Source organism: Arvicanthis niloticus, chromosome 3 (assembly GCF_011762505.2).
Source record: "Arvicanthis niloticus isolate mArvNil1 chromosome 3, mArvNil1.pat.X, whole genome shotgun sequence".
NCBI lineage: Eukaryota > Metazoa > Chordata > Mammalia > Rodentia > Muridae > Arvicanthis > Arvicanthis niloticus.
The window spans coordinates 126,971,457-127,248,733 of record NC_047660.1 but is presented as its reverse complement, the minus strand read 5'-3'; the positions used below and the strand labels follow the sequence as shown (position 1 = coordinate 127,248,733).

Sequence of the window (277,277 nt, the reverse complement as noted above, 5' to 3'; positions counted from 1 at the left end):
TTGCCTGGGTGCAGGGATTATAGTCCTGAACCACACCTGGTTTATGCAGCAGAGGGGATCAGGTCCAGGGGTTGCCATTCTGCCAAGTAAAAGGAATTCTAATCAGCACTTGGGAGTTGTAGACCAATGAGGGCTACATACAAGACACTGACTTAAAAAAGAAAAAAACGTCTAATAAAATTAAGTTGCAAGTCTAAACCAGGCATGGTAGTGCATGCCTTTAATCTCAGCAGTCAAGCAGGCAGAGCAGGGGGATCTCAGTGAGTCTCCTAATAAGTTCCAGGCCAGCTAAGCTGCATAGTGAGACCGGTCTCAAACAATAAAAATGTAAGTCTAATACACCAAATTTTCACAGATGTTTTAAATATTTTTGAGATGGAATCTTGATTATGAAAGGAGCCAACATTAGTGTGTAGAATGGATATGTTTCTTTTGTGATTAAAAAAAAAAAAACCCACAACCAAGGCAGTTTACAAATAAAACATTTAATTGGGCTTACAATAACAGATCCGGAAACAGGGTAGGAGACATTGAATACAGTGGACACTGCATGAGGCTTTTGAAACCTTAAAGCACATCCCCAGTGGCATGCTGTTTCCAAAAAGACCACACCTCCTAATCCTTCCTACAGTTCCACCAACTAGGGACCAAGTGTTTAAACATACGAGTCTATAAGGCCATTTTTATTTATTTATTTTTTAATTTTATTTTTTTACAGTCCAGTCGCTACTCCTCCCCCGATCTGCCCTCCCACAGTTCCTCATCCCCCACCCCCATCTCCAATAGGATTTCCCCACCCACACCCACCAGGCCAGGGCTCCCTACTCTCTGGGGCCTCAAATCTCTTAACGGTTAGGCCTGTCTTCTCACTGAGGCCAAACCCATAGTCCTCTGTTGTGTATGTGTCAATGCCTCTGACCAGCTGATGTATGCCACCTGATTGGTGGCTCAGTGTCCAGGTTAGTTGAGACTGCTGGTCTTGGGGCCATCCTTTTATTCAACCCACCAGTTACTATCTCACCTTGTGCTTAGTGTAAGAAAGGTTGGTTGGCTTTGTAGGGCATTTTCTATTCCTTTCTGTGCATTGCAGACGCCTGAGCTTCCTATTGACTTAGATAAAAGCAACTGGCTCAGTTTGAGAGTAGTCTATGAAGTCATGACAGTTGGTCACACTGTATCCAGTCAGAAAGTTGAGCAGGAATAAAGCACAAGCTCAACTAAGTAGCTTTCTCCTTTTTATGTAGCCTAGGACCCAGGCCCAGGATGGTTCTGGACTGTCAGGGTAGGTTGTCCTTTGTTAACCTAAACAAGAAAAACCCCCAATGCATGCTGAGAGCTTTGTCTCATAGTTGGTTGTAAAGCCTATCAAGTTTGGGTTTTTGTTGTTTTGGTTTGTTTTTTCATTTTTCTCTCCAAAGACAGGATTTCTCTGTGTAACCCTGGCTAGCCTCAAACTCAGATCTGGCTGCCACTGCCTCTGGAGTACAGGATTAAAGGCTTGTGCCAACCACTGGCTTTTTCATGTTAATATTAACTGTCACTGTGGGAGACCACTGTCACAGACCTTCAACCTTAGTTTAAGGCAAGGTTTCAAGCCCTGGCTGTCCTGTGATTCACTCTAGAGACCATTCTGGCTTCAAACTCAAGAGATCTGCCTCCCCAGTGCTGGGATGAAAGGCATATGCTACCACATTGAGCTAAAAATAAACTTTTCAAATTTAATAGTAAAAATTAAAGCTAGGCAATAGTGACACACATCTTGAATCCCCGTGCTTGGGAAAGAGAAACAGGGAGATCTCGAAGTTTGAGGCCAGCATAGTCTACAGTCACCAGGATAGCCAGGGATACAGGTGAAGAAAAACAAAACACACCCACCCCAAAATCAACACAACCCCCCCCCCCCCCAAAAAAAAAAACCCTTATGCATTTCCTGTTACTTCAGAGTTGACTTTGACCAGGCCATTCCTGCAGCGGGTGAGATCAGGCCAGTCATTTACTTTGGAGGGTCTTTGGACCCACCCACATCTACCCGGGCTCTCTGCCAGTGGAAACACTTTGTTTTTGGACAATGCAGAGTGTTTACCAAGGTTCCTTTTCTCTTGGTATTTGAAGTAAATCTAAGTACATTTCCACAGCTAAACTACAGAACTAGTGTTTGCTCCCCCTTTTCATCTCTGGCTCATTTGTTCTATTGTGGAAATTTCCATCCTTTATTCAAACCCTTGGTGGGAAGATATGGCCAACGGGTTGCAGACTGATAAGACTATCTCTGGTATCCTTAACTGGTCTTGGTTCTTTCACACCAAGGAATGATAATCTTCACTGGGTTATTTGTAAAGTGAGGGTTGGGCATTAAACCTCGGATTGCCTATTCATTTGGTTCACTGTTAATCCTAGACTAAAACATTCAAGTAATGAAGGTTGGTTACAATGCTAAGTTCTTTTTACTACGGCATAAACTTCAAAATGGTTTTGAATTTATATACTTGGGCATGTACACACCAAAGCCAGAGACAATTTTGGGGAGCTTGGGTCCCAAGGGTTTAACTCAGGATTTACCCTGGAAGCTTTCATTAACTGGCTCTCAGTCCCAGGGATTTCCCTATCTCTGCGCTTCAGCACTGAGAATCTAAGATTCTCTCTTGCTAGCATAGCAAGCAGCCATCTCCCAGACTCTACACTCCAAGAGTTCAAATCACACAGAATAAAGACTACACTCCCCTTTAGGGATCAATTCTCACTACTCCCCAAATTTCATTTCTCCCATCAAGACCACGGAAAGGCTAACACAACCAGGAACTTTAAACAAAATTTTATTACACAAAGGTTGTCACATAATTGGATACTTCTCTACTTTGTACACAATCATTCCCACCCTCCACAGAAAGGCTGCTTCTGAACTTCCCATGTGGTGACACAGCGCTACAGTCCTGATGCTAACAGAACAGTAGAGATGCCTCAGTGATTTAAGTTGAAAGCAGGACACTGGTATATGGCTCTTGTACCCAGCATCAGGAATGTACAAATGTCTTTATTCAAAAATACAAAATAAATTATCTGTAGGCATGGACAATGACAGCAGTAAACCATTATGTATTGTCAAAGGAAACCAGTAACTGATGGTTACAGTGATCAGCCAGCCTTCTCTTCAGTCATTTTCTTCAGGTGACTTCTCTGAAGTTATTGGTGAGGAACCTGCCTTGAGCTTCCTGTCACAGTTCATTGATAAGGGCAAAGCACTATTCTAGGTTAGAACATGCCACCTCCCATACCCCCTCCCATTCCACCCATTGCACCCATTCCAGGGTCCTTCTCTTCTTTAGGAATTTCTGTCACTACAGCTTCAGCTGTAGTTAGCAAGGAGGCCACCCCAGCAGCATCCAGTAAAGCAGTTCTTACAACCTAGAAAAAAAAATTTAGTAAAATAATTTATAATTAATGAAAACCATGCACTAGAGAACAAGCCATCTAAGGGTTTATGAAATGCTGATTTATTTACCTTTGTTGGATCAATGATTCCCTTTTCCACCATGTTTACAAAATCTCCAAGCATGGCGTCATAACCAACTTCTGAGGAACTTTGCAGAATTTTCTCAACTATTAAAGATCCTTCAACACCTGCATTCTTAGCAATCGTCATTGCAGGAATTTTAAGTGCTCTTTTAATAATTTCTATACCTACAAAGCAAACACATTTTTACAAATTTACTTTTGTTTTCCCTTTTTGGGGAGCCAGAGATGGCTCGGTGATTAAGAACACTGGCATCTTTTTCAGAGAACCTGGTTTAATCTTAGTACCAATGTAACTTCAGTTCCAGGCTATCTAATGCTCCCTCTGGCCCTGAGAACAGTGCGAATGCATAGCACATAAAACATGCAGGCAAAATGCACCCCCCCACACACAAAAATTATAAAGAAAACAAGAGCTTAATAGGTGAGATGGTTTTTCCAATTCTACCATAGACGAAATAAATGCCCCTGTAAAATGTGGCACACATTTCACCTCTGGTATCAACAATACTTTTCAACAAAAATAATTGGGCTACAAACTCATTTAAAAGATCTTTACCTATTTTCTGATCTTCATTAGCAGGCTTTAATGAATCCAAGGCTGGGATGCACCGAAGCAGAGCGCAGCCCCCTCCTAGAACAATGCCTTCTTCAACAGCTGCTCTTGTAGCATTGAGAGCATCTGTAACTCTGTCTTTCTTCTCATTCACTTCAACATCACTTGTCCCTCCAACCTAAAGATTAAAAAATTCCAGTGAGCATGACCTTTCCCATCCAATGACCACCTGAAGCCACCTAGATGGCAGACCTGAGCTGGGCACAGCTCACAAAGCTAAGTCATGACCCCAGCTAAAGTAGGTGGGTTACACCAACTGAGGCTAGCCTGGGCTGCGGCAGAGTTCAAAACAAAAGCAACAACAAAAGGAAGCAATTCTAGAACAGGTTATAATGTATCCCACTAACAAACCCCTGAACTTTCCATAATACAGTCTGTACTGTGGTCTGAGAAAGGGATGCTGGCCAAGCAATGTGCATACCTTTGATCCCAGCACTCGGGGGGTAGAGGCAGACAGATTTTCAGTTTAAGGCTAGCCTGGTCTAAGTTCTAGGACTGAAAACCCTGTCTATAGAGTGAACAGAGTTCCAGGACAGTCAGGGCTTCACAGAGAGAAAAAAAAAAAAAAAAAAGTGAGGCTGGGAAATTGAGCAGTGGCATAGACTATTTGCACGACATGGAACAAGAATGGTTTCAGTCTCATGCATAATACCAGTAGGGGACAGATGCCTATTTTTGAGTCAGACAGCCTTGGGATACAACCCAAGTAGATCAAAGGGCTTGCTTGCCGTGCAATCAAACGGCCTGAGCATTCCTGGAATCACAGTGGAAAGGTAGATGACCAACTGCTGATAGCTGCTCCTGACTGCTACACGTGCCCCATGGAAAGTTTGGCCATATGAACACACAAAACAACAACAACAAAACCAAAAATCAGAACAAACAAAAAGTAAAGATTTTGGGAAAGAAGGTATTTATTTACTCTTGGTAAATACCACAGAAGCCATCTCACTAGACTCAGAGCCTAAAATGCTAACCTGCAAGTCAGTCTTACCTTCAACACAGCTACTCCATCTGAAAGTTTAGCAAGTCGCTCGTTCAGCTTTTCCTTTTCATATTCACTAGTTGTGATGTCTAGCTGTTCAGTGATTTCTTGAATACGTTTTTCAATGTGAGCTTTGTCACCTTTCCCTTTCAAAAGCATGGCATCATCTTTGGTGACAATGACCTCTCCAACTTTTCCTAAGTCATGAGCTTGAACATCTTCAAGATTTAGATTCAACCCCTCTTCTCCAAACACCTATAAAGGCAGTGTGTTATTAGTGGTTTCCATTACAGCAGGCTTATTACTATATGCCACAGACATTCTGTGCAGAGGACCAGCTTTTCAGGGTTTGCAAGATGTCTTAGCAGTCAAGAGCACTGGAGGGCTATTCTGCTCTTCCAGGTGTCCTGCGTTCAAGTCCCAGCATCCATATGGCAGCCTACAACTGTCTATAACTGTAGTCCTATGGGACTGAATGGATGCCTTCTGGTATGCATACACCACACAAAATACCCATACACACAAAGCTTAAAAATCCAGAAAAAGAAATGTGTTTTTGAGATGTCAAGGCCACTGATATACAAGAACAAAGTGTAAATAAAATCACTTACACACATTAGAGTTAGTTTTAAGTTTTGAGAACTTTTAATCATGTCCATTCTCAGGCCAGGCTCAGTAAGTTAGAAATGTGACCTTAATCCAATCCCTGTGTTCCAAATATCCAATAGAAAGAAACAAGCCCATCTATTTGTTTAGTATACAATTTATGTGCAATCTGGAAGCATAAACATCACTGAGCAAAGCAGTATAAGGTTTACTTACCGCACCACCAGTAGCAATAGCCATATCTTTAAGCTGGTTCTTCCTATTGTCCCCAAACCCTGGAGCTTTGACTGCTACAACCTGAAGACCAACTTTTAGCCTGTAAAGAAGATTTAACTGTGTAAGATGTAAACTGAAGGGGAGTTGGGAGACAGCATCTAGTTCAGTTCCTGGTAAGTTCTAGCACTATCCTGATCCTACTCTTTCCCCACAACTTCTGGTCTTAAAAAGGACGAGATGGGGACCCCTACTCATCCGAATTTGTTCCAAGCTGATCCCTTCTTAAAGAACTGCTGCTCTTACAGTGCAGACACAGCTGGGCGTTAGTGCTAACCACACCAGTGTTCAAAGACATGGTGGTTCTCTCTGGGAAGCTGTGGGAGGCAGAGGCTCAAGGATTATGTGCATTTGAGAGCAGCTTGAGACGGACTCATAGTGCACAGAGCACTATATCATGTATCACAACTCACACATGCAATTTCAAAAAAGCAATAGAAATCACCCTCTACCTAAAAATATATAGACAGCCCAATCCATTTATCTATTACCTGTTCAAAACCAGTGTGCTTAGAGCTTCTCCGTCAACATCTTCAGCGATTATGACCAAAGGCTTCCGGTGAGCATTAGCAATTTCAAGAGCAGGTACAATGGACTGAACACTAGAAATTTTCTTTTCACTCAACAAAACATAGGCATCTTGGAATTCACATTTTTGACCTGTAAATATAGTGAGCAGTAAAAACCAAATTCTAATAGTACTGTGAAAACAATTTACTTCCACAGTGAGACCAGTAACTCATGTTCTTCTCTTGAAATTTAATTGCTGAACCATTAATGGTTAAAACATCACAATTTTTACTTAATGTACCACCCACACTCACTGCCTATAGCTGACAGTAAGTTTACAGCTTAAAGTATACTGTGAAGATTTCACCTTTGGAACGGCTCTTACCTTTTGATGTGTTAATAAAATACGGGGAAATATATCCTCTATCAAACTTCATGCCTTCAATAATTTCTAGCTCATCATTCAGGGTTTTTCCATCCTATAAAGTAAAAAAATTAGAGGAATGGATTTCAGTGAAGAAACAAAACTTGGTCAGCTAAACTAAAGATGGCTCAGGGGTTAAGAGCATTTATTCTTTTTTTTTAGATATTTTATGTACTCTATCTGCATGTACACCTGTGTGCCAGAAGAGGGCACCATATCCCACTAGAGATGGTTGTAAACCATCATGTGCTTGCTGGGCACTGAACTCAGGACCCCTGGAAGACCACTGAGCCACCCAGCTTCCCAGCCACACTTGCTTTTCTTGAACTGGGGTTAGGTTCTCAGCACCTACATAGTGGTTCAACTCAGTTCCAGGGATTCTGCTACTTCTTCTGAACTCCAAAGCACCACATACACATATGGTACACATACATACATATGTGTAGACAAACAAAAAACACTCATACATAGAAAATAAAATTCTTTTAAAAGAAATACAAACCTAATTTTGACTATCTACATAGGGAGACCCTGTCTTAAAAACATGAGCAAAGCCAACATGAGGGACTCAGCATGGAAATGCTGCAGGAGACAAAGCTCCTGACTCAGACTAATGGTGAGCACATACTCAACACAGATGTCAAGAGAAAGGAATGAACTGTGCTGGCACAAACAAGATATTCAAGTTTTTATTTGGAAAACAGGTGACACCCCACTGAAGGTCTTATCAAAACATCAAATCCCGTACTTGCCTTCACTGTGATGACACCCTTTCTTCCAACTTTTTTCATTGCATCAGAAATGATGTTCCCAATGTCTTTGTCTCCATTTGCAGAAATTGTAGCAACCTGAAATGACCAAATTACTTTAAAATTAAATGGTAAAATTAGTATTTTCAACTTTCTTCCCCTTTGACACCCTAAACTGGTATTTTATAGTTTCAATGAAGTCCTGGTTAAATGGAGCTACACCCTCAGTCCTTCCCTTATCTGGCTGGAGGGATGGCTCGGTGGCTAAGGTGACTTACTGTTCAGGTCAGTATCCAGCACCCACACAGTGGCTGACAACTGTCTCTAACACCACCTTCTATGGGTTCATGTGTGCATATGGTGTACACACATAAAAAACACTTGTCTACTATGCTTCAAGGACTAGGTTTGAACCCATACAGCACAGGGTACATTGATATCACCTAAAAATATCTTTGCAAATAACACAAATCTTATTTACAGCCATGTAAAACTAAGCCAAATTAGTAGGCCTGGCAGTGATGGGGCAAGCAATCTAGAGGCAGAAGCAGAGGCAGGGGAATTTGAATTCAAGGGCAGCCTGGTCTACAAGTTGAATTCCAGGATAGCCATGGCTACAAAGAGGAACCTTGTCTTGGAAAACCAAAAGATCCAAATTAGTTTATTCTTTTCAAATGTGAAATAACATCCTTACCTGAGCAATTTCTTCAGGGGTTGTCACAGGTTTAGATTGTTTCTTAAGTTCAGCAATTACAGCATCGACAGCCAACATCACACCTAGTTCGAGAATGTATGTTACTACCATGCTTATCATGGTCCCCAAGCTAAGTATAAACCTACAGATTCCTTCTAACATTTACACGCAACCTCTCGGGCCAGCACTCTCCTAACTGCACCAGACAACACAGTATGCACCCATTTACAATTTCATAAATAAGTAAGTTGAAAACCAACATTTTGAAAACTTGACCTAAATGTTGAGTGGCGGCTCACACCAAAAACTTGAGACCTGCAAGGATTATACAGGGCATCATGCCAACCAGGGAAGGCTAAGGAAACCTACTTATTCTTAGCACAAGCAAAACAAGAAAAAATAGTTTCAAAATTCTCACTACTTAGGGCTGCAGAGATGGCTCAAAGTTAAGAGTAGAGGGTCTTGGGCCAGGTGTGGTAGTACCTGCCTTTAATCCCAGCACTCAGAAGGCAGAAGCAGGCAGATCTCTGTGAGTTTGAAGCTAACTAGCGTGGTCTACAAAGCTACAAAGTGTGTCCAGAACACCCAGGGCTATACAGAGAACCCTGTATTTTCACTTTCATTAAGTGAGACAAGTTAAAAAACAAGATGTGAAAGACGGTCTAGGGGGGTAAATGTACTTGACCTGCAAGCCTGAAGGCCTGTTTGATCTTGGAAACCCACATAAGGAAAGGGAAACTCCACAAGAATGAACACTCACAAACTCTACAACAAATGTAATAAAAAGGACAAAGATGAAGACAGAATTCTTGACAGGATAGGATTAATGAATGACACATGCTTACCTCTCCGGATTTCCACTGGATTAGCCCCTTTGCTGATTTTCTCAAAGCCCTCCTTGGCAATAGACCGTGCCAGAACAGTGGCAGTGGTGGTGCCATCCCCAGCCTCTTCGTTTGTGTTATTGGCAACATCCTGAACGAGTTTAGCTCCAATATTTTTGTATTTATCCTTTAAATCAATTGACTTTGCAACAGTGACCCCATCTTTTGTTACTTTGGGACTTCCCCAACTCTGTTCAATAATCACTGTTCTTCCCTATAGTGACAGAAAAAATAGCAACCCTCAATGATAACCCTCAAAGTTGTCACTCTTAATAATCCTGCAACATAAATCTCAAAGCCAAGTTAATCAACCATCTATAGACAAAATGGACACTGCTCATTTGCCAGGAGTCTAACTTTGAGGCACAATAGGAATTTCCTGGAACTAACATGCCACCTATAAAACAAGAAAGCACAGATGTCAATCACCAAATCCCAGAACATTCTTCACATCATTTGCACTGGAGTTTTGGCCATGAACTGGGTTTGTTTTGTTTTCTGAGACAGGGCTTCTCTGTGCAGCTTTGGCTGTCCTCAAACTCACAAAGCGCAAAGATCTGCTGGCCTCTGCCTCCTGAAGGCTGGAATTAAGAGGCATGCACCACTACTGCCCTGCTTACAAACTATTTTTAAAACATGGTTTGCTTTACAATTCATTCACTAAGTATCAGCCAGTAAGATAATAATGTGTTCTTCTGGTTCACTAAATAAAAAACTTCAAATATGGCACCAATAGTATTGACAACTTGGATTTAAAACACACTTCTATTCCGTCTTGAGCTATGTAAACAGTACTTAAAAATGCAGGGTGTTTTTTGTTTTGTTTTCAAGACAGGGTTTCTCTTGGAGCCATGGCTTTCCTGAAACTTAAGAGATTCGCCTGCCTAAGCCTCCTGAGTGCTGGGCTTATGCAGCTCTTTAGATCAGTTTAAAATGACTGTACACCATATCCAATGCTGTCCTCAAAGTACTATAGCTCCCTATTCAGCCACACGGATGTGTGATCCCAACCTCTGACCTTAGCACTGATTAGAGTTCCAGGCTTACCTGGCCAGCTATGGTTAGAGAACTTGTCTTAATAAAAACTGTGTGAGAAAAACACTGAACCCCTACACTTGAGATGTGACGAGTTGTTCAAGGATAGCCTTGTCACAAAGCTAGCAAAACTCTCAAAACCAGATAAACCTTTGCAATGTGAGAACTGTAGAAACCATAAGGTATGTACAATGAAGGGATGAATGAGAGACCACAAAGGTCTTTCTCCAAGGGCAAGTGAGACCAGTCTGGTGAAATGTGTTGCAGAAGCAGATGGATGGATCTCTGAGTTCCAGGACAGCCTGGGCTACTGGAGAAATGCTGTCTTGAAAAACAAACAAAAACCCAAAACAACAAAGCCCATAAAGTATGTAAAGCAAAGGTGGCTCAGTGTATAGGCTCCTCTTCCAAAGGACCAAGTCAGCCCCCAGAACCTTGGCACCCTCAGTCACAAATGCAGGCAAAATAACAATGCATGTAAAACACAGAAACCTTGAAAAATGTAATGATTCTATGCTAGTGCATTTGCCTTGTAGGTTGGACTATTTCAGAACAATGAATGATCCTCACATTACAGCTATATACTTTGAGGTATTATTAGACTTGTACTTTCCCCTCTATACCCTCTCACTACTGGGAAGGGATCCAAAATTTAATGCAAGCATGCACACAATCATGACTCTGGTTTGAAAATCCTCCTTGAGCTATTACTACTCTATTGCATCATAGTAATAGACAAAAGTCCCCCAAATCGACTGAAGCAAGCATAAGGACACCTAGAATCATAAGGATGCTAACAAACCTTCTAAGAAACACCCCCAAACCACTAAAAGTTGTACCACATGCAAATCAGATTTTCACAAAACTTGGTAACATAATGCTGTCTTGCAGCTACAGAACACTACTCTTTAACACGACTTAAGTATACTGGTACCTTTGGCCCCATTGTAACAGCTACAGCATCGGCTAAAAGGTCTACACCTTGAAGCATTAAGGCTCGAGCATCTGCACCAAATTTTACATCTTTGGCATAGGCCCGAGTGAGATGAGGAGCCAGTGCCCGGGACACTGGTCTCATCTGGCGAAGGACTGTGGGTAGTCGAAGCATTTCTGGAGGAGGGAAAAAAAAAAAAAAAAGTATGACTACAAACTTGTCCAACCATGCTTCAAAACATGGTGGCTAGGTTGGAGCTCGGCTGTCCTCTGCTAACCACCATGCCTGGGCCACAAACGGCGCTGCAGATTCAGGACATGATCTGCTAGCCAACTGATCATGGAGACTGCCCCCATGCCTGACCTACAGCACTAGCACAAAGCACACGAAACCACATCCCCACTCCTGCTCTCTCGAGTTAATCTTTCACTGCCAAAACGGCCTTGGGAGCAGACCCACTCCGAAAAGTATCTGGGGGGTGGAAAAAAAAAAAAAAACCAAGTTGGTGTAAGCAAGGCAGGTTCTAAACCCAAGCACCTAGAGAACTGCAGACGTACTCATGACGGTGCAAAACCCTCTATGGAGAGTGTCGCCTGGTATCCACCCGGAGCTACTGTAGCACAGCAGGTAACAAGGCCGGAGGAAAAGGACCGTAGCTCAGCGCAGCCGCGCGGCCCCACGTGTCGTCCCGACCAGGGGCCCCGAGCAAGGTCAAAGTGAAGGCGCCGGATCGCCGTGGCCACGGCGGACTAGAGGACCGCGACCACCCTCCGACAGAGTCCTGCAGTGTGCCAGGCGCAGGTGGCACCAGAGGGCCGAAATTGCTCCCACCCTAGCCCGCCCTTGCTCCCGCGCTTGGCCTAGGTCGCGTGGTCCCCGCCGCACGTGATAAAACCAGCGTGGCCCTGCTGGGCCTGGACAAGTGAGCGGGGCCTGCGGCGTCGCTGGCAGACTTCTCCCCCAGCCCTCCGTGCTCGGTCCGCTCTGCAAGCAGGCCTGCGAGCGCCGGGGCGCCGTGCACGCAGAGGCCGCGTACCTGCGGGGCGGCGGCGAGAGAGCTCGAGGCGAGGCAGGCCGTCTACGGCGAGTGAGGGACCCAGCACTGGGCGCGCACCGCAATGAGCCCTAGTCCCCTCCCTCCCCGGCCCCGCCCCACGGCCCCGCGTGCGCGCGCGCGCGCCCCGCTCTCGCGCACGCCCGGGCCCCGCAATCTGCATGCGGCGCGCGCGGCCCCGCCCTCCGTACCTAAGCGGCCTCAGCCCGGCGGCCTCGGCCCGCTCCCGCCGCCGTACGCTGGTTCCCGGGCCGCGCTCGGTTCTAGAACCTTCCAGAAGGCCCCGCGCTCTCCGTGGGTGAAAGGTCAAGTAGCGTCATTTCCGGGAGGGGGCTCGTTCTTTCACCTCGGCGGCCGGCCTGGAAAAGCCTAGAAAGTGCTCCCCTTTTCTTCCGCCTCCGGCCGGCTGCCCGTATCCGCGGCCTGCGCGGAGCCGTCGCCACCAATCGGCGCGCGCGCTGGCGAGGCCGCCCTCTCTCACGCTCAGAGGCGGAGTGCGCCTGCGCGCTGCGCGGCCTTTTTCACGTGTCCTGAGCCGGCCCGCAGGACTCTCCTTGCAGCCGCGGCCCGAGTACAGAGTCCGGAGCTGTGGTGGCGCAAGTCATGGTGAGTGTCTCGTGGTGGCCGGCAGGCCTGCGGGTCCGGTTCGGCCTGCGGCCCACGGAGAGCCCATGTGCGCTTTGGGACTAGCAGGACAGCGGTCCGCTCAGTGTCCGGCGTCCGCCCATGGCTCTGCAGAAGCGAGGCCTGCCCGACCATTTCCCCACCACGGCTTTTCTGCACGCACGTGTGCGGCAGGCGTTTGGGGCAGGGGGCGGGAACCCGGGTGCACACGCGCAAGCCCACCTGCCCTGGCAGGGCTTTCGTGGATGTGTCCTGTGTTGGAGAAAAAGTATGTCCGGGCTCAAAAATTGATACCACTCCCCGGTTACTTGAATTTAAAGGAAAAGAAAATAAAGGAAATGTTTGACCTTGGAATAGACCAAGGTTGAGATTGCTGATGAGCGGTGAAGACCCCCTTAAAGCAGACAGGGAAATGAAACTTAATTTGGCCTTTATAGAGTGGAACGTTGAAGAGTATATTCTAAAGGTACACTTTGAATTTTCTTGTCATTGTGAAACGCTTTGACCTGTTGAGTTAAGGCTCGCAGTGGTATTAACTGTTCGTGTTCTGACACTTGGAACTTAATTACAGTTTTTTTTTTTTTTTTTTTTTTTTTTTTTTTTTTTTACAACACATTTCTCTCCACAGGCTGGACAAGCTTTTAGGAAGTTTCTTCCGCTCTTTGACAGAGTATTGGTTGAAAGGAGTGCCGCTGAAACTGTAACCAAAGGTGGCATTATGCTTCCAGAAAAGTCTCAAGGAAAAGTATTGCAGGCAACGGTCGTGGCTGTGGGATCAGGCGGGAAAGGAAAGGTAAGCTGGAGCTCCTAGAGCCGTGCTGAATTTTACCTGTGATGGGAAGGAATGGCAAGAGACTGTAAAAAAGCAAAAGATATTTGAGCGTGTGACTGTATTTGCACGTCTATGCTGTGTAGCAGGGGCATCTCCACCTTACTCCTTCGGGTTAAAGTCTCCTTGAACTAGTCTGGTTTCTGGCCCTCAGCATGTTGGGGGTTACACCCTTTTTACTAGAGTGTTAGGATTTCAGTTTGGGTTCCCATACTTTCATAGCAAGGCTATTTTACCTATTTACCCACTGAGCTAACTCTGCAGTGCCCCACACTCTAGAGATTAAAAAGTGCCTGCCTTAATGATGGCTCATGCCTGTGGCCCAGGTTCTTTGGAGGCCAAGGCGGGTAGATTGTAGAGCCTTCTAGGCCAGCAGGAGGTACAGGATGAGACCTCAAAAAAGTAAAACAGAACCTCACAAAATGAAAACCTCTGTAGCTATTTTGTAGCCTGCTCCTCATATTTTAAATAGACAAAAGATTGTACAAGTAGATAAACCCAGGGGTCTTTTCAGAATTGAAGGAGGTATTTAATAAGGCCCAAACTAATTCTAGCATAAGCTGGGGGAGGGTACAGTGCTGAGGCAGGAGGGTCCAGAATGAATGGCCAGTCAATTTTTATATAGACCATGTCTCTCCTCTCTCTTCCCCAAAAGAAAGGATGAAGTGACGGGGGCTGGGGAGCCTGGCTGTTGGCTTAGCCCAGACACTGAAATAGTTTTAATTTTACACCATTGAGTTTTAGGTGGCATACTTGAGAAGGGAGGAAATACTCTGGGTGTTCCTCACTTAACTAAACCACTAGAGTATTAGGGGGAATGGACATTCTGCTTCAATTCTCTGATCAAGTCCGTGTCTTGACAACAGGGCATTGAGTCAATAAATGTATATTAAGTGGAGAAAAGTAATGCCAAATTTTTGTTTGTTGAAAGAAGTCATACATGACCATTTACTGTTATGAGTTTTTATTTCATTTGGTCTACAAGGGTGTGTTAATATTTAACAGTAAAAAGTTAGCCAACCTTAGCTGTCCACTGAAATGCAGTTTTAGTGAAAGTATGTCTTTCATATTGTAACTGCAGCAATTTAATTAGTTTATTTAATTAATTTAATAAACTTTAATTAATTTAATCTATATTTAATGTAAGTTATATTGCTTGACCTCTAATAAGGTTCCTAACAACATACTGGTTTGAGCACTTTCATTAATTTAGTGATTTAAAAGTTACAGAGTTTAATGTGATTGATTAATGCCTATAATTAACACAAACCTGAGGCACAACGCTCCTGGTGCACATACTGAAACAAAAACTTTACTGTTTATTAGTGAACAAAGCAGACAAACGTCTTTGCTAACAAGTGACTGTTTTTCATCAGGGTGGAGAGATTCAGCCTGTCAGTGTGAAAGTTGGAGATAAAGTTCTTCTCCCAGAATATGGAGGCACCAAAGTAGTTCTAGACGACAAGGTAAGTAAAGCTAATAATTTAAAATAAGTTTTATATTTGCTATTACTTTCTTAACCAATGGTCTCTTTTTTCCCAGGATTATTTCTTATTTAGAGATGGTGACATTCTTGGAAAGTATGTCGACTGAAACCACTGTTGAAATGGTGTCACATGAAGCTGCCCATTCCACTGAAGTTCTGAACTATTTCATCATGTAAATAATTTCCATGCCTCCCTTTTATAATAAACGGATGATGCCTAAACTGACAGCTATTGTCTCTGAAATTTAGTGTCACTGTACTGTTACAAGCAATTCCAAATAAAGTGTAAATGAGTGGACAGTCTTTGTTAATTTAAGGTGGTTTTCTCCAAATAAGCTGAAGAGTTAAGGGTTCTGAGAAACAGGGATTTTCTAGGTAAGTGAACTTTCAGGGTGGATTTGGCAGTGTTACATAGATGAATAATTAAAGCCATGGGGACTTATACTGAGGTACTGTTTTAGTTTACACTCTATTCCTGTGATAAAAAGCTCACTAAAAGCTACTTGGAGAGGAAAGAGTTTGTCTCAGCTTCAAGTTCATTACAGGAAACTGGGCAGGAGCTGAAGCACAGACCATGGAGGAATGTGACAGCTTGCTCCCCTTCTCAGCCTGCTTTCCTACAAACCCACTGCCACCTGCCCAGGGGTGGCATGGCTCCAGACTCTTTAGTTTTTTTATTTTCAAAATCTTTTGCAAAAATGCCTAATTTGGTCTTCAACTTGTCATCCTGCCCCGTTCTCTGAGTGACTGAATATGCTATAGTGCTTGACTATTGCTGGGTTTTTATTATTTTCTTATGTACTTGTATGTGTTTGTACCATGGTACACATGTGGAAGTCAGAGAACAACTTCAGAGAGTTGATTCTCCTACCAAGTGGGTCCTGGGGATTGAACTCTGATCCTGCAGCTTGGTGTGAGGGATTTTACCTGCTGAGCCACTCCGCAGTCTCATATTTAGGCCAAACTTTATGCATCAGTAGATAATACTTTCTGAGAGGGAGAATGTGATCAGAAGAGACAGGTCATAACAATACAGTAATACTATTTCTCTTTTCAATGGGGCACCTAATACAGCTTACAGTATTTTTAGGTGTTTTTCTTTTGTTGTAGACAGTATCATGTAGCCCTGGGTGTTACAGGGTATGAGATCCACATGCCTCTGCCTCCCAAGTGGTGGAATTAAAAGCTTCCACTACCTTTTTTATAGTAGTTTGATAATATTGTGTCTGTGTTCTTCATGTTTTATGAGATATAAAACAGTGATTGGGATGTGTCTAAAAGTGGTTTTAGGGACTGGAGAGACTGTTTAATGGTTAAGAGTACTTGCTAATTTTGTAGAAGACCTAGATTCAGGTTAGCATTCCTTCTAGGCTCTGCCCCACAGGCAATAGCCAGGTGTCTCTGGCTTACTATAAAGGGGGCTGTTTGCCCCCTCCTAGCTCTCTTATTCTCCTCTGCCTCCTCTCTCCCCGACCCCTTTCTCTTCTCTATGTGGCCAGTCTTCCTCCCCTCTCCCCCACATCTCAACTCCCTTTCTCATGCTCTAAATATACTAAACCCATCTTATGGCTGGTACCTCGGGGGAGGGGTCCCTCAGAGGGACCCCTCCCACCTTACTAAACCGTGCCTCTCTCAAACATATCCTTAGCTCTTTCTCTTATGAAACAGCACAGGTCCTCTGAATCATGCATATTTGGCTTACAATAATTTTTAAGGGGATCTGATATTCTGGCTGCCTCAGACATAGTGCATACATGTACATATGCAATACATAAACATACATGCAGGCAAAACACTTGTATACAAAATCTAAAACAGTTTTAACCTAGGCCTGGTGGCACAGACATATAATCCCAGGCACTTGGGAGGTTGAAGCAGGAGGGTCACAAAGAAGGCCTACCAGAGCATCTTAGACACCATCTCAATATAAAAAGAGGACTGGGGATGTACCCAGTGGTAGTGTATGCTGAGTATGTGGAAGGCTCCAGGTTCAACTTAATAATATAAAGTAAAATAAAAATAACTAAGGGTGCTGGGGAGATGATCCACCAGTTTAGAATACCTGTTCCTCTTACAGAGGATGTGGGTTCAGTTCCCAGCTCACAACCAACTCTAGTTACAGGGGATCTGAACCTTTCTTCTGACCTCCACAGGAACTCATACTCATGGTACACATGTGTGCATGTAGGCAAAGCATTCATACATGAAATCTATTTAAAAAAAAAAAAAAAAAAAAAAAAAGGCATAGTGGCTCATGCCTCTAATCCCAGAATTGAGGGACTACCAGGAAGATTGCTGCAAATTCAAGGAGCTACATCACATAATGAGTTGCCAGCAAGGGTGGGCTGCCATGTGAAGCCCTTTGGCAGAGTCTCAACATGTAACTGTGGGCTGGCCTGAAACTTGCTATGTAGACCAGGCAGGCCTTGAAGTTACAGAGTTCTATCTGCTCCTCTTTGCTGAGTACTGGCATTAAAGGCATGTACCACCGCACCAGTTATATTTAAAAAAAAAAAAAAAGTGCTGTAATAAAATGATATTTATAAGGCTAACACTCAAGTAATAGCTATTCTTAAAATTTATGTATTTTTAGTGATATATATGTCTTGCCAACATGTATGTCTACATCACATGTGCCTGGTGCCCTAGAAGGCCAGAAGCAGGAATCAGATCCCCTGAGACTGGAGTTATAAGCTACCATATGGGTGTTGGAAATCAAATATGGGTCCTTTGGAAAAGTAGCCAGTGCTCTTAATCACTATGTCATCTCTCCAGCTCACCAAGTAATACTTATTGATGTTTTTCCAGGGCTTTAAAAAAATGTTCTGGGCTGGAGAGATGGCTCAGTGGTTAAGAACACTGACTATTCTTCCAGAGGTCCTGAGTTCGATTCCCAGCAACCACATAGTAGCTCACAACCATCTGTCATGGGATTGGATGCCCTATTCTGGTGTGTCTGAAGACAGGGACAGTGTACTCACATAAAATAAATCTTTAAAAAAAAAAAGGGGGGGGGCTCTCTCCTCCAGCCGAGCAAGATGCCCAAAGGAAAGAAGGCCAAGGGGAAGAAGGTGGCCCTGGCCCCTGCCGTCGTCAAGAAACAGGAGGCCAAAAAGGTGGTCAATCCATTGTTCGAGAAAAGGCCCAAGAACTTAGGCATTGGGCAGGACATCCAGCCCCAAAGAGATCTAACACGCTTTGTTAAGTGGCCCCGATACATCAGGCTGCAGTGGCAAAGAGCCACCCTCTATAAGTGGCTCAAAGTACCTCCTGCCATTAACCAGTTCACCCAGGCCCTGGACAGGCAAACAGCTACTCAGCTGCTTAAGCTTGCCCACAAGTACAGGCCAGAGACAAAGCAAGAGAAGAAGCAAAGGCTACTGGCCCGTGCTGAGAAGAAAGCTGCTGGCAAAGGCGACGTCCCAACTAAGAGGCCACCTGTCCTCCGAGCAGGAGTCAATACAGTCACCACCTTGGTGGAGAACAAGAAGGCTCAGCTGGTGGTGACTGCCCATGATGTAGACCCCATTGAGCTGGTGGTTTTCCTGTCTGCCCTGTGTCGAAAGATGGGGGTGCCCTACTGCATCATCAAGGGAAAGGCCGGGCTGAGGCACCTGGTCCACAGGAAGACATGCACCACTGTTGCCTTCACACAGGTTATCTCGGAAGACAAGGGTGCTCTAGCTAAGCTGGTGGAAGCGATTAGGATCAATTATAATGACAGATATGACGAGATCCGCCGCCACTAGGGAGGCAACGTCCTGGGTCCTAAGTCTGTGGCTCGCATTGCCAAGCTGGAAAAGGCAAAGGCTAAAGAACTCGCCACTAAACTGGGCTAAAAATGTACACTAAGTTTCTGTACATAAATATAATTACAAAATTAAAAAAAAAAAAAAAAAGGTTCATGCCGGGCGGTGGTGGCGCACGCCTTTAATCCCAGCACTTGGGAGGCAGAGGCAGGTGGGTCTCTGAGTTCGAGGCCAGCCTGGTCTACAGAGTGAGTTCCAGGACAGCCAGGACTACACAGAGAAACCCTGTCTCGAAAAACCAAAAAAAAAAAAAAAAAAAAAAAAAAAGAAAAAAGGTTCTTAAATTTTATGTGCACAAGTGTTTTGCCTGCACGCCTGTTGCCCGCAGAGGTTAGAAGATAACTTTGTAAGCTGAGAACTGGAGTTACAGATGGTTGTTAGCAGTAGGGGAACTGAACTTGGGTCCTCTACAAGAGCAGCAAGTGCTCAAGTGCTCTTAACCAGCCATCTCTCCAGCTCTTGCTCCTTTCTGTTTGAGTAACGTGGTTTTGTAGCCCTGGACTTTCTACCTAGACACGAGCTTGGCTGATCCTCCTGCCTCCACCTCCGAAGTGCTGGCTTTCTTTACAGGCAAGGGCCTTTATGCCCGGCTTCCAAATCATATCTTAAAGTTAAATAAAAGTAAAAATATTTCATAACAAGGCCTCAAAGCTGCTTTTTTTTTTAATTTGGTGCATGTGTATGTGTGTGTGTGCGTGCGTGTGCACATGTGTTGTTTTGTTGAAGAATGTAGCACAGATTGGTTCTCAAACTAAGCAGCCGTGCCTGTCCTTGAAACCTGATCCTCCTACCGCCACCTCCCAAGTTGTACCATGCCCAGCTAAATTCTTTGTGACATTTAAATTTAGATTCAGCTGAAAAAAGATAGAGGAATTGTATCCTTTCCTGGTGCAAGGGATTGAACCTGGGTCTTTACCACAGAGCTACATCTCCAGCTTTCCCTATACTTAACAGGAAAGTGAGCCCAGGTATAGTAGTGTAGGCCTGCAATCCCAGTTCTTTGGAGGCTGAGGCAAAAGGATCAGGAGTTTGAGGCCAGTATGGGCTATACAAGATGACCCTGTCTTGAGCCTCAAAACAACAATAGACATTTCACACAAAATACAAGGTCAGGTAAAGTAGCTTACCTCCAAGCCTGGTCACCTGAGGATCCACATGGAGGAAAGAGAGAACTAACTCCCTCAAATTGTCCTCTGACCTCCACAGGTGCAACATGGCACATACATGCCTACACACATACAGACATTAAGTGGAAAACTTTAAAATTTGTCTTAGGGTTTCTATTACTGCAATGAAACGCCATAACCAAAAAAGCAAGTAGGGGAGAAAAGGGTTTATTTGGCTTACACTTCCATGTCACTGTTCATCATCAAAGGAAGTCAGGACAGGGACACACACAGGGCAGGAGCTGCTGCAGAGGCCATGAAGGGTGGCTTAGGGTTTTATTACTGTGAAGAGACACTATGACCACGACAACTCTTATAAATAAAAACATTTAATTGGGGCTGGCTTACACTTTCAGAGATTCAGTCCATTGCCATCGTGGTGGGGAGCGTGGCAGTGTGCAGGCAGATGTGGTGCTGGAGGAGCTGAGAGTTCTCTATCTTTTTCTTTCTCAAGTTTATTTATTCACTTTACAGCCTGATCCAGGACCCCTTCATCCCAGTCCCCCAAACACATTCTCCTCCCCCATCTCCTCTCCTTCTCCTCTGATAAAGGAACACCACTCCCCACCCCCAGTACCAACCCACCCTGGCACATCAAGTCATTGCAGGACTAGACACATCCTCTCCCACTGAGGCCAGACAAGGCAGCCCAGCAGAGAACAGGATCCACAGGCTGGCAACACAGTCAGGGACAGCCCCATTCCAGTTGCCCGATGACCCTTAAAAAGACCAAGCTGCACATCTACATATATTTTAGGGTTGGGGGTAGGTCTACCCTCCTTGATTGGGTGGTTCCCTGGGAGCCCCCAAGGGTCCAAGTTAGTTGACTCTGTTTTCCTGTAGAGTCCGTGTATCCCCAACCTGGTCCTTCAATCCTTTCCCACCTCTTCCATAAGATTCCTTGAGCTCTGTCTAATGTTTGGCTGGGGGTCTCTGCATCTGTTTCAGTCAGCTTCTGAGTGGAGTCTCTCAAAGGACAGTCATGCTAGGCTCCTGTCTGCAAGCAGAACAGAGCATGATTAGTAGCATCAGAGAGTCACTCTTGCCCATGGGTTTCAATTTGGCCAGTTATTTGTGGACTATTCCTCCTGTCTCTGCTCCATCTTTGTCCCTACATTTCTCGTAGGCAGGACACGTTTTGGGTTTTATGGGTGTGTGGGTGTCCTTATACCTCCACTGGAAGTCCTGCCTGGTTATAGGAGATGGCTACTTCAGGCTCCATATCCCCTACTGCTAGGAGTCTCAGCTAGAGTCACCCTCATAGACTCCCTGAAGCCTCTCCCATCCCAGGTCTCTACCACATCCTAGAGATGCCCCCCACCTCACCTTCTGCCAATTTCTGCTCACTTTCCTGGCCTTCTTTCCCTGGGTCTCCCTATACCTGGTCCCCCCCTCTCCCCTCCCCTTCCCCTCCCCTTTTTCACCCAGTTCCCTCCTTCCATCCAACTTCAATGACTATTTTATTTTCCCATCTGAGTAAGATTCAAGCATCCTTTCTTGGATCCTCCTTGTTATTTAGCTTTTGGGGGTTTGTAGATTGTAGTGTGGGTATCCAGTACACACACTTTAAGGCTAATATCCACTTAGAAGTACATACCATGCATGTACTTTGGGGTCTGGGTTACCTCACTCAGGATAATCATTTGAAGTTCTATCCATTTGCCTGCAGAATTCATGATGTCCTTGTTTTTTAATAGCTAAGTCGTATTCCATTGTGTAAATGAACCACATTCTCTTCATCCATTCTTCTGTTGAGGAACATCTGGGTTGTCTTCAGTTTCTGGCTATTACAAAAAAAAGCTGCTACGAATAATTTTGAGAAAGTGTTCTTGTGGTTCGCTGGAGCACCTGTTGGGTATATGCCTAGAAGTGGTATAGCTACATCTTGAGGTAGAACTATTTCCAAGCTTTCTGAGAAACTACCAAATTGACTTCCAGAGTGGTTGTACAAGTTTGCAATCCCAGCAGCAATGGAGGAGTGTTCCCCTTGCTCCACATCCTCAGTAGCATGTGCTATCACTTGAGTTTTTGATCTTTGCCATTGTAATTGGTGTAAGGTGGAAACTCAGGGTCATTTTGAGTTGCATTTCCCTGATAACTAAGGGCATCGAACATTTCTTTAAGTATTTCTATGCTATTAGAGATTCTTCTGTTTAGAATTCTGTTTTGTCCTGTACCCCATTTTTAATAGAGTTATTTGGTTTGTTGGTGTCTAACTTCTTGAGTTCTTTATATGTTTTGGATAACAGCCCTCTGTCAGATGTATGGTTGGTAAAGATCTTTTCCCAATTTGTAGGTTACTGTTTTGCCCCATTAACAGTGTCAATTCCCTTACCGAAACTTTTCAGTTTCATGAGGTCCCATTTATTAATTGTTGATCTTAGTGCCTGAGTTATTTGTGTTCTGTTCAGGAAATTGTCTCCTGTGCCTGTTATACCAAGATATTTAATATTATTTGTAGCTATCACGAAGAGTGTTGTTTCCCAGATTTCTTTCTCAGCCCATTTATTGTTTGTATAAAGGAGGGCTACTGATTTTTTTTAAGTTAATTTTGTATACAGCCACTTTGCTAAAGGTGTTTATCAGTTGTAGGAGTTTTCTGGTAGTTTTGGGCTTACTTATCTATCTTACTATCATATCTGCAAATAGCGATACTTCGTCTTCTTCCTTTCAAATTTATATCTCCTTGATCTCCTTCAGTTGTCTTATTGCTTTAGGTAGAACTTCAAGTACTATATTGAAGAGATAGCTGGGTTCTAGTGATGCCATATTGCCCTGGCCTTTAACCGTCTGGTTGTCCTTGGTGTTGGCTGGACAGTTAGTCACCCATAGTAGCAGGCTTCCTGGGATGAAGACAGAGATGGTGGTCCCTGGTAGTTGCAGACCTGTGTGATTACAGGTAGAGGTGTAGACCAGAAGATGGAACAGAGAGGATGGGTCAGACCTTATGGCTGTTGGGCTTGCTGGGAGATCCACAAGGTAGGGGATTAGAGTGTGGGATCTCATCTGGTTGTTCCAGGTGGCAGCAGGACTCCAGGGATGCAGGTAGAGCTGTTGCCAGATAGTGGAGTGCAGAGAGGACAGGGTGAAACTTTGTGGGGAGCCGACAGAAGGCGGCTATCATCCTTGTAGCCATCTTGAGCCATATACCCTGACAAGAGACTTGTTTTCAACAGCCTACAACAGCTGAGCACACTCTGATAACATCTTGTTTTAGACACCCAGGATTTTTCCTTGGGTGTGTGTGACTTAAAGGCATGACTTAAGAAGTGAGATTTATAAAAAGGCTAGAGGCAGGCAGAAGAAGGGACTGGAAACGTGGAACTTGGAGGCACTAGGGACTAGGAACTCGAGACTTGGGACTTGGACTAGGAACGAGGGACTTGGAAAGAGAGAAGAGAGACTTGAGAATAAACGGGACTGAATCACACTCTGTCTGGTCTCCATTCTTCGCGTCCACCCTCACTCTCTCTCATGCTGAACCCTGACACTCGGACCGGAGCAGCAGTATGAGCCAGGACAATTTAACCCCCAAAGCCTGGGGCAGTGCGGGCTGTAACAATTTTGGCCCCCAAGCTTTCGGCAGTGCGGGTTCCAGCTTTTGGCAGAGCGGTCCCCGACAATACTTGTCCTTGTCATTTGCTATGTTTGTCCAGAGGGCCCACAGGCAGGCAGGAAATTGGGGTAGGAGTCTCACCTGGTAGTCCCTGATGGTTGCAGGTCTCCAGAATTGCAGGTAGAGCTGTGGACTAGAAGACAGAGCACAGAGAGGATGAGGAAGAGCTCATGGTTGCTAGGCCTGCTGGGGTGGGGGTCGGGGAAGACCTAGCGGGCAGGGAATTGGGCATGGAAATCTCATCCGCGTGATCATCTTATTAGACGCTGAAAAAGCCTTTGACAAAATCCAACACCCCTTCATGTTAAAAGTCTTGGAGAGATCAGGAATACAAGGCACATAACTAAACACAATAAACGCAATAAGCAGCAAGCCAATAGCCAATGTCAAATTCAATGGCGAGAAACGTAAAGCAATTCCACTAAGAGCACACACGGCAAGGCTGTCCACTCTTCCCACATCTCTTCAATACAGTACTTGAAGTTCTACCTAGAGCAATAAGACAACTGAAGGAGATCAAGGACTTACAAATTGGAAAGGAAGAAGACAACGTATCGCTATTTGCAGATATGATAGTAAGGTAAGCAAGCCCAAAACTACCAGAGAACTCCTACAACTGATAAACACCTTCAGCAACCCCGGGATATCCTAACACACCCGAAGCTCAAGAAAATGACTTTAAATCTAATCTTATAAAGATGATGGAAGCCTTTACAGAGAAACAAATACATTCCTTAAAGAAACACAGAAAAATACAATTAAGTATTGTATTTTCAACAAATCGGTAGAGGCCTTTAAAGAGGAAACAAATAAATATAAAGAAATACAGGAAATACAACCAAACAGGTGAAAGAAATGAACAAAACTGTTCTAGAACTGAAAATGGAAATAGAAGCAATAAAGAGAATACAGGTTGAATCCTGGAGTTGGAAAACCTACAGATCAGGAACTACAGATGCAAGCATCACCAACAGAACACAAGAGATGGGATCTCAAGTGTAGAAGATATAATAGAAGAAATTGATATGTCAGTTAAAAAATGCTAAATCTAAAAGTTTCTAACATAAAACATCCAGGAAATTTGGGACACTATGAAAAGACCAAACCTAAGAACAAGAAAATTCCCGGTTCAAAAGCCCAGAAAATATCTTCAGCAAAATTATCAAAGATAATTTTCTAAAGAAAGAAATGCCTACGAGAAGCAGGCCGAGCCAGGCAGTGGTGGTGCACGCCTTTGATCTCAGCACTTGGGAGGCAGAGGCAGGCGGATTTCTGAGTTCGAGGCCAGCCTGGTCTACAGAGTGAGTTCCAGGACAGCCAGGGCTACACAGAGAAACCCTGTCTTGAAAAAAACAAAAACAAACAAACAAAAAAGCAGGCGGAGTGAGGGGAGGGGTGGATTGAGTGGGGCCAAAGCAAGAGGGAGAAGGGAAGGGGGGGGAAAGTAGTGACAAAATTCTCTCTCTCTCTCTCTCTCTCTCTCTCTCTCTCTCTCACACACACACACACACACACAAAATGTACAAGACGCTTACAGAAAAGCAAATAGATTGAATCAGAAAAGAAAACTCTCCTGCCACATAATAATCAAAACATTAACTGTACAGAACAAAGAAAGAATATTAAAAGCAGCAAGGAAAAAAGGCCAAGTAACACATGAAGGCGGACCTATCAGAGTTATACCTGACTTCTCAACAGAGACTCTAAAAGCCAGAAGCATCTGAGCAGACAGATGCCTTGCAGACCCTAAGAGAACACAGGGGTCAGTTCAGACTACTATACACAGCAAAACTTTAAATCACTGTAGATGGAGTTCTACACCTTCATAGTCAGGCTGCAGGAGACTGTGTGCCACACTGAATGTAGTTTGAGCATCAGAGATCTCAAAGTGTGTCCCTACAGTGATACACATGCTCTAAGAACATACCTACTCCAATAAGGCCACACCTCCTAACAGTGCCATGCCCTATGGCCAAACATTCAAACATATAAGTCTATGGGGGGCCATTTCTACTCAAACCACTGCAGAGGAATACTGCTTACTGGCTTGCTTTCCGAGGCTTGTTCAGCCTGCTTTCTTGTAGAACCCAGGACCACTAGCCCAGGGATGGCACCACACCCACAGTGGGCCACACCCCACCATGTAAATCACTAATTAAGAAAATACCTTACAGGCTTGCCTGAAGTCTAGTCTAATGGAGACATTTTCTTAATTGAGATTCCCTCTTCTCAGATGACTTCAGCTTGTGTCCAAGTTGACATAAAACTATCCAGCACAAAAATTTTAAAAATCTAGGTCAGAAGTTAGTAGCAATTTGCTTGGATAGTCATAATTTGGAGATCTCTAAGGAAACAACTGTAACTTTAATGTTTTTAAAGGCTATTTTTTAATGATGATTCTTAACTGCTTTAACCTCCCCTTTAGCCCACCACCCACCAGAAGTAGAAAAGAGAATATGGGGAAGTGGACCTGTTTAGAAATGGTTCTTTGGAGCAACTCCCATCTGTGTTGTCAGGCAATCAGCAGTTTAGTTCACAGGTTAGCAATTGCAGCTTGATCCACTGGCAAACAGTCCAGTTTGGTAGAATCCAGCTTACAAATCAGCAGTAGTGGCATTACCTAGCAAAGACAGCCAGGCCTCAGCCTCAGCGCTAGTCAGCAGGAGGGACCAGGAGGGATGCCAGAAGTTCTCAGCTGTGCATCGATCAGGTTGCAGGTAACTCTACTAGCAAGCCTAGTTTACCCTCTATCACTGTCTATCAAGTCCTTTTAATACTTCCTCCAAACATCACTCGTTCTCCACGTGTTTTACCTCAGCACATGTGTCTGTCTCAGCTGACATCACTGTTAATCAACCTGAGTCCAAGGAAGTTGCAAAAAACTACAGCACACCACCAGAAGTTTTTTTTTTTTGGGGGGGGGGCACGTTTTTCTCTATGGAGTCCCGACAAATGGAACTCAACTAAGGCAGACCGATATATGATTGTCGTTATCAAAGAATCCTTCATCACGTTTCCTTTCATATGCTTGCTTTAGCAGAACATCCTTCTGCTTCTTCTGTGTCTGCTTCAGCTAATGATTCCTTCACGAGTCTGTCTTAGTCTTTCACCTGTGTCCACTTCAATGAAACGTTCCTTAACAAAACACCATCTAACACAACTGATTTTCCAAAGAATCCTTAAGTTTCCACTTCAAGCCATTATCAGAGGGGTTTCATCTGAATTGGAAGATATTATTTTCAAAAATTCTTTTTTTTTTTTTTTTTTTTTTGGTTTTTCGAGACAGGGTTTCTCTGTGTAGCCCTGGCTGTCCTGGAACTCATTCTGTAGATCAGGCTGGCCTCAAACTCAGAAATCCACCTGCCTCTGCCTCCCAAGTGCTGGGATCAAAGGCATGCACCACCACTGCCTGGCTTTTTTTTTTTTTTTTTTTTTTTTTTTTTTGAGACATGGTCTCACTATGTATCTGGGCTGGCCTGGAACTCACTATGTAGACTAGGCTAGCCTTGAATCTACTTCCCTAGATTAAAGGTGTATATTATACTGCAGAGAAAAAAATAAGGTGTATTTTTATTGATGGGATGTTGTATTTGGTAGAAAGCCTCTGTCTTTTTCTTTTCGGTGTGGGGAGGGCAGCCTGGGCTATGTGTGAGGACCTTGTGTTGATAAAAACAAATCCAAGACACAGTTACTCCACTGTGTATTGGTTCTATTCAGTGTGGAAAATGATAACAGAAGGGCATAAATACTAGATGATGGTCATCACCAGGGCCACCTTGGCCAAAGTTACATATTCTGTAAATGCAAATTATGTCTACAACAAGATCCATAAGAAGGAAATGCTTGTTGAAGATGCATAAAAACATTTAGGAGTTAATTTATTCAGCTGTGAGCATATGTTGCCATGTTTCCCCTGCTTCAGCTTTGCTCGGTCTGCAATGATGTTTCCTGTGTTTCAGCTGCTTCATGCGTTGTTTACAGTGGGGTTACATTGCTCTTGAGCCCGGAGTGTGGCGCTCTGTCAGCCATGAGTGACACGGCCACTGCAGTCACAGCAGCTGTAGATTACCAGCACAGCCCTTTCACAAGACTGGGCCCATGAACATTTTCCTGTGGAGGATGAGGACACACGAGGTCCTGCTCCTCTTCAAAAACATTTACCTGGTTCGCAGTTGATGGAGACTCTACTCTATGAAGGCATAGCCATCTGCCCATACGCCTTCAGACTACCTCTCATACCTGTACATGGAAGTAACCCCAACCTAGATTAGGTAGAAGTGTTTCTTTGACCTGTTGTTGATGCTTTTCTGTGGGAAAGACATTTATTCACCTCTCCCAAGGAAAAAGTTAATGTAATGCCTGGCCATCTTCAAGCCAAGATGGTTATTGCAGTTCCAGATAGCAATCTCTAGTTACAGTAAAATGAAACCATCTCCTTTTGGTATCTTGTTTAAATATTCATTTACTATTTTTTAAATTGGGTGTGTCTGTGCATGCATGTTTTATGGTGCATTTATGGAGGTCAGAGGACAACTTGCTTCTGTGGGTTCTTTCCTTCTACCATTGAGTTCCAGGGATCAAACTCAGGTCAGGCTTGTCAGAAAGCACCTTCTCCCACTAAGCCATTTTGCCATCCCCTCATTTATTAATTTTTATTTGTTTATGTGTACCACTTGCACAAAAGTGTCCAAAAAAGGACAGAGAACATCAAATCTTCCGGAACAGGAGTTTCAGGCAAATTTGAGCTACCTGATGTGAGTGCCAGGAACCAAACCCATACTCTCTGGAGGCATAGTAAGTGGTCTTAATTGCTGAGCCATCTCTTCAGCCCTTGGTACCTCCATTCAGAGTAAGAAAATCCTTATGAGGGGTTGGAGAGATGGTTCTGTGTAAAGAGTACCTGCTGTTCTCACATAAGATCAGGTTTGGTTACCAGTACCGACATGGTGGGTCACAAACACCCATAAACCCAGTTCCAGATGATCCAACACTTCTTCTGACTTCTGTGAACACCAGGCAATCCTGTGGTGTACACACATGCATGTGTAGACAAACCATGCATGCACATAAAATAAAAATAAATCTGAAAAAAAAGTTCTAGAATGAAATGAAAGAAAGTGGTTCATGGTACACACCTTTAACCCTAGCACTCAGGAGGCAGGGCCATCGGAATCTCTGTGAGTTCCAGGAAATCTTGGTAGTGTTCAGATAAGATATCTTTTAATATATTTTTTAGTTGTGTAGGACTCATACACCTCCCCCAAGTAACCATTGGCTTAGGCTAGTAGAGATTTATACCTTAGCTATAGAAATGGATTTCCTGGTTTTGTGTTTAAATACAAATGGCCTTCATAGGCTAATATACTTAAATGTTTGGTCCATAGTTGGCAAAACTGTTTGGGAAGTGTTAGGAGGCCTTGTCAGAGGAGGACTGTCATTTGAGGGAGGGCTTTGAGGTTCCCAAGCCCATGCCATTCCAAGTTATTTCTCTGCCTTGTGGTTGTACCTCAAGATGTGAGCTCTCAGGATAAACATGGTGGCTCAAACCTTTAACACTTGGGAGGTAGAGCAGACAGACTCTGAGTTCGAGGCCAGCCTAAGCTACAGAGTGAGTTCCAGGACAGCCAAGGCTACACAGAGAAACCCTGTCTTGAAAAACCAGAAAATAAAAAGAAAGAAAGGAAGAAACAAAGGAAGGAAGGAAGGAAGGAAGGAAGGAAGGAAGGAAGGGAGGGAGGGAGGGAGGGAGGGAGGGAGGGAGGGAGGAAGGAAGGGAAAGGAAGAAGGAAGAAGGAAAGAAAGGAACAAAAATGAGCTTCCAGCTATTGTGCTAACATGTTGCCCTCCTTGACTTTTGACAACCTATGCAGATCTGTCTGTAACACCTGGGATTTGAAGACTTTAAAGAATGTGTCAGCCTATAGTCTACACTACAGACAACTTACTTCAGTTTCAGTGTGCTTTTATACATGAATGTAACAGAGTCAACAATGATCCAAGGAAGGTTGTTTGAGTTCAGAAAAAAAAACCATGATCAGAAAAACATGTAAACAAACACCAGTAAACATATACTAAATATTAACAGAGAAGCCCTTTCCCAGAACTATCTCAGGACAGATCAATTTAAACACAATTTCCTGGCACATTCTATATATTATATCTGGGAAAGCAGGAAACCAAGGCAGAAGGCCATATCCAGATCCAGGGTACCCTGAGGACAGCACTCAGCATAGCCTTTCATCAGATTGGGTTCCAACATCCAACAAGAATAAACATGTCTCATAAATTGAATGCAAGTATTTGTCGCAGGAGCCATGAAATCATGTTCAAGAACAATCCAGGGAACAAAATGCACTTCAGGTAAAAGGTCCTCTGCCTTTTATTCTGGAGCCTCAATCACAATTCCCTAAGTCACTGTTCATCATGCATAATTCTCTTGGCTGCTTTTCAACAATTCTCCCTGACAAGAAGGTCACAGGCTCAGGGATGGTTTGGATGGAGATGGCACTAATAGGCTCATAGGGTATGGTGCTATTTCAAAAGACTGGGAGGTGTGGTCTTCTTGGAGAAATGTGTCACTGGGGCAGGGGTTGGGGTATGGGGGAGAGGGGTGGGCGTTGAGTTTTCAGAAGTTCAAGCAGGGCAGTGGCTCTCTCTCCTCCTCCTGCCTGTGGATCTGGATGTAGAACTCTCAGCTAGCATGTCTGTCTGCGTGCTGCCATGTTCCCCCATCATGAGGATAATGCACTAAATCTCTAAAACTGTAAGCCAGCCCCAATTAAATGTTTTGTAAGAGTTGCCATGGTCACGGTGTCACTTCACAGCAATAGAACACAGACTGAGACACAGTCTAACCCTCTGGTCTAGTGAGAATTTTGGTTTCTTTAAAAACCCAGTTATGTGACTGTGTTTTTGTTTTGACCCCAGGTGTGAGATATGGGGCTGCTTCAGACTGTCCACTGCAGCTAACTATAATTTGTCTCAGGCTTCGGCAGGGATATGATTCTGGCGCTGAAGATAGTTTCCATTTAGAATTCTAGGGACTCTGGGGAGGGTATATAAATGTCAGAGCCCCAGGTGAGGCTGCAGCTGTTTCCCTGCTACTGTCCCTGTTGTTGCTGCTGCTGTATCTTTGTGTGTGTGTGTGTGTGTGTGTGTGTGTGTTGTTGTTGTTGTTGTTGTTGTTGTTGTTGTTGCTGTACCTGGATTGTTGTTTCTGGTTGCTGGTAGGAGATATCCTGGCAATGAAGATTGAACTTGCCCTAGGAACTCAACACCCCTACTCCCCAGGAAGCAGTCTAAAGAGAGCCATAGCCCATTTCCCTTCTGACCTTCTTTCTCTCCTACCTAGTTTCAGGGGATTGGTAGGGATCGGGATGGAGAACGGTGGTAGGTAGGGATATAAGAAACCAATAAAGTAGACAAAACGTATGCCTACAGTCTGAAAGTATAAGCCCCAAATGAACTGTTTTCTATAAGTGGCCTGGTCACGCTGTCTTATCACAGAAAAGTAACTAAGATACTGCTTATATTGGAACAAATGGACCCCCGAGCAAGCTAAGGATCTGCAGGTGGGGCTGGAGAGAGACGATGTTTACTAAAGCACAAACAACAGGTCTTGTAGGGGACCAAAGTTAAGTTCCCTGCGTTTACATCAGTTGGCTTGCAACAGTTCTAGTGGGGGGTCCAATGCCTGTGGCCTCGAAGACTACCTGCACACACACACACACACACACACACACACACACACACAATGTGTATATATAATATATCTTGCCAGGCAGTGGTGGCGCACGCCTTTAATCCCAGCACTTGGGAGGCAGAGACAGGTGGATTTCTGAGTTCCAGGCCAGCCTGGTCTACAGAGTGAGTTCCAGGACAGCCAGGGCTACACAGAGAAACCCTGTCTTGAAAAATCAATATATATATATGTGTGTATATATATACATATATATGTATGATATATATATATATATATATATATATATATATATATATATATATATATATATCTTAAAATCAAAATTGAAAAACAAGAGGCCTGCTTGGATACTTACGTATGACACCCTGTGGTATCGTATTCTCTACACACTGGCCTTTCCGTTCATTTCACGTCTTGTGTGCTTTAGCACTCATATGGCTTAGACAGGAAGATCACTGCAAATCTGAGGCCAGGTCTCCAGTTACCAAGATAGAGAAACCCTAAAGTGAGTTCCCAGGCTGGATTTAAAGCACATTAGGGGAATTCCTGGGAGGGGTAGGTGACCTCTATCGTAATCTCGATTCTATCTCTCCAGATCCATTACCTTTCTGTCTCTTATTAGAATCGAATTAGCTTCCAAGTGTAACTTTTATTCTTCAGATGTAATCGTTGTCTTGGAAGCTTACTGCTGAATAAACCCACCCTTTTAAGTTCTTTCCGAACTCCAATCTGGCTTCTCTCAGAGCCTCTGACTGAATTGCTCTGCTTGGCCTCAGACTAACTCGAGCAATCTGTTATAATCATCCGGCTCCTTCTCATTCTCTGGTTTGTTCTGTCTTCACCTGCAACATGTCTCTGTAAAGCTGTCCTGATAAAGCTACCTGCTCACCCCCCCCCACCCCCATGCTGCTCTCTTAAGTGACCTCTCTTTCCTCTCCATTCTTGTTAGGATTGGGCGTAGCCTCTCCCTGACTCATTCTGTGAAACCTTTCTCTGATTCATCTCTTTCTCTGCACCTCAGGTGGGCAACGTTACTTTCAAACATGTCTGCCTCCTACAAACTAATCTTACCTTCATTGTTAGGGATTAAAGACGTGTACTAAGGATGAGTCTATATCTTAGCTGGATCACATAGACCTAGAAGGTTGGATTAAAAATCCTCTATATCAAAGCAAGCAACCAAACATGACAAAATAGAAAGCCATATGTAACAAAAACTATCAAATTAAAGTTGGACATGGTAACCAACTGGAGGAAAAGAGTCCCAAGGGCAGACACAATTGTCAGGGACCACTTGTTCTCACAGTCAGGAGTTCCATAAAAATACCAAGCTACTGCTATAACACATATGCAGAGGACCTGCTGCAGATCCATGCAGGCCCTGTGCTTGATGCTCCAGTCTCTCCAGCTCATATGCACCTTGCATATGATTCAGGGGGCCTTGTTCTCCTGGTGTCCTCCATCGTCTCTGGCTCTTACAATCTTCCAGACTCCTCTCCCTTGTTTTTTTTTTCTCACCCCTGAGGGGGAGGACATCCCATTTATATTTTCTCTGAGTAATGTTTGGCTATGGGTCCCTACATCTGTTCCCAGATGCTGCAGGAGGGAGCTTTTGGATAATGACTGGATAATGACTGATCCATGAGTGTAGCATTAGGTGTCATCTTACTGATACTTTTTTCATCATTTAGGCCAGTAGTATTTGATTTTACCCTAGGTCTCTGATTCTTGGTTACCCAAGCAGTGTCCAGTATGGATTCCTTGTATAGTGGGCATTAAGTCAGATCAGACATTGGCCTGGCTACTCCCACAAGTTCTGTGCCACCATTGCCCTAGTATATTTTGCAGGCCGAATAGATTGTAGGTCAAAAGCTTTGAGGATGATCTGGTTTCCATGCCTCTCTTTTAGTGGCCTGTGAAGTACTTTCTAACACACACACACACACACACACACACACACACACACACACACACCAGAATACAGAGGTGAATGCTCCTTATAGGCTGCAGTTTGACTTCTCTGTGTTCCATGAATTGTGTGGGTATTGTCTTCAACAGTGGGGTTTTTGCTGTCAGTTTACAAAGAGGAACTCTTTGTCTTAGCAGAAGCCTGTGGTGTTTTGGGGATTTCCATGGGATGTAACCCCAGTCCCACCTTTGGAAGAGTTGCCTGGCTATAAGAGATGGCCTGTTGAGACTCCAGATTCCCCATTATTAGGAGTACTCACTAGGATCACCTTCATAGAGTCCAGGAAGTTTACACTGTACTAGGTTTCCACGCCACCCCTCAAAGGCCCCCCAATTCCAGCCATCTCTCCCCAAACTCTGTCCCTCTATCCATCTCACCATGAACATGATCTCCCTTCTCATCATTACCTACCCCCAGTCTGCCATAAAAATTTATTTTCTTTCCTCTTTTTTTGGGGGGGGGAGTTTCAAGACATGGTTTCTCTCTATAGCCCTGGCTGTCCTGGAACTCACTCTGTAGACCAGGCTGGCCTCGAACTCAGAAATCCACCTGCCTCTGCCTCCCAAGTGCTGGGATTAAAGGCGCGTACCACCACTGCCCGGCCCTCTTTCCTCTTTTAAGGGAGCCCCACATGTTTCCCCTTAGATCCCTTCTCTTTACCTAACTTCTCTGGATCTATGAATTATAACTTGGTTGTTAGCTTCTTAACTGCTAATATCCACTTAAACATAGCATAATTGTCTTTCTGATTTTGGGTTATTTCACTCAGGATAATTGTTTTCTCTAGTTTCATCCATTTGCCTGCAGATTTCATTATGTCATTGTTTTTAAACAGCTAAGTAACACTTCATTGTATAAATGTACTACATATTCTTTATTCATTCTTCTGTTGAGGGACATCTAGGTTGCTTCCAATTTCTGGCTATTATGAATAAAGCCACAATGAACATGATTGAGCAAGTGTCCTTGTGGTAGGCTGGAACATCCTTTGGGTGTATCCCCAAAAGTGGTGTAGCTGGATCTTGAGATAGATCAATTCACAACTTTTTGAGAAACTATTTTGATTTTCACAGTGGCTGTACTAGTTTGGACTTCTGCCAGCAATAGAGGAGTGTTTCCCTTGATCCACATCCTCTCCAGCATGAGGTGTCCCTTGCTTTTGATCTTAGCCATCCTGAAAGGTGTGACATGGAATCTCAGTCATTTTGAACTTCTATTTCCATGATGGCTAAGGATGCTGAACATTTCTTTAAGTGTGTTTCTTAGCCATTAGAGATTCGTCTGTTGAGAATTCCCTGTTTAGAAATTGTGTTAGTTAGGGTTTTACTGAAGTGAACAGACACCACGAACAAGGCAAGTCTTATAAAGGACTTTAACTGGGGCTGGCTTACAGGTTCAGAGGTTCAGTCCATTATCATCAAGGCAGGAGCATGGCAGTGCCTAGACAGGCTCTGGTTGGTTGGTATTATTGTTCTCCTCATGGGGCCACAAACCCTTTCAGCTCCTTCAGTCTTTTCTCTAACTCCTCCATTGGGTACCCCTTGATCAGATCAATGGTTAGCTGTGAGCATCTGCCTCTGAATGTGTCAGACTCTGGCAGACCTCTAAGGAGACAGCTATATCAGGTTCTTGTCAGCATGTACTTCCTGACATCCACATCAGTGTCTACCTTTGGTGACTGCACATGGGATGGATACCCAGGTGGAATGGTCTCCAGACGACCCCTCCTTCAGTTTCTGTCCCACACTTTGTCTCCATATTTGCTTCCTTGAGCATTTTGTTACTCCTTCTAAGAAGGACTGAAGCACCCACACTTGGTCTTCCTTCCTCATGAGCTTCATGTGATCTGTGAGTTGAATCTTGGCTATTTCAAGCTTTTGGGCTAATATCCACTTATCAGTGAGTGAATACCATGTGTATTCTTTTGTGATTGGGTTACCTCACTCAGGATGATATTTTCTAGTTCCATCCATTTGCCTAAGAATTTCTCAAATTCATTGTTTTTAATAGCTGAGTAATACTCCATTGTGTAGATGTACCACATTTTTTTGTATCCATTCCTCTGTTGAAGGACATTTGGGTTCTTTCCAGCTTCTGGCTATTATAAATAAGGCTGCTATGAACATAGTGGAGCATGTGTCCTTGTTATATGTTGGAGCATCTTCTGGGTATATGCCCAGGAGTGGTATAGCGGGGTCCTCAGATAATGCTGTCTAATTTTCTGAGGAACCACTAGACTGATTTCCAGAGTGGTTGTACCAGTTTGCAATCTCACCAACAATGGAAGAGTGTTCCTCTTTCTCCACGTCCGTACCAACATCTGCTATCACCTGAGTTTTTGATCTTAGCCATTCTGACTGGTGTTGTAGAGTGAAAAATTATAAAGACCATTTTGTGAAGTATATGCAGGCTTTTTCTTTGCCCTTAGACTTGAGCAAAAAGAGTGCAGGTTCCAGAAAGCTGAACTGGATGTAAGATTTCAGGCCTTCACTGCCCCAGGATACATTCAGGGAAGAGCAACATTCCTCAAGCCTCAGGGTGGGGAAGGCCCAAAGCAAGAAGACACATTTCTGACCACAGAGAAAGATGCAAGTCATCTGGGTGGTTCCAAGAACTACCTAACTTTCCACTCCTTTCTTCTAGACTTTCTCAGCAACTTACACTAAATTCTTTTAATGACTTATCTTGTAGTCTCTCTAGTCTCTGAAGCCTTGCCTATACTGACAGAATGTCTAGAAAGGCTGTGGGCAACTCATCTGATCCCTGCTTAACCTCATGTGCCTTGGTGAAAATTAGTGGGGTCTCATGTAGCTCTCTCTCTCAAGATCTATCAATGAGATCTGGCGTGGGCCTTTGGGTGTCCCTTACCTTCTGTAACCCGCTGTTGACCATGGCCTGATCAATTGATGGGGTCCCCATGTCTGAGGGAACATTCTTTTTCTGGTATCTTCTCTTGTTCTTCACTCCTGAAGACCAGAACCTACAAGGGTCTTGCGGAAGAAAGGCTTTTATGAAGGGGGGGGGGGAAGGTTATTCCTCCACTAGATTTATCTAGGTGACTATATTGGGCACTAGATCTAGGTGCCTGAGGGATCCTGGCCTATCTATTGCTTTGATAACTAACGTTTTTTAGTATAAATTTGTATCTCTATCAAACTGGAGGCCTATTCTTTTGGCTCTCTGACTCAGGACAGCCTGTAACTTTTTGTAGTAGGCAACCTGCCTGACCTGTCTGACCTGTCTGCAGGCAGGTTTGTTGGTTCAGAGTTTCTAAGCTGGAGTCACGTCACGTGACTTGTCTCAGCACTACTTTTTTTTTTTCAAAATCTCAGCGCTATTCACTTACTAATTTTTTAATAATAATTATATATATATATAATTATAACTCTCAGGTGAATAATCTTGCGGAGGCTGTTTGTCCAGCTGCCCTGGCTCTACTGCCAGGTTTTTAATCACCTGGGTCCTATCTATCTTCATAGGTGGCAGATGGAAAGCCACCGATTTGTTACAGCAGCGACCCCGAGGTCCCCAGTACAATCACACACACCAAATTAGGTGGCAGCCAACTTGCGTGGCTGGGTGGTTCAAGGGGGCTGTGCTGTGGAACCACGAGCTGTCTCCCGCCAAGTGCGGGCTGGGCAACGGCGCCTTCCATGTGGTGTTAGATAACCTCCATGTGGTGTTAGATAATCTTTAGATAGAGAGCACCCTACATGTGGTAGGCGGGCTGTCTAAACCCAAATCTCGGTTGGTGCCCCTTACTAAAGGACCTGCCTGCATCTCTGCTCTGCAGCGGCACTCTTGTACCTGCAGCTTCATCTCTTTTTAACTCAGGATGTTTAACACAGTAGATTAATGGCTAACACACAGACAATTTACCAAGAAAACACACAAAAAACAACACAGATAGCTCACCCCTCTCACGGGCGGCACATAAACCAGGTGATACAGATAGTTCTTGCCCCTGCCTCTGGTGCAGAGACCAAGTTACATAATAAGAGCCCCCAAATGAAGACCCCCAAACTTGGGAGACCCTTACTCAAGTCTCAGGAAATCACGGCCACCCCAAAATCACAAGACACCATACCTGGATGCAATCAGCAGAGGTTTATTGGGGAGAGTTGGCTAGCCAACGGTTAAACTGCTCTTCCACGCAGGAACAGAATTTGACAAAAAGCCAGCAAGCTGAGGGGCTTTTTTATAGCACGGGGTGGGGAAAGGGAGGAATTTTTGCATGGTTACACATGATTGGTTGCATTTTCATGTGGTTACACATGATTGATTGTTTTACAAATTTTGAACATCAGCAGGCTGTAACACTGGGAAAACCTCAAGGGGGGAGGGCGGTAACAAAGAACAGCTAGTTCTTGGAACCACCCAGATGACTTGCATCTTTCTCTGTGGTCAGGAATGTGTCTTCTTGCTTTGGGTCTTCCCCACCCTGAGGCTTGAGGAATGTTGCTCTTCCCTGAATGTATTCTGGGGCAGTGAAAGCCTGAAATCTTACATCCAGTTCAGCTTTCTGGAACCTGCACTTTTTTTGCTCAGGTCTGAGGGCAATGAAAAAGCCTGCATATAATTCACAAAATGATCTTTATAATTTTTCACTCTACAGTGTGAGGTGGAATCTCAGGGTTGTTTTGATTTGTATTTCCCTGATGACTAAGGATGCTGAACGTTTCTTTAGGTGCTTCTCAGCCATTTGAGTTTCCTCAGTTGAGAATTCTTGGTTTGGCTCTGTACCCCATTTTTAAAATAGGGTTATTTGGTTGTCTGGAGTCTAACTTCTTGAGTTCTTTGTATATATTGGATATTAGCCCTCTATTGGATGTAGGATTGATAAAGATATTTTCTCTATCTGTTGGTTACCATTTTGTCCTGTTGACAGTGTCCTTTGCCTTACAGAAGCTTTGCAATTTTATGAGGTCCCATTTGTCAATTCTCGATCTTAGGACATAAGCCATTGGTGTTCTGTTCAGGAAAATTTCCCCTGTGCCTAGGTATTCGAGGGTCTTCCCCACCTTCTCTTCTATTAGTTTCACTGTATCTGGTTTTATGTGAAGGTCCTTTATCCACTTGGACTTGAGCTTTGTACAAGGGGATAAGAATGGATTCATTTGCATTCTTCTACATGCTGACCTCCAGTTAACCAGCACTGTTTGTTGAAAATGCTGTCCTTTTTCCACTGGATGGTTTTACCTCCTTTGTCAAAGATCAAGTGACCATAGGTGTGTGGGTTCATTTATGGGTCTTCAATTCTATTCCATTGATCTTCCTGCCTGTCTCTGTACAGTTCTTAATGGGCCATCCTAGTAGGAATATGGAAGACATTGGTGCTGAGGGTGATTTGAACTGTGGGGGAGGGGTCTGGCTCAAGATGTTTCAGAGTAGAGGAATTTTGGTATGTTGCCTGGAAATCATTCTTATGATGTTTTGGTGAAGAATGTGGCTGCTTTTTGTCCTTGTCTGAAGAGTCTGCCTGAGGTTATGATGAAGAAATTCAGATTAATTGCTTTGACAAAGGAAGTCTTAGCAAAGCACAGCATAGATTTTGTCCTCTGGCTTACTCTCATGAAGGACTTTTAAATCAAGCTTAGCAAGCTTAGAAAGGAAAAACACAAAATCTATGGTTCAGGTGATAAAGGGAAGTGAAATGGAGCTAAATCATGTGTTCAAGGACTTCAAATGGAATTAAGGGAGTGATGATATCAGGGCAAGATCCCACCAAACTATGCTTATTGTTTATGAGTTTGCAGTTGAATAAGCGATAGTTATACCATATTATAATGATCTTGTGAAAAGGTAAATAAAGGCTTAGATCCAGGCATGGTGGCACACACTTTTAATGCCAGCACTCAGGGGACAAAGGGATGTAGATCTTTGAGTTCAAGGTCAGCCTACAGAGCAAGCTACAGGACAGCCAAATTTCAGCAGTGAAAGAGTTGGAAAAAAGAAAGCTGCTGCTGATGTACTAGATCAAGGGGGCCAACAATCAGCAGAACTTGGCGGCTTCTGCCATGTGGCTCTGGCTTTAGAGTAAAGAGTAGAAGGGGTTATTGAGACAGTTGATGCTGGTTAGATAGAACTAACAAATTAGTGATGATTAAGAAGAGACCAGCATCACTGAGAATGTGCTTTCTGAGAGCACAAAGAAGCTGTGTTCCAGAGGTAGACATGCTGGCAGACAGACTTGGTAATATGCAAGAATCATCCAGGGGGTTCTGGTTTTGAAGGCACCAAGGGGTCATAGAGAACAGCTGAGCGGTGGCACTGTGAGAGGTCAGAGATGGCCATTGGTGAAGTGCAGCTGTTATAGTTGATGGGCCAGGATGAAGGGGTCATTCAAAGAAGTTGAGGCTTGGCACCATTAAGACAGATTATGAGAGGCTTTTGGTGAAGCCTAGTTGTAGTGGAAGACCCCAGAATATTAGAGATGCCAGTACCATGGGGTGATCACCAAGAACAGCAGCAGCAGTGGAGTAGAGTAAGCCAGAGCCTAGAGTGCTTCAGAGGGCAGAGCTGGAGAAGTGACTCAAGCCCTTTGGAGGAGCCCAGAAGATAATGTGTGGGCCCCAGACATTGGAACCAGAAGCTGTAAAGTTGAAGTTGCCTTGGAGACCCAATATGTTAATGATTCCAGAGCTGTGGAATATCTACTAGGGAAAGCTGCTAAAAGGGAGTGGAAACATCCCAAGAGAAAGAATTGTGTTATAATTATCAAAGGTGAAAGGTGTTGACTATCTGAAGAGCACTTTGACACCAGACATGGAGATGCAGAGTTCAGAGTATGCCCAGCTCATTTTCTGTCTTGTTTTTGTCCAGTATTCTTTCACTATCGTGTTTTGGAATGGTAATGTATATTCTGTGATATTGGAAGTATGTGGTCTGCTTTTTGATTTTGATTTTATAGGGGACTACAGTTGTATGAGTCTCAGAAGAGACTTTGAACTTTGGACTTTTAAACTTTATTGAGACTGAGGTGTCTGGAGCCATCTAGAAAAGGATAAGGCTAGCAGGTGGCCTTCCTGGAGGTGACCCACCATTTTTACTTGGTCTGTAAAGGGTGAGTTCTGAGAGGCAAGGCCCTAACAAACTTTGTCCCAGAATTGCTTCTTGCAGCTTCCCTTCACTTTCCTGTCACTGTTACATACCCTGAGGATTCCTGGGCATCAGCTCACTCTATTGAGCAGACTTCCTGTAGATAAACATAGAGATGAACTTTCATGAATTAATGGTGTTTGGATGAATTAATGATTTTATAGAATTCCTGATTTGATTCACATAGTCTTAGGGGAAAAAAGCCTTAAGAGATGGTTTTAGTTGTTTTGCTTAGAAAGGTGCAATAAATTAGAATAAATCAAGAATAGAATCTTCCCAGTCCTCATAAATAGTAAGTAAAAGCTGCATAATAAGAAATACAATGAGCTTTCCTGAAAAAAGGAGATATAGGGTTGGGACAAATTTGTGTTCAAGGGAAAACATTCTGGTCCAAGAATGAAGTCATAGATATGCACTATGATAAGGCAAAGCCATGTAAAAACTGTTGCTTTGAACTTATAATCGGCTTACAGTATGAAACACTGCTTTGAACTTGTTATTGATACCGTTCTGAAACTTTGCTTTTATGTAACATTTTATCTTGAGGCAATTCTTTCTTACATAGAAAACTTGTTTTAAAAAGCTCCTAAAAGGCTGGTAGCAATAAAGGTAGCATAGCCATTTTCTGCTTCACTTGGAGTGTGTGTTATTTGTGTGAGTGACTTTTCCCCTTTCCCCTTTCCCTTTTCTTTCCCCTTCTTTCCCCTTCTTTCCTCTTCTTTCCCCTTCTTTCCCCTTCTTTCCCCTTCTTTCCCCATTCTTTCTCCTTCTTTCCCCTTCTTTCCCCTTCTTTCCCCTTCTTTCCCCTTCTTTCCCCTTCTTTCCCCTTCTTTCCCCTTCTTTCCCCTTTCCCCTTTCCTTTCTTCTCCCTCTGGTTCAAAAGAGTTACCAAGCTCAGAGCCTCAAGCCTGGCCAGCAAGGAATTCCTGGCTGGCTCACCAGAGAAAAAAGCACTAGCAATAAACCATTTTTGTAGTTCTCTAGCACTTATTTAAGCAACAAAGAGTTAAGCTCCCCCAACACTTATTCAAGCACAGAGAGTAAAGAAAAAAGAAGCCAGTGGTTTTCAGCCACTGGATAATCAAGAGAGTATTACGTTTCCAGAAGCCATCAGCTTCTAGCCCCCCAGTACAGTTAGGGAGAGTTACAAGGCTGGAGATCATCAGTCTTTTAGCTTTCATCCAACTCAGTGTTTCACTTTGGCTCCGAACCCCAAAAGGCTGGGGCTGGCCCCCAGCAGTTAGACTATGGGGAGTTTTGAAATTAGACTAAATGTGTTTTGCATTATGCTATGGCTATGTATGTCCCCCGTAGACTCATGTATTTGAACAAGCTTATGGGGGCCAGGGAGGTGGTTTGAATATGCTTGGACCATGGGAAGTGGCACTATTAGGAGATGTGGCCTTGTTGGAATAGGCGTCATCTTGTTGGAGAAAGTGTGTCACTCTGTAGGTGGGCTTTGAAGTCTCCTTGTGCTCAAGATCTGCCCAGTGAGGAAGAGAGACCCTCCTTCTAGCTGCCTGTGGAAGACAGTCTCCTTCTGGCTGCCTTTAGGTCAAGATGCAGAACTCTTGGCTCCTCCAGCACCATGTCTGCCTGCATACTATCATGCTTCCTATCATAATGATAATGGACTGAACCTCTGAAATGTAAGCCAGCTCTAATTAAGTATTTTCCTTCATAAGAGTTGCCTTAGTCATGGTGTTTCTTTACCACAGTGAAACCCTAACTAAGACTGTGTGAAGGTCGTTATATGACTAGGCTGTAGACCTATTTCTTTTACAAATTTGGGTGCCCTGATGTTTGGGGCATAAATGTTAAGAATAGAGATGTCATCTTGGTGGTCTTTTTCCTTTGATGATTATGTAGTTTCCTTCCCTATTTCTTTTAATTAGTTTTGGTTTGAAGTCTATTTTCTCAGATATTAAAATGGCCACAACAGCTTGCTTCTTAAGTCCATTTGCTTGGAAAATATTTTTCCAACGCCTTACCATGAGATAATGTCTATAATTGATGTTAAGGTGCTTCTTGAATGCAGCAGAAGGATTGATCCTGTTTTCACATTCATTCCATTAGTCTGTGTCTTTTTATTGAGAAACTGAGATTATTGACCAATGAGTGTCGAGTGTTGATTCCTGTTATATCATTGTTGTAGTAGTTGATGGTGGTGGTAGTGGTGGTGGTTATGTTGTGTGTGTGTGTGTGTATCCTTTGATTTTTTTTGGGTCTGCAATTTTTTATTTCCTGTGATTCTATGAGTGTAGTTAACCTCTTTGGGTTGGAGTTTCTTTTATATACCTTGTGTAGAGTCAGTTTGTAGATAGATATTGTTCAAATTTAACTTTATCATGCAATATATTGTTTTTCTCCATTCATGGTCTTTGAGAGTTTTGTTGGGTTTAGAAGTCTGTGCTGGCATCTGTGGTCTTAGGAAGTCTGCAGCACATCTGTCCAGGTCCTTTAGGTTTTTCGAGTCTCCATTAAGAAGTCAGATAATTCTAATAGGTCTGCCTTAGTATGTTACTTGGCCTTTTCCTTTGCAGCTGTTATCATTCTTCCTTTTTTGAACGTTTAGTGTTTTGATTATTATGTGGCAAGTGAACCTTTTTTTCTGGTCCAGTCAACTTGATATTCTGTATGCTTCTTGTACCTTAATAGGCATCTCCTTCTTTAGATTAGAATTTTTTTCTTCTATGATTTTATTGAAAATATTTTCTGGGCTTTTGAGCTGGAATTCTTCTCTTCCCTCCATTCCAATTATTCTTGGGTTTGGCCTTTTTATAATGTCCCACATTTCCTGGATGCTTTGAGTCAGGAGTTTTTTAGATTTAACATTTTGACCCATCTATTAATTTCCTTTATTGTATCTTTAACACCTGAAATTTTCTCTTCCATCTCTTGTAGTCTGTTGGTGAAGTTTGCCTCTGCAGTTCCTGTTGGAATTCCTAAAATTTTCATTTCCAGAATTTTCTCCATTTGTGTTTACTTTATTGATTGTTTTCATTTTTTAGGTCTTGAACACTTTTATTCATTTCCTTCAACTGTTTGTTTGTTTGTTTATTTTGGTTCTCTTTAAGGGATGCATTCATTTCCTCCATTTTTTCCCCTGAATTTCATTTAGAGATTTATTCATTTCCTCTTTAAGGACCTCTATCATCTTCATGTAGTTGACTTTAAGGTCTTTTGCTTGTACTTCAGTTATGTTGGAATATTTAGGGCATGCTGGGGGTAGGATAGCTGGGCTCTAGTGGAGACATATTGCCCTGGATGTTATTGATTTGTGTTTTTAGTTTGGTGTCTAGGCATCTGGGCTTGGGGTGACTATAGGTCTATCTAGGTGTTTATTTCTAGATTTGTCTTTGTTGGGTATGTTTTGTTCCTTGGTTTCTGTTTTCTCTCTGGGCTTTCAGAGAATGTGGTGGCTATGTTGCCTGTTTTCTGACCTGCTTAGTTAGTGTGTTTACAGGGAATGCCTGCTGATGTTGGAGGCTGGGATACCGGGATGAGTTTGGGGAGAAAGTCTTTGTGATTTCTAGGGGATGGGGTCAGAGAGGAAAGGAAAACCACAGCAGGTTCCTACTACAGAGCACTCAATGAGACTTGGGGGATTGGATCTCAGGAATAGTAGGAGAGGCGCCTTCAGTCTATTGTTGCTCTGAGAGGAGCATCCCTTAGGTAAGCAGAAGGTGCCTGCTTTAGTTGGGGTCTGGGACAAAGGTACAAGTGAAGAGTGGAAGGTTAGAAGGGGAAGATCTGTGGGATCCACAAGATGGGATTGGGGGCCAGGGAAGGCTGTGAGGGAGATTGGATCTGGAGGAATATAGAAGAGAAGGTTTGCAGGCAGCCTCCCTGGCTTTCTGGCAGGCATGGCCTATTCTACACATGTCTATACTGCCATTAGTATTTAATTATAGCTTTCATACTCTGTAAGACAAGGAAAAGAACTGCTGAATACAGTTTGTTTTAATAGTTTGTTCAAAATCTTATTAATCAGCAGGCATGAAAATCATGATTTTTTTTTAAAGATTCTAATGTATGTGTGTGTGTGTGTGCGCGTGCGTGCGTGTGTGTGTGTGTGTGTGTGTGTGTGTGTGTGTGTGTGTATATGTGTGTGTGTGTTCTGGATAATTTTTATGCCAACTTCACATAAGCTAGTGTCATTTGAGAGCAAGGAACCTGAGTTGATTAAAAAAAAAATGCCTCTCTTTGATGTGTGGTAGGCAAACCTGTACAGTATTTTCTTATGTAGTGACTGATGTGGGAGGGCCCCACCCATTGTGGGTGGAACTATCCGTGGGCAGGTGTTCTTGGGTTCTATGAGAAAACAGGCTGAGCAAATCATAATGAGCAAGCCAGTAAGCAGCACCCCTATGTGGCCTCTGCATAAGTTCCTGCCTTCAGGTTCCTGCCTAGTTTGAGTTCCTGCTTTGGCTTCCCTCACTGGATTGCACTTCAGGATATGTAAGCCAACTAAACCCTTCCCTCCCCTTTTTGTTCACTGGATTTCATCACAGCAATAATGACCCTAAGACAGTGTGTCTGGGCGTGGGGACATCTGTGTGTATGTGTGTGGATATGTCTGTGGAGGAGCTCCTAAAGGCCAGAAGAGAATATTAGATCCTCTGAAGCTGCAGTTACAGGCACTTGTGAGCCACCCTGTGGGTGCTGGGAAGTTGTCTATAAGAGTAGTAAGTACCTTTAATTACTGAGCTAGCTCTCTCTCTCTCTCTCTCTCTCTCTCTCTCTCTCTCTCTCGCCTGATGAATGATTAAGATACTTCCTGCTCTTTCTCTCCTTTCCTCTTTTCCTCCTCCTTCTCCCCCAGCTTTGTTTCTGTCTTTTATTGCTGAGGATGGGCTTTTTGCTTTCTGGGCCAGCACTGACTGTAGCACTAAGCTGTACCCTTCATCCTTGACTTCATTCCTTTTATAATTCTCTCCCCTCCTTTTTTCAATGTACTCAGCTATAAAACCCATCAGTTTGGAGATCATCATCTGTAGACCGATTAGAATGAAAATGTGAAGGTTATGAAGTGGAAACGCTTCAGCCAGCTCTAAAGAGCAAGGTTCTTTCTGTGAGAAAGGTCGGGGTTGACATCATCATGCAAATTTATTGGACTTTTCAAAGGGGATGAGTTGAATTTATTGTCTTGAGACACTGTCATGCAGCCCAGGGTGGCCTTGCATTCTTGATGCCTCTGCCTCCCAAATAAAATAGCACATGCCCCAGAACTCAACATTCACTATATACATTTCTTTTTTCTCGTTCTGTCTTTAAATGGGCCAGAATCATTTAGCAAACCTGGAATTAAGAGAACATTAAGATGATCTTCATCTATAAATAATTGCCATCCCTACACTCAGGGAAGCACCACACAATCTGAGAAATTTAAAGTGAATCCTCAGAGTGAAATGGGATTGCTTAAAGATGGAGGCCATACCTAGCCCTCTGCTCTCTTACAGACCCCTCCTCTCTCTCTGGCAGAGGGACAATACTTAAGTATTATTTGTCCAGAGTACATTAGGGTAAACACTAATGATGAGAGTTTGTGAATCCTGTCCTTCTAGAGGACCTTGGTTTGATCAGTCACACCAAGCAGCTCACAACTGCGTGTAGCTGTAGCTCTAGAGGACCTGACACCCTTTACTGGCCTCCACAGACAGCTGCATGCACACATGTCATACACATTCAGACACACAGTCCTAGTTTGCTTTTCTGTTGCTACGACAAAGCAATGACCAACACCAACTTAGGAGTGGAAAAGGCTTATTTCATATTATACTTCTAGGTAACAGTTCATCACTGAGGAAGGGCAAGAACTTAAGGTGGGAACCTGGAGGAAAGAACGGAAGCAGAGGCCATGAATGAACAGTGTTTACTGGCCACTGGCCTGTTTCCCAGGGTTTGCTCAGTTTGTAAAATTTCTCATACAGTGCTGCCTAGGGATGGTATTACCCACAGTGGGCTGGACCCTCCCATGTCAGTCATTAATAAAGACAGTGCTCCACAGACATACTCATAGGCCAATCTGAATGAGGCAATTCCTCAGTTGATTTTTGTTATTGTTGTTGTTTAAAGATTGGGTCTCGATGGGCAGTGGTGGCGCATGCCTTTAATCCCAGCACTTGGGAGGCCGAGGCAGGTGGATTTCTGAGTTTGAGGACAGCCTGGTCTACAGAGTGAGTTCCAGGACCACCAGGACTATACAGAGAAACCCTGTCTCAAAAAAAAAAAAAAAAAAAAAAAAAAAAAAAAAAAATTTGGGTCTCACTTTATGCTCCTGGCTGTCCTTGAACTCTCTTTGTAGGCCAGGCATACTTTGAACTCACAGAGATCAGTCTGTATCTGCCTCCTGAGTGCTGGGATTAAAAGTGCCATTATGCCCAGCCAGCTCCTGTGTTTGAACACTTGGTCTTCAGCTTGAGATGCTATTTGGGGTTTTGTAATTCTAACTGTGGTTGTGAGAGGTGGGTCACTTTGGGTGGGCCTTGATGCAGATACCAGCTTCTGCCTCCAGCTCAAGACCTCTGCTTCTTTACTGTCGTCATATGAGGAGCTGCATACCTCATGCTCTTGAAGTTATAAAGGGTACCTACCCAGTGTCCACAACTTCCTCACCAGATATCCCAACAAACCTTCTTGTTTGGAAAAAAAAAAAAAAAGATTCTGGTAAAAATGCTGTGTTTTTTTTTCTCATCTTGGGAAAGAGTGAGCAAAGACTGAAGTCTTGCTCTGTAGCACTGCCTGGCCTGCAACTCTCTATGTAGCCGATGCTGGTTTTGAATTCTAAACAATTCTTTTAGCTTTTTTCTTGTTTGTTTGTTTTTTATGTATTTAATGTGTGTAAGCTTTTTACTTGCATGTGCCCAAGGGTGTTGGATCACCTGGAACTTCCTAAATTGGATTACAAATATGAACCTCTAAGCCAGGCTAGGCATGCTGGTGTTCTCCATTAATCTCAGCACTCAAGACAGATCTCTGAGTTCAGAGAACGTCAGGGAGAGACTCTGTCTCCAAAAAGAAAAAAAAAAAAAGAAAAGAAAAAGAAAAAAGAAAAAAGAAAACACCAAACCAACAACAAAGGAAAACAAACAAAAAACACACTTAAAAGCAGGAGAAACTTGGAATTTTAAGATATAGAATTTATAAAAGCCATCAAAGACTATTCATTTCCTCCTGCTTCCAACTTGCAAAAATGCGAACTTATTTTAACTCATAATAACAGATGTGCACTTTCTATCTCATGATAGACATTTAAAAAAATTTAGCATTGAGTCTTTTATCTACAGAAACCAACTTGTCATTGAAAGAGTCCTTGGCTTTTAAGTGAGAGGACCATAGACTCAAGGCTTATCAGTACCTCCTGTCTTCTCTTTAACGGATCCAATCAATCTGATTCCAGATTGGGTAATTCCATGAAGAGTGTATAAAAATTTCCCAGGTTATCTGGGATGTTCTGTACCTTAACATCTGGGGTGGTTTGGGAGAATTATGTTCTCATTTCACTTTACTGAGATGGTCACTATTGTGCAAACTGCCCTTCCAGTCTACAGACGGCCGAAGGACAAACACCCACAAGTGACGCACGCTTTGGTCACCAGCACCGCAGACCTTGGAAGCGGCTCTCAAGCCCAGCTTCCGGTCGCACCTTCCTCTTCGGCTTGGCTGAGCCACGCTGGCTGTTCCTTGTGTGCACCTCCCTCCGCCCGGGCTGCCTGTTCGGCACTCTTCCCGTCATGCCCCGCGCAGGCGGCGGCTGTTCCACAGGCTGCCGCCCCTCCCCGCAGCCGCAGCCCAGAGCACCGCCGTGCCCCGCCCCTCGCGCAAGTTGCCGGCCCCCACATCCGGGTACCGACGCCAGCCGCCCAGACTCTGGCACTATGGTCATGGCGGAGGGGACGGCAGTGCTGAGGCGGAACAGGCCAGGCACCAAGGCGCAGGTATCGTCCCCATGGCTTTCCTGTCAAGGAGTTCGCGGGGCCGGGCCGAGCCTCTCCTGCTGGCGGTACTCTGTCCAAGAGAGGCCAGGGCGGGCGGGTGGGGGCCGTGGCCCCGGTGGCTGGCCTGCGCTTCCGGAGCCGCGGCCCCTGAGGCAGCTGAGCCGGCGCTGTCCGCCCTGGAGGCCTGCTAGGCGCCGGACCCTGGTGTGTCCGCCGAGGCCCGGGGCTGACGCCTGTCGCGGCTGCTGCACTGCCTGCTGTGAGTGGCAGCTGACGGCACCCGGGTGTGGGGTGGGCCCGCTGGGGACCCGGGGGCCGTCCCCGCGTCGGGACCGCCGGCGTCGAGGGCTGTAAACACTGCCCGCCTCACCGGGCACAAGCTTGGCCGGTGACGTACCTGCCGATCGGCCCCATCCAGTTTGTCCTGCCGGATGCAGGTGGCAATAGTTTGAGCTCTCCTCCTGTTGTCTTCGCCACCACTCCCTTCGGGTTCCCTGCAGCTGTTCTCTGGTCCGGCAAGTTTTCGCCACCAGGTTGTGACTTGTTACATGTCATTCCTTGCAAAATTCCTTGCGAATGCGTGTGGACAATAGTCAGAATGAACTGATTATAATACACCGAAATACTCCAATAGCCCCTTTAGTGGGGGGACTATTGGGGAATATATCGGTGCTTCTTAGAATTTTGCAAACCTGGGATGCTTCACGGTAAAAAAAAAAAAAAGTTGACATTCAAACTTGATAGGATTGATCTGCCGGCGGAAATGGCCTGTCATTGAGTAGATGTTCTAAAATCAGAAGAGATATGTTTAAAATGTAATTTTAGCAGGCCGTGTTCTTGTTGCTGCTCAGCCTGCTGCCTCTTACCGTGTACTGAGTAAACTTTTTCTGTTGAAAAAATGTAATTTTTAGGGTAAATAAAAAATCAAAATACTTTTATGCTACTCAGTTTTAGAGAGCTACTCTTTTTTTTTTCTTTTTCTTACTTTTACCCCTTTTCCTCCTTCCTTCTTCCTTTTCATTTTTGAGGCAGAGTTTCCCTGTGTAGCCTTGACTTTCCTGGAAGTAGCTCTGTAGACTAGGTTGGCCTCGAACTCAGAGATCCACCTGCCTCTGCCTCCCACCACTGCAGTCAATTTAGAGAATTGCTATTTGTTGTTGATTTTGAGAAGCTTCTCAAAGTCAGGCTACCCTCGAATTATATACTACATAGTTGAAGGTGACCTTGGACTCTTAGGTCCTCCTGTTTTCCACTGTGGGGGCTAGAATTACACTACATACCACCATTCAGGGCTTATATAGTGTTTGGAACAACTTATCAGTCGTGCTCGATCCCTAGCCCTAGAGAATTGCGCTGAAAACCATTGAGTCGTGAGTTGTCTGTTTGCCTTGAATCTGTTGGAAAGTTGTATACTATGTATACTTTTTACTATTTAACAACTCTTTTTCTAAGGTTTCTTGTTTTCAGATAACTATTATTATGTATAGGCAACATTTTTTCAAATTTTTAAGTGATCACTTCCTTTAAAAACAAAATTCTTGGAATTAAATCCAGGACTTTTCCTGTGGTAAATTAAGAGTGCACAAATTAAGCGAGCACTCGTGTCTCAGCTGTATCCTTAGATGAAAATTTTTAATTTTGAAAAATTGTTTGGACTAAACACTGTAACATGTCCTTTTGCTATGTTGTTATGAGTAAGTTACGTGCAGAATTGTTCATTTTCCCACTTTATTACAAGGTTAAGTAAAATGTAATAGGAAAAAAAAGGATTAAAAGAAAAAAACTGCTTTTTAAGCAGCCTTTCCTGTTTATCACATGACTTTTCTTCACTAAAATAGGCCTGTTCCAAAATGATGTATATTGTGTTATTGTGTTACATGTGAGTAGTATGTGGCACATCTTCCTGCTTGGGGAGGGCACACATGGTCTCATGTATCCCAGGCTGGCTGGCCTTAAACAGAGAGGTGAGTGACTGAGAGTGACTTCTCACCCTGCCTCCATTTCCTGAGTGCTCGAGTGGCATCTAAAAGTTAGACTAGATAGAACATACAATATTTGGTTGGTTTTTAACATCTATTGACTGAATTAAATGAGCACATTTCTTTCTTTCTTTCTTTGTTTATTTATAAATGTAACTCACAGAGATCCACCTGCTTCTGCCTCCCAGGTGCTGTGATTATTGGCATGTGTCATCACCACCTGGTGAGTGAGAGCATTTATTAGGCTAGATTTTATTTTTCTCCTAAGTGTCTAATGAATATCACAGTTACATGGCAAAACATTTAATAATGTGTTAACTTTTTCTTTTTTTCTTTGAGACACTTTTCCTTTTTATCTTGGGCTGATGTAAAACGTTTTGTGGAGTCTGGATTGGCCTTGTATTCTTGGTCCCCTGCCACAGCTTCCTCAAGCATCTGTCTACATCTGTATCTATGTGTCTTCTACACTATGCATGTTTGCTCATTTGTTTGTTTATAAAGGGTCTCGTGTAGTCCAGGCTGGCCTGAAACTTACTGTGTAGTCAAGGATGACCTTGAATTCCTCTTTCTCCTTCCTTTATAGGCCAACACTATTGACATTTTTTGAGGCAGTGTCCTACATATAAGCCTGGTTGTCCTTGTACCCACTGTGCAGGTTTTGTAAGCCTTGACCTCTTGATAATCCTACCTTAGATTCCACATGAAGGGATTTCATGCATGTATCGTCACTAACTGGTTTGCTAATACTTTTCACTTTTTGCTAATAATTTTAATCTTTGAAAGTTGTGTGTGCATGTGTGGGTGTCTGTAGGTGTGCATGGAGACCAGAGAAAGATATCTCTCATTCTCTGTCTTACTGCTTTTGACAGGGTCTCTCATTGAACTCAACATTTAAGGTTTCATCAGCAAGGCTGACTAGCTAGCTAGGGAGCTCTTGGAACTGCCCACCTTTGCCCATGCTGAGATTAGAGGCATGTATGGCTGACTGGCTGGCTGGCTTGATAGCTAGCCCCTGCTCTTGGCACGTTCTTTCTGCTTCTCAGTCTCCTTTGACAGGGTCACTATCTAGTCCAGACTGGCCTTGAACTCCTAGAGATCTGTCTTCCTCTGCCTGCTGTTTTGTGTTTTTAAGATGGGGTCTTTCTATGTAGTCTTGGCTTATTCAGAACTTGCTATGCAGCTCAGACTGGCCTTGAACTCAGATGTCTGTCTGCTTTTTTCTAGCATTATCATACCTGACTTTTCTTTTTTCTTTTTTTTTTTTTTTTTTTTTAAGTGTGGGTGCTAGAGATTTGAACTCAGGTCTTCATGTTTGTACAGCAAATGTTCTTACCCAAGGAGGCCTCTCCCCAGCCCCTCACTAATATTTTAAAATTAGTATTTTAAAATTATATTTTATTATTTTTAATTTATTATTTAATTTATTATTATTAATTAAATTAATTAAAATTTAAAATTAATATTTAAAAATTAGCAGAATAGTCTATAATCTTTTTAAAATTTTTTATTCATGTGTGTGTGCATGTATGTGCATTGCCTGTGTGAGTTTTGTGTACCAAATGAATGTAGGTACCTGTGAAAGCCAGAAGAAGATGTTTGATCAATTGGAACTGTAGTTGTAGGTCATATGAGCCACCTGATTAGGGGTGCTGGGATCTGAAAACAGATTACCTGTAAGAGAAGGAAGTGCTTTTAACTAACTACTGAGGGCTCTCTTTAGCCCCTGCAATCTTTAAATTTTTAGAAAATGATTTTTATTTGCTTTGAATCATGTTAACATTCTTTTTTAAAAAGATGTATTTATCTTATATATATATGAATATACTGTAGCTATCATTGGACACAGGAGAAGAGGGCATGAGATCCCATTACAGTTGGTTGTGAGCCACCATGTGGTTGCTGGGAATTGAACTCAGGACCTCTGGAAGAGCAGTCAGTGCTCTTAACCACTGAGGCATCTCTCTAGCCCCTCATGTTAACATTTCTAAATAAATTATCTTAAGATGTTTGTCATCCTTAACAACAGCTTATAGATACTTGGTACTTGGTTGCCAAAGAATCGTGTGAGGCTTTCCTCTGACAGACCTAGTATGCTTTGAGTTTAAGAGAGCAGTGGCCATGTCATGCCCGGGACAATGTCCCCCAACAGTCCCCTGCTTCCTTCAGTTCTTAGATTTTTTTTTTCCTCTCCTTCAAGACAGGGTTTCTCAGTCTAGCCTGGCTATCCTAGAACTCAGAGACCCACCTGCCTCTGCCTCCCAAGTGTTGGGACTAAAGGCATGCGCTGCCACCACTGCCTGGCAGTTGTTAGATTCTTTCTGTTCCCTTTTCCATGATATTTTCTCAGTAACGGGGGTGATACAGATCCCCATTTACAGCTGAGCATTCAGTTTATTCTCATCACTTATGGTCTCTGCCATTACCACTGCCTATTGCAATTGAACCTCTTTTTTTTTTTTTTCTAGATATTTTTACCATGCATGCTTCCCCATTTCCCATCCATTTTTGAGACAGTTTTACATGGTTTAGACAGGCCTTGAACTGTCTATATAGCTGAAGATTACTTTGAACTCGTGATCATCTTCCCTCCACTTCCCAAGTGCTGGAATTATTTATCTGTTGTTGTTTTTGAGATTGGGTGTTGCTTTCTAGCTCTGGCTGGCCTGGTACTTGATTTGTGGATCAAGCTGTATGAGTGTTTTGCCTGTGAACCGTATGCCTGCATTGGCATTGGCCTGAGCAGGCTAGAAGAGGGCATCAGATGCCCTGGAATTGGAATTAGAGCCAAGTGTGAGCTACATTGGTTGTGATGGGAAAGTTACCTGGGTCCTCTGAAAGAGCAGTTTAACCACTGAGTTAATCTTCCTTTCTTCCTCTTCCTCCTCCTCCTCCTCCTCCTCCTCCTCTTCCTCCTCTTCCTCCTTCTCCTCTTCCTCCTCCTCCTCCTTCTCCTCTTCCTCCTCCTCCTCCTCCTCTCCTCCTCCTTCTTCTTCTTCTTCTTCTTCTTCTTCTTCTTCTTCTTCTTCTTCTTCTTCTTCTCTCTCTCTCTCTCTCTCTTTTTTTTTTTTTTTTTTTTTGGTGGGGAGGGAATTGAAACAGAGCTTCACATTGTACGTAGCCCTGCCTAGCCTGGAATTCACTTTGTAGCTCAGGCTGGCCTTGAACTTGAACAGTGATTCTCCTCTGTTCTGGGATTATAGACATGAGCTACCCTGATACTTTTCACTTTCTTAAACTTTAATCATGAGGTGTTATACACTGCATTCTTAAGAGTTTTTCCTCTAACCTCAATTAACTTTTGTTGGTTAGTAAAGGTTTATAGGTCATCATTTAATAATGAGCTTCCCTGAGCTCATTTTAGCTTAGAGACATTTGTTGAAGACCAGGTCTGTGCAGTATTTGTGCTGCTTTTTAAAGATACATAGGAGCCATGCATGCCTGGACACAGGCCTGTAATCCTAGCGATGAAGGAGTCTGAGGTAGGAAGATTGCAAGTTCAAGGCCAGTCTGTAAAATTTAGTTAAAAATGAAAGGTATAAAACAGGCTGGAAAGCCAGGCAGTGGTGGTGCACACCTTTAATCCCAGCACTTGGGAGGCCGAGGCAGGTGAATTTCTGAGTTCGAGGCTAGCCTGGTCTACAGAGTGAGTTCCAGGACAGCCAGAGCTATACAGAGAAACCCTGTCTTGAAAAACAAAAACAAAAACAAAAACAAAAACAAAAACAAAAACAAAAAAAAAAAAAACAGGCTGGAAATAGAGCTCAACAGTAGAGCATTTCCCGGTTGCAGGAAATATTTAAAAAGAACGATAAGTTCCTGCTGCGCTATGCCCAGCACCGCTATGTCCAGCATCTGCAGCCCAGCAGGGTGTTCTCATCTCTGCAGACTCTCTGGCCTAGCACTCCAGAAATCTCTCCACCCAGCTCCTTAAGTTCCCCACTGGCAGGTTGCTACCATGCCAGTCCCATGCTTCAAAACCCCCTCGGCCTTTGTGATGCACATCTGGCAAACCCATCCTTTGCTGCAGTACTTTTCTCTCTGGAGCCCAGTAGAACCAACGTGAGAAGGAAAACACCACACAAACTTAGTTCAGAAATAATGGTAACTCAACTCTGGGTACAATAACTAGAATCCTAATCTTGTATCTGTATTAAATCTAAATCGGCCAGTGGAGAACCCTGGTGGATCTGCCATAGAAACTAGGAGACACTAGTTGCTACATCTTGTTCTCACACTGTCCCTGTCCAAAAGGGGGACCCCTCCCCCTCCTCTTCCTTTGTCCAACCCGGAAATCCCTCCTGCTAGCCCAGTGATTGTCTCCTTTATTCATTGGGTGATTGGTTCACAAGAAGTCACCTGGGGATGTGCCTCACTCCTTGTCTGCAGCCTCTCCCACTAGAGCAGGATTAACATCAAAAATACAAACAGCATCAGGCCCATTCACAACATTTTCCTAACACATATAAGACCCCAGGTTCAATCTCCAGTACTGAAAAACAAAAAAGAAGGAAGAGGTGAGATACATAAGTAAGTATTGCTGAAAACTCAAATAGACAGGGTTTCAAATCAATGCAAGGTGTGCCACAAAAATATCCCCTTTAAAAAAACTGGAGCTGGGTAGTGATAGTGCATGTCTTTACCAGCACTCAGGAGGCAGAGACAGGCAGAGTTACAGTTGTGTTTGAGCAGTTACCTTTATGTGTGTCTGCACCATGTACATACATGTAGTGCTCACAGAGACCAAAAGAGGGCACTGGGTCCCCTGGGTCTGGAGTTACAGGCAGTGGTGAGCTGCCATGTGGGTGCTGGGAATAGAACCTGGTTCCACTGGAAGAGCAGCCATTGATCTTAACAACTAAGCCATCTTCTCAGCCCCTACATAAATAAATACTTTTTGATGGGAGTCATATTTCTGTTTAGAAATTTAAAATTGTATTTGTGACTGGAGTAGTAATTTATAAATTGCTCACCAATAATGCTAGCTCTTTAAAACTCTGATTTAGGGGCTGGAGAAATGGCTCAGTGGTTAAGAACACTGACTGTTTTTCCAGAGGTCCTGAGTTCAATTTCCAGCAACCACATGGTGGCTCACAACCATCTGTAATGGGATCCAATGCCCTCTTCTGGTGTGTCTGAAGTGTACTCACATATATAAAATAAATAAATAAATCTTTAAAAAAATAAAAAATAAAACTCTGATTTAGGTTTTTGTTTTTGATGTTTGGAGTTTTTTTTTCAGTGCAACTTTTATGGATATTGTCTAACAATTGTAAACAAAAAGTGATGAACTTTTCTTTCCAGTTAAACAGTCCATGAAAGATTAATGAGAAATGTATGTGAGGGATTGTGGTTGCAAAAATTTACAATGTATAGTTCATTGATGTCCATTTAAGAGTATTGGCTAAGACTGTTTGATTCATTGCTAATCACATTGTAAAGGTGTTTCTTCTTCTCTGGTGTGAGGTTTGGATCGTTACTAAGAATTGATGTTTATAGCAGCATTACTGTATCTTCCATATGTCTTTATGTGTTTTAACCATGGGTTTACTTTTATAGGATTTCTATAATTGGCCTGATGAATCATTTGATGAGATGGACAGTACACTTGCTGTTCAGCAGGTAATAAAATTTTCTTTTATAACTCTCACAACAAACATTTTATATCTTTGGCATAGTGAATATTCCCATTTTGTGTGTGAGGGGGCACAAACAAGATTCCATTGGGTTAATGGAATGGCCATTTAACAATGTAATTAAACTTCATTTTATTAAATATGTTATGAAATTTGAATGTATAAGGAATTAAAAGTAATTGAATGACAAATTAAAAAACTAAATAGAAATAAAATGCTAATTTAGTGTCTATACCTTTGATAACATATTTTTGAGATTTGTATCTTTTTGTGATTGTAGTTCATTTTATACCCTCCAGTGTATGTGAAAACAGAGATGCTTTCCTTTAGCTCATTACTACTGTCTCATGACTCACTAGTGCATTGGTTCCCAAGGACAGCTTCCATAGCATGTTTTGTTTCAGTGGTACCTGGAGAGGTTTCTAGACATTCTTGTAGAGAATCACATTCTATACTATGTTAGGTTTTAGCTCTCCCCTACAACCCCCACCAAGGGTAAAAATGGTGGTTCTTTCAAATTGAATAGAATCAGGGGTTTGGTGAGAAAAAAAATAATTTTCATGGCTAATTGTTTAAAGTTCAAATTGAGTTAATTGTGGTTGCCGGCCACAGGATCAAGTCAGTCAGTGTTCTAGCTTGGAGTGGGAGGCAGTTCATGAGCATCAGACAGCTAACTGAAGTGGTACTGATAACTGATGGCTTCTAGGGAAAAGAGTTGTTTTCTTTAAGGATATTGTTCCTGATAGGTCTCCATGACACAGTAGATGGTCCTACAAGTATATGGACAGCACAAATTGAAGTTGATGGATTATTAAATTAAAAAGAGGACATGAAGTTGAGGGTATAGGGAGGTGGGTTGGACCTGGGAGGAGTTAAGGGGAAGAGTTGGGGCAAATAAAATTAAACCATAAAAAGTTCTTAGTTTATAAGAAAAAAAATAAAAGAATGGCAGAAAATAGGATATACAGGGGCAGTGGTAGAACACTTGTGTAGTATGCCTGAGGACCTAAGTTTGATTCTCCAGCACTGTAGTAGAAAGAAGGTAATATTTAAAAAAGAAAAAATATGTCTTTAAAGCCACAAAACTAATAACAAAAGCCAAAACAGCAAAACCCAAAGAAATTGATGTGAAATAGATTAGATTAGATATGGGTTAACATTTTTATTATTTTTTTAGGGGAGTGAGGAGGTCAGTGTGCTGGGAATGAAACCTCACACATGATAAGCAAGTACTCTGCCACTGAGCTGTTTCCAGATTTACAGCTGACCCACTTATATCATCATATTTGAAGTACATCTCCTATAACCAACATACAACTCTGTGTTTTATTGTTCATTGTATTAGTCTTTGTCTATTAATTTCTATACTATTTAAAATTAATATAGTTATTTGCAGCTATGTTTAGACTTAGGTTAACTTTTTTTTCTTTTAAAGACTTACTTATTTTTATTTATATGGGTATACTGTAGCTATCTTCAGACACACACCAGAAGAGTGCAGCAGACCCCATTACAGAGGATTGTGAGCCACCATGCGGTTTCTGGTTTCAGTGCTCTTAAGTGCTGAGTCATCTCTCCAGCCCCTAGGTTAACTTTTATTGTTTTCAGTCCTCTCATTTTTTATGTATATGAGTACACTGTCACTCTCTTGGATACACCAGAAGAGGGCATTGGGTTCCATTACAGATGGTTGTGAGCCACCATGTGGGTGCTGGGAATTGAACTCAGGACCTCAGGAAGAAGAGTCAGTGCTCTTAACTGCTGAGCCATCTCTCCAGCCCAGTCCTCTCATTTTTAAAATTTGTAATTTATTTTGTGTGTAGTGTTTCAATGCTTGAGTATATGACTGTGCACTAGGTACCTGGTGTAGGAGCCTGTGGCTGTCAAAAGTGGACATTGGAGCCCCCGGAAATGGAGTTACAGGCACTTGTCAGCCACCATGTGGGTGCTGGGAACTGAACTCAGTCCTCTACAAGAACAGCACATGCTCTTAGCCACTAAGCCTACTCTCCAGTAGGGAGGTAGCAGGGGATGGGGAAACCTTTTTTGAGATGAACCCTCCTATTTTCCAGGCTGGCCTCAAACTCGAAGTAGTAGCCAAGGATGACTAATTCCCCAATCCTCCCAATCCTTCACTTTCCTAGTGTTGGCCTTAGAGGTATGCAACACTTTATCTGGTTTATGTGGTGCTAGGTTTTGAACTTGGGCCAGGGCTTCATGCATGCTAGGCAGGTAGTTTATCAACGAGTTACATCCCTAGCCCTCAGTTTGCTCCATTTGTTTTTTTCTTCTTAGAAATCACCTTTCCCCCTTTGACAGGTTATTTGAACTTTTTAACATTGTTTTAATTGTGATTTTGAGTATACCTATATTTTTTGTTCTGTTTTGTTTGGTGATGGCATAGATTCCAAAGTCTTACATTACATAGTCTACTTATGTAGAATCAGTATTTTTTTTATTACAGTTATTACCTTTACATGGGCTCCTTTCCTCACTGTTTTTACTTACTCCTTATTGCCTTGTGTATCTGTAGACATTCATTGAAACCCAGCCAGCCAGTGATATTTTCTTTGGTAGGACTGAAGAGTGAATTTAAGTACTTCTTAGGTACTAGGCAATCTCTCTACCATTGAACTATGTATTCGTAGCCTAATGTTTCTTTTTTTTGACAAACTTTATTATTTTATTGTCTGTGTATGTTATCCTGTGTATGAAGATGAAGGTAGGTGTTGGCCATGGTGCTTGAGTGGAGGTCAGAGGACATAGTTCTTTCCTTTCTACCTTTATTTTGGTTTCAGGGATAGAACTCAGGATATTGGATTTATGAAGCAAGCTCCTTTTCTTGATGAGTCTTCTCACTGACACAATGTTTCTTGTATTTTGGCTTGTAGAAACAGAGTTTCACTCTCTAGCCTGGTCTATCCTTGAAGTCGTGACAGTCTTTGACCTCCCAAGAGCTGGAACTAGGGGCATAAGGAGTCACCCCAACTTCAGAGTTACTTTTATTTTATCTTACTGAGACATGGTGTCACTATGTAGCTCTTGCTGGTCTGGCCCCCACTGTGTAGACTAGGCTGGCCTCAAACTGATAGAGCTCATCCTGTCTCTGCCTTCCAAGTTCTGGGGTTAAAGATTTGCACCACCCTGCCTTGTAATTTCTGTTACTTCTAATGTTTTATATTTCCTTCGAGTTTTCTTTCCTTAAAGAACTTTTTAGCAGTTTTTGTTTTAGCATGGTTTGCTGTCTAGAAATTCTCTTTTCTTTTGCTTGTTTGTTTTCTTTTTGGTGCTAATGTGAGTCCAGAGCCTTGTAATACTAGCAGACGCCAGGGTCTCTGCCTTTAGTTTTCTTTAATTTGAAAATATCTTCATTTATTAAGGATATTTTGGAAGATGGGATTCTGGTTGACAGTTCTTTTAGTACTTCTTTCATTTTTAAAAATTACACTTACTGGGGAGATATGTGGGTACCTGTATGGGGGACAGAGGGTGTCTTGAAAGTGATTGGTTCTTTTCTTCCAACTTGTTGATCTCAGAGGTCAACTCAAAGTTGTCAGATGCCTGAGCCATCTTTCTGTCCCTCTTCCATGTTTTTTGATGAGAAAGAAGTGGCTTGTTGACTTCCATAGTCATTTGTCTTTTTTCCTTTAGTCTTTCTATTAGTCAGCATCATTACAATGAAATACTTTAGAGTTTAGACAGACATGTCTAAACCTGTCTCAAGGCATGGTTCTGGACATCTTGTTTTATTTTATTTATTTATTTATTTATTTATTTATTTATTTATTTATTTTCTTGAGACAGGGTTTCTCTCTGTAGCCCTGACTGTCCTGCAACTTGCTCTGTAGACCATATTGGTCTTGAACTCACAGACACCCACCTGCCTCTGCCTCCTGAGTGCTGGGATCAAAGGTGTGTAATGCCCAAACCCAGGGTTTCTGGAGGTTGTTGTGTGAGATTTGATGACTCTAGTGCTCTGTGTCTCACAGAAGGAATTAGATGACAACTGTGATCACTACACTCAGGTTCTTAGGGATACTGTTTCTAATCAAACCTGAAGAGAACTCAGCCTCACATTCTAACGCGTGCACCAACGCCCCCCCCCCCCCCCCCCCCCCCCAGCCCTTTACCATCCGTGGAAGAGAAAACACGAGAGGCAGAGATCGGGTAGTTACTGCAGAACAAGGCTTTTTACTCAGTATCACACACGTGGAAAACGCGGAAGGGCTGAGATGTGGAAGGGGCCTGGCTTAAATACAGTCTAGAGTGACGTATTCACTTCTGATTGGCTGTTCGCTCACCACCCAACATTCAGTGACTTTGGCGGGCTCTCTGCCTAGCATCTGCGCAGATAATTGTTTACTTCTGGGAAAACACGAGGCTAGCGCCAACTTGGGGTGGCAGATTATATTGCGGCTCCCAACATCACATCTAAGGTGTGCTTCTTTCACTCCTGAGCCAGAACTGGAAAGATTCTCTTAGACCAGTAGTTCTTAACCTTCCTAATGCTTTAACCCTTTAACACAGTTTCTCATGTTGTGGTGACCTCCCAACCATGAAATTATTTTATTGCTACTTTATAACTGTAACTTTGTTACTGTTATGGATCATAATGTAAATATCTGTGTTTTCCAGTGGTCTAAGGCGACCCCTGTGAAAGTGCTATAGAGCCCTCAAAGGGGTTGTGACCCTGTTATAGGTTGAGAACCACTGTTAGAGACGATTTCAGCATCATAGTATTCATTTTTGAGTTTCAACCGTTGTCAATTTGGGGGAAGGAGTTACTGGAGAGAGCAGTAAGCAATACTGCCAGTTCAGTGACATCTGTTCCTTCTACTCTTTGTTTCTGAGATCTCAGATTTTTGGTGCTGTGTTTTTGTTTGTTTGTTTGTTTTTTGGCTATTTTATTATATATTCTTATACCTCTGCTTCCTTCCAAACCTTATTCCTCCCTAATCCCTTCTAGGCCCCTAACACTAGGTAGGAGAGGAAGAAGATTAGAGGGGAGAGGAGATTAGACATCTATAGGCTACTTCCTTCTGATTAGGGGTGTTGAATTTCTTGGGGTCAGATATTTCCAACTTCTTTTGGTCAAACCACAACAACAGCAGCCAAGAGCAGCAGAGGGGAACAGCAGCCACTTCCTCCTTCGTCTTATTCTTCTGAGCACTTCTGTCTCCTCTCAGGGTCCTAGCATTTATTCCCTCTCCAGGGTCCCTAGGATTTAACTATCTGCAGCTGGCAAAGATGCTGCCCCTCCTAGCACACAGGGCAGACTGTAATGGCTGCTGTGAAGCAGCCTCTCGCCCTCACCTGGGATGAAAACAAAAGCATGTTCAAATCATGTAACTGGGTTTTTAAAGAAACCAAAATTCTCACTACATTAGCCAGCAGAGCCAGGTGCAGTCAGTCCAGGTTATGCTTTCATTCACTGGGAAAGAAAAGTTGGTATGTATTCATTTCATCTTCTCTGAAATTGGAAATCATAAAATAGTTTTGTATACAGTTATCTTCTATATAGTATAACTATTATATATAATACTTATATCGCATGAACTCAAATTATTTCTAAAAACTGTCTTAGAAAATAGTATTAGGTCATTATAATTAAAACTCCAGGGTAAATATAACAAAAAGAACAGCTTTGCCTGTTGTTTTTTAAATGGGCATGATCTTACTACTTAGCATTAACTGACCTCAAGTTCACAGAGATCTGCCTTTCTCTGCTTTTTCTTTTTTAAAGAAGACTTTTTTTTTTTTTTAATTATATATGTGAGTACACTGTAGCTGTCTTCAGACACCCAGCAGAGGGCATCAGATCCCATTACAGATGGTTGTGAGCCACCATGTGGTTGCTGGGAATTGAACTCAGGACCTCTGGAAGAACAATCAGTACTTTTAACCACTGAACCATCTCTCCAGCCCCTTTCTCTGCTTCTTGAGTGCTGGGATTAAAGTTGTGTGCCATTATGTCTACCACAATAGAGTGTTTTTAATTTGAGTAGTTACAGTTTTTAGGCACAATACTGTTGCATACCAAATAGAGTCTAGAGCAACTAGTCTTAGCTTTTTTCCCACTACATCTTTTTTTAATGTGCATTTTGGTGTTTTGCTGAATATATGTCTGTGAGAGTAGTGGCTCTCCTGGACCTGGAGTTACAGTTGTGAGCTGCCATGTCGATGCTGGGAATTGAACCCAGGTCCTTGGAAGAGTAGCCATTGCTTTTAACTGCTGAGCCATATCTCCCCCCACCCCCACCAGCTTCTCTATGTCATTTAAAGAGCTCCTTTTTTTTTTTTAAGATTAACTTATTTATTTTATGCATGTGAGTACACTGTAGCTGTCTCCAGACACATCAGGAGAGGACATCAGATCCCATGACAGATGTGGCTGCTGGGAATTGAACTCAGGACTTCTGGATACAAGTATTATATATAATTGTTATATATAATATAACTGCATGCAAAATTATTTTATGGTTTCCATTTTTGGAGAAGATGGAAACTCGGAGAAGAGCCAGTGCTCTTAACTGCTGAACCATCTGTCCCTCCCCACCCCGTACTTACATAATTTAAAGAGCTGTGGAGACTGGAGAGATGGTTCAGTGGTTAAGATCACTTGCTGCTCTAACAGAGGATCTGGGTTCAGTTTTCCATCATGCACATAGCAGCCCACAGTTATCTTAAACTCTAATTCCAGGGTATGGGATGCAATCCTCTCCTTAGGCATCTATTCAGGAGGCAGAGGCCGGGGAAGCTGTCTCAAAGAAGAATAATAGGGCTGGTGAGATGGCTCAGGCAGTAAAGGCACTTGGCACACCCCTGCTTGGTGATGGTGGAAGGAGAGAACTGACTACCAGAGTGTCCTCTCACCTCTTCATACATTAGTATGGCACATTAGTAAATGAAAGAAAACTTAAAGACCCACAACAAACAATTTTCTTTACTCATTCATAAGAAGCAAAACTCATCATTTTTATCCTGGTACTGTAGCAGTCCAGTCACGTCTTCAGGTCTTACTTACCTTCTGTTTTTGAGACGAGGTCTTACTGTGACCCAGGCTGGCCTCAGACTTGGCAGGCAGCTGAGTCTAATCCTTCTGACTCTACCTCCCAAGTACTAGAACTACTGGATACATCACCATGCCTAATGGTGGGCGTAATGGATAGCATGCTTGTTTTGAAACTAAAAGTAGTGGTTTTATTGATTGCAAATCATTTGCTTATATTAATATATTATTATATAGTATTAATGTGATAAACTTTAGGAATTAGTAACAAATGACTTTATAGCTTACCAAGTAAAACCTAAGTTTTGGTAGCATACTTAGTGAGTATTAAGTCCTAGGGTTGGAGAGATGGCTCAGGGGTTAAAGGTTGCTGTTATTGTTGATGATCAGAGTGCAGTTCCTGGGACCCACATCAGGTGGCCTGTAACTCCAGTTCCAGGGACCCTGACACTGTGTCCGAAGTGGGGTTACTTTTTCAATGTCAAACTTGAAACTTGGGAAGGAAAGAGTTTATTTTATTAGGGGGAGAGTGGGCAGCCTTGTCCCTGATTGTAGTGGGATTGCTTCAGAGTTTCTCTCCATTTAGTTTGATGTTGGTTATTGGTTTGCTATATATTACTTTTATTTTGCATAGGTATGGACTTTGAATTCTTGATCTTGCCAAGACTTTTAACATGAAGGGATGTTGTGTTTTGTCAAAGGCTTTTTCAGCATTGAATGAGATGATCATGAGGTTTTTTTCCTTGAGTTTGTTTACATAGTTAATTACATTTATGGCTTTCTGTATATTGAACCATCCCTGCATCTCTCAGATGAAACCTATTTATTTGATCATGGTGAATGATCGTTTTGGTATGTTCTTGCATTTGGTTTTCGAGAATTTTAATTGAGTATTTTTGCATTGATATTTATAAGGGAAATTGGTCTGAAGTTCTCTTTCTTTGTTGGGTCTTTGTGTAGTTTAGTTATCAGCGTAACTGTGGCTTCATAGAACGAATTCGGTACTGTTCCTTCTGTTTGTATTTTGTGGAATAGTTTGAGAAGCATTGGTATTAGGTCTTCTTTGAAGGTCTGATGGAATTCTGTACTAAAACCATCTGGCCCTGAGCTTTTCATTTTTGTTGAGTATAGGCTTTTGTAGTAGGATCTGATGATTTTTTTTGAATTTCCTCAGTTTTTGTTGTTATGTCTCCCTTTTCATTTTTTATTTTGTTAATTTAGATACTGTTTCTGTGCCCTCCAGTTAGTTTGGCTAAGGGTTTATCTATCTTGCTGATTTTCTCAAAGAACCAGCTCCTAGTTTTGTTGATTCTTTGTATAGTTCTCTTTGTGATGGACAACGACTCCTCTTTTACTTGAATAGTCAGAGACCATTATTAATTGGCCCATTTCCAATATTGTTATGTTTTAGGGGTCTGAGGAGAAAGAGAAATAAGAAAATGGCTGATCAATTAAATATTCAGAACAGAAAACATTTATGAATTTTATCATCATTTAAATTAAAATAGTAACTCCAAAAGATCATTAACCCCAGGTTAGCATAACAGATAATAATAGTAACAAAAAAGTTTGAAATGTGAGACTCTGAAAGCTGGATGCAAGGATGAGATGTAAAATGTGTACATGTTTGAGAAAGGATGCCAATACACTGCAGGCTGCCCACATTTATTTGTTAAAACAGTAGCAATAACAAACTCGAAGGACTGAAAAGTATAATAATGTAAAGTGCAATAAAAATGAGTTATGAATGTACTGAACAGGTTGTATGTATGTATTTAAGAACATATATGAGTATACATAAATGTATATAACAATGAAAAAAGCAGCCATGAAATTGAAAGAGAACAAGGAGGGGCATATGGAAGGGTTTGGAGGGAGGAAAGGGATGGGGCAAATGATGTCATTTTATTATAATATCAAAAAGTAAAAGAAATAATTTTAAAAAATGAGTTATGAGTATATGTTGGAGGAGAAGAGATTTAGAAAGAATTATTGTGTGGAATTTGAGGTGTTTCAGGATTAATTGCATATACTTAAGAGCATCAAGACTTAAGATCATTAGGATGAGGTGAAAAAAAAAATCAGAAAATTCTGGGCATCACGTGCCCATATTAGAGTCTCGTGGGAGGCCGAGGTGCGGGGATGACTTGAGTGCTAGGTCAGTCTCGGCAGTATAGTAAGAACTCATTCCCTCCCCCAAATCCCTACAATGCAAGGGGTTTGCATAGGAACTCAAATCCAGTGTATTAGTACATGCCTGTAATTTCATTACTAAGAAGGCCAAGTCTTCTATATAGCTGTAAGTGCCAGATCTTACTTACTTGCAGGCCAAGGTCACCTAATATGGCCGTTAGGAATGAGGCTGGTTGGAGTCCAGAGCAAGACTTAAGCTGTGGCAGTTTTACTGAGAGCAGTCAGACTTTTTTTTTTTTTTTTTTTTTAGAGACAGGGTTTCTCTGTGTAGTCCTGGCTGTCCTGGAACTCACTCTGTAGACCAGGCTGGCCTCGAACTCAGAAATCTGCCTGCCTCTGCCTCCCAAGTGCTGGGATTAAAGGCGTGCGCCACCACCGCCTGGCAGACTTTTTAATACCTTTATTAGAAAGAGAATATGGTGGCAATTGCCAGGATACAATCATGTTTGCAAACTTTACAGGGTAAACAAGATTAATGTCTAAAGACTAATTGTCCTGTCAAGCTTCTGTGCTGCCATAACTTCTAAGAGAACATACAGAGAGAAACAAAGTGGCCTGAACACTTTACTACCAAAGGGAATGCATTTGTCTCTCAGGAACTGCAAGGCAGATTGTGCCCCAGGACCTAACCTGAAAAACCTATGACATGCCTCTCAAGGCAGCTACGTCAAGCCAACTCCATAGTTCCCTGCACATAGCAAATTCCAGGACCCCCAGAGCTACATAGTCTCAAAACCCCCAAAATACTAAAGATACTTAGCATGAAATTTAACATCCAATATAATTTAATTAACCGTAAGAATTTCTTTCTTTATAGTATATTCAACAGAACATAAGGGCAGACTGCTCCAATATTGATAAAATTCTTGAACCACCTGAAGGCCAAGATGAAGGTGTATGGAAGTATGAACATTTAAGGTAGGTCTTTATGAACTCTCAGGGTAGTACTAGCAGTTCTAGTAACAGTACACCAATAAGTATCTCCTAGTGGGAGACTCAAGTACAATCTGCGTAAGTCAGAACAGTTTCAGGGTGTGTCTTTTGGTTATTTTGAGACAAAGTCTCATGTGGTAGCCCAGACCTTGATCCACGAGATCTACTTGTCCACCTCCTACGACTGCTGGGATTGAAGTTACCACAGCTGGCATGGGTCTTGAACTCTTAATTCTCCTACTTCAGCCTCCTGAGTATTAGAATTAGAATTACAAGCATGCAAATGATTTTTGTTAGTTCCAACTGAGTTATAACTTGATTCAAATCTCCTAATAGCTCATATTGAACCTCTGTGATTAGGAAAATGTGCCCCCTTTGGTAGGATGTGTGGGTTTCAGCTCTGGATTGTCTTTTCATTGTGTTAGCTCTGAAGTAGATTGATTTAAAGCTGTCAGTTTTATACCTGCAACACTGCCAAATGAGTTAGTTGGACTATGTCAGCCTATGCTTGTCATTGCCAGTCTTTGTTACTTCTTAGTAAACAATAGCTCAGAACCACATAAAACACAGTTTACTGATATGAAGTAGTGGACAGTAATAAGTGATTAAAAAATAGTGTCAATTAGTATGATCTGCCTTCTTGTCATGTTATTTTTATAGTCTTAAGCACAGAATTACCCAGGAAAGGAAGTATAATCATAAAAAAATGAAAGTATATCTTTTGCTTTTTGATTTCTTCCATTAAAATATACTTAAATAGGCTGGGCATGATGACAAAGCCAGATTTCTGTGAGTTTGAGGCCAACCTGCCAGCAGGTACTACATAGTGGGAACCTGTATCAGAAAAACAAAGCGATAAATAAAAGTATGCTTAAATAAATAGTGATTTTATTTAATTAGTTTCATATATGTCTTTTTTCTTTTTCTTTTTTTTTTTTTTTGGCAACCTATTTCATCTTCTAAATGTAGGCTTTAATATTGCAGTTTTGGGGAACCAAAGTGTTTTTGTTTGATGAAGAAACAGTTGTGACTCTACCTTGATAGAGTGGAATACATATCATAGGTAGGGCTTTTAGTGTGAACTCATTCAATAGTGTGACAACTATAAAATAAATTTATTTTTATTATAGAGGATAGTCTTACATCAAATATCTACCTAAAATTGTCTGGCATTCATTATAATTTCCTTTATTTTTAGTATGTTAAAAATATTGAGAACTGGGCATGGCTGGCACAGTCATTGACCTTAGAACTTGGGAAGTGAAGACAGGAGCTGAGGTCAGCCTCAGCTGCATATCTAGTGTAAGGGCCATATGAGATGATCTCAAAAAACATTGTTTTTAAAGAGTAGTAAGTGGATTTTAGACATTTCATAGGCTTTACAATTTTTTAGTTTTAGAAAAAAAGAATATGAAAACACCAAATTTTAATAAAAATCAGAAAGTTACATTCATACATTCAGGATGTTTGTATTACATACATCCTGATACGTTTTAATCTATGCATGCAAAAGTAGTGAAATGAAGGATTTAAATTTTGTACATTTTATGTAGGATAGCTTTTGGAACTTTTTTATTTTGTGATGATGGTGGTGGTGGTGGGTTGTGTGTGTGTGCGTGTGTGCGTGTGTGAGTGTGTGTTCCCTCATGGATGTGTGTACAAGGAACCATCTATCATTTGCTACCTTGTGCATTCATGTGTGTGTGCCTGCTTGCATGTTTATGTGTATATGAGCTTGGATGTGCATATTCATGTGGAGACCTGAAGTTAATATCAAGATTCTTCTTTGATTTATTTCTCTCTACCTTATTTGTTAAGACATAGTCTATCAATTGAACCAGCTTGCTCAAGGGATCCTCCTTCTCTACCTTTTGAGTGTTAGAATTTCACAAGGGCCACCATGCCCACCTGGCGTACTCAGTTCTGATGTATGTATATATGTATGTATGTATGTATGTATGTATGTATGTATGTACGTACGTACGTACGTACGTACGTACGTACCTACCTACCTACCTACCTACCTACCTACCTATTTTTGCGGGATGGATTAGGGACAGGATCTTTCTCTATGTAACCCTGGCTGTTTGGGAACTCATTATGTAGAACAGATTGGCCTTGAACCCACAGAGATACATCTGTCACCACCCACCCCACCTGGCATGATTTAGTGTTTGTTTGTTGTAGGTTTTTGTTTCCAGACAGGATTTGTCTGTGTAGTTAGCCTCAAGAAATCCACCTGCCTCTGCCTCATGAGTGTTGGGATTAGAGGCGTGCACTTCCATGTCTGGCTAAGTATGAAAATTCTAATCTATAAAATAGTTTAGACGTTTTAGAGACTCTCTCTCTCTCTCTCTCTCTCTCTCTCTCTCTCTCTCTATATATATATATATATATATATATATACATATACACACACACATATATTTTTTATATAACTGAAACATCTTTCATGTTTAATCATACATATCAACAACTTCCTATCCTTCAGTTGATCATAATCAGAAGTTTTATCACATATACATAGTTAATGTAAACACTTTTGTAACATAACAGTATACAGTTCTGACAACTGCATTATAATAGATTCTCAGAGGGCTGACCCAGTCAAAAAGTACATGTTTTCCTAGAGTCTTGGTGAAATTTCTAAGTTACTGTCCAGAAAAATTAAACAAATTTTTATTGTATAACCAAGGTAACCAGCTTGGCAACCTTACAAAATAAAAGAAGAAAATACACAAAGCCTGGATAATAAGTGTGCTTTTTGCATTTTTAGGCAGTTCTGCCTTGAACTAAATGGACTTGCTGTCAAACTTCAGGTAGTATTTTCTTTATGTTAAAGCTGTAATTCAAAGTTCTGATTTTTAAAAATAATTTTGTATGCTTAGATTATTCCGTTTTCTTATTATTTTCTTTTTATATTTTATATAGAAATGTAACCCAAATGATTCATTTTTTCATTATCATTCTACATATTAAAAAAAATATTATTTTTAACAGAGTGAATGCCATCCAGATACCTGTACTCAGATGACAGCAACCGAACAATGGATTTTTCTTTGTGCAGCTCATAAAACTCCAAAAGAGGTGAGAATTGAGAGGTTTTAGTACCTGGTCATTTGGCACCATTACTCTAGGCCTGAAGTGAGGCCAAACATCTCAGAAGGGAGCATTTGGGGGAAGCAAGTCTGCTTACATGGCATCCCAGAAACAAGCAAAGAGTCAGGGGCCCAATGCCCCCTTCAAGGACACTGCTCTATGACCTGCTTCTTCCAACTAGGCCTCATCTCCCAAAGTTTCTACCACTCCCCTGAGAGACTGGCCAGCTGGGAACCACATCTTCAGCAGATAAGCCCTTGGGGAACATTTTATATCCATATATGAACAGAAATATTGTGGAATGTAGTGGGTGTGGTTGTATAATGTTATAAATATACTAAACACTGCTTAATTTGTTTCATATATGTGGATGTGATGTATGTGCAGTCATGTGTGCAGGAGTGTACATGCACCTGTGGAGACCAGGGAGGCCATAACCCTATTCATTGAACCTGGAACTAGGCTGGTAGCCCTAGAGATCCCCGTTCTCCTCCCCCAGCACCCAAACTGTGCTTAAAAGTTCTAGGTGTTTCTGGTCATGTCAGTGTTTTGTGTGTGTGTATGGGATTTGAACTCAGGTCCTCGTGATTACACTTAGTCACTGATCATCTCCCCAGACCTCCACAACTACTGAATGTAATTTAAAAGTGTGTGTGTGTGTGTGAGAGTGATGCCTGCATGCATGTGTGTGCCTACTGTGGCACAAAATGTATGGAGATCAGACTTATGCATAGCAATTACAACCTTGTGTAAGTCATTAATCATTCAAAAATTCTGTTTCTCCAGTTCTACTGAAGGTTAGAGTAGATAATCCAGTGCTCTTACTGTTTCTAAACATTGTTTTCTTAGGTTTAGTGTTGGAATAAAATTGAGAAATTAGTTAATGTATCTTCTGGAAGTCTGACATTGTAACACAGCAATAACAGCTTTTATTTATTGATGGGATGTATTTCGTAGTCATTATGAAATCAGAAGGCACGTTTTCTTAGAATATGTTTGTGTCTTTAGAATAAGATACCTGACATGGTTAATTATATTCTTGACTGGATTGAGAGCAAGTTAGGAGATGAATAAAGTGTAAGGTATATCAGAGGGCATTTACAGATGAGAGCCCTGACATGATAAATGGTTTAGTACCCTCATGGATATACAGTTTGAACATGTTGAGAGATGGAGGAAACGGACAGGCGGCATTTGGTTAGAAGCAGGACGCTGGAGATTGGTCTCTGAAGGGTGTTTTCTTATCTCATCCCTTCCTGTCATGCTTCTGTCTGCTGTGAGGTGATGATCCCTCCCTCCACAGTCTTACCGTGCTAGACTAAAACCTCTGAAAAGAAGCCTTCCTCCGTTATGTCACTTCTCTCAAGCATTTGGTTACCGTGGTAAGAAAAGCTAGTAAATATTACCTAAGAAAAGAGAGGCCTTTTTGTTAATGCATTTAAATTTTCTCTTTTCTAGTGTCCTGCCATAGATTATACAAGACACACACTGGATGGTGCTGCATGTCTTCTGAATAGCAATAAATATTTTCCCAGCAGGTAAACAAAATCTTTAAACATGTATTCAGCTTTTTAGGTTTCATTTAAAAGATTGATGTTTGAAAATTAAAGTTAGGGTTTGAGTTGTAATTTTTTTGTAAATATATAGTTGACTTGTTCAGATTGAGTTTGAAATTAAGGTTAAACATCAGAACTTGTCTCCCTCAGCTCATAGACTAGTTTAGTCACTGGAGTCCCTGCTGCCCTGTGCTGCTCCTTTCCCAGGCCGCCTCTCACCAGGCATTGGAATCTGCTTCCCCTGATAAAATAACTTAAGGAACTTAAGGGAGACTGCTTGTTTTTCTTTATTTTTTCCTGTAGCTCTTCTAAGCAGAACATTAGCATGTATCTAATTATACATAATAATGGCATTGTTATGACTTGTGTGTATATCATGCAATTATATACATAGTGTGTTCTGATACTGTCACTCTGTTGCCCTCTTATCTCACTCATCCCTTTCAAAACTCTTCCCAACAGGCCCCCTTCTGGTTTTCTTGCTTTCTTCCTCTTCCTCTCTTTCTGTCTTCCTTCCTCCCTCCCTCCCTCTCTCTGCAGCCCCACCTTTTGTCTCAGTAAGTTTCATTAGGGTTGCTTAGCTATATGGATAAAAGTTGTTTACAAAAGCAGGTGTACTTTACTCTAGTGTGTTTTCCTCCCCATCAATGGTTAACTGAATGTATTTCATGACAGGCTGAGGCGCCTGCTCCTGTACACATACAGCACTGTAACCATAATCCAGATGCTTCTCTGCCTTGAGTATAGTCAGCACCATACTTGGGAATCAAGAAGATTGGATTGTGTCTTTCTAATGTTTTGTCCAACTTGTGAATCTTTTGGTTTCTCTTCTCTCTCTCTCTCTCTTTTTTTTTTTTAGGGTTAGCATAAAAGAATCATCTGTAGCAAAACTAGGATCAGTGTGCCGTAGGATTTATAGAATATTTTCACATGCCTATTTTCATCACCGGCAGATATTTGATGAATATGAAGTAAGTATATGTCTTAGCTTGCTCTATATTGCTGTGATAAAAACCATGACCAAAAACATCTTGGAGAGGAAAGGGTTTATTGCTGCTTACAACTCTACTCTTAGGTTACAGTCCATTACTGGGGAAGCCAGAGCAGGAGACAGAGACTGGAGCAGAGGCCATGGAGGATTACTGCTGCTTGTCGTGCTTCTCCTGGCTCGCTCAGTCTGCTTTCTTTGGTTTTTTAGACAAGATCTCATATAACCTTGACTGACATGGAACTCATTATGTAGACCAGATTGGCCTTGAATTCTTAGAAATCCCCCTGATTGAGTCTCCTAAGTGCTGGGATTAAAGGCTCAGCCTGCTATCTTGTACAGCCCAATAACATCTGCCCAGGGATGGCACTGTGTACATCAATCAAGAATATATGCCAACATAGGCTTTGCCTACAGGCCAATCTTGTGGGGCATTTTCTCAGTTGTGGTTCCCTTTCCAAGATGACATAGCTTGTGTCAAGTCAGCAGAACACTAACCAGTGCAGTATGTCAACAAGTATTGTAATACATTCTTACCAAGATGGCAGAAAAGTGTTTTGATGTGACTTCTAGCCTTTTGATTTTGGATAGTAAATGACTTTTTTCCTTTCTGCAGAATGAAACATTTTTATGTCATCGGTTTACCAAATTTGTGATGAAATATAATTTGATGTCGAAGGATAATCTGATTGTACCAATTTTAGAAGAGGAAGTTCAGAATTCGGTTTCTGGGGAAAGTGAAGCATGAAAGAATCATGTAGAACAATGTACTGATCACATAATTAACAATTATGTACTGTATATATATATCATTTTAGACACATCAATCATGTATCCATATTATAGCTTATTTGTTTAGTATAGGTTTTGTATGCTATATGTTGCCTTTTTAAATGGGAAATACATTTTAAGTTATTCATGAGCTGTATATTCACTGGTGTGGCACTCATGGTTTTTAAATAAGTTTAGTATTATCTGTTTATAATGCCTGTTAATAAAAGAATTTACAGTTTGGTAAAATTGCTGCTAAACAATCATTGGATCACAATCCTTTCAAATCTATAAAAGAATGAGCTTGTGTTTCACACAAGTACTTACAGTTACTAAAGAGATAATATTTTCTTTGTTTTCACCCCTAAGTTTTAATATTTAGAAAAGTCAGTAGTATTCATCTGTACTGTTAACTTTTCCAAAATGAGATAAAAGTGTTTAAAAGTTCTGTTTATAGCTTTTGATATTCATAACTGATTATGTATTTGTTCAGAGAAATACGAGGAGGCGTAAGTAATACTTAAATAATCTCTCTCTTCTACATAAAGTACCCTCTAGGTTGATGTACTTGGAAACATTACCTGTTTTGTGACAGTGGATTATTAAGTACATGGTGATGGTGATAAGGCACATACATGATGTTCCCTTGGACACCTGCCCCTTCTTGTTTCCCTTAGTCCTCTGGCAAGTACACTAGTCATGAAATTTATTTACCAAGCTATGGTTTGTGGTGGCGCCTCCCTATTTATATTGTATTAATTGCTTACAGAGCATACCTCATACTAGCAGTGATGTCACACTACAGGAACCCTACTGTACGGGAAAGCTGTACTGCCTACCTTTGTGTTTGGAAATTGTTGCAACTACTTAGAAAATAGTCCTTATATAGTTTGACTTTTCCTGTTAGTAATATTAATCTTTTTACCTAACCCTAGGCAGCATTAAAGAGATATGAAAAAGATACTGTATTTATTTTATTCTCCCTCCTTAAAAGCTTATTGTTTGAATTATATGCACATGTAAGACTATTTACAATAATTCACAGGTTAAGTAGTATTGAGAGTGGTCATACTTTGATTTCTTATTTCAGTGTCTTAAGAATTTAAGTGCAGACTTCTATAACATGATTGGTGGCATTTCTCTTTAACTGCTGAGGTCTCTATGCCACATTGTAACAAGGCACTAAGGTGGAACAGAGACCTATACTGTTGGGACAGTTGAAGCCATCTTTACCAATTTAACAAACACAAGAAACTTCTTTTTTATTTAAGAGCTATTTGCAAATGAAATTGAAAAATGGATTCATCTTGTTTTTCTAATTATTTGAAGAAATGATTTGTATTGTATTATAAGACAAGTATACACAGAAAAATTGGTAGCATACTGAGAGTGTGTGTATAGTTGATGCCTGTCTGAGCCTGTGCTGTGCCAGTGGTCACAGTCATCACTGTACCTGAGCCCACAATTATCTTCTAAGAAGTTTATGTTCTCACTGAATAGAACATTGACTGAAATTAGGTGTTTATGTTACTGTCACCATAAATCATTGGGGTTAGTAATTTTTAAATAAACTTGGTAAATATCCGAGAGACTAACCTAGACTAAGTTCATAAATTATACATAGCATAGCAATGTTGCTGTTCTCTAGCTGGAGTCTCAAGGTGGATTTCTGTCATTTGATTCTTTCTCAGTGACCAGTTTAGGTAGCGATTGGGTTGTAGATCTGACTGAGTAATTGGAACACCTTGTGAATATATGGCTTAGTGTTAACAGGAAAATAAAGGATGGTTTTCTTTTTATACTTACTCCACCCTCCCTGTAGTATGTTTGAAATTGATCATAAATCTGCAAAAGCATCAGTTTGTATTCTTGCTTTTGTATTCATACTGACACTTCACTAACTCTTCAAGGTAAGATCTCAGTGAAACTGTGTTTTAATACCATTTACATAATTTTAAAAATGCATGACTAGTAGTTTAAAAAGTGGCTGGAGCTAGAGTGGTGGGGACACACTGTTAATCCACCAGAGAGAGGCAGAGGCAAGTAAGTCTCTGAGCATAAGGCCAGCCTGGGCTACATGAGTTCCTGTCTCAAAGATATGGGGCCAGCAGGATAGCTCAGTAGGTAAAAGTGATTGCTAACAAGCCCGATGACTTCAGTTTCATCCTCGGAACCTACATGAAGAGAACCTTACATGGAGAGATACAACTCCTGTGAGTTGTCCTATGACCTGATTGCCATGGTGGCACGCACCTATCCACATAAAATCCAAGTTTTTTAAAAATTAAAAGATGATTAATGAGGCTAAATGTCAGTGAGGAAAAGTAGGACTGCAGAGATTGCCTGGCAAGATGGCTCAGTGGGTAAAGCTACTTCTGCTAGGCCTGACGCCCTGGATCGAGACCCTGGACGTATGTGGTAACAGGAAAGACTGACTTCTGCAGGTTGTCTTCCCTCTAACTTCCACACACACTTTGGCATGCGCTAGCCCCCATATAAATGAAAATGTAAACTTCTGAAAAGATTATTACAGAGCTGAAGAGATAGCTCAGTTGGTGAAGTACTTGCTTTGCAAACGTGAGGGCCTGAGTTGGATCCACAGCACCCATTGTAGCATGCTTGTAATCTGTAGTAGAGGAGGCAGATCCGAGGCAGGTGGGTGGGCTTGCTTGCTAGACATCCTAGCTACTTGGTAAGTTTCAGGCCAGTAATAATCACTGACCGAAAAACAAAAACCAGTGACACATAGAAACAGCTGAGTGAAGTGCTACCGAGGGACATTACCGAGATGCCCTCTGACCTTCACAATGCATGCAGAAGGTTATCAAGCCCGGCTCTGGCAAATGATCTTACAGAATAAGTGTCCTTCGAGAAGTGCAAAGTTATGACTTAATACACACAACAGGCTTGATGTGTATTAATGAACCTGTAAAGAGATTCAGAAGTTAAGGTTGGATTCTCCTGCCAGATATGATGGCTGAGTGTTTGAAATCTCAGAACTTGAGAAGCTGAGGCAGAAAGCTCAAAATTCAAGTTCAACTTTAGCTATGTATGTTGTTCCAGACTAGCCTGGCTTACAGAGTGAGACTCTCAAAAATAAAAGTGTTATATATTTTTCACACAGCCCATGTTGATGGGGCTGGAGAAATGGCTCAACAGTTAAGCACACAGTGAAGTGTGCTTAACTGCCCTTGCAGAGAACCCAAGTTCGTTTCCAGCACTACACTGTGGCTCAAAACCACCCAGAATTCCAGTTCCAAGAGAGATGACCTCTCTCTCCCAATCTCCGATGGCAACAGTCACACAGATGGTGACATACATCTATGCAGGCAAAACAGTCAAGCATAAGAAAACACTGACAGGGCTGCAGAGATGGCTCAGTGGTTAGAGCACTGGCTGCTCTTCCAGAGGTCCTGAGTTCAATTCCCAGCAACCACATGGTGGCTCACAACCATCTGTAATGGGATCTGATGTTCTCTTCTGGTGTGTCTAAGAGAGTAACTGTACTAATATATAAATCTTTTAAAAAGTTTTAAAAAAAACAACTGACAATTCACCCTTTTTTCTCCTCTGACTTATTAACCATTTATGTTCCCATGTAACACAAATGGGGGTATCCGTTTTGTTTTAACTGGCTTCAAATGTTAAATTTTTATTTCTAGAGCAGTTTTTTGCTTAAATTCTTGGGGTGGGGGGAAGTGGAGAGTGAGTTTAGGTTTCATGTAGTACAGGCTGGCCTTGAGTTCTCTTATCATCTTGCCTCTGTCTCCCAAGTGCCAGACTTGTATGTATGACACTACTGTGTTTGGCAATTCATGTCTCTCCTCCACCTTTTGTCCCATTCTCAGCACTTTTCCTTTTTTTTTTTTTTTAGACATGGTCGCTTTGTAGCCTGGCAGTCCTGGAGCTTGCTATTTAGACCCTTGCTTTGAACTTACAAAGGTCTGCCTGCCTCTGCCTCTGCCACTGAGTGCTGGGATGAGGGCCATGCACCACCATTACCAGCCTTCTCAGTTAAAAAATTAATTATTAATTAATGCATGCATTATTCTGCCTGCATGTCTGTTTTAGGCTGCCAGATCCTCCAGAACTGGAGTTAGACAGTTGTAAACTGCCCCAGGTAAGTCCTTTGGAAGAACAGCCAGGCAGGTACTCATGCCACGTGTGCATGTATACACACTGACACCACATACATGACATATATATACCATGTGTACACATATGAAGGATGCTTTTAACTGCTGAGCCATCTGTCTAGCCCCTCAGTTAGATTCGTAATGACTTGATATTTTAATATCTAACATAAGTCGAAACCCATGATTGTATTGTTAGTAATACTGGATTATAGACATCCATTGACTGTGTCAAATCATTTTGCAGTAGAACTGACACCTCCCCCCAACGCCATGGTTAAGCTTTCTTTTAATAAGCCAGGATATGATGGCACATGCCTAGCACTCCAGAGGGTGAAGCAGGAAGATTGAGAGTTCTAGGCCAGCTGGGGCCGTGTGGCAAGCAGGATGTTCTCCAAAACAAGAGACCGGGAAGCTGGGGCTCACAGATCCTCGGTGCAAGCATGAGGCCATGAATTCAGGTCCCTAGTACTCACTTAAGAGCTGGGTTTAGTGTCACATGCTCCTGGCACTGGGAGACAAAGATAGTAGAGCCCTGTAGACAGCTCACTGTAGCTCAAGTGCCAAGATGCAGGTTCAGGGACCCTGTTTCAAAAAATGAGGTGGAGACCTGGCATGGTGGCACAGGCCTTTAATCCCAGCACTCAGGAGGCAGAGGCAGAGGCAGGTAGATCTCTGAGTTCAAGGCTAGCCTGGTCTACATAGAGACTTTCAGGACAATATGGGATACATAGTGAGATCCTGTCTCAATCTCCAAACAGATACACATATGGGCAGGTAGGTACTCATGCCACGTGTGCATGTATGCACACTGACACCACATACATACCATATATACACCATTTGTACACACGTTTATGTGTGTGTGTGTGTGCATGCTAGAGGGACATTTATTGAAGTTAGTTGTGTGAGTAGGTTCCAGGGATTGAACTCAGGTCCTTGGATTTGGTGGCGAATGCCTTTACCTGCTGAACCATCTTGCTAGCCCTTATTTTGTTTTAAAACATGTATTGTCTTTCAGGTTCTCCAGTTGCTCCCACTTTGTATTCTGACCCAAAGTCAGCATGCTTGGATGCATTGTAACCCAGGCAGATACAGATTTGAGCTCAAAGGGCCTTGGGCATTTGCAGACACTAATAGCAACATTTAAGTTATCTCCCAAAATGGTGAAAGAAATTGGCTACATCCCTCAAACTCTCAGAGGAACTTGGCTCTCCTGCTGTAGACAGGCCTCAGTGGAGAATCCATTCTTTCATAGTGAATCTCACTAGTTTATGTGTGCTGTCTGTCTAGAGGACTAACTGTTTCTGTAAGAAATGCTGTGGACTGGTGGGCATTGTGGAATCTGAACTGACCCTGAGTCAGAATGGTTTGGGCGTTCCCGTTCCCAGTTCAGTGGGGAAAAGGAACACCTTGAAGTGTATAACAGGGATTGTGGGTGCATTGTAGGGTAACAGACCTCCAGAGCTTATTCATCTCCTGTGTCTGGAACTTGGTCAAGTGACGCATAACTACACAGCTCCCCTTCTCTGGCTCTTGGTTACCATTCTACTCTGATTCTGTCCAATTTTAGAAACCTCATACCAGAGTCGGGTGTCTCACTTAGTGAAATTATGCAGCATTTGGGGCTAGCTTCTGTCAGAAGCATTGCATCCTTCAAGCCCATCCATGTTACTGTATACTGAGGATCTCCTGCCTCCTTTCGCTGTTCTGTGTGCATGTGTGTCTGTGCACCATGTGAATGCAAAGCCCCAAAGAGGGCATCAGGTCCCTCGGACCTGGGGTTACTGAGAGTTGTTGGGAGCTATGTGGGTGGGTAAAGCCAGCCCAGTCCTCTGGGAAAGCAACCCGCTGAGCCATCTTCGGCCCTTCTCATCAAGATCCTCATTTCAGTTGTCTTTAAAATGTCAGATGTGGGGACGTTGAATCTTGTGGTGCTTCTGTTTTTAATTTTCAAGGAATCTCTACACTATCTTCATAGCTGCTGCAGCAATTTGCATCCTTACCAGCTGGGCAAAGGCTCCGTTTTCTCCACATCATCTCCATTTTGTGGACAGTAGCCATCCTGGCAGCCGTAAGCCTCATTTCCCTGACGACACTGGACACTTTCTCACACATCTTGTGGTTGTTTCTGTATTGTCCTTGGATAAATGTCTGTTCTACTCCTTAGCTCATGTTTAAACTGGGATTTTGTTTGTTTGTTTGTTTGTTTCCCTTGTGCCACTGCATTGGGCTACTTAACTGTTTTGGAGAGTAACTTCTTATCAGATGTGAGGTTGCAAATATTTTTTTGCCATTCTGTAGATTGTCTTCTTATACTCCATGGCTGTCCAGAAGCTTTTCTTTAAAAAACAAAAAACAAACAACAACAACAAAAACCCCAAACCTTTGTGGGGCTAGAGAACTGGCACAGAGATTTAGAACACTGGCTGCTTTTCCAGAGTACCTGGTTTCAATGCCCAGCACCCACATGGTGGCTCACAACTATCCATAACTTTAGGCTTAACACCATCTTCTGGCCTCTGTATGTACCAAGCATATACATGGTGCACAGACCTACATGCCAACCAAACACACATATACATGAAACAAAAACATACTAGCTCATGTGTACAAATGGATGCATGGAACATACTAGTTTATGTGTGCAAATAAATGCATGCATGTGTGCAGCTCAGAAACAACTTTTGGGAGTGGGTTCTTTCCTACTGTAAGCATCCCAGGAATGGAACTCAGGTCACCAGACTTGGCAGCAAGCACCATTACCCATTGAATCTCTCACTAGCCAAGATTTGCCTTTTTGGGAAGAATTGAACCGGAACTGGTAGTTAGTACTGAGAGTGGTCGCTCATGTCTTAAGTCTAGCTACTTGGGTGGCTGAGACAGGATCATCAATCAGCTGAACCTGGGAGTCTGAGACTAGCGTTAGCAGCGTGCGGAGACCTAACATTGCCCCCCAAAAAACCAAGAAACCAGGCATTCACTTGTACATTGGTAACTTTTAGAGTAGATAAAAGGACTTAGTTCTGCTGGTATTCAGAAACCCTAAGTGAAGGCTAAGAAAGAGTGTAAAGTCCTCACAAAAGGGAGGAACTCCCCCCACTCAAACCTTGGGAATTCACGGCCACCCAATAACTCACAAGACACTGAACTCAATGCAGTCAGCAAGAGGTATATTTCAATCATCATGCTGAGATCAAGACCCATAACCCACACAGGGACAGTGGGGTCTGACCCCGGGCTTTGGAGATTAAGGGAATATAAAGGCAAAAACCACAAGGAAAAAACCACAACCCAGGGGGAGTAAAGGGGTTTATTGGAGAGTACCTGTGGAAAGTCCCAGCCCATTATTCAGTTTGTGACAGGGTCCAAGGAACAGTCATGGGGAACATTTTGTATAGGCTATTCTCAAAGAGCCTATTTGTATTCAACCATCTATCTTGTGGTCAGCCAAGTTCCTGAAACACAGAGCTCACCACCAAGCTGACCTGCACTCTTGGTTCTGCTCAGCCTGCTAGGAGTTTTTGACAAATTTTAACCCTTTCAGAGAGAGAGAAAGAGAGGGAGGGGGGAGAGACATACTCTGTGTGTATGTGTGTGTTGAGTGAGCTTATTTATTTATTTATTTATTTTTGAGATAGTGTCTCAGATAGCCTAGGCTGGCGTAGATGAAGGCGACTTTGAACTTCTGATCCTTCTGCTTCCACTTCCTGAATGCTGAGATGACTCTAACTTCCCAGTTTACATGGTGCTGGGATTAAACCCAGGGCTTTGTGCCTGTTAGGTGAACATTGGGAACTGGGCTATGTCCTCAGCCCCTTTAGCCCCGCCTCTTCTCATCTCCATCAGAACCATTTTTTATTTGAGACAGGGTCTCTCAGTGTAGCTCTGGCTGTCCTGGAACTCACCATGTAGACTAGCTTGTCCTGTACAAGCAGCAGAGCTGGATCTGCAGATCCCTGAAAGGCATGAACAAGAACATGAGAGGTTTCACATTGGGCCAGAGAAGGCAGGGCCCAACCCTCTCTCTCAGTCGCACAGAGGTGAAGCAGAAGTGATCTCCAACTTTAAACAGCCCCAGGTAAGTTGCATTTTTGCAAGAGGCTGCAATCCCAACAGGAAACGACATGATCTTCTTTTGAATCCCACTTGTTTCTGGAGGCCAAAGTGTAACATTCAGTCTCTAAGTCAGGAGCAGGTTAGAGTTTGGCAGTGGTCTGTCCAGCAGAGTGAAGTGTGCTGGGGTATCCGGGACTTCCAGAGCCCTGACTTCCCGGGCCGATCTGAATCAGACTGTGATTATAAACGGCCCCTTTCTCTTGCTTACAATTCTAAATTAAAAATAGGCCAGTAGTTAACTGGCTGTAGTCCCATCTGCCTTTAGCTCACACTGGCTAGTTTCTAAGTGTGCCAGAAACCTCACAATGTAGCCATTCTTCTCCAACCTTCCTACACAGGCAAACACTAATTCGGTGTTGGACCCAAATGAGCCTCTGTGAGTCACAGTTGGCATGGAAGCCGTTCGTCGCTTGGCCTTGGCTTTCTGTTTGTGCCTTGAGTGATTTAATATGAAGATGAAACCTTAGCTTACTGCCCAGCAGAAATCCAGTCTGTCATAGTCCAGATCCAGTGAACGAGTGAGTGAGTGAATCAAACCATTGTAAATTCAGTGTGGGAGTATTGTGTTCTATGAATGATTCCCCAGGGCAGAAGCTTTTCCCTTGGTCAGAAATATCCATCAGGATAGGTGAGTGAGCCAAGCAAGCATCTTAAAGATGATTTTTGATTTTAGAAGCAAATCTGAAAATGTTTCGGATAACAGCTAGGCCAATGATAAGCCATCTTGAGGCTACAACGTTGACTTATGGAGATAAAATAGAATATGACCCTTGTGGCTTCAAAGGGGTAAAGTAGGGGTCAGTTCTGATGGTGAATGCCTGTTATCCTAGCATTTGAGAACAAAGGCAGAAGATGTTCAAGTTCTCTGCCTCCCGAGTGCTGGGATTAAAGATGTGCACCACCATGCCTGGCATAGAATTATTTAAAAAAAAAAAAAAACACGAAGAAAGGGGCTAGAGAAATGGGTCAGGGATGTTGAGAATGTCTGCTCTCTTCCAAAGGAAGATTCCCAGAAGCACGTTAGATGGCTTGCAGCCACCCACAACCCCAGCTCCAGGGGTCTGGTGCCCTCTTCTGAACTCTTTGGGGGCCTGTGCACATACTCCACCTACCCATCATGTACAAATAATTAAAAAATAAATCATATAAAAACTCCAAGAAGAATATGTATTTGTTTATTGTATGTGGAGGGAAGGCATACACATGCTGTGGGCACACGTGGGGGTCAGAGGTTAACTTGCAAGAAGATTCTTTCCTTCTACCATGTGGGTCCTGGGAATTGAACCCAGGCCATCGGCTTGGTGCCTTACTGAGTCATCTCATTGGCTCTGACTTACTACTTTCACTCACTGTTTCTTTTTTTGTTTTTTCTTTCTTTGTTTCTTTCTTGCCTTTTTAATCTTTCTTTTTCTCTTTTTTCTCTTCCTTCCTTTCTTTCTTCTTTCCCTCCTTTTTTAAAAAAGAGTCTTGCTGATTGAAAGTTTTTTTTTTTTTTTTTTTTTTTTGCTTTTGTTTTTTAATTCTTCGTTTTTCCAGACAGGGTTTCTCTGTGTATCCTTGGCTGTCCTGGAACTCACTCTGTAGACCAGGCTGGCCTCAAATTCAGAAATCCACCTGCCTCTGCCTCCCAAGTGCTGGGATTAAAGGCGTGCGCCACCACTGCCCGGCAGAGTTCTATATCTTGATCTGAAGACAGCCAGAAGGAGACCATTTTCTGCAGGCTCTCAGTAGGATGACATGGATCTCACTGGTCAGACTTGAGCATATATGAGTCCACAAAGCCCTGCCTCTACTATGACACACTTCCTCTAACAAGGCCACGCCTCCTCCAGTAAGGCCACACTTCCTAATAGTGCCACTTCTGATCACCTTAACATGCTTGAAATATCAACATGTCAAGTCAACACGTCAAACTAACAAAACTGGAAAATTGTAAAACCTGATTCAGTGATTTCCCAAAAGGCACTGTTAGAAAATCTACAATTACTCATTTAAATGGAAATGAATATATGGTTTATATAATAGATTAAAAAGATCATGCACATTATTATTTACACAAACACCTAAATACTATAAAACATTTTAAAAATTGAACTCTACAAATTTTACTTAAATACAGAAAAGTAAAACTAAAGTGTTTGTTAAGGCCCTCTGAAAGAAACGCCAAATTAAACCCATTGCAAAACAAACAGAAAGTCTAAAAATATGAGTTTGAAGCTGTAAAGATTCTTTTTGTTGTTGGCCTCGTGAGTACTGGGACTGAACGTGTGAGCTGCCAGGCCTGGCTGCCTGTACACATTAAAAAATTAAAAGTAATCGATACAGCCCTAAGTTTTCTCTCAGTTACATGTAAATTTCTATCTCTGTTCCTTTTTATTTATTCTTTTCTCACATATTATTTTTTAAAAATATTTATTTATTTAATGTACATGAGTAACAATGTAGCTGTCTTCAGACACACCAGAAGAGGGCATCAGATCCCATTACAGATGGTTGTGAGCCACCATGTGGTTGCTGGGAACTGAACGCAGGACCTCTGGAAGAGCATTCTTAACCTCTGAGCCATCTCTCCAGTCCCTCATATATTATTTTTAAAGTCAAGACCTCATATAGCACAGGCTGGCCAACCTCAAATTTAGTAAAAGATAATTCGTTAAAGACAACTTTGGACTCTTGGCTCTCCTGTTTCTGCCTCTGGAGAGCTGGAATTATAGGCGTGTACCACCACATCTGGGCCTCCTGTCTTTTTCTTTTTCTTTTTTTCTTTGTTTTTAGACAGGGTCCCCTGTATCTTAGGCTGTTGTCTAACTTGCTGTGTAGCCAAGGATGGACTTAAACCTAGGATTCTGCTGTCTTTACTTTCCTGGGGCTGGGAAATTCCTACTTCTACGTGGTGCTGGGAATTGAATCCAGATCTTTATGCAAGACAAGCACTCTGACAACTGGACCACATCCCCAGTCCTTATCTTTGTACTTAAAGTTACAAAACCTTCTTAGGATGTGTCTGTGTTGGGGTGTGTGCATGTGCGGAGTCAGAGGTGCCTGACTCCTTTCCTGAATTACAAGTGCTTGGGAGCCGCCTGATGTGGGTGCTGCAATAGAATGCTGGTCCTTGCAAAAGCAGAGCTTGCTCTTAACTGGTGAGCCATCTCACCATCCCCCAACATCATCCATCCATCCATCCATCCATCCATCCATCCATCCATCCATCCATCCATCCATCCATCTCTCTGTCTCTCTCTCTGTGTCTGTCTCTGTATCTCTGTCTCTCTGTCTCTCTGTCTCTCTGTCTCTCTCTCTCTCTCTCTCTCTCTCTTTCATTTTGGCCTCCCCTCCTCCTACCCTATCCTTCTGGCTCACCCTGCTCCCTCCACACACTGTTCCTAATGTTTCAGATTCTCCCTGTGCAACAACAGCAGTATAAAAGCCTCTTTCCTCACCTTGTCATACCTGTCAGGGGAACTGCCCCATTTTTTGAGCATGTCTCCATGGTTTTTTTTTTCAGAGCTTCAGGACATGTGCAGAGTTTTAAAGTAATTTTCTGTTTTCATCAGAAGTCCAAAAATTGTTTACTATAGCATAGGCTAGCCTCAGACTTTGTGCTGTGTCAGCTTCCTGAGTCCTGGGGTTGCAGGTGTGCACCACTATGCCCTACCTACCTACTTACTTGAATATATAACCCAGGTTCTTCTAAAACCCAAGGCAACCCCCCCCCATCCTGCCCACCAGCACTGACAGAGAAGTCTGAGCCTCGTGCACCATGTACAGTGAGGCTTCGCCATAGCAGATGTGGGGGCTTTTTTTGTGAGTTTACCGTAAACTCATGGAAAGTGGTTTAGTTTGGATACATTTAAGTATTTGATACACATAATACATATAGAACATGTTAAAGCTGGATGGTAGCATAGCACCTGTAATCCCAGTACTCTAGAAACTGAGGCAGGAGGATTGCTATGAGTTTCAGAGCTATATGTAGCAAGAACTTGTCTCAAAAAACGAAATGAGGGCCAGGTGTTGGTGGCACACTCAGCACGTGAGCGGGAGGGGAAGTAGAGGCAGACAGATCTCTGAGTTTGAGGCCAGCCAAGTCTACCATGGGAGATCCAGGGCAGACAGGGCTACACAAGGAAACTCTGTTTCAAAAAACCAATCAATCAACCAATCAACACCTCCCAACAAACAAACAAACAACAAACAAAGTAAAACAAAAAAAAAAAAAAAAAAAAGAAAGAAAGAAAAACCCCCAACAAAACCAGGTATAGAAAACAAAACATAGGCATATTTGTGTTCAGTTAGACAGTAGCCTAACAACAAATGAGAGTTTATTATTCACACGACTCACAATGTCAACATCAAGCCAATAAAAATATATGATATGTGAATTAACTTAACGGCAGAGTCAGCTGTAATTCATTCGCACGTAAATGCTCTGTAGAAGATGGGTAGAGACTGGGGAAGATGAAAGCCTCCCTCGCAGCAGGAGGAAGGTGGCCATGGGTCAGTGTCACAGACATCACATGGCTGTGAGCCCCCCCACTCCTGCCGGACTGAGAATCCTGGGTCGCAACATTTCTCCAGGCTTAACACGTCAAGATAGAAACAGGATTTGAACCTAACGGTTATAGCAGTCCCACTCCATTTGAGACTGGCATTTGTTCTCTTCAATGGTGTTTGAAAATTTAAAGAGAGAAAGTTAAATTTTGTTGGTTGTTGTTTGAGACATGGTCTCACTGTGTAGCCTTGGCTGTCCTAGAACTCACAGAGATCTACCCACCTCTGCCTGCCAAATACTGAGATTAGAGGTGTGCTACCACGCTGGGCAGAGATGAGATGTACACACTGAGACCGTGGGCTCTCCTTTAAATGACTTTTTTTTTTTTTACATGAACCAGTCAGTCACCTTTTATTGGATACTAGTTCTCAGTCAGGGTAGGGAGGTTCAGCCAGTCGGATTCCTCCGAGGTCGGAGTGAGTGGGGCGGGTGGTTGTGCTCAGCCATGCAGTGCCCTGCACACTGACCCCTCTTCAGTGACTTTTAAAAAAATGAGTGCGTGTGCACAAGGGCATAGAGGAACAAGCGTTTGCTTGAGGAGGTCAGAGCACAGCTTTGTGGACTTGGTTCTCTCTTTCTACATCTCTGTGGGTTCCGGAGACTGAACTCAGGTCACGAGTTCTACGTGGCCAGCGCCTTTACAACCGAGCCGTCCCGTCAGCCTTAACTGACTTAAGAAATTCTGTTTAATGCCCCTGTAGGCTATCAGGACCAACAATGCCAAAGTTAATGGTTCACTGAAGGACTGGCCACATGGTGGCTCTTTGAAAGGAAAGACACGGGAAAGAAATTTTTTAAAAGACCTTTGACAAATGGGGCTTGCTTTGTATGGACACACGACAGTAAGAGACAAAACTTAGATTAAGTGCTCTAGGCAGGGAATAGATATTTTCACGCGTCTGTGTCCACGGGAGAGAGGGACAGAGATAGGGAGGAAAGACTATTTTTCAGTTTAATTGGAGCTGTAGCTTCCTGAGAAGGCCCTAATTGGTTGACGTGATTTGGATAGTCAGCCTTTGTAATAGGCCTGTTGAGAAATAATGATTTTTGTCCATTTGTGGGGAAGTGAACCAGGTCGTTGCTTAATGACCAGATGAGACATCTGTTTACACAGATGTTTTAGTTGAGAGAAATGTAAGCATGCTTCTAAATTGATAAATAGTTGGTTATTCTTCCTTGTCTTAGAGGTTGAGCCAAAGTTTACATAGATTAGGGGAAGGCTGAGCCTGGAAATTAAAAAACAATTGCATAAATGAAGATGGTAGTAGTGAAATAAAGTCGGATAGCAGTCATTTTAATAACTATTTACAAGGCCTTCTCTGGGGTCACCTGGCAACTCACATGCAAGTGACCTGTGTCACGCCCTCTTCCTGGTCAAACTGTCCATCATCCAGTTCCCGGAGGGCACTGTCGCTCCTGCTGAAGCCGGAGAAGCTGTCGCTCTGCGCGGGCCGCTCTTCCTTGGTCCAGCACTCTCTGGAGGGAGAGGGGGGGCCCTCCTCAAGAGGGGCTCGGCCTCCTGCGGCTTGGGAGGCTTGACATGCGCTTGTGTCCAGGCCTATGCTCCTGCTGCCAACCTTGTTTCTGTCTTCACCCCTCAGCAGCCGGCTGCCTTTCCTCTGAAACACAGAGATTGTCAAGCAGGGCTTGGAGCATGCGCGCCGCGCCTCTGCTCTGCCCACTGCTTCTCTACCTGAAACTTCCCTTTTCTTTCCCACTCCTTACTACAGGAGCTGGGGTGTAGCTCAGAGCTGGAGCCCTGCCTATGTGGCCCTGGCTCCATCCTCAGCACCCGGGTCTTGCTCATCTCTGCCTGTCTGGCAAATCTGCTCTTGGCTTGTCCTTCTCAGTGGTAGGTGGGTTGTGTGGACAGTTCTCAGGAGAGAAATGGGTTAAATTGTACTTGGAAAACCAAGTAAGCAAGAAACAGACAAGTGCATTTTATTTTGGTGGTGGTAACGGTGACTAAACTGTACATCATACACTTTAGTGGGTATCTTGTCTATGTCATGAGGCACCAGTGTGTCCTGGATAAAACACATTCTAAGTGTTTCTTTAGAACAGCATTTCTCAAGGGTCGAACGACCCTTTCACAGGGGTCACCCAAGACCATCAGAAAACACGGATACTTCCGTTTGCATTCATAACAGTAGCCAAATTATAGCTATGAAGTAGCAACAAAAATAATTGTATGGTTGGGAATCACAGAGGAACTGTATTGAATGGTCACAGCAGACCCGATTCCTTGTGCTGCTACAAACAGGATTATTGTTGTGCAGCCTGACCCAGCTCATTCACAACTGTCCCACAACGAGCTGTGGGTGTTTTGCTGATAAAGTTAAAGGCTGGCAGGCAATGTCCTTGGTTCATGTGGTTTTGAGTAAGAACGGCCCCCATAGGCTCATATATTTCAGTTCTTTGTCACTAAGTAGTAGAATGCTTTGGAAAGATTAGGAGGATTACAGATGTTGGAGGAAGTGTGTCACTGTGGGCGGGCTTTGAGGTTTCAAAAGCCCACGCCAGGCCCAGAGTCTCTCTCCCTTCTCCCCCCCCCACCTCCCTCTTTCTCTCCCTCTCCCCCTCCCTCCATGTCTCCCTCCCCCTCCCTTTCTCTCTTCCCCAAGATGATGATGGACTAAGGTTCTGAAACTGTGAACAGCCCCAGTTTAATGTCCTCTCTTACACTGTCTCTTCACTGCAATAGAACAGTGACTAAGACAGTACAGTTCCTGACAAAGTCCCTGCCATGTCCACTGAGGTCTGAGGATCTCTTCTCGACAGAAGGGGCTGGATTCTCCAGGACAGCTCAGCATGTGGCGTCCAGACTGCTGCGAGATTACTTAACTGTCACTGCCAGTGTGTCACTGGACCCCATCACAGAACCTCAGCTCTGTAAGGCTGAGCGAGGATTCAAACAACCAACCTAATAGTCACAGGATTCTTTCAAATGACCCACATTCACCTGGATGTTAGTCGGGAACTGAGATTACAGTTTACTGTGTGAAAAATCTGAAGTCATGAAACTCTTAGAACACTGCCCTTGCAAACAAAAGTGTCTTGATCCGTCTCCACTTGGTGCACTCTTGCCTTCACCAAATGTAAACACTGGATCTGTGAACCTGTCCTTCATTTCTGCTCAAAATGTGTTGAGCTGAGTTCTCCCAGTGGGGCCTGAGAGATCCTCTCAGATAGGTGCCAGGCCTGAGAGCGATGCCCTGGTCAGTGCCAGGGCTGGACAATGCTGCTGGGTAGGCTTCCTCTCACCTGGCTAGTGGGGGCCTTTCCCACAGACACAAGATCCCCTGGGCTTGTCCTTCCAGTCTGACTCATACAGGGAGCCCTGGAGCCCTTGGCTGTAACAGGGACAAAGGTGACTTTTGCAATACACTATTGTATGTTAGATAAGAGAGGCCGGTTCTCAGTGCAGTGAGAATTTCCTTAATAAAAATGGAATATTCTTTAGCATATGCTATTCACTGTAGTTTACTTTTAGATAACTGTTAACAAGTAAACGGCCGTCAGGTGTGAAGTTGAACTGCTACCTGACAAAATAGCACTGTATCCTAGAACACTTCAGAACACACACCTTTGCTCGTCAGAAGATGAGGGGTTTGATTAATATGTCTTTCGAAATGATATTGCCTCTCACACAGCCTCACCCCGTGTGAAATGTTTTTTACAGTCAGCCAATTTGTGATTTCCTAATAACTCAAAACGTTGTAGTCTGAAGCCCATCCAATTCTGGGAGATCATTCACTTCAGTCTCCCCATAATTCAGGTCCCCGTGAAGGGGTGAGGCCATGGAGTGTCCTTCCCCATGGGCACTGGAGCCAGTGCTTGTGCTTTTCACAGTGCATTCATTACGTTTAAAAAACAAGAGTAGATCAGTGATACAAGGCTTGTGCTCCCTAGATAAAACTCTTTCTGTTGCAGAATACACACATACACACGCATACATGCATACACACATACATACACATGTACACAGACATACATCCACACGCACATGGACATGTGCGCACACACACACTAGAGAACCTGGTAGAACAAAGGAAAGAGGAAAGCTCGTCCTACCTCCAAGAAACTGCTGTTGTTAGAACCTTAACATATTTTGTTATACCTTCTTCTCTCTCCCCCTCCCTCCCTCCCTCCTTCTCTTCCTCCATCCTTTTCTCATTTTGCATCTAAGTGGTTCATAAGCACAGCACAGTCTGCGCTCATCTCCCACAGAGCACTGCACTGCAGGTCCCTGTTATTTTCCAGGCTCGCTCATGGCCTTTCCTGCTTCTTCCTTTCCTGCTTTTTTTCTGACATTTTCTCTACAAGGTGATTTGAATGCAGATCCAATGCCACCCTAACAAACATCTAATGTGTCACTCTTGTTTAAAAGAAAAGGGACTGACCCATTCTATTAGTGTCTTTCTTGATGTGGTGTCAAAATACCAGACAAAAGCAAGTTCGGGCCTGGCTGCTTTTGTCTCACGTTTGAGGGTACAGTTTGTCATGATGAGGAAAAGCCCACTGAGTCCACAGTTGGGAAACAGAACAGTGAATGCTGGTGGTCAGCTCACTTCCTGCCTTTTTTTTTTTAGTTCAGGATTCAGCCCAAGGAGGGAAGGACCCACTTTCAGAGTGGGTCTATGCATTAGGGTTTCATTTCATTGCTGTGAAGAGACACCATGATTATGGCAACTTGTATAAAAGAAAACATTAAATCAGGGCTGGCTTACAGGTTCAGAGGTTCAATCCATTATGGTAGGAAACTTGACAGCATGCAGGTGCTAGAGAAGCCGAGCGTTCTACATCTTGATCCACAAGCAGCAGAAGGAGACTGTGTCCACACCGGGCATAGCTTGAGCATAGATGACCTCAAAGCCCATCTTCACAATGACACACTTCCTCCAGCAAGGCCACACCCAGTCCAATAAGGCCACACCTCCTAGTGCTACTCCATTAGGCATTCAACATGAGTCTATAGGGAGTGTGTGTGGGGTTGCACATTCTTATTCAAGCCACCACAGCTAGTGTGGCCATAATATGGAACACTGAGAGACAGCTACCCTGTGATCCAGCCATCCCACTCCTGGGTAAGGCTGGAGGAATGATGTCAGGATGTCAATGGACATCTGCACTCCCTGCTTGCTGCCCTGCTTTTCACAAGACCTGTGAGCGGAAACATCCTGCCCGAGCATCACCTGTGGGTGGATAAAGGAGATGACACTTTTCCACTTGCCACTGGTGCAAGTGGAAACAAGGGAAACAAGTCAGGCTCAGAATGACAGGAACCACACTCTGAGACACATAGACTGTGGGGAGTTCATCTCATAGGAAGTACAAGAAGACCGGTGTCTACCAGAAGCTTGAGAGAGTGGGGGTGGGGTGGGGAAAGGATGGAGGAAGGTTAACCAATGGACACAAGCTACAGTGTAGGAAGTTCTGGTCTGCTGTGGCCCTGCTGGGTGACTGTGTACACTAGATTTCAAAATGGATTTCAATGTTTCCACCATAAACAAGTGATAAATATTTGAAAAAGTAGGCATGCTAACTTGATTTAAAAATTGTACAGTGTATATGTGCATTGAAACATCAAATTGTACACACACACACACACACACACACACACACACACACACTTACTTTAAAAGTTTTATGTACCAGACACTGGAGAGATGACTCAACAGGTAAGAGCTCTTGCTGCTCTTGCAGAGGACCAGGGTTTGGTTCCTATGTGGTTGGTCCCATGTGGTAGCTCACAACTGTCTGTAACTCTAGTTCCAAGGATGCCCTCTTCTGGCTTTCCTGGCACCAGGCATGCACATACATACATGTAAGCAAAACACTCATACACATAAAATAAATAAATGAGTCTTTTAAAAATTGATGTACCACTTAAAACTTAATTTAAATAAAAATGCATCCACACTGCAAAAACCAAACCAGACGGAAACATGGTCTGTCTTCCAGGGGCCACTCTCTCTGTTTTTCTCTTAAACAACAGAACTTTCTCCACCAACCTCCCTCAGTGTTTGAGCATGTGGTATCACCACAGCCCACATTTCCAGCCTCCTTTGGAAGTGACTGTGGACAGACGGAGCAGTTCAGACCAAAGCAACAGGAGACTGTCTGAGAAAGTCATTGCCCGAGGCACAAACCTGGAATTCCAACTTCCTGTATCTCAGTGGCTGCGCATTGTACCAACTGGCTGAGGAGCACAGAGTCTACAGGGGAGAGACCGACTCTTATGGCAGCAAGGCTGATGCAGGTCATGGAGCCCCACCCCCACCCCATCCTGAGTGCCTGCCCACCTTTAGGTATTACAGGACTCACCTCCTATGTGGAATTCGATGCTTACGGGGATAGTTTGTTCATTTATGTTGTATGTGCCATGGTGTCTGTGCAGAAGACATGTAGGCTTGGTCCTCTGCCTTTACTTTATGGATTTCAGGGACAGAACTCAAGCTGTCAGATTTGGCAGCAGATGCCTTGACTCCTAAGCCACCTTTTGGGTTGTCTAAACTGTCTGTTGTCGGCACAGCTTAGTAAGTAGTTATTTACTAGTTATAAGTCAACATGAAAAATGTTCTTGATAATTAATGCTTTTCACTTAATTTCCCCCACCTTTATAATTATGAAAAGTTCTAAACACATAGAAAATTTAAAAGAGAATAGATTCCCAATGCTCTCCACTTAATTAAATAATTGTTTCTTCCTAGATGTGTGTAAGTTTTGGAACATCAAAACTGACTGGTAAACCACATTTCTGTATTACAGCTAATGGGCTGTTGGAGAAAAATCCAGGACCACTTAGTGTTTCTGGATTTCTCTCCTGTCTCTATCATTAGCAGAATTTAATGATCTTTTGTTGAAAGAAAAGCCCTTCTGTGAAAGTGACTACAACCTCTCATGGTGCCAGTCAAGGCGCCAGACACATTTGGATATGTTCTCAAAGTGAGAGCTCTGTGGTCTGTGCTAATATTGTTTGTGTTTTATAAAGGAATGGATACCTGGAGGAACCACAGGTGCTGTCTGTGTTCCTTCTACCTCAAGCCCTCAGAGTTTTTTTCAGTTTGCTGTCAGCTCCTGAGTCTTCTATGAATGGGGACTCCTATTGTCTCTTAGCTTGTGGAAACAAAATGCTTTTAAAGATTAAAAAAAAAATTAATTATGTTTCTGTGCATATGTGTCCAGATGTCTGCAGAGTCCAGAAGAAGAGGTCAGATTCCATAGCTAGAGTTTACAGGTGGTTGTGAGCTGTCCAGAGGAGAGCTGGAGACCGATCTTGAGTCCTGGAAGAGCAGCCAGTGCTCTCAACCATCAAGGCATCGTCTCAGGCCCAGAAACCAAATACTTTAAATGGCCCTTTGTGTCTTATAAATGATATGGGCAGAAGTTTTTAAAAACTGAAATAGTCATTTTAAGATAATTTTAAAAATCTATGAGTTTTACTTAACTTTTCAAAAGAAACAAAAACTTAACAAGAAAAATCTTAGAAGGAAAACATTAAAGTAAAATTTAGCTGATGGAGGTCAAAAATTTTTTTTTGCTTGTTTGTTTTGCTTTGTCTTGTTTTTGAGCCAGGGTTTGATGCAGGCCAGAGTAGCCTTGAACTTCCGATCCTCCTGCCTCCATCCCCCAGGTCTGGGATTGTAGGTCTGCACTCCAGCTTTTGCTCAGAGTCCTCCCCCCACTCCAGCAGAGCTATCATTTCCTGGAATCTATTTGGAGGCATCTGTCCAAAATATGACAATACGAATAGGATTGGAAACAGAAAGAAGAACTGAGCTTAATGGGACCCCATGCAGGAAAAGAGGCTAACCATTGCACCTTGCTTCCCAGAACCCTGTGCCCCGAGGAAAGGCTTTATGGGGAACATAGCATGGAAAATGTAATCTGTGTAGTTTATAAAGCAAACGGTCTTTTCTTTCTTTTACTTAATTTTTTTAAACTTATACGTATGTGTGTTTTGCCTTCATGTGTGTCTGTTCACCTTGTGTGTGCAGTACCCAGGGAGTCCAGAAGAGGGCGTCATATTCCCCTGGGACTGGAGTTACAGATGGATGTGAGCTGCCATGTGGGTGCCGGGAACTGGAATTTAACCCAAGTCCTCTCTAAGAGCAGCTAGCACGTTTACCCTCTGAACCATCTCTCTAGCCCCTCTTTTATTTATTAAAGATGGGATCTCACTCTGTTTCTTAGGCTAGTCTCAAGCTCCCAGCTCAAATGACTCTACTGTCTCTGTCTTTTGAAGTAGCTGGGAGCTGGTGAAGCCTTGGCACCTTATATGTTGGGTTTTTTTTTTTTTTTTTTTTTTTTTCTTTGATCTGATAGTAACTGTGCCCTGGTTCTTTCCTTTTGGACTAAAAAGTATTTAACTCAATTTTATGTTACTAGAGTTCAAGTCAAGAGGCTGGATATTTTAAAGAGACAGTGAGGCCTGATGTGTGGTGTAGGCCTTTAGTCCCAGCACTCAGGAAGCAGAGGAAGTGGATCTTTGAGTTTGAGGCCAGCCTGGTCTACATAGTGAGTCCCTGGACAGCCAGTGCTATGTAGCAAGACTCTATATAAGACAGAGAGAGAGAGAGAGAGAGAGAGAGAGAGAGAGAGAGAGAGAGAGAGGACTTAAACATTATGTGTGTAGATGTTTTGTATGTCTGTGTATCATCTGCAGACCTAGGGCCTGAGGAGGCAGAAGAGAGAGTCAGATTCTCTGGTACTGGAGCTATAAATGGTTGTTAATGACAATGAGGGTGCTGGGAATTGAACCTGGGTCCTCTGGAAAAAAAAAACAAACAGCCAGTGCTCTTAGGTGCTGAGCCATCTCTCCAGCCCCCAAAATATTGAAATTTTAAATTAGATAATTTGTTTTTGTTTGTTTGTTTGTTTTGAGACAAGGTCTCACTATGTATCCTTGACTGTCCTGGAACTCACTTTGTAGCCCAGGCTGGCCTCAAGCTCAGAGACTTACCTGCCTGCCTCCTGAATGCTGGGATTAAAGGTGTATGCATGCCATTACATCTGGCTATATGGTAGGATGTTCTTATACTGTGGGATTTTCAAAGTTGTGTTGTATTTTATATTGTGATATTACTATTAATATGATCTGGAGGACAAACAAGAAGGGAAAGGTTATGGTTTAAAGTGACATGTTTGTGTGTCAAAATTGACAAGAAGTAGGGTGTCATGGGTAGCTTCAGTTGTCAACTTGAGACAACTGGGAAGAGGGACTCTCAACTGAGGACTTGCCTTCTTGGCACTGGCCTGTGGGTGGTCTGTAGGGAATTTTCTTAATTGTTAATTGATGTGGATGGCCAGTCCATGTGGGAGGTGCCATTACTGGGCATGTGGACCTGTATCATATGAGGAAGGCAGCTTGAGCAAGCCAGAGGGAGCCAGCCAGTGTTTGTCCATGGTCTCTACTTCAGACCCTACTTCTGGGTTCCTCTTTGAGCTCCTGCAAGAACTTCTCCCAGTGATGGACTGTGTCACTTACATGTAAGCCACATAAACACTTTCTTCCCCTGAGTTGGTTTTGATTAGTAGTTTTTCCCCACAGAAACAGAAAGCAAAGCAGGACACTGGGACTATAGGCCCGTGCCACAATGCCCAGTGTGGACTTTTATTTTATTTCTGTGTGTGTGTGTGTGCACATGTATAGGCATGTACCCCTGTGTATATGCCACAGCCGTTGGGTAAAGCTCAGGGGACGGCTCTCAGGAGTCAGTCCTCTCCTCAGACCACGTGTGTCCTGGGAAATCAAACACACCTGGTCTGTCGGGCTTAGAAGCCAGCACCTTTAGTTGCTAAACCACTTCACTGAGCCTGGGGTTGTATTTGTAAAGTGCCTGAACTGTAAAACTGACATTTGGTATACATTTTTATGGGCTTTAACAAACCCAGATTTAACACACACTACAGCAGTTCCATCATCTCCTGGTCTTCCCTGTACATCCTCCGTTTGCACGCTTCACCTAACCCAGGCTGTGATGTGAATGGAGTGATACAGTGTAACCTTTGGATACTGGGTCCTTTCACTCAGCCTAACACCCGAGAATCCATCCAAGTTACTGTTCGCATCTGTAGCTCATTTCTTATTTCTGAGTAGTACTTAATTGCAAGGCTGTACTATCATTGTTTACTGAAGACATAGGCTTTCTCCTGCTTTGGGCAATTATGACTAGGATAACGATAAATATTTGTGTATACTCTGTATGCACACACATTTGTGCACACATGTGTGTGTTTCTCTAACATAAATACCCAGGAGGGGATTGCTGAGCCATGTGTGTGCACTTAAAGTCACAAGAAGTGGCCTGATCATCTTCTAGACTGCTGGGTTGCTTGCATCCCTGCCCAGTGATGACTGCTTTGCTTGCCCGTTAGTCTCGCCAGCTCTTGGATATTGCCTGATTTCAAAGTTTAGCTTTTGTTATATGTGCATGGTGGCATCTTGTCATGAGCTACGTTTGCACTCTCATAGCTAATGATTAAAGCATCTTTTTGTGTATTTATTTCTTGTGTACATATCCTCATTGATAACTGTGCTGCTTTCTTACTGTTGATATTTGAGATTCTTGATGTATTCCCAATACAGCCCATTGTTACTGATGTGATTTAAGGTTTTTGTGGTCTGCGGCTTATCTTTTTATTCTTTTAGTGGTGTAAGTCACATGGCACAGGCTTTTAATTTTGATGAGATCTAGTTTATCAACTTTGTGTTTTCCGAGACAGGGTTCTTTGTAGCTCTGGCTGTCCTGGAACTCACTCTCTGTGGATCAAGCTGTCCTCAAACTCACAGAGGTCTGCTTGCTGATGGCTTCTGAGTGTTGGGATTAAAGATGTGCATTACCACTGACTGGCTAATTTATCAACTTCTGATAAGTCATGGTTCTGCTATTATATCTGAGACCTATCCTAACTTCATGGATAGTCCCCCCTAATGTCTATTTTAAACACTTTCTAGTTTTACTAATATAAATAATTTCTGATGCCTTAAAGAAACGGGGTGCAGGTCAATTCACAGATGTGTGTGTGGCTGAAGTGGCAGGTGCTCCCATCCAAGCACTCCTGTGGGAGGGACAGGAGGGTGAGCATTTCAAGGCTTGAGACTGATGGCTTGGCCATTCTGGATGGTGAGAGGCTCCCACTTTGTGTTAGCATTTTGTCTAAGCTGCACACCACCGTTACCTAGCAACAGTCAGGTATGCTCCACCCCATAGTTACCTGGCAACAGCCAGGTATGCCTGACTCTCTATAAAAGGAGGTGTTTGTCCCCCCTGCTCTCTCTTGCTCTTGCCTTTTTGCTCCTGCTCTGTCCCCTCACCCCTTCCCTCTTCTCTCTCCAGCCCCTTTCCCCTCCCCTGTCTCTCCACGTGCTCATGGCCGGCCTCTACTTTTCTACTTCTCTGCTCTCTCTCTCTCTCTGCTTTTCTCTGCCTCTACTACCTTCTCGTCTCCCCTCTCCATGCCCTGAATAAACTCTATTCTATACTATACCGCGGATGCCTTAGCATGGACCAGCGAAGGCACTCCCCCCTTCCCCACACTTCACCACACACCCACCAAAACATATTCCTCCTCTCTTTATCTTTTATAGACACATCTCTCTGACCCTGGTGAGTCTCAGCCTGGGCCTCCATGTCACACTTTCTCTGTACTCAGCAGCCAGTGACTCCCTGGCCAGCTCTTGTCCACCTACTATGCTCCTGGCCATGAGCGGCCTGCTCACTTTCTCTGGCTCTTGGTTCTAGCAACACTTGGGGCCAGGGGACACTAATCTCTGGAGAACTGAGTCTTGGTGATGGGGCTGTAGCTCACCAGGTGGTAGCCACGCTCTGCTCAGGGCCTCTTCCTGGGGAGGACTCTGTAATTCTCACTCTGGCTCCTTTCTTTTCTCTGGACTACCTTCCTCCTCCCACACTCTCCAGTTGTCCTCACTGCCTTCACAAACCCCAGGCACGCTCCTCTCCATCTCTCTTCGGAGTGCAGTCTTGTCCTGACTCCTTTCCTTTACTGCATCACATAGATGCAGCTTCACATCCCCATATTACCCAGAAGGCTTGTGAAGCCACTTCACATCCCCCATTATTACCCAGAAGCCTTGTTTTCATTTTCATTTTTTCTCTTTAACATTTGGGATTGAATCTAGAGCCTCGTGCACTCTAGGTGAATGCCCTACCACTGAGAGCTATCTTCAGCTCTAGAATTTCAAGTTGAAGACGTAGTCTAAGAAACTGCTGTCAATTCTAAGTAGAAAGACTGTGAGGTAGCTGACTTGGGCTCAGATACAACCGCACGGCTCTCCATTGATCCAATCCCACGGGGGCTGTGAGGAGTGAACAAGCATGGCCCTTCTTAAAAACTTGAGGACCATTTGGAGAACGTTAAAATTCTCCACAGAATACTCCATAATGAGCTTATGAGCCAGGGTCATCCTCCCTGCGGTGAGGGGCACACTCCTCACCTTCCAGTCTACTTCCCTACCTCTCAACCTACTTACGTAGGCAGCCAGTCAGCTCCAATGTTAACACAGCATGGCTAAATTGCATACACTATGGGTGAATGAGGGTCCTATCATAAGTTGGGCATTATCAATACAGTTTTCCTCCAGTCAAAGAACATTGTTCTAGCTTCAAACCACAAGAGTAAAGAACTCCATGCTCAATATCCCACCTCAGTAAAAAGCAGGACAGCCAGGCATGGGGGTGCATGCCTTTAATCCCAGAACTCAGGAAGCAGAGGCAGGTCAGTCTCTCTGAAGTCAAGTCCAGCATGGTCTACAAAGTGAGTCCCAGGACAGGGCTACACAGTAAGACCCTGTCTAACCTCCTTCCCCACTTAAGAAAAAAAAAAAAAAAGGCTGGGTAATGTCAGCTTGAGACTATATTGAGACAATACAGATGTGCTGCATGTTGTCGGAGGTCAAGAGAAGCAAAACTGCATATTTTTGCAAACTCAGGCACTTTGGATTCACAAACCTTAGAAAAACAATGGAGGAACCCCCGTTTCTCTCTACTGTAGGATTGGTAGCTGAGCCTGGGAACTACAGTGGCAAAGGACAGGTTAGCAGCACGGATTTATTTTGTATGCACACTGGGATTTTGTAGAAAAGAAAAAAAATCTAGGAGATGGCTTGGTGCAGAAGACTGAGCTCAGCACAGCTTTTTGAGAGGGTAACCCGGGAGCAAGGGACCAGCAAGGAGAGCAAAGCCTCCAGGGGATAATGAGGGAGCAGGTTATTTCATTTTCGCAGATTCAAGTCAGAGAGAATCATTTCCAATTGTCAGTCTCTTCTTTCCACCAGAGAGAGCAGATGTATATGTAGACTGGGAACCTGCTACCTCTCTGAGGTGGCATATAGGCCATTCTATGGCAGAAAAAAAGGGCAGACCAAGAAACTTCCTGGGTCTGCTTTCTTAGTTCCCTGCAGCTCAAAATGGTCCTTATACCTATGCGCCTTGTGTTGGGACAGTATATTTTTTGGTTTTTCGAGACAGGGTTTCTCTGTCTAGCCCTGGCTGTCCTGGAACTTACTCTATAGACCAGGCTGGCCTCGAACTCAGAAATCCACCTGCCTCTGTCTCCCAAGTGCTGGGATTAAAGGCGTGCACCAACACTGCCTGGCTGGACGGCATATTTTAATAGTCTTTGGGACTGAGTCATCCTTTCTATTTAAAAACGATTACAAATTGGTGTATGTAGTGTGTGTATGTGACAGTGCAGGCTCACGCAGGCCAATGGCATGTGTGTGGGCCAGAGGACAATTTGGGGGTCAGTTTCCTCTTTCTACAATGGGTTTTGGGGATACCAGTCAAGTTCTTTTTTGCATTCTTCTTTAGGAGACTGTTTCCATGCTGAGTCTGTGTGTCCTATCCGGTATTTATTTTTAGAACGATAAAGCGAGCTTGAGGGTTAGATGCTTTGCTGTCACGTCTTATTCATAACGTCAACATTGGTGATTTTTACTCACTTCTGGGGTCTGAGCAGCTGAATTCCACGTAACTGGCCTTTGGAGAAATACGACCTGCTTGGTAGCCAAATTCCCTTCACTGAAAGTTAAAATAGTAACATTAGTATTTGTGAATTAGAAATTTTCTTTTAATCCTACAGAAATTTTAATTACTTTCTAAAGTTAGGAGATCAACAAATGGATTTCATTACAGCGTTTTCATATTCATGTGTCTTTATACTTTGTTCTAGTGAATTCATAATTTTCTCCATATTTACTAGGTTGGTCCACATATATCCTTTGTGGGGTAACCTTCTGATCCCCAAATAATTATGAAATACAGCTCTATAAATTGCACTGGAAAAACAAAAAGAAAAAAGCCTATTAAAAAGTTAATTGATGTGGAGGAGGGGTGTTGGAGAGATCACTCAGTGGTTTATGGCACTCGTGGCTCTTTCAGAGGATCTGGGTTCGATTCTCAACACCCACAGTGGCTCACTGTGGCTGTAACTTCAGTTCCAGGGAATCTAATGCCATTTTTTGGTTCCCATTGGCATCATGGTGCACAGACAAATATGCAGGCTAAACACCCAGACACATGAACATTAACTGAATAAGAAGTTGGAGGATTGACTCAGTGACTACGGGCAGATTCTGCTCACGTTGGAGAGGGGCGGAGCAGTTAATGGAGAGGGGCGGAGCAGTTAATGGAGAGGGGCGGAGCAGTTAGGAGCACTGGCTGCTTTTCAAAAGGATCCAATGCCCTCTTCTGGCCTCTGAGGGCATGCATGTACATGATACACATAAACGCAGGGGAAACACTCACACACCTTACAAGAAGTCTGAAAGACTTTTTAAAAAGGGGAGGTGGCCTTGCGGAGGACCTGAGTTCATCTCTCAGCACCCATATCAGGTGGCTAAAAATCACCTGTTCCTCCAGCCTGAGGGGATCTGGTGTCTTCTCTCCTCCATGGGCACTTGCACACATGTGGCATTCATTCACACAGACATATATGTACACATAAATTAAAAATTTTAAAAAGTATTTCAAAACTCTTTTAAAACAATATAGTTACTATAGCCCCCAGAACCTCCCCCCCACCAAATCTCAAAATATATCAATGTAATTTTGTGAAACCAGTTTTAGAAAATTATCTTTATATTTTTGCTTCTTCTCTGGTTCTTCTCAGCACCTGCCTGCCTTTTTCCATACCCGTGACCACTGTGTGTTTATATTTCCTTGTATCCCGTGTGTGTGATGGTAGTTTGAATGGGTGTCTAGGATCCTTAAAGATTGAAGACACCAGAATATACTGTTTTCTGTTATGTTTTAGAGAATACGTTTCTTGCTAGTTCTAAATCATGCTGTTAAAATATATACATACACATATATATTATTATCTGTTTCTATATAAGAGTATGTGCACACACATGCATGTGCGCACACATATATTATCTATTTCTATATAAGAGCATGTACACACACGTGTGCACACACATGCACACATATATTATCTATTTCTATATAAGAGTATGTACACACACGTGTGCACACACATGCACACATATATATTATATGTTTCTATATAAGAGTATGTACACATACGTGTGCACACACATGCACACATATATATTATATGTTTCTATATAAGAGTATGTACACATACGTGTGCACACACATGCACACATATATTATCTGTTTCTATATAAGAGTATGTGCACACACATGCACACACACATGCACATACACGTGTGCACACACATGCACACATATTATCTGTTTCTATATAAGAGTATGTGCACACACATGCACACATATATATTATGTTTCTATATAAGAGTATGTACACATACGTGTGCACACACATGCACACATATTATCTGTTTCTATATAAGAGTATGTGTACACACGTGTGCACACACATGCACACATATATATTATTATCTGTTACTATATAAGAGTATGTACACACACATGTGTGCACACACATGCACACATATATGTTATTATCTGTTTCTATATGAGTATGTACACACACACGTGTGCACACACATGCACACATATATATATTCTTCCTCTTATGGATTATTTCCTTGAGATGAATTATCAGGAATGAAATTATTAAGTCAAAAAGTATGATTTAAGCCTCTTGGTGTGCACTGTCAAATCAGGGGTGAATTTGGGGAGCCACATGTGGGGAATTTTCTTGTATTTTTCACTGAGAGGGTTCAGCCACAGCCAGTTCCGTTCACTTCGGATGTGCTTTGTAAGTGGCCACGCAGCATCCCCCTTATTTAGCTCTCAACTCCGGGTGGCGCTCCTCTAAGGGCTTCCCTGTCTCTCAGCGTCTGTGGGAGGAGCGCAGCTAAAGTTGCTCGGCAACAACTTTTATTATGCAAAGAAGCCCGGCAAACCCTTACTGCAGTGGACGCTGTGCTTTGTCTCCGGAAGCTGAACCAGAGTGAAGCGTTAGCCCTACAGCATGCGGTCAACGGGACATTTAGCAGAGCACTCCAAACGTATGGCTGCCATGAGTTTTGGAAAATTAGAAATCTTCCCCCAGGGTGCTAGAAGGAGATGGCTACAATTTTATTTTATTGTTTAAAGATTTATTTATTTATGTTTATGAGTACAGTGTAGCTCTCTTCAGATACACCAGAAGAGGGCATCAGATCCCATTACAGATGGTTGTGAGCCACCATGTGGTTGCTGGGAATTGAAATCGGGACTTCTGGAAGAGCAATCAGTGCTCTAAACTGCTGAGCCATCTCTCCAGCCCCACAATTTTATTTTTAAAAGACTTCTTATAGTCCAGTTTCATTTCAGTTTGAGCATATCTTCTGTCAGAACAAAATGCTTTGGATGGTGTAATTACTGAGGATAAATTGTGAGGAACTGTGGAAGGGATTAGCATGGAGACTAGACTGGGTCAGTGGGAGTCACAGGCTACACTGGAAAAAGACATGACTTGGGAACCACACAGTTCCTGGGTTCAAATCCAAGCCCTGTCACAGTGTTGAAAGTATGGTCTTTATGTTCTCCACTGTTTAAGGACCTGGGGAGAATAAGACAGAGTCTTGTCCTGTGCAGCCACTAGAAGAAATACAAGTGTGTAACTTGAGGTTGGAGCGGTAGCTTAGTGCTTAAGAGTTCTTGCTGTTCTTGTAGAGGACCTGGGTTCAGTTCCCAGAGCCCACAAGGTGGCTCACAACCTCTTCTTGCTTCTGCGGAGGATTTGCAGGTCTGATGTTAGTGTGTCAGGAGAGGCAAAGAAAATTCATGACCTGTGACATTTAAATACCATATCAAAAATGAGCCACTAAAGCTTTGCTCTGATATTCCAGTGAAAGTGGCATAAGCCTTAATTAACCTCAGCACTTGAGAGGTAGAGGCAGGCAGATCTCTGTGAGTTCAAGGACAGTCTGGTCTGCATAGTGAGTTTCAGGACAGCAAAGACTATGTATGGAGGCTCTGTCTTAAAACAAACAAACAAATTCCAATGAATTCAGGTTTGCACAAGAGTAAACAGCATGTTTAATGTAACATAAGAAAGCAAAATAACAGCCGGGCGGTGGTGGCACACGCCTTTAATCCCAGCACTTGGGAGGCAGAGGCAGGCGGATTTCTGAGTTCGAGGCCAGCCTGGTCTACAGAGTGAGTTCCAGGACAGCCAGGGCTACACAGAGAAACCCTGTCTCGAAAAAACAAAAAAAACAAAACAAAAAAACAAAAACAAAAACAAAAACAACAAAAAACAAAAAAACCCCAAAAACCAAAAAACAAACAAACAAACAAACAAAAAAAACAAACAAAAAAAAGAAAGCAAAATAACACTACCATAAAAAACTTTCAAACTGAGAAGTCTTAAATATAGCTTGATAATACCTTCAGGGATACTTAAAATTTGAAGTTATTTTTGTGGGCTATCATGGGGCTGAAGATGTGACTGAGTGCCGCAGTCCTTGCTAAGCATGCCTGAGGCCTCGGGACACAGAGACAGACAGACAGACAGACGGACGGAGGCAGACCATAAAGAAAGCAGGGAGTAAAAAGACAAGTTACAGACATGTTGAAAGTTTGAATATATAACTAGATTCTCATCTATGTTTAAATAATTTATAAATACAATCTTAAATGTGAGCAAAATATTGTAAAAATATTGATCAAAGAACCCAGATGACCCATGAAATGAAAATGTACTTGGCCTCAGTCATGATTAAGACTATAAATAAAGGAGGCTGGAGAGACGGTTCAGTGGCTAAAAGCGCTTGTTGCTCATCCAGAGGACCTGGGTTCGATTCCCAGCACCCAGATGGTAGGTGACAACTGCCTAACTTCAGTTCCAGGTGATCCCACACCCTGTCCTGGCTTCTGTGAGCTCCTGCACGCACATGGTACATAGATGCATATTCAGGTGCGTACACACAAACACTTAACAACAACAAACATCTAGAAACAAAAACAGACAAATCACCTGAAAACCACACAGATCACTATGTACTTTCCAGAATGGTGCCACTGAAGCACAGCCATATTTCATGCTTGAGCAATGCAAACATCCCACCCCAGCCGCCTCTGGGCTGCAAATGAAACCAGAAGCAATCTATTTGGGTTGGCTTGAGATTTATGTAGCCAAATGAAACAAATGCCCAACCCAGCACTTCCACTTACAGAGAGCCCTTGGGTGCATACTAGGGTTCCTACTTGAGCTAAGAGGGACTGGTCACAAGCACCATCAGAAGGTGAGCACACCACAGCAGGCAAATACTGTGCAGGAGAACACACACCCACATTGCTACACACAGACAAAGTCATCAGTGAAGCGGCACAGAGGAAGTGCGTCATGCTAACCCCACTTGTCGGCCAAAGTGAGTGCACAGGTACAGTTTAATGTACTTCCTATGTGTTTTATTCACAGCCATTTTTTTCTGAGATTGTGTTATTCTATTTTATGTGTATGGGTGTTTTGGCGGTCGTATGCCTCCATGTGGGTGCTGGGAGCTGAACCCTGGTCCTCTTGAAGAGTGGTCAGTGCTTTTAACCACTGAGTCATCTTTCCAGTACCCACAGATTACTAGTGACTTTATCCCGGGTACTGAAGACCAGTTGAATGCCTGTGGATGAGGTGGTCACTGGTCAGTGGGGAGGCTGCAATTGTTACGGTGGAGATGAGCCAGGCTGCTGTTTTCTGATACTGTGTTTTCAGACAGGGCTTTATCCGGCCCAGGCTGGTCTTGAACTCCCTACGTAGCGGAAGCTGACTCGCTTGAGATTACGGGCTCCTGTGAGTTTTCTGTCTGTACTTTATGTATATATACCACATGCACACCTGGTCCCAGTGCAGGTCAGAGAGGGCATCAGATCCCCTAGAATTGGACTTATGTGGTTGTGGGTGCTGGGAACTGAACCCAGGTTCTCTCTAGGAGCATTAAGTGAACCATGTCTATAGGGCCCTTCCCCTTTAAGTCTGTAATATTAGTTGCAAGCTCAGCTGATGTGGTTCTTTACTGTTTATTTTTCTTGAAGAATTTTCTGGTAATTCTCATCTTGACTTCTCTAGTAGAAAAAGGATTGGGCTCCTGGCACGACAGTGTCATGCCAACAATAATGAAGGATTTCCAGGGTGGCTGCAATAACCTTGGAAAGGTGTAGGCTTGGTGCCGTACAGCCTGGAGCTGTACTATGTGTGTGATCTCATGATCTTTCCATGAGGGTGCCGACATAAACCTCGGTGGTGTACCATTGCCTAGGAAACGGGAATGGCAACCCAAAGAGCGCCTAGTGTGCGCATGCGCTGTGACGTCAGGAGGGGAAATGCCCCCGTGAGCCATTCAGGTACAGCTTAGACAGCAGAAGAGAGAAGAGCAGAGAAAGTTGAAACACTGTCTCTAAGGAGGGGACTGTTCACAGCTTTCTGAGTGATGGATTTTTCAGGCACTAGGTGTCTAAAGAAAGAGTGTGACATTTCTCTTTCTGGGTGTAAACATGCATCTCTATGATATTACTTATTTCTGTTGCCTTATTGCTCAAGATTCCCAGTGCATGATGGACTGCATACCTTATGTCTTCTGGAACATTCTGATTTGGCACAGGCCATCCTATCCTGCTTGGACACCTGATTTCAACCTCTTAGGAATTTGGTTCTGCTAAAGAGTTAGGTCCCCAAATAATAGCTCTTATATTATTATAATTATATACTAATACATATATTAGAATATCAAATAGTCCCCTCATTTATTAGCCAAATGTCTTCAGGACTTTTTCTCAACAATCCTCATGACCAGTGAACAGCATCACGCTTAATCTTCATTTTATATTTGTTATGTCTTGGATATGAAGTCTCTCCAGAAAAGGCTCATATGTGAAGCTTCTTCCCCAGGTGGCGGTCCAGTGGGGCCTGACTGGGTCTTCTGGGTGCTAACTTCCTCAACACTTAAGTTCGTGGCTGAATGGGCTCTTAGGAGGCGGGGCATAATTGGAGGAAGGAGGGCGTGGCTTACCGGTGAGAGCAGTGAGGAGCCAGAACAAATCTGTCCTTTAATCACTTTCCTAGGAGTCCTGTCACAGTGACAAAGTGACTAATGGGTACTCAGAAGGACCCAAGTAACAAAATAAACAAACTATACAAAGCTCCTGGCGTCTGAGGAGAAAGTAGGACACGGCTCACTTTCCCTTTTGTTCAAGTACATTTTCTACTCTATTCTGCCCAGGAGCAGCAGCAGACTCTTGAGAAAGGATTTACTAAATTGTGAAGCTGCTCTTTAATCTCCTCAGGACTTGGGCATCAAGCTTTATTTCATATTCATAATCTCTCTTCTCTCCAATACTTCTTTGGAACCAACCTACGGACTAAAGCACCTCCTTGCTTAATTACTGTATTAAATTACAGAACTCATGGCTTGACCGGCCCCAACCAGAATGCGTGCCCCTGGCTATGCGCTAGCACTACATGAGATGTAAACACGACTCTCTCGTAAATGACCTCAGCACCAGGCGCCATAGATGCTTTTCACTAGTAGATAGACGTTTTCTCTTTAATTTCACTTAAAAATCTCTGGAGAGTGATTTATTATTATAAAATAATAATAATTTTATTATAAAACAGTAAATAATAAGAAACTGAATAGAAGCAAAGAAGCCCCCTTCCCCCTTTTCCTATGATAGTCTCCAGAACCAAATATATTTTAGAACCACTGTGAAGCTGGTCCAAGGGTTGCTAGACACATTTGAAACCTATACACTTTGGATTATTCTCTAATACTGTCCTAAAACTTACCTTTAAAATCCCTTAACAAATTAAAGTTTTAAAAATTATTTTTTGTGTATGGGCATTTTTTTTTTTTTTTTTTTTTTTTTTGTCTGCAAGTACATCATATGCATGCAGTACATGAGGAGGCCAGAAGAGGGTGTCAGATCCTCTGACCTGGAGCCACCACATGGAAGCTAGGAATCAAACCAGGGACCCCTGGAAGAGTAGAAGGACTCATAACCACTGAGCCATCCCTCCAAGCCCCCAAATCCTTAGCAATTATTACAGACAGGATTCTATAACTGCATATTTAGTGAGCAATTAGCCCCCTCGCCATTCTAATAACATATAAAGAAAAATCCTCGTAGACAGTAAGGGCACTTCCATGGTTCCAGGGTGCCTAGAGGATCTGGGGCACAGGAGAAATCTGCATGATGGTAAAGTTTTGGCACCCTCCCTGTGTTCTAGAGCACCCACACAGCTACCCCTCATACAACCCTCATAGAGGGCATCTCCAAAGCACGGAGTTGCAGGGTAGGATCTCATGCAGTTTGAGCACAAACTGGCTGAGTCTGGCTTCATGTTTCATAGCTTACTCCTACTTCAAGGTCTTCTTGGGATCGCAATATATTTTAGATCCAGCCTTAGGCTTAGTCCTGTCATTCCTAAACTGATCCTGACCGGATACAGGAAATGCCACTGGGGCTCAGCAGAGGTGGGCTGGCTGCCAGATGTCCTGCCCATTCATTCAGAGCACTGTGGGAAATACTTAGAAGTGAGCCCAGCTGGGATCCCCGAATGAATGGCAAGAAATAACTATACTTTTCCTTCAGGGAAGAGGAAGGAAAGGTTCAGGATTTCCACACTTCAGAAGGGCTGTAACTCTAACTGTATCAGGCCAAATGCACCTAAGAGAACATCAAAAAGAGACAGAGAAAACAGACATGGTGGTGGCAGACACTTTAAATCCCAACACTCAGGACACAGAGGAAGGTGGATAGCTGTGAGTTCGAGGCCAGCCTGGTCTAGAGAGTGAGTTCCAGGACAACCAGAGCTACAGAGAAAGACCTTGACTCAAAAGCAAGCAGAACAAACAGAAAGCAGTTTGAAGAAGGCACAGACACACAGGTTGTTGAGCTGTGTGCAGATCCATGGCTCAGACAGAGGAACTCCTTGGTTTTCTTAGAAGCCCCTGCAGATTTCTCAAATGTCTGTATATTTGAGGCACTTGGGGCAATGCAAATGACAGGGACCCACCCTCTAAGCAAAGGGATTGGATCTGCTGACCTCTAAATCCCATGAAACCACACTAGAAGCATTTCTCGTGGGCTTTAAGTCAGCATTGGTTAATTTACGCACAGATGAGCAGGTTGTAGAGTTAGATGTGTAGGTGAGGCTACACGGCCTTACCTGTCGTATCTCAATACAGGTGTCGGCAACACGCTTGTCAGAAGCCAGCCAAATTCAGCCAGGGTGTGCAGCAGGGGGCCGTAATCTGTTTTGATTTCACAGCCCTGTGTGAATAAGCATAAGAGCTTACATTCTAAGGGCAAAGACAGCCCGCGACACAGTAGCGAGGATGAATGGGGGGATGAGTGTTTATGGGGGGTTCTGTGTCCGGTGGATATAGTGTTATGGGACCCATGCAGCCTCCAGAATGTCAACTTCTGCAACTGCTGCCTTCTAAAAACCACAGCGAGTGGACGGTGGCCACTCAGGCCTTTCTTGGGTCCTGGGAAAGCCATGGCTCTCAGATTCTAAAGCACAGAGCTGGAAATCTGCATTTTAAAAGCTCCCTAGGGCGTCTGATCCACAAAGCTTACCAAGTAGGTTCAGCAGCCTTGGTGGAGGGACTGGAGTGGGAGACTGCGGGCGGCAGGGAAGCTGACAGGCTGGATGTGTGGCCTCTGTTCTTGCTCCACTGGAGTGTTTTCTCTTGCGGCTTTACTTATGACCCACCTTCCCCAGCTCTCTCAATGGGGTTTATGATTTCTCTGAAAATGAGTTCTGTCCTTTATGGTCTTTGTAAGGCCAGAAAGTCAAAATGTTTCCTGGAAAGACCCTGTCTGTGAGGACCTCATACACTCGACTGAGGTATCCGAAGGTACTTGTCTACCTCAAGGGCAGTGGTTGATGACATCTGAATTCATAAACGCACAACCCCAGCAGCAGTGCCACCTCTGATTATGGCTGTGCTGTGTGCACACATCTGGCTTGGTTTGTAGTGAGGACTTCTGAGCCAGGGGTTTTGTCTAGGGTTAGAATCTCAGATTTGGGGGAACCTACTTTTGTTTAGGTGCAGACAGCTGTTTTTGCTACGTTACTGAAATGTTTGGAAACAATATGGAAGAAGTCTGTCAATTCTTTGTTGAGGACCTTCTGGTGAGAGTGAACCATCTGTGTTTGAAGATGTGCATGGACCTGGAAATGTGCATGGAGCGTCCATAAAATCACACACAAGAGGAAAGCAGACGGTTGGAAACTGCAGCTCACCTCAATGACGGTCCACTGTTCTACTACAATGGCGTCATTTCCTCTCCTGTTCGAACCTGGGACGCCAGGCCCTTCTTCTTCATAGATAAAAAAGCCTTCCAAAGATTTGGGTAACTGGTCCCCTGTGGGGGGGAAAGATACAGTTCAGAAGAGTCTTATGTAAGTTACAGCTGTTTCTGAGGACCACCAAAATCCCTAGGGTAACTGTGGTAGCAAGCTGGAGGGAAATCTTGTCAACTGGAAGCCATTTTCCCACGTGTGTAGCCCAGGTTCAGTTCCAGCATCAGTGACAGAGGCTGGGTAAAGTGGCTCACACTTGTAATCCCAGGATTTATGAAGTTGAGATCTGAGGATAAGGAGTTTAAGGTCATCCTCAGCCACACAACAAGTTTGAGGCCAGCCTGGGATACATGAAATGCTGTTCTGAAACATTAAGATGGGCTGGAGAGATGGCTTAGCAGGTAAGCATGCTTGCTGCTCTTCCAGAAGATGGAGTTCAGTTCCCAGCCCCCCTGGGAGGCTCACAATTGTGTGTAGCTTGAGCTTCGGGGAATCCTACACCCTCGTTTGGATTCCATGGGTGCTTGCACATATACAGACATGAGTATGCGTGCATGAACACTTATAGACACATACACATAAATAAAAAAATCCTTACAGAGAAGACCCACTTACACAAAGCAAAATTATTTTGGTTGAGTGCTTCTGTTTTAAGATTTTCTTTTTTCTCCATAGGTAAAGACAGTTTTATAGTTCACTGAATTAAAACCAAACATGCACATGAAACTACCACAGCAGAAACAAAATTAGATGAAGTGACCGAGGATGCAATGTCAATCCAAGAAGCCTTCACCTTGAAATAAAATTTTGGTTTCGGATCTGTTTTATACAAACCAGTGAAAACATGAAAATGTTAATTCTTGAACTTGAAGGTATAATATTAAAACTAGAGCTTTAAAATCAACAGGGGGCCGGCTCAGTGGGCTAAGTGCAAGTGTAGGCAGGAAACTAACCCCCAGCATCACATAAAGGTGGAGCCCTGGGGAGCAGGGACAGGCAGAGCCAGGCTTTGCTGACCTTGACGGCCTAGACAAAATGACAGTCTCCAGGTTCAGGGAGAGAACCTGGTCCCCAAAGTAAGGTGGGGAGTGACAGAGAAAGATGAGAAAGATGACTGGACGTTGACCTCTAGTCTCCACATACACATGCTTGGGAAGTACACATATGTATCACATGTAACACACACACACACATACACATACACACACACACACACACACACACACACACACGTTATAAACACCTAACAATTCCTTACCTCAGTGCGTTAAAAAAAAAGTCCCAAGACCCCACAACAGAGACAGGAAGCCGGTAACAGAAGTCATTGTCCCAGAACTCTTGCTGGGAAGGAAGTTTCAAGGGAAGTCCCCTCTGCATTTTTCTTGAGTAGCTGACAATAACCACCTGGCCTAAACTAAAGGATTTAATGGAAATTCTTTTGCCTCCTATTTTGCAATAGAAGACACTGTTTTCTCATGGTCCTATGCTAGGTAAACATTGTGGGTTTTCTGTAGCACATGTCACATCCAAGTTTCCCTGATGGTCATAGAAAACAGAACTGTTTTGTTGCAACTATAATATATATATATATATATATATATATATATATATATATATATATATATAATTATAATGAGGAAATTTGTTTTGCCTATAAATATGTGTCATACACCACAAGTTTTGGTAAATATATTCATTTTAAAACAAACATTCTCCTTCACCCACCACCACCCTCAAAAAGAGCCTGGTGGTGGTGGCACACACATTTAATCTCAGTACTTGGGAGGCAGAGGCAGGTGGACCTCTGAGTTCCAGTCCAGCCTGGTCTACAGAGTGTTAGCATTCTGTCTAAACTCCACCCCCACAGTTACCTGGCAAAAGCCAGTAGGCCTGACCCACTATAAAAGGGGCTGTTTGCCCCCTCTTCCCTCTCTTGACCTCTTGCTTCTCTCTTGTTCCTCTTTTGCCTTCTTGTTCCCTCTCTGTCTCCTCGCCCCTTCTCCATTCTCTTCCCCACTTCTTGTGCCCATGGCTGGCCTTTACTTCTCTGCTCTCTCTCTCTGCCTGTCTCTGCCTCTACTACTCTCTTAACTCTCCTCCCCATGCCCTGAATAAACTCTATTCTATATTATACTGTCGTGTGGCTGGTCCCTCAGGGGGAAGGGATGCCTCAGTATGGGCCTGCAGAGACACCCCCTTCCCCCACACCTTACCATACCCATCCATAGAACATATTTCCTATCTCTGTACCTTTTTATAAACACATCAGAGTGAGTGACCGCCCGCCTCATCGTCACAATTTTTATTTTACTGTGATCCTCTCCATTAAAAATAATTTGCTAAAATGTCCTGTTTGGTAGTTTTCTGAATAATAAAGGATGACAGTTTTCAGATGATATTTCAATTTAAGTTTAAAGATAAAGAAAAAACTAATTTTTAGTATCATAGCTTTAATTTTTTTTTTTTTTAAAGAGACTGGAATTTGATAGCAAATTGATTCTTGCTATATTTTTTGAGGGAGTGGATTTTTTTCGAGACAGGGTTTCTCTGTGTAGCCCCGGCTGTCCTGGAACTCACTCTGTAGACCAGGCTGGACCGGAACTCAGAAATCCGCCTGCCTCTGCCTCCCAAGTGCTGGGATTAAGGTGTGTGGCACCACACCTGGCTTGATTTTTTTTTTTTTTTAATACTATTTACATTTAGGGCAGAATGCAGCAGAGAATGCACTTTTTATTTTTTTTTTTTAAAAGAAAAGATAATTCATAGAAACACAGTAAAGTATAATTTACTAGTTAGAACTGGTTCTATTTTTGGTCTATGCCCCTTTTCCTTTGACTAGTCCCTACTGTTGAGCACCACACAGTAGAATTAGAACTGACAAGTAGAGCTGCTATCTCAAGAAGTTTTTTTAGAATGGGGATGTGAACTTTAAAATAATTTTATATTGTAGTAATTACATACTTATATCCTGCCTCTCTTTCCTTTAGAATTTTACAATGTGAAAACCACCTTTTCCTGACTTCAATGTTGGAGGCTAAGTACTTGTAACTTTTTTTGTTGTTGTTTTGGAGACAAAGTAGCCCAGAACTACTACTCCTCCTCCCATTCCTCCTCCTCCTCCTCCTCCTCCTCCTCCTCCTCCTCCTCCTCCTCCTCCTCCTCCTCCTCCTCCTCCTCCCCTCCCCCTCCTCCTCTTCCTCCTCCTCCTTCTTCTTCAGACTTATTTATTTTATTTATATGAGTACACTGTAGCTGTCTTCAGACACACCATAAGAGGGCATCAGATCCCATTACAGATAGTTGTGAGCCACCATGTGGTTGCTGGGAATTGAACTCAGGGGTGCTCTTAACCACTGAGCCATCTCTCCAACCCAGCCCAGAACTTCTTAAACCATGCTGGCCTCAAAATCAGAGATCTGTCTCTGGGATTAAAAGGTATGTGCTACCAAACGCAGATATAAGTTTTAAATTTAAAAAATTACATGTATCTATTTATCTATCCATCTACCTGTCTATCTATCTAGTGTGTGTGATTTGTCTGTCTGTCTGTCTATCTATCTATCTATCTATCTATCTACCTACCTACCTACCTACCTACCTACCTACCTATCTAGTGTGTGTCCAACCCATGGTGCTTATAGGACAACTTAGGGAAGCCAGTTCTTTGTCCTGTGTGGATCGCAGCCATCAGGCACGTCTGCAAACACCTTAACCCTGGGAACTATCCCACCGACCCATTTCTAAACCCTTTAGTTTAAAAGAAAGCAAGGACAACTCAAACAACACAGAGATAAAAGCGAGGCTCATTGTAATGCAACATTGTTAGTGAATTTCAAAGAAACTATGTTATACAAAGGAAGCCAGATAAAAAGACTACAAACAACCTGGCTGGGGGACTCTGCTGAGTTCAAGGCTAATCTGGACTACAGAGTGAGACCCTAGGTGGCTCTCTCAGTGCTCACACTAGGGCCACGGTTCTGGGAGGGAGTTCTCAGTTTCTGAAACATTCCACCAACAGAAGTGGCAGCAAGGATGAGCAGCAAGGAAAGTGTTGTGCGGACCAACATGGTAATGGGTAATTACCTCCAGGTAATGGGGGAGGAGTTTTCTCCCCTCTTTTCTGCCTGCAGCATAGACCCTTAACAAGGCATAACTCCGAGCTTCCCAGCCAACTAGCCCATGGCCACTATTTTTTTGGGGGGTGGGGTGGGATGGAGGCAGGACAATCAGGTTGTCAAAAATCCATGGTGCCCCCTCCTGCCCGGAGACGTTTTTATCTACACGTGTTCTGAAGTCCTAGCATGACACACTGTTCTCTCTCTCCATCTCTCTTTCCCCTCTCCCTCCCCCCCTTCCCCCCATTCCTGGAGGCCACTGCAGGGGAGGATCTTCGTCAGCTCTGACATGCTCAGTGAGGTAGGTAACGGCTCAGTATATCCCTTCCCCTCCCCCACTGTTTGAAGCATTTTCTTCCATGTGATTTGTGAGCCAACGTATTTGAGCTTCTGGGCAACGTTGAATTTTGTATTTCCATTTCTCCGTATCGAGCTGACTTCTGACAATATTTGTGATGAAGGCAGAAGCGCCGCGTAGTAAATGTGCATCGTTTCCCTGTGTGCTTGGGACGGCAGGCGTCACTCAAAACAGAATCCAATTCTGCCCTGCTTCTTCACACTGGCTTCTCACAGTGACATGGACACTGGTCAGTCTCCCCTCTGCAGTGACCCTGGGCACTCCTCGGAAAGTCCTAGTGACACACCAGGGTCCAGACCCCACAGACTGAGGTGGGTGGGTAGAGGCTTGGCAAAGATTGCATGGAAGAATGTCTGAGAAGACATTCCAGAGCTGCAGAGAGTGGGAGAGCCTCCCTGGGGCTCTAAGAACTAAAGCCCCAGATGGTTCCTGGCTAAGCAACTGCTGTAGCTAATTTTACTTTTATCAGGCCAGGCCCAAGGCAGGAATGCCTGAGAGAGACTGAAAAGGATATTCCTGCTTTTCCTTAGGCAGTTTCTTACTAACCAAAAGTTGGAATGTCTCCAACTTAGACACTGCAAAGAGAAGACAGAGACGAGGGGGAGAAACAGCATGAGGGATAAAAACCAGTCTCCAAAGGGATGATCTGTCCTGAAAGTATGACACAAATTGCATGCCAGGAAAGACGAGTCATCAGAAATGAGCTCCCGTGTCACCTTGGTGCTGCACCAATGTGCTCACTAGTGTCTAAAGCAGCACAAAGTGAGTTCCATACTCCCCGCCCCCATTGGGAAACAGCCACTGTCCACCCACTCAAACTTCCAGTGACCAGAAAAACGGAGGAGTATTTATTGAGCACCTGCTGTGTGCCAGGCATCTCTATAGGGCACTGGGTTGTGGCACTCCCTGGGTGTGGCTGTTAGCCTTGCCTTCAGTTAAAGGATCTTCTAGAACATGACTCCTGGACTTGCTAAATTCCATCCCAGCATCTGTTGCCACCAGGGAAGGCATCAGAAGGCTGGTTTAAAAGAGTGGTCTCACGACATTAGGCCTGGTTTTTCCTTCACCCTTTGCTCCGACCTCACTGAGCTTGTTGTTGTTGCCATCCTGGCTCCCGCCTTGTGTGTTCCCCCCTGGCTGCCCACCGCTTGTTTTTCATTTCTTTGAACACTAATCTCTGTTAAAGTTATTTTGGGGGAACTCTTTGTTTTTTATTTTATTTTATTTTATTTATTTATTTGGTTTTTTCGAGACAGGGTTTCTCTGTGTAGCCCTGGCTGTCCTGGAACTCACTCTGTAGACCAGGCTGTCCTCAAACTCAGAAATCCACCTGCCTCTGCCTCCCAAGTGCTGGGATTAAAGGTGTGTGACACCACTGCCCGGCTAAACTCTTCTCTGCACAAATTATAGAGAACCATAAATTCACATACATTGTGCCTACTGCTACAAGTTGGGATAATACAGCAAATGTGGATATTAACTACAGGATGCTGTCCTGAGCTTCCTGACTGGGCTGTTGTAGTATACTGCACCTGGAAATTTCTACTGCCCCCCCCCCCCCCCCCCGTGGTGTGTCTATTCCTAATGGCTCCTATGCAATAGCAAACATTACACTACAATTCTACACCTGCATGGGGTTTCCATTTGCTCTTAAAGATAGTAAAGCTCTCTCTTCCCCTCCCCTCCCTCCCTGAGATGACGTTTCTCCGTGTAGTCCTGACTGTCCTGGAATTAGCTCTGTAGATCAGACTGGCCTGGAATGCTGAGATCCTCCTGTCTTTGCCTACAGAGTGCTGGGATTAAAGGTGCAACAGGCTTGTTTTACTAAAAGACAGGATCTCACTATTATCCCTGGCTAGCCACCACCATCCAGCAATAGTTAAACTTTTCTTAAAATTTTAAAAATTAGCCAGGTAGTGGGAGACAGAAGCAGAAGGATCTCTGTGAGTTTGAGGACAACCTAGTTTACAAACTGAGTTCCAGGAAAGCTCTTTATCTCTCTTGTATGTTCACTGTATGTGTATGGGGGCACATGTGTGCCACGTGCATGCCTCTGCATCCATGTGGAGGTCAGAGCGCTGCTTGGGGAACTGGGTCTTTTTCTTCTCTCGTGGGCCTGGGGCTCGAGGCTAGGCTGCAACCTCCTTTACCTGCTGAGCCATCTCGCTAGACAAAGCCTTTGAATTCAAGTTGTGCAATGACTGAAATATAGTTTTACAAAGAACTATAGCCATCCTTATAGGGATAGAACTAGAAAGGCAAAAGTATTTTCATCAGTTTTGATCCAAATCCAGATTGTTTACATATAGACACATCACTAATGTAAAACTCACCCTTAGGCGTCTCCCAGTTCACGAAAGAGTCAATTAAAGAGAAGCCTTGCTTATAATAAAATGTAGTTAGTTCTAGCCAGTTGGCATCCAGCGCGCTGATGACAGCTCCCTTCCTCGTCACTTTCATGGACAGGACGCCTTCCTGATAGGTCCAGCAGGCCGAATCCTCCTCAAAAGCATTGAAGACCATGTACAGCTTATTATCTGGGGCTAGGCATTCAGGGAACAGAGAAGAACATAATCTTACTGTTCAAAATTCTTAAACAATTCGTTCTTCATGAGACATTACAAACATACAAATATAGAAAATAATAAAAGTAGCCACTGCTCAATTAAAAAAATATGTGTGTATATCTGTGTACATGTTTGTGTTGTGTTCCCATGTTTGGGTGCACATACACACGCAGAGACCAGAGGATGATGTTGCAACTGTCTGAGTTCTTCTGTACCTTAGGTTTTTTTTTTTTTTTTTTTTTTTTTTTGGTTTTTCGAGACAGGGTTTCTCTGTGTAGTCCTGGCTGTCCTGGAACTCACTTTGTAGACCAGGCTGGCCTCAAACTCAGAAATCCGCCTGTCTCTGCCTCCCAAGTGCTGGGATTAAAGGCGTGCGCCACCACCGCCTTAGGTTGTACCTTAGGCTGTACCTTAGGTTTTGAGTTAGGGTCTCTAACTGACCAATGGCTTATGATCTGGCCATCTTGTCTACCTGTCCAGTACTGAGGTTACAAGCATGCACTTCTCATCTGACTTTTATAGGGTAAATGCTCACCAAACTCAAGGCTTGGCGTTTGTGGAACAAGTGCTTTACTGACTAAGTCATCTCTACCCCCTCCCACCCCAGCACAGTCTAATCAAATGTTAACATTACAACACTCTGGCCTTGAGTTATTTCTTCACAGACATAAGACAATGGACACAGTGGAACCAGCTGTGTGTCTAGCAGTTTATAGTCTCCAATTCCAATCTCTAAAAATAACTGCTAAGATGAACCTGGTACTTATTGTTCTCAAGAAAGCTTTTAGTTTTTAGATGTACAGTTATTTACTGTGTAAATATTTTACCATTTAAATAATGTTTTAACAGGGATGAGGACTTAGTTCAGTGATGGAGTACTTGCCTATCGAGCACGAGGCCCTGGGTCTGGGCCTCAGCTCAAATACCACCACCACCACCACAACAAGAACAAACAAAAACCTAAAACAAACAAGCAAAAAGCAAAAAGAAGCCAACCCAGCATAACCTTAACAGTATACTGTTTCAAATTCATCTCCTTTCTTTCTCTAGAAGATAGTGTTCACATGGAAGCCTAGGACACTGAACATGTCTCAGAACCAGAAAGCCCAGACTCAGGTTGGGAACATCCGCCAACTTGCTGGAGTTCCGTTTGTGCCAGGTAACAACCAGTTCACAACCAGTGAGAGAGGCTCTACCACTGTCTCCTTTATAGAAAGAAACTGAGGCTTTCATCTCCAAGGCCCATAGTAACTCACAGTTTACCCAGTCTTTAGTTTTCTTTGATGTTGCTTTAAAAAAAAAAAAAAAACATTCCTGCAAAGATGTCAGGGTACTTTTACACAGTCAAAAATAAACGAGCAAAATACTCTCAATTTCTTGGGAAAACTTGAGACTTGGCTGAGAAGAACAAAACTATTGTCTGCGGTTATTTCTGGCGGTGGGTACTATTGTTACACTAACTGGCTCATTGTCATGTCCCATTGTCATAGAGTCTATCGATGATCAAAGCGAGTCCCTTGGTTTCCAAGGGGGAAAAGCTCACACGAAACAGGAAAGGCCTGCCCTGAAATTCTCACGAGCTGTTTACCAATCTGCTTCCTTAGTCAAGTCATTGCTTTCATTGGAGAAGAGGATGAGGGCGACTGGCTCTCTGGACCACCAGGAGAACCAATGTCTGAAACATTGTCCTGCCGTACTTCTGGCTATAATAACTTAAAAACAACCACAGGTTTAGATTAGTTCACTGTCCTTATGATCTTCTGACATTAACTTTGTCTTGTAGTTCTTTAAAATAACTCTATAGTTGGGGATGTAAGAATACATCCTTTTTTTACGCACGCAGTTACCTTCTCCGTGCTTTGGGTTAGGGTAGCCGGGGCTGCTGTTCCCCTCGGTCCGATGCTGTCCACTTTGATGCTGTGGTTCCTCCTCCACTCCACTTTCCGACAAGTGTCCACCGAGGGCTCCTTCGTTCCAGCCTTTGCAGTTGTCTTGTGAACCGTGTCTCATGTGGAGCCCCGACTCTGCAGCCCCGTCATGGCTGGCTCCATTACAGTGCTTAGATGGCAAGTAGCACTGTGAGACAAGACCAACAAACTTCATGCCTCTTTTAGCAGCAGCATTGATCTGGGGTTTAAAGAGATGGCAGGACTGAGGTAAGTCCATGTGTGACCCAGCCTACTAACCTTCAGTCCCCGAAGAGGCCATTAGAAGACAGTAAACTGACTAGTAACCAAGGAACACCTAGAAGACAACTGAGAACCCCTGAAGTACACTATCCCCAAGATCCGGTCTCAGTGTCAGCAGGACTTGTCAAACAGAACTGATCTGGTTTAGAAATGATAAAAACAGGACTGCATTTTCCCCTGAAATTCTGCCACATTTGGCAAGACCTACTAATTTTACAGCGTGGGTTTTGGACACTATTAACAATGGTCTTTCCAGTTGGAGCAAAATTAAAGACTATTCCAGAACACTCCCAAAATAACTGAAACAAATACAACCTCACTATTAAAGAAGACATCCATTGAAAAGCAAAAAGCACATAGTTGATTCTGAAAGATGTTAGAAGATCAGTTCTCGTTGGGAGCTGACTCCTAGCAGAAAGCGGCTATCATCCTTGCAGCCATCCCGAGCCATATACCCTGACAAGAGACTTGTTTTCAACAGCCCACAACAGCTGAGCACACTCTGACAAACATCTTGTTTATCCCACATATCTTGTTTTGCTGTTTAGTGCCCCCAGCTGCATGGTGCATGTGGTAAAGTGCTTTCAGCTGTGTTCTCCTGCTTGTGCTTATAAATACCCAGGATTTCCTTGCAATAGAGAGGCAATAAAGGAGATAATAATATATAGTCAATGGGAGACAGTAAACGAGACTTGACCACACACTCTGGTTTGTCTCCATTCTTCGAGTCTCTTCCCCTTCTTCCCCCCACTCTCTCTCTTGCTAGACCCTGACCCTCGGACTGGAGCAGCAGAGCAGTCCGGGACATTTTGGCCCCCAAGAGTGGGGCAGCTCGGGCCGGAACAAGTTGTTATAAATATGCACATATAAAGCATGAGTCCAGTTCAGGGCAGCCATAATGAAGCTTTCAGTCTGCTTATGCCTGATGTCTGCCACTGACCTGGGCCAAATACTCAGATTTACCCTGTCAGTCAACAGTCTCTGAAGCAAGGGGGCGTGAAACCAGTGAAACAACATGGGGTCTTAGTACTAGTGATCTCCATGCTCAGTACTGTCCATTCTCATTCATGTGAAATTGTCATCTCAATTCCTCTAAGCACACAATGCCCAGGACCTAAGGGTGGCAGTGTTGTTCTCCTGTGTTCAGCTGGCAGTACTACCCAGGGCAAAGGCTGTGTCTTCTTTGCTGTCTTTATAAATACTCATTAAATAAGCAAATGAAGAAGGTTTTTGTTGTTGTTGTTTGGTTTTTTGAGATAGGGTTTCTCTGCGTAGCCTTGGCTGTCCCGGAACTCACTTTGTAGACCAGGCTGACCAGGAACTCAGAGATCAATCAGCCTGCCTCTGCCTCCTGAGTGCTGGGATTAAAGACATGCATCTGGCTCAGCAGTGTTGTTTTTTTCATGGTCACTGTTTTAAACATCTAAACTAAAAGTTTTCAGTGTTATCCTGGAGTTATATGGAAACCCTGACAGAATGAAATGGAATTTTTTAAAAAAGATTTATTTACATATTTTATTTATGAGTACACAATTGCTCTCTTGAGCCACACCAGAAGAGGGCATTGGATCCTATTACAGTTGGTTGTGAGCCACCATGTGGTTGCTGGGAATTGAACTCAGGACCTCTTGAAGAGTAGTCAGTGCTCTTAACTGCTGAGCCATCTCTCCGACACTGAAATGGGATTTTCAAAGGCAGGGAAACTGAAGAAAGTGAAGAGCAATGCAGTCAAAGGAGCTTCTGGGAACCAGCTCAGAAGGTGGAGGCTGCCAGGAGCCAGAGCCCCAGACTGTGCAGGCCTGGCCTCATTCTTCTAAGAGTTACATTCCGAGAGTTAACACTGTATGGATACTTAGATGTAACCACACAGTTTCCTCACCCCCCCACCCCCCCCCAGGTGTACTGGGAGAAAAGAGAGAAGTATGAGAGGGTTTGGCATTCTGGAAGTAAGAAGGGTAAATTTCTTATCAATGTCTTCTCTAGGTATTGGTTTCAGTGGAGAGATTCAAATAAAACTTTCTTTCTTACCATAACACATAATTCTTTTTTCCTGGAAAAAAATCTGTGAACAAATATATTGATGTTTTTTCCATTTTAACTTGGAGGATGAATACTTTTAATTACATCTATCTATCTATCTATCTATCTATCTATCTATCTATCTATCTATGTGTTTGTGTGTGCCCATGTGCACACATGTGTGTGTCATGGTGTGATGTATGTGTACCGCTCAAGGGACAGCTAGTAGGAGTTAATTCTCTTCTTTTACCATGTGAGCTCTAGAAGATTGCAGTCTGGTCATCAGTTTTGGGAGCCATGCCTTCTTACCGATTGGTCTGTCTAGCCGGCCTTGGAGGGCTGGTATTTTTAAATTTTAAAATCTTGAGGGAAAAAATGCAAACTGAATATTAAAAATGGAATGGTCAGGGGTGGGTTCTAGCCCAGAGTAGGATGCCAGCATGCATGAGGCATGCATGTTCAATCCTCAGTACTACAACCAAGGACACAGACTAAAAACAGAGGAGACATCAATACATTGTTAAAGCTTGACTTGAAAATTCGCTGTTCGACAATCAAGTCCTCACACAAAGTGGCTGTTGGAAAATAATATTTGGCATGCACCAATTGCTCTTGTGCATGTCCAGGGCAATGTTGGGATCTCCCACGTGTATGCTTCCTCAAGCTTTTCACTTAGAGAAGAATCTCACTACGCTAATTGTTGAAACAACAGTGCTTTCCTGTTTAAGTAGATCTTCAACTGTGTCCAGGAAGTTAGGTTCAAAACAAGTGCCCTGATGGCTGTCTATCAAGACTCAATTAGTACCAACATTTTTGTTTTCAAAAGAAGCTGTCTGGAGTGGGTTTATTCCCAGAAAGAAAACAAACAAACAGAACAGTTGCAGTAAGCAGCTTGTGTACTCTGTAAAACTTGGACTTTTCCTACCAGCACAGCTGAATAGTAACCTTGTACCTAGAATGGTAACCTTGTACCTAGAATGGTAACCTTGTACCTAGAATGGTAACCTTGTACCTAAATGGGGGAAACCACCATTAACAGCTATTAGTGGTGAGACACAAACCACAAGAGATCCTCCACAAGTTGTTATTCACCGCTTGATGTCAGCAACAGAAACAAACTTCACCCCCCTTTCTTTTGATCTTTGTAATCCAGGCTGGTCTGGAACCCAGGGTCTCTCTGCCTCAGCCTCATACATGCTCAAAGCCTGTAGATGTGAGTCTGCATACCTCACTCCAGTCTCACAAGTTTTACCTGAACGAAAGTGCCTTGGGTTCTTGACGCTATATATTTAAATTAGGTAAAGGCCTAGCTGGGTGTGTTGCTATCTGACTTAATTCCAGCATTCAGAGGTATAGCTAGGCTGATCTCTGTGAGTTCAAGGCCAGTTTGGTCTAAAATCAACCTCTGGGTCTCCTTTGGCAGACCTCTGTCTTTAAAAATATTTATAATACGATTCATAGCAGTAGCAAAATTACAGATTTGAAGTAGCAACAAAAATAATTTTCTGGTTGGGGTCATTATAACCTGAGGGACTGTATGAAAGAATTGCAGCATTGGGGAGGTTGAGAACCACTGGTTTCCATGGAGAGTTTAGGACAGCTAAGGCTACATAGTGAAACTGTTTTAAAAAAACAAAACAAATGAAAAACCCACGAAACCCAAAGACAACAAAAAACCAAATAAAAGCTAAGAACTTACACGAATGTCAATGTGACTAAAAACAACTTTCAACAAAAATTCCATCAATTTAGAATATTTATGGATATATAGGTTTTTCCTGGTTTAGTCAATCTACATTTAGTGTTCAAGTTTTTATTTATATAGCTTTCAAAGTATACATTATTGTAATTTTCCCTTCATCTCTTTTCAAGTTAACTTTTCTTAAAAAGTAAACATAATTTGTTTTTGCTAACACCTCCATTCATAATTGAATGTGTCTACTTTTTTTGTTTTTTCATATATTTTTTTCATATTAAAAAAAAAAGAACAGAGAAACCCTGTCTCGAAAAAAACCAAAAAAAAAAAGTAAAAAAAAAAAAAAAAAAAAAAGAAAAATATTTTATCTCATTTGAAACTTTTGAATCTACTTTCCACATAACAACTGCCTGTTCCCTTCAGCATTTGACTAAAATCAGGTTCCCTTACCCTTTCCTGCTAGGACACTTGTCACTAAACTCCTCCTATGCAGTGAGCTTCCTTCTGCTCCCTCTGGTCTGTTCTGCTGCCTCTTATTGATGATTTTGTGATGGCTATTCTTTTTTTTTTTTTTTTATCTTTTTTTTCTTTTTTTTCTTTTTGGTTTTTTGAGACAGGGTTTCTCTGTGTAGCCCTGGCTGTCCTGGAGCTCACTCTGTAGACCAGGCTGGCCTACGAACTTAGAAATCCTCCTGCCTCTGCCTCCCAAGTGCTGGGATTAAAGGCGTGCGCCACTACCGCTCGGCATGTGATGGCTATTCTTGGTTGTCAATTTGACAGGATCTGGAGTCGATTAACAGCCAAGCTGAAGGCTCGCCTGTGAAGACTTCTCTTGCTCAGTTTAATGGAAGTGAGGAGACCCACCCTAAATGTGGGTGGTGCTTCTGGTGGCAGTCCAGATAAAGGAAGATGGAGACACAAAGCTTGGTCCACCCAAACCCCCACCTTTCTGCCTTCCTGCCCTCATGTTCTGCTAAGCTCTCTATGCTGGCAGCAAATTGCTGCTGCCGGTTCTGGCTGACATTAAAACCTAGCTTCCTCAGCCTTCAAAAGGGGCTGAAGACTAGTGGCTTTCCAGAATCGTCCAGGCTTCAGCATCCAATAGGGACTAGCAAGGCATCTGGTCTTGTGGAAGGGGCTACTACTGGGTATGATGCAGCCCCTCATGAAGGTAGCCATCGCTCTCCTGCTTAGTCTGTGCTACATAAACCAACCCGACAACCCCTTCAGTGTACTCAATTCTCCATGCTCTTCCAATAGGATCTTGGCTAATGCAGTTTAGGCTCCGTACAGTTTGGTTCACACGCTCTACATTTTGAATTCTGTGGACTAAGTCATTGGTTTCTGAATCTTTTGGGTCCTCCTCTGTAGCCCTGGCTGGCTTTGAACTCATGCTGATGATGACCTTGCATTCATGGTCCCTCCCCTTGCACAGTGCCAGGATTACAGGCCTGTGCTACCACGGCTGGGCTCCCCATGGTTTTCACGTAAGAAAGTAAATTGTTTCTTAGTTGCCCCAAGGAAGGCGCTCTCAGTTCCTTTTCACGAAGTACCTTGTCTATGAGTTCCTTTGCCGCGTCGTTCGCTTGTGTCTCACAAGTTAGCGGACACTCCTCTATCATAAGCCTTGCGCGCCTTTGTCCGCCCGCTGCTGAATGCTTGGGGCTGCAAGGAGAGCACGGGCGTGGTCAGAGGTGTGGTCAGAGGCAAGCATGGGCGTGGTCAGAGGCAAGCTGCAGCTTTTCAGCTACGCCCATAGGAAAGCCTAGAGCAACTCGAAGTAAGGTCAAGGCTAGCACTTTGTTCATTCCCGATGTTTATCTCAAACAAAATGCCGCTCACACAGTGATTTCTGTAACCTTACTTAATTTAACCTTACCTTAATTTAAGCTTCCAGAGATTTCAATTCCTAATTTAAAAAGACTGTTGCTGGACAGAAGCACAAGCCAGCACAGAAGCACGACAATCCTATTTAAATGTAGATTAACGCGTCTGTCTTTCCCCCTTTTTCTTTACTCATCTCTAACCTTTGCCAAGTTGTAGCCACTACTGAGCTTAGATCACACTAAAAGCAGGAAAGGTCGTTTATACACAGTTGATGGAATTTGTAGTCAGTACATAAGCATTGCTACAGTGTAAAAATGTCAAAAATGTAAAAAAGCGCGCTTGGTAATGCTTGGAATGGAAACATTTATATTCTTATAAGGGCTGAAGTCCATACATACTCGCGTGTGCCTCTGTGTGTGTGTGTGTGTGTGTGTGTGTGTGTGTGCATGAATGCATGGGTAGTTAGTTATTGCCTCTTATAAACCAGACTAAAGGGGCTGGGGACATGGCTCAGTGGTAGAGTACCTGCCTGGAATGTGCAAGGTCTTGGATTTGATCTTCAGCAGTGAATGACAAAACCTCCAAAACTTTCTGCTCCCCCGCCCCCACACCCAGGACAGGCTTTTTCTGTGTAGCCTACACATAGAAATCCTGTCTCTAAAACAACAACATGAAAAAATAGATTGAAGAAAGCCATTGCTCTCAACTGCCGCCGAGATGACTTTTCTCAAGCAACGTGCTTACCTTAGCTTCAGCCGGGACAGCACTGCCCTGTACAGGTGACTTGCCGGGAGGTGCTTTCGCTGCCCCACAGGTTGTATAACAGGGTGAATGGCCCCAACAACATAGCCCTTAAGATAATAGTCTTCCACTTTTGCAACAATATCCAGGACTGAATTTATCTTGATGACTTCTGGATTTGTTGAAGCTGAGATACCAAGAATGAAGAGGAAGTTTTACATTGGTAATATTGAATTCTACCTTATTTCCATCTGTATAGGACGATATTAGTGAACAGGAGAGACAACCATATGACTTAATTTTGAGTAAGACATACTAACATGTTATATATTTCCTATTTCAAGTGAGATTAAATGTGTTCAGGGTAGTATGACCGTAGACTACAACAAAGGTGACTGACCCAACTGATAGATACACAATGTTGCCAATATGTCTAGAACCAGAATGCCTTACATGTTCCTTTTTCAACAGAAAAGCATTACTATGCAGGCTTTTATTTAAGTGACTGTATCATCTTTAAAAGATATCAATGACATACATCAAAAGGATAATTTAAAGAGCCAATAGTTTTTATGACTAAGATGGGATGCAGGATTCCTTTTTATTATTTTTAGTAGCATTAGTATTCTCTTTTTGTTTTTCAAGACAAAGTTTCTCTTTGTAGCCCTGGCTGTCCTGGAATGGTCTGTAAACCAGGCTGGCCTCGAACTCAGAAATCTGACTGCCTCTGACTCCCTAGTTCTGGGATTAAAGGCCTGCGCCACTATGCCTGAAAGAAATGCATGATTTTTTTTTTTTTTAAAGATACAGTCTCTTTTTTAGTTTAAAAACTAAAAAGGGGAGAAATTGTATTTCCTAGACAGACATCATTAAAGAAAAGAACAGAACTAGCTATAGATGAAATTTAAAAGCAAAACTGCCATGTAATTGAAGTGTCTCTAAGAACATACTTGTGTTGACTAGGGGAGAAAACACAAAGCTGGTACATAGCTGGAGGGCATGCCTCCCCAGTTCTAGAAGTAGCTCCATTTTCTGCAATACGTCTCATTTTATGGAGGACAATTAAGGATTATTATTATCCAGAAAGAGACCTAAAATTGATTAGTAAGAAGAAATTAAATTCATTCCAGGTAAGGGCTGGCCTGGCTCTGCATGGGCCAGTGGAGCACAGTGCGGAATTGTTGCTGATTGCCTGAGCACAGGAAGAAGGTTAAGAAGCAGATGAGGAAGAAGGGTCAGAGGAAGTCCCTGCGCTCTCATGCTAACACTCACATGATGGAACAGTTCCATGGCAGTGAGCACTCACCCCAGCTTCTCAAACGAAAATGAGGCACTCCACAGAGAGTTACATCAGCCAGCATGGATCCATTTCCTTCCGTTTTATTCCCTCTAGGATTTCAACTAATGTTTAAATGTTTAATGTTCTACATCTAAAATATTTTCTTCATCATGATGAATAGACATGAAAACAAAAAAGACAGTCCTGAACTTTGAAGAGGCATCTGGTCTCCGGGGAAACACCCAGCCCTGTCTGTCTGTGTGGCTTATTTACCCATCTGGCTTTACTCTTGTTTAAAACATTTGGTCTAGAAACCCTGACTTTTGTTTGTTTGTTTTGTTTCTTTTTTTTTTTCTTTTGTTTTTTTTTTTTTTTTTTTTTTTTTTTTTTTTTTCGAGACAGGGTTTCTCTGTGTAGCCCTGGCTGTCCTGGAACTCACTCTGTAGACCAGGCTGGCCTCGAACTCTGAAATCCGCCTGCCTCTGCCTCCCAAGTGCTGGGACTAAAGGCATGCACCACCACTGCCTGGCTTACCCTCACTTTTTAAAAGAAAGCAGCTGAACTATACAATAATGTGAAAAAGGCTAGAGAATGAAATATAACATAAACTTATCTTTAGAACTAGGTGCCAGTTGTACAAAATTTAAAAGAAAATTACGGCCATTTAATGGCTCACAGGGCAATGGGACAGTTAGCATGGCACTCGAAATCTCCAGGCCTCCTGTCAGCCTCCCTCTAGTGCACTTCACTTTGACATGTGATGGCTTGGAGTTCTGAACCTGTCACTCTGTCTTACCACAAAAAGCCTTTATCCCCTTCTCTGTTCCCAACCCCAAGTTACTCCTTCCTTCCTCCGTTGTGTACACTGTGCTGTGTTACAGTTACTTGTTTATATTGCTTGTCTGGACTGTTCAGTGGGCACTCCCTGTGATGGTTTGTATATGCTCGGCCCAGGGAGTGGCATTATTAGAAGATGTAGCCTTGTTGGAGTAGGTGTGTCACTGTGGGTGTAGGCTTTAAGACCCTCATCCTAGTTGCCTGGAATCCAGTATTCTGCTAGCAGTCTTCAGATGCAGATGTAGAACTCTCAGCTCTGCCTGCACCATGCCTGCTTGGATGCTGCCATGTTCCCGCCTTGATGATAATGGACTGAACCTCTGAACCTGCAAGCCAGCCCCAACTAAATGTTTTTATAAGAGTTTCCTTGGTCATGGTGTCTGTACACAGCAGTAAAACCCTAAGACACTCCCTAAGGGTACCTGCTGTGACTTCCCTCAATGATGGGTCATGACTGCAAGTGTAAGATGAAATAAACTTATTTCTTTCCAGGTTGTTTTTAATCATGGTGTTTACTATATCAACAGATGACAAACTAGGACAGGATTTGATGAAGAGCAACAGTCTGACTTTTGTCCAAGGGTTTTACTGAACTGGCCTTGCTTCTCTGGCTTGGCTGGCTTGGTAAGAGTCACTATTAGGTGTGTATGTATATGCATGTGTGTATGTGTATATGTGTGTGTATATATGTATATGTGCACATTGTTGTGTATGTGTGTGTGTAGACCAGGGGTCTTGTTGTCAATCTCCATCCCAAATTCAAAAGCTTTGTGGAGAACTTCTTTTCATGTCGTCCCTCTATCTGAATGTTTTCAACGGTGTTGGTGACTGTTAGGTATTCAAATCTAACTGTTCTCACTGTGAGGAGGGTAGAGCAGGCACACTCAGCAAGGACTTTTCAACCTCACTCAAAGAGTGAAGTAATTACATATCTATGACAGGCCTAGCCTTTGAGGACAAGCCTTTGATTTAATGTCTTTATGAAGGGCAGTATTATCAGAGCTCTAGACACAGGAGATTAAGGGGGAGGTAGTGGTTGTTTTGGGGGGATTGCCAGCCCAGGCAGCGAGCAGCAGCTGTAAGCTTTCTTGCTTGCCTGAGTGCTGCACAAGTACTTGGGAAGAAGGAACAAATGGTGTTTATGGCCTTGTGGGTGTGGCTGGTTACTAGTAAATTAATGCTACATGATCTGTAAGAGCCTTGCTGTATCTTACAGGGCTACTGTAATTGCTTTGAAAACTATACAAACCCTAGGGAAACTATCATTGCTACAATTAAAACATGTTGAGGGTTGAACACCATTGTCTCTTCTCAAAGTTCTAATATGAAATGTCTGTTGAAGCTTTTCATATTCCTTTGCTAAAACGCTTCAAAGAGTGAGCCTTTACATGCCAGTCAGGGGACATGGTGGTTCATGCTTGTCATCGCTACATTTGGAGGGCTGATACAGATTACCACAAGTTCTAAAGCTGCCTGTGTTACATACGTGAGTCTCAAGCTGGGCTGGGCTATATAATAGCATGAGGCCTTAAGAAAAAAACCTAAATTATTAAAACAGATACAAAGCACACTCCACCATAAAGCCAAGCAATTGTTAAACACTGAAAGTTTGGGCCTGACGACATAATTCTATAAGAACTACATATGTTCATTTCTGCCAGCTTAGCTCTAAGGACTGCTTTGTATTTATGGAATGCATCTAAAACTGTTATCTCAAGTAAAAGCAAAATGTGCAAACTCTAGCAAGCAACTTTGCCATAGTTTTAAAGGGGAGAATGGCCTGGTGACCTGCATGTTCTCCCCAGCAACTGTAGAAGTGCCAAGTCCTATGTGAACAGGTCATGTCCAGTTCTTGATCCCTGGATGTGGATATTATTTATTGCCTGATAAGGCAACTCAAGGAGAGAGGTTATTTATTGTTAGTAATTTCTGAGGCAGAGCTGGAACCCGGGCAGGAAGATGTAGAGAGTGGGACACTCCAGTGCCACAGGAAGGAAAATATCATTGGTTTGAACCACGGTTGTTGACGACTTGTGAATTCAGACATGAGATCAGACACATCATGGTTCTCAGCCTTCCTGATGCTTCAGTCCTTTAATACAGTCCCTCATGCTGTGGTGACCCCAACCATAGAGTTGTTTTCTTTGCTACCTCATACTTGTAGTTTTGCTACTGTTGTGAATAGTAATGCAAATATCTGGTACCCAGGATATCTGCTATGTGACCCCTGGGAAAGGGTCGAGACCCACAGGTTGAGAATCACTGCTTTAGACACTGCTAAACTGATAAGTATCTCTTTTTTGTTGCTGTTTTTTTTTTTTTGTTTTTTGTTTTTTGTTTTTTTTTGTTTGTTTGTTTGATGTTTTTGTTTTTTTGAGACAGGGTTTCCCTGTGTAGCCCTGGCCCTCCTGGAACTCACTCTGTAGACCAGGCTGGCCTCGAACTCAGAAATCCGCCTGCCTCTGCCTCCCAAGTACTGGGATTAAAGGCGTGTGCCACCACTGCCCAGCGATAAGTATCTTGACATTGGGCTGTAAGAGGATTATGTGATTTAAGAAATCAAGAAACAGGCTACGATGTAAATAACATTTCAACAGTTGTTTATTAATGAAACTTTCAACTGCTGAAGTCTCTCAGTATTGTTAGATGAAGTAACATAATGGCAGTTTTTCTTTTTCTTTTCTTTCTTCTTGTATTTTCAGACAGGGTCTTAGGGGCCCAGGCTGGCCTTGAACATAGAGCCAATTATTCTGCACCAGGCTTCTGAGTGCTAGAATTAGAGGCATGTGCTAACTTGCTTGGCACTGGACACATGACATTAGACTCATGGCACGTTGGGAATCTTGTGACCTGCCTTTGTCTGCTTTTTCCTTCATGTGTGGAAGTGCCTCTCTGCCTTCTGTGCTGCCCCTCTCAGGCCACAGAATCCCTCCTGCTTCTGGCCTTCAGTCACCCTGACTTTCTGCCTTGTTTGCTCTGTCTCCATCCATAACCACTCTTTCAACTGTTCTCTGGAGGGTGGGTATAACATATACAGGAAACAAGCACAGAACGTACTTAAAACTACCAACTCTCAGGCAATGATTATTTAATGAAATAGTGAGAAAGCGGCCTGCTCTCCGGAGACCTCCCGTTCCACCACTTCCAATCTTGGCTCCCTCTTTCCACCATACAGAGCCTTGACTGTGCAGTAAGCACGCCTTGATCTTCCCTTAGATATGGCCAGTGCCAGCCCTAATGACTACAACCCTAATCTCTACAATTCAGTGTCAAGCAGAGACCAAGAGCCCGAGGAGCAGTCTGCCCCTGGGCTATACTGCCAGGCCAACCGGTGGATGTCTTGAGCCTTATGGAACTGGCCCCTGCAGTGGCTACTCAGTGTCTCACTCTACACCACACAGTGTTGGGCTTGCCTGTGAGCAGAGTTGTGCTTTCATTGCACTGTAAGAGTGTCAGCAAAGGATGGCCATGGAGTTTAGCTGTATCCCTTTTGGCTGCTCTAACACAGTGTGCAGAGTTGATGAGGTGTGATGGAGGCTACATGGCTCAGAAAGCCTACCTACTATTTTTTTTTTTTTTTCATTTGGTCCTTTACAGAAACTATTAGTGGATGTCTGTATTCCAGTGGTCACTCATGCTTGTGGCTTGGGAATTCCCAATTGCTTGACTTGGCCACCCTTGTGCACCACATGGTGAATGCTGGCACTGGCCATATCTTCAGTTAAGTAGAAAATGCCAATTGTTTTTCCAAATGATTATAACATGGCACCCTTTTAAAATTTAGCTATTCTGGGTGTTTTGTAGTAGTGGTTTTAATATGCATGTTCTTGATCACTGATGACTACAATACAGTTTCACATGTCTTTTAGCCACTTGGATTTCTGATTTGTCTGTCCAGATTCTTGTCTAGTCTTTTATCGAGCTGTCTTTTCCTTATTGTCTTGTAGTGATGGTTTAAGTACTCAGGACAGAAGCCTTTACTGAGTCTCACTCATTCTTTACATCTCGGGTGAGGTGGCACTTCTGAAGAGCCTTTCTGGACCTGCCCATTCAGGTCCACAGCCTCTGCAGTCCCAGGCTGCATCGCAGGGCATAGTGTGAAAGAACACTGTGACTGCATGCTTCCTTCCCAGTTCCTGCCACAGGAGCTCTTGCAGAGGTAGTCTGCTCACACACACAGAACGAGGCACAAGAGGTACTAAGAGTGTGCTCTTCCCTCGATACCGGCGGCACAGGCAGGAAAAGAGGCTGCGGAGATGTCGCAGAAAGCTGGCAGGAATGTATACACATCGTCTGTTTCCTTGGTTTGTTTTTGAGTCAGGGCCTCATGTAGCACAGGCTGACCTCAAACTTGGCTGTGCAGACAGGAATAGATTTAAACCTCTGATCCTTCTGTCTCCACTTGCACGGTGCTGGGATTATGGGCCTGTGTCTTCACACCTTGGTTTGTGCAGTGCAGGGACTTGAACCCAAAGCTTCATGCACACTAGGTGCACGCTGCCAACTAAGCTACAACATTTCCAGCTCTTGACCGTTTTAAAAGTGGGTCAGCTGTATACTATTATTAGAGATCTCTTCCTCTCCAGACTCAGAATGGAATTCTTTTCCACAATTGTCTGTGTTTGTGAGATTTGTTATTTTTCTCGGGTGGACTGTGTCACCATTTCAAACATAATGGAACACCTTATATAGTTTAGTAAAAGAAAAAATAAAGACTATATCAGTGCTTAAGAGGATTCAGTCAATTTCATTACTACAAGTTCCCCCCGCCCCCCACCCCGTTAGCACTTTAATGTTTAAAGATCCTTTGATTGCCAGGGGTTTATTAGATTAGACACTCCGGTGTCCCGGAGTTTATTAGATTGATACAGTTAATACAAAATGCTACTTGACTTTTATTTCCCTTCACCCCTGTCTCCTCCCCTCTCTTCTTTATTTCTGACAGGTCTTGGTGTGTAGCTCAGGCTGGCCTCAGTCTTACAATCTTCCTGTCTTAGTCTTCTAAGGCCTGGGATGGATTATAGGCATACAGCATCATGCTTAGCATTTTTTTTTTTTTTTAACCCTCTATTCCTGACCATGTATTAACTCCTGTTGACTTCCAGTACAGTCTCTGTATAGCGACATTCCTCTTCTTCTCAAATGTTCTTTAGCACTTTACACACCTGATTCCTTCTGTATTAAACCTGTGCTCTCGGCTCGCCGGTGTTATTTGACGTATTCTCTTTACAGCTGTGCCCCAGATCAGGCCAACACACTTGCACAGTGCTGGGATTATAGGCCTGTGTCTTCACACTTTGTTTTGTGCAGGGCAGGGAACTGAACCCAAATGGCTGGCCACATACTCCCTCTTTTGAAGACTTTATTTTACTTGCCCCTCAAATCACCAGTTCTAGCTGGGAATACAAGAGAGGTAGGAATTGTGTTTACAGAAGGAAAGGGTGGGGTCCACCCCAGCCTTGGAGGTAGAGGTGTTCTCACAGGAGGGACAGTGGCAGCTAGCTTTAGTTAGCACTCCCTTTGTGGGCAATCTTCTGTCATTTCCTTTAATATCTAAAACAGCTGTCTGATATAAGCAGTGTTAGAATCCCTGTTTGCAGTTAAGGGATCTGGAGAGCAGCTTAAAAGGACTCGTGACCCAGGAACTCATGACCCATGACTAGAGCACTGGTTCTCAAACTCGGGGTTGGACCCTTTTGGGGTCGCATATCAGATATCCTGCATATCAGATATTTGCATTATAATTCATAATAGTAGCAAAATTATAGTTATGAAGTAGCAACAAAAATGATTTTATAGTTGGGGGTCATCATAACATGAGGAACTGTAGTCAAGTGTCCTAGCCTTAGAGAGGTTGAGAAGCATTGGACTAGAGTCCTGTGTGCGTAATCATTATGCTATTTTTTTCCTTGTTGAGATGTAAGGAATGACAGAAAGACACTTCCTCCCAACAAAACAAAAAACCAAAACTAAACACAAACAAACAACAAGAAGAAGCCACTGCAGACAGAGGGCAGGGAGAGCAGAGAGGAAAGGAATGGCTATGCAGAGGAGTAAAGAGAATGCGGAGGAGAGAAGAGATGGGGGAAGTTTAAATTGTTTGTTTTCTGGTTGGATCTGATGTGTGTGTGCATGCATGTACATGCGTGTGTGCATGCGTGTGTGCACGAGTGTGTGTGTTCGCGTGTGTATATCATGTGGAGGGCAGAGGTTGACAGTGGTCATCATCCACAATCACTTTGTACATTATTTCTTGAGACAGGCAGGTTTCCCATTGTATCTGGCATTCATAGTATGGCAAGGCTGGCTGGCTGGTGCTCTCTGGACATCTGCCTGCTTGACTCCCTGGGGCTGGGGTCACTCGACACACTGGGGTTTTTTTTTTTTTTTTTGGTTTTTCGAGACAAGGTTTCTCTGTGTAGCCCTGGCTGTCCTGGAACTCACTCTGTAGACCAGGCTGGCCTCGAACTCAGAAATCCACCTGCCTCTGCCTCCCAAGTGCTGGGATTAAAGGCGTGCGCCACCACCGCCCGGCGACACACTGGGTTTTAAGTGGGACTCTGGTCCTTATGCTTGGACAGCAAGCATTTTGCTGACTGAGCACTCCCCTGCACTTGGCTGGATGTTTGCTGAGAGGGTGGGAAGAGGGCAGTAATGAGAGCATGCACCCATAACAGAGGGCCTGCTCTGAACCACTGAGCAGTGAATGAAAACTACATTTCATTCTGCTACAGTATATGCTGTTGCATGTAGGTGTGTCACTGTGGGTGTGGGCTTTAAGACCCTCATCCTAGCTGCCTGGAAGCAAGTATTCTTAGCACTTGGCATCTTCAGATGCAGATGTAGAACTCTCAGCTTTGCCTGCACCATGACCGCCTGGACACTGTCATGCTCCTGCCTTGATGATAAAGGACTGAACCTCTGAACCTATATAAGCCAGTCCCAGTTAAATGTTGTCCTTCGTAAGACTTGCCTTGCTCATGGTGTCTGTTCACAGATGTAAAACCCTATCTACGACACATACACTACCATGGAAACAGTACAACAGGATTTGCAATGCAGTGCTTGGGGAAGGGGAGAAAGGTAGAACTGAGTGGGAAACAACCTGCTCAAAATAAACTGTAACATAAAACAGGGACTTGGAAGGCTCCCCTCCTTAAACTTTTGTCTCTGTTCTATGGCTCCTGTTTGGGAAAACAAAACAAAACAAAACAAAACAACAACAACAGCAATTGAGGAAAGTAAGAGGCAGGTTCATTGTGAATACACGCAGCTGTCCCCAGGCCATTTTGTTTCCTCCAAGGTTTCTCACTGTGTGGTAGTCTGGCGGCTATGAGCAGCTACTACTCAGTTCTCTTCCCAGAAATCCCAGGAAGGGATGGCCAGTGCCAAGCAGAAGGCTGGCATGTGTTAGCCCACCCAGACTCACTATCACAGACACTGGAGTGGCAGGCAGGTGGCTGTCAAAGACCGGAGGAGAAAGGCGGGCTAACTATGCCTGGAAGAGGGGGCGGAGCTGGGCTGGTACACAGAGTCCTGGCTTCAGAAGCAAAGGCAAGGGCAAGACCAAAACAAATGGTTGAACAAAAACCCCAAACAAGAACATGTGGGAGAACTAGGAAGAGATGGGCCCCGGAGACCAGGCGCCTGTACCAAATAGGAAGCAGATGCTACCAAAAGCCATGCGCCTGCTTTAGTGTGCGCATGCGCACATCGAACCCCTGCCTGTGCTTTACAGTGAAATTACCCTTTCATAGCAACATCAGGAGTGGAAGGTGGAAATTATGCTTCTTTCATGGACAAAAAGGTTTCTGATAAAAACCAGAATGATTGTTGAATAACAGCTGTGTATCTTCTTGATTCGAAGGTAATCGCATGTCTAGAAATTTGTTGGAGGTGCTAACGTTTTGAAATGGTATAATCAGAAAAATTATACCATTTTAACCCCTTAAGGTTCTATAGTCCTAAGGTGAGCTGTGCATCAGGATCCTAAAGTGCAGGTGACAATGGTTCTGGCCTAAAGCTTCAGGAATACACAAGAAAGGCATGTTTATACATGTTTATACATGTTTATACATGCTATGCATTTCCTTCCGTCCAATCCAGTCTGCATCGGTAAGGATGGGAACCCCACTGCAGAAGCACCCTGTCACAAGGGTTTTTCTCGAATGACTTTTAAAAAAGGCATATAAAAAGTCGTGACTATTTGGCTATTTTTCCATCAGCATTAACTCAATCGACTTTAAATTCATACAACAAAGAGGAAAATTAAGAATATTAGCTTTTCTTCTTTTGGCAGCCTCACCCTTACTTGGATTCTTTGATCAATATAGTTGGTAAACATGTTCGAAGCACAGGTACAGATCTTCCGTGTCTCTGAATTTTGCTTGCAGGCCAGCTCAAATTTTAACAAAGAAAAATGGGCTGCTCTTGCTTCCTGCACAAAGATGCAGTGTTTTCAGAGGGGATGGGTGGTAGCGGTGGTGGAGAGTAAAAGACAATATGCACTTGGACACACAGTACAGTTTTCTATTAACTAATGGAATGCATAATCAAAGAATTAAAATTGGAACTTCATACTAGTATTTGGAAAACTCAGCAAGCAAGTTTCTCTAAATTTCATTTGTTTCCTCTCTCTTTTTTAGCACATCAGAATTAAAGACGCAGTTTGTTTTAAACACTGTTATGTCTTGTGTCTCAGGGACTCTGGAGCAGTATTCAGAGTTTCCATAAGAGGATGGACTCAAAGCCTTGGGTCAAGAGGAGGCACCTCAGTCCCTTCCTGGAGCTGCCATCTGGGCTTGTTTGTTTGTGTTTCCAACTTTTTGGAACAGAGTTTCTCTGTTAGGGACAGGCACGCAGCAGAGGGAGTGCCTCCCAGTAGGTTACTTTCCCCCATTAAAACACAACCAAAAACAACTATTTTTTTTTTTTTTTTCAACCTTTAGTTTGGTCAAACCTATCACATGAGCAACACAAAATTCATCACACTGGCCACCTCAGAATTGCCTTGACGGAGTTTTCCACAAGGCACAAGTCTGTAGCCCACAGTCCCTGCCTTTCAAATCTTTTCAAAGCACAAGCTGTCATTAAGGCTCTGGCAATTTGGCCTAGAAATCAAACATTTGTCCCATTTGTTTTAAAAATGAAAGGAACATTTCCAAGTAGTTATCTTGATTTTGTATAGTACATATAAGCCATGTTAAAAAAAAACACACACATGAAACAAAAAACAAAACAAAATCTTCCCAAATATAATTAAGAAACAAAGCGTCATTGTTAGATGGACCAATTTCCTTGCGGAAAAGAGCGTAAGAATCCACAGGTCCACATTTCAGAAAATTAGTATTCTCTTATTGTGGAAACAGATAATAACTACGATAGAAATAAGGAGTACCTTGTAAAGTAAAATCCAGCAGGGCATATTCATAAGCAAATTCTGTCTTTGTTTCCACTTGCGGTCTCTTCAGGGTAGAAAATATTTTTCCAGGGCTGCTTTCAGCGGGGTCTTCCAGCTTCCTAAGTCCGCACCCCATGGCAAAGTCTGCAAGGAGTTAAGATTGCAGGGAAGAGCCAGAGGAGCGAGAGCAGTCAATTTTGCTGTTTAAGCTGCGAAAACAAAGTTACAGACTTAACTGCTTTGATTTGGTTTTCAGCAAAATGATAGATAGCCAGAGAGAAAGCGGCGGGTCCAAGGCGAAGAGCTGGGGACTCGATCCATTCTTCTTTAAGGTCACTGAGCCCATGGTTTAGCTCCAGCTCCAGGAGGCTGGGCTCAATCTTTGAGGAGCTTGCAAGCTGCAGCAACTTAGTGGAGAATTTCCATGCCACGTCAATTTACAGCCAGCCAGCCCCCTACCAGAGTTCTGCCGCTCAGGGCACCGACGGGCTTTGTCTCACCCAGTTGGCTGAATGGAAAAGAGGTGTCCAGAAACGGAATTAAAGGCAAAAGTGCAACACCGGTGTGATTATCTCAGGATAGAAGATAAAGTCAGTCAAAGTGATGCGGTTCTTTCGCTTTCCTCTGGTCAGTCCTGTGCTGAAGCTCTCTTCCCTGCTTCTACCAAGGAAGCAGAAAGGGGGGAGGGAAGGGGAAGGGAGGGAGGGAAGGAGGAAGAGAGGAAAGGACAGAGGGAGGGGGAAGGGGAAAGATAGAGGAGAGAGAGGGAGAGGGAGAAAGGGAGAGGGAAAGGGAGACGGGGTAGGGGGAGGAGAGAGAGAGAGAGTTTCAACGTGGTTGGAAACGAAATGAGCTTTCTGAGGAAACCCTGGAACCCAACAGAAGAGCAACAGGAGAGAGAGAGAGAGAGAGAGAGAGAGAGAGAGAGAGAGAGAGAGAGAGAGAGAGAGAGAGAGAAATATGAATGAATCATAGAAAAGCACTTCAGTCCTAGGTGGAACTTTTGAAAACTTATTTCCACATGGTGTTTCTTTTTGGTGGACAAATGTGCTGATTAAAACCACCAAGTATAAAGAAAAGCACAAAGCACATAAGACATTCCATAAAGACTTGGGGAAGAAAGAGGATAACGGAGTGGATGTGGTCAAAGTACATTGAGTAACTGTATAGAAATGTCACCATGATTTTAGTTTTTCTTTTCTTTTGTTCAATTAGCATGCACTAATGAAAAAAGAAAAAATAGTTAAAAGGAAGAACATCTTACGTAATTGCAAAGAAGAGACAGTTCCACGAGGAGCTATTTCCCCCCCCCCCCCCCCCCGGCATTCTTGGTTTGTCATTTTATTTATGTATGTGCATGTGTGTGGTGCAGAGAACCCTGGCTGCCAGAAGAGAGGATCAGATCCTTTGGACCTGGGGCAACAAGTGGCTATAATTCCCATGTGAGCGCTGGAACCTCACGTCCAGAGCAACCAGTGCCCTCAGGTCTAGGTTAGCCCTCCAGCCCAGTGCCCATGATTTAAACCCCCCTATTAGAGGACTTACAGTAGTGACCGACTACAGCCTTACAGTTCTCAAAACAGCCTTAGTTAAAAAACAACCAGTGTAGACAACTTGACTCACTTAATCTTATTTATAATGTAAATGGTAATTTGCTGCTGCCTGAGGTCCAGGATGATTTACAGGGAGCAATTGCAATGCACATGTATTGTTGTGTCTGCCATGTTGCTCCAGCCACTGGGAGCTCTGGAAGCAGACTGCTTATGTGTGTGTGGATTCTCCTTCTCATGCTTACCACAGACGTGCTCTTGGGCAGGTTATTTGAGTTCTTTGAGTACTGATTTCTTTTCCTCTTGAATGTCCCTAGTGGGATGTCTGCCACAGGATGGTTTTAAAGACTGAGAGAGAATCTGATCTTCTACCCTAACATTCTGCCTGCAGACAGCAATGCAGTTATCAACATGTGCTCCTGTGAGACAGGGCTGACAGGAAAGAAGTGATTTCAGCACCACTCCAACTATTTACAAAAGAAATCCTGATCTCCTTTGAGAACCTGGACAATGCCAGTGTCAAGAAAAACTTCAGTCCATTGAATTGTGCACACGAAAACCCTGGAAGGAGCACGTGTGGATTATTTAGTCTGTAGATCACTGTCGTCTTTTGCCTTGTATTTCTTTAAGTATTTTACTTCTCAAAAGTGTTTTGTATAGGAGACCATTTCATGGTCTCCATGTTAAAGGATTGGCATAGTCAGTGGAAGGGAATTCTGGGTAAATTAGGTGAATAGACAGTAGACAGAGTGACTCATCTGACTATTTACAAAGATTTGTGATTGCCATACTTTACGTCCTTTTTTAACAGAATGGGCTGTTGTGTTGTTATATAGTAACCATGGAATCTCTGCTGGTCACTGGCACCAATTACGATGATTGGAGAATTTTTTAAGTATCCATTATCTTTATCAAGGGCCTGCCATTTCCAGGCACTCAGAGACCACTAGATATAAAAGATGACTCAACAGCAACATATGGGACGGTATCCTGGATGGTTTCAAGGATGAGTGTACGGAGGACTGACACCGAGAGGCAGGAGTGTGTCCCTGGAGAGAAGGAACACATAACTAAAGCCAGAGTTGTGAGACACTATGGCACAAATGAGCAACACTGAGCAGTTGATCGCTAGAACATAAACATGTGAAAGCAAAGTGAAGCGAAGCAAAACAAAAAACACTGATCTGGGAATGAAGAAGGGGGTAAGCTAAGGGCTTTGAATGCTTCAGTTTTATTTTGTAGGGGGTCAAAGGGAATCAAATAGCCAAATAGAATCAAGGGACATCCGTTTTCATATTAGCTATATCACTGGTACAGCTTGAGGAAGATGCTTTAAATCCAATGAAGGGGGCTAGGAAGAAGGCTACTGAGTTCAACTGACGCTGACTGGGTGCAGCTCTGTTACTATTATGCATGTAGTTATCATTATGTAATTGTGTATTATTAGGCTATAATATATTATTATTGTGTATGTACTTACTATAATTGTGTGTGTGTGTGTGCATGGAGGCTAGAGGATAACTTCAGGTGTCATATCTTAGGAGTTGTCCCTTTTTTTCTCTATCTTTTGAGACAGGGTTTCTCTGTGTAGCCCTGGCTGTCTTGGAACATGCTCTGTAAACTAGGCTGGCCTTGAACTCACCAAGATCCTCCTGCCTCTGTCTCCCGAGGGCTGGGACCAAAGGTGTGTGCCACCACCACACAGCATCTCCCTATTTTTAAGACTGTCTCTCATGGTTGGAACTTTCCAAGTAGTCTACACTGGCTAGCAAGCAAGCCTGAGGCAGCTATGTCTCCATCCCCCCATCTCACTGGGATTGTACCATGCTCAGCTTTTTTTTTTTTTTTTTTTTTTTTTTTTTTAAATGTTGCTTGTGAAGATTGAACACATATCCTTGTGCTTGCAAGGGAAGCACATTATTGCCTTGGCTGGCCTGGAACTCACTGTATACACTAGGTTGTCTTTGAACTCACAGATTCAGAGCTCTGGGATTAAAGGCATCGCTACTCACAAGCGTTTCTCTTATAGCAAGAAGAGCTGTGAGGTCTTAAGGTCATAGCTGAGTAACACTTAGGCCACTTCTCCCTACAATCGCCAAAGGAAGGAATTTTGTTAGACTTTTAGCACTATTTAAAAATCATTTTCATGTATTAATGTGGCACATGTTCCTGTCTTAACAATTATTGTTACTTATTTGTATTTCACATCTGGATATTCAAACAAGTGCATATTGAAAGTGTGTTTTTGTTATTGTTCCTGAACACAACAGCGTGACAGAATGAGGCATTTACACACTACCTTTTGATATTAAATGTTAGTGTACAACTCAGAGATGATTTAACGAAGTAGAGACGACTGTGTGCAAGATATTCAAATACTGCAGCATTTTATATAAGGGCTGGACATCCTTGGATTTGGGTGTCTGTGAGTCTTGACACCAACCTCTGAGGATTCTGTAATATCTGTCCTGGCACTTCACTGCATTCCTACAACACCACTTGGCAAGAAACATTTGATGATTTTAAGTTTCCACTGTGAAAAGTTTTGTAAGGATTATTTTCCCACCCTTAAATTATTTTTTTAAAAATATGTATATTCTCCTTCATACACGGTCAAATAGTTTATTACTTTCTAAGTGATATATTTGTGAGTGGACAATACTTGGACTTAAGGCTCACTCAAAAGGAGGGGATTCAAGTCTCTTATTGTAAACGTAGCAAATGACCAGTGGCTGGTGAGGTCATGGTCTCAAGAAGAAAACCTCTTCCTGGCCTTTCCTAAAGCAGTGGAATTGCTAACTTCCTTCTGAACCCTTATCCTAATAACCACAGATAAATGCAGTTCTTACCCCACATCAAAGAAAATTGTGCATTAGACAAAGACCATTATAAGAAGCCACAATTGGTCAAAATGTGGAGAACAAACTGACCATTGGGTGCCTGGCACCAAATGATAACACCTATAATACAACCCCTAAGTTCAGAGCTCAGGGAATCTCCCAGAGGGGCAGAGGACCAGGAAGTCTGCTACAAGATTGCGTCTTCTAGATGTGACAGGGAAGCTGAGCCTATGAAATCTCAATAATATGGGGCTTTTTGTTTGCTTGATTTGTTTTTTCTTGAGACAGGTGTGTGTGTGTGTGTGTGTGTGTGTGTGTGTGTGTGTGTGTGTATCACTTGTCTGTCCCGGAATTCACTTTGTAGACCAGGCTTGCTTCTGCCTCCTGAGTGCTGGGATCAAGGGTATGCACTATTACCAGTGCCCGGCTGACAATAAGGCTCCTTAAACAAGACCTGAACAAAGCCATCTGGCATGCCAATATTGATGGGGAAATCTCATGGGGTCCCACCTCAAGACAGGCAATGAATGACTGCCAAAAGAGGCACAATTAGTTTTCCCCAGGGATGAGCCCCCTAAATGGTTATCCAGTGTCATATGGCAAACCCTAAAAACACATGCAAGCAACGATCAATGGGCCAAGTGGCTTGTGTGTAATATATATATGTCCAACCCCCCAAGAATCGCATCCTGAGACCAGCATGAGTAGGACTCCTCCCCTGATGTCCTGGGCCTGCGTGTCCTGGTGCAGTAGCCTTGCGACCCTTGAGGAGGTCACATCTCCTGGTGGCAAGGTTACAGGCTAACTTCCTCTCTCCTTATAAGCAAGCACCTGGGATTCCTCTTTATGCAGTCCCAGTGCCTTAGCCCACACTGTACACTCACCCCAAAGGGTTAAATAGCTTATGTTCCCCCCAAGTAAAGCTGCTCAGTGAAGCCTGCCTACTGAGAAGTTTGTTTCTTGTCAGGGCTCACCGTTGTCTGAGGTCTCCAACACCCTCCAACACCCTTGGCCTTCCCGCATAGCTTTCCCTTCAGGCCTCAGGTCTGACCTTCGGCAATCATGCCATTAAGGGAGGGAGATAGGGTGGGAACTACAGAACCATCTCAGAGACGTTTTAATATATGTGCATCAATAAATGTTATGAATTTGATAAATGTGTTCAAGGACAGAAATGACATCATCATTTTGATATTTGATAGACCTAGAAAAGGTTTTTGTAAGATCCATCATCCCTTCATATTAAAAGTCCTGAAGAAACTAGGAATAGAAGGGACACATCTCAACATAATGAAGACTACATATGATAAACCTATAGTGAATATTATATCAAAGGAGGAAGAATTAAAGACATTCCTATTAAAATCATGCTCAGGTGCTCACTTTCTCTGCCCTTGCTCAATATTGTGCTGTAGGACTGAAGGGTGAGAAGAGAACACTAGATGAAAGGAAGAAGTCAGCTGTCTTTCCTCGCGGATGATATGACGCAGTACAAAGAGATCCTAGAGAAATACTTTAGCTGGGCAGTGGTGGCCACGCCTTTAATCCCAGCACTCAGGAGGCAGATGCAGCTGGATCTCTGAAACTTTGAGGCAAGCCTGGTCTACAGAGCGAGTTTCAGGACAGCCAGGACTACACAGAAAGAAAAAAAAAAGAGACTGTATCAGAAAACTCTTAGAATGGATAAACACTTTCAGCAAAGTGTCTGGGTACAAAGCCAACACATTAAAAAAAAAAAAAAATCAGTAGCTGCCTTCTATGCCAATGTCAAATATATTGAGAAAGCAGTCAGGAAAACATTCATAATAGCTTCAGAATTTTACCTTGAATAATACCTAATCAAGTATATGAAGACCTCTACAATAAAAACTTTAAAGCACCGAAGAAAGAAACTGAGCCAGTCAGGATGGAGGACTTGGGTTGGAAGAGTTAGCCTTGTGGAAACTGTCACCTACAGAAAGCACTGTTTGGATGCGGAGTGGTTCATCTCTCACTGGAGTGGTTTCACCCTTGTGGATATTGTGAACATTAGTGATAAGACTTTTTATCCACTTGACTGGCCAGAATGAAAATGTATGACACCAAGTACTGATTTTTTTCCCAAGGAAATGTATAAGAGTGAACATAGGAGTGTGAATTTATTTAACTATGTTGGAAGAAACTTAGCATTATCCTGTGAAGCTGAACATTCACTTTTTTTTTTTTCTTTAATGGTCCAGCAACTTCATTCCAGGGTACAGGCTCAAGAGAAACCTTAGCATATAGGTACTGAGAGAGACATCTGAGAATGTGAATATCAAGTCTGTTCGAAATCGTCCCAAACTTGAACCATTTGTGTCTGTGACCAGCCGTTTACTTCAGGGAGTTCTGTTACATGAAGAAGAAGAGAAGGAGAGCCCCAGTGAGGTCTCAACATTTTATTTATAAGATGGGAGACAAAAAGCGTGCTGCTTTGTTTTTTGTCAACTTGATACAAGTTAGAGTCATCTAGGAAGAGGGAAAGCCAATCCAGAAAATGCCTACAACAGATTGTCTGTAGGCAAGTCTGTGGGTCATTTTCTGAATTAGTGTTTGCTGTGGGAGGCCCAGGTCATTGTGGGCAATGTTACCTAGGTCAGGTGGTCCTGAGTTGTATAAGAAAGCAAACTGAGCAAGTCAAGGTATCAAGTCAAGGTATCAAGCCATGGTATCAAGTCAAGGTATCAAGTCATGGTATCAAGTCAAGGTATCAAGTCAAGGTATCAAGCCATGGTATCAAACAGCTCTCTTCCATGGACTCTGCCTCAGTTCTTGCCTCCAGCTTCCTGCCTTGAGTTCCTTTCAAGACGGATAAAAAGTAAGCTGTAATACATTCTTTCCTTCCCAAGTTGTTTCTTGTCATGAAGCTTATTACAGTAACAGCAAACAAACCAGGACAAACAGCCTGCTTGTCTGCTGAAGCACTGACTTGCTAGCAATGGGAACTACAGGCCTGAAGGAGAACCCGATTTGTCAGCTGGGTTTGCCTTATACAACGCCATCCTTTTTCAATTCTTTCCTTCTTTTTAAAATTGGAAATAAACTTTTCATACAGTACATTGTGCTCACAATTTCCCCTCCCAACCATCCAGTTCCACTTATTTCTTTTTAGACAATAAACATACCAATAAACAAACAAACCTGAATAAAACAAAGGAAACAGAAAGAGAAAACAGAAACAAAAACAAAAGAGACACACACACACACCATAAAAACCCAATTTGAAAACTATATTAGATAAGCAAAAGGTAAAACCGAGCAAAGAAAGCATTGTGAGACGTACCATCTCCACGGGTGTTACTGAGTTAGCTTTGTGTTGGCCAACTATTGCTGAGCACTGGCCTGCCCTAAGTGTGGTTTATATCCTTGTAAGACTCCACTGGAGAAAAAAAAGTGTTTCATTTGCAAGTACTTGTCAACTGGAGATGGCTTCTGGGTTAGGGACATGAGCTTGTGACCATGTCCCCTCTCAGCACTGGGAACTATCAGGCCCCTACTTGTAGAGGCCTGTGTTAGCTGCCTCAGTCTCTGTGAATTCAGACATGCACCGGTCCTGTCTGGAAGGTGCTGTTTTCTTGGTGTCTCTCATCTCCACTGCCTCTTACCATCTTTTTCTTTCTTTCTTTTTTTTTCTTCATCATAGTTCCCTGAGGTTTGATGAAGACGTCCCATTTAGGACTGAGTGTTTCATAGTCTCTCATCTTCTGCACGTTGTTCACTCATGGGTCTCTGTATTAGCTCTCATCTGCAGGAGGATGCTTCTCTGATGCTGGCTGAGTGAGACATTGATCCATGTGTACAGCAGAATGTTGTTAGGAGTCATTTTATTGTTATTGTTCTTTTAGCAGAACAGTAGTGTTTGGTTTTCCCCTGGGTCCATGGCCGGGTCTAGTCTCAGGTTCTTGGTCAACTGAGAAGTGTCAGGTACTGGCTTTATTTCATGGAGTGGTCCCTAAATCCAACCAGATAGTGGCTGGTTACTCCCACAGCTTGTGTGACCCTGTTGTACCACCATATTATGTAGAGACCATCATTGTATATGGAAAGGTTTGTAACTGGGTTGGTGTTTAGCTTTATCCTCTAGTAGTGAGCAGAATGCCTTCTAGTACCACGAACACTAGTGAGGAGGCAACCCCCAACTTTTATCTGTTTTCTACTTGTCTTTTGCAAATTCACAAATCAACTAGAACACACAGACTGACTACGCCGTGGATGATCATTTCACCTTTTGGAGTTCCTGTAGAGAATTCCATCAGTCTATCTTCAAAATCATCACAGAAAGCAAGCACATCTAACTCACCACATGCCTTTACACACCATGAGAGGTCAAAACAAATGAACAGTGTGGTTGAATCTTAGGAACAACATGTTGAACTAGAAAGGTGAGCTAGAGACCACATGCCCCACTGTCTTTTTTAAAGTGGTAATTAAGTATAAGCAATGTCACTCAAATGCACTGTGGCTATACAGGAATGTGAGTGTGCAAGTAAAAACCCAGGGCAGTTATTACTCATGGAAGAGACTGGAAGGACATGGCACACACATCTAAACTGCAGCTCATCTCTAACTTACATGGTGATGTGTATCCCAGTCCATTGGAGAGCTCAGTAAAGCTTAGGTTGTTGGCCTGAGATCCCTGTTTTTTGCCTTAGCAGGTAGGGAAAGGGCTCCAGGATATGTATGTCTAAGTTCCTGGTGTGTCTCATGCTGCTTTGGGGACTATCCTTTGAGAATCCCCAACAGTGCTTAGGTTGGGTGAGGGTTTATAGGTGTCCCATCTCATTTTATTATGTGCATATATACACTGTTTAAGTTAAATGGGGGTGGGGAGGCACTTGTGGATGAGAAAAGATGCGGTGAGCCAAGGATTGATAATACAATTTTGGGTTTCTCAATTCTCTCCCGCTAAAAATTAGGATTCCATACTAAAAGCTCAGTCTTGGAAGAATTTCAAGACTATTTGAGGAGAAAATTGTGACTGATTTTGTACAATAAAGCTGAAAGCTACCGTTTCCTTATCTGCACATCTGTGACTCCTTACTCCAGTCCCTGGATGAATTCTTAAATCAATCCTTAAGGCCCAGCAAATGTTCAGACATGTTATTTCCTTTCTCCCAGTGCTTATCCTTCCTTAAAGTGCTTTATGAAATTATTTTCCTTTCTTTCAGATTTATTTAGATTCTGAGATAAACTTTAAACGGTTTTTCATATGTTGACTAGAGGATACAAAGAGGCCGGGATTTGGGCCCTGCTACATGACAGTTAATGAGTTTGGAAAACTACCTCCATATAAAAATCTTGCCAACAAGTTCAGTCCAGAACCGATCAGTTCAGATCCGGAACAGATCCCAACGAGTAAAACTGCACAACACACGGGATACGCTCTTCTTTCACCAGCTGCCCTGACAGGGAACCCGCTACCCTGACAGGGAACGCACTTGCAGACGACTCAAAAACTCCCGCGGGGCAGCGGCCTCTGCGCGCTGCAGGAAGCCCGCGGAGGGCGGCGTGGTGGGCGGGGCCACAGGAGTCACTGCTCGCCGTTCATTGGCTTCCGCGCCGGAAGCTGCGGTACGGTCCAGCTGCGCACGCGCCCTCTGGCTCGGGAACACCGCCTCCAGTGCTGGGGCCGGCTGGCACCATGCTGAGGCAGTGTGCTCGCTGGGTGCTGACGCGCTCCCGGGCCGGCCGCGGCTGTCGCCGCTACGGTTCGTGCTCGGCGAGCGCTAGTGGCGACGCTCGGGAAGCGCGGGCCTACTTCACTACACCCATCTTCTACGTGAACGCCGCGCCGCACATCGGGCACCTGTACTCGGCGCTGCTGGCCGACGCCTTGTGCCGCCACCGTCGTCTCCGAGTTCCCGGCTCTGCGTCCACGCGGTTTTCCACCGGCACGGACGAGCACGGCCTGAAGATCCAGCAGGCGGCGGCCACCGCGGGCCTGGCCCCGATCGAGCTGTGCGATCGAGTGTCTGCCCAGTTCCTGCAGCTTTTCCGGGAGGCTGGCATCTCCTCCACCGACTTCATCCGCACCACGGAGGCTCGGCACCGGGTAGCGGTGCAGCACTTCTGGGGTGTGCTGGAGGCCCGGGGTCTGCTTTACAAAGGGATCTATGAAGGGTGGTATTGCGCCTCGGATGAGTGCTTCCTGCCCGAGGCCAAGGTCACTCGGCAGGTGGGTCCGTCCGGGGATCTGTGTCCCGTGTCTCTAGAGAGTGGACATCCTGTCTCCTGGACCAAGGAAGAAAATTACATTTTCAAGCTTTCTCAGTTTCGAGAACCACTCCAGCGGTGGCTTCAAAACAATCCTCAGGCAATCACACCGGAACCGTTCCAACAGGCAGTCCTTCAGTGGCTGGAGGAGGAGCTGCCTGATTTGTCCGTTTCTCGAAGGAGTAGCCATCTGCACTGGGGCATTCCAGTTCCCGGGGACGACTCGCAGACCATCTACGTGTGGCTGGATGCCCTGGTCAACTACCTCACTGTAGTTGGCTACCCAGATGCAGATTTCAAGTCTTGGTGGCCAGCCACATCTCATATCATCGGTAAGGACATTCTCAAATTTCATGCTATTTATTGGCCTGCCCTTCTCCTAGGGGCAGGATTGAGGCCACCACATCGCATCTATGTCCACTCGCACTGGACGGTGAGTGGCCAGAAAATGTCCAAGAGCTTGGGCAACGTGGTGGATCCCAGGACTTGCCTTGATCGCTATACTGTGGATGGCTTCCGATATTTTCTCCTTCGGCAGGGCGTTCCCAACTGGGACTGCGATTACTATGATGAAAAGGTGGTTAAATTGCTGGACTCCGAGCTGGCAGACGCCTTAGGGGGGCTTTTAAACCGGTGCACTGCCTACAGAATAAATCCTTCTGGGACCTACCCATCTTTCTGTGCTGCCTGCTTCCCCAGTGAGCCGGGGTTAATGGGGCCGTCAGTTCGTGTGCAGGCAGAAGACTATGCGCTTATAAGCGCAGTGGCTACTTTACCCAAACTGGTAGCCGGCTATTATAATGACTTTCAGATCTATAAGGCTCTGGAGGCGGTATCCAGCTGTGTTCGGCAAACTAATGGTTTTGTCCAAAGGCACGCACCATGGAAATTGACCTGGGAGAGCTCCGAGGATGCTCCCTGGCTGGGTACCGTGCTTCATGTGTCCTTGGAGTGCTTGCGAGTGTTTGGGACTTTGCTTCAGCCTGTCACTCCACACTTAGCAGATAAGCTGCTGTCAAGACTGGGAGTCTCTACTTCAGAGAGAGGCCTTGAAGAGCTCTACTTCCTGCCTCGATTCTATGGACACCCATGCCCCTTTGAAGGGAGAAAGTTGGGACCTGACACTGGGCTTTTGTTTCCGAGACTGGACCAATCCAGGACTCGGCTAGTGAAAGCCCACAGGACCTAGGAACTCAGCTCTTACTGGCTAATGGTAAAAGATCAAACATATTCTTTTTGCATTTTTCAGTAAAGTCATGTTTAGAGAATGTGTATCAAATGAGCACATAAACTGTGTCCTTAAGAACAGAGCGATTCAGGGCCCTAACCCAGTCCTTTTCTTGTCTCAGTGCCATTAACCACTGTTCTTGGTCATCAATGTCTCCAAGGGAAGGATGGTTGAGGGCAGGACCAAGATGCTGCCACTGTTCCTTCTCATTGCACCTCCCAACCCAGGTTCCAGACCACCTCTCAGGGCTTCTGCTGGTCAGGCTAATTTAACACAGACCTTCTTCAACTGAATCTAGGGTTGGAAGTCCTTGCCCTGTTTTACAGGTCAGCCCTGCTTTGTTAAAAACACAGTCTCCTGTTAAAGAGTTTTTTTTTTTTTTTTCCTTAGAACTTTAGGAACCAGTGTCCTAGACTAGATGGATTCTGCCCATGTTCTGTCTCATTTTCTAAGTTACTACAGTTCTGATCGGCAGCCTAGTGGTTGTGCTTTGTAATACTACACTCCATCCACTAGATGGCTCTGCTCTCACACAGCTCCTTAAGATTGTTCATTCAGAACACAGAATTATTTTCAGCTGTCTAATTCACAGAATTTTAGAGTTGTTCTGTTTTTCTTAAAGGATAACTTTGGAAACACTGCTATTTTAACAACACAGACACTAGAATTCTAATTTTAAAACTACTAAAGTGACAAGTACCATAGGTAATACGTAAATGTCAGGTTTGTTTATATGATAAAACAATAAAGCTCTTCAGGTACACTGTGTATTACAGATAATAAAGTTCAGTAACGGTTACATGTTCATCTATAAAGCCCTCAAAAGGGTTGTATTCTCTATGTTATTTCTTATTCACATACATAACTTACCTCATGATTATTTTTGGTCAATCAGAATATATAATATAGGAATGATATAATATTGTAATTAATAAATTTATGTCAAAATAGTTTTTGTTGATTACTTTTGAGACAAGCTTTCATTATGTAGTTTGTTATCAACAGTCTCCCGCCTCCACCTTTCTGGTGTTGGGATTATAGGGTGTGCCACATGCCTGTCTTTTGTTATTAAAGTGTGATTGTAAGTACCTTCTTTGCATCTGTTCGGTTACATTTAATGATGGTAATGTTGAAGGGAGAGAATGGTCAGTGTTCAGGACTGTCTGGGATTCAGGGCTCTCTCCAAGGCTCCATAAAAGAACACCCAGAGAAGATGTTACCGTAACAATTAGTGCAGTGATTAGAATACAGTAAGTCAGCCTTACGTCTCAACGGGACAGCTAGGCCACAGTTTAAAATGAGCTTGCTTTGGAACATATATGTTAGGTACGGTATTAAGCAGAAAGCTCACCATGGAGAAAACAGTCATGTTCGAAGTTTCTCCAGACACTGCCACTATTTATCTCTAGTTTCACTTGATTATCAAAGTGACAGACTATAGGTTGCTAGGGAACACTGCCTGGTAAGGTGAAGGACCATTTCCACAAGCTTTCTTTTGACTTCTTATATCATTTTGTGCCTTAGATCATCCCAGGCCTCCATATGGCATTCTCTACTTACCTGCTGGGACTAGTAGGGTAAACTTCTGGGGTGTAGGGCAGTCTCAGGGCTGTGTAGTGATGCAAGGTAGTATGTTTCCCAGAAAATAAGACATCTGAGAAACCAGTGAGATTCTAACCTCTCCTTTGGCGAGCCCTTACTGCAGTGTTCTAGTTTGTGCCATGGACCTACAGTGTCTTCCATAGGTGATGCTCATATCCCTGTGGAGATTGGCTTGCTGCTATTGGAGTTTTTGCAGCCTGTTATCTGTGAAGGCATTTAACTAAGCTATTAGACTTGAGGAGATGGGAGGCCAGAAAAGAGATAGCTTAATTCTATCATCCAGGGCATTCAGAGTGGAAGAGTGTGGTAGGTTGGATCCTCATTCTGTGGTGATGAGGAAGGTCAGACAGATTTCTCTACAGGCACGGTAGGTAAGACAAACAGTCTTGGCATTTGTGTTTGGCTCCATAGAGGAGTTCAGAATTGCTAAGTGGAGAGTACATTTACCTAGAAGAATTGCTCTTCCAAGGTGAGGGATTTGGGGGCAGGGGTGCTTAATGTGGAGGTTTGTAAGAGTCCCGAACGTTCCAGAAGTGTTAGTACTTTCTTTATGTGGCATCTTTTAGAACCCTTTGCTATGAGGTCCCTCCACCCCAACACCTCTGTGATTCTTAGATACTTTGGGAGGTAGTATTACAGGAAGTGACAGCACAGCACAGATCAGGTTTTTAAGGGCTTCCCATTAGGAAGCTATGAGAATGGGGTGGACCTAGAGCTTAGTGGTGGAGCACTTACCAAGCATGGAGGGCCCCAGGTTCAGTCCTCAGTACTGCCAAACAAATAACAGGTCTCACCTCTTCAGACTCCTGTCCTCTGTCTATGAAGTCATGTAAGAAGCAGTAGGTAATGTTCATGTTAAATGGTATTACTGTGATGTACTGTGAGGTATAGTCTACATACAAACTGATTAGGCACTTTACAAATTGGAAAAACCTGTGGCTGTAAAAGCATCAAGTAGACAGTCTCTAATTGCACTAAAACCGCAGTCACTTTATAAAAGGATACTTTTTTTTGAGATCCTATGAGCTTTAATAAGTATAAGCAGGTTGACAGACTATGAAGCTGATGCCTGAGTGTGTAAGTGCAGTGGCTGGACATTGGGCCCTAGAACACAAATTTGTTTGATGGGTTTTGCTTTGGTGAAGGTTCTAACTGTAATTGCAATAGAGTTCTAATACTGGGGTGGCTGTTAGTTGATCATCTTTTGGGCTTAAAAAAATGATGCCTCATGAAGCAGAAGTAGTGAAATTATGAGGCTTATAGCCGGGATGGCCTCACGGAGCTGAGGGCTCTGCCTCTGTCTACCCAGTATGCAGTGGCAATATGCTGCATTGGTGTTACCTGGAGTTATGGGGGAAGGCTCGTAGATGAGATGTGGCCAGTGAACACTGATGCTTTATGATAATTACAATTGCCTTCTCGTGGCAATTTCCCGTCTGTCGTTCAGCCGAAGTTCAGTCTTATGGTACCTCTGGGGGTTATAAACTTTGGTAGGGTCTCACCTTGTCTTCTACCTGGGTATCTGGAGACAGAACATGTTTTTGCAGCAAAGTTTTACTAATTTGTGGGTAAGGGAGGAACTAAGGTCAGACTGGGGTACCCAAGAGCAGAAACTGTGGAAGAAAGCCTTCAATTCTCCCCTAAAACTTTGAGCATGCACAGCTGATCCTGTCCTCTCTGCTGGAGCTTTGGATTGGTGAACTTAAAATTTTGTTTTAAAGTTTATATATTTTTTGTGTGTGTCTTTGTGTGTGTAAGAATGAGAGCATTTTTGTGTGTGTCTCTGTGTGTGTAAGAATGAGAGCAAGAGTGGGCCGGGGAGTGGAAAACAGATGGGTGTGTTTGTATTCATGGGTGTAGGCATGTATGGAGGTCAGAGGGTGGGTGGGGTGAGGTCTGTGTCCTTACCTTTGTACCTTGTTTGAGTCAAAGTATCTTGACTACTGAGTGAGCCAGGTCAGCTGGCCTTCACATTTTCTGGAGATGCTTCTGTTTCTAGCTACTGCTTCCTGTAGAGCCTACTGGCATTCTAGGTATTTGTACTACTTTCATCTGAGATATGGGGACCAGAACTTGGGCTGTCAAGCTTGAAAGGTAAGCACGGGTAAGTACGCACTCACTGAGTCATCTCCTTAGCCCCAGGAGTGTAAGCTCCTACCAAGGAACACAGTGATTTGGTTACTATTTAAGAGCTGGAACAGTGACAACCACATTAAGGTTGATTACTCACATTTTAAACTTCTATATTGTGTGTGTGTGTCTTATGACTGGAGACAGCAGCAAAGCCCCAGCTTAAACTGCCAATAACTATTTTTTGCAGACGGGAAGAGACTAACCAATGTAAAGGTGAAATTGGTTTCTTTTTTGTAACTTCTTTGTAGTCTTGGGCTACCCAAAATTATGCCTTTGAATTCAAGGAACAATCCAGCAGGAAAGAGCCGACTACACTGAAGCACTGTTTAGGACTGTGTTCTGAGTTTCATCGTGATGGACAGGACTACACTGTGGGTTTGGTAACTGGGAACCCTTTGCTGCTTCTGTGTACATGTTGCTGCTATTGGGAGGCTTAGCCACCTGGATTCTATGTTACCAGGCAACCGGATGCACATTTCATCCCTAATGAACTGAACAGTTTACAGCAGATTTTATGGATTTAAATATCTAGGATGTTGTGAGATGTGAGGATATTTCAGGAAAGTTTGCCAACGGCAAGTAGAAAACTGAAACTCCAAATGAGTTCTGCCCTGGGTTATTAAGGATGTTTGGTTTTTAGTTCTGCAGAGGCAAAAGGCTCAAGTGGGTAACTGGAGAGAAGCACTAGGAGTAACTAGTGCCACCTTTCTCAGTACAGTGTGGGGAAACGGAACACAGCCTTTGTCAGCTGAGAATCACCGAGATACTGAACATGAAGATGACTTTCAAAGACTTGATTATGGCCAAGTTATAGAGTGGAATAAGTATGATCTCAATTCACTAATTTAATTGAAACACAACACATTTCTTATTTTTATTTTCTTAAATTAGGTCCCTACCTTCCCCCACACAATGGTCTCACTTTGTAGCTTTGGCTGTCTTGGTATTCACTGTTTAGACCAGTCTGGTCTTGAACTCACAGAGGCTCACCTGTCACCTGTCTGTCTCCCAAGGGCTGGGATTAAAGGCATGTACCAATAGGCCTGGCCATTGCCTGATGAAAATATTTTTAAAGAGGTCGTTAAGCTTGGACAATTAAATAAAACAATTTCAGTGGTTTAGTTTCCTTTGAACTAGTCTAGAAGCTTCTATTGGTTAAAGTCTATAGCTGATCATACAAAGTTCACAAACTTATTTGAAGCTAATCAGCAAAATAATACAAACAGAATATTTCTAGCCAGATGAAAAAGTGGAAGAAAACTCAACCCAGAAAATAGGAAAGAAAATTAAAAGGGCAAAGTAAAAGAAAACATAGCATAAGTAGAAACTTGAAAGATAAATACAAATATGAGTAATTGTAATAGTATAAACTTTTATCACCTCAGAAGAGACAGGATTAAACAAGACAGCTGGAACAGTTCAAGCGGAGGTAAAACCTCTTAGTAAGAACACAAGGGACAGAATATAAAAGGAATGAACTTGTATGATTTAACAACACAGCCTAAAAGCAGAAAAAGCTAACATTGAAAACTACATAAAAAAATTCTGCTTAGGAGTTCAGGAAAATGATGCAATGAGAAGTGAGGAACACAGTAACTCAATAACTGAGCATTTGAGTCCTTAATGCGTACTACACAGTAAGCATTTGTAGCAGACAAGTTTTGTGACTTTAAATTTTCTTTTTCCATACAAGCCTCTGTTAAAATAACTGCAGCTTTCAGTCAAATATACTTGTATCAGTAAGTATTCTCAATAGCCATCCGTTCCCAACCCCCAGTTGGACATGGTGATGCACACCTTTAGTCACAGCGCTCTGGAAGTAGGGGACGGGGATCTCTGTAAATTTGAGGTCAGCCTGCCTGGTCTATGTAACTGGGGCCAGACAAGGTTACATACTGAGACCATGTCTCAAAAAAGAGTAGACTAGTCCAGCAAGAAGATGGGAGAAAACCAATAGCTCCTTTGTGTTTCATCTTTCCCCACTGACATAGTAAGCTAGTAGAAATGGAGGCACAGAAGACTAGGTAATTTGCACAGGATATTAGTTTGTAGACCAGCAGTGCATAGACTCAAAGGGCCCCTGCTGAGCCTTAGCGCACCATAGCACCAACGCCAGTCACAAGTCAAATATCTGAGATGGAAAGTACTGAAGAACCTTTATTTAATTGAAACACATTAATGTTTGAAGCTGAGGGGAGTTTGGCAGATTATGAAAGTGCCAATAAAAACATGCACCTTTTTCATGAAATACGGTATATTCACTGTTTTTTTTTTTTTGGTATACTAAACCTGCTTATATTTTGATGCAAGTTTAAGTAATGTTTAGGAACTGTGTAGCCTATGTCTTTCTTTTTTTTTTTTTTTAACATTCCTTTATTGTTTTAAGAAGAGTGTTTCAAGTCCTCTAACCCACAACTTAAGTGGGTCACATAACTACTTGTGGGGAAGCAAATGCTGTCAAAAGTAAAAGGTTTCTGATCACACAACTGAGACTTCACTGACAATGTGTGAGGAATCCAAGCACCTCCAGTAGCACTCACCTGTTCGCATTGCATGACCTCACTGCAGCCTTGCTTCTGTACACACAAAATGTGCACTTTGCTTTGCAGGTACCTGGCATGCCCTGCAATGCCAACAAAGGCTGCCAAATTTGGTAGTCTGGGTGAGAAATGCCTCCTATAGGCTTGGGTATTTGAACACTTGGTTCCTAGTTGTTGGTGGTGTTTGGGGGACGGTGGGTGGAGCTTTGCTGAGGGAAGTGTGTGGAAGGGGCTTTAGTATTATGTTTCTTTTCCCTACTTATCTTTCTTTCCCCTTAGTTTGCTGTGCCTTATGCTTGTGTCTGAAGAAGTGAGCTCTCAGGCTTCAGGTTCTGCTAAGACTACCACCTGCTGCTATCCCTCCCTGCCATAAAGGACCTTTTCCTATCCCTTTAGGATGGGAAGTCAAAACAAGCTCTTTTTCTTTAAGTTGCTTTTGGTTTTAGTATTCTATCACAGCAACAGAAAGCAAACTAGAACACTGAAACATCAGGGCTCAGATGCAAAACTCTTGTATGTTAGGAACTGCTGTGTTCTTACTACTCAGAATTTTTTGTGCTCATGGGAATATAATGCTTTAAATATGAAAAAAAAAACCCTTAATATTTTCTAGCAATCTTTCTTTAGCTCTTAAGAATCAATTCTGTATACTATTTGGTTGTATTGGATCAGAGAATTTGATTAACAAATCGAAGTAGAAAGAGAGGGAGAAGAGAGGGAAGAAGGGATTTAAGGGAGATGGGAAATGAAGTGGTGGAGTACATGTGGTAAGACAGCAGCAGTGGGTTATAGGGAAGGAAGAGAACTTGCTGGAAGGGAAGGGGCAAGAGGGAGGGTGACGGGAGGGAATGAATGAGAAAGTCTAAGGATGCACGTGGGAAGATGCTGCCGTATAACTAGTTACTTTCTATGCTAATCTGAAAAATTAATAAGTAGGAGCTAGAGAAATGCCGGAGTAGAACACTACTCCTACAGAGGGTCTGCGTGTGATTCCCAGCACACACACAGCTCTCCACAGGCTGTAACTTCAACTTGAGGGGATCTGATGCCCTGTTCTGGCCTCCACTGGCATCAGACATGCACCTGTTGCACATACACGCATGTGGACAACATTTGTTATAAGCATAAAGAATAAGAAAACCTTTAGTGTTTGAATGGGAATGGTGTTCATGGACTCATGTTGGTGGAATTCTTTAGGAAAGACAGAAGGTGTGGCTTTGTTGGAGGAAATATGTCAAAAATCTCCTGCCATTCCCAGTGTGTTCTCTGCCTCCTGCTTGTGGATCAAGATGGGAGCTCTCAGCTGCTGCTCATGCCTGACTCCACCATCTAACCTCTGGAATGGTAGCCCCATCACATATTCTCTTTCATAAGTTGCCTCGGTTGTGGTGTCTTATTAGAGCCAATAGGAAAGTAAAACAACATCTAAAAATAAAATAATAAAAATTGCTGTTTGAGTTCCTGACCTCAGTTTGGTTTTTAAAAAAGTTAAATGAACTGCAGTTTGAGATTAGGTCAGAAATCCCAACAATTTCTGAAACAATCCTAAACATTCTTCTGCCATTTTGTATTATGTATTTAATATGAAGCAGTATTCTCAGCACTGGTGATTATAAAATAAAAATTGATTTTATAATCTGAAAAGTGTCCAAGATGTTTTATGTTTTTAAGTAGCAGCTATTCAGCCAAGATTTAGTTCCTAAAGATGTAGAATATTTTTACTTTTGGTATGTGTCATATGATCTATGTCTTGGCACATGTGTAGATGTTAGAAGAAAACTGTGAAGTTGCTTCTCTCCTTCCACCTTTACAAGGTGCTAGGGATTAAACTCAGGCCACTAGGGTCACACAAACAGCACCTTTGCCTGGAGAGCCATCTCACTGGGTCAGCTAATTATTTAAAGATCAATAAGCACGTTCATCTTTGCATACACATTGGTTTAGGCTTTAATAAATGTTAAGATTATATGTGTACAAAGGGATTGCTTTAAAATAAATGTAGGATTTATTATTATCGGTAAATGGCTTGCATATACTATTCTATGTATATCCTAGAGTTACATAAAAATGTCTTGGGTGACAAGGGAGTCACATGTGGAGGAAGTTTAAGAATCTGCTAAGAACGAGAAGTATCCTGTCATAAAGCCATGAGGCTGATATGCATCTTTGAAATGACATTTTCTCAACACTTAACACATTTATCTTTAGACAAACATCAATATTCAAGTTTATTTTAATTAATTATTATAATAACAAAGCTAGAGAATTTACTAGAGGCCACAAACAGTGAAACTTTATTTCATACATACAGTTTAATACAAATGAACATATTAATAAAACTCATTTAGTTACTAACAGTTTAAATTCTACGACATCTATTCTTAGGACATCTTTCCTAAAAAGATTGCAGAAACCAGGTCCTTTGGCTATGGTTATTACCCATTATCTAAATGCCACATACTGGATAATTCTTGATACATTTTATTTCATAGCATAGTCAATACATTCTCATCTCTTTAAACTAGTAACTATTGTGAACTGCAAAAAGAAATACCGAGTATTCAATTTTACATTTCAAAAGGACTGTTTTGTTCCATTTGATTTTCACTTCAAGAAAATGGAGTGAAACCATCTTTATATAGGTCTCAGCTCTCATGTACAATATATTTTAAGAAATCAAATGTTTAGAAATCCTTGTTAACTAGGAAGGCCAGAAAATCTACATTTTAATTTGGGGCTTAAGATACGTTCTTTAGGGTCTTATTTGAATGTAGACAGACCTTGGTTAGCAAGGCATGATGCTGTTAGGTTTTTCAAAAAATGCACAGGAGGTCATGAATGGCCTGTTGACAGAGTGCCTTTATGTGCCAGTTAGCAGAGGAACTGTGAAGGCTTTCATAACATACAGCCCTTCAGTCTTAGTTAACTACAATTAAGACTCTTGGCATTTATATTTAAATTCCTATGAGATTCATTTTACAGAAACATCCTGTGCTTTATATAAAAGCAGACGTTTTTAGTATTAAGTTCTGTTCTAGTTTCATTGTGGATGGCTTTTTTCTTTTTAAATGCTGCAGACTGAACTAGGGTCTTGTGCACGTTAGGCAAGCATTCTACCACTGATCTATACTTGCCATTTTTTATTTTTAACTCATTATTGGAATCTAATTAATATAAGCTTACTTTGTATTATAGAAGAAATTTGTAAGTACTTACAAGGTTAGTTACTGAAAATGTATATAGTTAGTGGCATGAAAGATGGTTGGATTTTCATGCCACTTTAAGGATTTTTATTTGGATGCAAAGGAAACATTTTTAACATTCATTGTGACATTGTTTTGACCTAGTATAAAATATAAAAAATGGTTGCTTAGTGCTCAAGGGAGTTTTTTTAGTTAAACTATTGTTCACATAAAATCAGTCTCTATAAGATAATTAATTCATACCAAAGTTTGAGTAAAATATTTTTGGATGTAACTGATGTCATAAATTAGTTTCCTAGCCTAAGAGAACATACTTTTTTTTTTTGTAATTCATGGAAATCATATAGAGAGCTATTAACTCTGACATGAACAGACTGTATAAGTGTGTAGCTGTAGCCCAGTGTAAATTTATTAGAAAACCACTGTGATTTCAGATGGACAGACAGGAGTCATAGTGAACACTTGCTCCTTAAAACCAAGTAATAAGAAGGGGGGTAGTCAGGTTAAACCAAATTATCAGAAACCATCATTGGTAACTTTGTTGAGGTAGACATTTAAATATTAAGTATTTAAAGGTGTGTATGTCTGAGCTCAACAGTTTTAAAACAAATTCTGTAAAGATTATATATGTAGCCAGAACATGGGTTTAAACATCCCCTGTAAACATGGGATTTTTGCTGAGTTTCTTTTTCTTTTAACATCAGGATAGTAAATGTTATTTTAATTAAAAGCAGTTTTCACAGTTAACAATAGTCTGAGCAGAATACTACCACTACTGTACTAGTCAGTACTTAGCTTTTTACAAAGGGCAGAAAAATTTTATGTGTATTAGCATTTTTAAAAAATCTGTCTGTATACTTTTTTATATTGTTGAAAATGTATATATACGCATGCTCTGTAGCTGTGTTTATCTTGGTGCTGAAAACAAAGATCCTAATATTGATTAGCAAGAAACACACTGTATTAAATCTAATCTCAAATTGTTAACAGATACTTTAAAGTTATTTTTCTATCCCCAAAAGTGCTAAGGAAAGAGGATGTATTTCAGCAGTAATTTTTATGCTGATTAGACATTTCCTTTAGATGGTAGTGGTTGTTTCAGAACTGTCTAAAACTAAGAGGGAGGTTGTTGAAGATGGCTTATAAAAAGACCTTAGAAACTGAAAGCTTAAACACTGATGATTTATAGTTGTTAAAATTACTTTTGTTTCATTTGTAAAAATACGAGCAAGGTATCACAACTTAAGCAGAGTAGTATCTTTTGAGGGACTACCTTAATATATTTTCATGTTATCTCCATTTAATACTTTACAGTCTACAGAGAGAAACATAGTAATATATAATCGTTACAGAATTGAATGAAAATGTGCAAGTACAGTATATTTTAGGAGAGAGCATAATTGCCTGAACTAAACTGGGTAACAAAAACTGTAAGTTTTTCTTTAAATGTAAAATACAATTACTCTCAGACTCTTGGAATTTATAAAGGTTGTAGAAATGCCTGTTATTCTTTGAATAAGCCTGAATAGTAAATATGGGATTAAAATGTATACTGAAAACAGGTCAGCTGAACATCATATATAGTTTTCATGATATTTTGGCCAGGGCTCTGGTAACAGATTACATACAGCATGTTACTTTTAACGTAACTCTAGCAAAAGAAAATACTTTTAAGTAGATGGAATGGCCTTAGGATGTATGAGGATACTATCTAATACACAATACATTTTATTCACAGACATGTATTTTAGCCCCAAAATATTAGGATCATATACCCTAAATATATATGTACACCTGTGAGTATATTCATCATCCTTTATGAAACAGAATAAAAAAATAATTCAAGTTATTTGGGAATTGCTTTTCTGATATTATAAGAACTTTTTAAATCCATAACAGCAGAAGTATAAGTCAGTATTAATTGTGTTAATAGTATTCTTGGAAGTACACGTAAATTTAAAATACTGAAATTCTAGTTTTTCCTAGAAGTATTGTACTATCAAATTTCATTAAAGTCTAAAATAAACTTCCATGTAGTCTATTGAAATATTGCTGATTTATATAACCTTATTGTTTTTACTAACCCAAGCTTCTGTCAAAGGAGAAATTTCTTTTTTTTTACAGAAGTCACAACATTTGGTAAACAGAAGGCATTGACTTAAAAGATAGTAGAATTATTTTTTAATGTTAAAATTCTAATTATTGTGGCATATTTTTAATTTTTAGAAACTTGTCTCATTCCATAACAGCAGGCAAGCATAGCTTCTTTGCATTTAAAAATAAAACTGTGTTATGGGAAAATTCTAATGTTTTAAAAGCCTATAAGCCTCACAAAGAACCGAATGAATGAAAGATAAAAATACTGACAGTATCAAATCTGACATGATGTAATTATGAATTATAATCCCTGAGATGCTATGCCCTGTGAGCAATTCTACTTCATGCACAAAGGACAGAAAAGGGCCACAAGCAGACAATCTTGAAGGACGTTTAAGGATAGTTTCACTTTGGCCATGGTAACCATATACAATAAGTGGTTATAATGTGACAGATTTATCTATTTTTCTGTAAGAAGCATATTGTTTTATATCAATGTTTGTAAAAATTTGTAATCTAAGTAGAGTTTGAAATGTTTTTATCAAAACCACTTCGTATAGGTAAAATACACATGAATACGAATGTAGTGAAACCAGAATAATGTGGAAACTAGAATATACGCATCATCTCCCTAACAAGATGGTGTTTGCTTAAATTAGACCATATACAATAAAATGGTCTGCTGGTAAGTATTTTTTATATATGCTATAGATTTGCCTAAAATATGAACCTTCTGAAATAAAACTAAAATACTAAACATCAAAGATGTTTGTGAGTGGTTATGTGTGGTGATCATGCTGATTAGACAGCCAGATGATTATCTGTAAGATAGTTGTCTTATAGAGACAATTCTTGTCTTGTTTGTTATGGTTTATAGCTTTATAGTACTTAAATGTTGGAGTTAGTAAAGGAAACCATGATTTAACTCTGCATCTCCAATGTTCTGGCTACTTGGATTTCAGAAATTCTCTTAAAAAAAAAAAAAAGCAAAAAAACATTTAACCTTAAGCATATCCCCAAACCCATTTGTTACTAGGGCACACAGGCGCCTCGTTATTTTCTATTTTTAGACAAAGCACTTCTCCAAGAGTCTACTTTACAAAGTCAGTACAGGAAGGTGGAGTGGCAACTGAATCCTCTGCTCTGAAATCTTTTCTAGGATGAAAGTGTGGGCTTCGAGAATACCGAGGTTTCAAACCCACTGATGAAGGCTGAGAAAAGCTTCTTCTCACAGAATGTAACCTTGGTTCCTAGTAAGAGATTTAAAGAAAATTAGGGTTTTCATGCACTTCAAATGTTATAATTACTTATGGGAAAGATTTAAAAAACAAGACTGACTAGGTCTGGATTTTTTTTTTTTTTTAAGATAGCCTTGGGGCTCTAACCTAAACCTGTATGTGCTAGTCAAGTCTAGTCAACCACTGAGCTACATATATCCCCAGCCCACGATCTGGATTCTGAGTAAAGTGTCCTTCAGGAAATGCCTGAGGAGTACACTAACTTTGTAATCGGCTACTAGTCAGGGAGGCATCCTATGGCTTTAAAGAAATCACATATAAAGAATCTGAGAATTGCTATATTCAATGAGATTTCTAAATTACATTATACTTTCATTAGGCCATCCCTAAACTTTGGTTAAATTTGTTTTTGTTTAAAAAAAGTATGTGCTTATGATATGTAAGATTAGAATTAGATCTTATGGATAAGAAAGTACTATCAAGAGAAAAATCAGCAGATTATTAATACAGCACTTAATGTTAATAGATAAAAATTTTGTCTTACTATTAGGTAAATCATTTAGTGACTAAGTTTTGTTCCAATAAGTAAGTGACTTTTATTTGATCTACTGCAAAATAAAAAGAGTGGCAGAGATATCCCCCTGCTTAAGACACTGAAAATAGGAAATTTTACTAAGAAATCTGACATGCTAAATGCCTTCTTTAGAGCATCTAGGGAGGGCAAATCCTGTTGCCTAGAAATCTTATCAACTTCCCTACTTTAAATGATGTGAGTTCAATATTGTGATTAAATAAAGCCATCAAGGAGGTATGGCACAGCGCTGTGCCATACTGAATAAAACTTTTGAAGTGGCACCTAAATTAAATCAACTGCATCTGACTATAATGTACAATTAAATGATATAGATAAAATTTCTAAGATTAAAAAGCAAAACTTCTCTAAAGGGAAAATTTCCTATGTATAGTTTCAAGCTCTCTGCTATGGGCACATGGAGTATTCTTCTGATCTACTAGAACTTGGAACGTATCTACCAGGAAAGAAATAGCATGCCACTGCTAGAGCAATTAACTGTCAGGAGAAAATTAGTTTTAAAGTGTAACAACAGATCTGGATGCTTGCAGAATTAAACATGCTTTAATTGTGCAATTACAGTTTATTAATAGCACTTTAAGATACTTTGTGATGTTACAAAATAGACTTATAATTTGAAAAGAATGTTACAATGTATCGTAATAATCATAAGCTAAAGAAAGCTTACCAAAATGAGTATTATAAGACAATCTACTCGATGACATCAGGATATATTTTCAGACTTTTTTTTTTTTTTTAAACAAATTTTTGAGTTAAGGAGACCATAGGACAATTATGATACTGCCTGTTATCTTAGAATTAGATCAAATTTGGGGCTGGATAGATAGCTCAGTGGTTAGAAGCATGTACTGCTCTTCTAGTCGATATGGGTTTGATTCCTAGCACCCATGTTAGGTGGCCCACAACCGCCTGCTCCAGCTCCAGGAGGTCTGGCTCCTCTGGCCTCTGCAGGTACTTACACTCACATGCACATAACCTACACACATGCACAAGCAAACAAAATGAAAAATAAAAAAATTGAAAAAGAATAAGAACAAAATTTATATATATAAAAAAATCTTTTGCGTCTAGTACCCATCACTAGGATATAAGAAAACTGTGCTTGAGTAAGCTTTCTCCAACTAGCAGAGCTGGGGATGTAGGTCAATGGTAGAGCTAAGATAACAAGACTAAGTGGAGGGATTACATACAAAGACTGATGGATGCCTACATTGTAGCTATTAACATAATGGAGAGGAAGAAGGAACAAATGTTTTGCGGGTAGACTTCATTTCAGAAGCATTTTGAGATGTGTTATGTTCCCAAGAGTGGATGGCACAGGCTATAGCTTTTCTGGGACATCCTAGAAGCTTTTGCTTCTTACCACGTGTTTCTTGTATTTCCCAGAATGCTAACTTGAACAATATTTCTTTTAATGGATAATCTAAAAAGTTCTGGAGTAACCATATTGCCACTATTTGGTTAGGAAACTGGTTTGTATACTTATGTTGCTTGATAAAACCAAGTTGAAACAGATTTGTGTTTCTCATGATTTACTTTCTGTTTTAGAATTTAAATAGTTTTTGATTAGATTACCATACTTAAGAAGTTAGAATAGACTGATTTTACTGATTAAATGAAAGATGGTTCATAATTCTTGGATAGAATGTCTCAAAAGGATTATGTTCTTTCTGGATTGTTCCTTTGACCCTAACCGATTTTCCAAAGATGATTAATCTCCTTGTAGTGATTACTTCTTAGTAGTTAGGATTTCTGACACTTATAGTAATGCCAGATTGAGTGACTGTCTGAAACTGTATACGCTTCAATTCTTTTACAGAAAACTGCCTGAATTATCTCACAAAAGTATTGAGTGGATAAAATGGGATAATTTGTATGAAGTGCTTATACATTGTAAGGGTCGCTATAAATGTGAGGTCCTCTTCTTGCCTTGAAGTGATAAACAAGCATGATTCCACAGTATGCTATCAACAAAGTTAATAATTATTTTCATGGAGTATTGTGAACTTTTAAAGTAGAAGTATATAGTAATGGTCCAGCAAATTTAGTGAATACATGTTATGTTACCAGGAATTTTTTGTCTTTCAATTTTCATGTGTGTTGTATATGTATGTGGGTGGGTGGGTACACATGTGTGCAGATGGTGCTAGTAGACTTTAGGTTGATCTTGGGAATCATCCTTAATCTCTCCCCTGAAACCTCACTCATTGAGACCTCTCAGTCAAATCCAGATCTGAACTCCAGTCTTCACATGGCTTTAACTGCTGTACTATCTTCATAGCCTATTACCAAGGTTTTAAGACTGGTAACTTAGGTGGGAAAGATGGCTCAATGAGTAAAGGTGTTTGCTGCTAATGATTTTGAGTTGAATCCCTGGGACTAACTTGGTAGAAGGAGAGAACTGACTCCTGCAAGTTGTCCTCTGACTGTCATGTGTGTACTGTAGTGTACACTTGCTCATGTGTACATGTAAACACACACACACACACACACACACACACACACACACACACACACACACACACACACACCCCACCACAAAACCTCATGTACAGTACTGTTAACTGGACCATAAACTTGTGACTTGGTCATAGGCCCTGGGGGAGAACATAATTCTATTATTATGGAAAATAGTATTAAGCTGCCTTCCTAAGTTATTCTTATACCCCTAGATTAGTGCATCTCTCAACCTTCATCAGAGAAGATTCTTTTTGCAGTGGATGGAGATGAATAAAGACCCACAATGGGTTAATGCATAAAGAATAAGAAACTGTAAAGTTCTCAGTTTTTAATGGTACATATGTACCACGCCCTCTCCCTTAGACAAAGGTGGCAGAAGGTAGCAAGTGGAAGCAAGCAGTAAGTGTTTGCAGTGACACTGTGTTTGCCGCTCAGGATCACTTCACATGGGAACTCACAGTGGCTGTGACTGAACACATGAGGCACATGACTTCACAAGATCAAGTCATCTTGATTTCACTGAGACTCTATTAGCACCTTATGGCTGGAGGAGTTTTCTTCAGGGATATGGCTCCTGAGAGGCTACCTGTGTTCCAGTAGATAGTCCTACACATATGAACATATAGGCAGCACTAAATGCACTCAATGGGTTTAAAAAAACAGCTTATGAAATTAGGATAAAAATGGTGGTTAGGATAGGGAGCAAACTGGATGGGATGGAATGAGGGTGGATTTAAACAAAACACATGTGTGTATATATTACATTTACAATAAAAATGTAAAATGAAGAAATTTGTAAATTTTTACTATCCTCTGACCCCCATCATCATTTTCCTAAGATCAGAGCATGTGCTTAGCATCCTGTTTTCAAAAGTTGCACTCTGGGCTGGATGTGGTGGTGACACACCTTTCATTCCAGAACTCAGAAGATAGAGGCAAGCATATCTCCATGAGTTTGAGACGAGTCCGGTCTACATGTGAGTTCTAGGATAGCCATGGCTATATAGAAAGACCCTATCTCAAAAAACCAAAACCAAAGTACAACAAAAATGTTTAGGGCTGGAGAGATGGCTCAGCCATTAAAGAGCACTGGCTGCTTTTCCAGAGGACCAGAGTTCAATGTCCAGCACCCACATGGTGGCTCATAAATATCTGTAACTGTAGTCTGAGTGGAATCTGATGCCTCTTCTGATTTCTACTGGCACTAAGCATACAAATGATGCACATGACTACATGCAGGCAAAACACTCAGACATAAAATAATAAAATTAATAAATATAGTATAACATAACAAAAATTCATTCTTAAAAAAGCTGGATTTTGCTTATCAAATGTGCTGCTTTTAGTTAGCCAATTGTGTAAGAATGTGAGGCCAAACTTTGACCACTCAGAGTGAGGCATAGGTCCTCTTTGCTTTAGGAATAAAAACCCCGTTGGCAAGATCAATAAAACAAATGATAGCTATTGCTGCTGAGGATATTCATCCATAGATAAGAACACTCATCCAGAGCTGGTGGGGGTACAAACTTGTACAGACACTATGGAAATCAATGTGACAATTTCTTAGTAAGATAGGACTCCGTTTCCTTCAAGATCTTACTATACTACTTGGTCAGATACCCAGAGGACACTACATCCTACTACAGAGACACTTCCCCAGTTATGTTCATTCATTACTGCTCTATTCATAATAGCCCAAAATTAAAAACTCCCTACATGTCAGTGAACTAATGACTGCATAAAGAAAATGTATAGTTTGCACCATGGAACATTACTCAGTCATTAAAGAAGTGAAATAATAAGCTGGGCATGGTGGCACACACTTTTAGTCCTGGAACTTGGGAGGCAGAGGCAGGCAGATCTCGGAGTCTAATCACTGGTCTACAGACTGAGCTCCAGGACATCCAGGGCTGCACAGAGAAACCCTGTTTCAAAAATAAGTAAGAAAAAAAAATAAAATCATGAGATTCATAGGTAAATGGATGCATCTAGGAAAAACTGCCCTGAGTGAGGTAACTCAAACCCCAAAAAGTAAAGTATAGTATATATTTGATTATGTGTAGCTATTAGCCATTAAGGCTTGGATAAACAGGCTATAATCCATAATACCACAGAGTGTAAGTATAGAGCAGGGGCTGTGGGGAGAGCTGGATCACCCTGGGAAGGGGCTAATTGAAAAGCACGGTTATGGATGGATGTGGGCCACTGGAATGGGAGGATGAAATAAGAAGAAGGGAAGAGGGCAGTGAGAGAGGAAATTGGGAGGGATAGCTAAACTTCAGGGCCATTTGAGGTGTTGGATGGAAACAATACATTAGAAGCTTCCTAAAATATATACATGCATGAAGGTAATCTAAATGAAACTGCCAAATATTGGGGGGAGTTAGAGGCCCAACTGGACATCTTTTCTTGTCAAAGACAGACTCCAGTTCTGGAACTGGATTATATCTAATCTAGTTGTGGGCCAAAGGTGCTCTCTGGGAGCCCCCACAAAACTCAGGCTATTGCCAAGTCTATTGGATACTGTCCACAAACTGATGTTAAGGTCCTACTGTTGAGAACACCTACAAAACTCAGTGGACATGGAGAAGTCAAGCTGGTACCTATCTAGAGCCTTTATCACTACCGCGTTCAGGTTGTGGAAGGTACCTCTGCACACTACCAAAGGAGAAAGATAAATACCAACCCAATTACAAAACATCTGATCTACAATGGTTGACCTGCATGCAAACTATGTTGGTTCAATTGTGACACAAAACTTGTGGTACTAACCACCCAGTATCTGGTTGAATTCAAGGCCTATCTGTGAGATGGAACTCGTCCCTGACACTGCCAAGAGATGATGGCTAAGAAAAAAATGAACCCAAATATTTCTGGAGGGATTTTACTTTATATTTTATTTACATTTAAGATGCCATCCCCTTTCCACATTTCCCCTCCCTAGAACACCCCTGGTCCCATGCCCCCCTTTCCTTTTTGCTTTTATACGATTTTTTAAAAATGTTAATCAAAGGATTTATAAGTTTGGTAATGCTCAATCAGAAGCGTAACCCAATACCCAACCTAGATATAAAAACTATCTTTGACTGGTGGAGACATGTGAACATCTGCCTCCATGCCCCCTCTCTCTTTTTCTCATCACCTAGCTTCTCCTCTTCTTCATCTTCTCTCCTTGTTCCATCTCTTCCTCTCAGTACTTCTTCCCACTTAGCTCCTCTGGAGGGATTTTTATCTCAAACTGCTTGTCTGGGCTTTTTTTTTTTTTTTTTTTGTTTGTTTGTTTAAATTTCCCCCCCTACCACAGGGCTTTGCTTATATATATTGTTTTATTTATTTATTTATTTTTGTTTTTTTGAGACAGGGTTTCTCTGTGTAGTCCTGGCTGTCCTGGAACTCACTCTGTAGACCAGGCTGGCCTCGAACTCGGAAATCCACCTGCCTCTGCCTCCCAAGTGCTGAAATTAAAGGCGTTCACCACCACCGCCCGGCCTTTTGCAGTTTATTTCAATGTTAAGTGCTGGCCCCAAGATCTAGAGTCTGCATGTAGCTTCTAGGAACCTGTCCCCAGTTAATTCTGATTGGTAAATAAAGATGCCAGCAACTAATAGCTGGGGAGAAGAGAGATGGGCAGGGTTTAGGTTTCCTGGGCTAGAGACCGTAAGCAGGGGAGAGAGACAAAGTGGTTATGGGGTAGAGAAGGGGTCATCACGGCCTCTGGGTCAAGAGAATATGGCCCAGAGGGTGGCCTGGTTGGGGTTGAGACCAGCCCAAATAAGACATAGTAAGTAATAATCTGGGAAAGTAGATTCTAACAGCATGGAGGGTTGACGGCTGCCCAGCTATTGTGCTGCTTAAGGCATGATAAAATATACAGGCTGTGTGTCTCTCATTCAGGAACATAAATGGTCTAAGATGGGTAGAAAACTCATGGCAGGAATTTTTAATAAATTGCTACATATTATGACTTCTGATTTGTGTTTTTATGGGACTTCTGTGTTTGTCAGTGTGTGTGTGTCTCTGTGTCTGTATCTGTTTCTTGTGCCTTTTCTTTGGCTCTTTGTTTTTCTGTTTGCTTTGTCTTGTCCTATTCAAATTTGTTTGATTTTTATATTATTGTTATTATTATTATTATTATTATTATTATTAATTTATTTCAGATGCCTGTTTTCTAGTGAGAAAGAGCAAGAAAGGATGTAGATTTGGGTGGATGGAGAGGTAGGGAAATTTGGAAGGAATTAGGGAAGGGAAACCATAATCTGAATATATGATATGAAAAAATATATTTTCAACAAACAAAACAAAGCTCTGCCTATTGGGCCTGCTTGTTACTCATGCTTGTATAGAAATAAAACGTTTTACCCTCTAAAACCAAAACCAATCCTGTTATCATAAGACTGTTTCAATGTTTTTTTATACATAGTAAAAGTCACTAGGATTTCTAAGATTCATTTGACTTCATAAATAAAATGATTCTATAATTTTAGATTTATAGCAGGGAAAAGGGCTTTCATCTAGACCTGTCAGTCAGTTTAAGCAGCACTGGTTAGAATGCAAATAATGCATTAAGTCATAGAAAAGTCTAAGTTTAGACTTTGGAGCTCAATCTGCTTTCAGATGACAGTTTGGGTCTAATGTTACATTTCTAGGCCTCCCTCAGAATTCAAAAGAGATTGGTTTTAGGGCCCTAGAAAAAATAAACTTGTTACTAATCAAGTCCCTTATATAAAAAATACAGGATTCACATGTAATGTGTACACATACCATATACTTAAGCCATTTCTAGATTACTTATAATGCTTAATACAATGAATATTATATAAATATAATATGGTATTATCTAGGAAATATCAAGAAAAAGTATAAGTTCATGTTCAATACAAATACAATTAAATATTTTTTTATCTACAGTTGATTGAATCTGCTCATATAAAACCCATGGATAAAGAAAGCCCCCATAGTTGTAGTATGCTCATATACTTAAATTAAAATTTCCCTGCAAGTTGAGGTTATATCACCTACATTTGTAGAACTTCATTTTTAAAGTAGTTTTTGAGAGATGATTTAAGTTTATTAATATGAAAAATAAAAAATTAGGCAATTTTAGTTATTATTTTGCTGTTCCCTTTCATGTTCATGTCTTCTGAATAATGTTTATGATTAGCACATACAGTCAACCCCTGGCAGTCTGTGGATGTAGTTCAGGTGGCAGAGTGTCTACAGTGCATGAGACCCTGGTTCAATCCCCAGCACCACATGAAATTGGGTGTGGTAGCACACGACTACAATTGTAGTATCCAGTAGAGATAGGAGGATCAGAAGTTCAAGGTCAACCCTAGATATGTTTGGGGCCAACGTAAGCTATATGAGATTGTTTCAAAAACCCAAACTAAAACCCAAACCAAAGCTTTGTAACAAGGATGAACGAACTCCTGCTGACTACCATAAGGACTTGAGAAGCAAGACTTGACAACATCTTGTCCAGAGGCTAAAAGGCCTCCTTTTCTTTTGTTTAAAAAAAAAAAAGACTTCCTCTTGAGGAGGTAAATAGTTCAGTAGTTAACAGCATAGACTGCTCTTGTAGAGGACCCATGTTCAATTCCCAGCACCAACGTGGCAGCACTCAACTGTAAGCAACTACAGTTCCAGGAAAAGCAATGTCCTATTTTGGCCTCTACAAGCACAAGGCAGGCATGTGGTCATAAACATATATGTAGGCAAAACACACAAAATAAAATAAAAAATTATTTTTATTTATATTACGTTGTCTTACGGTTTTTATTGCTGTGATGATACATCATGACCACACCAATTCTTAGAAAGGCAAACACTTAATTGCGGCTGGTTTACAGTTCAGAGGTTCAGTTCATTATCATCATAGCAGGAAGAATGGTGGCCTGCAGCTAGACATGGTGCTGGAGAGGTAGCTTAGAGTTCTACATCTGGGTCTTCAGGCAGCCTGAAAAAAAGAGTGACACTGGGCCTGGTTTGGGCTTCTGAAACGTCAAATATTACCCTCAGTGACATACTTCTTCCAACAAGGTCAACCCTATTCCTACAAGGCCACACCTCCTAATAGTGCCAGTCTCTTTGAGCCTATGAGGGCCATTTTCTTTCTTTCTTTTTTTTAAAAATTTTTATTGGTTATTTTATTTATTTACATTTCAAATGTTATGCCCCTTTCCAGTTTCTCCTCTGTAAACCTCCTATCCCACCCTTCCCCTGCTTCTATGAGGGGTGCTCCGTGACCCACCTACTCACTCCCACCTCACTGCCCTAGCATTCCCCTGTGCTGGGACATCAAGCCTTCACAGGACCAAGGGCCTCTCCTCTCATCGATGTCCAACAAGGCCATCCTCTGCTACATATGCAGCTGGAGCCATGGGTCCCTCCATGTGTACTCTTTGCTGGGTGGTTTAGTCCCTGGGAGCTCTGGGGGCTCTGGCTGGTTGATATTGTTGTTCTTCCTATGGGATTGCAAACCCCTTCAGCTCCTTCAGTCCTTCCCCTAACTCCTCCATTGGGGTCCCTGTGTTCAGTGTGATGGTTGGCTGCAAGCATCCACATCTGTATTGGTCAGGCTCTGGCAGAGCCTCTCAGGAGACAGCTATATCAGGCTCCTGTCAGCAAGTGCTTCTTGACATCAGCAACAGTGACTGGGTTTGGTGACTGCATGTGGGAAGAATCTCCAGGTGGGGCAGTCTCTGGCTTGTCTTTCCTTCAGTCTCTGCTCCACTCCTTGTCCCTGTATTTCCTTTAGACAGGAGCAATTCTGGGTTAAAATTTCTGAGATGGGTGGGTGGCCCCATCCCTCAACCGGGGGCCATGCCTAACCTCTCCATAGGGTCTCTACAGGTTCTCTCTCCCCTTTGTTGGGTATTTCAGCTAGTGTCATCCTAGTTGGGTCCTGGGAGCCTCTTGCTTTCCTGGCATCTGGGACTTTGTTGGCTACCCCCATTCCTCATCCTCCATTGCTACACACCCCTGTTCAACTTCTTGACCCTCTGTACTTCTCCCTGTCTCCTCCCACACCTGATCCTGCCCCCCTTTTTTCCATTCAAACCACCACAATCCACTCCCTGCCCCCATATGCTTATTGCTACATCATAAGGAAAAACTGCATTCAGTCCAACTTCAAAACTCCATATAGCCTATCAAAGTTTCAATATACAATGTTTAAAAGTCCAAAGTCTCTTTTGAGACTTAAGTCAATCTCTTAACTATAATCCCCTGTAAAATCAAAAAAGCTACAGTGGCACAGAATATACATTATCATTCTAAATGGGGAAAGAGGAAGCACAATAAGGAAATACTGAACCAAAGAAAGACTGAAAACCAGCAGGGCAACCTCCAAATTCTGCATGTCCATGTCAAAGCACTCTCCAGATCTCCAACTCCTTTCAGCTTTGTTGACTGCAACACACTTCATTCTCTTGGCCTGGGTCCACTCCCTGCTGTGGCTGTTTTCAATGACATCTGGTCATCACCTTCACAATTTCATGCAATGACTTCTCTGGATCTCCATGAAGAGACACCTATGACATACACCTAGCCTCCTTTGTCTCGGAGGAAGATTCCATAACTCCTTTCTTGTATCCTTGATGCTAAATCCAGAGTCATGTGGCTGAAGCTGCTAAATCCTGCTGCCTGCTGGAGCTGGAACATTGGCACCTCATTCAAATACATTTTCATTAACTCTCTGTTTTAGGTGTCTGTCTAATCTTGACTGTCCTGGAACTTGCTCTGTAGACCAGGCTGGCCTGGAACTCAGAGATCTGCCTGCCTCCAAGTGCTAGGATTAAAGGTGTCTACACCAAAATGGCCCTAAGCATTTCTTTAATTTCTTTCCACTTTCCTTTGATTCCTTTTTACAAGGTGGAAGCTTAGCTGGGTAGGGCTTTGCTTTGGGGCCACCAGTTCTTTTATTCCATTTAACCTCAGGCTTTCCTTAGCCCGTTTATACATCTTGGAGACCCTTCTCTCCTCAAATAGTACATTTTGTATTTTTCCTCCTTAGCTTGTTCCTTTTCATTATAAATCTGCGTAAGATTGGCCACTAATCTCCACAGAACATAGTCAACACTAGGCTGTTTTAAATCTCTTCTGCCAAAGCTGTTAACCCATAATTCTTCAATTTAACCTCAGGCAGACTTTTTGGACAAGGGCAGAAAGTAGCCACATTCTTTACCAAAATGTCACAAGAACAGTCTCTAGGCCACATACTAATAATATTATTCTCCTCTGAAACCTACTTCAGCTGGGTCCCTACAGTTCAAATAACCCCTAGTACCATTGTCTTCCATGATTTTATGAGTATGGCCCATAGAGGCCCACTTTAAGCATTCAGCTGCTCAAAGTCCCAAAGTCCACATTCCTCCAAATAAACTCTGAGTTCCTGTGAACATGGTGAGGCCTATCACAGCAATACCCCAATGCCTGATACCAACTTCTGTCTTAGTGTTTTTATTGCTGTGAAGAAACACCATGACCACAGCAACTCTTATAAAGGAAAACATTTAATTGGGGCTGGCTTACAGTTCAGAGGTTTAGTCCCTTATCATGGCAGGAAGCTTGGTGTCATTCAGCTTAGAACTCTACATCAGGCATCAGGAAGAAAGAGTGACACAGCGCCTGGCTTGAGCTTCTGAAACCTCAAAGACTACCCGCAGTGATACAGTTCCTCCAACAAGGCTAACCCTGCTCCAGGAAGCCACTCTTAATAGTGCCACTCTCTATGAGCCTCTGGGGGCCATTTTCCTCAAACCATCACATATATATATGTATACATGTGTTCTTGCTTGTATTTATATGCACCATGTGCATGCTGTGTCCACAAAAGGAGAAGACAAAGTCAGATTTCCTGAAACTAGACTTAACAGTTGTGAGCTGCCTAATATAATGCTGGGAATAAAACCTGGTTCCTCTGTAAGTGTAACAGGTGCCCTTAACTGCTGAGCCGTCTCTTTAACCCCAGGACCCTGATTTCTATGAAGATAATGAAAATCAAGTCACATCTGCTCATCAATGTAAGTGTGATAACTCTCAAGAGGAAATAAGGATTTGCAATTCTGAGTTCATAAAATGATAGTTTAAAGATTAATAATCATAATAAAACTTGACAAGTTCCTAAGCATGATGTTATTTCTGAGCAAGTAGTTAGCATGATATACAAGACCCTATTTAGACAGACTTTAATTGCAACTGTTTTATACAAAACAGAGCAAACTACTTTGCAAATAACAGAAAAATATTCATCACTATACTCTCAGTTATATTCACCAACAGTTTATAAACGTATTTGGTTTAAATGATTTTTTAACAAAAAAAGATCAACTGGAAGGTGCATATGAAAATGTTCTATAGGAAAAATTTGGGGGTGTTTCCTCCAGTAACTTAGAAGACAATAAAGGAAACTGAATTCTCTGTAATCAGTCTACCCAATATAAGCAAACATGACATATAATTTAAAGAGTAATATTTATAGAGTAATAGATACATTAAATGGGTTGTATGGTGTTAGATCTATTATATTCCAAGTCAGAGTTAAGTCTTTATTGTTACTATTTTAAAGGTTAAGATATCTTTTTATGTTGAAAACATTTTCATATAATATATTCTGATCACTACCCCCAACCTCAACTCTTCCAGATCCTCCCCAACCCACACAACTCTACAACCATTTCTCTTTTATATTTTTTGAGTTATTTTCCTTAAAACCAGTTTTAACTTCCAAGGTCTTGTCAAAAAACATAACATATTGTATTCTCTTTAGCATTTCTGCCCTTTTCCTACAGTGGCATGTGCAGAAAACAGAACTAGTCACATGCACACTAGTGCCAACAAAGACACCTGGCAGCACTGTGGATGAGGACAGGAGGGACTATATTCTACATAGTTATTCTTATGGAGTCACTGAGATAAAAAGCCAGGGGTGGTGGCATGTGCCCATAATCCCAAGATTCTAGAGGTAGAGGCAGATTGACCAAGAGTTCAGAATCATTTTCAGTTAAATAGCAAGTTCTTGGCCTGTCTGAGCTACTTGAGACCCTATCTTAAATTCTCCCCATCACTAAAGAACAGAAATATAGTAACTTTAATTACATAGTAACATATTAGTTAAATATTTGATGTGGAAAGAAATAAATATTAACAAGGAATTACAATTTTGTATATTACAAATCATTCTGGTCACTGTCCTTCAGTTAGAAATATATACACAAAATTCTGATCTTCAAAATCTATGAGGTGATTTATCAGTTGTTTGTTTGATACTTTCAAAAAAGGAACAGGTTGATGTATGAAATAAGCCTCCAAAACCCACCTGTCGAAAATGAGACTATCTCTAGCCTTGTATTTGTCTAAACTTAGAATTCATTATAGAATCTTTAAAGCACATTGCTTGTTAATAATAATATATTATTAATACCATAATGATAGTTCTAATTAATATATATTTTCTGTCACTGAAAAGGGGCAATAAACCAGACATTGTGGGTGGACAGGGGAGGGGACTGAGTGAGGGTGGGGGTGGAGATGGGAACAGGAGAGATCAGGCTGGGGGAAGATGGAGGGAGAGGGTACTGGGGGAAACAACTGGAATAGGGGGGTGAGATTTCTGGAATGAGCTAGAAACTTAGGGCAATGGAAACCCTCAGCAATCTCTGAGGGTGACCTGGAGCTAAGATTCCTAGTAATGGGGTATGTGGAGCCTGAATTGGCCATCTCCTGTAACCAGGAAAGACTTCCAATGGAGGAATTGGGACACCAACACAGCTACTCAACCTACAATTTGTCCTGCCTAAAAGATGTGCAGGGGTAAGATGGAGCAGAAATTGAGGGAATGGCCAACCAAAGACTTGTCTAGTTTAAGACTCAGGCTATGAGAGCAAACCTGACACTATTAATGATATTCTACTATACTTGGCAGACAGGAGCCTAGTGTAATTGTCATTAGAGACAGTTCACCTAGCAACTGGTAAAAACAGATGCAGAGATCCACAGCCAAACATTAGGTAGAGTTCAGGGACTCTTGTGGAAGAGGAGGAGGAGGAGGAAGAAAATGAGGAAGATGAGGAAGAAGAAGAGGATGAGGAAGAGGGGAGATTTTAGATCCCTAAACTTTAAGGTTAAGGATACCACAAGAAAACCTACAGAATCAACTAATCTGGGCCCATAGGGGCTCAAAGAGACTGAACTGCCAACCAGGGAGCTTGCATGTTGCATAGGACTGACTTAGGCAAGACTACACAACAGTTGTGTAGCTTGGTCTTCATGTGGGACTCCTAATAGTAGAAGCAGGGGCCATCTCTGACTACTTTGCCTGCCTTTGGATTCCTTTCCCCTAACTGGGCTGCCTCTTTAATCCTCAATAGGAGAAGATGCACCTTGTCTTAGGACAACTTGATATGCCACGGCTGGCTGATACCCATGGGAGGCCTCCTGTAATTTTGCTTTCCTTAAAAACACAGAAAGGTAATGGGAATATGTTTTTTTCCCTAAATCCCAGTTGTGGGATATGGGGCTGCTTTATATTGTCCACAACAGCTGACCAATTTGCCTCTTACTCTAGCAGGGGTATGATTCTGACAGCTGCAGATATTTTCTGCAAGTGTTTGACATTTGGAACTCTGGGGATGCTCGAGAAGGTATAAAAAGACTAGAGAGTGGCTGCTGGCTGCTATTTGTCAAGTGGTCATGCTAAAGGGACATGAAAAAAGAAGTTAGATAACCTGATAATGAAGATCAAACTTGCCCCAGGGAACCTGATACCTCTAATCAGAGGAAGTAGTCTAATAATACTGACACCTTTTTACCCTCTAGCCTTCATTCTCTCCTACCTAGTGTAAGGTGGTTGGAAGGATGGACTAAGAGAGGTAACACAGAAACCCATAAAATAGCCCAAAGCCTGGCGACAGCCTCCCCTTTTCCAGGAGTGCTGGATGTGAGGAAGAGTGGAGGTGGGGGAGAAGGACTGAGAGGAAGGAGACGAGGGAGAGGAAATTGCGGTTAGAATGTAAAATATATAAATAAATGAATAAAAAAGGGAAAAAAGAATTACTTAAAGAAATGTCTTTGACCATTTGCCTTTATAAGAAATACTAGTTTTTCTTTTTCTTTTCTTTTTTTTTTTTTTTTTTTTTTTGTTTTGGTGCTATGACAAAAATACCTGAGAAAAGCAACTTAAGGCAGGAAGAGTTTGTTTTTGTTCACAGTTCCAAGGTACCATCTACTGAGGTAAGGAAGTCATGGTGACAGGACCCTGAAGCAGGTGGTCACCTTGTGCCCACAACCAAGGAGCAGAGAGATGATTGCTACTGCATTCCTTTCCTTTCCTTCCAGAACACAAGCCTGTGGAATGTGCTGCTGTGCACTTCTAGTACGTCTTCTCACCTCAGCTAACTTCTAATTTAGAAAACCCCTCACACGCATACTGAGAGGCTTGTTTCCAGAGATTCTACATCTATCAAGTTGACAATATTAATATCCACAGGTCTACCCCTTGTCAACTTGACATCCACTGCTTGTCCCCATAGGCTTAGGGCCATCTCATAATGCAAAATGCATGCAGTTAAAGTCTCTACAGTCTTTAACAGTCTTAACACTATTTAGAAGAAGTGCAAAGTATTTCTAGGGACTCAAGGGAATCTCTTCATTCTGACAGAATGTACAATAGAGGATAATCTACTACTGAAACTTTCCTAAGCCAGTATAATTTCTATCTGTACTCTAAATATGTATACCCACAGATAAGCGTAGTCCTCATCCCTCATCAAAAAAGCTTCTTTTTGCAGTGGCTGAAGTGAAGACTATTATAGCAATCTACAGCTGTTCAAATCACAGAGAATAAGTGACTGTGAGGTGCCTGACTCTCTATCTGGTACATCTACAACATAACTCCTACACCTAAGGCTCAGAGAACACTGGAGAAGAGGGGGCAGAAAGCTATTAAAAGCCAGAGAATCAAGACACCTACTCTGTTAAGGTTTGGTCTATTGCTATGTATTGTAATGCTAAATAGTGGCCTTGTTGCCTCCAGGGGTGAGAGAATCTACACATATGCAAGTGGTGCTATATAATCTTGCCTGCCAATTTATCCCTGATTGATGAATAAAGATGCTTATAGCCAGTAGTTGGGTAGAAGAGAGATAGGTAGGTTTAGGGTCTGAGAAGACCACAAAGAAGGGGAGAGAGAGAGAGTGTGGGAAGAGGAGAAGACATCACTGGTAAGGTGAGTAATGAAAATATGTTCATGAGGGCTGGCCAATTGGATTTAAGAGCTGCCCAGATGGAACATGGCAAGTTATAATTCAAGGTTATTGATGGGGGAATAAATTCTATTCTATAATAGCTCAGAGGATAGATATCTGCCCAGCTGTAGTGCTAATTAAGGCTTATTATAAATATAAAGGTTGTGTGTCTTTTATCTGGGAACCAAATGATCAAAGGTGGGGTAGAAACCCCAGTGTGTGAGACTAAATGTATACCATAACACTAAGACTGTGCCTTAAAGGTAGTACAGGGAAGCTGTAGACTGCGTTTTAAAGGTAGTACAGGGAAGCTGTATCCCCAGCATCTCAACAATAGAGTTGCTTGAAAAAGATCTGAACAATGATAATACTAGTTGATATCCCAACGTGGATGGAGAAAATCTCAGCGAATCAAGAACATAGACATGCCCACAGATTTGTGTCTTCAGTGATGCTGGATCCTGTCAAGCTGTCAATCAAAACTGAGCATCAAATACTAAATGACAATTACTTTTATAGGTATACATTTTAATTAAAATGCAAACTATGGTTAAGATACTAGCTTCCTTAAGAAAATCATTGTTGCCTTCACTTGGTCCTTTTTGCTGGGACAGACTCCAAGCTGGTCTGCTCCCGGGAAGACACCATATCCTGACCTATCCTAGAAGAATCACTGCACTCAGAGCAGCAGAGGAATCAGCTCTGCTCAGAGCTGCAGAGAATCGCTGCAGTCAGAGCAGTTGAGAAAACTGGACTCGCAGGAGCCCTAACACGCCCAGGATCATAGGATTTCAGGATCTCAGAGACAGCCTGAGTCTCAGGAGCTCTTCCACCCAGTAGCTCAGGATCACAGGATCAAGAGACAGCTGGACTCTGAGGAGTTCTGACACCAGAGATAACAGGAGAGACAGGCTCCAGTCAGAAACAGTGAGTGCAGGTAGCACTAGAGATAACCAGAGCTTGCCCTTTGGCAAAAGGCAAGCAGAAGAACATAAGCAGAAACTAAGATTACCTGGCACCATCAGAACCTAGTTTACCCACCATAGCAAGTCCTGGACACCTCATCACACAAGAAAAGCAGAATTCAGATTTAAAATAATTTCTTATGATGATGATAGAGGACTTAAAGGACATAAATAACTCCCTTAAAGAACTATAGAATAATACAGGTAAAAAGGTAGACGCCCTTAAAGAGGAAACACAAAATCCCTTAAAGAATTGCAAGAAAACACAACCAAACAGGTGAAGGATTGAAGCAAAACCATCCAAGATTTAAAAATGCAAGTAAAAACAATAAAGAAATCTCAAAAGGAGACTGCCCTGGAGATAGAAAACCTAGGAAAAAAATCAGGAGTCATAGACGGAAGCATCATGACCAACAGAATACAAGAGATAGAAGAGAGAATCTCATGTGCAGAAGATAACATGTAAAACATTGACACAACTGTCAAAGAAAATGCAAAATGCAAAAAGCTCCTAACCTAAAACATCCACGAAATCCAGGACACAATAAGAAGACCAAACCTAAGGATAATAGGTATAGATGAGAGTGAAGATTCCCAACTTAAAGGGCCAATAAATATCTTCAACAAAATTATAAAGGAAAACTTCCCTAACCTAAAGAAAGAGATGCCCATGAACATAAAAGAAGACTACAGAATTCCAAATAGACTAGTCCAGAAAAGAAATTCCTCCCATCACATAATAGTCAAAACATCAAATGCACAAAACAAAGACAAATATTAATAGCAGTGAGGGAAAAAGGTCAAGTAATATATAAAGGCAGACCTATCAGAATTACACCAGACTTCTCACCAGAGACCATAAAACCCAGAAGATACTAGACTGGTATCATACAGACCCTAAGAGAACACAAATGCTAGCCCAGAGTACTAGACCTAGCAAAATTCTCAATCACTCTATATGGAGAAACTAAGATATTACACGAGAAAACCAAATTTACAGTTTCTTTCTACAAATCCAGACCTACAAAGGATAATGGATGGAAAACTCCAACACAAGGAGGTACACTACAACCTAGAAAAAGCAAGAAAGTCATCTTCCAACAAACCCAAAAGAAGAGAGCTACACAAACATAATTCCACCTCTAATAACAAAAATAACAGGAAGCAACAATCATTTTTTCTTAATATCTCTTAAAATCAATGGACTCAATTCCCCAATAAAAAGATGTAGACTAACAGACTGGATACATAAACAGGACCCAAAATTTTGCTGCATATAGGAAACGCACCTCAGTGACAAAGACAGACACTACTTCAGAGTAAAAAGCTGGAAAACAGTTTTCCAAGCAAATGGTCCCAAGAAACAAGCTGGGGTAGCCATTCTAATATTGAATAAAATTTACTTTTCAATCAAAAGTTTTCAAAAAAGATAAGGAAGGACACTTCATACTCATCAAAGGAAAAATCTACCAAGGTGAACTCTCAATTCTGAATATCTATGCTCCAAATGCAAGGGCACCCATATTTATAAAAGAAACCTTACTAAAGCTCAAAGCACACATTGCACCTCACACAATAATAGTGAGAGACTTCAACACCTGACTCTCAGAAATGGACAGATCATGGAAACAGAAACTAAACAGAGGCACAGTGAAACTATCAGAAGTTATAAACCAAATGGATTTAACAGATCTATAGAACATTTCATCCTAAAACAAAATAATATACCTTTTTCTCAGCACCTCATAGTACCTTCTCCAAAACAGACCATATAATTGGTCACAAAACAGGCCTCAATAGATATAAAAAGATTGAAATAATTCCATGCATCCTATCAGAGAACCACAGACTAAAGCTGGTCTTCAATAACAACAAAAACAGAAAGCCCACATATACATGGAAACTGAACAATGCTCTACTCACTGATAACTTGGTCAAGGAAGAAATAAAGAAATTAAAGACTTTTTAGAATTTAATGAAAATGAAAGCTCGTCATATCAAAACTTACGGGACACAATGAAAGTAGTGCTAAGAGGAAAACTCATAGCTCTAAGTGCCTACAAAGAGAAACTGGAGAGAGCATACACTAACAACTTGACAGCACACTTGAAAGCCTTAGAACAAAAAGAAGCAAATATGCCCAAGAGGAATAGATGGCTGGAAATCATCAAACTTAGGGCTGAAATCAACCAAGTAGAAACAGAAAGAACTATACAAAATATCAACAAAACCAAGAGTTGGTTCTTTGAGAAAATCAACAAGATAGATAAACCCTTAGCCAGACTAACCAAAGGGCAAAGAGACAGTATCCAAATTAATAAAATCAGAACTGAGAAGGGAGACATAACAACAAAAACTGAGGAAATTCAAAAAAAAAAAAATCATAAGATCCTACTACAAAGGCCTATACTCAACAAAATTGGAAAATCTGGATGAAATGGACAATTTTCTAGACAGATACCAGGTACCAAAATTAAATCAGGAGCAGATAAACCATCTAAACAGTCCCATGACCCCTAAAGAAATAGAAGCAGTCATTAAAAGTCTCCCCACCAAGAAAAGTCTGGGACCAGATGGTTTTAGTGCAGAATTGTATCAGACCTTCCAGGAAGACCTAATACCAATTCTCTTCAAACTATTCCACAGAATAGAAACAGAAGGAACACTACCCAATTCGTTCTATGAATTACAATTACGCTCATACCTAAATCTCACAAAGATGCAACAAAGAAAGAGAACTTCAGACCAATCTCATTTATGAATACTGATGCAAAAATACTCAATAAATTTCTCACAAACCGAATCCAAGAACACATCAAACAATCATCCATCATGATCAAGTAGGCTTTATCCCAGGAGTGCAGGGATGGTTCAGTATTCGGAAATCTACCAATGAAATCCACTACATAAACAAACTCAAAGAAAAAAACCACATGATCATCTCACTAGATGCTGAAAAAGCATTTGACAAAATTCAACATCCCTTCATGTTTAAAGTCTTGGAAAGATCAGGAATTTAAGACCCATAGCATAACATAGTAAAAGCAATATACAGGAAGCCAGTAGCCAACATCAAACTAAATGGAGAGAAACTTGAAGCAATCCCACTAAGATCAGGGACTAGGCTAGGCTGCCCACTCTCATCCTACCTATTCAATATAGTACTGGAAGTCCTAGCTACAGCAAATAGACAACAAAAGGAAGTCAAAGGGATACAAATAGGAAAGGAAGAAGTAAAAATTTCACTATTTGCAGATGATATGATAGTATACTTAAGTGAACCCAAAAGTTCCACCAGAGAACTCCTAAACCTGATAAACAACTTCAACAAAGTGGCTGGATATAAAATTAATTCAAACAAATCAGTAGCCTTCCTCTACTCAAAGGATAAACAGGTTGAGAAAGAAATTAGGGAAATGACACTCTTCACAATAGTCACAAATAATATAAAATACTTTGGTGTGAATTTAACCAAGCAAGTGAAAGATTTGTGTGACAAGAACGTCAAATTTCTGAAGAAAGAAATTGAAGATTATCTCAGAAGATGGAAAGATCTCCCATGCTCATGGATTGGCAGGATTAACTTAGTAAAAATGGCCATCTTGCCGAAAGCAATCTACAGATTCAATGCAATCCCCATCAAAATTCCAACTCAATTCTTCATAGAGCTATAAAGAGCAATTTGCAAATTCATTTGGAATAACAAAACCTCAGGATAGCAAAAACTATTCTCAACAATAAAAGAACTTCTGGGGGAATCACCATCCCTGACCTCAAGCTGTACTAGAGAGCAATAGTGATAAACAAACAAACAAACAAACAAAAAAACAACTGCATGGTATTGATACAGAGACAGGCAGGAAGATCAATGGAATAGAATTGAAGACCCAGAAGTGAACCCACACACCTATGGTCACTTGATCTTTGACAGAGGAGCTAAAATTGTCCAGTGGAAAAAAGGCAGCATTTTCAACAAATGGTACTGGTTCAACTGGAGGTCAGCATGTAGAAGAATGCAAATTGATCCAATCTTATCTCCTTGTACAAAGCTCAAGTCCAAGTAGATAAGGCACCTTCACATAAAACCAGATACACTGAAAGTAATAGAAGAGGAGGTGGGGAAGATCCTTGAATACTTAGGTGCAGGAGAAATTTTCTTGAACAGAACACTAATGGCTTATATTCTAAGATCAAGAATTCACAAATGTGACCTTATAAAATCAAAAAGCTTCTGTAAATCAAAGGACACACTGTCAATAGGAAAAAACAGCAATCAACAGATTCAAAAAAGATCTTTATCAATCCTACATCCAATAGAGGGCTAATATCCAATATGTACAAGAACTCAGGAAGTTAGACTCCAGACAACCAAATAATCCTATTAAAAATGGGGGTACAGATATAAACAAAGAATTCTCAACTGAGGAAACTTGAATGGCCAAGAAGCACCTAAAGAAATGTTCAAGTTCCTTAGTCATCAGGGAAATGCAAATCAAAACAACCCTGAGATACCACCTCACACCAGTCAGAATGGCTAAGATCAAAAACTCAGGTGATAGTAGATGCTGGCGAGGATGCAGAGAAAGAGGAACACTGCTCCATTGTTGGTGGGATTGCAAGCTGATACAACCACTCTGGAAATCAGTCTGGTGGTTCCTCCGAAAACTGGACAAAGCATTACCTGAGGACCCAGCTAAAATCACTCCTGGGCATATACCCAGAAGATGCTCCAACATATAACAAGGACACATGCTCCACCATGTTCATAGCAGCCTTATTTATAATAGCCAGAAGCTGGAAAGAACCCAGATGTCCTTCAAGAGAGGAATGGATACCAAAAAAATGTGGTACATTTACACAATGGAGTATTACTCAGCTATGAAAAACAATGAATTCATGAAATTCTTAGGTAAATGGATGGAACTAGAGGTAACCCAATCACAAAAGAACACATGTGGTATGCACTCACTGATAATTGGATATTTTCCCCAAAGCTCGTAATATCTAAGATACAACTCACACACCACATGAAGCTCATGAAGAAGACCAAAGTATAGGTGCTTTGGTCTTTTTTAGGAGGAGTAACAAAATACTCAAGGGAGCAAATATGGAGACAAAATGTGGAACAGAAACTGAAGGAGGGGCCGTCCAGAGACTGCTCCACCTGGGTATCCATCCCATGTTCAGTCACCAAAGGCAGATGCTGATGTGGATGCCAGGAAGTGCATGATGACAGGAGCCTGATACAGCTGTCTCCTTAGAGGTTTGCCAGAGTCTGACATATACAGAGGCAGATGCTCACAGCTAACCATTGAACTGATCATGGAGTTTTCAATGGAGGAGCTAGAGAGAAGACTGAAGGAGCTGAAGGGGTTTGTGGCCCCATGGGGAGAGCAACAATACCAACCAATCAGAGCTCCCAGGGTCTAAACCACCAGCCTGGGAACACATAGGGAGGGACCTATGGCTTCAGTTCTATATGTAGAGGAGGACAGCCTTGTTGGGCATAGGTGGGAGAGGAAGTCCTTGGTCCTGTGAAGGCTGGATGGCCCATTGTGGGAGAATTTGAGAGCAGGGAGGTGGGAGTGGGTGGGTGGGTCAGGGGAAGGAAGAGGAGGGGGATGGGATAGGGGATTTCTGGATAGGGGAAAATGGGGAAAGGGGATTACATCTGAAATGTAAATAAAATATCCAATAAAAAATTACAAAACAGGAAACCAAACAAAACAACAAGAAAAAAAGAAAATCATTGTCATATATTGTTAAATAATGAAATTGTGCCTTTTGCTTATGAAGAAATACACTTTTTTTTTTTTTTTTTTTTTTTTGGTTTTTCGAGACAGGGTTTCTCTGTGTAGCCCTGGCTGTCCTGGAAATCACTCTGTAGACCAGGCTGGCCTTGAACTGAGAAATCTGCCTGCCTCTGTCTCCCAAGTGCTGGGATTAAAGGCATGTGCCACCACTGCCCGGTGAAGAAATACATTATTATATGAGTAAATGACCACTAAATTAATGAGAAGTTTGCAAATTACATGTTTTAAAAATAAATATGTAAATATGTAATCACTCATTAGTGAGTGATGTCTTACATAAAATGTCTAATTATACTGTCTATTACTATGCATTTTTAGTTAAAGAAGTCAAGTTTGGCATTTTATTAATTTTCTCATTGTTTGTCACAATGTCTAAAAGTAATAAAACTGGAAACCATAATCTATTATTTCATTATTTGGAAATTTATGTCTACTGTTAGATCTGCAGAACCTAGACAAACAACCATAGGAAAAAACTAGTAGAAAACAAAATTATGTCATACAGAAACAAAACTTGACAATATAAAGTAAGTAATCTTGAGTAGCATTTGATTGTTGAGAGAAATAAGCAGAATGTATAAGGTAGAAAATTTGTGCAATACATACAAGCGGAGTCAAAAAAACACATTGCAGGTGCAACAAGTAGAAGTTACTGCAGATAGTAATCAGAAAATGGCATTTAGCATGGAAAGATGAAAGCTGACAGCATACCTTTAGGAATGTATGTACATTGATGAAAATACAGAAGTGAAATAGACAGAACCAACATTATTATTATTTTTAATTTGGTTTTATTTTTGAGATAGGGTCTCATATAGCTCTGGCTGGCCTGAAACTCTCAAAGTAGACCAGGCTGGCCTTGAACTCAAGAGATTCACCTTTCTCTACATCCTGAGTGTTGAGATTAAAGGAATATATTACTATGCCTACAATATAAGCATCACTGATATCCATCCTTCATGGAAAATCTTTCACTTTGCCTCTGGTATGTGGCATATGTTGTATGTGTGTCAGTGTGTAGTCATATGCACATGAGTGTGGGTGCATGCATCTGTGTGTGGAGGCCAAACTCAGGTGGCATGTACCTTGTTTTTTGAGGAAGGATTTCTAACATGACTTGGTAATTGCTGGGTTAGGCTGCACTGACTGCCCAATAACCCCCAGGGAGCTATTTTTCCTCTCCAGCACTGAGACTACAGGTGTGAGTTATAATGCCTAGCCTCTTTACACTGCTCTGGGAATTGAACTCAGTCCTGATTTCATGGCAGTCTCCTAACTGAGACTCTTTCCAGCCTTCATTTGCCTTATGTCTAGGGAGATTCAAGAATAAATTTTAGTCAAAAGTATAGGTCTAGAAGTATCAATGTAACACTGAAATATGGTAAGTTGAATTTGCTGCTTCTTGATTGTTCTTTCCAGGCCTTTGATTCTGAATTTTAATATTACCCAAGTATGTTTTGGAAAATATGCAAAGAATTTTTGTGTGTGACTTCATTCCAGTCTGAAGAAATCACCTAATCAAGATAGAAGTTAATGTTTTAAATTCTGAATATTCATTTCTATTTTTAAATGTATCTGAGATTTTGGCAAAACAAGATGCAAAGTCATGTTGACTGTATGCATTAATTTTATAGTTTCAATTTCATCTTAGCATAGTGAATTTCAGATGTCTTCTTCAGATTGTTTTTCAAATGGCACTAAATAAGTAAAAACTTTCTTTAAAATTTATTGAAGGTATAATAAACATAGAAATAAATTAATGGGCTTCACTTATGTAAGGAGGGTTTCTGTCCTCTCATTCTGTTTTTGGAGGCAGTATGTTTATTTGGCTTACCAAGCTAAGCCAAGAAGAAAGACAAATGATTCAACCCATAACTCAATTGTCAGTAAATCCAAAGTTTTTATTAATTTCTTAAAATAAAGCTAACTTCAAGACTGTATACATGTATAAATTTTATGTGTGTATATATGATGTATATGAACACACACATATATGTTTGTATGTATGTATGCATACTAGGTATGAATTATTATTGAAATTCTTTGTTCAATATAATACATCATTAATTTTTATTAACAGTCCAGGATTTGTTTAGCATCATGTTTAACACTTTAAAAACCAAACAGTAACCTTTTTTGTTCTCCAGGATCATGCTATTAAAAAAGATTTCTAACATCACTGGTTAATAATTTTTCTAAATTACAGAACAAAGTATTTTTTTTTGACATTTCATTATGGGACTTACTAGTCTATTACATTTTAAAACTGAGAATAATTAGTGCATGAGATATTCGTATGCCAGTATATAGACATGGGGTCCTATCACTCTCAGGAAACCATTTGACTGACATACTTATTATGGTTTCAGAAGAAAAAAGCCTATTTGACTCATGGGAAAACGTCTGGGATCTGGTCCTGTTTTTCCTGTTGCTGCTGGGTATGGAATGCATGTGGGCTGGGATAGGACAGGGAAGAATTATTAGGGTCATGTCACTATTTAGACCTTTCTCTTTCTGTTCTAAAGTTAACAAGCCAGTGAAGGAACTTCTAATAAATACAAAAAGAGATATTTCTTATCCTCCTACAGAAATTTTCCTGATTAGAAATCTATGACTTGTCCTCCATCTTTTGAACAATTAATCTCTTCTACCATTTTCCAAGTTTATAATGTGAGTTGGCCCTGGAACTAGAATCTACAGTTGTCCTTTGGTATAAGAAATAATTTTGCATTTAATGAAAATAATTGTCTTACTAAATTAATCATATGTAATTGTATAGATTGGTAAAAGTGAGAAAAGGAAGAGAGCATTCTAAGAGAACTGATACACTGGAAAAGTATATGATAATGTCAGAAGTGAGCCCCTCTTTTATAAAAATTCCTTGAGGTATATCAACATTATATAAACTTTGATTATCAAATAGATGATGTATGAGGTTATATTTTATATGAAATATTAGAAAAATTCATATAGTTTAATTAATAAGATGAAAAAGCAAGAATACTGATCATGTTGGTAGTATTTCCAATATTTGGAAGATGTTATCACAAAGTATCAAATACTATTTAAATTCAGAAAACCATGCAGAAACAACAGTAAATGAGTAGCAGTAACAAGAAAAATTCAACAAAGCATAGTAAGTGGTAATACAGCAAAGCAAATTGACAAAATGAAACCATTAAGGCTAGTACATTCTATAAGTTATGGAAGAATTAAAATTCTATTAGACATGACTCTTATCCAAAATGTTTAAATATCAAAGATAGAAAACAAAATGTCTAAAATTCTGAGATTAAAAGAAGTAACATCAAGTAAAGAAAATGAAAGACACCTCAGTATTCCTGATAGTTATTTTTTTATGGACTGGATAAAACATCTAGGAAGTGTTACTGCAAATTAAACTAACACATGTAAAGTCAAATGCCACATCTACCTAATTAAAATTTGTAAAACAGCAGTAAAAGAAAATGTCAAATTCAGACAGCTTATCACGGAATAAATAGGTATGGTGAGGTATTAACTAACCCTAAGTTTCACAACGGGCAGCTTCTAGCCGGTTCCTTGAAGCTGGATCTTGGTCACACAAGGATCAATGGACAAGAAATCAGTTGAGCTGGACTAGAGCTGCCCAATTGTCTTAATAATGAATGCTCCACACTGTCTGTTAAGTAAAGAGAAAATACAGATCAGGAAGACTGAAGTGAAAAAAGATTAAGACTAGATGAGTGCAGAACATAATCAACAGTTACTAAAGACTTGCAGAATGTGGTACTCATGAAATCAGTTTGCTACAGAGTGAGAAGCTAGCAATTAGCAGACATTCAGAATCCAGCCCTTGCTTGCCCCGTGCTTTCCAAGAACTTAACAATCTACATTGCATACTCTCTCGGCTACTGTCATGGGTAGGCCAGCATGATTACACGTGAGCTACAACAGTAACTTCTAGTAGATGGATTTAAAAATGTGTGTGTGTGTTTAAAGTGTAGGAGTGTCTGGCAGAAGGCTATCTAGAAGATTAACAACAACAACAACAACAGAAAGCATCCTTTGAGCTGGCACTGATAGGATAGGCATGTGGGTATTTATCAGTAAGAGCCAGAGGACTTCCATGTACCAGGACTGTTGCTGCTGTGCTGCTAACATTAATTGGGTGCCTGCTTGGACACCCAGCCCAAGAAAGTCTTTAAATGACTTCTGTCTCAGCAGGTTACTGATGAATTCTACTAAGACCAGAATTAAGGCAACAACAGTGTCTTTCTAAGCTAACAAATAACAAAAACGACTAGTTAGGCCACTAGAAACAACTTAGTTGCTACTACCATTTTCACACCATGGGCCTTGGCTAACTCCTTGTTTGGAAACCAAAGCTGACTATTTCCCAGAGGTTGCAATCTCTACAGCAGCATTGTCCCATAAAATTGTCTTTGTTAATGGAAATGCTCCGTATCTACACAGTAAGACACAGCAGCTATTAGTTATGCAAGAATACTTAGCACTTGGAAAGTGGCTAGATGCAACTTAGAAATTATATTTTTAATTTGATTTAATTTAAAACTTATCTGTTTTTCTAAAACCAAACTTTATAGATGCGTACTACCAGCTCATTCAATATTGCTAAATGTTACTTAGTATTATGCACTGTGACATCGGTGTTAGGTGATAAGTATTTGCTAGATGAATGGTATCTCTTGTGATAAAATACTTCTATCCACACCTAGTTAACTACTTAGAGCTTATTAACTGTACCACCTACATGCTATGAATCTCCTAAGGGATTTGATGTATATCAGATTTCTTGGTTAAAGACTCAAGTGTATCTAGAGAGAACAGGAAGCAGTGCTACATAGCTTTAGTATACCCTTAATACATATAATTTTGGTTAGCAAACATTGGAAAGCTAAAAAATAGTTAACAGTCAAGACTTTGGTGAGAATGCTGGTAAAAGTTAATGAAAGTGACAAAAGGGAATATATTATTTTAATTAATGAATTAACCAATTACTTTTAGATTGAGTCTTATTATATAGTCCAAATAGGCTTGAATTTGCAGTGCTCCAACCCCAGTGTCCCTAGTGATTGGCATTACAGGCATGCAAACCATACCTAGCTACAAAGGGCAAGGGGCTTGAGTACAGCTTGGTGATACAGCACATACCTAACCTGTATGAGGCTCGAGGTTCAATCTTAAGTACTGCCAAAATCCACAATGAAACAAAAATCTAAATAAACTAAATTTGACTTACAGAATTAAGAGCATGGAAGCTGAAGGTGGAGAAATATTGAAGAAATAGATAATAACCTTAATACACAATAATTGAGCTTTAAAAATGATTTTGGGGCAGCAGAGAGAGAAATGAGTTTATTATTCCTATTAAGTTACAGAGGTATAAAAAATGGTGTAAAAATATATAAAGTAGACTATATAGCATTAAGGGGTCAGAAAACGATTGGATTTATTTTGATCTTTGAGAATTTGATGGACAAGTTAACATGTAAATGATGATGATTTTGAAAAATAAAGTATTAGAAATTTTGTATTCATGATTTTCAGTTTGAGGAAGCTGTGACTACCATCCAAGTGGTAATGTTTTAGAATTAAGCAGGAAGAGAATGAAAGCATCAACATCATATTAAACTATGATTAAGATATAAATGAGGGACATCCAGGGGATGATGGTGGACCAGAAGCTGTCTTTCTTTAATATGGCAAGGGAGAATACTCAGGATAGCACACAATAGACCATTCCACAGGGAGAGAGAATATCAGAGACCACGAAGAGACAGGCAAATGTCTTGAAATACAGAAACTCTGAGGGAACAAAAGGAAAATGGCACATGTATTTGTGGCAGGGACACGGAAGCATCACCTGAAAGCTAAAACTGGTGCTTTGGTGAATGCAGATTAGCAGTCTTATCCATAAGATGAGCCACAGTTCTTGAAAACCTCAAAGCTAGTAGAGGATTCTGGGGGACAGTAATTCCTCTAAAACTAGTCAGTAGTGGTGGAGAGGTGTTGTTTCTTCATGCCCCAGAAGAGGCACTATCTTCAGAAGAAACCATTTGTTAAGATAAAGCTTCCTTGGAGGCCAGAGAAGAAGGAACAATTTTTCAGAAAGCCTAGAGTCAATCTGCCACAGCTCATGGGTAAGAAATGGCTGCTGGCTGGCCTCATGGTTTAGCATTGTCTGTGGCCCTGACAACCTTGTTGTATTTCAAGATAACCACAACAGAAATTAATATCCTTGAGCCAGCAGGTGGCTAGAACAGAGGCAAGCCTTGAAATTTTTTACTTCTGGTTTGAGGCTTCCAAAGCCCATGTCTGTGGACCTTCCAAACAATCTTCTCTCTCCACAGGATGTTCAACAGTGACAGGGATCAGAAACTACTGAAAGGCCCTCCAGTAACATGCCTCAGTACTTTACCCACTTCTTCCACTCCCCAAACACTCAAGAAACCTACTGTGCCTAGGCTTTAGCTGTGCCATCACATAGCAGCTAGAGTCTTTGGAGTGACTGAGAATCTGCCCAGCCCACAGCCTGAGAAGTTAAAGGTGGTCACAAGTGAGTCCTGGCAGGCAAAGGTTAACAATTGGCAACAATTTCAGCAATGGTCTCTCAAACACTTCAGTTACAGCAGCAGCCCAAACAGGACAAACAGAAAAACCCCCAACTTCAACTGACTAAAACTCTTTCAGCTGGCAGAATCCAATATTAGAGAACTTCCAGAAAAAAGCTGCTCCAGTTTTTGTTTTTCCTAATATTATTTTATTGCTTTTTAAATTTTCTTTTGTCCCTGTACTACTGTATCCTTTATTATTATTTTTAAAATACTGTATATTGAAGCCTTTTTAAAAATTTGACCTAAATGTACTTTTTACTTCTAGGTTTTACTTCTATTTCTCTCTTTTTACTTCAGTTTTAAAATAAAGTAGAACACTTTCACGAATCCTTAAGTATACTGTGAAGCACAGTTCACCATTATGCCCACTGTACCCAATCATAATTTGGTTTTAATGTGGGCAAACTGTCACTTGATTCCTTTGAGTGTAATACTTATTTTTTTCATTGTGTATATTCGTTGTACATGGTACTGTGTTACATGAAGACATTTCCACACAAGAGTATATAATGCACATTGAGCAAGTCCACATTTTTACTATTGATTGGTTCCTGTTCCAGACATTTTCACACCTTATATACATAGATGACTATGTGGCTGTAAAATCTAGAAACCATGAGTAAGAGCAAACATATAATATTTCTGAGACTGGCTTAATCAGCTCACCATGATTATCTCCAGCTGCATCCTATTTCCTGCAAACCACAGAACTGTTCATTATGGCTGAAAAGTTTCATTGTGTGTATGTATGTGCCTGCTCATGTGCATATGTATACATTTTTCCACTCATTATTTTAGGTTGGTTCCATAACTTAGCTCCTGGGAACAGTACTGACTAAGCCTTAGAGTACAAATACCTCTGAGACATGTTGACCTGGAACCTTTTGGGTAAATTCATAGGAGTGGTATAGCTGAGTTATATTTAAACTCTTTTTAGCCGGGCGGTGGTGGCGCACGCCTTTAATCCCAGCACTTGGGAGGCAGAGGCAGGCGGATTTCTGAGTTCGAGGCCAGCCTGGTCTACAGAGTGAGTTCCAGGACAGCCAGGGCTACACAGAGAAACCCTGTCTCGAAAAACCAACCAACCAAACAAACAAAAAACCCAACTCTTTTTAAAAAGGCAGCTTGGACCATTCCCTATGTTTATATAGGTTTCTCTGTGTGATCAGTATTTTTTCATCTTAGTCTCTAACATTTTTTTGTCTTCTGATTCTTTAGCCTAGAATTCCTTTCTTTTTCCTCTTTCCCTGACTACTTCTTTTATTCATTCAGTTATCATTTATTTTAAAAAGTTTAAGTTATAAAATACTTTATGTATTGTGTGTGTACATGACTGTGTATATGAATGAAAGCATATATACATGTGCCACAGCCTATGTGCAGAGGTTAGAGCACAACTTCATGTGAGTTCCCTCCTTCTAGTGTGGGGTCTTGGGATCAAACTCAAGTGCTCTTATCCAACAAGCCATCTCAGTATTATTTCTTATCCACCAAGCCCTCAGTTACTGTTTCTACCTTTACTTTATGTAACTGTTAACATCTAACTCTGTATTTTTGCCGTTTTCTATTCTTTGGTCATTTGGTAGACTAGTTGGTTTTAATTATTTTACTTTCATGATTCTTAAAACGTTTCTCTGTCTGATGCTACAGAGATGGCTCAGTGGTTAGGAGCACTGAATCTCTTTCCAGAGGACCTGAATTTAATTCCCAGCACACACATGGTAGCTCACAACTGTCGGTAACTCCATGATATGACACCCTCACACAGACATACAGACAGGCAATCATCAATGCACATAAAATGAATTATTAAGAAGCGTTCTCTGTCTGTTTGAAAAAGAACACCTTTTATTTATTCTTTGGCTATTTCATCCATGTATACAATGTATCCTGCTCATATCTAAAATCTCCTTCCAATCCTTCTGATACCCCCAAACATGTCACTCTCTTACCTTTGTGTCCTCCCTTTTGATAATGCACTGGGTCTGATTATGCCAGTGAAAATATTGACTGATCATTTTGGCTTGAGCTTACTCTTACTCATGTAGGCATAAGTGCAGAGAGCTCAAGAGTGCAATGACCACTTCGTGTCCAGAAGACGGCATTTCCCAGCAGCCTTCTTCATCCATCTCTTATACTTTTTCTGTCCTCTTCTTCTGATGCTCCTGAGCATTGGCACATTGATATAGATGTCCCATTTAGGGCTGAGCATTCTGATCACTTATACATCTCTGCATTAAGTTCTGCTCATGGCACAAAAAAGCTTTTGGGACAAAGCTGACAATACCACTCTTGCAAGGCTCACTGTGAGCCATTTTCACTGTTCTTTTTTCACCCAGCCTCAGGGAAGAAGCTTCTAGTATAGTTACTTGCCCTAGTGGCTTTAACCAATTTAAAGTAATTTAGTTATTTGGAAACATGGTGTTTCCTAGTGTGTTAGTTTATTTTCCCCTTTCTTAGTGGTATTGGGGTTGAGGACTACTTACTAAAAAGACTCCCAAATAAAATCAGAAGATATGTATCTATTCTTATTAGCTGCACAAACCATAACACAAAAATATAAGAAATAAAAAATACAACATGATTCCAAAAGGTTGAAATTAATTAAAGAATTACCAGATCCAAAGACACTGAACTAGGAAAAACACGACAGAATTCAAATGTTTACTTGTAAAACTCATCAGTGACTTCAAAAAGGATATAAGCAAGCAGGAGACTGAAGTAAGGAAATCAACTCAGGATCTAGAGAAGAAAGTCAGTAACATAGATAAAGAAGGAAATGGAGATTTGAAAAAAACTCAAACAAATACTAGAAATGGAAAACACAATGGAAAACATCACCAACAGATTACACCAAACATAAAAAATACTACCAGCTGGATTCATTCGAAGATACAACATTCAGACATAAATAAAAAAGTTAAAGAGGAGAATGACCACAACTTTCAATAGCTCTAGTAAATGACCAAGAGATCAAAAGCTAAGAATCCACAGGGTAGAAGGACCTTTGACAAAACTAAAGGCACAGAAACTTAGTAACTGTATTATGAGAAAAATCGCCTAAATCTATGGAAATAAATGAACACTCAACAACCCCCAAGGGTCACAACTGCCACCTCCACCACCACCTCTCCATGCCACATTAGAGTCAAGATACCAAAAATACAAAACAAAGGAGTATTAAAATTCATGAGAAAAATGCCAACATACATAGAAAAATGCCTCAGAATAATGTAGAATTCAATAAAAACTCCAAAAGCCACAAAGCGTGGAATGATAGATTTCAAGACCTGAAAGTGAATAACTACCAAGACTGATGAATCCACTTACCCTTTAAAACCAGTGAAAAAAATATACATATCAAGAGAGTACACATTAGTGACCATTAAAGAAGACAATTAAAAGAATCCTACGCACAAAGGAAAAAAACCCTCAATTATGAGAGAAGAACAAAGAATGTATTTCATGAGATGAATAAATGAACAAAGTAAACCTGAGGGAAAACAATCATATCTAACTGTAAGTTAGTGCTCCCCTACTACTAACAGAGAAGAAAGAGCAGTCATTGAACCAAACAGGAAAACAAGCACCAAATTACAGAAATCTGAAAACCTTCCTAAATAGTAATCATAATTGTAAATGGTGTTAACTTTCCAATACAAAGACACAAAACTAGGGTGAGAGTATGCCTCAGTGGGTAAAATGCTTACTGAACAAGCATGAAGACACGAGTTTAGATCTATAGAACCTATGTAAAAATGCCAGGCATTATAGCATATACCTGTAATCTCAGTGCTAAGAAAGCAGAGAAAAAAGACTCCTGGGGCAGGGGTGGGTGTTGATGGCCAACCAGCCTAATTGTGAACCATAAATGGTAAGCCACAGGTCCTAGTGATAGATCTGTCTCAAAAAATAAGGTGGACCTTAGTAAGAAACCTGAGACTGTCTTCTGTGGCCTCTGTATCAATATACACATAAACATATAAACACATATATTATGACATGGAATAGCTTTTTGGATGAAAAATATTGTATTATAAACAAAGCACTGTGTTGGCCATAAGAGGCCATCAGAACTCCTAGAACAAGTTACAGACAGTTGTAAGTTATCCTGTGGGTGCTGGGAATCTATCTCCTGTCCTTTGGAAGAGAAGCCAGTGTTCTTAACTGCTATGCAATCTCTCCAGCCCCTACCTCTTATTTTTTATTTCAACTAAAAAATAAATATAAAATAATTCAAAATTATACATAAAAGTTGGAAGACTGATCTAGGAAAACAACTAGAGAACTGTGTTAGTAGCTCATGAAAGTACTAAAAATATGGAAAGATACAACTGAACTCAAGGAAAAAGAGCCATAAATTAGGATTAGTCAAATTATAAAAAAGGATTGAAGTAAGGGTTCAAAGAATTTAAGGGTTCTTTGGAAATTCAGTTGTGTTGGATGGTGTTTGCTGAGGCCAACACATGAATGTTTCACTGAAGTGGACACAGGTGAAAGGCTAAGGCAGACTTGTGAAGGAATGTTTTGCTGAAGTAGACTCAGGTGAGAGGATGTTCTGTTAAACCAAGCACATGAAAGGACACGTGATGAAGGATTCTTTGCTAATGACACGCATGTATTGGTCTGCCTTACACTGCATAGTTGAGCTGCATTTGTTGGGACTCCATAAAGAGAAATGCACTTCCACAGACTCAGGCCGATTGTTAGAGTGATGTCAACTGAGACAGACACACATGCTGAGGCAAGACCAGTGGAGGACACGTGATGTTTGGAGGGAGTATGAAAAAGACTCAATGGACAGTGATGGGGGCTGGGTTAGGCTTGCTGTGTAACATTTGTGGGTTTTGAATCTTCATCTTCAATGATCTTTGCTTCATTGAGAGAGGCACAGCTGAGAACTGTTGGCCTTGGTCCCTCCTGCTGATTCATGTTTGCTATCCCAACTCTACTAAACTGGACTGCTGGTATATCCATGAAGCATTTGTAAGTGGCTTGAGCTGCCACTGCTGACCTGTGAATTGAACTGATTTCCTGACAATATAGATGGAAGTTGCTCCAAAGAACAATTCTTCAGTCCTTTCTCTAACTCTTCCATTGCAGACCCCATGCTCAGTCCAATGGTTGGCTGTGAGCATCTGCTTCTGGATTTGTCAGGCTCTGATAGAGTCTCTTAGGAGATAGCTATATCAGGCTCCTGTCAGCATGCACTTCTTGGCATCCACAATAGTGTCTGGGTTTGGTGACTGCATATGGGATGGATGCCCAGGTGTGGCAGTCTCTGGATGGCCTTTTAACAACCCACGGGAACAACAATATCAACCAACTAGACCCCTCAGAGCTCCTAGGGACTGAGCCACCAACCAAGGAGTACACATGGAAGGACCCATTGATCCAGCTGCATATGTAGCAGAGGATGGCCTTGTCAGGCATCAATAGGAGAAGACGCCCTTGTTCTCATGAAGGCTCCATGCCATACGGGAATGCCAGGGTGGGGAGGCAAGAGTAGGTGGGTGGGTGGGGAACACCCTCATGGAGACAAGGAGGAAGGGGGATGGAATGGGAGTTTCTGGGGGGGGGGAAGGTAAAGGGGATAACATTTGAAATGTAAATAAAGAAAATATCCAATTAAAAAAAAAGTACTTGAAAAATAACATTTCTAATTAGGTCCACTCCTCCCCACCCTGTATCCTTTCTTTCCCACTACTTCTGGTGGATGGTGAGCTAAAAGGGAGGTTAAAGTATTGAAGAACCATCATTAAAAGTAGACTTTGAAAAAATTAAAATTATACAGAATACTTGACAGAACTGAAATGAAAGAACATAGGAAAAGAATTAGTAGAAGACCTTTAGGGTTTGGCTAACAAATCACTAAGTCTTGGCTAGACATCTTTTAAATAATCTAAGGTCACCCAGGAGACAAGCTGCTGAGAATTCATCCAGATGAGGTTAATCTCTGGACTCTGGATTAGGCTAACAAAGGTGTGTGCTAGTTAGTTTTTTGACACAAACGTAGACCATCTGGGAAGAGGGAATCTTAATTGAGAAAATGCTTTCATCAGACTGAACTGCATACAAGTCTGTGGGGCTTTAATGATTGATGAGTGAGAGCCCAGCTGTTGTGGGTGGTGCTTCTCTTGGGCAGGTGGTCCTAGGTTGTATAAGAAAGCAGGCTGAGGTAGCCATGAAGGAAGCCAGTAAGTAGTGCTCCTCCATGGTCTCTGCTTCAGTTCCTGCTTCTATATCCTGCCCTGAGTTCCTGCTCTGGCTTCTCTCAATGATGAACTATAAAGGATAAGATGAAATAAACCCTGTTGTCTTCAAGTTGGTTTTAGTCAGTGTTTTATTATGGCAACAGAAACCTAACTAAAACAATGTGGGCAGACTGACCCTGAGTGTGGGTATTACCACTCAATGGGTTGGGGTTCTGGCCTGAATAAAAAGAGTGAAGTAAGCTGAGTATTAGCATCCATCTCTTTGTGCTTCCTGACTGTATGCAATGTGATCATCTGCCTCAAGCTCCTATCACCATAACTTCCCTGCTAATATAGACTGTACTCTCCAACTCTAAGAAATCCTTCCTTAGAATTTTGGCCTCTAAGGTAATAGGAACCCCACAAGAAGACCAACAGAGTCAACTAACCTGGACCCTTGGGGTCTCTCAGAGACTGAACCAAAGAACATATGTGAGCTGGACCTAGGCCTCCTCACACATATGTAGATGTGTAGCTTGGTCTTCATGTGGGTCCCAAACAACTAGAGTGGGGGCTATCCCAAAAGCTATTGCCTGTCTGTGGGATATGCTCTTCTAGCTGGGCTGCCTTGTCTGGCCTCTGGGAGAGGATGTGCCTAGAATCACAGAGACTTGATGTTCCAAGGTGGGAGGATACTCAAGAAAACCCCAACTAATCAAAGGAGAAGAGGAGGGGAGTGGGGGAAACACTGATTGAGGGGTGACTGGGAGGTGGTGACCAGGAGGGGGGCAGTGAGCAGGATGTAAAGTAAGTAAAACAAGTAATAATAAAACTTATAAAAATAAATCCTTCCTTAAGTAGCATTTGTCAGTTACTTGTTACAGCACAACAGACCATTATGGTGGAGGTCTGGAAGATCATAATGCTATTAGAAATGTGGACCATGGATGCTTAGCTAATAAAGTTTCAGAGAGAAACAAGGACACAACCAGGAACTTCACTGAAGTGACTTATTTTACATTCTGGGAGAGAATCTGGCTGCTGCCTGCCTCTGTCTTGGAAACTCAAGTAAGGCTGAATTCAAAAGTAATGGACTAATCTCTTTGGTGGAGGAAATTTCAAGGCAGGGCATCATTCATTTTGTGGCATGGCTACTTTTCAACGCTCTTATTCATATCTATATTAAGAGAAAAGATTCAAAAAATGAACTTTAGCAAGAAAAGTTGTGTGAGCAAATTTAATACGTGAACTTGTAGAATACGGAGGGCTATCTGTAATTGTTAAAATAGAAACATTATCTTCAGTAGGACAACAGGAAGGGAGAACTGAAGACAAGACTCCATCAAATGCTCCAACTTGTGAAAATGCAAATTTATGAGATAGGAGAAAATCTGAACTGAGACTGCCATAGGAAGAGATCCCTGCTAAACAAAACAACACACACACACACACACAGAGAGAGAGAGAGAGAGAGAGAGAGAGAGAGAGAGAGAGAGAGAGAGAGAGAGAGAAAGTGATTTTGCAGATTCAGCTACCAAGGCATATAGAAATTGCTACAATTGTGATCCAAGGGTTCTAACCTGATGTGGCAGCAGGACTTGACATTATCTTTGAGGCATTGGTTTTGAAGACATGAATGATGCCAGATTCAGGGGAATGGGTAGTACAGGGTCTTGTCCCACAGATTTTGAGTGCCACTGAGGTCAGGTACTGTCTGTCAGGGTCACAGTTCTTACAAAGAGACTCTGATGGAATACTTGTGGAGCTAACTGTGAAGGTAAAGTCCAAGTTGTGATGTAGACTCTAGAGTGTTGGAGAACATGGATGTCTACCAAAGAAAGCTGTAGACAAAAATGGAGCCAGTCCAAGTGCATATTTATGTGTGCTGCAGCCAGATGAGCTGGAGAGGCAGAGCTATCAATGTACCTTGGTGTCTGTATGATTTCACCATGAGCTCCAGATGATGAATACAGAACTAAAGGATTTGGGGTTTACTAGGTATATATTTTTGGTTTTGCTTTGGTCTGATCTTTCCCTTGCTATGTTCCCATTGTTCCTTTTATATATTATATATCAGAACCATGCAACTTATTATTTGATTGTACAAGGTATTAAAGAGATTTCCTGATTCTCAGAAGAGACTCTGAACTTAAACTTTTAAACAGTTTTGGAACTGTTAAAGACCAAGTTGGAGTCAATTCATTTTGTATTATGAGATGGCCATTAGGGTATGTGGGATGAGTAGAAGATTATGGCTTAAAAGTCTGTGCTTGGTTATTATCTTAGTTTGTATTTATGTGCTAAAACACCATGACCAAAAGCAACTTGGAGTAGAAAGGGTTTATTTCAGCTTATAACTCACAGGTCATACTGCAATAAGGCAAGAATGTGGAGTCAGGAATTGATGCAGAGACATAGAGGAACACTTTTTTACTGGATTGCTCATGGCTTGCTTAGCTTGCTTTTTAAAAAATATAATCAAAGACCACTTTCTTATCTAACACAAGGCACCTCACAAACCATTTTCTAATGTAACTCAAAGGACCACCTACAATGGGCTAGACCCTCCACATCAATCACTAATTAAGAAAAATGTCCTACAAGCTGGGAATTTTCTCCATTGTGGGTTCTTCTCAGACCACACTAGTTTGTGTCAAGTTGACAAAAAACAACCAAGACAGCTGTCAAGTTGACAAGTGATAGATTTGCTATGCTTATAGTGTCAGTTTCACAGGATTCAGGATCACCAAGAAGACAAAGCTCCAAGCTGGTGCTGGCTGCTAGGACATGTCTGGATAATCTACATTAGATTGACTGAAGTCTGAAGGCCCCACCCTCAGTTTGGTAGACAGATAAAACAGAAAGCAAGCTGAGCACTAGCACACACCTCTCTCCATCCTGACCATGAATGCAGCAGGATCAGCTGCCTCAAGATCACAGGGCTCCTGTCACCATGAAATCTCTGCCATGATGAACCGTGACTTCAAATGGTGAACCAAAATAAATCCCTTCTTTAATGTTTTGTCTATTTTGTTGCAGCAATGAGACAAGTAACCAATGCAGATACATACTGGAGTTTCTACCTTATTTGAAGCTTCCCTTTCCAAGGTTTCTATTACACGTAGTTTATAGTGGTCCCAAACTATTAATATGGGCAAAGTCCAGAAATAAACAATTTATCTGTTTTAAACTGCTTATGTTGTCTCAATCCAATATGTTCTGGATGTGAACTATCATACTGTTCATCATATCCATGCTGGATAGTCTCCAAATGATTGAGTTATATATTAGCTATAATCAGATTAATGCTTGTGTATAAATATAGCATTAGGTACTATCTAAGGTTTGAGGCATTTGGACGTCTGGGAATAAACGTCCATTGTTTTGAATAGATCATATTAAGAAATACTAATTAATATGGAATGAAAAATAATCCCTATCTTTCGTCCATGTGCTTTCCCAAAGCTGGTAAAATTACAGTGTTAACAGAGTGCATAACACGGTATAAAATTCTACTGCTTACTCTTATCCTCACAATGGAGGAAGATGTTATTTAAAGAAAAGTTTAGAAAAATAATCTGTAAGGGATTATGGTTTCACAAATTGAATCTTATCCTATGAAAGGTAAGGTGCCCATCTAAGTGTCTGGGTTTTAAGGGTTAGTAAGCAAAAAAATTAGAAATGAGAGATAAATATCCAATTAAGAAGAATGATAGACCAGACTGCAGAAAAAAAATGCTTAATCCCAGAATGGAAACATAATTTTGATAGAAAAAATTAGATGTGCTAAATGATAGATTTCCCTCTAAAGGTACTTACAAAACTAGACTATCATGCCAACTAGTATATAACTTTACACAGTAATTAGGAAGAATTTCTCTTTAAGTTTTTGTACATGTATATATTTTATGTAGAACATATTCCTATTTATAGCCCCCATTTAAAAATAGCCCATAGGTGTTTGATCAAATAATCTAGGTTAAACTAAAAACAGATTGGAAAGAAACAGAAATTACTTAAAGGATACATACTATATTTCCTATTATGTTGAAGAGAATCAATTTATCTGAAAGTAGGTTAGCCCAAAGGTCACCCAACCATGTTCTATTGGTCACATCCCATGAAAGTTGCAAGAGTAGTAGTTACCAGACTTGGGAGAATGGGTGGTTTGAGTGGGTGGGCTTTGAGGTTTCAAAAGCCCACACCAGGCCCTGACCCATCTTGCTCTCTCTACCTGATGTCTGTGGATCAGGATGTAAGCTCTCAGGCATTGTTCCAACAGCCTGCCTGCCTTCTTGCTACCATGCTCATCATGGACTAACCCTTTAAAACTCTAAGCAAGCCCTCCAATGAAATGTCTTTTTCTATAAGATACCTTGGTCATGATGTCTCTTTCACAGCAACAGAACAGTAACTACGGCAGTAGGAAAAGGAGGGTAGATAGATATTGATCAATGGGTACTGATTTGTAGTTATATAAGAGCAAGAATATTTAGTGTGCAATTACAAAGTAGATAAAGATAATAAAAAAGTGTGGGTGGATTACAGGCTCAAGACTAACTTGAGATACATAATTAGATGCTGTCTTGAAAAATATTCTTGGAGGTATTTATTTTTATAGTAATAAAATCCTGTTACCATCAATATATGTGGAACCTGGAAATTATTATGATAAGGAAAATAACCTAGATACAAAAATGTAAGTACTGTATGATCTCACTCTTGTAATTTAAACATGTGTGCACCCACACATGTGTATGCATTATACAATAATAAATAAATAAATAAATAAATAAATGCCAAGTAAAAAGAAACATGCTTCATTCTCTATTCTTCTTACTCTTGTAAGCAGTGGCTCTCAATCTGTGGGTCACAACCACTTTGGGAGTCACATATCAGATATTTTTATTATGATTCACAACAGTAGCAATATTATAGTTAAGTAGCAATGAAACAATTTTATAGCTGGGGGTCACCACAACATGAAGAACTTTATTAAAGGGTCATAGCACTAGGAAGAATGAGAAGCACTGTGTAGGAAGGGGTACAGGGAGAAGACAGACACCTGTATCTGCAGGTATCTTGATTCCTCAGCCTCCAAAACTGAGAATGAGCACGTCCTGCTTAAGCAGCCCAGCTTATAGTACAGTTGGTAAATGGGCTGCAGCTAAGGCAACGTTGTGTTGAGGGAATAATCACTGGTCATAAAAAGTTGTATTTCCCTTAGTTAAAGTCAAAGTTAGTAAATTCTAGTTTACTAGAAACCCCGAGGAATGCAAAAGCTATTAATAATAGTGTTTCAAGACTAAAAATAACAGAGGCAACTAGAAATATGCTTAGACATATAAGATCATTTTTTGTGTGCTTTCTTTGTAAGTTAAGCTTATATTTTATGACTTACTATAGAAAGATAGGTCAAAACCCTAAATATTTTAAAAGCATAATTTTAAAATAAAGTTTAAAATTTATTTTTAACCAATGTATGGAAAACAAAAGTTATATGTATGAATGCAGTAATCTCTTGTGATTTTCAATGTATGTATACATTATGTAATGTTTAAGTTAGGTTAAGCATATTTCAGCATATGTATATACTGTGTAATGTTTAAGTTAGAATAAGCATATTTATCTACTCTAAGAATTAATATTTCTTTAGGGTAAAAACATAATATTTATTTTTAGCCTGTGAAATCATAGTACATTACTGTTATGCATACTCACTCCTTGCTAAGTCTTAGTCTTCTTGTTCCTGTTTAACTGTAACTCGGCAGCTATTAAGCAACATTTCTACATTCTTCCTCTCCTACTTTCCCTAGGCACGGTACCATGACACCACCATTGTACTTGTAAGTTCTGTGGGATCAACTCTCTTAGACTGTATGATGAGATCTTGCAGTACTTGCTTTTGTTCCTGGGTTATTTTGCCTAACATAACTATTTCCACATTTCATACATGTTGCATGGAACAGGATTTCATTATTTTAAAAATATTTTTAAGGCTACTAGGAAGTTATGAAGCTTGGGTTAGTGTTGAGCCTACAATCCTCCTGTCTCAGTTTCTTGAGTCTTGTGTCTACAAGCCAACTGCCAGTACACCTGATACAAGATTTTACATGTCAACTTGAAATATACCAAAATCACCTGAGAAGGGATTTTCAATCAGAGATTGCCTATATCAGGTGGGACTTTGGACATGTTTTGGGGTGGGGATTGTCTTGGTTGTTAATGTACCTAGCCCACTGTGGTTAGCACCATTCCCTAGTGAGGGGTGCTAAGCAAGGATGCATTCATTCTCTATTTGTTCCTAACAGTGGATGTGATGTGTAAAGCTGCTTGAGTTCCTGAAATGACTTCCATGAAATGATGGGCCATAACCTGGAACTGTAAGCCAATAAACCAATTCCTCTTCAAATTTCCTTTGTCAGGGTATTTTATCATAGCTATAGAAATAAAATCAGCCCCATAACCATTGATCATTGTGCTGGTTAGTTCTAAGTGTCACTTTGATACTACATAGAATTGCTAGGGAATTATATATATCAGTCTGGCTTGTGGGTATGTCTGTGAGATTAATATTTTCAAGTTTGCTTTGGTTATGTATTATGTGAGAAGACCCAACCTATTGTGGGTGACACAGTTTAGGGGCCTATCCTTTAATTGTACAAGAATGAAGAGTTAGCTGAGCACAAAGGAACAAGTAATGAAGGACATGTTTATTATCTCTTTGTTTTTGACTGTAAGTGTTATGTAACTAGCTGTTCCTGCTTTGTTTTCCTCAAAACAATGGACTGTAACTTGAAATTGTATATATATTTTAAAGAATTATTTATTTTATGTATATGAATATACTGTAGCTGTTCTCAAACACACCAGAAGAGGACATCTGATCCCATGACAGATGATTGTGAGCCACAATGTGGTTGCTGGGAACTGAACTCAGAACCTCTTGGAAGAACAGTCAGTATTCTTAACCACTGAGCCATCTCTCCAGCCCCTGAAATTGTATATGTTAAGTAAGCTCTTTCTTCCTTAAAATGTGTTTTGCTCAAGGTATTTTACTGTAGCAACAGAAATGAAACTAGAACACTAGTCTTCTCATCAGTTGTAAAAGTGACCCATACTTACAAAAACAAAAGAATCAAAAGATTCAAATGCTAAAAAAGACACTGATGCTTTTAGAACCAGGAAAAATTTACATAGGTAGGAAATAGCTGATATTTCAAGTGCCCATTAATATCTTCAAATTGGTTTAATATGTCTTAGAAAAAAGAAGTTTCTAATACCGCAATGCTTGCATTTAAGATTTCTGTGTTTATAACATGAATATAGTAAAAGTAGATAATCTCTGCAGTAAAACTTACAAAGTGAAGAAGCATTGCTGTATCGTTGAGATGTTCTACACAACAATGGAAGAAGTACTGGTGTTTCTGTCCCAGAGACAGACACAGGGTTGGTTTTTTTTTTTAACTGAGATTCACTACATTACTAAAGAATAATTAATTATATAATACATAGGATACTCTACATCAAAATTTTTGATTATAATACCTTGGTGATAGATATATGAGGCTCTGGGATCAATGTCTGGTACCACCAACAAATTTTGGGTATAAAACACATAGGAAACTCTATCTTTGATTGAAACACAAAAAGAAGTATAAAACTTCTCATATAATAGTCCTGCATTCCAGGTTTGACTTTGAAAATTTATTAATTTTTTCCAAGTTCAACAAAAGTGTGATTACTAGATCACTAAATTAGAGAGTAAGAGGAGTTTCTATGTACAATTTCTGATGTTACATACTTATAGATCTAAGACAACTTAGACGTGCATACTCTTTAAGTAGAAAAATCAAACTTTAAACGAACAATTCTTATTACCATTTGTCACTATATTTCCTATTTGTATTATTATTTAAGCTACAATTTCAATTATCCTATCTATTCTGCCCTTCCTCCCTGACATATATATCCAATCCATCATGTACAGATATACCAGAAGTCGATGATGCTGCCAGTATCAGTGGAAGTCTGTTTTTGAAGACATTTCTAACAATACTGAAAATGAAGCCTCCATAATGAGGCTTATTAACATTTTAGATTCTAATGTGAAGCCAAACTTGGGGTCTTGTTTCATATCCACAGTTCAATACTGAAAGAAATGAAGGGATGCAGTGAGTAGTCATGACAGTGAGTGGTTATGGGGTGGGCCGTGAGGGAGTAGAGTTCAACATATATGATGGATCAGTCATAAATATGAGTGTAAAATAGCTATTCTCCTTCATTTTACCACAGAATATACTTCCTTATTCCACTAAACTAAAATAGCCAAAAATTTACATTACCAGCAAAACACTTAATCAATCTACAATTCTTTACTATGATGAAGTCCATTTTTCTAACATGATGATCCTGAGCCTCACTAAGAAACCCAGAACAAAGGAAGAGAATGTTTTGCTTCACTGCAGATGATCAAAATATAGGAACTATACACATGGATCTAATTAGATTAGATGGACTTGGGTGATAGAGTATTCTTTTTGACCAGAATATGTTTTAACCAACACAAATATATTCTTAAGAAGTATAAAGTGGAAATGACTAGCTTTTTTTGATCTCTTTACAAATATTATGTATTATTGACACAGATAATCCTATGTACTATACCTAGAACAGAAAAATCAGACATAAAAAGTAGATTAAGGGTTACCAGGGACTAAAGAAAGAGATCAAAAGAAAAGAAGGATTTATTGTTTCATGAGAACAGAGTTTGTATTTGAGGTGATAGAAAAGGTGGGGAATGCTGGTACTAATTTTTACAGTATTGTGAATATAATTAAAAACATTTAAAATAGTTAAAATGGTACACTTAAGTTTATGTATCTCTATATTACAATAAAACATTTTAACCATGGGGGATTTATAATATTTGAAATTAATTAGTAGAAATTATTGTTAATTTAGAATTTATTTTCTCCATATAAAATTATTCACTCATTTTTTTTTTTTACTTTTGATCATAGATGGGATAAAATGTGTCCAAAGTATAATGGAAGAAAAACAGAAAAAACTCAAAATGAACTCCTTACTTTAATTGGCTCAGGCTGCATCATAGGTGCAGGCATAGCAATGGCACTTGAAGCATAAACCTGGTGATATGCTGCTTGAACTCCATGGTCAGAATAAGGCTGGTACAAAAGAGGCAGCAAGGAAATAAGAGGAGGGGAGAGAAAAAAAAGAAGTGTTACTTTCATTTATCAAATACTTGCACGTTTTCTATCACATACAAAACTTCATTTACTACGTTTAAAGAAGTTATAGTCTGATCAAGAATAGAATTACTCGCCGGGTGGTGGTGGCACACGCCTTTAATCCCAGCACTTGGGAGGCAGAGGGAGGTGGATTTCTGAGTTCGAGGCCAGCTTGGTCTACAGAGTGAGTTCCAGGACAGCCAGGGCTACACAGAGAAACCGTGTCTCAAAAAACCAAAAAAGAGGAGCTAAGGTAGGAGGAGTACTGAGAGGAAGAAAAGGAGTAAGAAGAGGAGAAGAAGAAGGAGAGGAGAAGCTAGGTGATGAAAGAGAGAAAGAGGGGGGAGACAGGGAGGCAGATATTCATGTATCTCCACCAGTCAAAGATAGTTGTTATATCTAGGTTGGTCAGTGGGTTACACCTCTGATTGAACAATTCCAAACTTATAAAGCCTATGATTAACATTATTTAAAAAAAATGTATAAATGCAAAAAGGAAAAGGGGGCATGGGATAGGGGTTTCCTAAGGGGGGTGGGGGGAAATGGGGATAGGGGATGCCATCTGAAGTGTAAATAAAATATCTAATAAAAAAAAAAAAGAAAAACCAAAAAAAAAAAAAAAAAAAGAATAGAATTACTCTAAATTATCAGATGTCCTGTGAGTCACATGTATGATGCATGGGGAAAAATGGACACTCAATTATACTTAAGAAAGTTGGTGAAGATGGTAATGAAAAATTTCCAGGAGGCACTAATGTTTGATTTAAAAGAACTGGGAACACAGTGATGGACAGTGTGATTACATTGGAGGTAAGTAAGAAAATATTTCTTTTGGGAGACTTACGTAAGTTGTTTGGTAAGCTGGAAAGAACACTACATGATAAAGAGGGAAAATTAGCCTGGAGAGGAATAAACAGAGGGCAGATGGTCTAAAAGTATATTTAAGGGATAATAAATGCTGGCAAGGATATGAAGAAAGAGGAACCATTTATTTTGTTTGTGGTAGTGTAAACTGGTACTGTCACCATGGAAATCAGTATAAAGGTTTTTCAAAAAATTAAAAACAGAATTACTATAAGACCCAGCTATATAAATCTTGAACATATATCTAAGTGATTCTATAACCTACACAGGAATACTTGCAAACCCATGTTTATTGTTGGTCTATTCATAATAGGAAGAAGATATAATCAGCCTAGTTATCCATCAACAGAGAAATAGATAATGAAACAAGTTTATATTTACAACAATAGATTTAAAATATCTAAAATATACCATTAAATTATTGAATTAAACATTTTAATACTCTGTTTTCAAAACCATACACACATATATATGCATATATATATACATATGTTTATATGCATATATATACATTTATGTATGTATGTATATTTCCATACAACACATCTCAATTTGTTCGTTTCCCATTTCAAGTGTTCAACTGCTATATGTAGTTAGTGACTATTATCTAGGATACTGCAGTACAAAACATCAAATATGATGTTGGTATTAGAGTTATGGATAGGACAACATCGAACTGATTATGTAGAATGAAAGATTGAAAAACCAAACATGAAATTATGGGGAGCAAAAGGTCAGCTTACAAAGAAAAATAAAAATTAACAAAGGAATTCCAGAAGAGGGCAGTATTGTGTGTGCAAACACAGGTCTTAAACAGACATGAAATATATACATTGTTCCTGAAGGGTTTAAGTAAGGAAGGAAAATATTTAGAAGTTAGGTTGTCATTAAGGTCCTTCTCAAAGGCAGCTTAGGCAGAAAGATAATGAAACAGACTTCAGCAGGTGTGGAATAAAATCATCTTGAACATCACAAACACTGAATACAGCCTATGTTTTCAAGAGTCTTAGTTTTGAAAGATAGAAGAGAATTAGGGGATCTGTGAAGGAATGTGTAAAAAGGTCCTAATTACATCTCAAAGATGCTACAGATATTAAAGAACTTTGTATCAAACAGTTTTAATACTGCAATATGATTTCTCGATGTCTTTGCCTTTATAAATAAAGATCACTATGAGAACAAGACTGTGGAGGTTAAATAGTTCCCTTAAGAATCACAGTAAGTCATGAAGCCATGAACTAATGGAGAGAAACTGACTTAAAATACAAGAGTAAAAAGTAGATCATAGGATAAATTGAGATCTCTGAGAGAAATAAAAGTGAAGATTTCCAGAGAACATAGGTAGAAACAACCTCGGACAAACTCGAAGCTACCATAGAAATATAAAAAAAAGTAAGGCTGGATTAGGACCTCTTTATGTTAGAAGCTGGAGGTTAACTTGGTTTCTGTGAACTGGTTTCAATTTTTATGAAAGGGAAAGCAAAGATGTATTCTAAGAGTGAAATGGGGAGTCTACAGTAATAAAAGCATGGTAGAAGTTTGAAATGGTCATTGAGATACATGACTGAATACATTCACATACTTGTTTTCCTTTTTAGGAAATCTGAACATAACATTCACAACAAAAGCCTTGCAGGTTTTAATTGTATGAAAAACCCACTTAACTTATAGGCCATTTAATTTTATTTATTAAATTACATATCAATAAGATTATACATTCTGTTGGTGCGTGGGTTCGAGTCCCGCTGTCGCCTTGTCCTGTTTCCTGCGTCTTGTGGGAAAAAAAAATGCATTCTGATGGAAACAGCACCAAAATAAAATACAGATGTCATTGAGAGTAAGGTACAGAGAGTCACAGCAATATTTTTTAGAAAAAAATCTTATTAGATTAAATAAGGAGTGACTACACACTGGTGATGAGTACCTCATATCAGGAATTAAGAATATGGATTAAACCTCAAAATAGATTCTGGTGAGAATCTAATGTAAAAACCATTTTACTTTACTCCCACCTCTATGCAAACCAGAAAGCAAGAAAACATAAAAGACAAAGTTCTGAAATTTCATCATCAATTGAATTAGAACACATTTATGTGTTTAAAATCACAAACCATTTATAATGTGTACCTATGCTGTACAATTTGGACAAACACAAGGGAGGATTCTGAGGCTTTTACTCATGAAGAATAATGATTTCTCTAGATGTCAATGAAATGATCTACCTAAAGATTCTTAGAGGCTTATAGGTTCAGGCCAAGGTAAAAAATAAAGATTTAATTTTATAGTGCTAACAATAAAGGAGGAGAATCTCAAGGAGAAATGTTTATCTTACCTTTTCTGTCTATATAGATTTCTAGCTGAGTAACATTGCCAAAGGTGAAAGAGGGTGAAGGTTAGAATGAGTACTGATTGTTACATCTCAATCTGGAGAACCTATGATAAGAACCTGAGATTGAACTAGGAACTGAAATGATTACCATCAAGGATATGGACAAAAGGGAGCCCTTTGATAATATGGAGTGAATGAAAATTAGAGTAGTTACTATGCAAAAACAATATGTAAATTTCTAAAAAATATATAATCTGTGATATATATTTCTGGATAAACACATACACACATATATACATACAACATATACATATACATATATATATGTAACACACACACACTCACTCACTAAGAGGGAAAGGAAATGAGCCAGCTTGTTACAGATCTATCTAAACTCTTAAGCACACTGCAGCATTAGTCACAATAACAAAGGGATGGGAAATGTAGCTTAGTGGTCGAGTACTTACACAACAGTATACAAAGCTTGGATTGGTTTCCCAGTACCAGAAAAGAAAAAAACCAACCCAAAACAAAAAAACCTGAATTCTTGTCTTACACAATAGCAATAATACAGAACCAACTTTCATGTTCATCAATGGGTGAAGATAATATAGGGTATGAATAAGAGAATAACATATAGTCTTAAAAAGAAGAAAATTCTGTCAGCTGTGACATCATGGAGGACATTATATTATACTACGAAATAAGCCAGGCATAGAAAGATAAATGCTTTACAGTGCTTCTATATGGGATCTGAAAAATCAAACTCACAGAAGCAGGGATTAAGGTAGTGGTTTTCAGTGGTGCACGCTTTTAATCCCAGCACTTGGGAGACAGAGGCAGGTGGATTTCTGAGTTCGAGGCCAGCCTGGTCTACAAAGTGAGTTCCAGGACAGCCAGGGCTACACAGAGAAACTCTGTCTCGAAAAACCAAAAAATAAACAAACAAACAAACAACAAACAAACAAACAAACAAACAAAAGATAGTGGTTTTCATAGGTGTAAAGAAAGATGAGAAGATGCTGGTCAAATGGTAAGAGTTACTGATAGGATAGATGTTTTCTGGAGAGTCATTGTACAGCATGGTGACTGTGGGTAATAAGAATGGGTTATAAAGTTGAAGATTGCTGAGAGATTGTAAATGTTTTCACTACAAACAAAAAACTAAATAACCCCATGCAGAGATGAATTACATTGACTATGGTAATTAGCTTAGAATATATATAATTACAAAATAGCATGTAGTTCATAAATATTTATAATACAATTTTCTATTCAATTACATTTCGCTAAATCTTGAAAATAGGAAACTCAAAAAATAAATGGAGGATGAGACAAAGAATGGAGAAATTCTAGTAAAGTATGAAGAGTAAAAACACTAAGATGTAACTGTGGAAATTACTGTTCCAGGATAAAATTATGATATAAGCTTCAGTACTAAAAGAGAACAAAACAATGCACTCAGCGAGATGCTGATTTACGACATACTGTCTGATCTGCACGGTTCTTGCACATGGATGACGCTATTAGTGACACAGTGAGGATATAACTTAAAGACATTGAAGATAGTATTTGTAATTTATACTTAAAAATTTATATTATTAAAGAAAGATTTTTAAACTTTATATTGGTTTAAAGATTATATTCTCTTAACTGATAAACAGTACAGGCTGATAAAAAAACAAGAAGGTGCAAATATGTGATACATTAAAACTCTGAAAGAAACTTGGAAAGTGATTCAGAAGTAGTTACTGAAAAGTTCTAGGATGGAGCAACACTCTTAGAATAAAAATGGTAGATATGAATAAATCAGAGAAAACAGCAGTTTTAATGATGAGCTTCAACAAATTAAAAGAGGACTAAATGTTAATATAAGGTAGTTATAAACTTTACCACAAAGCTGGGAATGCAGTTCAGATGCAGTATATTTTTTCTAGAATCTACAGGACCCTGGGTTCAACTCCTGACACTGAACAAATGAAAAACAATGAAAAGGATAAACATGTACCTCTGGAACTGAAGCTTCCATCAAAGATAGTGGAGGAGGAACACAGCCACCATCTTGTGCAATTTCTACTGGTTGATAAATAACCTCAGAAGGCTGCAGATATAGGAATGGAGCAGAAGAAGCAGGGGACTAAAACACAAAATGATCATTGTTATTCAAATATGCCATGATGACTCATCCTAAAATGCAAAATATTATTTGTTGCATATTTTCCTAAAATTATTATTCAGGGATAGCACAGAATTGTCTTAGAAACAGACTAGAAAATTTGAGTTGTCATACATTTCAGTTGTATGAATATTATTAAGGATATAATTGTTATTATAGATATAATTAACGGTAAGTAGTGAATGTTTATAGTGCTTCAGAAACTCATACATAAACAGAGATAATAGTTGTAGGCATACTAATATTATCATTATAAATTGTAGTAATAAATCCTATCATATTTAAATTGGTGTTAAGTATATACTTTCAATTTTGTGACTTCACATAAGTGTAAGAATGTGACTAAATATTTTTTGGTGAAACACTATTTCTTAGAAAAATTTTAGAAAACAATAACTTCAGATTATATAGTATTTTGGATTTTAGATTAGGAGTGTTCAACCAGTAATAGCTATGTAAATATTCCCAAATTCTAAATTATTAAAACAGTTTTTAATATTTTAATTTAACTTAATTTTATCAAATTATTATAATTATAATTTTATAAAATTTAAATGATATACAATATATAATATATAATAAAATATAACTATAAAATTATAATAAAATTTAATAATTTAATATTAAAACCCAAGCATTTCATATACTTAAATGGTTCTTACTTAGGAGCATGAGATAAGCTAAGAACAACCTGAAGTTAAGCTAGAAAAATGCCAACATTTCCAATAATAACAAAAGCACAATTTTTTTGTGTTTATGTAACACTCCTTTATAAAGTGTTTTCCACAAATATGATCTCATTTCATCTTTCCAAAAATCATGGAAGAAAACCTAGAAGATTATGACATCACTGCATCCATTTTGCAAATGAGGAGATGAAAATGTAGTCGTTAAAGGAATCATAGATAATAAACAAAGAAGGGAGGCTGTAGACCTAGTTATCCTGATTTAGTTTTCAAGGATTCTTAATAGAAATATAGAGAAAACAAAGATTTAAAATTAGATACTAGAGGTTGATATTTACCTGGGGAACCCCCCACTGCCACTGCCCTGGTAAACACTGTGCTGGGGCCTAAAATGAAAAAACAACCAATACTCACATAAGTTACAAATAAGGTTAAAAAGAACATTTCAATAGAAAAAAATAAAGTTGAACTTTCAAGGCACACACAAAAGTCAACTCAAAATGGACTGGAGCCCTAAACACAAAAGCTAAAGTAGTTAAAGCTGTTATACCAGTAAAAATCAAGCCCCCTACCATCTTGCTTCTACTTAAAGCCTGCCTAATTTCTTCCAGTACTTGCAAGCTATTTTTAGAATACCAAGGTTGTGTGATACTCAGGGCACTAAAACAAAAGCTGGTTGATAAACCTCTATAACTGACATGCTGGATTTCAAAACACAAATACAATTAAAAGGTGTACAATCAATGCAACTTACATTAAATACTGTAGAAGAAACAAAAGTATTTTTAACTTGGCAATTAAAAGTCTTAACACATGTACTAACACCTGTTTGAAATCTAGATCCTGCCCAAACTTTATCTCTTGTTAACATAACATCATAGAGAACTGCAGCTAATTTCCATATATGCCTCTGAAAATGTCCAGAACCAGACTTCCAAATGAAGACTATTATTTCCAATATTAGATTGATTTCTAGACCAGTACATGATTGAGTCTGAATAACTGGTCACATTTAATAACAATACAAGAGGCATTATTGCTTCTCTTTTTGTGTGTTCCACAAGGTCTAAGAACTTGAGGCAAGGCAGCTTGTCCCATTAGGGGTATAGGTAAGCAATAATAGGTCAGGGACTAATGTCCAATATAGCTTCCCAGTCACCATTGTCAGGGCACTCAGCAAGCTCAGCTTTAAATACATTAATTGCTAGCACCACTGCTTCTGCAACTGCTGTGACACAAGAAGTTAAGACAGATACTTTTGTTAATCATTTAGAAAAAAATGTTACTAATGTGTAGAATATACTAGAGGATTTAGATAGGCATCTGGAACAAGGGATTGATGCTCTTTATCCTATTACTGGAAGGAGGTTCAGCATTTAAGGGTAAGTAGCCATCTTGAATGTCATGTACCATCGGATTCATGTTAGTTTTAAAATTTACAGTAGTAGTCATTATAATTAGGAAGAAGTTTAACAACATGTGCAGTGTATTTGTCATAATTCTAACACCTCTTGGGATGTTTTAACAATACATAGTGAGCTTATGAATTTCAAGAATGCTGCTCTGCTGTGCATTGATGCGGTAGATACTGCAGATAAAATTACACATGGCCTGAGGTCAGTATTTCCATTTTGGACAAGCCTCAGGAATGGCATATATAGCTTATTCAGGCTAGCCCTTCTTGTCCTGGGAATACTTTTATTCCTGCCCATCATGTTAAAGCTTTTCTTCAACAACACCAACATATTGGCAGCCAAGTACATGGCTTGAATCTGAATATGGACCCCCAGACAGAGTTATTAAATTAACAGGCTGGCAAGCCAAGGACGGGTAAAATTCTGCACAGAGCTGTACCAACCTAAGACAGAAATGCATTGCTTTTGATAATGCATATTCCATGATGGGTAAGGAAGGCATTCTTGTCAGAACGACGAAAACAGGCTCAGTCTTGTTAATGAAATGAAAAAGGGGGAGAGGTGGAGAGCCTTTGGGGTTGCTTGGCAAGAATCTGACATAGGACAAGGACAAGGAAATGGGCTGCTTGGCAGGAATATGACATTGGCCAAGGACAAGGAAGTAGGCTTCAGCAGGAATCTGACATTAGGCTAGAACAAATAAGTAATTTCAGGTAGGAATCTAAATCTTAGGCTAGAACAAAGAAGTAATTTCAGACAGGAATCTAAATTTTAGGCTAGACATGAAAGTGACCTTGGGTTAGGATAGGGAAGTAGGCTCAGATACTTTAGTCATACTGATAAGCCCTTAGAAACAGCAATCACGGGAGTGTTTATGTAATTGGGTTTAATGCCTTGCTTTTTCTTTGACTATTTGTGCTTATTGTATTGCTTGTTCCTTGACTATTTATATCTATTGTATTGCTAGACCCTCAACCTAGAACTGACCTTAATCCATGCGTGTAATCAAAATGGTATAAAAGCATAAAGAAGGAGGGGGATGAGATAGGGGTTTCTAAGAAGGGGAAATGGTGAAATCTGTATTGTAAATAAATAAAATGTCCAAAATACCAACACATTCTCAAGATAAATTACATCTGTATAATATCATACTGGTTTGCTAAATTCAAAAAAAGCTAAAGTAGTACAATTCTTAAAAGAATCAGATTATGAAGATGGAAAGCTTTGTGGCTTTAAGTTAGGCAATGCTTTAAAAGTTATGCTTTACAAATACAATTAACAAAGGAAAAAATACTAACAAAAGTTGAAAAATAGGACCTCACCAAAACTCCTTAAAACTTGAAAGCTATAAAGAATACCATCAAAAAAGTGAAATTTAACTCACAAAATGTGAGAAAATATCTTCAAATTATATATTTGATGTGGAAATTTTATCAAGAATGTAAGAAAACATTATTTCTTTATGCGTAATACTGGTGATTCAACACAGAGCCTAGCAAATACTTTGCAAGCATAAGAACCACACTTTAAGACACCCCCCCCCCCACCAAAATATAAAACCTGCTTTTTAAAAAGGATATAGAAATATGGAATCCCTTTTTGTTTTTCAGCTTATCATAAAGTGGTATTGGGAGTGATACACAATGAAATGGGATTTTTATTTTACTCTGGTGCAGCAAATTAGTCTTGCACTTGAAGGAGTGTACAGGTCAATAAAAGGAGGTTGTTATTCTTTGGAATTTGTTTTACCATAGACTAGCTACAGTATAGACTTCCCTATTTCTGAACATTAACTTTAAAAATTATCTGTTTGAGCAAGATGGCACTGAACATCCTTTCTGGTCTATGAAGATATGAGAACTTTCCTCCTACAGTATTTTAAAGTGTGATTTACTTGTACAATGGTGTTTCATTATGATACTTCCATACAGGCATATAAAGTACTTTATCAACCCCACCCCACAGTGCCTATCTCAAACAATTCTTTTTCCTTGTTCTATACATTTAGTAGTTCTTTTAAGCATATGACATATACTTTTTCTTTTACTTGCTTTTATGGGTCTGGATTATTTCATTAACACAATGATCTTCTGTTCCGTCCAGTTCCTGCAAATGACGTAATTTCATTCTTCTGTATGGTAGGATAAAACTCCATTATGCATATATGTGCTGCATTTTATTTATGTGCTGATTGATTCTAGGTAGATTCCATATAATACTGTGGCATAGATGAATCATAAGGTAGTTTGATTTTTATAAGATCCATGCCAATTTCCATAGTGGCTACACTAATAATATACATCCTCACCAGCAGTGAATAAGGGGTCTTTTCCTCTATCGTTTCCAGCAGTGTTGTTGTTTGATAGTAGACATTCTGATTGGGATGATATTCAGTCTCATTGTAGTTTTGATTTGTATTTTCCTGATGGCTAAGTCAGAACCTTCTGTTTCATGCATTTATTGACTATTTGTACTTTTTTCAGCTGAAAACTGTCAGTTTATTCCCACTGCTCATTCATTTATCAGAATGTTTGATTTTTCGGTCATTTATGTTTAAATATTAGTTTCCTGCTTAATTCACTTTTTTTTTAGTTAATCCATTTCAGCATTCTCTGTGTAGATATTCAGTTTCCTTTGTACCACCTATTAAAGAGGCCGTGTTTTTCCAATGTCAAGATTCAGGTAAAAGTAGCTTCTTGGGCTTATTTCTAGACTTCCTCAGGCTATCCCATTGGTCTGTATGTTGATTTTTTGACAGAATCATATTATTCCTGTTAATATGATTTTATAAAATAAAGTAAGGCATTGGATGACTCCTGCATTGCTCCTTTACTCAGGATTGCTTTGACTATTTGGAATATTTTGTATTTCCATATGGGCCCTAGGATTTTCTTTCCTACATCTGTGAAGAATGTTACTGGAAATTTGATGAATTACATTGAATTTATACATCCTTTTTTTGTAATAGCTATTTTAACAATATTAATTTTGCTTATTCATGTATGTTATGTAGTTGTTTCCTTTGAATTGAAATAGTCCCTCCTAAAGGGAAAAGGAATACTGTATGACTTAGGACACTAACAAAACTTACAAGGCTAGGAAGCTCACAAAACTTACTGAATCAGGAAGCTCAGAAAGTTATTATCCAATGGTCTCCTCTGAAAGATCACAGAAGCAGTAAAAATTGATGCAGAAGAAGAGTCTTTTTGATGGTGTTGCCTGCAAGTTGTTTAGGAAACTGTAGTAATGAAGTTTTTGTGTGTTATCATCCATCTTGGGATGAACTTCTTAGTGATGCAGTTGCCTTTGAGTCACCCATGCTCCTGCTAGTAATCCTTCACCCATGCTTGTATAAGTAACTGTTAAACTCATGGGCTCACCAAGCCAGACTTGGGTTTAGTGGTTTCTTTGGTCTGTCTTTAGCACCCGACCTGTGGTTAACAGATGTTTGTCCACTTCTTCACAAGAAAAGTCACACAACATGATTGGTACCTAAATAGGGACCTGATAGAAATAAAGATGAGTTGGACAGAAGCAATTACATGCCATTGCAATGGGTAAGACATGCAACTGATCTGAGGGCAGGGCATCTGCAGGGGGCAATTCCAGCATGGGTATCTTTCCTCATATGGGACAGGCTGGTATGCCTCCTTGCTGTAGTGGCAGAACCATAGTCCTTGAAATCGGTGATAAGACTTAGTTAAGAGTAGATATATCTTTTTTTTTTAAATATATTTTTATTACTTAAAATAAAATTTAAATTTAAATATTTCTTGATCATATTCTTCCCCTTTCCTAAGTTTTTCCAGATCTTCCCTCTCTCCCTATTCTCTCATCTTTTGAGTTTTCTCAAACAACAAAGAAAACAATGCAACAACCCCCATCAAATTGAGGAAAAAATGAAACCACACTGCAAAATAAAGTCACCAAACTGTAACCAAATAAAAGCATCTTCTTACCAAACAAACAAACAAACAACAACAACAAAAAAAACCTTGTGGAATCCATCAACTATTGGTCAACTCTTCCTGAACATGAGGTCTGATATAAGTGTTTGGTATACCTAGTATCACTCTATTGAAGAAAGCTGATTTCCCCACTCCTGGCAGGTATAAGTGACAGTTTAATTTTTGACCTTTATTCTAGTGGCTAGGCATTCATTCATTCATTCATTTAAAAAACATAACAACTTAAAATATAATCAGATAAAACAAAAGGTGTTATATTGAAGTTGGACATGACAAACCAACAGAAGGAAAAAGAGCCCAAGAGAAGGCAGAAGAGCGAGAGATCCACTTGTTCACAACCTCAGGAATCCCATCAAAACAGCGAACTGGAAGTCACAATATATTCACAGAGTACGTGTTATAGACTCATGGAGGTCCTGTGCATGGTACTTCAGTGTCTCTGAGTTCACGTGAGCTTTGTTTATGCTGATTTAGAGGGCCTTGTTTTCTTGGTGTCCTCCAAGCCCTCTGGTTCTTACACTTTCTGCCTCCTCCTCAGAGGGGTTCTCTAAAGGGAGGTTTTTGATGTACACATCCCATTTAGGGCTGAGTGTTCCAAGGTCTCTCACTCCAGAATAGGTCATTTGTAAGGGGAATCTCAGGGTTGCCACTTTCCTCCATGTGGTATGAAGTGGCATTCTATGGGGTCTGCTACAAATATGTGGATATTCCCAAATGGCTAATAAAGTAGTATATGCATTGCAACCCCAACATGTAACATGTATGGAATGGAATAAGCAGGCAGTAGTAGCTGTGGTAGTAAGAATTTGCCTAAAAGAGGGAGGAATTGTGACTGTAAGGAAACATGTAAATAATATTTCAGTACTGCTAACATCACCAGTTCCTTCCATAATTCCTGTCCTTCCAACATTTTATTATCTATGATATTCACAGAGATCATAGCCAATGATAACCAAGTATCCCAAATAACTTTTATTAGTCAATCCATTGGGAATTTGTCATGGGACAAATTATGTGATCTTTGTTTTAGGAGGTATGAGTAGATAATGTTGCTCAGTTGTCTCCCGCTTCCATAGCACCCAGATTGATCCCATAGACTCCCTTGTCCCACAGTCTCTCAAGCTAAGCTATGAAATTCTCTGTCACTTCACTGATGTATATTCACTGATTATCACAGTCCAAAGTACTGAGCCACTGAGGCCCTTCTTCATGCTGAAACATGGATTTTTCCCTTTCTCTGTATGAAAAGTCCAATATGCCCTTGGTATCACAAGGATACTTTCTCTTTCTTTCTTCTACTTTGTGCTCTTCTTTCTTTCTTCTTGCTCTCTGATTCTTCCCAGAAGTTCTAAGTTTTGGATCCCAGGAAGGGCAGATCTATAATCTGTGTTTGTGTTTTTTCTCTCTTTCTGTGGTATTGTGAATTTCTGCCTGGTATTGTGTTCTGCCTTGGCAAAGTCCGAGACAGAGAGTCTGCAGTCTGTCAGGTCCCTCTGGTATGTCAGATGTTTTAGTACACCAGACCAAGGAGGGTGAAGCAGAGCCTAGGACAGATAGGTTCCACAGGGCTCAGTACCCAAGCATTTGATGTGCCTACTAATTAAGCCACATATCTGGTTTGAAGAACAGAAACTGATGAAACCATCCATCTTCACCTCTAATTTTATAATTAGTTTCAAATTAAAGTCAGAATCAAAGTATAAAATTAAATTATATTAGAGTTTCTAAAATTACATATGATATGTCAGGTGAGAACTTTCTGTTCTACTAGAGGTTCCAGTTTCTGTTTTCAGTCATTCCAGTTCCAAGGGAATCTACTCACTATTCTGGCCTCCAAAGGAAAGAATTTATGTGCATGTAGTACACATAAGTTCACGCAAAAACACTCATACACATAGAATAATATAATTTAAAAAGTATAATTGAAAAAATTGCAGACCATTAACAACTATTTCTTTTTCTTTCTTTCACAGACCACATGAAGCTCAAGAAGAAGGAAGACCAAAATGTGGGTGCTTCGGTCCTTCTTAGAAGGGGAAGCCAAATACACACGGGAGGAAATACGAAGACAAAGTGTGGAGTAGAGACTGAAGGAAAGGCCATCTAGAGACTGCCCAACCTGGGAATTCATCCCATATACAGACAGCAAACCCAGCCACTACTGTGGATGGCAGGAAGCACTTGTTGATAGGAGTCTGATATGGCTTTCTCCTGAGAGGCTCTGCCAGAGCCTGACCACTTCAGAGGCGGGTGCTTGCAGCCAACCATTGGACTGAGCATGGGGTCTCCATGGAAGAGTTAGAGAAAGGACTGAAGGAGAAACCCCACAAGAAGAACAATATCAACCAACCAGAAGCCCTAGACCTCCCAGGAACTAAACCACCAACCAAAGAGTACACATGGGGAGACCCATGACTCCAGCGGCATATGTAGCACAGGATTACCTTATCTGGCATCAATAAGAGGGGAGGTCCTTGGTCCTGAGAACTCTCCATGCCCCAGTGTAGGGGAATGCCAGGGCGGTGAGGTGGGAATGGTGGGTGGGTGAACACCCTCATAAAAGCAGGAGGACTGGGAATAGGATAGGGAGTTTGGGTGGGCGAAAGCTGGAAAAGGGGATAACATTTGAAATGTAACTAAAAAAATTCAATAAAAAAAGAATTACATAACCTTTGAATTCAAAGGCAAACAGAGATACTACATAAATAATATGGCTACATCCAATAAAGTTTTCTTTACAAGAATAGATTGTTACCCCAATTTTGTCTAGAAGTCACTGTTGATCTAGTTAAAAATAAGAATGATCACCCTTCCGGACTGGGCCCAAGCACTGAGCAGATCTCGGGTGGCAGCTCTGCACCCAATCTCACAGAACCCAGAGGAAGTAGGCCTCCAAGTGGGCAGTATCTTAAATAAAAAGACAGAAACACCCACCCAAAACAGGGAGTAACTGTGACTCACTGGGACCCAGAAATTCACTCCTGGCCCAGAGCACTGGTTCCTTCCAGTCTGGGCCCAAGCACTGTGCAGATATTGGATCTCAGCTCTAACCCCAGTAGTAACACCCACCCCACACAGTTCCAATACAACCAAGATAATAGGAAAGACAGGCTCCAGTCAGAGACAGGGCAGGTAGCACTAAGGAGATCCAGATGGCAAAAGGCAAGCACAAGAACATAAGCATCAGCAAGCCAAGTTACTTGGCACCATCAGAACCTAGTTCTCCCACACAAGAAAGTCCTGAATTCCCCATATCACCAGGAAAGCAAGATTCAGATTTAAAATCACTTATAATGATGATGATAGAGGACTTTAAGAAGGACATAAATAACACGCTCAAAGAATTTGAGGAGAACACAGGTAAACAGGTAGAAGCCCTTAAAGAGGAAACACAAAAAATCCCTTAAAGAATTAAAAGAGAATACAACAAAATAGGTGAAGGAATTGAACAAAACCATCCAGGACATGAAAATGGAAGTACAAACAATCAAGAAATCACAAAGGGAGACTACCCTGGAGATAGGAAACTTAAGAAAGAAATCAGGAGTCATAGACACAAGCATCACCAACAGAATACAAGAGATAGAAGAGCAAATCTTAGGTGCAGAAGATACCATAGAATATATTGACACAATTGTCAAAGAAAATGCAAAATGCTAAAAGTTCTTAACACAAAATATCCAGGAAATCCAAGACACAATGAGGAGAACAAACCTAAGGATAGTAGGTATAGATGAGAGTGAAGATTCCCAACTTAAAGGGCCAATAAATATCTTCAACAAAATTATAGAAGAAAACTTCCCTAATCTAAAGAAAGAGATGCCCATAAACATACAAGAAGCCTATAGAACGCCAAGTAAACTAGACCAGAAAAGAAATACCTCCTGTCACATAATAATCAAAACACCAAGTGCACAAAACAAAGATAGAATATTAAATGCAGTAAGGGAGAAAGACCAAGTAACATGTAAAGGCAGACCTACCAGAAATACATCAGACTTCTCACCAGATACTATAAAAGCTAGAACATGCTGGACAGATGTCATACAGACCCTAAGAGAACACAAATGCCAGCCCAGGCTACTATACCCAGCAAAACTCTCAATTACCATAGATGGAGAAACCAAGATATTCCAAGACAAAACCAAATTTACACAATGTCTTTCCACAAACCCAGCATTACCAAGGATAATAGCAGGAAAGCTCCAATACAAGGAGGGAAATTTCACCCTAAAAAGAGCAAGAAAGTAATCCTCTTCCAACAAATCCAAAAGAAGATAGCCACACAAAGATAACTTCACCTCTAATAACAAAAATAATAGGAAGCAATAATCACTGTTCCTTAATATCTCTTAACATCACTGGACTCAATTCCCCAACTAAAAGACATAGGCTAATGGACTGGATGTGTAAACAGGACCCGGCATTGTGCTGCATACAGGAAATGCACCTCAGTGACAAAGACAGACTCTACCTTAGAGTAAAAGGCTGGAAAACAATTTTCAAGCAAATGGTCCTAAGAAACAAGCTGGAGTAGCCATTCTAAACTCTCCAGCCTGAAAACACAAAGGGAGGGACTCATGGCTCCACCTGTATAGGTAGTTGAGGGTGGCCTTGCCAGGCATCAGTGGAAGTGGACAGCCTTGGTGCCTAAAAGTTTGGATTTCCTCATGTAGAGGAATTTTGAGAGCAGGCAGGTGGGAAGGGGAGGATGGTGGGAGCACACCCTCATAGTAATTGGAGGAGGAGGGATGGGGTATGGGGTTAGGCATCAGTGGAAGTGAAGGGCCTTGGTGCCTGAAAGTTTAGATTCCCTAGTGTTGGGGAATTTGAGAGCAGGGAGGTGGAAATGGGAGGATGGTGGGAGCACACCCTCATAGAAACTCCCAGAATGATATGGATTAGACATGACAGAGACAGGCCGCCAGAAGACTAGATTCCAGAATTCAAACAAACAATTATCTTGATACTAAAATTTGTTTTGAGAGTTTTTATATTGCAGAATACACAGCCTTGGTGTATCTACTCATCAGGCAAGCTGAGTAGACCTGCTCGAACCTCTGATGTCCTGGAATTCCAGCTGCATGCAGTGAAGACACAGTGTCAGAGGCTTATCAATTTACTCTTCCCCAAATGCCTCTTCTAATATCTCAACACCCATAATCAGCTTGAAGAAGTTAATTAAGAGTCGGCGCCCCTATTCCCTGGGCTTGGGGACTGAGGTGGTTAATATTGGGCTGTCTCTCTAGGGAAAAGTAGTGGTTTTGTTGGAACAGGGAGGATTAGCTAGGATTTATTGCATAGCCATAACCTATTGGTAGAAATATGTATAATAGTTATTAAGTTGTAATTTCTTAAATGGTACAGAATTTACTTTGATTTCAAATTCAAAGTTTTCATGGTACGAGTTTCTTATTGATATAAAAGTGAGATGAATATTGTTACTCTCATAGGCATTGTGCCTATATAACACATTTAGGAATATAAGGCTTAGACCCAGTCCTTCTTTAACTTTTTAAACTGATTTGAAATGGTTAGCTTGCGAGTTAAGGGCCTATAGCAAATTCATGGCTCTGAGTTTATTGTTACGGTGTTTTGTATATTTTATTTAGAAATAGCTGAGAAGAGTTAACAGTCCAGATTTCCTTACATAAATAGTTGGTTTTCAAAACATCAGAAATCCACAGAATTGACATTACAAACATTTCTGTATTAATGGTCATCTTGAATAGAGACCTGTCTGCTCTTGACAGCTTCCTGTCTTGGATTCTAAGAAGAAATTGAGCATCTTTGGAGTTATTCCAATTGTGGTGAGACAGCCACTAGGCAAGAATTGCCTCTTTTCATCTACAGACAAATCACTGTCCAGAAAAGGACACACTTGCAGAATAGTCAACTGATTATATCTGCCAAGACAGAGTAATCAGCCCTTAATAATTCTGCATCACTAGGTCTGTCAGATGATCCTGGGCCAGAAGGCTGAAGATCAGATGCTCCAACGTTCTGTAGTATAGGGACTGTCAGGGTGTTCAGCAGTCTCTATAAATTGGCTAAGTTTTGGAAGCCATGCTTTGTGCTTCCCATAATTTCTCATAATCCCCTGGATTTCTGATGGGGTTGAAAACTTACAGTCTCATAGCCAATCCTTGCTATTTACTTTGAGAGAAAAGATTTGAGAGGATGGTTTTCAGCTGACAATCATTCTAAAGACAAGAAAAAAGCCAGGTTCAGAACTAAGTCTTTTAGTTAGGAGGGATAAGAGAGGTTCTGGTTAGTCAACAAAATGATGGACTGGGTCTTAGGTCTATCTTGTACCATAATGACACAAATTGGTATAGTCATGCTCTAATTGTAGTTTGAGAGAAACGTTTTATTTTAACAGGAAGGGTGATATGTAGGAGGAGCTAAGGTGGGAGGCGTAAGGAGTGGAAGAGGAGGATTAAGGAGAGGAAGAAAAGAGGAGGATGTAGGAGATATGAGAGAGAGAGAGAGAGAGAGAGAGAGAGAGAGAGAGAGAGAGAGAGAGAGAGAGAGAAAGAAAGAAAGAAACATGGGGGCGGATGTTCGCAGGTCTCCTCCAGGCAAAGATAGTTGATATATCTAGGTTGGGTATTGGATTATACTTCTGACTGTATGGGCATCTTGATATTGAGCATTACCAAATTTATAAAGCCTCTGACTAACATTTTAAAAATTGTATAAAAGCAAAAAGGAGGAGGGGATGGGATAGAGGTTTCCTAGGAAGGGGAAATGGGGAAAGAGGATGGCATAATAAATAAAATATCCTATAAATATGCAAAAAAAGAATGCTGCTCTGTTGACTGTTGATGCTGTAGATAATGCTGATAAAATTATCCATGGCCTCAGGTCTGTATTTCCATTTTGGACAAACCTTAGGAATGGCAGGCATATATAACTTGTTCAGGTTAGCCCTTCTTGTCCTGGGAATACTTTTATTCCTGCCCATCATGTTAAAGCTTATCTACAACGAAATCTACATGTTGGCAGCCAAGTACATGGCTTAAATCTGAAAATGAACCCCCAGACAGAGTTATTAAAATAACAAGCTGGCAAGCCAAGGACGGGTAAAATTCTGCACAGAGCCATACCAACCTAAGACAGAAATGCATTGCTTTTGGTAATGCACATTCCATGATGGGTAAGGAAGGCATTCTTGTCAGAACGACCTAAGATAGACTCAGTCTTGTTAATGAAATGAAAAAAGGGGAGAGGTGGAGAGCCTTTGGGGCTGCTTGGCAAGAATCTGACATGGCTTGCACCTTACTGAGATAAATTGGTATAGTTATGCTCTAACTTTATTTTGAGAGAAAAGTTTTATTTTAACAGGAAGGGTGATATGTAGGAGGAGCTAAGGTGGGAGGAGTAAGGAGAGGAGGAAGAGAAGGAGAGGAGGAGCTAGATGATGAGAGAGAAAGGGAGAAGGGGGCCAGACATGGAGGCAGATGTTCACATGTCTTTGCCAGTCAGAGATAGTTGATACATCTAGGTTGTGTATCAGGTTACACTTCTGATTGATATTGGGCATTACCAAATTTATAAAGCCATTGGTTAACATTGAAAAAAAATTGTATAAAAGCAAAAAGGAGAAGGGGGTATGAGATAGGGGTTTTCTATGGAGGGGAAATGGGGAAAGGGGATGGCATCTGAAATGTAAATAAAATATCCAATAAAAAAATAAAACCAAAAAAAGAAAAAAAAAAAAAGAAACATGTGCCAAGGACAAGAAAATGGTCTGCTTGGCAGGAATATGACATTGGCCAAAGACAAGGAAGTAGGCTTCAAGCAGGAATCTGACATTAGGCTAGAACAAATAAGTAATTTCAGGTAGGAGTCTAAATCTTAGGCTACAACAAAGAAGTAATCTCAGGCAGGAACCTAAATATTAGGCTAGACCAAAAAGTAATTCCATACAGGAATCTAATTTTTAGGCTAAAACAAGGGAGTAGGCTTCAGACAGGAAAATGATCTTGGGCTAGGATAGGGAAGTAGGCTCAGATACTTTGGTCATCCTGATAAACCTTTAGAAACAGTGATCATGGGAGTGTTCACGTAACTGGGTTTAATGCCTTGCTTTTTCTTTGACTATTTGTGTTTATTGTCTTGGTTGTTCCTCGACTATTTACATCTATTCTATTGCTAGACCCTCAACCTAGAACTGACTTTAATACATGCATGTAATCAAAATGGTATAAAAGCATAAAGGAAGAGGGGGTATAGGATAGAGGGTTCTAGGGAGGGGAATTGGGGAAAGAGGATGACATCTGTATTGTAAATAAATAAAATATCCAAAAAAATGAAAATGATCTGACAGTATTTTCTTTCCCAATCTCCGACTAGAATTGAAGATGAGTGCTGATTAACAAATAAAGGAGGCCACCAAAATAGTTACTATATCATAGTATACATTGCTTATTTCAATATATACTATGTTAAATATAATAATCACAAATTAAAAACAATATAAAAAGCCCAATGCCTGTATATGTCTTTGTGAATTACACACAAAAAAGATTTTTGTGTGCGGAAATGGAACCCAGGGCATGATAGATGAAAGCATTCTACCATTGAGCGCTATCCCAGCCTATTAAAGAAGTTTTAGATTAAGTTTTAAATGGATGAGAATTGAATTTATTACATTTGCTGAATGGGAGCAAATTCATCCTCTTTCAAGACTTTATCTTTTCCAAATTAGTCTTTACATATAAAAGAAAAAAATGAAATCTACCTGAAAAGGATTTAAAAGTATTGGACTTTTGAAAATATTATACTAGGGATCAAACCGTGTTCCTCCTACATGCTAAGCAAGCACTCTGTTCTAGAGCTACTTTTTCAGCACAGATGTGTGTGTGTCTGTATGTGTGCACACATGTGGAGGCTATGGGTTGAGGCATCTTTCTCTTTTTTTGAGGCAGGGTCTCTGTTAGCTAGACTGGCCAGCAAGTGAGCTCAAGTATCCAGCTGTCTGTGTCCCTGCAATACTGGGTTATGGGGTTACAGCCACATGCTTAGTTCTTTGAGTAGTAAGAGCACTGAACCATTTCCCTAGGTCCCTTAGCCCAGAGGTTCTAATAAACTCAATGCCTACCTGGTAGTGATATGCAGGCTGTTGATAAACTGGCTGAGCCACCATCACAGGAGAACTAGATATGGAACGTGACTGTGGACAAAAACAAAATTTGCTTTAGGAAAAACTCTTTGAATTACAACAATTTTATCTTGACTTATTATCTAAGCTCAGTTAACTTTTAGTTACTGATTAGAATATTGTTTTTCTTCTTCTTGTTGGTATGGTTACCAACTTTATTTTAATTTACTTACTAAAATCACCAGTTTTCTATGTGGCTTTATTTTCATAGTAATAGTAAAACAACCAAAAGCAAAGTTTCTTTAGTATGAAACTTACCACCTCCAAAGAGTATGAAAATAATAAGGATAGAAAAAAATGGCACCTGAACTAAGTGTCATGGCCTATTTATACTGTAGAAAGCAGAAGTAGGTCATTTGGTTAGCATCAAATGAATAATCAAATGTTGAGTTGTCTACTGTTTACAACTAACATTCTCTTATTACATATTTAAAGTAAAATATCAGTTATTGAAGCACAAATTATGCTATCTTAGTAATTTAATATTTAAATGAGTTACTAATCTAAAACTTGTGATAGGTCTGTGTTTGAAGAAAATAATGTATTATTTGATTATTCAAAGTGACAGAGTAAGCTTTCAAATTGATTACTGAAGACTAGATAATTTATAAGACAAGTTATACTTCAATATAGGTAAAATAAGCTAATGATAGTCATTAATGATATTAATGATAGATATAAAATTTAATTTCTAACTTGGGGTGTAGTATGCCATTATTTTGTGTTAATGTTCACATGCTCAAAGAGACAAATCATAGTTCTACACAATCCAGATTTGATATGCTAATAAAATTATAGCACAGATCAATAGTGTATTTTACTCTTATTAAGAGGTTAAAAGAGGAAAAATGACCATCTCAGCAGATAGAGAAAATGCATTTAAAATTTGCCTTTTCATGAAGAAAATTCTTAGCAAGCAGAATAGGAAATATAGGAAAATACTTTTCAACCAGAAGTAATTTTTGCCTCATAAGGAACATCTGGGTCTGTTAGAAGGCATGCTTGACTACCATAATTATGGGGAAGCACAGACACTTTAAATCATTTTAGAATGCCCTGGATAATATTCTACAACAAGGAAATGATTTATCCCTAGATGGAAATAATGTCAATATTTTGAAACTCTAGTTAACAGTATTTTTTTTCCAAGTTAATGTTGGCACCATCCAAGAAAGACCATGACTCAGAGCTGATCCTTGTTGCGATGAGCTGGGGACTGAGCATGTTAAACGTGACAGAGTCTGCTGCAGTGTTGAGGTAGCAGATTTAGTAGGTACTGCTAGTATAATAATCAGAAAAAATACTAAAAAAAAAAAAACCCTAGAAAAAAAAAGTTATATGGAATCATAATGAAGGGGTAACTCAGGAACGGAGAGACTAATCAACATTCCTGGTCAGCTCAGGAACTTTGGAACACTTGTCCCTCCAGAAGAGAGGGGCTAATTAACATTCCACAGACCACAGGGATTGGGGACCAACCTGCCAGTGAGGGAGGTCCAGAGCACATGGACATATTCCACTGGATGGACCATTGGCCATCCACAGACAAGGGAAGTCCCTGTCACCTCATTCCCTAAAGACCAAGCAGTTTAAGTTACACTGTTCTACCAATCATATTGTGCCTAGTCACCGTTTCTCTAGTCTAGCCCTTAAACTGTATAAAAATTGACCAAATGGGCTGCTCAGGATCACCACTCCACCTTCGGTGTAGGACAAGTCCAATGCATTGGATCATTAAAATTCCTCTAGCTTTTTGCATAGATTCTCTTCTCTGCATGGTTCACTTAGCGGGTCTCCAGTAAGCTAAGGCTAGCCAGAGTCTTATAGTACATGAAAGTTTCTTGGACAAGCTTATGGACAGGCAAGACAGATTTTGCTAAACAACACAGGTTGCACTCTGATTTGCTCTTGAATAATAAACATACCCTAATTGTCTAAAAAGCTGTATATAAGCATATGTAACAAATAATAATGTTAGATCTGTACTCTGATGCTAGTCTCCAGAGTCTGAATCCCAGGCATCTCCATGGGCTCTGTCTCTACTTTACCTCCACGTCCCAGTCTCTGTTCCCACAACATAATATAGACACATCAAATCAAAAGCATTAGTATCCAACTGTCACAAACTATTAGAAAATATGATTTTTAAAAAAGTATCCTTCAAAGTCCTAAGTAATCAGAAAAATCAAAACACAAATCAAAACAACCCTGAGATTCTACCTTACACCAATCATAATGGCTAAGATCAAAACTGCAGGTAACAAAACATGTTGGCAAGGATGTGGAGAAAGAGAACTCCATTGCTGTTAGGATTACACACTGGCACAACCACTCTGGAAATCAATCTGGAGACTCCTCAGAAAATTGGAAATAGATCTACTTGAAGACCAAGATATACCACTCTTGGGCATATACCCAAAAGATGCTCCACAATTAATGGACGTGCTCCACTATGTCCATTAAAGCCTTGTTTGTGATAGCCAGAAGCTGGAAACAACCCAGATGTCCCACAACAGAAGAATGGATACAGAAAATGTGGTTCATTTACATAATGGAATACTACTCAGCTATTAAGAAGAAGGACATCCTGAGTTTTGCAGGCAAATAGATGGAAGTAGAAAATATCATACTAAGTGAGGTAACTCAGACTCAAAAGGACATGTATGGTATGTACTCACTAATAAGTGGATATTAGCCAAAAAAAAAAAAAAAAAAAAAACGACCAAAACCCCCCCAAAAAACAAACAAACAAAAACAAAAGCAGAATAGCCAAGATACAGTCCACAGAACTCAAAAAGGTCAATAAGCTGAAGGGCCCAAGTGAGGATGCCTCAGTCCCACTTGGGAAGGAGAAGAAAGCAACCACAATGGGGGAGGGAGGGAACCAGGAGAGAAAGGGGGTGGGAGAGGAAGGGGGAACCCAATCTGGCATTGGGGGAGGAAAAGGACTGAAGCCCTGAGGGCCAGCAGAAAGAATGAAAACAGGCAACCTCAGGTGGTAGGAGGTTGAGGAGACCCTCCAGAATGTACTAGAGACCTGGGAGGTGAGAGACTCTTAGGACTCAAAGGGAGGGACCTTATGTGACAAGTGGGGAGAGGGAACTTGTAGAGTCCACTTCTAGCAGAAAGATGGCATCATGTGAGGGAGGAGGTTGCCATCCCTTAGTAAAAACTCTGAACCATAATTGTTTCTGTCTGAAAAAACTGCAGGTATGGAAATGGAGAGGAGCCTGAGGAAAAGAAGGTCCAGCAACAGGCCCAAAGTGGGATCCAGCTCAAGGGGAGGCCCCAAGGGCTGACACTATTATTGAGGCTATAAAGCAGTCACTTTCATGACTGTTCTCTGAAAGACCCAACAAACAGCTGAAAGAGTCAGATGCAGATATTTGCACCCAATCCATTGATTAATGGGCAGAAACTGCTGACCCCTGTGGTTGAATTAGGGAAAAGCTGGAAGAAACTGAGGAGGGCAATACTGTAGGAGAACCAGCAGTCTCAATTAACCTGGACCCTCCAGATCTCTCAGACACTGGACTTCCAACCAGGCAAGGCAGCATACACCAGCTGATATGAGACCCCCATCACATATACAGCAGAGGACTGCTAGGTCTGGGTTCAGTCAGAGAAGACGAACCTAACTCTCAAGAGACTGGAGGCTCCAGAGAGTTTAGAGGTCTGGTGGGGTGGGGGATGAAGGGTGGGAACATCCTCGTAGAGACAGGGGGCAGGGAGGAGGTATGGGATATGGAACAGTCAGAGGGTGTGTTGGGAGGAAAATAAAATCTGGAGTGTAAAAAAATTTAAATAAAAAGAAGGAATATATAAAAAAGTATCCTTCATAAATGTAACAGTAACTATAGAGTTGTTAAGTGTCAAGTAAACAAAAGATATGCCATCTTTCTCAAAAAGTAAAATTTTTTGATTAAGGAAGATAAAAGAGAAACATAAACAAATGGTTGAATAAACTATGATCATGTATAGAAAAATTCAATATTATGAGACATCAGGGTCTCTGTCAGAGTTGGGAGCTGAACTTCTGGCAGCTACAGTGTCCTTTGGTCCAGCAAGGGGTCTCTCTTCTTCTGATTGGCATGGCTTGGACCTGAGCAATGGAAATCTGCCCACATAGAGGCAAAGCATGGCAGCACTGGAGGGGGGGGGGCAGGAAGGAGGACCACCTGCTTGCGTCTTTCAGATCTGAACTGAGGGCATGGAACTGTTCTGAGGGCAGGTGGATTTCTTTTTTTTTTCTTTTTTATTGGATATTTTATTTACATTTCAGATGCCATCCCCTTTCCCCATTTCCCCTCCATAGAAAACCCCTATCCCATACCCCCTTCTCCTTTTTGCTTTTATACAATTTTTTAAAATGTTAACCAATGGCTTTATAAATTTGGTAATGCTCAATATCAATCAGAAGTGTAACCTAATACCCAACCTAGATATATCAACTATCTTTGACTGGCAGAGACATGTGAACATCTGCCTCCATGTCTGGGCCCCCTCTCTCTTTCTCTCTCATCACCTAGCTCCTCCTCTCCTTACTTTTCCCACCTTAGCTCCTCCTACATATCACCCTTCCTGTTAAAATAAAACTTTTCTCTCAAAATAAAGTTAGAGCATAACTATACCAATTTATGACAGTGAGGTGCAAGATAGACCTAAGACCCAGTCCATCATTTTGTTGACTAAGCAGAATGTCTGTCATCTCTCTTAAATAAAAGACTTAGTTCTGAACCTGGCTTTTTTTCTTGTCTTTAGAATGACTGTCAGCTGAAAACCATCCTCTCAAATCTTTTCTCTCAAAGTAAATAGCAAGGATTGGTTATGAGACTGTAAGTTTTCAACCCCATCAGAAATCCAGGGGATTATGAGAAATTATGGGAAGCACAAAGCATGGCTTCCAAAACTTAGCCAATTTATAGAGACTGCTGAACACCCTGACAGTCCCTATACTACAGAACGTTGGAGCATCTGATCTTCAGCCTTCTGGCCCAGGATCATCTGACAGACCTAGTGATGCAGAATTATTAAGGGCTGATTACTCTGTCTTGGCAGATATAATCAGTTGACTATTCTGCAAGTGTGTCCTTTTCTGGACAGTGATTTGTCTGTAGATGAAAAGAGGCAATTCTTGCCTAGTGGCTGTCTCACCACAATTGGAATAACTCCAAAGATGCTCAATTTCTTCTTAGAATCCAAGACAGGAAGCTGTCAAGAGCAGACAGGTCTCTATTCAAGATGACCATTAATACAGAAATGTTTGTAATGTCAATTCTGTGGATTTCTGATGTTTTGAAAACCAACTATTTATGTAAGGAAATCTGGACTGTTAACTCTTCTCAGCTATTTCTAAATAAAATATACAAAACACCGTAACAATAAACTCAGAGCCATGAATTTGCTATAGGCCCTTAACTCGCAAGCTAACCATTTCAAATCAGTTTAAAAAGTTAAAGAAGGACTGGGTCTAAGCCTTATATTCCTAAATGTGTTATATAGGCACAATGCCTATGAGAGTAACAATATTCATCTCACTTTTATATCAATAAGAAACTCGTACCATGAAAACTTTGAATTTGAAATCAAAGCAAATTCTGTACCATTTAAGAAATTACAACTTAATAACTATTATACATATTTCTACCAATAGGTTATGGCTATGCAATAAATCCTAGCTAATCCTCCCTGTTCCAACAAAACCACTACTTTTCCCTAGAGAGACAGCCCAATATTAACCACCTCAGTCCCCAAGCCCAGGGAATAGGGGCGCCGACTCTTAATTAACTTCTTCAAGCTGATTATGGGTGTTGAGATATTAGAAGAGGCATTTGGGGAAGAGTAAATTGATAAGCCTCTGACACTGTGTCTTCACTGCATGCAGCTGGAATTCCAGGACATCAGAGGTTCGAGCAGGTCTACTCAGCTTGCCTGATGAGTAGATACACCAAGGCTGTGTATTCTGCAATATAAAAACTCTCAAAACAAATTTTAGTATCAAGATAATTGTTTGTTTGAATTCTGGAATCTAGTCTTCTGGCGGCCTGTCTCTGTCATGTCTAATCCATATCATTCTGGGAGTTTCTATGAGGGTGTGCTCCCACCATCCTCCCATTTCCACCTCCCTGCTCTCAAATTCCCCAACACTAGGGAATCTAAACTTTCAGGCACCAAGGCCCTTCACTTCCACTGATGCCTAACCCCTTACCCCATTCCCCCCTCCAATTACTATGAGAATGTGCTCCCACTATCCTCTCATTGCTGCCTCCCTGCTCTTGTAATTCCCCAACAATAGGGAATCCAAACTTTCAGGTACTAAGGCTGTCCACTTCCACTGATGCCTGGCAAGGCCACCCTCAACTACCTATACAGGTGGAGCCATGAGTCCCTCCCTTTGTGTTTTCAGGCTGGAGAGTTTAGAATGGCTACTCCAGCTTGTTTCTTAGGACCATTTGCTTGAAAATTGTTTTCCAGCCTTTTACTCAAAGGTAGAGTCTGTCTTTGTACTGAGATGGGTTTCCTGTATGCAGCAAAATTCTGGGTCCCATTTATGTATCCAGTCCATTAGCCTATGTCTTTTAATTGGGGAACTGAGTCCAGTGATGTTAAGAGATATTAAGGAACAGTGATTTTTGTCTCCAGTTATTTTTGTTATTAGAGGTGAAGTTATCTTTGTGTGGATATCTTCTTTTGGGTTTGTTGGAAGAAGGTTACTTTCTTGCTCTTTCTAGGGTATAATTTCCCTCCTCGTATTGGAGCTTTCCTGCTATTATCCTTTGTAATGCTGGGTTTGTGGGAAGATATTGTGTAAATTTGGTTTTGTCATGGAATATCTTGATTTCTCCATCTATGGTAATTGAGAATTTTGTTGGGTATAGTAGCCTGGGCTGGCATTTGTGTTCTCTTAGGGTCTGTATGACATCTGTCCAGCATCTTCTAGCTTTTACAGTATCTGGTGAGAAGTCTGATGTATTTCTGATAGGTCTGCCTTTACATGTTACTTGGTCTTTCTCCCTTACTGCATTTAATATTCTATCTTTGTTTTGTGCACTTGGTGTTTTGATTATTATGTGACAGGAGGTATTTCTTTTCTGGTCTAGTTTACTTGGCGTTCTATAGGCTTCTTGTATGTTTATGGGCATCTCTTTCTTTAGATTAGGGAAGTTTTCTTCTATAATTTTGTTGAAGACATTTATTGGCTCTTTAAGTTGGGAATCTTTACTCTCATCTATACCTATTATCCTTAGGTTTGGTCTTCTCATTGTGTCCTGGATTTCCTGGATATTTTGTGTTAAGAACTTTTAGCATTTTGCATTTTCTTTGACAATTGTGTCAATATATTCTATGGTATCTTCTGCACCTAAGATTTGCTCTTCTATCTCTTGTATTCTGTTGGTGATGCTTGTGTCTATGACTCCTGATTTCTTTCTTAAGTTTCCTATCTCCAGGGTAGTCTCCCTTTGTGATTTCTTGATTGTTTGTACTTCCATTTTCATGTCCTGGATGGTTTTGTTCAATTCCTTCACCTATTTTGTTGTATTCTCTTTTAATTCTTTAAGGGATTTTTTGTGTTTCCTCTTTAAGGGCTTCTACCTGTTTACCTGTGTTCTCCTCAAATTCTTTGAGCGTGTTATTTATGTCCTTCTTAAAGTCCTCTATCATCATCATTATAAGTGATTTTAAATCTGAATCTTGCTTTCCTGGTGATATGGGGAATTCAGGACTTTCTAGTGTGGGAGAACTAGGTTCTGATGGTGCCAAGTACCCTGGGTTGCTGATGCTTATGTTCTTGTGCTTGCCTTTTGCCATCTGGATCTCCTTAGTGCTACCTGCCCTGTCCCTGACTGGAGCCTGTCTTTCCTATTATCTTGGTTTTATTGGAACTTTGTGGGGTGGGTGTTACTACTAGGGTAAGTGCTGGGGCCAAAAATCTACTCAGTGCTCAAGCGCAGACAGGATGCTGCCCAGGTTAGAGCTCTGGGAGCCCAGTTTTCTCTGAGTTCTTAGAGATTGGAGGCACAGCTGCTGCCCAAGATCTGCTCAGTACTCTGGCCCAGACCAAAGGAAACCAGTGCTCCGGGCCAGGAGTGACTTCTTGGGTCCTTGTGGGTCCCAGTTACTCCCTGTTTGGGTCGTGCCTTGCTGTCTGCTTACCTAAGATACTGCCCAAGTTAGAGCACCAGGATCCCTGCTTCCTCTGGGTTCTTAGAGATTGGGGGCAGAGCTGCCACCCAAGATCTGCTCAGTGCTCTGGCCTAGACCGGAAAAAACCAGTACTTTGTGCAGGGAGTAGGCAGGTGGATTTCGTAACTTGTTCTTCAGACTGGCATGGCCTGTACCTATTCTTCTGACTGGTGTGGCCCATACCTGTTCTTCTGACTGGGGTTACACCATTTTTCTGACTAGTTGTTGGGAGCCGACTTTTAGCAGAAAGTGGCTAGAAAGCAGCTATCCACATGCTAGCCACGCCTCCAAGGTTTAGGTCATATCCTACAAGGCACATGGCAAAAGTGTATAAATACCCCAGATTTCCCTTCAATAAATGAGACTTGATCAGAACCTCTGTCTTGTCTCCATTCCTTGCGTCTTTTCCCCTTATCCCCACTCTCTCTCTCTCTAGTCCCTGACCCAAAGACCAGAGTGGCAGTTTGACGCTGGATAGTGGTGGCGTAGGCCTTTAATCCCAGCCTTTGAAAGGCCAAGCCACGCAGAGAGGAGCAGGCTGCAACATAGTAACTATTCAAGCATTGTTGAGTCTTTTGTCTCAAGCCAGGTAGAGAGGAGCCGGTCTGAACAACTTGTGTGGCCTACAACTAAGCCTTGACAAACATTTGCACAAAATTTCTGGGCTTTAGAGGAGAGATACTGGTTTGAGCTTTGATATTATTTGTAGTGTTACAATGGGATCTGGGCATGTGAACCTTTTTGGTAGCTTTTGGACAGAGCAGGTTGGGGCAAAAGAAAAGATATGTCTGTGGATTAGGCCCACAAGGTAGAAATGGCTTGGGTGAAATAAAATCAGGAGCCAGGCGGTGGTGGCGCACGCCTTTAATCCCAGCACTTGGGAGGCAGAGGCAGGCAGATTTCTGAGTTCGAGGCCAGCCTGGTCTACAGAGTGAGTTCCAGGACAGCCAGGCCTACACAGAGAAACCCTAGAAACCCTGTCTCAAAAAACAAACAAACAAAAAAAAAAAAAAAAAAAAAAAGAAAGAAATAAAGAAATAAAATCAGGAAAATAAAGGGGATTGTGCTGGTGTGCAGGATGTGTGTCCTGCTGCAAGCATAGATGACATCTCAGTTCTTAACATCTATTCCCCAAACCAAAGGGCACTTATATATGTAAAAGAAACATTACAAAAAACCTCACACATTAATAGTGGGGGACTTCAGTAGTCCTCTCTCACCAATGGACATGTATTCCAGACAAAAAATAAAAAGACAAAATAGAACAAACATTATGAATCAACTGGACCTAACAGATATCTAATGAACATTTCACCCAAACACAAAAGAATATACCTTCTTCTCAGCACCTCACAGAACTTTCTCCAAAATTGACCACATACTCAGACACAGAGCAAGTCTCAACATATACAAGAAAACTGAAACAACCCATTATATCCTATTTAGACCATCACAGATTAAAGCTGGCTTTCATCAACGACAGAAAAAATGGAAAGTGTACAAACTCATGGAAACTGAATAACTCGACTAACTATTGTGTCATGGTAGAAATAAAGAAATTAAAGACTTTCTAAAATACAATGAAAATGAATGCACAACAGACACAAAGTTATGAGACACAATGAATGTAGTACTAAGAGGAAATTTCATAGCAATAAGTACCTTCATAAAGACATTGGAGAGCTCTCATACCAGCAAATAAGATTTTAGGACACCTGAAAGTTCTAGAACAAAAAGAAGCAAACAAGAGGAGTAGATGGCAAAAAATAATCAAATAGGGCTTTAATTAGTAAAATAGAAATTAAGAATCAATACAAAGAATCAGTAATCAGTAAGACAAAGAGTTCATTCTTTAAGAAAATAAACCAGGGAAGGGGGATAAGGTGGGGAATTTGTGGAGGGGAGACCAGGAAGGGGGACATTTGAAATGTAAACAAATAAAATAATTAGTAAAAAGAAAACAAACAAGATAGACAAACCCTTATCCAAACTAACTAAAAGGCAGAGAAACAGTATCCAAATTAACAATATCAGAAATTAAAGGGGGATATAACAGACACTGAGGAAATCCAAAGAATCATTAGGTCATACTTCAAAATCCTCTACTCCATAAAATTTAAAATCTAAAAGAAACAAACAATGTTCTTGATAGATTCCACTTACCAAAGTTAAGTCAAGGTCAGACAAACAATTTAAATAGATCTACAACCCTTAAGGAAATAGAAGCAGTCATTAAAAGTCTAACAACAGCAGCAGCAGCAGCAGCAGCAGCAGCAGCAGCAGCAGCAGCAGCAGCAGCAGCAGCAGCAGCAGCAACAACAACAACAACAACAACAACAACAACAACAACAACAACAACAAGAAGTAGTCCAGGGCTAGATAGTTTTAGTGTAGAATTTTAACAGATTTTCAAAGACCTACTACCAATACTCCTTTTCCACAAAAAAGTGACAGAAGGAACATTGCCCAATTCATTTTTATGAGGCCACAATTACACTGATACCCAAACCACACGAAGACTCAGCAAAGAAAGACAATTACAGAACAATTTCCCTCATGAACATTATGATAAAAAAAAACTCCAAAAACCTCCAAATAAACAAACAAAACAAAAAGCTTCAATAAAATACTTGCAAACTAAATCTAAGAACACATAATCCACCACAATCAAGTAGGATTCATTCCAGAGATGTAGGAATGGTTCAATATACAAAAATCTGTCAACATAATCCATCACATAAAGAACCTGAAAGAATAAAAACCCAATCATCTCATTAGATACTGAAAAAGCCTTTGACAAAATCCAACACCCCTTCATAATAAAAGTCTTCAAGTGATTAGGGGATACAAGGGACATACTTAAACTTAAAACTGACAGCAAGCCTTTACCCAATATCAAATTAAATAAAGGGAAACTCAAAGCAATTCCACTAATATCCAGGAATAAGACAAGGCATCTACTCTCTCCATATCTGTTCAATACAGTACTTGAAGTTCTAGATAGAGTAATAAGACAACTAAAGGAGATCAAGAGGATACAAACTGGAAAGGAAGAAGTCAAAGTATCACTATTCATAGAATATATAATAGTATACATAAGTCATCCCAAAAATTCTACCAGCTGATAAACACCTCAAGTAAAAAGACTGGATACGAGAGTAAATAAATAAAAGAGTAGTTATCCTATATAAAAACTAAAAACAAGCTGAGAAAGAAATTAGGGAAACAACACCCTTCATAATATCTTGGGGTAACAACAACAAAACAAGTGAAAGACTTGTACAATAAAAGCTTCAAGTCTTTGAAGAAAGAAATTCAAGAAGATATCAGAAGATGGAAAAATCTCCCATGTTCATGGATCAGTAGGAATAACATAGTAAAAACAGCCATCTTACCAAAAACAATCTACAGAATTCTAGCACCATTCTTTACAGATCTTGAAAGAAAAATAATCAACTTCATATGGAAAAAACAAAAAACTCAGGATAGCGAAAACAATCTTGAATAATAAAAGAACTTCTAGAGGTATCACCATCCCTGATTTCAAGCTCTACTACAGAGCTATAATAATAAAACAATGTATGGTATTGGCATAAAAATATTGACAGAGGTTGATCAATAGAATTGAAAATGAAGACCCAAACATAAACCCACACACCATGAACACCTAATATTTGATTAGCGAGTCAGAAACAGACCTTGGAAAAAAGACACCATCTTCAACAAATAATGCTGTGTCTAACTGGATGTAGGCTTGTAGAAGATGCAAATAGATCTATATCACCCTGCACAAAACTGAGTCCACATGGCTCAACGACCTCAATATAAAATCAGATACATCAAATCTGATATAGGGGAAAGTAGGGATAGTCTTAAACACATGGTGGCCCAGGAGAAATCTTCCTGAACAGAACATCAATAACATAGGCACTAAGACTAGTGATTAATAAATAGGATCTCATGAAACTGAAAAGCTTCTGTGAAGCAAAGAACACTGTTAATAGGGAAAATGGCAGCCTACAGAATGGGAAAAGATCATCAATTCCACACCTGAGAGGCTAATGTCCAAAATATATGAAGTACTCAAGAAACTAGTATCAACAAACCAAATAACCCAATTTAAAATGGGGTACAGAGCTAAACAGAGTATTCTCAACAGAGGAATCTCAAATGTCCAATAAACACTTAAAGAAATGTTGAACAACCTCAGTCATCGTGGAAATGCAAATCAAAATGACTCTGAGTTTCTATTTTATACCTGTCATAATGGATAACATAAAAAACACTGGTGACAACTCATGCTGGTGAGGATGTAGAGCAAGGAGAACATTCCTCCATTGCTGGTGGGAGTGCAAACCTGTACAGCCACTTTGGAAAGTGCCATTGGCAGCAGTTTCTCAGAAAATTAGGAATCTATCTACCTCAAGGTATATGGGAATATACCTCTTGGGCATATTCCCATAAGACTCTCTATTCTACGACAAAGCCATTTGCTAAACTATGTTCATAGTAGCTTTACTCATAATAGTCAGAAACTAAAAATAATCTAGATGTCCTTCAACAGAAAAATAAAGAAATTGTGGTACATTTACACAATGGAGTATTAGTCAGTTGTTACAAAATTAATACCAGGCAACTTGGTGGCAAACGAAATGAACTAGAAAAACTTCCTGAGTAAGGTAACCCAGACCTTGAAAGACAAACATGGTATGTATTTATTTATAAGTGGACATTATCTGTTATATAAAGGATAATCATGCTACAGTCCAGACCCACAGAGACTAAGCAACAAGGAAGACTTAAGGAGTACATACGGATCTCTCTGGTAAGGGAAAATAGAATACATTTTATGGGTGGGTTGGGGTGAGTAGGGATGGAAACAGGAGGAATCATGTGGGGGGAGATGGAGGGAGAGAATACTGGGAGAGATGATTGGAATTAGGAGGCTTATCAGGGGCAAGGTAGAGACCTACTGCAATGGAAACTCCCTAGCATCTACATGGGTGGCCCTAGGAAAGACTCTTATTAATGAGGAATATGGAGACTGAACTGGCCATCTTTTGAAATCAGTTGTGATGGCTGTTCTCAGTTGTCAAATTGACTATGTTTAGAATGAACTATAGTCCAGCAATGAAGGGCACACTCGGATCTGGATCTTGAGGCAAGAAGACAACATGCCTATGAACTGCAAGATATAGGCTTTGATCTAGACCTTGAGGTGAGGATACACGCTTTTAATCTGGATGGGCACAGACCTTTAATCCAGGTCTTGAGGCATACCCTTAATCTGGGCCATACATTCTACTGGAGGCCTGTATAAGGACAATGGAAGAAGGAAGGGGTTGTTCATTCTTCATCTGTGTGTACTCACTTTGCTAGCACATCCATTGGAGCCCACTTCAGTATACCAGCTTATATAGAAGACTAGCTGAAATACCCAGCCTCATGGCACTGAGCAGCTACTAGATTCTTGGACTTTCCATTCTCAGCTGGCAACTGTTGAATTAGTTAGACTATAGCCTATAAGTCATTCCTATAAATTCTCACTATATACTACTTATACATATATATACATATATACATATATGTATATATGTATATATATATATATGTGTCTGTTATATATTCTATGTTCAGGATGTAATATATGTGAGAAGAATAAATAAAAAAGGAAAAAAGGAGAAATGTTTGTCAATGACATTACCTAGGTGAGCTCCAGAACAAAGAATTTAAAATAACAATAATAAATTTCATTAAAGAATTCAATTTTAGGGCACCTTCCGGTCTGGGCCCGAGCACTGAGCAGATCCCAGGTAGTAGCTCTGCCCCCAATCTCACAGAACCCAGAGGAAGCAGGCCTACCAGGAGCTCTAACCTGGGCAGTGTCTTAGGTAAGGAGACAGCAACAACCACCCCAAACAGGGAGAAACTGGAACCCACTAGGACTCAGAAATTCACTCCTGGCCCAGAGCACTGGTTCCTTCCAGTCTGGGCCTGAGCACTGAGCAGATCCCGGGTGGCAGCTCTGCCATCAATTTTATAGAACCCAGAGGAATCGGGCCTCTCAGGAACTCTAACCTGGGCAATATCTTAAATAAAAAGACAGCAACACCCACCCCAAACAGGGAGTAACTGGGACCCACTAGGACCCAGAAATTCACTCCTGGCCCGGAGCACTGGTTCCTTCTTGTCTGTGCCTGAGCACTGAGCAGATCTTGGGCTCCAGCTCTTATTCCCATAGTAACACCCACCCCACACAGTTCTGATACAACCAAGATAATAGGAAAGACAGGCTCCAGTCAGAGACAGGGTAGGTAGCAGTAAGGAGATCCAGATGGCAAAAGGCAAGTGCAAGAACATAAGCATCAGCAACCCAGGGTACTTGGCAAAATGAGAACCTAGTTCTCCCACACAAGAAAGTCCTGAATTCCCCATATCACCAGGAAAGCAAGATTCAGATTTAAAATCACTTCTAATGATGATGATGATGATAAGAGTGTGGGGAGCCGACAGAAGGCGGCTATCATCTTTGTAGTCATCTTGAGCCATATACCCTGAAAAGAGACTTGATTACATTAGCCTACAACAGCTGAGCACACTCTGATACCATCTTGCTTTAGATACCCAGGATTTTCCCTTGGGTGTGTGAGACTTAAAGGTGTGTGACTTAAGGGTGTGACTTACAGACAAGACATAAGGGCATGATTAAAGGGGTGACTTAGAGGCATGGCTTAGAAGTGAGACATATAAAAGTTGAGAGGCAGACAGGTGAGTTCAGAACAATTTGGAGTAACAGAGAATCAGACACTTCAGAGAGTACAACTTGGAACTAGGAATTAGGTTAGACAGTACAACTTAGAGTACAACTTGGAACTAGGAATTAGGTTAGAGAGAACAACTTGGAGTTAGTTATTAGACATTAGGCACTTGGCACTTGGAAGAAGAAACTTGGAACTTAGAGGAACTAGGGACTAGGAACTCAAGACTTGGGACTTGGAGAGAAAAAGAGAGACTGAAGAATAAACGGGATTGAATCACACTCTGTCTGGTCTCCATCCTTCGAGTACGTGCTCACTCTCTCTCTTGCTGGACCCTGACCCGTGGACTAGAGCAGCTTGGGGCAGTGTAGGCTCTAACAGTTTAGGACCCAAGGCTTTTGGCAGTGCGGGTTCCAACACTGACAGAACGGTCGGAGACATTTTGGCCCCCAAACGTGGGCTAGAGCGGCTCTCAACGTTTTTGACACCTAACATGGGGTAGCTCGGCCGCAACAATAGAGGACTTTAAGAAGGACATAACACTCTCAAAGAATTTGAGGAGAACACAGGTAAACAGGTAGAAGCCCTTAAAGAGGAAACACAAAAAAATCCCTTAAAGAATTACAAGAGATACAACAAAATAGGTGAAGGAATTGAACAAAACCATCCAGGACATGAAAATGGAAGTACAAACAATCAAGAAATCACAAAGGGAGACTACCCTGGAGATAGGAAACTTAGGAAAGAAATCAGGAGTCATAGACACAAGCATCACCAACAGAATACAAGAGATAGAAGAGCGAATCTCAGGTGCAGAAGATACCATAGAATATATTGACACAATTGTCAAAGAAAATGCAAAGTGCAAAAAGTTCTTAACACAAAACATCCAGGAAATCCAGGACACAATGAGAAGACCAAACCTAAGGATAATAGGTATAGATGAGAGTGAAGATTTCCAACTTAAAGGGCCAATAAATGTCTTCAACAAAATTATAGAAGAAAACTTCCCTAATCTAAAGAAAGAGATGCCCATAAACATACAAGAAGCCTATAGAACGCCAAATAGACAAGACCAGAAAAGAAATACCTCCCGTCACATAATAATCAAAACACCAAGTGCACAAAACAAAGAAAAAATATTAAATGTAGTAAAGGAAAAAGACCAAGTAACGTATAAAGGCAGACCTATCAGAATTACACCAGACTTCTCACCAGATACTGTAAAAGCTAGAAGATGCTGGACAGATGTCATACAGACCCTAAGAGAACACAAATGCCAGCCCAGGCTACTATACCCAGCAAAATTCTCAATTACCATAGATGGAGAAATCAAGATATTCCATGACAAAACCAAATTTACACAATATCTTCCCACAAACCCAGCATTACAAAGGATAACAGCAGGAAAGCTCCAATACAAGGAGGGAAATTTCACCCTAAAAAGAGCAAGAAAGTAATCCTCTTCCAACAAATCCAAAAGAAGATAGCCCCACAAAGATAATTCCACCTCTAATAACAAAAAATAATAGGAAGCAATAATCACTGTTCCTTAATATCTCTTAACATCACTGGACTCAATTCCCCAACTAAAAGACATAGGCTAATGGACTGGATATGTAAACAGGACCCAGCATTGTGTTGCATACAGGAAATGCACCTCAGTGACAAAGACAGACTCTACCTTAGAGTAAAAGGCTGGAAAACAATTTTCAAGCAAATGGTCCTAAGAAACAAGCTGGAGTAGCCATTCTAAACTCTCCAGCCCAAGAACACAAAGGGAGGGACTCATGGCTCCACCTGTATAGGTAGCTGAGGGTGGCCTTGCCAGGCATCAGTGGAAGTGGACAGCCTTGGTGCCTAAAAGTTTGGATTTCCTCATGTTGGAGAATTCTGAGAGCAGGGAGGTGGAAATGGGAGGATGGCGGGAGCACACCCTCATAGAAACTCCCAGAATTATATGGATTAGACATGACAGAGACAGGCCGCCAGAAGATTAGATTCCAGAATTCAAACAAAAATTCTTCTTGATACTAAAATTTGTTTTATTGCAGAATACACAGCCTTGGTGTATTTACTCAAGCAAGATGAGCAGACCTGCTGGAACCTTTGATGTCCTGGAATTCCAGCTGCATGCAGTGAAGACACAGTGTCAGAGGCTTATCAATTTACTCTTCCCCAAATGCCTCTTCTAATATCTCAACACCCATAATCAGCTTGAAGAAGTTAATTAAGAGTCGGCGCCCCTATTCCCTGGGCTTGGGGACTGGGGTGGTTAATATTGGGCTGTCTTTCTAGGGAAAAGTAGTGGTTTTGTTGGAACAGGGAGGATTAGCTAGGATTTATTGCATAGCCATAACCTATTGGTAGAAATATGTATAATGGTTATTAAGTTGTAATTTCTCAAATGGTACAAAATTTACTTTGATTTCAAATTCAAAGTTTTCATGGTACGAGTTTCTTATTGACATAAAAGTGAGATGAATATTGTTACTCTCATAGACATTGTGCCTATATAACACATTTAGGAATATAAGGCTTAGACCCAGTCCTTCTTTAACTTTTTAAACTGATTTGAAATGGTTAGCTTGCGTGTTAAGGGCCTATAGCAAATTCATGGCTCTGAGTTTATTGTTACGGTGTTTTGTATATTTTATTTAGAAATAGCTGAGAGGAGTTAACAGACAACAGTCCAGACTGCCTTACATGGATAGTTGGTTTTCAAAACATCAGAAATCCACAGAATTGACATTACAAACATTTCTGTATTAATGGTCATCTTGAATAGAGACCTGTCTGCTCTTGACAGCTTCCTGTCTTGGATTCTAAGAAGAAATTGAGCATCTTTGGAGTTATTCCAATTGTGGTGAGACAGCCACTAGGCAAGAATTGCCTCTTTTCATCTACAGACAAATTACTGTCCAGAAAAGGACACACTTGCAGAATAGTCAACTGATTATATCTGCCAAGACAGAGTAATCAGCCCTTAATAATTCTGCATCACTAGGTCTGTCAGATGATCCTGGGCCAGAAGGCTGAAGATCAGATGCTCCAACGTTCTGTAGTATAGGGACTGTCAGGGTGTTCAGCGGTCTCTATAAATTGGCTAAGTTTTGGAAGCCATGCTTTGTGCTTCCCATAATTTCTCATAATCCCCTGGATTTCTGATGGGGTTGAAAACTTACAGTCTCATAGCCAATTCTTGCTATTTACTTTGAGAGAAAAGATTTGAGAGGATGGTTTTCAGCTGACATTCATTCTAAAGCCAAGAAAAAAAGCCAGGTTCAGAACTAAGTCTTTTAGTTAGGAGGGATAAGAGAGGTTCTGGTTAGTCAACACAATGATGGACTGGGTCTTAGGTCTATCTTGTACCTTACTGACACAATTGGTATAGTCATGCTCTAATTGTAGTTAAAGAGAACCATTTTATTTTAACAGGAAGGGTGACATGGAGGAGGAGCTAATTTGGGAGGAGTAAGGAAGTAAGGAGTGGAAGAGGAGGAGTAAGGAGATGAGATGAGAGAGAGAGAGAGAGAGAGAGAGAGAGAGAGAGAGAGAGAGAGAGAGAGTAGAGAGAGAGAGAGAGACAGAGACAGACTTGGAGTCGGATGTTCGAGTATCTCTGCCAGTCAAAGACAGTTGATATATCTAGGTTGGGTATTGGGTTACACTTCTGACTGTTTGGTCATCTTGTTATTGAGCATTACTAAACTTATAAAGCCTTTGATTAACATTAAAAAATTGTATAAAGGCAAAAAGGAGGAGGGGAGATGGGATAGGGGTTTTCTAGGAAGGGGAAATGGGGAAAGGGGATGGCATCTGACATGTAAATAAAATATCCAATAACAATAAAAAGAAAAGAATTCAATTTCAAAGAAGATACAAAGAAGCAGGTCAGTGAAATTAAGAAAAAGAACTTTGAGACAATAAGCTTGAGCTATGGCCAAGAAAACACAAACAAAGGCTAGTAGAAACAATAAGGGGAATTCAAAAATTAAAGTTAAATTCAATAAACAGGAACAGTGAAGAAGACTGAAGCTGAAATGAAGATGGAATTAAAAAACCTAATAGTAACCCAACTAGAAAAGTTCAAAAGGAAGCCTTAGAAGTAATAGAATCCAGGGAAAGTCAGGATATCAGAACTCAAAGATAAAATAGATGATCTACACAACATAAGGAAGGAATACAAAAAAATAATTTGAAAATACAGAAAAGGAACATATAGAAAATATGAGATACTATGTAATGGCCATACTTTACAATTATAGGTATGGATGAGTGAAAAATTCCCAGAGATAATAGCATGGCTACATCATCAACATGATCATAGAAGAAAGTATATTTGAAAGTTCCAAGAGAAAAAAACCTGTTAGGGTTTTTAAAAAGGAAAATCCATGAGAATAATAGCTGATTTCTCAGTGAAAAACTTGAAAGCCAGAAGATCCTGGAGTAATGTACTACAAATTCCATAAGGGTTCACTTGGCCTAATACACCCAGGAAAACTATCAGCAATAGTTGAAGGAGAATAAAAAACTTTCAATAAATTAAAAGCCTAAAAAATTTATATCCATCAAACTAAACCTAAAAAAAATGCAGGAAGCAATATTTTAGGCTGAAGAGAGGACGAAGTATAGCTGACTGTAGAAAGAAATATTAAGTCATTATCATTAAATCACGAAGTACACAAACACCAAAAATCAACATAATGGTTACAATAAAAGATACTTTTCAATAGCTTTAAAGATAAATGAATGCTCTTACATACTTCAGTCAAAAGATTCAGGCTAGCTGAATTATCAAGAAAAAATCTATCTCTCTGTTATACACACAAAACACATATTAGCTTTAAAGATAGGCACCACCTTAAGAGTAAACATATGGGAAAAGCAGTATTCCAATCAAATGGAACCAGAAAGCAAGCAGGAGTTGCCATCCTAATATCTGACAAAACACATTTCTAACTAAAATTAATTAGACAACTGAAGAATGCTGAGAGCAGGAGAAATAAATCTTCCCCAGGAAAAAGCTCACAAATTGCTTACCTAATACTGAATAGTCAGCCTTGAAAACATATACAGGCCAGTAACATTGTACACATTGAACAGATTTTATTTATGTATTTAGGAACACACATATGCACACACATTAACAATAATTAATGAAAAAAGATGCCATGAATTTAAAAGAAAGCAAGAAGAGGTATATGATAAGGTTTGGACGGAAGAAAGGGAAGGAAATGAAATAACTGTACTATAATTTCAAAACATAGTAAAACTAAAATCTGAAAATGTTTAAAACATAGGTTCAATTATGTTCAGTTTTTTCTTTTTTATTGGATTTTTTATTTATTTACACTTCAGATGTCATCATCCCCTTTCCCCATTTTCCCTCCCTAGAAACCCCCTATCCCATCCCTCCTCCTCCTTTTTTGCTTTTATACCATTTTAATTACATGCAAGTATTAAGGTCAGTTCTAGGTTGAGAAACTAGCAATACAATAGATGCAAATAGTCAAGGAACATGCAAGACAATAAACACAAATAGTCAAAGACAAAACAAGGCAATAAACAAAATTCCATGAACCCTCCTGTGATCACTGTTTCTAAGGGCTTATCAGGATGATCAAAGTATCTGAGCCAACTTCCCTGTCCTAGCCCAAAGTCATTTTCATGTCTGAAGCCTACTTCCTTGTTCTAGCCTAAGATTTAGATTCCTGCCTGAGATTACTTCTTTGTTCTAGCCTAAAATTTAGATTCCTGCCTGAGATTATTTCTTTGTTCTAGCCTAAGATTTAGATAATTATGTTCAGTCTTAATAGTAAGTAGACAAACTGAATAGAAAACCAAGACTACCACTACATGGTTAACACTGACAAAGTTGTAAAAAAAAAAACTGATTACTTTTTTAAAGGATTGTTTTATTATTTTTAAATTCTGTGTTTTTGTGTTCCTATTTTTCAGTATGTGCATGTGAGTGGTAGGCGAATGGTATAGAGGCCAGTGGTGTTAGAGCCCTAGAGTTGGAATTGTAGGTGGTTGTAACCTCTCACATGGGTATGCTAGGAATCAAGCTCAGATCCTTCTGCTAGAGAGGTACACATTCCAACCCCACTAAGTCATCTCTCTAACCAGAAAGATTTTTTTTTTGAGACAGGATCTCTCTCTATATAGCCAAGACTAGTCATTTTAAGAACTGGCACACAATGGAAAACTTAGAGCTTGGATAAACCATAAAGTAGTATTTTTCTTCTTCTTCTTCTTTTTTTTTTTTTTTTGAAAAAGTCAACATATAGTCAAGATATATACATACATAGATATCAATGTAAAATTCTGACTCTTTGTATATATTCTAACATAGTACTAAGAGAAACACAGACATTTTCTAGTAATATATGGGCATAACTAATGAGTAAGACTACAAATTTTCATTGTTTGACCAAATGTATTCTATACCTTTCTCAACAAAATTATCATTGTAGAGATTTCATCTGTTGCTATGTATTATAATGCTAAATACTGGCCCCCCAAGGTCTAATTGACTCCAGGGACAAGGAAATCCTCACATACACCAAGTGATGCTATGTAACCTTTCTCTTTAATTTAAAACTTTTGGTTGAATAAAGTTACCTACTGCCTATAACTGGGCAGAAGATAAGTAGGCAAGGTTTTGGTTCCTGAGCTTGGGGATGGAGGTAGAACCACAAGAGGAGAGAGAGGGAAGAAAAAAGAGAGGAGAAAATAGAATAGGGTTTGGGTACATGAGAACTGGCCATAAGAGCTGGCCGGTTGGAAAGAGTGACAAAGGGAGAATACTGTAAGTCATATCTCAGGGCTGCTGACAGGGAAGCAGACATAATAGCAGAGAGGGTAGTTATCTGCCCAGCTCTAGTACTTTAAAGGCTTATTACAAATATAGAAGTTTTGTTTTATTCATAATAGCCAGAAACTGAAACAACCTAGATGTCCCTCAACTGAAGAATGGATAGAGAAAATGTGGTACAGCTACACAATAGAATATTATTCAGGCATTAAAAACCAAGACATCATGATTTTTGTAGGCAAATGGATGGAACTTGATAATATCATCCTGAGAACATACATAGTATGTATTTACTTATAAGTGGATATTAGTCATAAAATATAGACTAGCATATTACACTCCACAGACCCAAAGAAGCTAAACAAGAAGGAAGGCCTAAGCAAGGAAGCATGATCTTACTTAGAAGGGAGAATAAAATAGTCATAAGAGGCAGATGGAGGGAGGGAACTGAGAGGGAGGGGGGATGGTGAGGGAAGTGGGGGGTATTCAGGATCAGGTGTGGGAAAGGACAGGAGGGATAGCTAAATGGCCATGAAATTGAATGGAAATCTGAACCGGTTGGGGGGGGGGTAGGCTTTTCCAGGATGAAACAAAGACCTGGGATAAGGGAGGCTCCCAAGAGTCAATAGGGATGACTTTAGCTGTGACTCACTACACTGGGGATACGGAACCTTAAGAGGCCACCTCCTGTAGCCAAGAAGGAACCCCAGTGGGGCAATAAAGACACCGACCCACCCACAAAACTTTCAACCCAAAGTACATCCTGTCTACAAGTAATGCAGGCATAGAGGAAGGGGCAGAGATTGAGGAAATAGCCCACCAATAACTGGTCCAATTTGAGACCCACCTCATGGGCAAGCATTAATGATACTCTGTTATGCTTGCAGACAGGAGAATGATGTCCTCTGAGACGGTCTTCACTTAGCAGCTGACTCAGACAGAATACAGACACCCACAGCCAAACAGTGGATAGAGCTTGGAGACTCTTATAAAAGAATAGGAGGAAGGACTGTGGGCTCTGAAGGGGTTACGAACTTCACAACTAACCTGTACTCTTGGGGTTAAAGTCTCAACCGCCAACCAAAGAACATATACAGGCTGAACCTAGGCCTTCCTACACATATATAACAGATGTGCAGCTTGATCTTCATGTGGCTCCTGAACAACTGGAATAGGAGCTATCCCAAAAGCTGTTGCCTGTACGTGGGATATATTGTACTAGTTGGGTTGCCTTGCCTGGTCTCAGTGGGGGAGGAAGCACCTATCCTCACAGAGACTTAAGGACCAGGGTGGGTGGGGGATACTCAGGGCAGGGCCCACCTGCTCAGAGGAGAAGGGGATGGGGGAAGGAGTGTGGCAGGGGGTAAGAGGGGCGACAGTGAGCAGGATATAAAGTGAATAAGTAAAAAAATAAAATTAAATTAAAAAAATTTGATTTGTGTCTTTTATCTGGGTTGCTTGCTGGCATATATATTTGTATATAAGAACATACAAAATGAAGATCAAAGGCAGCTAGAATTTCCCGATTGAGATTAAATATTTTCTACAATATATCATCATTCTTTTCTTAAAAAGGCACGCCTCTTATTCACTATAGATCTTGCTGTAATGCTCTGCTTTGGGGTGAAAAAAATCCAGGCATGAAATATACAATTAAAGAAGTCAATGTCATGAAAAATAAAAAGAAACAAAGCAAAAGGAGCATGTATAACAAATATTAAAGGTAAAATAGTACCTTACTTCACCCAAAGAACAAACAAATTAATATATGGATCTCATGGGTACATATTAATTCATATATTTGAGTTTAACAATAAAGTCAAAATATTCTAATAGTGTTTCATTTAGTTCATTAGGCAGCTAGTTTTGTTAACTTAGTTAACTACCTAAACTGTTAAGCAGATATTTTCAGTTATTAAAATAAAGGCAAATATACAAACAAAGTATTGATAAAGACATACTTATAGCAAATCTAAAATATATGACATACCTATAACATTTAAATATAAGTGAATATATTCATAATTTTTCATAAGTAATCTAGAGGGATATAAGCAAAAACTTTGAAAATCATTGTCCTAGAAGAGCTTACATACAAGATCTGGTTGTTCCATATAGCCTTGATTGTAGAAAAAGTTAAAAATGTCTATGACTAGAGGAGTATAAAAATGATCATATACCAAAAATTGAGTACTATAAAATATTAAAATAAGTGAACAGATATGTAAGGGTTAGCATAGTATTTAAAGGATCAATAGTTTAACTCTCATAATATTCAAGTTAAAATACAGATTATTTATACAGTGTTTAAAGACTAATGAAAGAGTTACCTATGTTGCTTACTAGCAGATATATTTGTAATAAGAACATACAAATGAAGAAATTCCGAAGAAGAAGGAAGGGTAAAAGAATGAAAATTAGGAAAATTTACATGAATGAGACTCAGGCAGAGTCACACAGGAACATGGGATTCGTACCGGGAGAGTCGAGCGCAGTCTGGCTTCTGGCGGCGGGAGCCCAAGCCGCGTGCCACCACATGCTCAAATTTGCCATATTTTATTTGTTCTTTTTAAAGAACTTCAATTAATTTGCAAAGTATTAACATTTGTCAAATTTGGGTAGTAGTGATGTAGATATATTTATTGGCTTGTATTTTAAACATTTCAGAATCAGGGCCAGTGAGATGGCTTAGTGGATAAAGGCTCACAGGCCCAACTGTGGAAAGAGAGAACCAATGCTTGCAAACTGTACTCTGACCTCCATAGTCACTGGTGACACCCACAATAAATAAATGTAATAAGGTTCATCAAATACATAAGAATAAAAGTATCTTAAAAATATTTGGTAGAAACTCTTCTAAAATGATAATCACTTACAGGCCAAGATGGTGGGACAGAAGTTACTTCTGGAGTATGAAAATAAGCAACGCCATTATGGTAAGTGTATGGATATCCAGTTGAAGTGGTTAGATACATGGTTCCAGCAGCTGGCATTATACTAGAACCTAAAGCAAATTAGAAAGGATAAAGATGGAAATGTTTAATTTAATAAAATTTCTGAACACATTTTGGAAAAATATTTTAATATTTAAACATGACTACTGTAAAAAAATATTTTAAAATCTATGTATTACAACAAGAATCCATGTTTAAAATTAATATCTCTGAGCTTTTATTAGATTATAAGGATTAAGTAAAACACAAGGTAAGTAAATATTAAATATCCTCCAATTTAGATTCTAATACCAGTCTAATGAAACAATTCATATTATTCTTATTAACTGAATTATTATTTTTATAAATATAAATTATAAAATTTAAATACTTTGTTTTTATTTTATGAGCACTGATTAGTGTTTTGCCTGGATGTGTGTCTGTGCAAGGGTGTCAGATCCCCTAGAACTAGAGTTACAGGCAGTTGTGAGCTACCATGTGAGAGCTGGTAGGTGAACACAGTTCCTCTGGAAGAGCAGCCAATCATTCTCTACTTTAATTTTAGGGTCGGTCTCTCACAACCATGGAGCTCACTGATTCAGCAAGCGAGCGGGCTTGCCTGCAAGACCCACCGGTTTCCTGGCATCTTCCGACCAGCTCTGAGATCACAGGCACAGGCTGCCAGGCCTTGATTTTTACATGGATTATAAAGGATCCAATTCAAGTCCTCATTGTTTTGGCAAGCACTTTACTGAGACATCTTTTCAGCCAACCATACATTTTGTAATAACTACATTAATAAATGCTGAGTCAAGGTCAAAATTAATGTTTTGTCATCCTAGTAGATACGTGACATTGTTAAGGAAAGATAAAATTAGCAACAAATTTATGTGAAAACTTTCTTTAGTAAGTAAAACTACTGAGGTGCTTAACATAAAAAGTTTAAAGAAGCCAGGCAGTGGTGGCGCACGCCTGTAATCCCAGCACTTCGGAGGCAGAGGCAGGCGGATTTCTGAGTTCGAGGCCAGCCTGGTCTACAGAGTGAGTTCCAGGACAGCCAGGGCTACACAGAGAAACCCTGTCTCAAAAAACCAAAAAAGTTTCAAGGAAAAAAAAAAGAGTCAAAGGATTGTAGAAATCTGAGAAAGGCATACACACAATTTATCTAATACAAAGCTTTAGTTTGTTTCCTCTGATAATTAGGACACATGTTGTTTGATTAAAGAACATATCATGCAGTTACTTTTTTGTTTTAGTTCTATACTTTTACTTTCTATATACTTACTTTAATTAATTTAAAATGATTTTATAATCACAAACCCTTTATTTTATTTATTGGATATTTTATGTATTTATATTTCAAATGTTATTCCCCTTTCCCAGTTTCCCCTCTGCAAACCCCCTATCCCATCCCCCCTTACCCTTACTGGTTCTCTGAGGGTACTCCCCCACATACTCCTGCCTCACCGCCCTAGCATTCCTCTACACTGGGCATCAAGCATTCACAGGACCAAGGGCCTCCCTTCCCATTGATGCCAGATAAGGCCCCTTCAGCTCCTTCAGTTTTTCTCCTAACTCCTTCATTGGGGTCCCTGTGCTCAGTCTGATGGTTGGCTGCAAGCATCCACATCTGTATTGGTCAGGATCTGGCAGAGCCTCTCAGGTGATCATAAACCCTTTAAACTGGTAATTCTAAATTTCTTTAGCTATTTTAAGTGATTGTTTTTCCTTTGTATATATGTTTAGGTGAAATAGCTGGGTCTTTACTGCTGCTCTATTTACAACAGCAAGGCAAAGGGATCAGCCTAGATGTCCAGCAACAGATGGACAGTAAGATATACAAATACACAGAAGAATTTTATTCAGCTATAAAGAAAATGAAATTATAAAAAATATATAAAATATGGAAAAATGCTATACTATAGTAGATAAACCAGACTCAGACAAATAATGGTTGTCCTCTTTCTTATACTTATTCCAGCTTTAAATGTTTAGATGTGGGGTGTGTGTGCATGTGGGACATATAAATAGAAAAGGGTCTGTGAGAAGGGAAGAAGAGGTGCCAAGAACTGAGGAACAGGAACATATGATTATGAAAACAGCTAATTGGGGGTAGAAAATGGGAGAGACGGCAGGGAAACAGGGGAGAAAGAAATAGAAGATTCAGAGGAGGACCAGTACATTATATTTGAAATGTTATCATATAGAGGGTTAATACCTAAAATATATAAAGAACTAAAAAAAACTGGATACCAAGAAACCATTCAATTAAGAAATGGGGTTCAGAACTAAATAGAAGTCTCAAAAGATAAAACACAAATGACTGAAAAACACTTAAAGAAATGTTCAACATTCTTAGTCATCAGGGAAATATAAATAAAAATTACTTTGGGATTTCATTTTACAGCTATCAGAATGGCTAAGATAAATAACTGATGGCTCATGCTGTGAGGATGTGGAGTAAGGAGAACAGTCATCCACTGCTAGTGGGAATGGAAAGTTATATAGAAAGTCAGAATGGTGGTTTCTCAGGAAGTTGGGTATAGACCTATCTTACAATTCCACTGTACTACTGTTCGGTGTATACCCAAAGGACCCTACATCCTACTACAGAGACACTAGTTCATCCATGCGCATTGCTGCTATATTTATAATAGACAGAAAAATAAAAGAGTCTAGTTTTCTACCAACAAATAAATAAAGAAAATGTGGTTACAAGTATACAATGGGTTATTATACATGTTAAAAAATCATGACTTTGCAGAAAAAAAAAATCATCCTGAGTAAGGTAAGCCAGACCCCCAAAGACAAATAGTATGTATTCTCTTGTGTGTGGAGTTTAGCTTTTAAGACTTTAAATAGGCATATTACAATCTGTATAATCATGCTTAGATTTAGAGTAAGGTATGTGGGATGGGGGGAGTCGTAAGATCCTCCTAGGAAGACAGACTATATAGTTATGGAGAGATGGGGCTATGGCGAGAGACTGAAACAGAAAGATTAAACAGAGAGGGGTAGGGAAGAGAGTATAGACGGGACAAGTAACACTAAGGGCCATTTGAGGGGTCATATGTAAATTCACTACTATAAGAAGCTTCTTAAAATACATTTATATAAGAAATCTAAATGGAGTTACCAAATAATGGGGGAGATGATATCCCAACTAGAGAGCTCTAGCTACCAAATAAAATCTACAGGGCCAGAAATGGGTTACAGCTAATTGAGTTATTGGCCAAAGGAGCCCCATGGAGACCCTCGAACAACCAAAGCTATTGCCAAGGTTATTGGTTGTTCTTGAAAAATCGACGGTAAGGTCTTACTTCTGAATACAACATTTAAATATTTTATTGAACATGGAAAAATTGAGCTGGTGCCTAGCCAGAACCTTCACCACTATTGACTGGTGTTTGTAATACTGGAAGATACTCTATGCTAACCCAGCTAGAAATCCTGCCATCCACAACAGTTAACTGCCTGCATGATACACTGGTATAATAGTGGTACAGATGCTGTGAGAGTAGCCAACCACTATTTCTCAATATTTAAGGGCCACTCCACGAGATGGAACCCATGCCTGACATTGCTGAGGTAGTGGCTAAATAGGCCATGGACCTAGGGAAAAACCAAACATTCAATTAAAAAATGGGGTTCAGAACTAAATAGAATTTTCAAAAGATAAAACACAAATGACTGAAAAACACTTAAAGAGATAGCAATAAAATAACTCCTAATGACATTCTCCTATACCCCTAGATCCAGTTCCTTGCTTAGTCATCATCAGAAGTGTTCATTCCTCCTGCAGGAGATGGGAAATAATTCAGAGACCCACAACTGGGTATATGAGCAGAGAGTGACAGACTTTGGAATACTTTTGGAACATCTTAAATGGGATTTCTTCCTCAACTCCCCCTCTGCTGACATCAGGGCTTAGGGAGCTATGTGGAAGAGGCAGAAAAATTCAGACAGACAGGTGGGATGGACTGACACCAAGGAAACAGTGTTAGACACAACAAGACTGACCTACATATGAATCCACAGAGACAGTAGCAGCATACACAAGGCCTGCACAGGTTCAAGTAAGATGGGGTCTGCACGCTAAGGGGAGGAAGAAGACATGAGCTTCCACCCCTAACTAGAAACTATTTGCAATTGACAATTGCTTACAAAGGAAAAGTTTGTTTTCTCCAGTGGAGTTTCACTGAGTAGGCCTCATGCCCAGAAGTAGATAGCCAATGCAAAATGAACTCAATGGCATTTTGTAGAAGTTTTTTGGTCTCATATTAATTTGTTGGAGCATTAAAAATATTGTCTTTTGCTTATATATTATGAGTTTTATTCCTCTGTGTTTAGTGCTTTTTCACTTTTTAAAAAAAATATATTTTAAAATAGTTTTATTTGCCTGTTTGAGAGAGAGAGAAAGAAAGAAAGAGAGAGAAAGAGAGAGAGAGGAGAGAGAGAGAGAGATGAGATATGAGTTGGATGGGTGGGAAGGATCTGGGGGAGGATAAAAAGTGATCAGAATATACTATATGAATTTTCAACAAAAAGAAAATGCTATCGTGATACACAGTACTTTGTATGCTAATCAAAAATAAAAGATTTTTCTTCTAAAATGTTGTTAATAAATATTCAGGTGTATTTCCCCTACACCCTCAAACTAATGTATTTTAATTTTTGGTAAGAATATTTATATGAGCACCAACTTTGCTAAAATAAATTTATTACATAAAAGAGGATATTTTAATAAAAGGTCTATAAGAGTTTAATATTTCACAATAGGACTATGAAAAATATAAAAAACCATTAGTTCTCAATACGTACGAGGAATCCCTACTTGTTGTTTTCTTATTGCTGGACCAATGTTGAGTTTCTTATCCTTATAATTAAGTTTTTCAGCCTAAAATAAAGAAAAAATCTGTCATTTTGACACAATAATTTATAAAAATTAGTGACAAAACCCAGTATGAAATTAGCAGACATTGTATGACTTTTCTTCTTTTTAAAATATGTTTTATGGATTGCAGGATGGCTTCAAACTTATGTTGTCGGATGACTGTGAACTCCTGATCCTTTTCCCTCTACCTCTAAAGTGCTGTGATTGCAGGCGTGTGTCACATTGCCTGTTTATGTGGTATTGAGAATTAGTATCCTACAAATTGAGCTACATTCCCAGTCTGAAAAAGATGAATCTTGGGTTCAAAAAATCAATCTGTATCTTGGTTCTACACTTATGAATCCAGGTGATGTAGTATTCATCATTACTTGCTGATTGTGTATTTGTAATTTATATATTCTCTAAAATTTATTTGCAATTTCTGAGCCACTATTTGTAGTTATTTCAAGGTTATTAGTAGACATATACAGAAAATGTGAGGAGTCTAACACACAACTACCCAGGTAAGATCAAAGTGATGACTTTATTCTTGTTCCAGCTATATTTTAATCAAGTGTCCCTTTAGATAGTCCTTTCACATTACGTGCTTTAAAAAAAAAATGGCTTCCAGGTATTGAAGCACTAGCTAGTGTTCCTAAGCACAAGAAAGTTGTCATATACATGTTATGGAGAAAACATGTTGACATGCTTATAATTCAGGTATGGATGTAATGCTATTGGCCATGAATCTAATGTTAATTATTCAACAATGATTAAATATAGTGTCTATTATGGCTTGGATATGAAGTGTCCACCCTCCTTTCAATAAAGTCAACTGATAGATCCAACCATAGGAGGTGAAATCATGAGCTAGAATAATCTTAACACTTTTTAAATAGTCTCTCTCAGGTCTTTGTGATAATACAAATCATTGCTACCACAATTTCCTTAAAAATAAACACATAAAACCAGGTTATATGCTGATTTATTGGTGACAATAATATTGTGACTAGAGGACGTCTGGTACCTTCTTCAACTAGAAACACCAGAAGTTCAATATTCACTAATTCAGTATTTATGGTGACTTTACAGAATATAAAACTACTATGCACAAGAATCGACTATGTATGATCTTAATAATATATAATTAAACTACTTTCTTCTAAAAAGGTTAAATATTATACTTGCTATAAGTTAAAAGCTATCAAAATAAACTACAGGTTATATCCATTTTATTAACAAAAGTTCTTGGGTTATGAAAAGTGTTTCAAAGGAAGGAAATAATCTCAGGTAATCTTATTCTAGTAGTCTACATTTGTAGTGTTTCTAAGGAATTAAAACAACTATGCATCACAGAGATATATTCTTAAATTACTAGTTTAAGCAAATAAAGCAAAACACACTATATCTTAAAAACTATCCTCATGTAATGACTTGGAATGACTTCAGACCGTTTCTTAGAGGTCAATGGCAATCTTAAAATATACACAAACACACACACACACACATATATACACACATATATGTATACACATGTGTATATATGTATTTGCACATACCTGTATATAAATGGATCACTGTACTTGTACTATGTCATTATACTACCATAAAGTACTAATTTCAAAGAAATGCATTCCAAACCACAAATTAAATACACTGAAAGAACTTACCTCTTGCAAGATTTTTTGTGCATCTTCTTGAGTTTCAAAAGTGATGAAACCATACCTAAATAAATGCATTAATTATTACCATTTTCTTAGAACATCAAATTAAATTTTATTTTGCAATTCTGGGAATTGAACTTAAGGTATGCAAGTTTTTTTAAACCACTAAAATATATGCCTAAACCTGTATTAACATTTTTACTTCTAAAATTTTGCCACTGTAGAAGTAAGTCTTTCTGCATGCTGCATCAGCATGGGAACCCTAGATTAATCCTGTTATCCTTGTTTTTTAAAGTGAAGGGGACTGAAGGAGTAAGGAACTCAGGAATCTTCAAACAGTTTCAGCACTGAGATGTAAGCACATGAGAGATTTATGTTCCGGGTTAAAGATTGGGATATAACAGATTTCAACCAGAACAATCATCTTTGATTCCTTTCTTTTTTTTTCCTCCTCCTCCCGGTTGTGGATGGAAACAAAGGCCTTGTGCATACAAGGCAAGTGCTTACCACTGAATACATCTTTAGCCTTGTAATTTCCTTAAAAAACAAAACAAACAACTTATAAAAACCACAAATTTTGCCTTAGAGTAATCAAAGTAGAAAAAATGTCAACAATAAAATATTTCAATACAAAATTTCTAATACTTGTATAGATTTTTACATATCTACCATTTAATATTTAATTATTGTTACAATAATTTATTGTTACAATAAACTAATACTACAACCACTAGTATATTTTTCAAGCAACAGCAATAAAAATACAACCTATATTTTAAAAAATTTCTTGTATTTAATTTTGACATGCAAATAACACCAGCAATCAGGAAGCATAGGAAAAAGAATTGAGTTCTTGCTCAGCCTGGGATACATAGCAAGACACAAAGGTTAAAAAAAAAGAAAAAAGATACATGTATGATGTACATTATGTCCAAAAGCTAAGTTTTAGGAAAAACATAAAACATATAAAACATAGCTGCCAAGTATGAGTGCTGTTTAGACAGTAAACTCCTGTTAATAATGCTAAATATCACAATTATCATTTTACAACTCACAATTACTGTACCACAGTATTTCTTCTTGTTTAATGTTTACTTTTGTGCTAGGGAAGAAAGGTCCTCATGCATTCTCAGCAAGCGCTCTACTACCTGGCTATACACTAATATCAAAGTAACTTTTATTTTTTAAGGAAAGAAATTTCTCTTCCCTAATTGTCCAAACATTATTTTTATTCTGAATCTTTTTTCCAGTATATAATTTTTGGGATCTTTGTTGAGAATCACGTGGCTGTATGGGTTTATTTCTGGGTCTTCTATTCCTTTGGTCTTTGTGTCTGTTTTTGTGATCATACCAGAGTCTTATTTTATTTATCTATAATGTCTAGGGCTCATAAATGAAAGAAAGCATATTATATCTACATAAGACTGACTTAATTTGTTTGACATATCTCCAGTTGCATTCACTTTCTGACAAATAACATGGCTTCATTCTTCTTTATGGCTGTGTACATAAACTACGTTTTCTTTATCCAGTCACAATATAGAGAAACTGTCTTCTTTCTACATCATTGCCAGGATGTGTTTTATCAGTGACTGGCATTCTGATTGGCATAACATAGAATCTCAATGTAGTTTTTTATTTGTATTTTTCTGATGACACAAGGTTAAGTATTTTCGTACACGTTTATTGGCCAAGTATAATTTGATTTTGAACACTGTCTTCTCACTTCATTAGGTCATTTACAGACTGGATTGCTTTGTTTGGCTGTTTAATTTTTTTTGTATATTCTAGGTAACAGTCCAGTCTAATGTATAGTTAACAAAAATCTTCTCTTATTCTCCAAGCTATCTCTTCACTTGATTGTTTCCTTTGCTGTGCAGAAGCTTTTGAATTTAATGAAATACCAGTTGTTAATTGCTGGTGTTATTTCCTGAACGGCTACAGTCCTATTCAGAAAAGCGCCTGCCTATGCCAATACCTTGAAATGTTTCTATTGGTCTTAGCTTCATGTCTTATTAAGATGCTTTATCATTTGGGGCTACATTTTTATTTTAATTTATGCACATGAAGCTTTGAATGTGTACTCCTGTGCTTAGTGTCCAAGGAGGCTAGAAGAGGGTGTGAGATCCTTTGGAACTGGAGTTACAGATGGATGTGTTGTAGGAACTGCTCTGGGAGAGCAGCAAGTACTTTAACTGAGCCATCTCCGTAGCCCCATTCTCATCATCTCTTATAAACCAGTTTAGTCTGTTTCTACATTGTTGTTTCTGTATCTCACTGTTGCTGTTACACACTGGCTTAATTTTTAAAAATATTATCTTTGTTGTGTTGTCTACAAATTTATTGTTTCTTGCACTTTTCCAATTTAGTGGAATGTAAGCCTTTATAATGTCCTGAAATGGCTGAAATTTCTGAAATTCATTATCTGTTGCAATCTCTTCCATTTTAAATCTAATTTTGCTAATTTGGCTCTTCACTCTCTTTTCTTTTTGTTAGTTTGGCTAAGAGCTTATGGATTTTTGTTTCTTTCACAAGCACTGTTGGTACTTTATCCATTTCTGTTTTATTAATTTTTGTTTTGATCTTGATTCTTTGCTTCTATTGACTTTTTTGGGGTTTCTTATTCTTTCCCATAGCTACAGGTATATTACTATTTACCTGAAGTCTGATTCTAAATGCTCATATTTTCAGCTAAGAATTTCCTTCTTTATTACTTCATTCTATTTCATAGGTTTATATATATTATGATTTCACATTTTAATTTTTAAAATTTACGAATTTCCTTAATTTTGATGATCCAATTAGCATTCTATAAAATGTCTCCATGTTCTAAACTTTATTTCTAACTTTATTCCACTGTGCTCAGAATAAAAAAAAATCAGTTTTCCTGTATTTGATAAGCCTTGCTTTCATACTATTACAAGATCTACTTTAGAGAAAGTTGTATGAGCCATCAGAAGAATGTATATTCTGCAGTGTTTCAATGGAATGTTCTGTAGATGGAAGATCAATTTGATCCTTGATGTCATTTAACTCAGATGTTGCTCTATTTTCTGTTAGAATGATTTATTAGTCAGACTAGAATATTGAAATGACCCATTATTGTTGTGTTAGGGTTATTCTGTATCTTTGTACACTGGTAAGTCTTGTTTTATGAAATTAAGTGCATCAGTGTTTGGTGCATATATGTTTAGAACATTTTCTCTTGATGAATTATTTAATCAGTATGAACATTTTTTTATCTCTCTCAATTTTGTTCTGAAGTCTTCAGATACAGAATAGCAATTCTGTTTGCCTTCTACTTCCACTTGCTTGGAGAACCTTTTTTCACTCTCTCATCTTTGGTTACATTTATCTTAGATGATGGGGTGTATCTTGTAGGCAACAAATAGATTCTGGTTTTTAATACAATCTACCTCTCTGTGTCTTTTAATTGTAGAATTCAGCTCATTTATTTTCAAAATTACTACTAAAAGGTGTATTAATTCCTATTGCTTGTCAAACTTCTAGTGCTTGACCTTCTTTTTATTCCTTAACACTCTTCTAGCGTGGTTTAAGTCTTTCCTGTAGTAGCATGGATGTGCTTAGTTTTTTGCTTCCTTCTGAAATATTAAGTATCTTCAGAATTTTCAGTGTTTGAAATACACCATTCTCCTGGATTTAAAGGCTTTGTAGAGAAATCAATGCCGAGAGGCTTGCCTTTGCATGTGACTTGGTGTTTCCTCTTGTGACTTTCAGTATTCTTTTCATCTCTACATCTGGTGTTTTAGTTATAACATGATATGAAGAACTTTTCTGCTTCTGTTCATTTTGGTTTCTATGTGCCTCTTGGACAGAGGTAGTGTTGTCACCTTGACACAATCTAAACTCAGTTTAGAGATAAGCCTCTAGACACACCTGTGAGGAATCGGCTTGTATATGATAGCCTCTGGTCAGACCTGTGGATGACTATCTTTATTAGATTATCTAATTGAGGTAGCAAGACCTCCCCATTGTCATTGCTTTATTCTTTGGGGCTGTGTGCTGTGGCCACCTGCTTTAAGTTCCTACCATCTTGACTTCCTTATTACTATGATGGACTGTAATCTTGAACTATGAGCCAAAACAAACTTTTTTCTCTTGTCAGAGTATTTTATCAGTTACAGGAAAAGAAACTAAGATGGGTGATCATCTATTTCTCTGGATTTGGTAAGTTTTCTGCTTTGATTCTATTAAAAATACTTTTATGCCCTTAGCCTGGAGATTTTCTATCTGGATCATTGTAAATTTTTAAATTTAGTTACACAGAGCCCACATGTTCTATTCATAATTCATTATTTTATCTTTGTTGCTATAAGAATTCTAATTCATCTCTCTTGTGTTTCATTTGATCCATTCTATTGGAAAAGCTTCCTACTGAGTTTTTTTTTTTTAATTTTTATTTTACTTACTGAATTTTCATGGTTTCCTTATTTATTTATTTTGGTAAATTCCTTTCTCATATTCTGTACTGACTTATTTTAGTCAGTGGTTTATATTCTCTTTGGCAAGAGTTTATTTCATGTTCTTTTGTTTTACTAAACATTCTTATTACTCCATGTATTGAATTTTACCTAATTTAGAGCCATTTATGATGGAATTGTCACTTTTTTGGGGTGTGGTACTATGTGTTTTTCATGTTTCCTAATTACCACATTAAGACTTATGTATCTGTGGTTACTTTGGTGGAGTTTTTATCAGCTATATTCTTTAACTATTTAAAATATTTAAATATTAAATACTACATATTAAATATGTAATATTTAATAGACTCGAGGTACATAGTTGAGGAGTTAAATCCTCAGTCTGTGTGCTCAGGGCACTTGGTACTTCTTTACCACTCCTGGAGTACAGTATTAACTGCAGAAGCAACCCTAAATACTGGGTAGGTAGGTCTACAACACAAACATCACACTAGCTAGTTAAATACAGCTTCAATATGAACTAGTTGAGGATCAATAAGCTAGGATTATATAACCAGGATATTAGTTACTAAGATTAAGAGTGGAGTGACTGTAGGCTGGGTAAGGATAGGTATCAGTAGTAGAGTGAGGAAAAATTTTGAGATAGAAAAAAATATCTGGGAAGGGAAAGTTGGGGAATTTTCAGAGTTTAAAGTTTGGAAAGTTAAGAGTGAGTAAGTAAAACTGGAATAGGCATGGGGAAGAGAAAAAAGGAAAAAGCTATAGGAATGAGAGGGAAATTGTATGGGCTGAATGTAAGAATGTACTCAAAAGTACAAAATGGTAAAATGGGTAAAGCAGCATCTAGAACATCACACAGTCTAACCAAGCACAGTAAAAACTAAAGCAAGCCCATTACAAAACATTTTTGCAAGAGTAAAGACTAAGAAATGAAACAAAACAAAATAAAACAAACCCAGGAACAAGAAAAACACAAAAGTACAATAAATCCCATTGGGTATATCTCATTTTTGGAAGGATGAGTTTTGAATTCTTTCACTCACTGTGATGTTTCATGTACTATCTTGTGTTGATGGGAAAGGTATAACTACCAATGTCAGTTTGCACTATTAAATCAGGTTTGGGGACATACTGCCCAGCAGTTTGGACCAGTTACCTTTTGGACTAAATTCTTAGTACAACTGTGCTGTGTTCAGCAGTGTATTCTCATCTCCCTCATTGACTTGATCTTTGGTTTAGTAGTACAGCAGTGGTAGTGTTCCCCTGCATTTTGAAAAGGCAAAACAGAGCACCTTGTTTGTTCCAACTGACCTCAGTGGCAGATGTGGGAGCCTGCCTCATGTTTGTTTCTGATTTTGGTATATAGGTCTTGAATTACGTTTCTAGTGTTGTTCATTTGCTTGTCTGATTACAATTTGAAGCCACTGGTTATTTCACAATTTTGAATTTGAAATTTTTTGAATTCTTTGCTCAGTATTTAATTACTATATTTAGATCCAATAATTAAGGAGTTATGATCCTATGGATGCTCCCTTGCCTTTTCATGTCTCTCATTTATATATCTATTGGTATGAATATCTCTTCTATTTCTTAAGAGGAACCCTCTTAGCAACTAGCATCCTTTTCATGGCTCAATCCCCACTACTACCCATGAAGGAGAAAACAAATGGCTTTAATAGCTAGAACACTAAACCATGGCAGATGAGAAACGATTGATACTAATATACTACCTATAACCACAAATCCAAAAATGGCAAAAACCATGCATAAGCCAGTTAAATACTTAGGGCAAAAGTAAACATAGAAAATTACTGAAATAATAGGAAGCTGGGAATGGGAAAAAAGAAAAGAGAGGCAGGGTTAAATGAAAGAAAGGAAAAAGCATGCAGCAATATGCTGGGAAATGGAAGAGTAAGATATTAATTCTGAGTCTGCAATAAAGGAAACACATGTAAACAAAATAAAATGTGAGAATAAAGGAGAAAATTGTTTTGAAAACAGAGTAAAAATACTAAATTGTATTCAAAAAGAAAAAAAGGATAAATAAAAAGTCTCATACATACTCATACAAAATCAAACAGCCAGGACAAAATATTGGAGTAGTTTCTTTGTGTTCCTCTAGTATGCAAGGGGCAGTGAGCAGTTAAAAATGGAGCCACCTGACTTTCCTAAGATTTCAGCTAATACTGAGCCTGCACTAGCTAAGTGCCAAGTGTCAACATGGTCCAGGCTGTCTTTGTCTTTGCTTTGGGATCTTTGCTTTTATTGTGTACCAGGAGCCCCTACGACCACAGTTAGCACTGTACTTGGCCAGGGAGATTCTTCCTTATTCCACGAATTCCTTAGTTTGGACACCTTGCATAGCTATCATCTAAGCCAAATGGTGTATCCAAGTGTTCTAAGGAGCAGGCAGGACAAACCGAGCACTGAAATGTAAACTGAAGGATTAGTCTAAGACTTTCAAATCCCACTAAACACTAAATACCCTCTGGGAGAGAAGAGGCTGCAAAAGTTGAGGGCTTAGCTTGACCTGAGTTTTGGACATCCCCTAGCTTGTCAGCAGTTAAATCATGTGCTTAGATGTGGCTCCAAGAGCTGGAGTATGGACTACACTCAGGCTCAGGGTTGTTAGCCTCCACTATTTATCCTCAGTTATGGCTCTCTACTAGCCACAGAAGATTGGACCATCACAGTCTTCACTGCTGGGAGTTTCCTGCTGTCTGAACTTCTCAGTGAATGCAGCTCTTCCTTATTGCGCCCAGAGCTCTTTCCAGCTCAAGAGCTGGGGCAGATTGTTGTCAGGCTCCCTGACGTCTAATTGTTCCTTATTGGCCCACTGTTCTGTTTCTAGCCGCGTTTCAGCTGTCCTATTACCTCTTTTGTAATTGCTAATGTTCTTCTAAACCTACTCTCTCTGGAACAGAATCTTTTATTATCCTGATTATCATTCAATATATCTCAGAGATGCACCTTCTCTTTTAACACCTCATCTGTGTATTTCTTTCTTTTCTGCCCCCCTTCTTTTCTGTGGTTCCAGGGATGAACCCAGACCCAGTCTTTTGTTTTGTTGGAGAGGGCAGTAACTCAGGTCAATCTCCTATTTGCAAGTCCTATTTCCTGCCTCAGTCCTCAAGATGCTAGGTTGCATCTGGCTTCCCATGCCTTTCAATGACAAAAGTCTGCATTACCAAAATCATGTAAATTCATCCAGTCAATAAAAAAAGATATAATCTCAACTCACCTTAATATTGTTTGGCAATCTCAGTTAAGTTTTTTGTTAAAAACAATCTCTGTGAAAACACTAGTCCCTGCCATTCTTCTATGTCATTTCTTAGTAGTACTGTTTTCTATCTTATTGGTTCTTTCTAATAACCCTGTAAATATGTTTCTCTGTTTTAGGAAAATAAACACAACTTTACCTTTACTCACCTCCACTGCTTTATCTAATTCTTTTTGAGTTTGCAACAAAACTCCTTATGTAAACGTTCTATGCGAACTACCTTTTCCCTCTCTGAAATTTTTGGCTTTTGTTCACACAGAAATCCTGAAACAACTCTACACATTACAGGACAGTCTATTAGCTTCAACGTTAGTTCTTGTTTTAGTCATTATTATATCATTATGAAGTGACACCATGGCCATAGCAACTCTTACAAAGGGAAGTATTTAATTGCAACTTGCTTACAATTTCAGAGGTTTAGTCTGCGGTGATCATGGAGGGAAGCATGGAGGCACCACAAAGGTAGCCATGGTGCTGGAGAAGGAGCCAAGAGTTCTACAACTGAATACCCAGCAGCAGGAAGAGACACACACTGGGCCTGGTTTGGGCTTTTGGGAGCCCCAAACCCACCCCCAGTGACATGCTTCCTCCAATAAGGCCATACCTCCTAATCTTTTCAAATAACACTTCTCCCTGGTGACCAAGCATTCAGATATATGAGCCTATGGAGAAAACTTGTCTTTCAAACGACCACATTCCATTCCTTGGCCCCCACAGGCTCATTTCCATATTATAATGCAAAATGCATTTAGTCCAACTTCAAAAATCCCCATAGCTTATTACAGTCTCAACACCATTTAAAAATCCAAAGTTCAAAGTCTCTTTTGATACTCCAGGCAATCTCTTAACTATAATTCTCTATAAAATCAAAATCAAAATCAAAATCAAAATCAAAATCAAAAAGCCTAACACATACTTCCAACATACAACAGCACAGAATATACATTATCATTCTAAAGGGGGGAAGAGGGAACACAGAAAGGAAATACTGGACCAAAGGAAGACTGAAAACCAGCAAGGCAAACTCCAAATTCTGCATGTCCATGTCTGATGTCAAAGCACTCTCCAGATCTCCAACTCCTTTTAGCTTTGTTGACTGCAACACACTTCTCTCATGGGCTGGTTCCACACGGCATCTACAGCATTCCTCAGCAGGTATCCCATGTCCCTGGCACCTCCAACATCTTTAGTCTCAGTGAAAGTCAAGCTTTGGGTCTACATGCAGGGACATCCCTGACACATGCTTGGCTTCAGCAGCTTTTTGTAGCCACAGAGGAAGATTCTATAACCCTTTTCTTGTATTTTTGACTCTAAAGCCAAAACCACGTGGCTGAAGCTTGCCAAGTTTTGCTGCTTGCGAAGGCTGAACTGGCCCTCTTGTTCAAGTACATTTACACCAGAATTTTGTTGTCCATAGTTTCCTTTACTACTTAAGCTTCTCTTTATTTCCTTTCTACAAGTTGGCAGCTTAATGGGGTGGGATCTTGCCCTGAGGTCACCATTCCCTTTTTTCAATTTAACTTTCTAAAAAAAATTTTTTTTAAATTTTTCTTAAACTATTTTTTATCTCTTTGAGCACTGGTCTTTAGTTGTATTACATTTCCTGGCACTCCCTTTTTCCTCAGAGTGACTGCTAATAACAGTACAACAGAGTCAATACTAGCCTCTCTTGAAGTCTCCTCTGTCAACACCAATGATCCAAAAATTTTACCTCAGGTAAATTTTGAGACAAAGGCAGAAAGCAACCACTTTCTTTGCCAAAATATCACAAGAATGGTCTCTAGGCAACTTACAAATATTCTTTTCCTCTGAAACCCCTTGAGCCAGGAGTTAAAATCTGCATTGTTCTTAGCACCACTGTCTTCCATGTTCCTCCTAGTATGGCCCATTAAGCCCTGCTTAAAGCATTCAAGTGCTCTTCTAATCCAAAATCCCAAAGTCATAACAATTCTTGATATGACAAGTAATCATTTCCATTAGAATGGTATTTCTTATTTGCTCTGAACTAGATTCTGAACCAAAGACCACAGATATTCTTTGGGGTCAGCAATTTTCAAATAAACTCTCTTATAGTTGAAAACGAAAATACAATTCCAAAAGTATCTGCTTCTTTAGCTAATATATGTTTGCCACTCAACATTTTTGTCATATTATCCTGAATGACCCTTTGGTTCATACAAAGGTAAGGTTTTAGACTAACAAATATTATAAAGTCCCTCTTTACCTCACCAACACACACACACACACACACACACACACACACACACACACACGAGAAAGAGAGAGAGAGAGAAAGAGAGAGAGAGAGAGAGAGAAAGAGAGAGGTGTGGAGAGGGATAACAGAAAAAGAGATAGAGAAAGAGAGAGATGGGGAGGGGAGAGAATATATGAGAAAAGTAGGGCATAAAATTCTCTACAAAAAATAAAGACAAAGTATATTAGCATATAAAACCAACAAAATACCATTCATTATTCTATATATTATGTGCAATGATACTAACCCTTTGGACACTCCAGCTCTGTCATTAACAATCTTCACTTCTTTTACAGACCCATATTGGGAGAAAAATTTTCTTAAATCATTTTCATTTGTCTAATGACATAAAAAGAAAACATTAAAAAATACTTAAAACCAATAAAAGGTGAAACAACGCTGATACTTATTATGGAGACATAAAAAAATAGAAAACAAGTTGAAAAGTACCTATCATCATTAAAAATGTAGGTAAAAAACTACTGTTACTAAAATCTATTCACTTTGATTATGTAGTAGAAGGTAGCTAAATGATTATATATAAGTCAAAACATTTTAAACTGAATTATTCCAAAACTACAAAGAACACTAACTAGGTAAAGAACATTTTCAGCAACTTTAAGAATGCTAAGTTGGATTACATATACTAAACCTAGTTAGGCTGTATACTATTGACTCTAGTATTTGGGGAGGACAGCAGTTACAGCAGTGAAACTAGGTCACCATGGCCTAATCCAGTCACTTTATACTAATCAATATAGTCTTTATGACAACTGAGGTCATAAGGAAAATAATATATTTTCCAAATACTTGATTTTGTCATAACAAGTACAAACTGACTTGCTATTTCAAATTACAAGGTATTTTTCTGTACTCAACACACATTTTAGCTAACTGCAGATACTATGATACAATAAAATTAAAATAACATACAATGTTCAAGATGTTTACAATAGCTAAAATAGATAAGACAATAACAGCTATTCCTAGAGTGTTTACAGTGAATTCTTTACAATTTTATTTTTTGGGTTCAGTTGCCACTGTTTCCAAAGGTAACTTTAAGGTTTTATAAAGGAGAATCAAGAGATGTCTTAGAGCACAGACACTCATTTGAGCTCAGCTGCTACCACACTGACTTAAACACACTATCTGTTATTTTGGATGGTAGCCTTAACCCTGCCAAGTTGGACAATGACCAATACTACACCTAAGAATAAGTGAATTACTTTTCTTCTAATAACGATAAAATGGAATCAGTGATAGAATAAGAACTGCTATTAGATATCTAAAACCAAGTTAATCCAAACTTATTCTTTGGAAGAAGAATTACTAATTCAGCCTTGTAGAGTAAGGAGACAGTCAAGATAACTGGACTTGAAGAGAGATAGTTTCTAGGCTTCTAAAAACAAGAGGTTTAAAAAGTCTCACACTGTTTGCTACTATAGGGAATTATTTCCTTACTGGCTATTATTTTTGTGGTTTTGAAAAAGATATGTCTCATGGGAAAGACTTCTGTTACCGTAATTCCATGGGTGTACAGAAAAGATGGCATATAAAATCCATATTGTGTTTTTAGTGTGATGTGCTTTAGTGACTTACATGAAAATGTTTGTATTTATTGAATATTTACTTTAAAAGTTCACTAAGATGTTTAATATGAATGAATGCTAAGCAGGAATACCCATATTTGCCATAGAAAAAAACCTCAAAAGTAAGTATTTAGGAAGCATACCTATTTCACATATTCAGATACCACAATCACATATTCCAGAATTGTCATTTTGACAAATATATTAAGCATAATATTTTTCTTAAGTAAAAAAAACAAGTAATTTTACCTAAATTGTGGTAAGAGTATATAGAAATAAGACTTGTGTCAAAAATCACATATAATGGAACATTTTATTACAAAAGGTATCTCTCCCTATAATTTCTAATATGTAAACTTAGAAATGCTTTTATAAATCAATTTGAAAGGTATGTGGTGTGTGTGAAGATGGAGCAAACCTTTATCATCAAGTTATATCCTCAGCTCATGTAAGAGAATTTGATTAAAAATATTCCTATATACCTTCCCTGTACATATCTACTACTACCTCTTATATAAGAATACTGTGAATCATTTCAATTATGCCTTTTTGAAAGAGTGAAATAGCTGATGAGTTGATTAAACACACTTTTTTACAGATTCTCTATTTGGATCACAAGGCCTTTTAAATGATCAGATTATAAATCCTATCACAGAAAGCTATTTGTAACAAATTGGAGTCTAGGACATTAGTTAGGAATGCAAGAATAAAGGTTGGGAGAAAGATACGGAGTTTTACAAGACTAAAATCTTTAGATTAAGTTTTCATTTAAAAATTGAAATAATTATCTAGGTAATTGTAGCATCATATAGGAAAGTAAAACTGAAGTATGAAGTGTTATTTGTATTTAAACCAAGACAATGTGAAACCAATTTTGTATATTAACTAATATGCAAATGTAATTTTATAGTTGTATAAGGAAATATTTGCTAAAAAATGAAATATTCTATTGTAAAGAGAAGCAGAACACTCTTCTTCCCCACCTTGTTGTGCCCACAAATAGATACCTTAAAGTCAATTCCTCCTACAAAGATGCGGTTAGGGATCACAGTTCCGTATCTTGGGCCGCTTATTGGGTTATTCAAAGGCACAGGTGACACAGGATTAGGGGATGGAGATAATGAATCTGTTTGAGTCTGATTTGTTGTTTGCTGTAAAATAAAGTCATTTTAAGCTTTTAGCACTGGGTATACGTTTTAATACAGGATCATCAAAGCAGTCATTTAGGCAAAATGTCATATAATACACAACTTCATTCCAACGAACGAAGATTGTAATTTAAAATTAGAGCTCATAGCTTTTGGGAGAAATAAAAATGAAGCGAAGTACTTCATTCTACAGAAGTGCTTACTATTAAATGTACTATTCAAATATACTTACATTAATTATGAGATAGGCTACTGTTAAGGAAGAATACTAAATTCATAAAGAAGTCAAAGAGGAGAAAAGAAGACCCAGATGTCTGGAGATGTTTTGTCTCAACCATTTTGTCCAGTGGTGTTCTCTTGTTAACAGAACATCAACATTAGACAAGGTCACTGTAATTATAATGGATCAAGATTTTTTAAAAAAGCATTCTTTAATCATGTCTGAATACGATAAAAACAAAAGCATTGTCCAAACCATGAGAACTACCAAACATTGCTGTATCCTGGATAATCTGAGCAACTGCTCTCCTTTTATCAATTTTACTTTTAAAGTAATAATTAACATACACAATCATGGAAATATTCCTATTTCCTTCCAATATACATCTTAGGTAAAGCCTTTCTACTTGAAATCCTAAAATTCTCAAGCCCATATTGTATAAATCGTGTTCTTACCACCTGAGAGGCCCCATGGTGTATTTTCCTAGTACCAATGACTTCACAGACAACTCAATTACAGATGTGTCTGTGGTCTACAGAACGAATTCCAGGACAACCAAGGCTACATAGAGAAACCCTGTCTTGAAAAGCAAAACAAAACTAAATTGGTACATATCTATTATGTTCATGCTTCTAATTTTGAAGGCTTAACATATCAATATCAATGTCCATTTATTTCTAGTATAGACTTTATTAAATACTGAGAAGTCTTCAAAAAATTCTCTAAAAACAAAGTTCAATGGAAGTACTAGTTTGCCTTCAAGTTTAAGAAAGAAGACTCCATTTTTCCTGTGAGAGATGGATGAAATCAATACCAAGTGAAGAGACCTCAGACACTAAGAAAAAGAAAAAATACATATTTTAAAACAATCAATTCACTTCCGTCCCTGATTTTAAGGCTCCTATTGCGGATGTTATGGCTTCCTTTCTTATTTACTATTTCCTAAGATACTACATATTTACCTGTCACTATGCTGTAATATTCACGAGGACAGGAAGCTTGCCTACCCTTTTTTAAAAACTCACTGCGACATGCCAGACAGAAACATCACACAGCAAGTGTTCAGTGTGCATCTGTTGAATGTATGAACGAGTAGATTACGGTTTAAGGAGAGACCTGCTTGGTATTTGCTCAACATCTGGGTAAGGACCGAAGTATCAATAATATTCTAGAACACGTTTTATGGTTAGTGGCAACAAGGCTCAGACAGCGGTAACATCAAGTTCCTTAGAGATTAGCAGTGAATTTGACAAGCGAGGATACCTCCCACTGTCAACCATTTGAAAGCTCGGAGCTAGGGGCTGCTCCAGGATTGTTAGTCTGGATCCTCTGCTTCTCTGTAAAGCTTGACCACTAATGAGTTTATTAAGATGCTCTGTCAAGGTAACGTGGCAACAGTGCCTCCTTCTCTGGGACTTAACCTCGACCTCCTGATGGATCATCTTTGCAAAGACAAAAAGGAAGAGGTGAGCTAACCGTCGCAGTCACCGCCTCGGTGCTCCTTCCCCTCTGAGGCCAGCAGGCTGAGGCGATGGGGCAAATGGTCGAATTGAAAACTTCCTCGGGTTCTCTCGGGTCATCGTGGCCAGGGGCACTGACGCGAGGATCCCCCCCCTCCCCACCAAAGTGCGGGAGGGAAAAGAAGGCCAGCCAGCGAGAAATTTTGTCAGGCAAACCCGCCAGCAGCGGTGGCGGGAACCCTCAACGGCACCTACCACGCGCTGCCCGCCTCGTGCACAGCGGGCCGCGGCCTTGCGTTGGCGCATGCTGATTGGCTGTCGGCCGGGCACAGGGCGGGGCCCGGCGGCACGTTACCAGGCTGCGCTGGGGCCCCGTAGGCCCCAGGCCGGGCCCAGGCCTGCCGAGGCGGCGCGCGTAGCTCAGGCCTTCCCGGGCTCAGGCCTTCCCGGGGCCCCGGCGTCGACGAAGGTCGCGCAACTCGTGGCCGCGGGCAGCGAGAATGTGTCCCCGCAAGGGCGAGCGTCGAGGGCGCCGCGGTTCGGGCGGGAAAAAACGTCAGGGCTGCGGCTCGCTAGGCATGGAGGGCCGATGGCCGTTTCCCTGAGCTGCCCCCCAGCCCACAGAGGACCAGCTCCCCCGCCCTCGCCCCCGCCGCCCCTTCTCACACACCCCGATGGGCCGCTCTCCTCGGCGGGGACGCCCGCTGCCCTGTCGCACCGGCGTCCCCTCCCAGCCAAACAGCAAGCCTTTCGGCCTCCAAAGCCCACCCTTCCAGTCGGAAGCCGGGCCGCGCAGGGTTCAGCACTCACCGCCCGGGACTCGGTCTCCATCTTTCCTCTCCACGCTTCAGAGCGGCCGGAGGCGCGGGAAGCTCAAGTTGGAAGGCGCGTTCGCAGGAAGCGAGCCGGCGCGTCTCCCGTCGGGGACTCGCTCCCCCTGGCGGCGGCGGCGGCGGCTGCAGCGGCGCAGTCTCCGAGCCGGGCGAGCTGGCCTGGGGGGGGCGGGGGAGGCAGGCTGCGCGGCGGCGGCGGCGGCGCTGTGCGCAAGTCCCGGAGGCGCCGGGCGGCGGCACGGACGGACGGACGGACGGACGGCGCGCACTGCGACTGCCTGTGGAGGCAGGACGGACGGACGGACGGACGGACGGACGGCGCGCACTGCGAGCGGAGGCGGACGCGCGGCGGAAGCGAAGCAGCGGCGAACCGTCCCTGGCCTGGAGAGCCGACCTCTGGGGTCTACCACCGTGCGGTGACTCTGGGGACTTCCGAAGGCTGGTTCGAAGACAGGAAGACAGTTTCCACGTGCACACTCTGCTCGCACTCCGGGCGGACGCCCCCTGGTCTCAGCACCTGTCGCTGTCGTTGTCACTCATCCTTGCCAGGGAGGGCGGGGCAGCGCAGTCCAGGCCACCGGTAGACTAGCTGTCCTGAGCTTCCGAGAGCAGAAGGGAGCTCGGCTAAGGAATTTAATGTCAGCACTTGGGAGGCAGAGGCAGGAGGATTTCTGAGATCAGGGTCAGCTTGGTCTATATATCGAGTTCAAGGATAGTTTAAGGGCTATACAGTGAGATCTTCCCCTCCCCGCATTAAAACAAACAAAAGTAAGGGAGAGCCTAAGGGAGAAGAACCAGCTTCATTAGACTTTCAACGGGGATCCCATAACTTTGGGATCCAAAGACTTCTTTGCAAGGTCTGTTTCTAAAAGGTGCCTGAGAGCCTACCTTCTCTTTTAAGTAGTATGTAATTTCTGCTATATAAATTCATGTAATAAAGACTGTCATTATTATAGGCAACTATCCATCATGGATACATTTTTTTTCAGGTGCAATGCTTTATGGTCATTTTTAATGTAAATAGGTGGATAATTACTTGGGCCAAAGTTTAACGTTGTAGTAATCCTAGCACTCTGCAACCTGGCTTCCTCATCTTAAAGGGCTGGCTATGTTTTTAAGCTGCTAGCGTCAGCAACCGTTAAAAGTTACGTGTGTGATAACTTGTCCTCAAAGTAAGCAGCAACAATATTAATGTTAATATGTCCAAAGGTTAGTTATCAAAAATAAGTATCTGAAAGTTTAGTTATTCACCAAAAATAAGATGGGAAATAATTTTTGTTAATTTTAGAAGAAGCATCCTAGCAGTTGTAATTCATTTCTTCATACAATTTAAACTTATTTTCTCAAGTTTTAGTTTCTGTGGAAAAGGAATACACAGATGTGTATTCAGATTTAAATACGTATTCTAGAATTGATTTTTGGGCATTCTCTCCTTCCAGTTGTAACTAAGGATTTGAGTATAATACTAATCTCTTTTCTGCTGAAGGCTTTCTCTTTCCTACTAAAAATAGTTGCTTTTGAAAGGTACATCTTCTAAAAAGGGGCACTTGTCACAGGACATATTTGGTCTGACATAATGAACAAATTTGAGGGAACAGTGGCTGTGTCCCAAGGCCGTATCTGTGTTAGGGAAGATAGCTGCACTCTCAGTTCAGCTCCTCTTTTACTTTTTATCCAAAAAGAACTTAAAAAACACTTGGCTGAATCACACAAAATTATATAATCCAACTTAGTAGACAAAGTAGAGTTCTTTTGCTCATACTGGGATGTACTGCTGGAAGGCAAAGTTCAGACATTAGTCCTTGTTGCAAAAATATTTAAACTCATTCCGGGTTTCTTCTCCCATTCCAAATGAAAGACATAAACCCTTTATATTTAGGATAAGTTGTATGTACTAGAGCTGGGCAGTTATCTACCCTCTATGATATTAGTACCTACTTCCCTATCAGGTATCCCAAGTTATAACTTGTCATGTTCCATCTGGATAGCTCTTAACTCCAAATGGCCAGCCCTCATGACCATGTTTTTATGATTCACCTACCTCATGTTGTCTTCTCTATCTTCTTCCTCCTCATGGTCCTTCTTCAACCTCAAGCCCCAAAACTGAAACTCCACCTACCTCTCTTCTTCCTATCTGCAGGCTGTCAGCATCTTTAGTCAACCAGTAATTTTAAATCAAGGAGCAAGGTCACATAGCATCCCTTGTCCCTGAGGCAACCATGGCCAGTATTTAGCATTACAGTACATAGTAACAGGCCAAGCCTCAAGTCCTCAAGGAATATGAACGTAGAAGAGGCCAGGGATGGTGGTGTGTGTCTGTATTCCCAGTTGCCCGTGAGGCTAAGGCAGGAGAATCACTTGAGCCAAAAGTTTGAGACCAGTCTGAGTAATACAAGATATCTTCGAAATAAATAAATTATAAATGGAGAAAAGACCAATTTGTACAAATGATAATTATATCTAAACATGCTTAAAGTAAGATACAAGCTAAAGACGTGTGAACTGTGATCTAAACACTGTGGGAATGTCGATGTACATTGTGGGTATACAGGGCTGGGAATGTTGTCCTGGCAGGAAATGGGAGAGAAGTTTCTCAGACCTTACTATGTACCCAATGATGGGCTAAATACATTCCTAATTTTTCTTTTTCTTTTCTTTTTTTTCTTTTTTTTTTGGTCAAAGTTTCACAGTGTTGCTCAGCTGACCTAGAACTATATATCGAACACTGGCCTGTAACTCATGGTTATTCTGCTTCAGCCCTTGATTACTGCAATTAATTACAGGACTGTGCCCACCATACCTCAGTTTTCTATTCAAATTTCATTAAAAAAAATTAAAAGTAATCTTATTTATTGTGAGTGTGTGTGTGTGTGCACGTGTGTACAGAGGGCAACTTCTGGGAGTTGGTTCTCCTTTTCCACTGTGTAGGCCCCCAGGACCAATCTTAGGTTGTCTGGCTTGGTGGCAAGAGCCAGTACCCTCTGAACCATCTTACCAGCCATTGCTTTGTCTCTGTCTTACTGTCTCTTTCCAATTAGGATTTGAGTCTTAGAGAAATAAAGTGACTCTTGTCACATTGTTAGTAAGGGTTGGATGCAGTTTTCAAGACTTAATTCTATTTGACTCTGTTATTCATACCTTACAAATCAGTCACAAATTAAATCTAGGGACCTTTGCAAATTAGAGCTATCAAAGATACCCGATCAAGGACATGATCTAATCAGCGATAAAATTACAAAGATTTTTGGTTAGGATTTGGATTTTGACTGTCCATCAAAGCTCAAGTATTTCATTTTGGTCCCCAGCTGGTGGCAGTACAGGACATGAAGAAAAATTTATGCAGAGGATCCTCATTGAGGGAAGTTAGATAATTAAGGATTAATGATAATTATGGATAATAATTAACCGATAAGTGGCGCTTGGCGGCCTGCCTACTCTTCTCATTGCTTTTCTGATACTATGAGGTGAAGAACTTTCTTCCAAGCATGTTCTTCATTGTATGTTTTGACTGATAGGCTCAAAATGAGACCAAGTGACTATCAACTGAAATGTCTGAAAGAGTCAAAACAAGTCTATCACTGTTTGTATTTTAGATACTCTGTCACAGCAAGGAAAAGCTAACACATTCTCAATCAGAACAGATTCTGAGAGTAAGTGGTGGGAAACAGGTTGTTGAATTGGAAGAAAATAGTTCTTGAAATAGCTCTTTCAAGAAATAGCTCTTGAAAAGGGCACTTGTATCTCAACAAAAGAGAAAGGAGGTTTAGATATCCGTTTAGATAGCAGTTTAGACAGTAGATGACTTTTACAAAGGTAACATGGAATGGTACAGTATACAGGGACTGCGAACATACCTCCTTTGGTAAAGAGCTTGCCTTTCTAGCATGAAGACGGTAACATGGATCCCCAACACTCATGTAAAAAGCCAGGTACATGTTGTAATCTCAGTCATAGGGACACAAACACATAAGGATCCCTGGGGCATGCTGGCTAGCAAGATTAGCTAAAGTGAGAGACCTGTCTCAAAACATAAGGTAGAGAACAATTAGGGAAAACACCTGAATTTGGATTCTGGCCACCACCAGTATATGAATACATGTACACCATTTGCATATACATATCAAGTGTAATGATGACAACTTACAAACTAAGTATGTCTTCTT

The 277,277-nt window shown here is 40.7% G+C and overlaps 6 protein-coding genes across 14 annotated transcripts; 3 read left to right on the top strand and 3 right to left on the bottom strand.

The window, feature by feature from the left end:
* Positions 1–2,796: 2,796 nt before the first annotated feature.
* Hspd1 (heat shock protein family D (Hsp60) member 1) lies at positions 2,797–12,729 on the bottom strand. Of its 2 annotated transcripts, none has more exons than XM_034498248.2 (12): positions 12,466–12,729; positions 11,221–11,396; positions 9,213–9,465; positions 8,368–8,450; positions 7,677–7,772; positions 6,886–6,979; positions 6,482–6,650; positions 5,934–6,033; positions 5,121–5,366; positions 4,070–4,244; positions 3,500–3,678; positions 2,797–3,402 (listed from the first exon to the last, which is right to left on the bottom strand). In XM_034498248.2, the coding sequence occupies exons 2-12, from the start codon at positions 11,392–11,394 to the stop codon at positions 3,250–3,252; spliced, it is 1,722 nt and encodes a 573-aa protein (XP_034354139.1). In that variant the 5' UTR covers positions 11,395–11,396; positions 12,466–12,729; the 3' UTR covers positions 2,797–3,249. The 2 variants fall into 2 exon arrangements, with proteins under 2 accessions (XP_034354139.1, XP_034354138.1); XM_034498247.2 differs by lacking the exon at positions 12,466–12,729 and adding an exon at positions 12,257–12,392.
* Hspe1 (heat shock protein family E (Hsp10) member 1) lies at positions 12,730–15,439 on the top strand. 2 transcript variants are annotated; one of them, XM_034498253.2, is made up of 4 exons: positions 12,730–12,880; positions 13,527–13,691; positions 15,104–15,193; positions 15,270–15,439. In XM_034498253.2, the coding sequence occupies exons 1-4, from the start codon at positions 12,878–12,880 to the stop codon at positions 15,318–15,320; spliced, it is 309 nt and encodes a 102-aa protein (XP_034354144.1). In that variant the 5' UTR covers positions 12,730–12,877; the 3' UTR covers positions 15,321–15,439. The 2 variants fall into 2 exon arrangements, with proteins under 2 accessions (XP_034354144.1, XP_034354143.1); XM_034498252.2 differs by lacking the exon at positions 12,730–12,880 and adding an exon at positions 13,219–13,364.
* Positions 15,440–48,145: 32,706 nt separating this feature from the next.
* Mob4 (MOB family member 4, phocein) lies at positions 48,146–74,479 on the top strand. 2 transcript variants are annotated; one of them, XM_076931901.1, is made up of 9 exons: positions 48,418–48,513; positions 50,681–50,715; positions 56,049–56,111; positions 66,145–66,245; positions 69,037–69,079; positions 69,261–69,347; positions 70,818–70,897; positions 71,775–71,886; positions 72,520–74,479. In XM_076931901.1, exons 2-9 carry the CDS (start codon positions 50,698–50,700, stop codon positions 72,649–72,651), a joined length of 636 nt encoding a protein of 211 aa, XP_076788016.1. In that variant the 5' UTR covers positions 48,418–48,513; positions 50,681–50,697; the 3' UTR covers positions 72,652–74,479. The 2 variants fall into 2 exon arrangements, with proteins under 2 accessions (XP_034354142.2, XP_076788016.1); XM_034498251.2 differs by lacking the exon at positions 50,681–50,715 and having other exon boundaries at positions 48,146–48,513.
* Positions 74,480–85,207: 10,728 nt separating this feature from the next.
* Rftn2 (raftlin family member 2) lies at positions 85,208–136,890 on the bottom strand. 2 transcript variants are annotated; one of them, XM_034498956.2, is made up of 9 exons: positions 136,252–136,890; positions 124,742–124,925; positions 123,724–123,835; positions 118,114–118,393; positions 116,033–116,242; positions 109,167–109,288; positions 108,084–108,187; positions 99,445–99,523; positions 85,208–87,097 (listed from the first exon to the last, which is right to left on the bottom strand). In XM_034498956.2, the coding sequence occupies exons 1-9, from the start codon at positions 136,388–136,390 to the stop codon at positions 86,816–86,818; spliced, it is 1,512 nt and encodes a 503-aa protein (XP_034354847.1). In that variant the 5' UTR covers positions 136,391–136,890; the 3' UTR covers positions 85,208–86,815. The 2 variants fall into 2 exon arrangements, with proteins under 2 accessions (XP_034354847.1, XP_076788015.1); XM_076931900.1 differs by having other exon boundaries at positions 86,681–87,097; positions 118,114–118,342; positions 136,252–136,536.
* A 9,347-nt stretch (positions 136,891–146,237) lies between these two features.
* On the top strand, positions 146,238–149,191 carry Mars2 (methionyl-tRNA synthetase 2, mitochondrial). The gene has a single exon (XM_034499140.2). It carries the CDS (start codon positions 146,304–146,306, stop codon positions 148,062–148,064), a length of 1,761 nt encoding a protein of 586 aa, XP_034355031.1. The 5' UTR covers positions 146,238–146,303; the 3' UTR covers positions 148,065–149,191.
* Positions 149,192–156,584: 7,393 nt separating this feature from the next.
* Boll (boule RNA binding protein) lies at positions 156,585–273,275 on the bottom strand. Of its 5 annotated transcripts, XR_013109532.1 has the most exons (13): positions 273,092–273,226; positions 270,461–270,604; positions 268,112–268,203; positions 257,895–257,949; positions 256,173–256,248; positions 251,295–251,422; positions 226,597–226,668; positions 212,446–212,493; positions 211,254–211,382; positions 205,891–205,989; positions 187,516–187,651; positions 169,739–169,924; positions 156,651–160,928 (listed from the first exon to the last, which is right to left on the bottom strand). XR_013109532.1 is itself a non-coding variant. In XM_034498106.2 (11 exons), the coding sequence occupies exons 1-11, from the start codon at positions 273,110–273,112 to the stop codon at positions 160,770–160,772; spliced, it is 1,023 nt and encodes a 340-aa protein (XP_034353997.1). In that variant the 5' UTR covers positions 273,113–273,275; the 3' UTR covers positions 156,585–160,769. The 5 variants fall into 5 exon arrangements, 3 of the variants coding, with proteins under 3 accessions (XP_034353997.1, XP_034353999.2, XP_076788014.1); XR_013109531.1 differs by lacking the exon at positions 169,739–169,924 and having other exon boundaries at positions 156,585–160,928; positions 273,092–273,265; XM_034498106.2 differs by lacking the exons at positions 169,739–169,924; positions 187,516–187,651 and having other exon boundaries at positions 156,585–160,928; positions 273,092–273,275.
* Positions 273,276–277,277: the final 4,002 nt, after the last annotated feature.

Coding starts and splice junctions, on each gene's coding strand:
- Hspd1 (XM_034498248.2), bottom strand. CDS start 11,394: ATGCTTCGACTACCCACAGTCCTTCGCCAGATGAGACCAGTGTCCCGG. Junction 6,034..6,481: donor AGCACACTGGTTTTGAACAG/GTAATAGATAAA, acceptor TCTTCTTTACAG/GCTAAAAGTTGGTCTTCAGG. Junction 3,679..4,069: donor TAATGAAGATCAGAAAATAG/GTAAAGATCTTT, acceptor TTTGCTTTGTAG/GTATAGAAATTATTAAAAGA.
- Hspe1 (XM_034498252.2), top strand. CDS start 13,275: ATGAGCGGTGAAGACCCCCTTAAAGCAGACAGGGAAATGAAACTTAAT. Junction 13,692..15,103: donor GATCAGGCGGGAAAGGAAAG/GTAAGCTGGAGC, acceptor GTTTTTCATCAG/GGTGGAGAGATTCAGCCTGT. Junction 15,194..15,269: donor AAGTAGTTCTAGACGACAAG/GTAAGTAAAGCT, acceptor CTTTTTTCCCAG/GATTATTTCTTATTTAGAGA.
- Mob4 (XM_034498251.2), top strand. CDS start 48,310: ATGCCCCGCGCAGGCGGCGGCTGTTCCACAGGCTGCCGCCCCTCCCCG. Junction 70,898..71,774: donor AATAAATATTTTCCCAGCAG/GTAAACAAAATC, acceptor TTTTTTTTTTAG/GGTTAGCATAAAAGAATCAT. Junction 71,887..72,519: donor AGATATTTGATGAATATGAA/GTAAGTATATGT, acceptor TCCTTTCTGCAG/AATGAAACATTTTTATGTCA.
- Rftn2 (XM_034498956.2), bottom strand. CDS start 136,390: ATGGGGTGCGGACTTAGGAAGCTGGAAGACCCCGCTGAAAGCAGCCCT. Junction 116,243..118,113: donor TAACCCAAAGCACGGAGAAG/GTAACTGCGTGC, acceptor CTGAATGCCTAG/CCCCAGATAATAAGCTGTAC. Junction 109,289..116,032: donor GAACTGGGAGACGCCTAAGG/GTGAGTTTTACA, acceptor TCCCCCCCACAG/GGGACCAGTTACCCAAATCT.
- Mars2 (XM_034499140.2), top strand. CDS start 146,304: ATGCTGAGGCAGTGTGCTCGCTGGGTGCTGACGCGCTCCCGGGCCGGC.
- Boll (XM_034498106.2), bottom strand. CDS start 273,112: ATGGAGACCGAGTCCCGGGCG. Junction 256,249..257,894: donor CACAAAAAATCTTGCAAGAG/GTAAGTTCTTTC, acceptor TCTTTATTTTAG/GCTGAAAAACTTAATTATAA. Junction 211,383..212,445: donor GGCAGTGGGGGGTTCCCCAG/GTAAATATCAAC, acceptor TTTGTGTTTTAG/TCCCCTGCTTCTTCTGCTCC.